General features: G+C 40.8%; 12 protein-coding genes, 4 long non-coding RNA genes and 3 pseudogenes across 19 annotated transcripts; 10 read left to right on the top strand and 9 right to left on the bottom strand.

The window, feature by feature from the left end:
- Positions 1-9,243: 9,243 nt before the first annotated feature.
- Positions 9,244-9,809, top strand: LOC115682924 (monothiol glutaredoxin-S10-like). Its single transcript, XM_030607290.2, has one exon. The coding sequence runs from the start codon at positions 9,394-9,396 to the stop codon at positions 9,700-9,702; it is 309 nt and encodes a 102-aa protein (XP_030463150.1). The 5' UTR covers positions 9,244-9,393; the 3' UTR covers positions 9,703-9,809.
- A 9,805-nt stretch (positions 9,810-19,614) lies between these two features.
- On the top strand, positions 19,615-25,719 carry LOC115682846 (cell division control protein 48 homolog C). The gene is made up of 10 exons (XM_030607206.2): positions 19,615-20,730; positions 21,241-21,857; positions 22,171-22,323; positions 22,993-23,109; positions 23,231-23,335; positions 24,548-24,613; positions 24,705-24,769; positions 24,852-25,053; positions 25,219-25,353; positions 25,450-25,719. The coding sequence occupies exons 1-10, from the start codon at positions 19,686-19,688 to the stop codon at positions 25,495-25,497; spliced, it is 2,553 nt and encodes an 850-aa protein (XP_030463066.1). The 5' UTR covers positions 19,615-19,685; the 3' UTR covers positions 25,498-25,719.
- Positions 25,720-29,118: 3,399 nt separating this feature from the next.
- On the top strand, positions 29,119-37,223 carry LOC115682847 (serine/threonine-protein kinase PBL27). Its single transcript, XM_030607208.2, has 5 exons — positions 29,119-29,737; positions 30,715-30,914; positions 31,374-31,563; positions 35,668-36,059; positions 36,192-37,223. Exons 1-5 carry the CDS (start codon positions 29,602-29,604, stop codon positions 36,804-36,806), a joined length of 1,533 nt encoding a protein of 510 aa, XP_030463068.1. The 5' UTR covers positions 29,119-29,601; the 3' UTR covers positions 36,807-37,223.
- A 161-nt stretch (positions 37,224-37,384) lies between these two features.
- Positions 37,385-45,709, bottom strand: LOC115682845 (ISWI chromatin-remodeling complex ATPase CHR11). Of its 2 annotated transcripts, none has more exons than XM_056312680.1 (25): positions 45,419-45,709; positions 44,354-44,479; positions 44,152-44,255; positions 43,536-43,648; positions 43,020-43,117; positions 42,702-42,881; positions 42,392-42,613; positions 41,756-41,890; positions 41,396-41,678; positions 41,239-41,312; positions 40,875-41,095; positions 40,699-40,786; positions 40,520-40,613; positions 40,244-40,432; positions 40,136-40,167; positions 39,951-40,027; positions 39,753-39,842; positions 39,597-39,666; positions 39,444-39,498; positions 39,311-39,369; positions 39,060-39,225; positions 38,346-38,524; positions 38,016-38,231; positions 37,781-37,888; positions 37,385-37,684 (listed from the first exon to the last, which is right to left on the bottom strand). In XM_056312680.1, the coding sequence occupies exons 1-25, from the start codon at positions 45,656-45,658 to the stop codon at positions 37,664-37,666; spliced, it is 3,240 nt and encodes a 1,079-aa protein (XP_056168655.1). In that variant the 5' UTR covers positions 45,659-45,709; the 3' UTR covers positions 37,385-37,663. The 2 variants fall into 2 exon arrangements, with proteins under 2 accessions (XP_056168655.1, XP_030463065.1); XM_030607205.2 differs by having other exon boundaries at positions 37,385-37,681; positions 45,419-45,708.
- A 5,055-nt stretch (positions 45,710-50,764) lies between these two features.
- Positions 50,765-57,040, top strand: LOC115665061 (lipase-like). Of its 2 annotated transcripts, XR_008816878.1 has the most exons (12): positions 50,765-50,902; positions 50,985-51,060; positions 51,695-51,774; positions 51,891-51,956; positions 52,119-52,166; positions 52,271-52,338; positions 52,626-52,698; positions 52,789-52,950; positions 55,072-55,257; positions 55,869-55,957; positions 56,122-56,461; positions 56,648-57,040. XR_008816878.1 is itself a non-coding variant. In XM_056312699.1 (11 exons), exons 2-11 carry the CDS (start codon positions 50,988-50,990, stop codon positions 56,333-56,335), a joined length of 1,059 nt encoding a protein of 352 aa, XP_056168674.1. In that variant the 5' UTR covers positions 50,765-50,902; positions 50,985-50,987; the 3' UTR covers positions 56,336-56,550. The 2 variants fall into 2 exon arrangements, 1 of the variants encoding a protein (XP_056168674.1); XM_056312699.1 differs by lacking the exon at positions 56,648-57,040 and having other exon boundaries at positions 56,122-56,550.
- Positions 50,779-147,707, top strand: LOC115694237 (lipase-like). 2 transcript variants are annotated; one of them, XM_056312697.1, is made up of 12 exons: positions 142,479-142,761; positions 142,850-142,925; positions 143,517-143,596; positions 143,714-143,779; positions 143,941-143,988; positions 144,093-144,160; positions 144,486-144,558; positions 144,649-144,810; positions 146,351-146,545; positions 146,620-146,631; positions 147,153-147,241; positions 147,422-147,707. In XM_056312697.1, exons 2-12 carry the CDS (start codon positions 142,853-142,855, stop codon positions 147,633-147,635), a joined length of 1,080 nt encoding a protein of 359 aa, XP_056168672.1. In that variant the 5' UTR covers positions 142,479-142,761; positions 142,850-142,852; the 3' UTR covers positions 147,636-147,707. The 2 variants fall into 2 exon arrangements, with proteins under 2 accessions (XP_056168673.1, XP_056168672.1); XM_056312698.1 differs by lacking the exons at positions 142,479-142,761; positions 146,620-146,631 and adding an exon at positions 50,779-50,902 and having other exon boundaries at positions 147,422-147,703.
- On the bottom strand, positions 62,928-64,447 carry LOC130138478 (uncharacterized). Its single transcript, XR_008816879.1, has 2 exons — positions 64,297-64,447; positions 62,928-63,261 (listed from the first exon to the last, which is right to left on the bottom strand). It is a non-coding gene; the product is annotated as an uncharacterized LOC130138478 (long non-coding RNA).
- On the bottom strand, positions 64,449-69,473 carry LOC130138516 (disease resistance protein RUN1-like; the record flags this gene model as incomplete). The annotated part of the gene is made up of 4 exons (XM_056312740.1): positions 68,775-69,473; positions 67,330-68,422; positions 66,747-67,097; positions 64,449-66,665 (listed from the first exon to the last, which is right to left on the bottom strand). Coding segments are annotated over exons 1-4 (4,233 nt in total), but the record flags the coding sequence as incomplete, so codon positions are not given.
- On the top strand, positions 93,271-94,294 carry LOC130138517 (secreted RxLR effector protein 161-like). Its single transcript, XM_056312741.1, has 2 exons — positions 93,271-94,011; positions 94,283-94,294. The coding sequence occupies exons 1-2, from the start codon at positions 93,271-93,273 to the stop codon at positions 94,292-94,294; spliced, it is 753 nt and encodes a 250-aa protein (XP_056168716.1).
- Positions 95,489-97,806, bottom strand: LOC130138518 (uncharacterized; annotated as a pseudogene).
- LOC115694203 (uncharacterized) lies at positions 105,693-118,221 on the top strand (annotated as a pseudogene).
- Positions 147,708-151,887: 4,180 nt separating the features above from the next.
- On the bottom strand, positions 151,888-157,067 carry LOC115694201 (disease resistance protein RPV1-like). The gene is made up of 5 exons (XM_056312702.1): positions 156,210-157,067; positions 154,758-155,848; positions 154,165-154,511; positions 153,688-154,082; positions 151,888-153,621 (listed from the first exon to the last, which is right to left on the bottom strand). Exons 1-5 carry the CDS (start codon positions 156,779-156,781, stop codon positions 152,688-152,690), a joined length of 3,339 nt encoding a protein of 1,112 aa, XP_056168677.1. The 5' UTR covers positions 156,782-157,067; the 3' UTR covers positions 151,888-152,687.
- Positions 157,068-161,203: 4,136 nt separating this feature from the next.
- Positions 161,204-162,684, top strand: LOC115694204 (uncharacterized). Its single transcript, XM_056312700.1, has 3 exons — positions 161,204-161,678; positions 161,726-161,778; positions 161,853-162,684. The coding sequence occupies exons 2-3, from the start codon at positions 161,770-161,772 to the stop codon at positions 162,516-162,518; spliced, it is 675 nt and encodes a 224-aa protein (XP_056168675.1). The 5' UTR covers positions 161,204-161,678; positions 161,726-161,769; the 3' UTR covers positions 162,519-162,684.
- Positions 162,685-163,513: 829 nt separating this feature from the next.
- LOC115694206 (F-box protein SKIP27-like) lies at positions 163,514-164,754 on the bottom strand. Its single transcript, XM_056312701.1, has 3 exons — positions 164,429-164,754; positions 164,238-164,312; positions 163,514-164,147 (listed from the first exon to the last, which is right to left on the bottom strand). Exons 1-3 carry the CDS (start codon positions 164,705-164,707, stop codon positions 163,911-163,913), a joined length of 591 nt encoding a protein of 196 aa, XP_056168676.1. The 5' UTR covers positions 164,708-164,754; the 3' UTR covers positions 163,514-163,910.
- A 16,753-nt stretch (positions 164,755-181,507) lies between these two features.
- Positions 181,508-183,028, top strand: LOC115694207 (uncharacterized). The gene is made up of 3 exons (XR_004007359.2): positions 181,508-181,854; positions 182,618-182,697; positions 182,816-183,028. It is a non-coding gene; the product is annotated as an uncharacterized LOC115694207 (long non-coding RNA).
- Positions 183,029-194,203: 11,175 nt separating this feature from the next.
- LOC130138480 (uncharacterized) lies at positions 194,204-195,646 on the bottom strand. Its single transcript, XR_008816881.1, has 3 exons — positions 195,477-195,646; positions 195,014-195,139; positions 194,204-194,607 (listed from the first exon to the last, which is right to left on the bottom strand). It is a non-coding gene; the product is annotated as an uncharacterized LOC130138480 (long non-coding RNA).
- A 1,324-nt stretch (positions 195,647-196,970) lies between these two features.
- On the bottom strand, positions 196,971-198,401 carry LOC130138519 (disease resistance protein RPV1-like; annotated as a pseudogene).
- A 499-nt stretch (positions 198,402-198,900) lies between these two features.
- Positions 198,901-200,932, bottom strand: LOC130138477 (disease resistance protein L6-like). The gene is given in 5 exon segments (XM_056312696.1): positions 198,901-199,626; positions 199,628-199,723; positions 199,725-199,887; positions 199,889-199,906; positions 200,275-200,932. Coding segments are annotated over 5 exon segments (1,485 nt in total). The 5' UTR covers positions 200,844-200,932; the 3' UTR covers positions 198,901-198,987.
- Positions 200,933-221,708: 20,776 nt separating this feature from the next.
- On the top strand, positions 221,709-222,692 carry LOC130138479 (uncharacterized). Its single transcript, XR_008816880.1, has 3 exons — positions 221,709-221,848; positions 222,466-222,545; positions 222,664-222,692. It is a non-coding gene; the product is annotated as an uncharacterized LOC130138479 (long non-coding RNA).
- The last annotated feature ends 13,144 nt before the right edge of the window (positions 222,693-235,836 follow it).

A 235,836-nucleotide genomic window follows, 5' to 3' on the forward strand; every position in this document is an offset into this window, starting at 1 on the left:
CTCGTCATATTGCTTGCTTCACATTGTGTTTCTTCACTATCCTTTTTTTTTTTTTTTTTATCATTGCACTAATGAAGGGTGCAATAATTTTCGGGCCTTCGTTTTGTGGGAAAAGTGCCAAAAGTCCTAGCCTTTTGCATTAGTCCAATTCGGTCCTAAACCTTTTTTGGTGCCAATTCGATCTAACTTTGGTTGTGCGTTTAATTACTAACCTTTTTGGTAATTAAGTCCTAAACCTTTTAAATTGGTCTGTTGATCCTAGCCTTTTGTTTTTGTGCAATTTAGTCCTTGTGATTTTGCCGATTTCTACGTGGATGCCGGCGACCGGTCACCGGCGCCTGACGCGTGGCGCGACGTGGACAAATTAAATAATATTTTAATATTTTTTTGAATTTTTATTTTTTTCCTTTTTTTTCTTTTTTTTCCACTTTTTTTTGGCTCTCCCTCCTTCCTCTGGCCGGTCGCCGGTCCGGCGACCGGCCAGAGGCCAGAGGCCGGCGAGCTCGACCTCGCCGGCCACTGGCGAGGGCGGCGGCCTCGCCCGGCGAGGGCGAGCCTTGCCTTGGTCGGGCGAGGCTCGACCTCGCCAGATCCGGCGAGGTCGGGCCTCCCCGACCATGGCGAGGCTCGAGCCCTCGCCGGAGGCCGCGGCGAGGGCGAGCCTCGCCATGGTCGGGGAGGCCCGACCTCGCCGGATCTGGCGAGGCCGGGCTCGCCGGCGGCTGGGCGAGGTCGGGCGAAGTGGCGAGGCTCGAGCCCTCGCCGGAGGCCTCGGCGAGGGCGAGCCTCGCCCAGCCGCCGGCGAGGCCCGACCTCGCCAGATCCGGCGAGGTCGGGCCTCGCCCGACCATGGCGAGGCTCGCCCTCGCCGCGGCCTCTGGCGAGGGCTCAAGCCTCGCCATGGTCGGGCGAGGCCCGACCTCGCCGGATCTGGCGAGGTCGGGCCTCGCCGGCGGCTGGGCGAGGCTCGACCTCGCCAGATCCGGCGAGGTCGGGCCTCGCCCGACCATGGCGAGGCTCGCCCTCGCCCGGCGAGGCCGCCCTCCCCAGTGGCCGGCGAGGTCGAGCTCGCCGGCCTCTGGCCTCTGGCCGGTCGCCGGACCGGCGACCGGCCAGAGGAAGGAGGGGGGAACCAAAAAAAAAAGTGGAAAAAAAGGTTTAGGACTAAATTGGCAATAATGCAAAAGGTTTAGGACTTTTTTGGCACTTTTCCCTCGTTTTGTGCATGGATACTATCCCGGCGTCTGAGGTTATGGGTAATCTCTTTTTGTGCGATATCTCTGATTGATTATATCTATGGTTATATGTATCTACTTAGGTTAGTATTCTTAGTTCACATAGAGAAATAAGTATGTGCTTGGTACAAACTTTACATTACAACGAAGGACAAAGTGGCCAGGAATATAAGGCTATACATATAATATATATTCATAGTTTCTCCAAATAGTTATAATTTAACATTACTATCTTAAGTTGATACATATATCCGTAGAGTTAATCAATTAGAGATATGATGTAACCTGAGATTACACATAATCACTAACACCGACGAGCAAAAGTTTAAGTAATATATATTAAATATGCAACTTTTATCTTCAAGCAAGATTGCTTGTATTGTTGACTATTTTTATAAGATAAAACCCATATTTTTATGCATACTATTGGTCCTATTTTAATGGACAACCTATTCTCTAGACTCAAATGCATAACAATTTTTATTTCTTCCACTTATGTTCAATTTTAGAGTTTAGTGTAATTTCTTCAAATTTTTATTGAACTTCTGCGGAATAATGAAGGGGTAACTTATGTTTGTATTTGGATTTTTTATTCACGAACCCATTAGAGTCAAATGTAATCTTAACATGATAAGAAATGGAGTGGTAAGATTGAACAAACTATTAAGTAACTTGCTTATCACCGTAATAAAACTCTAACCCGCGGTTATTCAAATTCAAAAGATTTCTTACTATTATCGTTATTATTATTATTATTATTATTATTATTATTATTATCGTTATTTGAACATCGAGATGAAAAATTATATAAGTACCGATTTGCAATTGCAAGTGGCATATATAAAGAGAGATCTTGAGAGCAAAAAGGTGTACGTAACAAATCTTTTCTCTAGTACAATTATTATCCATGTTAATGGGGCTTTTTCTTGCAATGTATCTATCTCGGAGGCATCTGCTGAGTTGGAGAAGGGGAAAATGGGACTCATCCACTTGGGACCGAAATGCACAAGATTCTTTTATTCTATTCCCGAAAAAGAATTTGCGAAAAGAAACGTTAGTGAAATGATTTTTCTTTTGTGGGATATTTAAAAAAATAGATACTAATATCTATTTCACGAAAAAGAAAAGGAATAATTGGCAATCTGAGGACGACGAGAAGCTCGGTTTTGCCACACCATGCATGGAAAAAAAGTATTTCTTCCTTAGAAATTAGTATACTGGTTTATTCAGATATTTATATTGAGTCTATCTGTTTTAATTTTTAACATATTAATATTAGAGTTTGTACATAATAGTTTTTCGTCTTTTTTTTCGCTTTTTTCTATCGAGTGAAGACAGAGAACTTTTGGCACCTGGCGTCACTAAAAAGAGGAGTCCAAATTGAAAAAGGAGGCGGATGTCGTGAGGTCCCCAATTTTATCTTCTTTTACTTCTATTGTTGAATATGTGCTTTGTTTTGCTTTCTTTATACATTGGATTTTGACTCCTCAATACGGCATGGTGCGTATATGATCATCAACAGGAAAATTACGAAAAAAAGTTTAAATCTATTGCACTCATACCAATTTAGTCCTAAATCTTTCAATTTGACCAGTTTAGTCCTAAACATTTTAACAATTTGTTAATGTAGTTCATCCGGCCAATTTTGGCCAGAAATTGATGACATGGACTTCGGCTGTCCTACATGATACAAACGACACTGACCTAGAAAATTTTAAAATTAAAAAAAATTGAATTTTTTTGAATTTTTCTATTAATTTTTTCTTTTCTTTTCTTTTCTTTTCTTTTCTTTTTTTTCTTTATTGTTAAGGCATGTAGGGGGCTACTGGCCATCAGTCTAGGCCTAGTGACCCCTACAAGCCACAAGCATTCAAAAAAATTAGTTCCCATGCAAGCATCGGTTGTGTCATAGAAGATGACCGGCGTCCACGTCATCAATTTTCGACTAAAATTGGTAAGATGGATTATATTGACAAAGTGTTAAAAGGCTTAGGACTAAATTGGCCAAATTGAAAGATTTAAGACTAAATTGGCTAAATTGAAAGATTTAGGACTGAATTAGCACAAGTGCAATGGATTTAGAACTTTTGTGGTTATTTTCCCAATCATCAACATATATGAGTCGCAAGAGTTATAGCCAAGAAAACTGAAGACGTTTAAAATGACTTTTAGTTAGGGGTAACTGCAGCTCTTTATATCAAATGCCCTTCTGACATTTCAAAACCTACATTTTACATGTCTCCTCAACTTTGCTCTCTATATCAAATGCCCTCCTACTATTTCAAAACCTACATTTTGCATATCCCTAACCTAAAACGAATTTTTTGCCCTCATGCATGCCCAAAATTTACACAAAATCTCTTTGTCACTCTCGTCTCTGCCCTTTCTTTCTCCTCACACCCAGCAGCTAGCAAAGGAACGATTGAGAACCACCCCCACAGCATTGAGCTGCTGCTCGACGCCACAGCATGATGCCAACGACAATGCCCTCGCCTTTGCCCGCCTCCCACGTCCCTCTCCCGACATTCCTAAAACTGTCTATGGCGAGATCGTTCTAGGCTTGCAATAGCAAGGCCACATGAGCTCGGCCTAAGCTTGCGGTTCGCAGTCGTCAAGGCTGTGCAAGGTCGACCTCGAGCTCACAAGGGTCAAGTTGAGCCATGAGTTTCTGTGACAAGCACACGAGCCCCTCAAACTATGTAGCAGAGCTCGGCCATGGCTGCTAAATCAAGGTCGTTCGACCTCATTTTGGCCTTGAGTTGGCGGGGCTATCTTTGACTACCGTTGACGGCCTCCGAAGGTGTAACATAGGCATGCATAGTGGAGAAGGGGAGACATGGTAGTGGTGTGTTGGATTGAGCAAACCTCTCGAGTGGCGAGAGAGAGAGAATGTGGGTGAGTGGGATTTTTTCAGTGTGGGGGTAATTTGGGAGATAAAACGGCAATTTGGTAAACTATATGCGGGTGAGAGATGCAACTTGAATTCAATTGTAAAAAATGAGGATGAATTGTAGGTTTTGAAACATGACTATGGTACGTGACTATGGTATCTAATATGAAGTTGTTTAGAACATGATTTTTGCAATTTTTCCTATAATATATAATTATTTGAATAAGTTTTGATTCTAATTTGATATTTAACTTTTCACATCTTTATGCATATATGAATATCCATATTCATATTTATCTAATGCATTCAGAATGCTTTTGCGTTTTTTTGAAAATAAGGTTACTTGTTTTATTTTGATGGAAAAGTGAAAATAGCTTTTGGGTTTTCCAATTTTAACAAGAAAATGTTGTGGGGTTTTTCATAAAGGATTTGGGTCATCTAGATTGATTATGATATAAATTGACAATTTAGAAGTAACATCATCATATTGAATTCGATGGCCGAGATGCTCTCTCTCTCTCTCTCTCTCTCTCTCTCTCTCTCTCTCTCTCTCTCTCTCTCTCTCTCTCTCTCTCTCTCTCTCTCTCTCTCTCTCTCTCTCTCTCTCTCTCTCTCTCTCTCTCTCTCTCTCTCTCTCTCTCTCTCTCAAGGATCTTATCCTTATTTTATAGGATGGTCATATAAAGTGCTTTTCTCATCTGTTAAAGGAAAGAACAAAAAGGTAAAAGAAAGAAAGATTTGCATTTCATCCACACGTTTCAATGGGATAACGTTCATGAAAGGTCAAGATCACATACTAATGTATTCCCTCGTGAAAAATCAGGTCGACGCGAAAAAGATGCTCAACTTTTATTTCCCACTTTTTTCATGCGTCGTCACAAGGTCGAATCTTGATTCTTTACATAGATGGGCAGACCAGATGTATTTGCCCATATGCTCTTTTTTTTGTGCATGGGGAACTAGTTCTTTAGAACGTCAACAATACTTACACTCAAATTTAAAATCATGCAAGATAGTACCAACAATGATCTTTGTTATAATAGAATCTTGAGTGTTTGGTCACAATATATTGGTTGAAGCTTACTGAACTTACTTCTATTCGACATGGCTTCTAAAATGGGATGGTGGGCGCGGCCCTAAACTTATTCTGAGCGAAGAATGTTGTGAATTGATGTGTAATATGTCTTTTTAGAAAGTGTGTTCACGCAAAATGTGGCCAGAGTTTTTCTTGATGGAATAGTACATGCATGTCTATTTTTCTCGGTAAAGAAATGCTTCTGGACAAGCAAGTATTTTTCTCAACCAAAGTCCAAATTTTTATGTGTATATTTCGAAGATATTTTATTGAAACATAGCGTAAAATAACCATCATCACCAGTTCGAAATTGCACTTTGCACCATGTAATCTTAAAACACTAAGCCTTTCTATCTCGATATAGAAAAACAAGAACTTACAATTCGTAAACAGCAGTTTTTTCTAAAAAATTTTCCAATGTTTATCCTACTGTCTGTTCCAAAATGTGAAGTGAAGTGTAGAAATCTAAAACCTCACGATGTAAAACGCAAGGTTTTGGTGAAAAAAGTAGGTAAGGAAAGAGTTCATGGTGATTCTTTGCATTTACATAACATTTAATAGCTTAATGGGCTACATAACTTGGCCGATGGTCTTCTAGGCCAGATCTTGGGCCAACCATATCTGGGCCCAACCTTTGTGCCTAGAAATTTCACACATAATATTGAATGGGATAAGTATATTGCAAATCTTAAAACTTATCACGAAAGTGCAATTAAATCCTAAAACTTTCAAAAAGTGCAACTAAGTCTTAAAACTTGTCACGAAATGCAATTGAATTCTAAAACTTTCAAAAAGTGCAATCAAGTCCCAAAATTGATCAAATTGGTCTAATCAAGTCATTTTTTGAAAGTTTTAGGATTCAATTGCACTTTTTTAAAGTTTTAGAACTCGATTACACTTTCGTGACAAGTTTTAGGACTTGAGTGCACTTTTAGAAAGTTTTAGGAATTAATTGGACTTTCATGACAAGTTTTAGGACTTGTAGTGCACTTATCCCATATTGAATCTAGTTGAGAGCTCACTTCCACGTGATTTGGTAGGGAGATCGATGAGGATTCACTTCACTTGGGGGTGATGAATTGAGCCAACATTATTCTCAACAACACTGACTCGTTGAAGCGAAGTTTTGAATGAGCATTTTTCATTCCATCATTCGGTCATTCCTCCTACCTAAACAGTAAGTTCGTTCTCCAGTCATTTTGAAGAAACACAAGTTGAGGTAGGCAAATTCTAATGCCATAAAATACCGCACCGACCTTTATGGTTTTGTAAGACTCGAGCTAAAGTAGTGTGGATGACCCATATTAATATCAAACTTTTGTGTTTAATGACGTGGGAAATCGAACCCCGCAATTTCGTGCCTTAACCGCTAAGCTAAATCTATCGGGTCGACCTTTTCTTTCCGGGTGTATGACCATAAGGGTTTTCGTCGCGCATAAAAAAGAAACACGAGTTCTTGATGTAGATTGAATGCAACACAGCATAAATGAAAAGGATAAGGTCTCGTGCGAAAACAGAACGCCACATTTGTCGTGACCTAACGGGATAAAAAGGCAAAAGAATAAGAATGCGAAGGCGGTTCGTGGCATCACACGGATTAGGGCACAGCTTGGGGTTCATGTTCCATCAATAAAGTACATGGCGCTCTCTCTCTTTCTCTCTCTCTCTCTCTCAACCCACAAATCTTTATAGGATTCTTGCTTAAAGGCAGAAAAGGTGGAGGGAGAGGAACAATGTGCATCATACCCATTAGCCACACATCTCATCCTTTTGGGGTTGCTGTCTCAGCTTTTGTAGATACCCAGCCATCCAAAGCCCCCCCTCTCCAAAAGTCGAAGTGCCAAAATTCCCCATGTTATCAGACAAAACATCATGGGCACACGCCAAGATGGCATTTTCATTTATACCCATCATCTCTCTATCTGATCTCATAGCACATAAACAGTTTCATGGCCAGATATCAATATATTGTTCTGTCTATATGTCGATCGGATTGATTTGTTCTATTCGCAAAGATTTTTGCGGGGAATTAGTTGAGGTTCTGGTTGTTCTCGGTGTTTCTGGCATCTAGGTTAAAGAAGGTTGTAAGCACAATGCCACTCTCCATTCACTGACGATTAACACGTGCGTGAATCTTAAGTCACATCGCCTTTGTTTTTTGTTAGTTTAAATGATTAGAATCCCACCACTAATGATAGGCTAATCGCTTCAACACTAGGCAAAAACCCTTATTCTCGGGCTGGCTTCTGTTCATATATGTTGTTTTCGCCTTTTGGTTTGTGCAGATATCAATCTGGTTCTGATGCTATAAAGTGATACTAAGAACTGCGGCCCATCGTTTGATTTGATCTGCGATGCATTGAACTGCCATTTCTTTAGGGTTTTGCTTCAATAAATAAATGGTTGGTTGAGTGTTCAAGAAAAGCTTGACCCTTGGGGTTTTATAAGGCGGTTCCACTTTTCGAAATTGGAGGCCTTGTTTAAGCGTGTCTTCTTACCTTTTTAGGGATCAAATTCTGGAAATACTATTGTTGGCATATATAATAATAATATGGAAATGAAGAAGCTGTAATGAAATAATTTAATGTATACCTTTTGAAAACTTTAGTCACTATCAAGCAGAGGAATTTCCTAGGCTATTAGCCTTTGTAGAGGCTAATATACATTCGATATCTGAGGTTAAGGCATGTTCAAATGACATGTTGTCGTCCATATATGATCAGAGGAGACTTCCTCGAATATACATCACTCTTGATTGTTACGTGATCTTAGAGATCGAATCTTACGGTCTAATTAGGTCTATGTGGACTAAACACTCGAGAGGAGTTTTCAAAATGTCTTGGCCATAAGGTAGAGACCGTAGAAGAATGTCTCTTATTTATGAATTATTTAAATGGGCCTTTTCGCAATCAATGTAGGACTTTAGGATATCACAATTTTTTAAGTGCTTGTGCAGTTTCCGTCACAGTTATAGCTTAGAAAAGAGGTGCTGCAAGTTTTACAAGGTGTCAGGCAAGCACATTACCACAACAACACCTCACAATTGTGGCGACAACTTACAATAACTTTTGAGAAGCTGCCTCACCTAGTTTTGAGGTGCCGCACCTTTGAAATATCTGCTAGTAGATAAACAAGTCACAATATCTCATAGCATAGCCACAGCGCTACATAGTCACAACTATACCGAACAGACACCAAGAACTCTCGATGTTGGAGAATAACATTACAGATATTTCGCATCTCAAACCCGAGTTATATCGGTCATGTATTGAGCATCACATTTGTATTGTACCTATCTTTTATGACGTATTCTTTCATAGCATATCATGCGGTGTAATGCATCAACGACACTTATTCAGATGCTCCCTCTATTGCCATCTCTTCTCTCATGTCGTATCCCTAGTTGACATTCTCCCATCTTATGTCCTTTCGCAAGAAGCCACCTAATCAAATATGCCACGAGAACCTCCATCCTAAAGCCAATTATAGGTAAACTAAAAAAAAATCGATACCCGTCCTGTACATGACTTTGGAATAATCCCAGAGACATTAAGACGATACATCTATAACATAATTTATTAAGTAATGAATTAAATTCTTGTTTGATGCATAAATAGGGCTCAACACGTTAAATACGCACTAGCATTTTGTCACGTCATCTTGTAAATCGATATTACATATTACTGTTTCTAAAATTGCTCATATGACCTTTTTTCCCCCTCGATCCCCCAAAATTCACTTTCGGCAGCGCGCTTTTGTCTTATCTCTCTAGCCGTGCAGATTCCCAGCGCAAATGGTATTGAATTGTTGCGAGCAAGCCATACACGTCCTAATCAACTCCATAGCATTTCATACTTTACATTACATCATCATATTCACATCAACTTAAAAGAACTTGCACCACCGTTTCCATGCCCCCTTTATAATTTAACTTATCAAATCAAAAGTAGAGAAGAGGAAAAAGGAAATGCTCGTACCCACAATACAAACCCTAGTGATCACTTTGATTCACCACCTTCCCCCTATATATACAGGACCATTCAGCTCCATTCTTCATCACAAAGTCACAAGCATACATCAGCTACCAGATACAAAAACAACTCGAAAAGTTTCCGTAGTTGACTTGTGTAACTCATCGTCTTTCTTGATCTTGTCGTTCTTCGTCGTCGTCGTCTTGTTTAGTGTATAATTTGATGGATAGGGTGTCGAAGTTGGCGTCGCAGAAGGCGGTGGTGATATTCAGCAAGAGCACGTGCTGCATGTGCCATGCGGTGAAGAGCCTGTTCTACGAGCTCGGCGTGAGCCCGGCCATCTACGAGCTCGACGAGGACTCGAGAGGGAAGGAGATGGAGCGGGCCCTGGCCCGGCTCGGCTGCAGCCCTGCCGTCCCCGCCGTCTTCATCGGGGGGAAGTTCGTCGGGTCGGCCAACACCGTCATGACCTACCATCTCAGTGGCTCGCTCAAGCGAATGCTCAAGGACGCCGGCGCATTGTGGCTCTAGTCTTTAGTTTCAATGAGTCTTTAGTTTTTTTTTCCTTTTGCTTACCTCGGCTTGTGAAGTACATTAACTGTACTACGAAAAAATACATGAAGGAAGATTTATGACTATCAAGTATTGCCTTTTAGCTAACTTTTTTCGTACAATTGTGACTTTAACAACAATGGCATGCACTGCAATGGTGAGAATGGCAAACGCTGACCTCTTCAATATCGAAACTTTTTTATCAAGTTTCCCTTTTTCTATTTCCTCTTTTCTTTTTCGACGCGATAGGAGAGATTATACCGGTCCTCTTATATGCTCACTCTTTATTTTATGTATCTCCTTGTCCAATTCATATATTGGTTGTACATATCGATCGGCCGTCACAGAGAATCGAATAGTATAATGATCTTGCTTGATGTATTTTATACGATTCCACCAAATGCAGCCTTAATAGACTCATAGATTGAGCTGTCAATGTATGCGAAATCTTGACATATAAAAGAAAAGGAAATGATTGGATGACGGTCTTTAATTTACTATTAGAACAACAGTTTGTTCTAGACCAAAAAAAAAATAACAAATGATTATAAATTGTTACAGGGTCAATTCCTTCAAAAATTTGTGACTCGCAATATGCTATTAGCTCAAAGACTGTTATGCTAACAAAACCCAGAAAGAAATGTTTTGTCTCTAAGGAATAGAGGTATGATGGTCTTCTTGAGTATTATTCTAACATACGATGTCGTTTGTAAGATGATCTATGTAATTATATGACATGAATCCACACCCATTTAATTTCGTCTTTGAAATCATTTCTTTTTAGCTTAAGTAATGGATTTCCTATATAAGGGTGTATTTTAAAGTAATTTTTCTTCCTAATTTTTTGTTTATTTCTTTTTTCAGTGTGTTTGAAATTTAAATTTTATCAAATGTCAAATCCCTCAATTGTTAACGTATGAAGTCTTTTATAGTATTCTTATAATTACTAAAACTTGAGATACTTATGATTTCCATTTTCAAAATTTTTTTAGGGGAAAAAAATAGGTACCTTTCTCAAGCCCAATTAAATGGTGCATAAATCTCTCTTTTTACCAGCCGAAAATTAATCGGGTCATTCATTGTTTGTTATAGTCCACATGTAGACTTTTTATTCATTACAATACATTAGATAAGGTTCATTTCACTATAGAGAGCAACAAAAGGACATGGAATTCTACTGTTCGGCGCCAAAAAAATGTGGATTGTTCACCGTGCTGGTCAATTTCAAAATGTGTTAGTAAATGTAAAAAATTATTGATAAAAAAAATGACGAGGGATTATTTTTCAAGGTAACTTGCTCGTAACCATATTTATTGTTAGAAATAATTAGGATATTTTCCTTAATTCTCCATCTCTTTCATGATTATGTATATATCTAGGAGATTCTCCATTTGATTATGCATGTACTTGATTGATCCTAATTGATTATTTTATTACCTTGTATAATCATCTAGCAACGCCTATAAATAGGCTAATGTACTATTTATTACGAGATATTCAGAAATAACGAATTTCTCTCTTCCACATATTCTTATTTTGAGTGCACTCATGCATACCTTTCCACATATGTCAACTCTCTTTAGCACACCGAATCGCATTGGCGGTCCGTCAGTGTTTTTTTTTTTTCGATTTTTTCTCCAAACTACTCTGAGGAGATATTATAGACATTAAGGATATTTATCTTGATTCTGTATATCTCTTGTGATTGTGTAAATATCTAGGAGACTCTTCATATTTTCTTGTGATTGTCCATAATTGATCCTAATTGGTTATTGTTACCTTAGATAATTATCTAATAAAATGTATGAATAGGCCCATTATGAGATATGCAGAAGAGCTGTAAATCTCATAATGAGAAGTACACGAGGCACTACTAGATGATTATGTAAGTTAGTAAGATGATAATCAATTTAGGATATGCACAATCAAAAGAAAATATAGAGAATAACCTAGACAATCATGAGAGATATGGAGATCAAACAAGTGTCTTAATTATCTATGACATTTACCAACACTCTTGTGAAATTAATAGTATGCAAATTATTAATTTGTAATTAACTTAATTTCCAAGTTTTACTTGCATAATTTACCGATGCTCTGAACTTATTTCTCTTTTAGTATGCTTAATATGTGAGTGTTAGAAAATTCATTTCTTGCGATTGATTCTAGTGAGTTTGGGTTTAATCTAGAATTAAGAAACTTGAGTGTGAGCTTTTCAAGTTTCGAGGGATTGTAATCTTCTCTTTGCCGATTACAGTGGAACCATCTCATTGATCACTGTCCCATGAAGGTCACTGTGTTCCGGTTTTTGTTATGCAATTTATTTCAGGCTCAAATTTAGTTTGTTCGTGCTTCCACATTAGTCGAAACAGCTCATATTCATTGGGTAGTGTCAACAGTATGACTACGCTTAGAAACTGATATGTGCCTCTTCAACAGAAGAACCACTTCGATACTTTTTATTGGTCTGATAAATTCAATAGGTAAGGAATTTTGTCTGATCATTCGTTGCGGATTCTGACTATCTATCATTTGTCAGGTCCAACAGGAGGGAACAGTGGTAACAGGGGACCTTTCACTTGCCAAACTAGATAAACAAATTGCAGAGCAGGAGGAACAAAGTCAATGCAATGGAGAAGGATGTGGAGATAGTATGCCAGTTGAACAATTCTAGGGTCACCATGTACGATGTCCAAGGAGAGCATAGATGGCGACTAATAGCGGTGTTTATGACCAAAATCCTTCTCTAAATCCAACTTGCTGTAACGTGACCGCACTACTATTGGATTGACATTCGATTGCTGTAGCATTATGCGGTTGTGATCGAATTACATTCTGCATTCACTGCGTACTGGATGATACGCGACTTGTATTGGCCCCTTTAGAAATGGCTGTTTTATTCTTCTGGGTCATAAGTTCCTGGATCAATTACAGGTTTAGGCTGTATGTAAGTTCATGGAGGAAATAAGAGCAGGAGTTTTCTACCTGCACTTAAAAAGGCAAACTGTTCAAGCCAGAGCAAATGAGTCGAAGTATGAAAATCATCTGACACTTGAAAATAGAATTAGATTATCTCATAATGACATGTACCAAACAAAAAATGTAATAACGAATTGGATGCAGAAGAAGGCAACGGAGAAAATGCGTCGGAATTAATCCTGCTTAATCCCGGAAAACAAGTGTCGCGACCCGATTCCCAAGTCTCCAAATGGTCACTACAGTTCTCGATGCCGGCAAAAGGACCTTTTTTTCCAGTCAAACTAATTGCACGACGAGGCACTGATTTGGGTCCCCTCGCGAGTTAGAGTTCGACGCCCATCACGATTTGACGGTTGCGAGTTCGTGTGAAGGCTCGTCCAGAGGGAGTCTCGGTGGCAGATCAAGCAGCAACAATGGAGACGGCGACGGCAATTAACTCCAAGCCTCTCTCCTTCTCACGCAGGTATCGCTCTCTGCATCTGTGCTATTCGACTGCAGCTTTTTGAACTGTTGAATGCGACCAGAATGTGTGGCTTTTTGAATTGTTCAATGGGACCTGTTATCTCAGTTTAAGCTTGACTGGCGTTTATTGTGGTTACCTTCTTACTGCTATATTGGAATTTACTCCACGTATTGCTTCTACATGTTAAGTGATCCACCAATGAAGACCAATCTAATGATGTAGCGCAGTTCACGATGGTTTTCACTCTATAGTCATAATAAGATGCAGAAGCAAATGAGATACCAAAGAATTATAGCATTTTGGTATCTTATAATGTAATTTGCAACTACCAGTTTTGAATGTTTAGTAATTCAAGATTTTCATGGTAATGCTGCGATTTCTTTTGTTTGCAGCTTTTTTCGATATTGTAGTAGCGCTTTTGATTCTTTATGGATTCAATACATTCCAATCTCTACGCCGTCATTAAGCATTTCGCGCATCTCCTGCCATGCTTGTTTTGTATGCTGCAGTACTAGGAACAGCTTAAAACATTTCTGATCCATATGGTAAAATTCTCAGGAAAGTGGCACGTACATCTTTTGTTCTCATTGCTAAGCAATGTAAAGTAACTTCTGTTTATCTGTTCATCCAGTGCATATGGACTGTATCTATTTGTTCTCTATTTGTATACATCTAGGCCAATAGGTTCCTATAAGGTATAGATAAAGAATGAGATAAGTTCATAAGCATACACAATCAACAAGCGTTGCAGACTTAGGGTGCGTTTGTTTGATGAAAAGTGTTTTCCGGAAATCCATTTTCCGAACTTCCACCTGTTTAGTTCGTCGAAAATGGTAAGTCAACTGAAAACACTTTCCGGTCAAGGAAAACATTCATGTATAAAATTATGAAAGTGAATTACCTAATCTAAGAAGGTAAAAACACTTTTCGAAATTGCTCATGTTGAATTTGTTAATATTTTTTCTTTTCTTTTCTTGAGGAAAACATTCACGTATTTTCCTTCCTTAATAAAAATAATTTAAAAATAATAAATAATTTTAAAAATACAAAAAATTTCAATAATTTTCACCATAAGATTTTTCTCACCAAACAACTGAAAATACTTTCCAAGTCCTTTTTAGGTTTTAGCCAAACACCGAAAAATGAACTCATTCTCTTGGAAAATGACTTCCTAAAAAGTATTTTCCAGAAATAGTACATTTTCCGTGAAACAAACACATCGTTAGAGATAGTCCCAATTCCTTTTATTGCCGAAGGCACTGGCACCTTTCAATCGAGTAACTTGTCTATTCTTCTGCTTTGCAGACTTTGGGATCCCTGAGGAACTCGAGTTCGAAATCCTTTAGTACAGTGCACGAAATGTGCTGCAACTTGCAGCACGTACACCCCAAGATAAATTTCCGCGCGCTGCACCTTGCAGCACGTTCCATGCGCTGTAGTAAAGGATTACAAACTCGAGTTACCTCAGGGTGTTGAGTTCCAAGATCCCAATAGGAGGACATGGAGAGGAAGGATTAAGGTGTTGAGTTCCATATTCCCAACCAGAATGATTTCTGTTATCTTCTTTTTTTGACCGCTTCCCCTACCTTCATGCTTCTGGTCCTCCTCCACCTCCTTGAAGTCCTTATCATTGTCATCGCCGTTGTGCTCCCAGACTTTGCCTCCTTCTCCTACCTCCTCCGGGAGGGTGGCCCATAGAGTACAAGACCAGGCACACCACGACTCTGGTAGGAGAACACCACAAAGTCATTCATTTCGACCAAGTTGTCCTGCACGAATTCTTGCCAATTGTCTTCACGCGCCATTGCCGCCCCATGGGACGCCTGAGGAGGATCTATTCCGATGGTGGTCTGTCTAGGGACATGCTGCAATGAATAGCCATATGTGAGTCACGAACTAGAACAATTTGCTGAGTTAAAAACAGTTCATAAGAGAGAGGGGTATCTCCCCATTCTTTGAGAGTTATATCCTAGCATGTACATTTTGAAGAAACCTGGGATTTTTCTGCGATTACTCTCCTTCTCCTTTCTGTCAGCAGATAGAGGGGAGTCAATATCCTAAAGTCTAATATAAGCAAGCTTAAAGAATCTCAGTGAATGCAATATCACTCCAAACAGACACCATGTTCTCAGAAATCATGTGCAAAACACATTTTCATCGACAATTATTGTACTGCTTAAAGCCAAGCTTGCGATCAGTTAAGAGGGAAATTATTTTTCTAGTATAATATTGATGACTGGAAAGGTCTCTTCCCAAGACATATTGCAAGGCAAGTCTACTTTCGAAAGCCTCAGATTACCCTCTCCTTTTGTTTGATCACAACATTCGATCAGGAAAAATACAATAAAACAAAATAACCAAAACACGGCATGAACCAAAAACTTCGATTCGGGTTTTTAACCCGATGTGAGAACATAGTTATGGAGGAGAAAAGGCAGAGCAAGGCTCAAAACAGAGGAACTCGTGAACAGGAAGGAGGGCTCTCAGTTTCCCTCTCCGTCCCGTTTTGGGAGTGGTCGTTCTTTGTCGTCGTTGGCAAATCTCTGTCTCTGTCATACTTGCTCTTGGAGCTGGAACAAGATTCGGAGGTCAATGTTTTGTGGCCTTTGATGGTGAGGTAAGAAAGATTTGTGGTTTTTCTTAATTCCGGTTCTGGGACTTGGTTCCAATGGCGGTTCTGGTTTCTTGTGTGATTTGGGCTCGTTGGTTGTGGTGAGTTTGTCCTCGCTTTTCCCAGCAGACGATGACCAATGCGAGGATCCCTACTCCGGCTTCGGCATTTTGAACACGGGATGATCTGATCCTTGGTCCATTGTAGAACAGACCAATAGAAACGATCAAACTGTAAGATCTACAGCTGGGCACTACACGGTAGAGAAGGTACCATCAATCGTAGTGACCATTCAACCATGCTCGTAATGTTTCTCGATACTCGCCGGTCGGACCAAGAGGTCGTGGGTTCTGATCCGTTGAAGTTACAGTGAAGCAGACTTTGAAGAAATGTTTGTACTTCCGTTAATGACACGAAGATTGAGATTCTCGACTAGCGAAGCCTCGGAGGAGTGCAATGGGAACTTCACTAGTGAACTCGTGATGACTTGGAACCTTTGGATAAAATTCGTAAGGCGGAGGTTATTGACATTGCCAAACACGTTGCTGCTATCGAGCAGAAGAGAAGCGAAATGAATGACTTCTACAAATCCCGAAGGGAAGCAATAAAAAAGGAGATGCGGATATTCCGCATTGGCTTTGCTGTCTACATCAATGGTATTTTTGTTGTTGCTGCCATAGCGGAGTCCTTCCTGGAGGTTCATGGACCGTCACCGAAGAAACGGCGGACGGATGGCAATCCTGTGCCAGTACACGGCACCGGATAGATTTGACATGTTGATTTGGTAGTGTGGGGGGGCCATCTTACGATATATGGAGCTTTTGCTTTTCGTGTTGCACCGTGCACTTTTATTCATGAGCAGAAGTTTCTAGCTACCTTGTTGAAGTCGGTAGTAACAGGTAAGCTACGGGTCATTTGGCAGGCTGAAGGTTTCTTTGAGTGGTAGTGTTAATAAGTAAAGTAGTCACAGCAGAGAAGAGATCGAACCGACTGTTTTTTCTCATATCACTTTAAATAGGAAGATATGTGATTTCTTCCCATGTGCAAGCGAGGATTGTTCGAATTCCAGGACATGTGGTGTTGCCTAATGATCTCTTACCCCAAAACCATGCAATCAATAGTTGTGTGCTGGACTTCAAGTCATTGTACATCTAGCAATACCATTAAGGTTGCATTAGGTCGTCTAGATTTCTAATCAGAATAGAACTAGATAGGATAGGATATGAAATCTAAGTGAATAAGATAGGATATGAAATTCATGGAATTTGCTATATCGTATCAATTATTTGGTGAATCACAGTAATAAAGTTAGATATTTTCCCACCTTACTATGTTTATTATTTACTATGAACGTCGTATAGGTATAAATGAACCTAAAAATTGTACAAATGGAAATAATAAAAATATTTTAGGACACTCTAACCTTATTCATTTTTATTTGCTTATTTTTCTTAATTATTTTTACCTCTCTTTTTTAATTCTGTTATTTTTTTATTTTTCCCCTTCCACCATTCTCTAAGAAAATTTTAGTAAATAGTAAAGTATACTAATATACCTAAAATATGTAATAAATATAAGTATTAAATGTATTTATTTATATGAATGAAATATATATCATAAGATAGAAATAAATTTGAATATTTAAATAAAAATAAGAATAAATAAAAACGAAGTTATTTTTATGTTAAAATTAAAATATTACTTATATTCAAATATTATTTTAATTTTATAAATATAAAAAGTTTGCTATTCGAGAAAAATAATTTTTATATTATGAATATTAAAAATCTTATCTACTTTTATCCCACCTCTTTCATAAGATGATTATATCCGAGCTATGTTCCTCATATATCCGATTTTATCTTATCTTGGGTAGGCATCAAACACGGGATAAGATAAAATTTATCTTATCTTTAATTTTATCTCGACTATCAAATGTAGCCTAAGAACTTTCATGGGCTAGCTTTGTATTTAACTATATGTGTAGTGCTCGGTGAATTTTGTCCCTAGTTCCGTTGTAAGCCAACTCTCTTTCTCGTATAACCCAAGCAAAAAAAAAAGTAATTGCTAGTAGGTACTACATATATAGCAAGTCCCAATATTTGAGCTCGAATTTAATTTTTAATTTTGGGGTTTTTGGTTCTTTCTTTATAATAACATATCTTTTTGAAAAAAAAAGAATTCGGCCCATATGCGTGCGTGTTTTTTTTCCTACGTGGAGCTTTTCGATGGCATTTGTTCAAGTGCATCCGACTAATTCAAAACAAATCGTTTAGAGATAATGATAATAAATTTAGTGTACATAATCCATAATTTATGATATATTAAAGAATAATATATTTTTCATGTAAAAATAAATGGTAATCTGTATAAATTCATATTAGAGAATATCATTTATTTTATAGGGGACATTATCTCTTACTTAAGAGCAAATAATCACATGAGTGGATTAAAGAAGAATCATAGGGTAAAGAACACCCAATAACCAAATCAATATGAAAAACACAGCAACTTTCTGGCGATAGTTAATGTGGACAATTTTTTAATCACTTTTTTTATTTTGTTGATTTTTTTGCCTTTTTTTCTTTTATTTTATTTCCCTCTACCGGTCTAGGGCCGCGATGATGGCCGGCAGAGGTCGCTAGTCACTGGCGAGAGCATCGCAGCCCTCGCCCGAGCCCTCACCGGCCATAGCGAGGGGGTCGCGGCCCACGCCGACCACTTTACTCAAATGGTTAGAACTATTTTTTCCATCTCTCCCAATAAAAGGAATGACAGAGGCAAAAACTTGAGAGCTCACGTGTGCAATGCTACATGGAGATACCCTGCCCAGCTGCCTAATAAAGAAGTGCGAGAGAGACCTTCAAATTTGGAGAGATTTTTTACCAGTAGAATGCACGATACGCACAACTAGTACTGGTTCGTAGGTACTAAGCTGCGAACCCATCATATTTATTAGCATCTCAGTACGTTTCAGAGCTTGTTTGTGACAGTAAAGATTACGAAGGCGAAACAAAGTAATATTTCAGAAAGTGGGGAAGATCTTCACCGCCAATGAGAACTCTTGCTGCCACCTTAACCATCTCCTGAACTCTTGCTAATCAGTAATCTGTGAGCGTGGCACGTAGAAAGCAAAGGACTAGAATGAAAACAAAGACTTTCACATGCTAAAGTATTTGAAATTTAAAAAGTATAATCACAAGTGAACAATTTTTCAATCGATGTGACATTTTAGTGTGATCGAAAAAAAAAGTTATGACACTCGTAGTGTACTTATCCTTGAGATTAAAGACGATGTTATATTACCAACCTTGACCTCGCCATTAGGGCTTTCCAAGTCGTCCGAGCGATGCAAGGCGAGATTGGGGCCATGAAGTTGAAGAACTGCAGGCAACTCATGGACTCGACGACGGATGGAGGACTTCTCGGGTGAAGCTTTTCCAATTTTTTCTTTTATTCTCGAGTCCGGTTGACCGTGCTTGCTTCTCTTTATCTTCACTTATTATTATTATATATAAATTCATTTTTGTCAATTTATTTTAAATTTTAAACTTTTAACTTAATTTCAAACTTTCTTATTTATTTTATCCTTACTTGCCACATTATCTGCCCCATCAGTATGATTTTCCTTTTTTTTGGTCGAACATTAGTATGATTGACTATTTCTTGACAACAAAAGGACTTGATCCGATAAAGTGTACTATTTGAAGGATCTAACTGTAAAAATTAAACGTTGGAGGACTCAACTAAATAATCTCCAAAAGTTAGAGGACCAAAATGTGAATCACAAGATTGCATGGCTGTTTCGTAATTATAGTTTCTTTGTTGAGTAGACAGACTTCCCTTCCTCCAATCCTTCGCTTCTGCGGCCGCCGCTTCTATGTTCTGATCGACGCGACGGCGCCGAGGATGCGGAGAAGACCGCGCGGCGGCGGCGGCGGCAGTTCGCCGGCGTCGGCGTCCGTGGTGAACAGGAAGCTCCTCTCCCGGCGGCTGGAGTCGCACAAGCACGATCGCTCCACCGTGGACGACCTCGTCAAGCAGCTCTGCGATGCCTTCCCCGAGTACCGGCGAATCAAGCGCCATCCCTTCGCGAACGCCGTCCGAGAAACCCTAGAGTCGTTCGACGAGAAGGAGCGAAGGGAGCGGCGGCGGCGGCAGCAGCAGCTGCGGTCGCCGAGCTCCCGTGAGGGCAGCGACGACGACGGCGACGGCGACGAGGACGACGGTGACGAGCTCGGAAGAGTCGGTTCCTCGAGAAAGAAGTCGAGGAGGACGGACGTGATGGAGGAGAGGCTGCAGCGGTTCGAGAACGACTACATTCGGAGGAAACGGCCGCGGGGCAGCGAGGAGGCTTCGTCGACTGAACCAGACGTTGACGATGACGATGACGATGACGATGATGGAGACGAAGAAGACGGTGATGTGTCTACGTCGGAGGATGCGATTTACGAGCAGAAAATGGAGCCGGAGTTCGACTTGATGAAATCCATGCTCCGAGCGAGCTACGTCGGCGGCGAGGCGAAGCCTGATAAAGCCAAGCCAGATGTGAAGGATCGGCAGGAGAAGAACATTGAGGTAGAGATTGCGACTAAGAAGCCGAGGAGACTGATTGATATGACGAACGCGGGCGATGCGAAGGCGGAGGCGGAAGCGAAGGGCGGAGGTTCGGGTTCAGCTTGGAATGAGGGGGTGACGGTGAAGGGGAAGGAAGGGCCGAGGTTTAGGGATTTGGGAGGGATGAAGGAAGTCCTGGAAGAGCTGAAGATGGAGGTGATTGTGCCATTGTATCACCCGCAGTTGCCGCGGATGCTCGGGGTTAGTCCGATGGCGGGGATTTTGTTGCACGGGCCGCCCGGTTGCGGCAAGACCAAGTTAGCCCACGCCATCGCCAATGAGACCGGCGTTCCGTTTTACAAGATTTCCGCGACTGAAATTGTTTCCGGCGTCTCTGGTATATCTGTTGTTTTTGCTTTTGAGTATTTTATTTTTCTTCCTGTGAATTGTCATTTGGATTCTGGGGCTGTCTATTGTGTTTTGTCATATCTGAATTCATTGCCTAAGTACGGAAAAATCATAAGTATCAGGTAGCCATTGGCTCTATGTTCGCGTTCTCGCTGAACTCGTGATGTCTGATCATTGCTTATGTTTGTGCTTGCTTCTGTTACCAACTCAGTGTCCTCTCTATTTCCATTGAGCCGTTCCCTTTCGTTTTCCTTTTCTTCATGTAGTTTTTCAATGGATAAACGCAGTAGCATGGTCTGGCCAATATGTTTAGCCCATCAAACGACATTGCCTGTAAACTGAGCTGCTCGCTTTACTTAGCATCTGATGTTGTGTGAAAATATAAAAAAGATATTTTTGCTACACGCCACCACCACCAAGTTACATCTTGCTTCAATTTGCTATCCTTGGTCCAAACATGATAAGCTTCTCTATTTATCATGAACGGCTGGAATTCTAGGTGCATCCGAAGAAAACATCCGAGACCTCTTTTTGAAGGCACACAAGACAGCACCTTCCATTGTATTCATTGATGAGATTGATGCAATTGCCTCAAAGCGAGAAAATCTTCAGAGAGAGATGGAGAGACGGATTGTGACACAATTGATGTCTTGTATGGATGAATCGCACAGGCCAGGAAAATCAACTGATAAGAATGCAGACACGGAGAGCTCTGATACGAAGCCTGGCTATGTTCTTGTAATTGGCGCGACCAATAGGCCTGATGCTGTTGACCCTGCATTAAGGAGGCCCGGACGCTTTGATCGTGAGATTGGTTTAGGCGTTCCTGACGAAAATGCCAGGGTTGAGATCCTTTCAGTGATCACACGTACCCTTAAACTCGAGGGATCTTTTAATTTTCTTAAAATAGCAAGATCTACTCCTGGCTTTGTTGGTGCAGACTTGGCAGCGCTTGCCAACAAGGCTGGTAACCTTGCCATGAAGAGAATTTTAGACGAAAGAAAACTTGAAGTATCTAAAATTTCTATAGATGTGGATAGTGTTGATGAATGGTGGCGACAACCTTGGTTACCTGAGGAAATGGAGAAGCTCGCTATTAATATGGCCGATTTCGAGGTGATGAGTTACTCTTCTCTGTTTGTATTTTTAAAATCATGCTTTGTTTTATTTGGAAATGTTTATGAAATATAGAGACATTCTTAATAAGCTTGTCATTGCAAAATGTGCTTTAGTCTGAAGACCGAACGACATATTTGTCACATCAGCTTGACATTCCTTCTTGGAGATTGAGAATAAAATGTTGTATCGCACATTCCGTCTTTTGTGATTTTTATTGTTAGACATGATTATATTTTCGATTCATAGTTTTTCTGGTTCTGTTGTCTGATAATCCTTCTTGATCTGCATTCATCTATGGTTTACTTTTCAGGAGGCATTGAAAATGATCCAACCCTCTTCTAGAAGGGAGGGATTTTCTGCAATCCCTAATGTTAAATGGGAAGATGTCGGAGGTCTTGACTCTTTGAGGCAGGCATTTGACCGGTATATTGTTAGACGTATCAAATATCCTGAGGAGTACGAGGTAATTGACAAACAATTTGTGTTTCCATAACAGTATTGTTATTCTGTTACAGTAGTTATCTTCAGTCAGCAGGAGTGGAAAGTAGATTAGTGGAAGGGTGCTTCATAAAGCAGAGGGAAATTTTTCTCTATTAAATTCTTCAGGCTAGTTGTTAGGAATGGGGACTACTTGATGCATTGGATTTAGTATAACCGTGATCCAAAGATTTGTCTTTATTCAATGCATGAGCAGGCCAATGAATACTCGAGGTGCATAGGAGTTGTTAGTACCATCAGGCATGTGTTCTTAGGATTCTTGGGCATGTGGCTTTGAAGTTGTAAGTCTTGGGCATCATCTGCCACTGATGAATTCTCAACAGCACAGTTTCCGTGAAGTGTGGTTGAGTTTAATGTCAATCAGGATTCCTGGAGGATGAGTCCTTGCTAGTTTGCTGTGTGAAAATTTCGGTCTAGCAACTAAGCTTGAGGGATGCAGCATTTTTAAAGTGTGGTTGACCATTAAAATTTGTTTCTTTGTTAGAGCACTGCCAACCTTGTATAAGTTTGCCTCTCTTTTAAGTTATTAGGCCTGGAATTTTGCTTGGTGTGAAGTTGTACTGCCTCATCATCTTCCATTGGCTCTTTCTGTTTCCATTTTAGTATCATTCTCTGTTTGTGATTTGGTTTTCAGGAGTTTGGAGTGGATCTAGAGACAGGTTTTCTGCTTTTTGGGCCTCCTGGGTGTGGTAAAACTCTGATTGCCAAGGCAGTTGCCAATGAGGCAGGAGCAAACTTTATTCACATTAAGGCAAGTTTCTTTAGTTTTCTGTTCATCGGTTATTTCACCTTTGGATATTTTTGGGATATTTTCTCTTTCATATCCTGTGTGACTTGAAATTCTTATTTTTATGAGTTTCTTGACCGTTTAGGGCCCTGAGCTATTGAACAAGTATGTTGGAGAAAGTGAGCTGGCAATTCGAACATTGTTTAGCCGTGCTAGGACCTGTGCGCCATGCATACTTTTCTTTGATGAGGTTTGTGAGACTCTCTCATTGTGGCTATCTAATGTTTTTTCTTTTGGAATTTGTAACTTTTGACAGACATAATTGTCCATTGGCATGCTTGGCTTTTCTTATTTCAATCGGTGCGAAAATTTTTCCAGCAATAGGCACAGTTAAGTTCTACTTGAGGAATCACTGCTTTACTCAAAGAGATGAAAAATTTCTTTGTGATTTTATCAACCTTAGAAAGATGAGCCACTTCTCTTTCGATTTTTTTTTTTGGTTTTTTTTTTTTGTGGGGCTTGAGAGGGGGGGGGGGGGTTGTTTCACCATCAAACTCAATTAATGTTTCATGTCAATCATAGCTGAATTGCCTATAGTAGGCATTTTAAATTTGTATGATATTTTTCTTGGTAGAAGAGAATTGTTTATCTGAGAACGGGAATGGGATGGCTCAAGTGAGAGAGGTGGGTGAGTAATTAGGGAAATGAGGCAGGGATAGAGGGAAGAAAAGATTTGATGGGTTGCTTGATCAGTTCTCTAATCAGAATGCTTATTTCGGATTTAGTTTTGAGGCTGTTCCTTAGTATGTTGCCTGATGACCAGTTAAAAACGACCTGACTAACAGTCGAGAGGGGGCTGGCCTGCCCCCCACTCCTTCTCACCTGCTGTTCTTATCCGCGTGCATGGCTCTGTAGTCCTCCGCTAGCCTTTATGGTGCCTCACAACAAGAAGCCTCTCTACCGTTCTCTCTTACCTCTTCTTTATCTCTTGCCTCTGTCTTGTACGAGATGTATCTGCAAATAATTTGTTGTGAAAAGGCTGTGTATTGTATTTTTTGCCTGTAGTGCTGAAGGAATATTGCTTCTTTAGTGCTGACTGTCAAATGCTGAGAAGGAACATTGGTGTCCTTTGCAACTTGTAATTTGTTGTTGAATTAATAATAGAAAATGGAAGATTTTCTTTTTCACTTGATCTTTGACAAAACTCGGTGAATCTAAACTGAAGTTACATAGCCTCTTTACTTCGTGCAACTATTCCATCATTTTGCTCCTCGGTTTTTTTTAGGGCAATTGGAGCCTGAAACTCATGGATATGCCATCTATCTCCTCAAAGCTAACTACTTTCTAGCCATGAACACCCTAGTGAAATAGATGGTGTTGTCATTGTAGCTTAGTTGTCTGAATTCCTTTGGTCGTGCATTTACTTACTTAGTCATGTTATATCTGATACTTTTATCTGCAGGTGGATGCTTTAACAAAGCAGCGTGGCACAGAAGGTGGATGGGTCGTTGAGCGACTGTTGAATCAGGTCAGTATCTTGAGGAGAACTATGGAGTGTCTTTTTGTCAACAACCCGTATCTTATCCAGTAAAATTGAATGTGGACAACTTTCTATGCAGTTGCTTATAGAGCTGGACGGTGCAGATCATCGACGTGGTGTTTTTGTGATTGGGGCCACAAACAGGTCTGATTTATATTTACAGACTTGGGTTTTCACCATGTCGAGTACTTTGCTAACTTCTCTTCTAATTGCATACTTTTGGCAGAATTGAGGTTATAGACAGTGCTCTCTTGCGTCCTGGGAGGTTCGGAAAACTTCATTATGTTCGCTTGCCAAGCGCTGATGAGCGTGGTTTGATCTTGAAAGCTCTAGGTAGGAAGAAGCCTGTTGATGCCGATGTGGATTTAGATGCCATCGGGCGGATGGAAGCCTGTCAGAATCTAAGCGGCGCTGATCTTGCTGCACTGGTTTGTCTATTTCATTATGCTTCGTTCTTTTTATCATTACCATTTAGCAATCATTAGGTTGACAATCACATCAAATCTCTCTCTCATGTGATGACAACTTGAACAACATTTGATATGGTTGGGGATGACTTCAGCATTCACCAATTTTATTTCCAATAATTTTAGGTTAATGAAGCTGCAATGCTTGCTCTCGAAGAGAAGTTGACATTGTCGGGTCAGCATTCGTATTCTTCGTGCACCATAAAGGCAGCTCATTTTGAGCAGGCACTGACTAAAATTTCTCCCTCTGTATCAATGATGGTTGGTTCTCTCATTCATCACGCTACTTGGAATGCTAGGATCTCCGATTTGCTTCCATATGAAATTTTAATCGCCCTTCCCTTTTCACCTGAGCAGGACATACGAGTTTATGAGAACTTGGCCAAGGAATTAAATGCGGCATGAGATGGAGCACTATTTGGAGCTCGTCGGCGGGCAACTACAGTTTTGATCAATATAGAGTGTTTAAGATTCAATTTTTCTGTAGATTATATTGAATTCAGAGGTTGTGCGATAACTTGGAGTGCCGTATATTATTACTAAGACAGTGGAGAAAGCTATCATAATGGTGTCCATAGGAAAATTATTACTTTGCTGTTGCATCTTATGAATGTCCTCTTCTTTTCATGCTTCGACTCTCTTAGATAATATGGTCCATTCTAAGCTCGAGGGGCACATGCTTTGGAATTGTATTTATGTGATGGAGTGCTACTGCTGGATATTTGTTATAAACTGATGAGTCTGTGAATACAACGGCGACCGAACTGCTTTTTGTCTTTCTAAGAGAGCAACACCTTTGATTGCTGAACCTGAACGGGCTGATGCTAAGGTTCTGTCTGTCACTGCGGTCAACTTTGTCAATGTTAAAGTGCATGTTCACTGCGAAATCTCCAGCGGCATGGCAATCAGAGTCTCAGCTGCTTTTGTTGAATTTGCCCAAATCGGAAAGATGGCTTTTAAAGAGGAGGTTGCGCGAGCAGATCCATAAGAAAAAAAAGGCACCATGGCCTCCTATTTTCAGGTACTCCACCACCTCCTCTCACCTTTCTGGTCGGAGTCAACTAAGCCGTATCGATCTCGATGGTTGATTAGCTAAACCCAAAAGCATAACCGGGTGCTCTTAACCAGCGCCGCTTTGTTTAGCACATCCCGTTCATCGTCCCTTAATTTCGACGAAGCAAGCTCCCACGAGAAGGTCGGGTCATATTTCTTCCGTTTGATTGCACCTCCTTGCTATTTGTTTCGCGTCTGTGACAACCCAGCGGCAACAGTTTCTCACTTCTGTAGAGATTCGCAAAAGTCACAGAGATAGCAGGAAACTGATAGCGGTGGTTGCATCTAACTCTTTGACCATTGAGCACTAACTGACCCACGGGGTCAGCAAAGTTTCTCTCGCGACTTGCTTGTCATGGTGGGAAAAGCGTCGCGTGTTCTTCCCAAACAAACCGAATTCTGCTTAGAATCTTCTTGAAGTCGTCTTTCGGCCGAAAATGGCTCGCATCTCTGGCCAACTATCCCTTTCGGACCTTCTTTGGTCTTTTAACTTTTACACACACAAAAGCTTACTCGATCCCCGCTTTGATTTTCAAAACATGACTTCGAATTGGTAATCGAGTTCCGTTTAATCCGTGCATCGCGCTCGACTTTATTTTTGTTACTTCAGTCGGGTCGCTGTTATTGTCAATCGACCGAAAACCGCGTCGAATGTCTTACCTCGCGCAGCTTGCATGGCATAGTTCGATCTCATGGGGACGCCGAAAGGACCCTAGTCGTGACATATGTGACATTATTAAACTTTAATCCGAGGTCACTCGAGTCAAGTTGGATTAGAGTAACATAGCTTGATAGGTTAAAATTGGTTAAGTCGGCCATCCATTGACCACGTGATAGGGAGAGTGCCGTAAGAACATGTACACATGCAAGTGGGGCTGGGTATGCGATTAATAATGGCCGATTGAGCGAGTTAGTTAGCTTTTCCATTTTTTATCATTATAAAAAACACACTAAAAAAATGAGATATATATCTAACACACTGAAACTAGATGTGCATATAAAAGAGAGTACCCCTTTTCAATTATAGTCTATACTGTTTCGTTTTTATTACATCTTTTAGTAATGGAATTAAATTAATTTCTTCGTTTTAATCATCTCTCGATAAACCGCGGTGCATCGCGATTGTACGACTTGATCTTGGTATAAAGTTAGCGAGTTGAAATTTATATCGATTGTATTCACTTAAAATACGCATGTGTTATGTACTTATGTATCATTCTTTTTTGTGATTGCGTGATAGTTTCTGACATAAGGAAATTGTTTATCTCTCCGTAAAATTAGTGTAGTCGGGTTTAATGTGAAATTAGTGAAGCTGGGTTGGGTCTATTGTGAACCATCGTGCTAGTTATCTTGACAATATGAACAATTAATCATTTTCAAATTCAGCCCACATACTTCGAGATTGATCGATGTAATTATGTGACTAAAGATGGTACAAGATTGTCATTCATATAAATCTAATATGATATATGGAATATGCATTCCTGTCGTACTTATTATATATGTAAATTTAGTAATTCTTGATTTTATAACTTGCGTATAGTTTATATTTCGAAATGATGAGGCATTGAATTTTATACTTAAAATCATGCTATTATTACTACTTATATATGTTTCCGTTGCATTAAATGAATAACATCCCAAGTATTTTCTATTACAGGTACCCGTTAACATATCCATCCGCTGTTTTTAGACCAGATTACAACACATATCTTTTTTAATTTACTTCAACCCAACTTCTCCTCAACATCCTACTCGCACCTCTTCTCCTCCTCGGCTCTCTCACCTCCGCTGAGCCGCCACAGCCACGTGCTGCCGCTCCCGTCGCCGCCGCTCTTCCGGCCCCGCCGCCGCCGTCAACCGAGATTCTCGCCGCTCCACCAGCACCCATGAACACGAGCCTACGGTTTCTCCTAGACACACCCCCTCATCGACTTACTTTTGCCACCGTTACCGTAAACATTGGATCAAAGTACACTGACATAATCCAAACTTTTCTAAGTCCATCGCCTCCCGAATCCAGCGGCCGTGGTGGAAAGATACCTCGAGAGGTCTAATCACCTCCCACCACACACAATCATTCCGCCCAAGAACACGAGCCTACGGTCCTCCTACGCCCCCATAATTTCTCTCTCCTCTTTTTTTTTGCGCTTTCCTTTTTTCTTTTGGCCACAGTAAAATTACAGACGTTGGATCAAGAAGCGCACGCTCTGATGTAATCCAACCTTCTTAGCTCCCCCATACCCCTCCCCGGGAATCCGACGGCCGCGATGGAAGATGCCGACGAAGTTCCAATCTCCACCCGCCCGTAGACGATCACTGCACCCAAGCTCCTTCTGCTGCTGATGGAGGGCTGTGTTCGTTCTTTGAAAACATGTGTTAGGACTTAAAGAATGTCCATCCACACAACATCCACTGCGTGGGTCCCGCCCCCCTTCCCTTAGGAAACGGCGACCCGTGGTCATTCACTTGCTTGCTGTCGATTTTTCTTTACTGCATACGTACAGAAAGCTCCAAACTTTTTTCTTGCAAAAACCCAGCAATTACGAACCCCCCCAAAAAAAAAGGAAATTTATTTTCCTCAAACGTTTGAACTTTCACAAGATACAACCTTTTGTCTCGCGTTCGAATCATACCTTTCATGCATTATACTCGACATTCCATGAACAAAGCCCTATCTAATCAACGTGAATGGAAAGATTTTTCTTAACATTTACGGCGATGGTCGTTTCGGGCACGTAAACATGAACGCCGAAAAAGGAAAATGGAGAAATGGGAAAAGCAGCAAAGTGGTGTGTGGAGTGGGGGCACATCGGCATCTTCGGTTTGAATGCTTGAATCCAACAAGGGGGGGGGATTACGTGTAGCTGTTGGCTCTTAACTACCCATTTAACACCAACTAATGATACTGCTAATCCTAATCCTAATCCTAAAGTCTATAATTTCCCTTCAAACTTTACTGCCCCAACCCTAAGACAAATTCACTCTTCCTCGTTCCTTTCCCACATATATGTCTCTGCTGTGTTCTTTCCATGTATCATTTCGTAAAAAGTAAAATTAAACTTCCTCTTCCTCTCAAGTTCTCTCAACCTTTTTACTTTTCCTCCTCTCCCACCACCACCACCACCACCACCACTGTACCCACGAGCTGTGTTTTCTCTGGTTTGTTGATCTGCTCGTTCCGCTTGTTGGGTCTTTGATCTTTTGCGTCCGGGGCGTGTCCGCAGCGGGAGTGCGAGCGAAAGGAGCGGTCTTGGGTCGGAATTCTCAATGGGTCTTGGGTCGGGGAGATGGGGAAGCCGAGACTGTGCTGCGTGTCCTTTCGTGCGGTTTGAAGTCCGGTGCTTTTGATGCTATGCGGTTGTCCTAGCTGGGGTCGCGGGTGGGCGATTCGCGGGCGGTGTCGGGTTTCGATTGTTTCGGTGTCGTGCGGTGGTGGGAATCTTTTGATTTGATATGGGTGGGTGTTTGCCTTGTTTTGGATCATCCAAGGGCAAGGACGGGAGTGGAGTGAAGGAAGTGAGCAAGAAGGATTCGGCTAAAGAAGCCTCGGCTGCTCACTCTCATCATGTGAGCAGAGTCAGCAGCTCAGGTAAAGCGAAAGATCTTCCTTTCTTGGTTTTTCCCCATGAAATTCTTGAATCGTTTTTGAGTCTTGTTCTGGATTTGCTTGATCAATGGGTGTTGGTTCTTGCCCTTTCTGTCGTCGGTGTATTTTTCCTCCCTGAGCTAATTGTGCCTTTGATGCTAGTTCTTATTTGATCCGATGCATTTCACGGTTCATCTTTTTTCAGGGAATTGGGGTTTCTTATTTCTTGACTGTTTCGGTTGCTTGGGGCTATTGATTTTTTTTTTGAGATCTGTCTGTGGGTTATCGGAGTTCCTGACATTTGGTTTTAGTGGACAATTTTCTGGGTTTTGCATTTATGAGCTAAGGGAGAGACATAGGCTAGTCAATACTGTGTGAGCGCAATTTTAAACTTTTCAAGTGGAATCATTAAGAAGGCAAACTGATTGCCCTTAAATGAAATGTTTTTCCACTTTCCTTAGAGGTGTGTCAAAGTAGTGTTTGAGCTTAAAACTGCCAATGCAGTTTCTTGTGATGAGTCTCGAACTATTATAGTCAACAGACTTTCTGTGCAGGGTTAAGGTCCAACTAATTTAGTGTTGGGTATTGGTTTTGTACAGCCGTGTTTTGGTGGCTAAGATCAAATCCACTGTCTTGGGAAAGTGTATTGGCGGGCATCTTTTGATATTGGACTTAAAGAGATTCTTGTGCTGACTATTTATTAAGCTTTAACAGTGGTTACCCTGGTTAGCTGTAGGGCATCCTTAAATTTGTGGGTGATGCTTCGTAATAAGAGTTTTTGGTGTTCAATTGTGTCCAACTATATGCAACCTAAATCTGATAAGGAAGCTCACTTTTGTCGTAAGATATGGTCTTTCTTGATTATTTAGTTAATCTGATTTATGCGACATGTTTATTGAGATGCCATATTTATTGAAAGGATTACTTTTCTACTCAATTCCCTCAACTCGCCTGATTTTAATGACTGAAATTCTTTGCAGACAAAACAAAATCTCGAAATGGGTCCGACCCCAAGAAGGAAGTACCAGTGCCAAAAGATGGACCAACAGCTCATATTGCTGCGCAAACATTTACCTTTCGAGAGCTTGCTGCCGCGACAAAAAATTTTAGACCAGAATGTCTACTGGGTGAAGGAGGATTTGGTCGTGTCTATAAAGGCCGTCTAGAGAGTACAGGCCAGGTTAGTTTTGCCTATTCTTGCCTGATTCTTTTGTAGTGTGTCATAACAATTTTTTGGACTTCTGTTCTGTACATAGGCAGGGTAAAAAGGTAATTTCACCAGAAGTTATGATGACACCAATACATATTTTATTTAGTAAGTAAATTCATTTCATCAACAGAATTCATATCTATAATCTTATTCGGAGGCTGCTACTGTAAAGAGGTTTTTACGCTGGCATGTTTGTGTTAAGAATCCTAAGTTTTTCTCACTTGGTTCACAACTATAATTTTTGCTTAATTCTAGAACTTGGCAGTTGTAAATAGTGTAAATAGTTGATAGAATGCATAAATTCTCAGATAGAGTTCTCTGATTGCCTAGTCCTCTCTCTCTCTCTCTCTCTCTCTCTCTCTCTCTCTCTCTCTCTCTCTCTCTCTCTCTCTCATGGTGATCTTTGTTTCCACTGAAATACATGTTCAGGTAGTAGCTGTTAAGCAGCTTGACCGAAATGGCCTTCAAGGAAATAGAGAATTTTTGGTAGAGGTTCTCATGCTCAGCCTATTACACCACCCGAATCTTGTCAACTTGATCGGTTATTGTGCTGATGGGGACCAACGCCTCCTTGTTTATGAGTTTATGCCACTAGGATCATTGGAGGATCACTTGCACGGTATGGCTATGCTAAATCACTTATTGCATTTCTATGTTACAAAAATGGAAGTTCCTTATTGTGCTTCTTGATATGTCTATGGTGCTTATGGAGAGTCAGCAACTGTATCTTAGGTTTTTCTTTTGGAACATCCGGTAAAATTGGAACAATTCGAGGATAGGTAAACCAAACTTCATAGGTAGAGCGTCAAGGAGATGCTAACACATTAACTTCCATTGCTGTTAAATCTTAAACACATTAATGCCAAGTATTAGGTCGAGAGGCATGAGCAGCTGGTGATGGTATCTGGGAGTGCAGCAGTAGCATCATAACTGGTTGCTGATTGCACAGTTCCTTGTGCATTCTTTATTATGTTAATGATGGTACCACATCAATGACTTCATAATTGAGTGCTCTATATTTAGTAGCAGCTGTGGACTGCTGCCTTTAGCATGGTAGTAGCGGTGGAAGTTGATATTGCACTAGAACAGAACACATAACTGATGAAATCTTTTCGAAAAATAGAGTCTGGTGAATTTGCTCCTTGAGCTGTACGTTTTGCATTGTTTGTATTGGAGCTGATGAATCTCAAATGGCATTCAGTAACTTCTAAATGCAATTCTTTGAATATAATAAATCTTCCTTTTCGACTGCTTATTTGAAAGACTTGCTGATTCAGTGTGTGTGTGTGTGAGAGAGAGAGAGAGGGAGGGAGGGCCCAGAATGGCCTCCACGGGCTTCCTGGATCTCTGATGAGCCACCCAATTTCTGGCCGATAATCCAAACTTCAATCTTTCTCGACCATCCTTTTGGTGGCAACCCCAACTTCTGATGACCTCTCTGATGTCAGATGGCTTCACCTCCAACAACCTCCGTCTGACCCTTCCCATGCCTCTTCTGTTTTGCTCACCTGAACCAAATATTCTCTGACCTATGAAATACCTACGCAACTTTGTGACTTCCCCATTGCCTCTGACGACCTTTCTCTGATTTTTCCTTCAACTGTTTGTTCCCTGAACCTTATTTCTTGGGTAAGTTTAGCTGTATGCTCTAGGAGAGGGTTCGGCCAGGAACTTTTGGACTAGCTTTTCCTTATGGAAAGCAAATGGGAAGTGCCTTAGGTGATTGGGGCAGACTTCAATTAAACAAATAAAGTTTAAAAACCTGAACTCAGTGCCAAAGCTTCTACCTCAGTCGACTTTAGATCACCATCCTATTGTTTTAAACGTGAGAGATATTCTCTAGGAGAAGGTTCTGCTAGGAATTTGTTCTTGGACGAGCTTTTTGTGATGGAAAGCAAAGGGGATGTGCCTTATGTGATTGGGGGAGACTTCGACTGAACAAAAAATGTTTTAAGAACCCGAACGTGTGCCAAAGTTTCTACCTTGGTCGACTTTAGATCACCATCCTATAGTTTTCATAGTGAGAGGTATTAGGTGGGCACACCTCCTTTTAGATTAAAAAATATGTCTAAAAGTAGAAGACTTCGAAGAGGTAGTTAATAATAGCTGGAAGAATAGTTCTGCCGGGGGATACTACAGTTTCTCTTTTCTCGAAGCTGAAGCGGATTAAATATATTTGAAAGCAGTGGAGTCATTAGAAGGTGGGAAACGTTGGAAACGAAATTAACCAGACACTTTTAGAGGTTGAAAAGCTTGACAATAAAGAGGCTGCAATGGCTTTGACGAAGGTGGAGAGATGTTGGAGATTAATAAAAGAACCAGAATTGCCATTGACTAACATTCTTTTATTTTGGTTACAAGATTTAGTAACCTTCCACTTATGGTTTTTGAATACAAGGCGGCTTCCTTCTATAGTAAGTGGTTTGAAAGGCTTGACAAGCCACTTCAAGTTCCGCTGCAAGCTCACCTGTTTCTTCTGCTGAAATCCTTTATATCCTGGCAGGAGATAGACCAATACAAGGTTCATTCTTGATAAATATTACCATGGTAATTGGAATGGAAGTTACTAAAACCACGGTGATTGGCAAAATGGATTTAATATCACGCATAGGCTTATATGAAGAGTCATGACTGTCCTTATGGAAGTGTATCAAATAAAAAAGCACATGTAATATATCAACTTTCTCAAATCATCATTAGAACTTTTGTAGTTGGCTTCAAGTGTTTTTATCCACCTAGTGATGTCATATTTCTCTGGTTTAAACACTGGATGGTATTTCTCTCTAGTACTTTGCTGTACTATAAGACATCATGCTGTCATTTGGAAGATTTTTTCAAATGACAAGGCGATCCTCCTAATACTGGAGTATCAGTTTGGTGAAAATGTATGTTCAACTTAATTTTCCATTGCTGATAGTTAATACTAGACGTGTTGTAGACACCAAATGATTCTTTGGAAAAAAAAAATGCATGCTTAGAGTGCATTTTTGATTGGGAGAATCAATAATTTGGACAATGTTGTCCACGTAATGATCACCCTTGCCGCTCAAAATAAATGAACGAATAATGTTTTCGTTATCAACGAAAATGTTTAGGCATAAATTGTTGTTCATAATGAAAATAATTTCCATTGACTAATTTTTCTGAATGATATAAATGATTAGCATTAGGAATATTTTTTAAAATTGTTACTTTTCTGTAAAACAAACACCCTTTAGCTTTTGCACAATTTTCTCGTCCATCTTGACTTTGTTGTTTGAGTATAAGATAGGAAATTAGATGCCCGATTTAAATGCTTTGTTTGAATTTTATTACAGAAAAACAGATTAAAGTAGAAAGCTTTCTCAGATGAAACTTAAATTATAGTTTTAGAAATGTTAGCTATTTCCAGATTGTGAAGGTCCATGCATCATACCTCTGATAATTCTTTGTTTACTTTAAAAAGATCTATCTCTACACCTACATGCATACCGTAGAGATCTATGTAGATGGCTCTCCTTTTGTGCACTTAGGATTGACTTTGTTTTTGTTCTCTCAAAATGGTCCATCGGTATCTCATTGTCGCATTCTTTGACATGGTTTAAAGCTTTGACAACCCTTGTCCTCCATAGGGAGAATCTAGAATCATGACTGAAGCCCTGCAAAATGATACGGTAGAATAGTTATATAAGACTTCACCTTAAATTGGTACTCGTGTTAGAGCATTGGTATAGAGCTTTCATCAAGTAACATGGCTGAAAGGGCTGTCAAGCTGATACTGGCCATTGTTGGCATGGTAATGATTGGAAGGAAAAATATCATATCTTGATTTACCAGTTTGAATATCTATGGCTACTTTATTTGGAAGTCAGAGCCCCTGTTGTTGACAACTTGAATAACTAGTTGATCCAACGGGCTAATGTTGACTCATTTGATATAGATGGATTAGCTAGGTAGGTCACTGGTTTCCATCAACTAGCAAGTCCTCCTGCTCACATGTTTTCCTAGTAACAAATGCCTCAGCTATCCATGAAAAGACTTACTTCAGGAGAATGAAATCCCAACCTTGTGAATGAGATTGCTCACGATCTAATAGATTTCTACTCAAATACTTGTTCGAATCATTCCTCTTTTGTCTGGGGATGAGTCATTAAATGAGGTCTTCATATGAATTAATCAGATGGATGTTAGTGAAAAACAAACAATTACTTCTCTTTTTTTTTTTTTTTTTTTTGATAACCCAGGAACCCCCGCACGGCCGACAGCCGGAGGGGTAAACCTGGGGTGACGCTAGCGCAGGACCCACCACCACGGCACCACACTTAAGAATCAATTACTTCTCTTTTAGCTTTAAGCTGCACAACAAATTGGTTAAGATGACTTGCTGATATTTTTTAGCATTGAGTGTTAGCAAAAGTAGGAGACTTGGTGATCAAGATGATATCCTTGGCAACAAAATATCTATAAGTGGCCCTTTGAAAGGTTTGACCTGGAAAGACTCGGTATTCTTAGGAGCAATATAAGCACATGCAAGTCGGAAAATGCTGAATGCTTGAAATGAGGCGGTTTGCGTACTGCGAGGAGAGGTGGACACAGTACCACCAGCCTCCAGGGGAGGTGGACACAATACTTACGTATTATTTTTTTATCGATAATGGCATTTCAGTGACTTCCTCCTATTCGAATAATACACAGTAGGCAAATGCTTGAGGCCATTTAATTGCCATTTGAATTGTCTTTTTAGATCTTCCTCCGGATAAGGAGCCTCTGGACTGGAACACAAGGATGAAGATAGCAGCTGGAGCAGCCAAGGGCTTGGAGTATTTGCACGACAAAGCAAATCCTCCAGTTATATACAGAGACCTAAAATCCTCCAACATCCTTCTTGACGAGGGCTTCCACCCTAAATTATCAGATTTCGGGCTTGCAAAGCTGGGGCCTGTTGGGGACAAAACTCATGTCTCGACGCGTGTTATGGGGACATATGGTTATTGTGCTCCTGAATATGCAATGACTGGCCAACTAACTCTAAAATCTGATGTCTACAGCTTTGGAGTTGTCTTTCTTGAACTCATAACTGGGCGCAAGGCAATTGACAACTCAAGGGCTCCTGGGGAACATAATCTTGTGGCATGGGTAGGTTTCTCATATTTTTCTGAATCATTTGTTGTGCACCTTACAAGGAACAGACATTGTTTGTGGATTTTGTTTTTTCAATGAAACAATGCAAGCTGAGAATCCTCTCTTCTAATATGACGTGGTTTGTAGGCTCGGCCGCTCTTCAAAGACCGTAGAAAGTTCCCCAAGATGGCCGACCCTCTACTGCAAGGGCGGTACCCAATGCGTGGACTTTACCAAGCTCTAGCAGTTGCCGCAATGTGCCTACAAGAACAGGCAGCCACGAGGCCTTTAATAGGAGACGTTGTGACAGCTCTTACATATTTGGCCTCCCAAACTTACGACCCAAACTCAGCTTCTGGCCAAAGCAACCGAGTGGGTCCTTCTACTCCGAGGATTAGGGATGACCGGAGGGGCACGGCTGACGGTTTGGATAGCCCGGATGGGTATCGCGGTTCCCCTTCCACTCACAGGAATTCGCCCGATTTCAGAAAGAGAGACCAAGGAAGGCAATTGACTAGCGGAGCTGAGCTGGGGCGCACTGAAACTGGCGGTGGGTCTGGGAGGAAGTGGGGTCTGGATGACCTTGAGCGGGCAGACTCCCACAGAGACAGCCCGGGGAGTGCAGGCAGAGGGAGAGAGACTCCAAGGAACCGTGACCTGGACAGAGAACGCGCGGTGGCGGAAGCCAAAGTATGGGGTGAGAACTGGAGGGAGAGAAAGCGTGCGGGTGCAGTGGGTAGCTTCGATTCCACGAACGAATAAGACGCACACCGAGACTCAGAGCTGCTGCCATGTCGGCTTTTACTTGATCACGAGAAGGCTGCTTCTGGTTGAAACTAAGGGTTATGAATAAGGGGGTTCGTTGTGTCCGACGTTGATGCTGCTTGTCCTTTTTTTTCTGTCAATTCTTCTAGTTGAAACATCCACATTATCATGTGACGTACAGGAAGAAAAACGGTTCAAAAAAAAAGAGAGATGGTTTTGGTATATTGGAAACTATGGTGCTGTAATGTCCTTTTTAGCCCGTATGCCGCAGGATCTATAAGCTCTTGATATGTAAGTAGGATTTCCAGTTCATGGTGAAAGGAGAGGGGGAGAATGTCTCATTTTTGCCCCCCTTGGATGTGTTCTGTACATGATGACATTTGGTGTGGAATTCCCAATTGCTGCACCCCTTTTTCCAGTCTCTCTCTCTCTCTAATGTGTCTTTAGCTCTAAACCCGCTTGCTTCCCTCTTTTTCTTTCTTCTGTTGTTGCCAGTACGGGAGATAATCATTTTAGAGAACTTTGTAAGTTACGCATATAAACGACGGTCAGTATCCACTGAATAACGATAAGAATGAACAACAAACTCTCCTGTCCCCGCTAAGGTATGTTAATTGAATAGAGCTCCACGGACCGGAAGCCATTACAAGGGTCGAAATATGCGGTCATTTTGGAGCTGGTATTCATCATTTGGTGTACAACTTCGAAAAACTACCATACTTAGCAATATCGCTATGTAATTACTACCCTTAACCTTCCACCGCAAATTCAAAAAGTAGGAGTAGACGGTCGCAATGAGGGGGGCCCAACATTAACTGACTTCTCTTGTAATACTTGTCCTCTGCCAAATTCCTTCATTTCCTCCTCTTTCCCTGCTAAAGACCCCATTGTTAGCTTCTCAGTGTCAGCTGAGTCCAATTGCTCCTAAATATAAATGGAAATAGCAATGAAAGGGGAAACAGGGTACTTACCGAGCTGAGATAGTCATCCATGGACGATTGCTTGCGCTTCCTTAGGGAACTTGGGCTCTCGTTGGCCTGCCTAGACACGGCCCGCTTTGATGGCGTCATGCTCTGAGACTAAAATTCAAGAAAACAAATGGTTAGTCACTAATGGATGACACGCTTCTTCCATCTTAAGCAACAGCACATTGAAAACGAAGATATGCCAGAGGGCGTCATTATCAGTTTCACGAGGGAAATCAACCTTGGCAAGCTTCTTCTCTTTACGGGCTTGCCTCTCCCTCTCGTCATATTCTTGATTTTCCTTCTCCACCAACCGAATGAGTGTGTCACACCTCCGCGCAAGCTCTTGAGTTGTGCGAGATTTCACAAACCAATCAAACCGAAATAAAGGTGATGTGCGAAAAGCCGCCTTCAGTTCATCCCAGTTTCCATACCCAAGCTTGTGAACCATGCATATCTGTGACAGTGAACCAGTAAAATCACAAAAAGGTTAAACAGGACTAATACTTATGGGAACAAACTATTTTGTGGTGACTTGTCCCTAAACACATAAATGGGATAACATTCAGACCATGAACCGATCGCATTCTTCGTTGTACAATTTTCCTTTGTTCTGACCGTACTGAATCTTCAATTCCAGCCATGGATTCTTGTAGCGATCCAATTTCTTTCCAATAGCTTTCATGATCTCGTCTTTTCGAGATATCCTAGCCTCTCCGCGTTCAATATTTTTTATAATTCTATCATAATCTGCAAAGTATCCAGAAGCAATCAATACAGGCTCAAAAACAAGAAGAGGCCACATGTAAACAATTTCATGATGTTTCTGAAAAGTCACACAAATCTGTTCCCATTAAAGCACATCAGAATCTACTGTCTGAAAGCGAGACTTAGTGCAGTGTACTATTTGTTATAGGATGGGCCACCGATGAGTTTAGGCAAAACCAGGCACTTCATAATAAACCAAATAGTTTCCAGTAACATTTAACATGTTATCATCAATCAACTTGTCCGACAGTTTTTGCAGAGATGTAACAGAGTTGTCCTCAGCAAAATGAAGTAATCTCCATTAATCAAGTTGAAGAAAGAGCTTCTGGTGAACAAAGAAGCACGATGTCTACATCCCAACTCTTGCAATTATGAAGTTTCTTATACAGTTTCTGAAGTCCATTGCTCAACAGACAATATACCACAATATGGCCCTAACGTATGTCAAGACATCATATTATCCCACATTAGCCACTCAAGGCCAAAATGGAAGAAATTGCCAAAGTAGGATACTCACCGTTCAATTCCTTGTATCTTTCTTTAAAAACCTTTGCATATCTTTCAACTTCTTCCTCTGTTTTACCTTCCATCTCAGAAGCAATACTCTTGATGTCATTCCGGCCATACTTTTCACAAGCTCTGATGAAGGTATTAAAGTCTCTTCTACTCCATGTTGAAAATCCCTAAGAAATACCAATTATATGATATTAAGAAAGACTCAACAGGAACATTATCCCATTAAACAAATATACACACTCAGGCAAGTACCTCTTCCAATAACCTCTCCTTTTCTTCCAGCTCCTCAGCTGTCAATGGATCTCCTACATCTGAAATTTAAATGCTCAGTTAGCATAAAATGACAAGATCCTTCATCAGAGAAACCAATGTGCACTAAAAGTACCTTCAGTCTCATCCACGTCTATTGCATCTTTCATTTGATTCTTCTGATGTGTTTGCTGCAAAATCGAATATAGATAAACATGTCAAGATTCAAGAACAGTTTCAAGCTAGACGGGTAAATGGCAACAGAAAATGTTAAATCATTTATACCCACCATGAGATAGCGTACTTCTTTTTCATATAGCTCACTCAACCTTTGAGTGTTGAAAAACTGGAAGTCATGCCTGCAACAGAAAATAAAAGCGAAAGATTATTACAGAATGTCAGAACACATTCCTAAGTCAAAGAGAAGGCAGCTCGAGAAATTTACAGTTGAGGCATGCGAGGAATTCGAGGCTCTTTGGGTTTTGCAGGTCCACCTTGCCGCATCGTTTGCTTAAAGTACTCAGATTCCGAGTAGCTAATTCAGGAAGAGAAGCCAATAATATGATATGGTAAGGTGTGATAAGGTGTGAAGGGAAACAAAATTAGATGCACAGAAACTTTAAAAAAAAAAAAAAATCAGTACTTGCGCTTCCGCTCTCTTTTTGGAGGTTCAATCCAGTTTTCGCTGACGATTTTCTTAAAGTCAAACTTACTATCCTCCTGCACTAAGAAGCACCCAATTAAACCACCTAAACTACATAGATATGCCTGATGCAGATGCCACACAGATTACTTAATATAGACCAAGGACCATTGGATCAAATTTACCTTTTCATCATCGAAATCATAGAGCTCAGCAGCTGCAGTGACACAGGGCAGATGTGAGCAACTTTGCGATTGAACTAATGAAATATTTTAAAGCATCAGTATACTCACTGTCGTCCATCTTGAATTTGATTGCATCCTCTGTAAACTTCTTCATCTTGGCATCAAGCTCAGCTGTTGCCTCTTCTCCCTTGGCTATAATTCTGTCAATATCCTCATCTGTAATGGTGCTATCCTTAGAACTGAAAACCATTTCTGCACCGAATCTGACCATTTGAAGCAGCTCATCTTTATTGACAGCTGCATGGAGCAAGATACCAAAAGATATGAGTGGCACAACTTAGAAACCAGCTACACACTGAATGTACTAATTAAGTAACATCTTACTTTTCTGCTCAGCCAATCGTCCTTGCTGAATCACCAAGGCATCCAGGGCAAGCTTTTTGTAGGCCCTCTCAATCACTTTCTCCTCAATAGTGTACTAAATCACAAATAGTCACCATGTGATTAGTACCAGAACAATAGAAATAACTTCCTTCAAAGTTATAGAGACAAGCAACACAAACCTCTGTGCAAAATCTAAACACTTGAACTTCCTTTTTCTGACCAATTCTGTGTGCACGATCCTGTGCTTGCAAATCAACCTGTGGATTCCTGAAAGAACGAAAAGTCATAATATTAGCCACGAGATGAAAAAGAGGAGGACACGATAGCTCAAGTAAAACTCAGAGGTAAGACCAACCAGTCACTGTCATAGAGAATGACAACATCTGCAGTAGCGAGATTAATGCCAAGACCACCAGCTCTTGTGGACAACAAGAATACAAACTTCTCACTTCCTGGCTTATTGAAAGCGTCAATGGAAGCATCACGTTCTTCTCCACCTGTATTACCATCAATCCGACAATACAGGTACCCACGAAACATCAAGTAATCCTCAAGAATGTCCAGCAACCTTGTCATCTGAATTTGGAACCAAGCCATCCACCAGGGAAAAGAATCAATCACATTGTACGTGATGCTCAAAAGGAAAGAACACCACATATACAAACACATCCTTATTTCACAGCACTCATGAAAGAATAATGTTTCAAAGGTCACTTTACCTGTGAAAAAATAAGGACCCTAGAATCACGTTCTTTTAGTTTTGGAAGCAACTTATCCAAAAGAACCATTTTACCTGCAATTAAAATTAATACACAAGGGCATCAGCCATTATCTGATAGGGAGGCACCACAAACTCCACTTCAAACAGAATCTTACCTGCATTGGTTATCAAATGATCTCCTGTCGTATAAGGAGGGCCCGGTTCAGCACCTTGAAAAAGGTACGGATGATTACAGCATTTACGCAACTGCATTGCTATATTCAAGAGACGCTTTCTTTCTCCACCAGCATTAACGACTTCTAAATCTTTCTGCAGTAAAGCTCTGTAATAATGTTTTTGCATCTGAGACATGCCAACTTTCAAGATTGTTTCCTTCTTAGGAGGCAAACCTTTCTCTACATCTGACTTCAACCTTCGGAGGAGAAAGGGCCGGAGAACCTTAATTTAGAAAAATGAAAAAGTAAGAAATCATATAAAGGCATCAAATTGTTCCAAAACAATAGTTTCAGGCCTACCTTATGAAGTTGTTGGACAACTTCCTGCTGATCATTTTCACCAGAAATTTGAAACCACTCATCAAAAGTTTCTGCCGAACTGAATATTTCTGGAAGCAGAAAGTTCAGAAGAGACCACAGCTCATGGAGATTGTTCTGTAGCAAAAGAACAACAGCAGCATCCTAAGAAACAGCACTTTATCGAAATTTGAAAAAAGAAAACCCAGTGCAAAAGAACCAATCTTTGTAGAAATGTTGAGCAGATTCAAGGGATTAACTCTAGTAAAATCTACTGAACATACTACAGAGGAAGAGCTAAAAATTGATTAAGATTTGAAAGTTTCTATGACATGGATGTCATAAAATTAAAACCTCTATTTCCTCATCACAGAAACTTGACTTGGAGACAGAAAGGGAGAAATAACCTATATTTCCACAATGAAAATATCCATCCGATGTAAATTTGTGATGCATTAGATATATACAATGTACCAATTAAGTTTCACTATTCAGAGCAGCTTCTCCTAAAGAGTGAAGCCTATTTCTTAAATACCCTAGAGATTTTTTTTTTTGGTCGAAAATAACCTAGAGATAACCAGGAGGTCAATGATTAAAAGCAATTTCTCAAAGCTTCCAAATCCAAGGTAAAGAATGTACCTGAAGCGGTGTACCAGTGATGAGGAGACGATAGTTGGTATTATACAGCCTCATCGTTTTTGAAAGTAGAGAATTTTCGTTCTTGATCCTGTGGGCTTCATCAATTATTATATATCGCCAGCTAAATCGGCGCAAGGCAGACTTCTCTTTAATTGCCATCTCAAAACTGGTAACACATACATCAAACTTCCCAGCAACCAATAGATCTTCACGTATATACCTCTGCAGCAGTAAAAAAGTGTTACATTAATTACTCTTCTTGGCATTTGTATGTACCATAAAAGTGAGCAACAGTGCACGAAAGCTATACCCTTTCTTCTGGATTACCAAGGAACTTTACAGCACGGAGAACTGGGCAAAAGCGGCGAATTTCATTCATCCAGTTACCCAGAGTTGACTTTGGAGCAACAACCATGTGAGGACCAGTAATTCCTCTGAACTCATGCAGATAGCCCATTAACGAGATAGTCTGCAGCGTCTTTCCAAGACCCTGAGACCAACCAATATCAGGTACAATAATAAATAAAGATCATTGCATGATTACTCATGAGCTGAATGTGCAATATAAATCAAGCTCAAAGTCGAATTAAAAAGTTATTACATCTAAATGCTACAGCCTGTGACCTACCATTTCATCTGCAAGTATTCCGTTAATGCCATTCTCATACAATCTTATGAGCCAATTCAATCCAGCAAGCTGGTAATCCCTCATCTTCCCTTGTATACCTGCAAAACAAGCATACAAATAGAACTTAAGAAAGCAGTGAACTTATATATGCTGGAGATATCCTGTTGGCAAGATAATTGGATAAATCAGACCAAAAGAGAATCTCTTTAGAGCTAGATGACAATACAATAAAGGGTGTCCCCAGTGCATGAGGTTCCTGCCTAGACAAGGGTTGGGAAAGGGAAGCCAAAAACCTCTACTTTGTCAAAACCAAAGTAAGAACTTGGAGTGTTCTAATTCTTAGTGATAAGAAATCATGTCAACACCAAGAACATTTACAATCCCTCATTACCTAGCGTTCTGAAATTGCAGCAAACAATACCACTTCTACAAGTTAAAGCAGGGTTACAGGAGAGATATAAGCGGCAAAGACTATCCTTCTTTCGACCAATCGAGAGAGAGAGAGAGAGAGATTACAAGAGGGTTGGGTCACCAGCCGCGTGTTTCCTGTACCAGATAAGCCATCTTCTTCCTCCTTAAGACATTCTTCATCCTCTTCCTCTTCAGTAATTTTAGATTCATGACGACCCCTACACATTAAGCAAAGAAAAACGTTAATGAACAATCATGAATGCTAAACACAGAAATGGTCTGGGAAATTATGACTTGAACTTCCCAAACGTGTTTTCTCCACTTTTAAGCATGAGCAGATGTTTATTTGTCCACTGGGAGAGAACAATCAATATAAGGTTACAAACTAACAGTTCATTTGCACAAATGTTAGCAAATCTCAATTCCCTTTGAATATTGAACCTTAACACCAAATGTAACTGGAAATCTAGCTAGGGTTAGACCACTGGACCGTAGGCACCTTTCCTCTAAAGAAATCCGGCATTAGGCATTTAATAATATAAAGCTAAACGTCCATCAAGGATCAAACAAAGCTTTCAGTCCCAATTAAGCAACTATGAAGTCTGAAGAAAGTTAGGACCAATTCAGAAATTGTTCAGTAGGCAGTCGAAAGTAACATATGTACTAGAAATTATATCTCCAATGCACAAAACACAGAGAGAATTGTCATTTTTAATAGTACCTTCCTTTGATCTTCTGTGAAGCGGATTGGTTGCCTTTGGCAAAATGAGCAAAAATCTCAGTTTGCTGCAGGAGATACTTCAACCGCCCTTTTCCCTTATTATTCTTGAAAAATAATTTCAAAAACAAGAAAATTTTAGTCACAATCAATACACGAGCTCGAAATAATGCAAGAAAGAGTCATTCTTAAAATGTAAAGGCACCATATCAGCGTCAATAGCGGCATTTTGCTGATCCAATATGTCTTGAATCTTCTGCTTCTTCAACCTTTGCATTTCACGAAGCCTGGCCTTCTCACGCTTGCTCACTTCTGTCCCAACATTGTCTTCCTGCAGAATGAATGGGGAAAAAGAATACAAAAATAAATAAATAGCAGCAACGCTTCTGATCCTCACTGGGTCATACTTACAAGTATCTAACAACATTTCAGACGTATGGAAGCACTAGCCAACTTAAGTTGTGTTTGTAAAGACAGAAACAAAGCAAGATAGACGAGCTATGGTTGCCATTGTTTCCCACTTTGTAAATGGTGAGGCGATTGATGAAGCTTTAATCACAAGGAAATGTTAAAATAAAAGGGGAAAACCCCAGTCATCAGTTTCAAAGAAACATGAACAGTTGCAGACCTGCTCGAGTCCTCTAGCCATGGAGATGCAAAACCAACCCACTAGGAAAAAAAACAGTAAAACAAACAGAAATTCCTCTCAAAGAAGGCATAATTATTGGCATGCACAATATTAAAATTGAATACCGTGCCTACACTACGAGCAAGAGAAACTCCTAACTTCTACTCTTCTTCATCCAACTGAGAGTACACCAGAAAATAGTAAACCCCGCAAGAAGAGCAAGACATAAGTTCACCTCGAAAATGCCACAGCTCTTGTGCGAATTTAACCTTACAGAACATGTAATTATGCGTGTATACTTGTGCATTGTTAGACTTCATTCTGCGCAATACGCTAGTAAAGCGGAGGATCAATACAGCAAGCGCCAATCTGCAGAAACGAATGCAGTAAAAGAATCACGAGAGACCAGTAGAACAGCAACTCGTCTCTCGAGTGTCCTAACTCAACATCCTCGATCGAAATCCAGCGCTCATTCTAAACCTTCTTCAAAAACTCGCATTCAAACACGAAGCGGACATCCACTTCCCAGCGCAAAACACCAGAGAGACCTATAACCGCACCGACCCCCGCAAACCCTAGCAAGCAAACGAAAAGATCCGGCACCAAAATTCCAGCAGAAACCACGCAGGCAAACAACCGAACCTCGTCGTCATCCTCCTCCTCCTCGGCCTCGCCATTCTCGTCGGCCGCGCCGGCGGCAGGAGCGGCGTCGTCGTCGTCCTCGTCGGCGGAGCTGGCCGAGCGGGCGACGGCCTCGAGCTCCTCCTCGTCCTCCTCGTCGACCGGCTCGTTGAGCTGCTGCTGCTGCTGCGGCTCCTCCTCCTCGGAGCCGTCAGACAGGGCCTCGTCGGACGACGCCGGCTGCTTCGAGGGCCTCGCCATGGCGGCTGTCGTCGGCGCTGGAGGCCTGCTCCCCGGCGCAGATCGGCGGATCGATCGAGTTCGTCGCCGATCGTTCTAGAGATGGAGAGAGTGCGTGAGAGGCCGAATCGGAATCGGAAGCGGCGATCCGAAATTTAAAAAAGGGGGAGGAAGGAGGAGGAGGGGAGGAGTCGGAGACGGTGTCCGAAAATGGAGGAAGCGAGGAGGAGGGGGAGGAGGGTTTGTGATTTTTCGTATTTTTGTTTTAATAGTTTTTCCGCTTTTTATTATTATTTCTTATTATTCTTTTCGGGGTAGTTTTCTTTTTTCTTTTTCGTGTAATGCGAATGGGTGCGAAAATTTCCCGCCAGTCTTTGTTTTCGTTTCCCGCCGCGGGAAGTGAAGCCAGCGCCGGCTCGCGTGCGGGATGTGGACCCGCGCCGCGCGGCTCGAAGATCAGGGCGGTGGTCGGACTTGGCCTTGCCGCCCAAGCCGTGATGGGTCGCGATTTTTTTTTAATAACCAAAATACGAAGAAGTAGTTACCACTACTACTACCCGTTGCAATATGTGCAATTTAATTCATTACTAGTCGATCTATTCATATGAATATATGTCTATCGTTATAAATCTCATCGACATATTGTAAGTTTGAAAGTCTTTCTCGTTGAGGTAATAAATGTAACTTAGAAGTTCGTTTCGGATATGATTCGAATTTATGAGCTCACGAAAGACTATGCGACCCCTTTATGATTGGGTCACCATGTTTGGAGGTGGGTTGTGAATTTTCTTCATAAAGTGAATGTGAAGTGTATGAGGCTGATGAAAAAAAAAAAGGATTTGGTGAATAAATTAGTTTCGTACTTATAAAGTTTGAGCTAAGTCAATTGAGCAATGGATTTATCTATACTACATATGAAGGAAATGATTTGAAGATTAGTCTCTACAAAATTGATCATTTTGCTCCGCAATAATTTTTCTCAAATCTCACTTTTTTCTTCAAGCTTCGTTTGATTTGTGATGAATTATTTGAAAAATGATTTTTTTTAAGATTATTATTTGTATTGCTTACAAAAATAAATTAATAGAAAATATTATCATTATCCACGAAAATATTTAAGCATTAATTATCGTCGATAACAAAAATATTTTCGATTAAGCAATTATCCGAGTAATATAAATGATCATTTTTAAGAAATTATTTGTCAAATCATTCGTTTTTTTTATAAACAAATAGTCTTTTAACTTCTACTTATTTTGTGAATTAATTTCACTACAATATTCCACTACCAATATAAACTTGCAAGAGCCACCGAATATGGCACAACCACGCATTATGTTCTTATTTATATAATTAGTACGAGCTGAATGTGAAATAAATGCAAAATAAAAATTTCATTCACACTCTTTCCCTTCTTAATCTGTACATTAGTGACTTTTTGTCTGAGGTTACAAACTCATTTTATTGATTGAAATTCTAATTTTACAAATTTGAAATGAGAAACAATCATTCCAGTCAACCAAATTGGGATGCTCGAGATTTGGCATGTCTCATGAAAGGAGTAACATGAAGCTCAGAATTATGGGTGTATGAACTATTCCAAGGGGATTGGTCTATGGTCGATTCAGTAAAAAAGAAATAGTCATTTTTAGTTGGACCAAAAGACTTCTTCATTTTGTGAAATTAATCATCAATTTCTTTTAGAAGGAAATGAAATTATTTTTATGTTCAGGTAGCAATTATGTCATGGTTGCAGGAGTCTATCCATCGCATATAGACTTTAAGTAGATTGTAGCATAACCGTCGAGGTGATGTCCGGACCTAAAAGATGGAATGGAAGGATACATAGAAAGTAAATCCCTTAGGAATTACAACCCAATGGATTGTTCAAAGGGAAGTAGACTGCTCAAGAATTTCAAATTTCATTTATGTAGTAATTCATAATTGAACAAAGAATTCAAAAAATCTAAATAAAATGAAAATAAGAATGAATCAATGAAATGTTGCTGTGTTCTTCACTGCTTATTCGAGGAAGGAGTAGATTTTTGGAGGTTTTTCGAGAATTTGAAAGAGAAAACCCCCTTTTATATTTGGTGTAATTACTTGAGCCGGACGGACGGAAACTTTCACGTCCGATTTTGAAGGGGGGAGATATTCTTTTTATATGTAAAGTATACAATCCTAATGTTCGTACAAGTCATATATTCAATCGAGCAATTATAAGACGACAAAGTCATAATTTTTAAGGCAGCGATCGGTTCCAAACGTATTCATATTATATATAGTTTGTTTATTTTAGACAAAAACTTCTCGACTCAAAATTCTATAAGTAGATTTGTTTTCAAAAATAGAAACTATTGTATCTAGTTCGACATAAGTACACCAAGAGTATTTAAGTATCGATACGCAATAGTAAGTTGCATCCTCGAACTTTGTTCCATGATTCATGATCAAGCTCCACCCGCTAGTCACTCGAGTTTAATTACATTCTTCTCAATTTTGAATAAGTCGAGTTATTAGATCAATTGGATCTTGAATTCGAAAACATTTGATAGAAGTTGCACTTACATTTTCATAAACCTCCACGAATATTAGCACCAATTTTACGTGCATCTTTTGGAATTCTACTTTGAACCAAGCCGAGTCAAAGTGCTGATGTGGAGGCATCAGAGGAATTCTAATATTTTATTATATTTTTATTTTTTTCTTTGTTCTTTTTCTTTCTCTTTTCTATCTTCTTCTCCGGCCGGTCATCGGTCACGGCGGCAGCCGAGGAAGAAGGAAAAAAAAGAAAATTTTAAAAAATTAAAAATTTATTAAAAGTAGTGCAAGGACGAAAATCTTTTCTATACCAAACAATGAAAAATATTTTCCGAGACTTTTTCAGATTTCAGTTGAACACCGGACAATTGTATCATTTTCTAGACTTTTTTAGATTTTAATCGAACATCAGAAAATTGTATCATTTTCTAGGAAAATGGCTTCCTGGAAAACATTTTCCAGAAACGTAATATTTTCCATGAAACGAACAAAGCCTTACTCTTCGCAATAATTTTTCTCGAATCTCACTGTTTTGTTAAATCTTCGTTTGATTTGCAATGAATGATTTAGAATATATTTTCCTAAAAATTATCGCTTATAAAAATAAATGAACAGAAAATATTATCATTATCTACGAAAATATTTAAACGTTAATTTTCGTCAATAACAAAAACATTTTCAATTAAATAATTATTTCAAGTAAAATAAATAATATTTTTAGGAAATTATTTTTCAAATCATTTTTTTCTGAAAAACAAATGTAGGCTTGTAACATCCGTTTTTTTTGTGAATTAATTTCACTGTAGTTTTATAAATATTCCACTACCAATATAAACTTGCAAGAGCCACCGAATATGGCACGTACCACGCATTACTTTCTTATTTATATTATTAGTGAGCTAAATGTGAAATAAAAAAAATAAATTTATTCACACTCTTTGCCTTCTTAAAATGTACATTCTTGACTTTTTGTCTGAGGTTTTTTTGTTTTAGTCAAAGGAAAATATTGCTCAAAAGGATACATGAGAAGTACTTAAATTTCATGACAAAGAAACCCAGAATATTGTCACACAAAGCCAAAACAAGAAAATAAAGAGGATCAATGGAGCACCGACAGGATTAAATACACACTTGTTCCGCAAGAATGGATCTGTCAAGTAAAATAATCAGTAGCCGATCGCTAGATATCGTATCTTCGCAGGTAATGAGCACAAACCGAAAATTTCTTCTCAAATAATTACGACATTATCAGTTGGCGACACGCACCTAGGTTCAGCTTTCTTTACACCGTCATCGTACGGAGATAACCAAAACAAGTTCAACAAACACATATTTAACGCCTGGAAGAGCAAATTTTCGTGGTTCACTGAGACGCCAAACTCTTGTGATCCCATTGAAGCCAGAGACAAAGAACCTATATACGGATAGAGCATAGGGGTATCGAATTTCCAAAAGCATATTTATTAAACTCCCAAACATAGATCGAGAGATGATAGCTCCTAAATCTAGAAATAGATTGGGAAAGTTCAAACTCTCACATTTGGAGCCACATCGGAAGAAGAGAGCTCTCGGATTTAAATTGGGAAAGAAGAAAAATAAGAAAAGAACAATAAAACACAATTTAAATCAACAGTAGATGGGGGGAGGGTGAGACTAGCTCAAACCCTCAAATCCTCGTCCCATGACTAAAGGTTGAAGGAGACGATGAAAGAAGAGAGAGGGAGAGAAAAAGACTTTTTGGCTCCTACAAATTTGCTTTCGATGATCGTATATTTTGTCAGAGGTTACAAACTCATTTTATTTCATATTCTTTTTACATGTAAAGTATTTAATCCCAATGTTTGTACAAGTCACATATTCAATCGAGCAATTATAAAACGACAAAGTCGTGATTTTTAAGGAGCGATCGGTTCCAAATGTATTCACATTATAAATAGTTTATATATTTTAGACAAAACGGCTCGATTCAGGATTCTATAAGCAGACTTATTTTCGAGAACATAAACTACAGTATCTAGTTCAACATAAGTATACCGACAGCATTTAAGTATCGATACGTGATAGCAAGTCGCATCCTTGAATTTTGTTCCATGATTCACGATTAAGCTCCACTCGCTAGTCACTCGAGTTTAATTACATTTTTCTCAATTTTGAATAAGTCGAGTTATTAGATCGATCAGAGCTTGAATTCGAAATTTTTTTACAGAAGTAGTGGTCGCATTTTCATATAATTTTAGCGTATTTTTTGGAATTCTACTTTGAACCAAGCCGAGTCAAAGTGCTGATGTGGAGGCATCATGGGAAGCTCCAAAGGAGAGAAGATAGAAACCCCACATTTGTCCGAAAGGGCACGTCTCATCCTCTCGGGGCTTTAAAATACAACGGGAGAAGAAAATCGCCGCGCAGTCTTTCCCAACGTCCCGATTTCAGCCGAACTTCCTTCACTGCCCTCGCGCGAGCGACGAAATCACCGAATCTGACACCGAATATGCCCCGCCGGCAGAGGCAGACCCCGAGGGCAAATCAGGAAAGATCCGTAAATCCGTCGTGCCCCTCTTTTCCTCTTGCCCACCGGGTCGCCGTATCTTTCAATCGCCGTAAAAGAGTCCACGGACCCGCGAGACCAGAATCGAGATTGAATTCGATCTCTCTCTCTCTCTCTTTCCATCTCGATGGGCGATCGCGCCGTTCGATTGCGCGCAAAGCGTTTTGCGTACATGAAAGGTAACAGAGATTTGAGCTTTTTGCTGGCGTGGTTTCGTGTTTCGTCTCGAGGACGATGTTCGATCCCGGTTTTCTCTTGCAGGAAATGGAGCGGAACGGGTCGTGGTTGAGGGCGATGGTGGTTCTGACGTGCTTGGTTGCCGCGAGCGGGACGAGAGGTAATCGCAATTCGCGTTCGTGGCATCGGTTAACTGCTGCTCTGGTCCTCTGACTCGATTCGGATTTGGGAGTTTTGATTGTGATGAGGTGCGAATAGAGAGGCTCTGGGATTGAGTAGGTCGGTTTTGAGCTTGGACAGTGAGATTTGTATTGTGAATTTGGGCGGATTAGGTGTTTCATGGTTTGGGGGAAATCGTAGACTGTGTCGTGGAGCTGTAGTGCCTGATTGAATGGGGCAAACTATAGCTGTATGATGCCCTCTGGTGTACAATTTGGATGTTTTCGGAGCATATAACCGATGGGCGTTGTGTTGTGTTTGGTTGGTTTTGTTGAGTAATGGACTGTTGCCCGTAGGTTTTCATGGAGTAGCTTTATTGGAAAGTGGCGCCCTATGTTGTTCACTTATTCCCCTTTCATCGCATTGCGTTGTGTATATAGTGCTTTCGGTTCACGAAGAAGGACGGCGGAAATATACTGAAATATTGTTTTGAGTTGATGTTTCCGTAAAGTGTCCCCCTTGCTTGATTTGTCGAAATAACTTGCAAGAGACATAAGAAACTTACTTCATTGCTTGTAATTGAATGAGCTCGTGACCGCATTTCAATCTGAAATTTTCTCTACTGGTAAATGCAGAACTTAGAGTGAGGTCAAAGGCTGATAAATCTGTTTACAATCACACTCTTGCCACGATATTGGTGGAGTATGCATCTGCCGTAAGTGTTCTTTAAAAAAAATTTCATATTTACCTAGAGCTTGTTGTTGTTACTCATCAGGTTTCACCATTTCAATGCAATAAAATTGTAATTTAATGCAAAGCTTTTTATTGCAGGTTTACATGTCAGATTTGACAGAACTTTTTAGCTGGACATGTCCTAGATGTGATGGAAAGACCAAGGTAATTTCACTACTTATTAATATGACATTGTTGCTAAGGTCGTGTGAAGAATGGATCCTTAGTACTAGATAGCCAATTCTTGAGATGACAATTTGTGGGCATATGCTGCACTGTTATATGAGCTTCTGAACTGGTTAATAATGTGTTTTGATCTGAAAGCAGGGGTTTGAAGTTATCGAACTGATAGTTGACGTTCAGCACTGCTTACAGGTATATAATTTGTTTTGCACTGCCCTACCAATTTGCGATGCTTGTGATTCCTCTATGTTTGAATTGCATCTAATTGTTTGTCTCTATTTCTAAACCACCTGTAGGCATATGTTGGGGTCGCCAAGGACCTTAATGCTGTGGTTATAGCTGTCAGAGGTACTCAAGAACATAGGTATGCATGCATGTTAGCTTTAGCAATTCTTCCCCTTAAATGGACATGCAAAGGACTTGATGAAAATTTAAGCTAAGAAGAGCAGCCTTGGTGAATGTGTACACGAGGCAAATGGGTCTGCTGTCCATATGAAGGGAAAAAGGGTGAATCATGTAACTTTCGTGTAATTTTAGATGGAGTCATGAGGAGATTACATACTTCACTAATTTTCTTCAGTGAAAATTTGTGTCACGTCTCTTTATCATTTGAGCTTTTCGGTTAGTGATTACTTCTATTTGTGTCTACAGCATACAGAATTGGGTTGAAGATCTCTACTGGAAACAGCATGACATAAACTACTCTGGCATGCCTGGTGCCATGGTGAGTTCTAGAGATGATAAGCCTCTTGCAACCTGTGGATACTTCTGATTTGGATTAAGTTACAGTCTTACTCTATTAATTATTGCTTAGGTTCATCGTGGATTTTATTATGCTTATCACAATACGACAATTCGACCTGGTATTTTGGATGCTGTTATAAGAGCCAAGGATCTATATGGAGACATCAACGTCATGGTGACAGGGCATTCTATGGGAGGGGCTATGGCATCCTTTTGCGGACTTGATCTTGTGGTAAGATAAATTGAAAAATTGTTATGGCTGGGACTTGTGAATTTCATTGGTTTCTTTTCTATCATGTTCTTCAAACTATTCAGTTTTGGTTTGTTAAGAGTTATCTGGATTTCTCTGCCAACTCTACCTTGAAGAGTCTAGGCTCTTTATGTGGATCTTGAACTTTCTATGGCTCTCATATCTATATTTACAATTCTTCATACATAGCATCTTGTTTTCTTACGTTTTTGGTAAATCAACTCATAAACAAAACATAAGCAGAATGGGGTGCAAACAGCACTTTACGTGAACCACCAATTATTGAAGTATCTAGTTGTGTGAATTGAGTCGTACATGTTAAGCTTTGGAGCTTCAAGTTGGTTGAATACTTAAATGTAGTGGGTAAAGACATCAACTATCCATTACAAAGTTTACTTGCTGGAAACTTTATGGGATTGTTGACATGTTTATGGTCCAGACATATAACTTTTTTAGGCACTTGAAGCTCAAATTTTATGTCATGTATTCTTAAAGTGCCTATGCAGTTTAAGATAGATTATATATCGATCCTAAATTTGTGTTTTATGTGCTGTTTCTGTCTCTCTCTCTCTCTAATCAAATGAAGCAGCTCCTCTTGAATTGGACTACTGGACCAGATATTTTGTAGGCTGGAGCCAATTCTAAGGTGTCTAAATTATTCTTTTGTCTCAGCTTTATTAAATAGAGTGGTCCAGTGTACTTTTCTAGGCACCTGTTGCGGAACTGGTACCAGAAATGGTACCCACCCCAAATTTCGTTTTCCATTGATTCTCTCTCTATGACAAGTGGTCATTTTTTGAGAGTCAAACTTTCATGTGGGCTCTGATAGGATCATAGGTTGCATAAACTTTAGAGTATACCATTTCTCAAAGTATTAGTAGCAAGTATAACATCTTGTCCTAACACAAATGATTTAAAAGTTTACTTTTTCTTATTTCTTGCTGAAAATTGTTCTTAGCCGATTGTGACTGCATGCCCATGTGTTGTGGCCCTTTTTTTGATTTTGGGGGTGTTTGGTTCAGCTTTGGGAAGGGGCTTTCGGCCTCGAAAGCCCCTTGGGGAAATGCTAAACCGTTTGGCAAGCATTCCCAATGGGCTTTCGGCCAAAAGCCAGCATTGGCCAAAATGCTAAACCGAATTTTTTTTGCCCCAAACTATCTTCACTTATTCTGGCTTATTCTGACTTTGCCCCTTTTATTACTGTTCATTTTTTGCGTGAGGGTGGCCGGCGAGGGAGGGCGGCCGACACCGGATCGGGTCGGCGAGGTCACATGACCCAGGCAGGCAGCGCCTGGGCGGTCGCGCGACTTCAGGCGGGTCACACGACCCTCGCCAAGGGTCGCCCGGCCTCGGGCAAAGGCCGTCGGCGCCAGATCTAGCTCGCCCGACCTCGGGCAACGGCCACCGGCGCTAGATCTAGCTCGCCGGCGGCCGTAGCCCTTCGCCGGCTCCGATGAAGGGTAGGGTAAGTTTTTTTTTTTTAATAAAAAAGAAAATTCCAAAAGCCCTTTGCAAAAAAAATTTACCAAACACTACTTGGGCCAAAGTAGCTTCACAAAGGATTTTTTATCAAACGCCATTTTAGTTTCTCCTCTGCTATTTATGTTAATAAGTTTTGGAGTTACAAGGGGCATTTTCACCATGAACCTGGAATTTTTTTGTTTATGTCATTAGCAGGATGTGACTCCTGCCACCAACATCCAATTGCTTCTTGTGGCAGCATTAAAATGCGCCTCGTTTGTAAATTCACCACCAATCCCACTATTCCATATTATTAACACCTTTTCTTGGGGCGGGGGGTGGGGTTGGTTTTACTGTGGGTGTGAGGTTTGGTGTTGGCAAAATTATGGATGGGATCTTGAAAGACTAACGCTAGACCTTCAGCCTTAATGGAGAGAGAGGACTGTTCTATTGTTCACCATTGTATGTGAAATGCGATATATGATTATTGGTGCATAGTGTTTCTTTTTCCGTCCTGAAAGGGCCATTGATGTATTAACATTGAAGTTATTTGGCTGTCTAGTATGTGTGCTGAAGCTGTTTTTTCTAGACCAGCACATTCACTTGATTTACTTGTATAAATGGGGAACACTTTATTTTCAGGTCAATCATGAAGCACGGAATGTTCAGGTTTTAACATTTGGACAACCTAGTATTGGCAATGCAGTGTTTGCGTCTTACTACAGTGACCGCGCGCCAAATACGACACGTATTACTAATGGACATGATATTGTGCCTCTGTACTATTCTCGGTTCCCACAGAAGACTTACCATCACTTCCCTAGAGAGGTAAGGCTTTGATCATATAAATTATGGGGAATTGTCGCTGACTGAATTTGACGTTTTCTTTGCATTTCTTTCAACCTATCTTCCTGGTGAAGTCTCATTTATTCCAACAATGTATTTACTCTCTTTTTTCAACGTATAAAATATAACTGTCTTGTTTTTATCTTCTTAGCAAAGCAGGATAGTTTGTAGTACTCATGACTTTTCAGAAATGTTTGAGTAACTCTCATTCCTGCACAAGCCATCATTAGTTTTTTCATACCAATTCCAAAGTTTAAGACGCATCATAGTATCTGCTATATACTCTCTTTCTCTCTCTTTGATGGCTGATAAGCTAGTCTTAACCTCTCTCTCTCTCTCTCTCTCTCTGAAGGCTGTCTTAACCTAGTCTTAGGCATCTTAGGCTCTGTGCAATTATACGCATTTTAATTATTGTATGTCAACATCCACTAATGCTTATAATTATCGGCGACTAGCTCAATGACAGCTACGGATAAACATATTGATGTGAGATAATGTGAAAATGATCTGATTCCACCTGCTTCTCTGGTGACTAATCATAATATTTTCTATGTCAGTGTTCACATGTAATTGGAATGTTCCCTTTGTTGTAGGTATGGCTATATAATATAGGATTTGGTAGTCTGGTTTATCAGGTTGAGAAAGTTTGTGATAGCTCTGGAGAAGATCCATCATGCAGCAGGTAATGATGTTGTTTCAGTCGTAGCTACTTGTTCTAGCAATTAGTTTGTGGATTTGTCATGCTAGACGCAACAAGTCGTGTGACAGACCAGCTTGTTCTAGAGAATGTTGGTCCTTTGTTACCAGGAATATATGTGGACAACTGATGAGAGTGCGTCTCTGCAGATCAGTAACTGGTAACAGCCTTACGGACCATTTAGTTTACTATGGTGTGGGATTAATGGCTGAGACATGGGGATCGTGCAAAATCGTCATGGACGCACGATTAAAGGAATATGGAGGTGAAGATGTCAAAGGAAATCTTTTTGTTTCCAGGAATCTTTCTGCTTCTGCATTGAGGCTGCCTTCAGACTCTGATGCCAAGAACAACTTCAGTTAAAATGCTCCTGGGTCAGCACCTTTTTTCTCAAAGATCATCAGTGACCTCTGTGATGACGGTCATTCCATTGATCTGTTGTCCATATCCATCACAAGCATAAGAGCTCTACTCAAATTCACTCTGAATGTAAATAGCACGAAGTTGAATGTGTCATCCTTGTAAATACAACTCCATGACTTCCATTAAATAAATACGTTCACAAGTTTACCTGTCAATCTAATCTTGGGCCCGTGGCTTTGTTTACCAGACTCGACAAAACCTAATAAGGATGTGTGGATGCTGAGCTGAGCTATTTATAGTTGAATCATGCAGCAAAATTGGCAGATGTGTGAACTTTGGAACTGTGAGACTTGCACGGTTGGGCAATTAATTGGTTTTACAAGGTGAAACAAAGAGTGCCAAGGGAGACCACTGCTCAATCTGTGGCCTTACCTTCTGCTATAGGCACATTGTCACAATAGACTTCTTGGCACAAGTACTTCAACTCTTTCCTGGCAGGGGATTATGATCAAGCCATCTTGGAAATCGATGATGACCTTGTCTTGCATCAGTTCCACTGGCAACCTTTGCTAAATCTTAACTTTTAGGAGGTAAACGACTTATATCATCTTGGCTTGGACTTGTAACACTGATCAGCCTTTGGAACGAGAGTTGTAAGCTTTTACCTTCTTTTTTCCGGTATACAAGAATTAACATCAGTGGAAACCTGAAAAACTAAATTTCCTTCATCATTTCAAAGGATATATTGCTCATCATGACCATTCAAAGCACATTGTGCAAGAGACCAACTAATTCCTTGACAACATATGATAAGTAAGAGTTTGTACGTTATGATGAAAGCCAAAGTACAACATCAAAGCGTTGGAAAAGATATATTAACTGAGTTAGCCACAGGCACAACTAACCTACACAGAAAGACCTTGTAAATTTTTCTTACTTGTTACTGATAGAAAAAGCTTAGGCGGTCATATAGGACTTTTGTTGGGAGCAGTTCTCCTTATCAATGTTGAAACCTAAAGCTCCATCCCTAGGATAACCAAAAGGCAAATGGCACAGCTTCTATAACCGATTAAAGCCTATACATTTGAATATATCCTTCATTGTTTAAGGTGTAACAAAGTTAATATTTACAAGGCATGGATATCAGCTTCAAATTTAAAGTACAACACAATAGGTTCCAATGATCTCACATAGAAGATCAACATGTAAATTGACCAAATTAATGCACTTGAATATAGTAAACTAGCATCAATTTGACTTTGTCGTTTACTGAAAACTTAATTCGCCAACCAAAACCGTCAACAGGGAATACATCTAAAGCAAATCGAACTCATGAAATAGATCGAAAGAAACCATGGTCCCATTTCATGAGCAGTTTATAGCCATCCATCTTAAAGGTAGAAAGTGATTGCAAAAACAGCCAGCAATTAACTATACAAGTATACAAGTTTCAAGTCAATTTGGCAAATTATGATTCTAATTTAGTATAAAGAATACGATTCCGGGAAAGACAATAACTAATATCTGCTAGAATGACATAGGGCAATAAGCAATATGATTAAGTTTCCAAGCTTCCTTGACAACAAATCTGGTTGTAATTGCAGGACCTTTCAAGAATCGCATGCACTTCTTATTGGAAAATGCACTCCTCTACAGAGCATGTCTTCTCAATTTTTCGAGAAATGGCCGAATCTCCTAAGCAATGCTAGGCCTCGCATCATTTGAACCTCTTCAAGTTGAAATAGTCAAGTCTCACGCATGTCATCCTCTGCAAAGTATTTCTACCCGATCAACTTACATCAAGGATGGCAGGGCCTTCAATCAACAATTCTTCCAGAGATTCTGGTAGTTTGCGACAAGCAAAATCCACATTACTACAATAATCTAGTGTAACTAACTTCTACTTCTTCTAATGAGTCAGATCAGGGAAACTCTCTCCCTTTTTCAAGATCGAAGTGCTCCGAAATTGGTAGATACTCCAAACAGTCAAGGCCTTGAATCTCTGATGTTGCAGAGTTCTTCATTCTTAGTTCTGACAGTCTCTTCAAATTTCAAAAAAACCATCGCTCTTCTCATCCACCAGCAAGATTCAACACATAAATAAGATAAACTCCAGGGGAAGCCTTGGGAGGCACAACAAATTAGCACACCGGAGTTCTAGTCTTTTGAGTTGAAAAAGCTTACCAATATCCGTTGATAAGGTGGTTACAACAGCAGACATATAAGGTGGTTACAATAGCAGATGACACTGTTAAAGACTCCAATTTATTTAATCTCACAATGTACCATGGCATAGTATCTTCCACAAGTTGACAATTGTCTACGGGGTAAGCATTTCGTCAAATGGCCAGATACAAATTATTTAAACTTGTAAGGTTTGAGAAACCTGGAAATATCGTTGACGATGTATTAATGTGCAAACTAACAAGACTTCCTAGAAGCTTTGGTACTCGGCATGTTTCAGTCAGTGTCAATTTTAGGATCCTCAATGACGAATTTCCGCAAATGTCATTTGGAATTTCCAGTTACAAGCTTTCACCATATGCTGCGTCTGTTTCTTCTAGCTTTTACAACAACCATAAGGCACTAGGTATCTTTCCAATAAAACAATTGTTCATCCTCACTACTTTCAAACTTTTCATGTTTCCCACTGAGTCAGGTAGCTCTTTAATGCACACGTAGGAAATATCAAACTCAAGTAGTGATCGCAGTTTGCCAATCGAGTCCGGAAGCCTCTCTATACATTCACATTCTTTTGAAGACAAGTATTCAAGGCTTGTAAGAGCTCCAATCAACAGGGGAAGTTGTGTAATTATGGTGCTTCTGAAAGATAGCCTCGAAGGAGATGTTAAGTGATCAATGGAAGAGATTATCTTCAACAATGAACAATGTGAAGCATTAAGAGTTTCGAGATCCTTCAGCACTTGATATTCAGCGTTGAAGAATTCAGTAATGCCTGAATATCATAGATATTTCCCCGAGCGCATTCAATTGTTTCTTCTGGTCAACATCATCAAAAAGGAAGAGAACTCTTTTATTAGATAGCCTACCTTTAATTGTCTTGATCCCTTCATCAACATTACTTATTTCAGTCAATTTCCATTTATGGACACAAGAGATGAGTTGATTCTACAAGTACTGCATGCCCTTGAGCTCTGAAGAATCACGATTGTTAGAAAAAAAAGCAACAGTGCTCAAAACCATGTGAAAACTGATTGTAGGTAATTTTGGCGAGAGTCGACTTTATGACACCGCTCATTCAATTGAATTCCAACAATTCGTGTCACGCCCCGAACCCTACGGACACGCAACATCCCGCTATGGTCATTATGATGCGACGTCCCAGGACTCGTCGCCGACCCTTCATTTTATCTTTTAATTACGCATGCGGAAACGAACACAACAATCCCCGGACAACAACAAATAGGGATAGTCAGGAAAACAAATCACAACAGCCAAACAACACTATTTTAATTTCCACTTGATTAACCCCTGGGAATATTCTTACAAGCCCATTTCGGGCGCTGCCACAAAAAGCCAGCAAAAAGATATCAGGCTGGGGTCAGTCTACTCCACCAACAGGTCGAACTCCAAAAACCAGCTTTCAAACGACCTGAACCACACTGGGTGCGTCGACATGCTAAGGGCCTGAAAAAGGGGTTAACAACAACAAATGAGATAAAATCTCAATAAGTTAACGGCCTAAGCCCCGCTTAGGAGGCCAACTCGCACGGGGGTCCCTAAACAGGCGAAACGGCGACAACAACATCATTAACAACCACAGGCATCCTCACCTCGCCTTGGTACACACGTTGATGAAATGCATATGTCACATACTCGAAGCATTTAACGAGATTTTCCATGCATTAATGCAACACGGTCGCGCGTGTCTCGATTATAAGGCAAAACCCGCTTGGGCACGCCCCATACCATGCCTAGCAGGTTTCTACCCCATAATCAAGCACTATGCATCACACGTATTCCAATTATTACGCCCCTCGGCCACCACACATCAAGCGATACGCAAGCAAGATGGCGGTCTACCGGTAAAACCGGGCTCCGTCCCGCCCGTCGGGCACGGCTACGTCAAACGATACACGGGATGACGGCATTCCAATACGGCAACATCAAACGATACACAGTAAGATGGTATCCCGTAAGGAGCATCGAGTCCGGCCTCGGGCCGCGACAAGGCATCCGGGTATCGGCACTCATTATCCCCAGCATCCGATAAATCGGGCAACGTCAAGCGATACACAGCAAGACGGCTTTAACGTGTGACCACACGAGCACACAAGCATACCGGCCAATTATTATCTTTTCAATTAGCCACGTCTGTCCACGAATAGTGCTCCCACAATGCCGCATAACAAACCAAGTGGTCACACATGCAAACAATAATCAATTCTTGCACTCTTCGATATCAAACACGAATATCAATCACAAAGTATCACTAACATTACTTGGCATAACAGAATAAAATAATTTAATTCCAAAAGTCTCATAAATTTTCGCTGAAAACTTCCATTCTAAACAATTAGTCATCTAATCAATTTAATACAACAATTCACGCCATAATCATCACCATACAAGCTGGAAATCATAATTTGAGATTAAAGATTTTCCGAAATAATAATAAATAAATTCGGAATTTAATCATTTAATAATATCCAAGAATAATTTAATTTTCCAAAATTCAAAATACTTTCTCGAATCAAAATCATTCAAACCAATTTCCAAATACGCCAACTTATACGGCGAAATCCAACATTGGCATCACAATTTGACGTTAGAAATTTTCCGAAAATAATAATATTTAATTTTCGGAAATTAATTATTTAATAATAAAATATTAATATTTAATCCGAAAATAATAAAATAATATTTAATTCCGAAAATATTACTATCTAATAAAATAATCAACAATCATAATATAATTGATAACCTATCACCACATTCGCGATAACTTATCGCAATCCAACAATAGCCTATTGAACTATTACCGATAACCTATCGCCTAATTCTAATTAACTAAACATAATCTTAATTAAACTTAATCTAAACTACCCTAAGCAAGTTTAACACCCTAAACACGGGATTAGGGGTTAACTTACTCGGCTAATGCCGGCGACGACGCGAGGACGACGGCGGCGACGAGGCGGTCCGCGGTGTCCTCGGGTTGCTCCGGCTCGGGCTCGGCGACCGGCGGACGGGCGACGAACGAACGCAGCGAAGGGAGTGGCTGCTGTGGTGGCTGGTCAGGGCTATTCCCGGCGTGAACAGCAGTTGGTGGCTGTGGTTTGGGGTGCCGGACAGCGGCGGCAAGCGGCGGAGACGAACGATGGCCGAATCGGCGAAAGGCGCTTCTCGCACGCGGCTTGGGCGAACCAGTGACAAGAGGTTCCGAGCGGCCAGGGGCGGTGCCGCACGGCCAGGGGGAGAGCTGGGACGGGGGTGGTTCACGGTGGGGAGGAGCGGCGCTCGGCGGTGACGGGCGGTGGTTGGGCCGGCGGGAGGCGCGGCTCGCGCCTGGCTGGAACAGGCCAGCGACAGGCGACTACGGGGCGTGGCCGGTGGTGCGGCTCGGCCAGAGGGGAGCTAGGGTGGCGGTGGCTCGCGGCAGGAAGGCGGCGCGCGGCGAGCGGCTGGTTCCGGCAAGGGAGGGCGGTCTGGTCGGTGAGCAGCACGAAGGAGCAGAAGCACGAACCAGAAGTGGAACCAGCGAAGAAGAAGAAGAAGAGAAGAAAAGAAAAGAAGAAAAAGAAAAAGAAGGAGAGGAGAGAGAGAGAGTTGGTGGGGGCTGGTGGGTGTCAGACGCAAAGGGGGGGGACCGGCGTGGAAAAGGGAAGGGAGAGAGAGAGAGGAAAAGTCAACATCGCACTCAAGTGCGATCCGACGGTCCTTGATCAAATTCAAAAATGATCCAACGGTCCACGAAAATTCCTATTAATAATATAGGAAAAGGACCAAAAGATATTAATAAAAATATACTACGAGGGAAGTCTCTTTGCCTAAATCTGCATTGAGTCAAAATTTCACTTTTCGCATATCCCGGTAATATCGATGTTCAGCCACAATAATATCGATACACCGTCCAATTAAATTCGTCCCGTAACTCCGAGAAATTCAACACCAAAGTTTGGGCTCAAATAACGCCAAATTCGATCAAGTGCGATTCTAATAGCGAAATCTCAATTTTAAAATCAATAACCAAGGGGTGATCGGTTCCCGAGCGAGATTTTACTATAAGCACACCGACGAATTACACGTTTTATAAATCCCAAAAATGGCCCGAAATTCAGAATGTCACAATTCGTGTTTCCTGCTTCGTGAGCGCCTATCATACTCATGAGTAAGACTACCTTGAACACCATTTTCACATCAAAAGGTCCATGAATTGGTTTTGGGAGGCGCAACTAAAACTGCTGTGAACACCTCTTTAAGTGCACACAATTTTTCTCCCCGTGCCCTTCTAGTGTTTCCTCATAAAGGAATATTTGCGTACTGATAAGCAAGTTCTATTGCCTGTCAATGAAGAGAACACACATCCAAATGAAGAGCAATATTCATTCTTATGGCCCCACAAAACGGATTAATAAACAATTAGGTTTGCTTAAATAGCCCTTTTAACCCCAAAAACATTACGTGCGATGCCCCAAATTGCACAATGAATCCCTCCGCCCTGCTCTAATGATTTCTCTGGAAAAAAGGGCCAAACATTCAACTAAAACTTCAAACCGAGTTTAACAGATTTAACAATTTCATCAATAGGCAACGACTTCTGTCATTAATATTCAAGTTTCTGTCACTCAACAGGTGAATACCACCCCAAGATCGTGAAAGGGAATTTAGTTGACATTATATGTCATCCTCATTTTCCTTTATTTGGTCTTCATTTGTACAGCTGCCCCATTAGCCGCAGCTCCCTGCATAGAAAGCTCTCTGTAAGTTTCTCAAACTCTAAATTCTTTCAACAACATTAGAAACCAGCAAAAAAGCAGGTTGCTGAGATGTCTCCCTTAGCACTTCTTGTCAATCTTAAACCCTAAAAGAGTGCTCTAGTACAGCTTGAGGTGAATGGAAGGGCTTCTATTACAGAGAATCACCTAGGCACAACCATTTCCAGAAGGTGTAGCTGATAATGGAGTTCACACAAGAATCCATTTACATGATTTCTGACCCCAATGAGACTTATCATATGTCCTACGCACCAGTAATACTGAAATGTTAGCCTTTGACTATAAGATGATTTATGATACCTCGGAGAAGCTAAGTAGCTCCTCTATCCTGCCAAAGATGGAAGTTTTTCTGGGCGAACTATTGATGCCTCTACCCAAGTGAAATACGTCTTTCTTCATTTTTTAACTTCTCCCTAACATTTGCAAATCTCAGTAAGAAGCACACCTATCCTGGACAATAAACTGAACATAAGCATATCAATACAGAGTGTCTCTCTTCTTCACAGTTGCGACGATGAGTTAATTATGCCGTAAAGTTCCAGGATGAGAACCATAGTTATATGACTTTCCAGCACACATTCCATCTAATTATTTACGGCATAACAAAGTTATCTCCAAAGCAAAGCGAGGTTATCAACTTCGAAATATATGAAGCAGCAAATCGACAAGGATCTCTAATAATTTGTTACATGTCAAATAAAAACTATGCAATCGAGATGAATACCTCCAGCTGGGAAACATAAAAGCAAGGAGAAACCATCCAAATAATATATAGCCAAAAAAGCCAAACCAAACAAGGAAAAGAGAACGAATATTTGAACATAATTAAGAACCTTCTGGTTGTACGGATGTATCACAATTTCAATACCTTCATCAGATTTTCAGTCATCAACTCGTGAAAAGGTAATTAAAAAAGTGCATGTGAACTTTTCTGTTCATATATGTGAAAGAATTTGATTGCAGAAAAGGGAAAACAATTGTTTGTCAGATGAAATAGGTTACCTCAAGTTGTTTAAAGTTTGAACATGAGGGAACAATTTGTGGTCGTGGATCAAGAAGCTTTCAAGAGCAACGTGCACTTATTCCTCATCTTCTCCCTCAGATTCAGATTCAGATTCAGATTCGTCGTCTTCTCCCTCATCTTCAGATTCAGATTCAGATTCGTCGTCATCTCCCTCATCTTCAGATTCAGATTCGTCGTCATCTCCCTCATCTTCAGATTCAGATTCGGCATCATCTCCCTCAGATTCAGATTTGTCGTCTTCTCCATCATGTTCAGATTCAGATTCGTCGTCTTCTCCGTCCCATTCATCGTCTTCTTCCAGAAATTCGACTCCCTTCTCCGAGCAAAGCAAAGAAATTGCCTCCACATCTAATTTCTTGCACCGATTTATTTCAACCTTTCGCAGTCCCATCAAGCTCGATAGATTAGGCAACTCCCGTAAAGATTTACAACTATCAATCTCCAATTTTTTCAAAGATTGTGGTAGTTCGCCTTGAATCTCAGCCAGACTACCACATCTACTTATGCAAACCTCTCGCAACCTCTTCAAGCTCGACATATCAGGCAACTTCCGTAAAGATTCACAGTCATCAATCTCCAATTCTTCCAAAGATTGTGGTAGTTCGCCTTGAATCTCAGCCAGACTACCACAGCTACTTATGCAAACCTCTCGCAACCCCTTCAAGCTCGACAGATCAAGCAACTTCAGTAAAGATTCAGAGTCATCAATCTTCAATTTTTCCAAAGATTGTGGTAGTTCGCCTTGAATCTCAACCAGACTACCGCATCCACTTATGTAAACCTCTCGCAACCCCTTCAAGCTCGACAGATCAGGCAACTTTCGCAAAGATTCACAGGAAGAAATCTCCAATTTTTCCAAAGATTGTGGTAATTCGCCTTGAATCTCAACCAGATTACGACAGAGGTCTACATCAAGACTTCTTAGTTTGTTTGAATTACTTAGATCAGGTAGGATCTGCAGCTGGTCAAAGCTCGCAAGCCGCAAATGTCGTGGTTTCATCCGAGCATATGCAAGAATTGCCTCCACATTTAATTTAGCGCAATCACTTATTCCAACCTGTTGCAACCCCTTCAAGCTCGACAAATCGGGCAAATTCAGCAAAGAACGACATGAAGAAATATCCAAATAATCCAAAAACCGTGGTAGTTCCCCTTGAATCTCGACCAGATTAAAACAATTCCATACATCAAGACGCCTCAGTTTGTTTAAATTGCTTAGATCAGGTAGTATCTTCACCTGTCCAAGCCTCTTAAGCGCCATATCTCGTAGGTCCTCCAGACAACCAAGGCCTCGAATCTCTGCAATTGCAGCGCCCGAAATGCGGAGAGATGATAGATTCTTCAAATCAGATAGATCCTCCATCGAGCAAAGTGAGTTGCAACCTTGCAAACGTAAGGAGGATAAACTTGGGGGAAGCCTCGGGAGGTGACGCAGTTTAGGGGTCAAGAGGCGAAGTGACTCGAGTTGAGAAGGGAGGCCTGTTGGTAAGGTGGTAATCCCGCACTTGAGGTAAAGTGACTTGAGTTGACGAGGGAGGCTTAGGTATGTTGGTAAGGCGGTCTCACAATCAAAGCGCAGGGCCAGAGACTCCAGATTGCTCAAGTTCCCCATCCACCGTGGTATTGGATCTTCCATGGGCCCATATGATTTCCCATCATAATCACGTCTGCTAAATCTCAGATCCAGTTTCTTTAAATTAGTGAGGTTCGAGAGATCTGGAAACGTGTCCATGCACAACTCCGACAGCCATAAATCGATGAGACTTTCAGGAAGCCTCCGTGGTAGCGCGCATATATTCGCCCCTTTCAATCTCAAGATCCTCAGGGATTGATTGCTGGAGATGCAATTGCCAATATTCACATGGTAACGCTTGTCAAAAGACATTTTGTTGGCATGTATTTCTTCGAGCTTCTTAATCGTCCAAAAGGCATCGGGTATTTTGCTTATGCCACTCTGCTCCATCTTCACTACTTTCAAATTTTTCAATTTTCCGATGGAATCGGGTAGTTCTTTGATCGGTGTCGCGGATATATCCAACTCAATCAGCGATTTCAAATTCCCGATTGTATCCGGAAGCCTCTCCAACGATTTGCAAAGTATCAGACATAGGTATTCAAGGCTTGCAAGATCTCCGCCCAGCACACCTGGCAGCCTCTGAAGATTCTCACATTCGCTTACATCTAAGGAAACTAAGCGTTTCAAATGACAAATCGATCTATCAATTTCGGTCAATGATGGACAATTCGATAGGATCAAATGTTCTAAATTTGAATGAGCAGGGAAGTTGGGGGTTTTCTTCAAGTGTTCGCAATAGGACAGATCCACAACTTTCAAATTCTTCATCACCTGTGAAAAGAAAAATTATGCAAAGATTACTTTTGAATCTCATAAGACGGAATAATAAGTGTTGTCTAGCATATAAGATACCTCCATGTGCCTCCACCCCTTCCAATCATCCGTGATTTCACTGCAAGATAGATCAAGAAAAACCACATCCTCCATGGAGAAATTTGTAATGTTAAATGTTGGGGGAATATCACGCCAAGAAAGCCATCGTAATTGTGGAAGGAGATATGAATTCTCCTGAAAAACATTAGTTGGAGGAACATTTGATGGCGATTCGTGCCAAAGAAGCCTCTCTTCTGCACGAAAATATTCCTCCGAACCGTTAACTTCAAGAAACCGCAGATTTGACATTCTCTTAAAGTCCTTACAGGTAAAACAATATTGCTGCTCATGGTCAAAGTGGAGATGAAGAGCTTCAACTTTTGTTTCTCCCTGCCCAATGGAAAAATTTAAAAACAAAAGAGTTGAAGCGAAACACATTTATTCAAATTCACTATTTTAGGGGGTTGAGTTGGAGTGCTATCGTTACTTTTATCTTGACAGAGCAAAAATATTGGTTTGAGTAGGTCACAGTAGTGCTAGAGAACACAAAAAAGTAACTGGCTTTTTTTTTAAAAGAAAATGTCCATAAGTAACATGGAGATTTACGTACAGGGGATTTTACCTCATGTCTCCTCAGCAATTTCAATGCTTCCTTAGGATCCCACACCCTACTTTGCATTTCTATTTTCATCTTACTTTCTTGACAAACTATTTCTCTTCCGAGGTCTCTGAGTTGGTCATGCATCCACACTTCATTATGCTTTCCAATCTTTATCAAAGACATGTTCTGCAGAACTTCCAAGGCTACTTTCGGAAATTTTGATTCATCCCAGAAATGAACCACAATGTCTTTGTCATATCCAATGAAAATGCAAGCTATATCGAGGAATATATGCTTCTGCCGATCATTTAATGCATCATAACTTATTTTCAGTTTACTTTGAACTTTATCATCAGGAACACTTTCTAGCATCTTCAATGTGGCCTCCCACATTTTCTTATTTTTGCCGGATAAAAGTGAGCCTATGACTTCTAGAGCTAGCGGAAGACCTCCAGCAATGCGTATTGCCCTCTTGGATTGCTTGATGTACTCGTCTAAAGGGGAATCTCTTCTGAAGGCATGTTTGCTAAAAAGTTGAAGAGATTGATCGTGATCCATGCCCATAAGCTCATAACGGTCGTCCACTTTAAGAACATCAAGAACTTCTTTGTTTCTGGTAGTAATAATAAGTTTACTCCCTTTACCAAACCAATCATGCTCACCTACAAGTGCATCCACGTGATTCTTTTCATGCACATCATCAAGAAGCAGGAGGACTCTTTTATTAGACAACCTCTCTTTAATTGTCTGAGTTCCTTCATCAATGTCTTTTATATCCATGCCTTTCGTTTTGAGGATGCCAGAGATGAGTTGATTCTGCAAGCAGCAAATGCCATTACGTTCTGACACTTCTCGAATATCGCGAAGAAAGCAACAATTCTTAAAGTCGTGTAAAAGCTTATTGTAGATCATTTTGGCAATAGTCGTCTTTCCGATGCCACCCATCCCGTGGATTCCTATAATCCGTGTTTCACTTGTCCCAGCACCTATCTTTTCCATGATTGCGTCCACATGGTTGTCGACACGGACCAAGCAGTTTGATACCGCTAGATAACCCTTTTTCAACTCGCTGAAAACCTTATGGGTAAGTTCTTTTGCGAACTCTCCTTCTCGCCTAGTGTTTGTTGGAGGCAAAAGACAATGAGTTAGAAAATTGTGTTGAATTAACTATGTTCTGACAAGACCAAATTAAATTCGGAATGTGTTCTTCAAGGATTTATTCCATTGTAGATGAATTAGCGTTGGTACTTACAGTTAACAAATGAACTAAACTGGAAAAAAAATGATGCTTGGAATAAAATGGGACAAAATTGGGATTGTGCCATTACAGCGAGATTTCAGCAGTATAACTTCAATAACACAGAATTCAATTTAAACAGGGCTAACACAAATCTAGAAAAGAAACCTGAAACACATCAAGTTTTAATGGTACAAGGTACATGAGATGGAATGCTTAAAGCAATCACCTGTTCTCCTTCTTGCTATGCAGGTCCCATCCGTTTATTGCTCCCACTGCACTGAGAGCATCCTTCCACCCTTGAATAGTCTTTTCGTCATGTCGCTTCTTGTTTTCATGTGCAAGAAAGGCCTGTGCATAACCCTCTGTTTGGTGTCGCACCTCTGAAGGCGCCACATCATAAAAAATAGGGATGATCTTTTGTCTTCCAGTTTTCTGGCACTCGACCATCTGGGCTAGCTCCTTGAGACACCATACGCTAGAGGCATAGCCTTTCGAAAAGATAGGTATTGAGATCTTCGACTGATTAATTGCTTGGAGAAGTTCTGGGCCAAACTCTTCCCCAACACCGAGCTCTTTGTCGTCCTTAAATGTGCGGATTCCCGCATCATTAAGACTAGTGTAAAGGAAGTCGGTAAAACCTGCTCGAGTATCTGATCCATTGAAGCTTAAGAATACTTCATAGTCATGTCCTGGTGAAGTAGCCATTCCATAACCTTCTGTTGAAGTGCGAGTAGAAGAAGCGCCTCCTACCGTTCCATCATTTTCACAGATGCTTCTTTTTTTCGCCCTCCCCTCCATTGATCTCACTTGATCTTTCTCTTCAAAGAAAAAAATTTGAAAAGTATAGCAGCAAAAGCAGTGGCAACTGGAGATGGAAAAAGTTTAGAAGCCAGAACTAACAAACGGAGATCTCTGCGGGTCATTAAACGTGGAAGACAGGGTTGGCTAAATATGCAGAGTGTCAGGGTCTCCAGTTTGCTACAATTGGTCAATAAGAACGTTTCATTACAGCCTGTCAAAGTTGACAAATGCAGGTTTTTTCGAAACCAAAGTGGCCCCTCCCAACTCAATTCTTCTCTTTTATCTTCACCGTCATAACGCAATTGAAAAAATAGGAAGATACAATTGCGGAGTAAATAAACTAATGGAATTCTAAAAAGATGGGAGCCATCGAGTGCTTTCGGTTATTATGCTCTTGAATTTTAATAATCTTTGTCTTTGTGGAGTTTTTGACAACACCGCGTTGCGATGAATGCCCCGCGCACTCGCCCGTGGCGTGTTTTCGCTTGTACATAATTGTAGGGTCACTTTCGGGGTTTGGGTGTCGAGTCAGGGCTATTTTAGGGAAAACAGCCCCCCGTCTGATCATATGAGTTGTTGTTCCTGTGCCGGATCGCAGAGATTTTCTTTGACGTTTTTGTTCTCCCCCGCACGCGCAGATAAATGAATTATTGGTGTGATTCCTTTTTGTTTTGGTCGATGTGTGATTCCTTCTTGAGAAATCTGGTTCGTGGACTGTTCGTAGTCCAAGTCTTCGAATACTTTGACTTTGCCCTTCTAGTTCTGTGACACATCTCCTCCCCCCCACGCTGTTCTTTTATTTTATTTTTTCTTTGGAGAGTGGTAGCTATTGCAATTTTTAATCTAATGACTGTATTTCGATGCAAGGCAAAACTATATGTATATGGCAATTTCGTAATTTTCATTTAGTTAAATTAGACAGTATCAACTTTTCTGATGATTGATGACACGATTGGTTAGTCTATTTGAAGATCAAAGTTTCTCTAAACATATGGTGTTTATTTTGTAAGTATTTTTCAAGTTTCTACATCAATTTTGTGGTAACTGAACATTTCGTGTTTCCCCATAGAAAATAGCCACTTCGCAACTAAAGTTTCACGATACTGACTTGACGACAACCAACATAAGCAGCAGATACCAAAAACATCTTCTATCAACCGTTCTTTAGCCAACCAAAGTCACCCGTAAAGAGTTGGCACGTACAATATCATAAGCTTTTCAAAGTCCGGATTATGATCAATCCAATGATGAATAAACCGAGCATTGTCTCCCCTCCATTGATCTCACTTGATCTTTTCTTCGAAAAATGGTTCAGAGATGAAAAAAATTCAAAAGCCCTACTTATCAAATGCTGCCGGCCAAAAAAAAGAAAATCTTTTATCGAATGGTGGCCGCCTATCAATCAACTATCAAAGTAATAAACCCACTGGAGACCTCAACCGGCGTTCACGGCGAAAGTGGCCAGCGAGAATCCAAGGAAAATCTGGTTAAAAAAGCAAAGTGATAATGAAAAGACATAAAGCAATACAGTAAAGAAAAAGAAGATGGGTCATCCTAACGCGGAAAAGAAGACCCTGCCAATGCTTTAGCGTGCCTTTTTGTTGTCGGCAAGATTTTTCCCTTACCCAGAGGAATTTATTTTCATAGTTATATTCATGAAAAATTGTCATTGAGATCTTGTTTTACCATCTTCTTTATTTAACTTAGGGTCAGTTTGTTTGATGAAAAATCATTTTTGAGAAAAAAATTTCCGTACTTTTCCGGTAATTGAATTACGTAAAATTATTTGATCAATATAAAATGTTTACCATGGACTAAAAACAATAAGCTTAGAGAATAACGATTTGGTAAGAAGGAACCGTTTTTCCTGATCTCTTGCTGTGTTGAAGTGAGAAGAATATACTTCATCAGTGCTAAATTTACTTACATTCCCAAAAACAAGATCATATATAATACTTTACAAATATGGTTTCATAATTTTTATCCTAATTTCTTTGTAATCGTTGTTATTTTGATGGGATTACAGATTAAACAAAGACAATATCGATTCGAGTTTATTAGTCATTATATGTTACTTTTAATGATACAAGCCGCCTTTAATGGGTTTCACTTATTACCAATTACGATAAAGTCAATTTTTTCAACGTGTTTTCACCATAATCAATTTATTTTTAATTTACTTTCTCTGAAATTAAATTTCCTAAAAACATTTTCCTATGACAAGAAAATCCTCACCGAGATAAACACACTCTAAAAGTTTATTTTTATATGATTTTCAATTGTCATATGATGATATTTGATAGGAGGGAATCGCAAAATGAATCATTGGTGTGATTCCTTCTCGAGCAAGTTGGTTCATGGACTGTTCGTAGTCCAAGTCTTCATAGACTTTTGACTTTGCCCTTCTAAACCCGTGGTGTTTCAGTCTTCTTGCACCAACCGTACGCTGTTCTGTCTTTTTTTCTTCTCTCTTTCCGAGAGTGGTAGCTAATGTTACTACTACGTTAAAACGAGGCATAGGGAGCTTAGGTTTTAGATTGCTGGCGTCCGCATCAAAATCAAATCGACCAATCTCATGCAACTTTTAATCTAATAATTACATTTCGATGCAATACCAAACTATACGTATATGACACATTTCATTTCCATTTAATTAAATTAGACAGTATCAAATTTTTTTATTTGATTGATGTCATGATTGGCCAAATTATTTAGAAAATAAAGTTTTTGCTTGCGAGTATTTTTCGAAGTTTCTAAATCAATTTCGCGGTAACTAAACATTTCATGTTTCACGATAGAAAATAAAATCTCGTTAGATCCGGTGGTGTAAAAATGTTCCATTCCTGAATTCACAAGTTCTGAAGTCTTTTCAGACAAAATTCCTAGTGTGACCAACAAAAAATTTTAGATTGAAGATATAAAATCACGATGACTCGATGAGTAAAAAAAAACTCTTGGGAAGTATCAAATTCCCCGAATTGAGACCAATGGAAAATTAAATTTGTTCTCTGATAGCTTGAGCTTTGATTATACTCCACTAAGCTTTTGGTTTTTTAAATCAGACTCCTTTCGTTCGAATCGAAATCGAGCTTCCTCCATTAGCTCAAAAGCTCGGGGGAAGAAGAGAAAATAGGTGGGATCCCACTGCCTGACTTCTAGTCTTATCAAAAGAAAAGGAAGACTTTTCGTATAGATGCATGGGGGCCTTTAAGTATCAAGACCCTTTGTTCCTCCTTCACCACAGAACATTAAGGAACTAATAATAGGAAGATTTTTTTGAATGACTTTTCGGTAGGTCATTGAACTTGGAAAAGCCAAAGGATTGGCTGAATATGCTTAGCCGTGGGCTAGTTTTGCTGCAAAATTGGTCAATAAGGATGCTTTCCTGAAGCATTGCTCCCAGCCTGTCAAAGTTGACAATTATTTGCGTTCCTTAACGCGGCAAAATCTCTCGACATGTGGTGCAGATATTTTGGGGATTACAATCAACTTTTGCCGCCCAAACAAATAAATGGGCAGATTCATTCAAAGTCAAAGTCAACAAAAGCAGACATCAAACTTCCAACCAAGTTCGTTTCCCCCCATCCTAATCAAGGTGAACTCCGTCGGTCTAGTTTGATGGGCTGATCAGGCCAAGAAATAAAAGACAAGTGTTGTGATGGCATACGTTAGACAAGGGGCTAAGGTAGAAACTCTGAAATTATCTACTAAACTTATTTGTCAAATCTGCGATATAGATATCTTGTTGCAATATAAAATCGAAAGGTCAGGACTTTTTTCAAAGAAAATTAAGATTCCATGTCAACTTAATACAAAATTGAAAATTTATGTTCTCCCTGATAAAGTAGAAAGTTAAGGACATTTTTAATAGCAATTTGGAAAGCTCAAGATTCTCTAGATCTGGAAAATTCAGTTTTTCCAAATATGACTTTTTTATAAAAGAAAATGAGAACCGTTTGTATTTTCACACTTGTATAGTATCTATTTTCACGAATCCATTCATTCACTTGCTAAGATGATTTGATCAATATCACTTAATATATCAATTTTAGTATACTTATTAACATTACTTTTAAATAAGCCGGATTTATTTTGTTAAACTTCAAATGACGAAAAGCCCGTGCTTATTGAGTAAAAGTGCACATCTTTTTTAACAACATTGATGAAAAAAAAAACCACATATTGCTAGCAATTGTAATTAAATTGCCATTAAGTAAAACCCGTCATGCAAAATAGCAAACGTGTGTTATTTTACAAATTATCATTAAAAATCTCCAGAAATTATTGAATTTGTGCTATGGAATCATTCATCAGATGCTGCCGGCCAAAAAAAGGAAATCATCTAATCAAATGGGGGCCGCCTATCAATTAACTATCGAAGTAATTAACCCGCCGGGACCTCAACCGTCATTCATGGCGAAATGGTCCGAGAGAATCCGAGGAAAATCTTGTTAAAAGAGCAAAGTGATAATAATGAAAAGGTATAAAGCAAAGAAAAGGAAGATGGGTCATGCTAGCATGGAAAAGAAAACCCACCAACGCTTTTTAGCGTGCGCCTCTTGCGTCGTCGGCAGGACTTTAGTCAAAAGTAGCCCGCAAGGCAAAAGAAGAAGAAGAAGAAGAAGAAGAAGAAGAAGAAAAACAACAACATGAGGATGCATTTCGGTGGCAAGAAATCATTCACTATTGCTCCTTCCTGTTTTGCCCCTTCTTGTCCTGAGAAATTCCTTTTCATAGTTATATTCACGAGAAATCATCCTTGAGATCTTGTTTTACCATCTTCACTTTTGTTCTGACTTTAGTTGCAAGGGCTTGGATATCCGGAAGAAAGTAACAATTCTTGTAATCGCACGAAAGCTGATAGTAAATGATTTTGGCAATAGTCATCTTTTTTATGCCACCCATCCTATAGGTTCCGATGATTCGTGTTTCACATGATTGAGCACCTATTATTTTCATGAATTTATCTCCTGGTGATCGACATTGACCAAGCAGTCCAATAAGCCTTTTTCAACTAAACTTTTAAGAAAAGTGGAATGGAATATATTCTTGCTTTGCTTTTGTCCTTTTTCGCTAGGCGCTCGAGACCTTAAAATTTGTCCACCTTCTTTTTAGCATTTCACATTTGCTCTTCTGCTTTTCGGGACAAGATAGAATATGAAGGGATATGATTGTTCACTTTGAATCTCTTTATTGGCATCAATTATGTGGTCTATGGTCATACAAATCTGACATTTATCAACGACTTCTTTTTTCTTTTTTTTTGGGTCTGGATTTATCAACGATGTTAGCTTGCAAACACTTGCGCAATTTTATTCCGAAGGGTAATACTTTCCGAAAAAAAGAAAAAAAAGATGGAATTGTCCCTCACATTCTTCCTCGTTTATTTAACTTAGGGTCAGATTATTTGATGAAAAATCATTGTTCGGAAATTTTTTTCCGTACTTTTCTGTGTTTGAATTACGTAAAACTATTCAATCGATGGAAAACATTATTCATGGGCTAAAAATGATTACCTTAGAGAAAATGACTTGGCAAGAAGGAATCGTTTTCCTTGATTTATATCCTAATTTCTTTGTAATCGTTGTTATTTTGATGGATTACAGAATAAAGGAAGACGATATCGGTTTCTTAGTTATTACATGTTACTTTTAACGATACAAGCCGCATTTAGTGGATTCACATATTACCAATTACGATAAAATCAATTTTTTTCAACTTGTTTCCACCATAGTCAAAATTTTCTGATTTACATTCTTTGAAATTGAATTTCCTAAAAACCTTTTCCCCAGACAATAAAATTCTTGGCGAGATAATCGCATTCTAAAAGTTTGTTGCTATATGATTTTCGATTTATATGATGGTATTTGATCGGAGGAAATCGTAAGATGAAATTATCGATGAACATGAGAAATGGAGATCGATTTGTTGTCGTGTGATGTTTGCGGGTGAATGAGAGAATAAATGAATTAGTGTTGGATTTTACATAGTGATCTAGTGACTCTTTTTTTAATCTTTTGATGAAATCTCTACATTTATGGAAGTCTGACTGTGAGGCACGCAGTACCAAAAAAAATGAATCGTTGGTGTGATTCCATCTTGAGCAAGTTGGCTCATGGACTGTTCGCAGTCCAAGTCTTCGTAGACTTTGACTTTGCCACTCTAGTCCCGTGATGTTTCAGTCTTCTTGCACCAATTGTACACTGTTCTTTTATTTTATTTTATTTTTCTTTGGAATTTGGTAGCTAATGTTAATACGCGTTAAAACGACGCTTGGTTTACTTAGGTTTAAAATGTCGGTGTCCTCCGCATTGAAATCATATGGGTTAATATCACAAAAAACTCCAAATTGATACGTCTATAATAAATTTATCCCAAATTAATTTTTTGACCAAGAAAACCCCCAAACTGGTATACCTGTTACAAATTTACCCCAAACTAATTTTTTGACCATAAAAAACCCAAAACTGATACATTTGTGATAAATTTACCCTCTATTAAATTAGATTAATACCACAAAAAATCATAAACTGGTACACCTGTTAGCTATCATGTGTCATCCAACTTAGAAATTTGATAGTAAAATTTAACGGAGGGTAAAATTGTCATAGATATACTAGATTGGGGTTTTTTGGGATAAAAAAATTAGTTTGGGGTAAATTTTTTGTAAGTGTACTAGTTTGTGATTTTTCGTGGTATTAACCCAAATCATATTGACCAATCTCATGCAATTTTTAATCTAATGATTCTATTTTGATGCCGGGCAAAACTATGTTCATACGACACTTTCGAACTTTCCATTTAGTTAAATTAGACGGTATCAACTTTTCTATTGATTGACGGCATGATTGGCTAGACTATCTAAAGATCAAAGCTTTTCTGAATAGATGGTGTTTGTCTGGAAGTATTTTTCTAAGTTTCTAAATCAATTTTGTGATAACTAATTCCACGTTTCACGATAGAAAATAGCCACTTCGCAACTAAAGTTTCACAATACTAACTTGACAATAACCAACATAAGCTGCAGCTACCAAAATCAGCTTCTATCAACCATTCTTTAGCCAACCAAAGTCGCTTGTAAAGCGTTGGCACATACCCTATCATAAGCTTTTCACGGTCCAGATTATGATAAACCCAATGATGAATATTCCAAGCATTGCCTCCCCTCCATTAATCTCACTTGATCTTTCCTTCGAGAAACAATTCAGACATAAAAAAAGTTCAGATGCCCCACTTATCAAATGATGCTGGCAAAAAAAAAAAATCATTTATTGAATGGTGGCTGCCTATCAATCAACTATCGAAGTAATTAAAATTATTTTTGGATGAAAATGCCCTAATCGGTTGGAATATTTAATCGGCTGACGAGGTCAAGCTCTTATTTGTAGTTGCCTTGGCCATTTCAGGCCCTTATTTAAAATAATGTCAATTTCAAACTTTTATTTAAGAAAATGAGGACATTTCAAGCCCTTATTAGGAATTTTCCCTAAAACCAAAAATAAAAGACAAGTGCTGTTATGGTGTACATCAGACAGAGGGCCAAGATGGAAACTCTGAAATTATCTATTAAGCTTATTTTCAAATCTATGGAATAGACATGCTGTTGCAATATCTAAATTAATTTGATAAAATTGAAAATTCGGGACATTTTCAAAGAAAATTGATTTTCCATGACATCTCAATACAAAACTAGAAATTCTCCTTGATAAAGTTGACAGTTTAGGATATTTTTAAAAGCAAAAGTTCAAGATCCTCTAGAATATTAGGATATTTTTAAAAGCAAAAGTTTAAGACTTAGACTTTATGTTATGTGAACAATCGTTTGAAAGATGCTCCGATTATAATCGCATAGCATAAAATCGAGTGGAATCGGCACACATAATGCTCAGAAACTTTCGAAGATGGAATCGACATAGGGCTCTAGGTTCATAGACTTTGTGCTAATGCTCAAAGTCTACGATTGTTCACATAGCATAAAGTCTACGTCTTAAAAAAAAGCATTAGGACAGGGCTCTAAGTTCATAGACTTTGATTAAAAAAAGACTTGATTCCAGTCGAATATCAAGCATGAAAGCGTATTTGTTAACTAGGCGGGTTTTGGGGGTTTCTCGAGTCTTTTCCATGTATTTAACTAGTACAGTGGTAGATTCACTAATTACAATTACATAAACCAATTTTTTCAACTTGTTTTTCAATGCAAAAAAAAAAAAAAGGTTCACTTTCTTTAAAATTGAGTGGGATAAGTGCATTGAAAATCCTAAAAATTGTCACGAAAGTATAATTTAGTCCTAAAACTTTAAAAAATGCAAATAAGTCCTAAAATTTATCATGAAAGTGCAATTGAGTCTTCAAACTTTAAAAAAGTGCAATCAAGTCATAAAACTTGTCAAATTGGTCCAATCAAATCCTTCCGTTGACTGCACTATTTGAAACTTTTTGTATTCGATTGTACTTTTGTGACAAGTTTTAGGATTTGATCGCACTTTTTGAACGTTTTAGGACTCGATTGCACTTTTGTGACAAGTTTTAAGACTTAATTGCACTTTTTGAAAGTTTTAGAACTCAATTGCACTTTCGTGACAATAAGTTTTAGGACTTCCAATACAATTATTCCAAATTAAATTTCCTCTCTCTCTCTCTCTCTCTCTCTCTCTCTCTCTCTCATATACAAACACACTAGCCGATTGTGTTAAGCCCCATGATTTTTCTTATGCTCTTATCCATTTTTGGCCAAGGAGAAGATATATGGATTTTTTTATTAATTTATTTGATCTCTACTGTTGGTTCTACGGCTATGTTAATTTACTAATTCATTAGAATCTTGGTAAATTCTTGATAGTGTTAGTAATTTATTTACGATATTGATATTAAGATTTGGTAATTAACCACTTAATTGGTATGTTGGTGAATTCTTGATAGTGCTGGTAATTTACTTAACACAATGGTAAAATTTAAGAGAGTTGGTAATTTAATACTTCCATATAATGTTTGTAAATTCTTGATTGTGTCGGTAATTTACTCACCACCCTTGTGAAATTTTGTAGGAGCCCGTAATTTACTGCTTTATTGGTATGTTGGTTAATTTCCAATGATGCTGGTATTTTATTTACAGCACTGATAAAAATTCAAATGAGTTAATTTACTACTTCATTTGGAATGTTGGTAAAATTTTCATAATCTTAGTAATTTACTTATCACACTGATAAAATGTAATAAGAAATGCTAATTTACGAATGTTTTGTAAGTTAGCAACAAGAAGGTTTCAAGCTTGAAACACATAGGCGAATGGTGGAATAGCAGAGATGAGAGCTAGCGCTCAAGATCAGGATGGAGTAAGTACAAGAAGAAGCCAAGGTAGTCTCAAGTCTCAAGGAGCGAACGTGCAAGTGTTCGGGGTTCACGCTTCACAGTGCTCAATGCCTACTTTTTTTTGTCCCCCTGACAATATTCAATTGCAATTTCATAAAAGCTTCCGAAAGAATATTCTCTCGAAATCGGAAAAGGCCACTGTCCTTCATCTGGCATTTCCTAAACAATGTCCACATTGCACTAGCTTTGAGGAAGTAAAAAAAAAAGATTAATATCATAAAAAATTCCAAACTGGTACATTTATAATAAATTTACCCAAAAAATTGATCATCAAAAACTTCAAGCTGGTATACCTGTAATAATTTTACCATCCGTTAGTTTCCGTTAAATTTTGCCGTCAAATTTTTAAATTGAATGACACGTGGCAACTAACGAGTGTACCGGTTTGTGATTTTTTATGGTATTAATCCAATTTAACATAGGGTAAATTTGTCATAAATGTACAAGTTTGGGATTTTTTGTGGTTAAAAAATTAGTTTTTGGTAAATTTATCACATGTGTACTAGTTTGAGGTTTTTCGTGATCAAAAAATTAGTTTTTTGTAAATTTATTACAAATGTACCAATTTAAGGATTTTTGTGGTATTAACCAAAAAAAAACAAAAGAATTAGCAACATTTCACGTGCTGGGATGGTCCCCAAGACCAGCCAAGCTCATCTGCTTCGATAAGGTTGTCTCTTCTCAGATCTCAAGAAGCCTCTTTCTAAGGTTGGTTATGGAGATTTGGCCCGCCACTCCTCTTTTTGAGTTCATATTTAATTTCAGATACACACCCTTTTACTTGATGGGCAAAATTAAGAATCCTGCATTTAGGTGGCTATTTGGATTCTTGCCCAAGGTTTTCATATTACCAGAAAAACAATGTACTTAACAGGTCTTCAGCCGTGCTTGCCAGCATGTGTGAGTATTATTGGAAGGTTAAGTCAGTGGATGGACCAAGGCTAGTAAAATACCCTTCCAATAACCCGGACCATATTGATTTTTCTCAAGGGGAGAACGATAATGTTTTCGCAATTGGCAAAGCACGGTGCAGAGTTTTCTTGTTAAAAAGGCAAGTTTAACTCTTCTCAGATCTTGAGAACATAAATAATTCTTAGGAGTTTTAAATCTTAAGGGGGAGAACGTCAATGTATTCACATTTGTCATAGGACAATGTAGAGTTTTCTATTTGAAAAGAAAAGTTCGAATCTTCTCGGATCTCGAGAACATAAATGATTTATTCCCGATGTCACTTCTGGAGATGTGGACTTCCACTTTCGAGATTGGATCAAAATATTAACCAGACTTGTTCATTTGATTGGATAGTTGTAGTTTGAAATCTTGCACGTTTCTAAATTCCGTTCGCCAAAAATAGAGTTTTCTTCTGTGAATTGTCCATTAAATATCGTCGGTAAGTAAAATCAACCCATAACTTTTTAGTCTAATCAACTGTTTGCAAGTTATTAATAAAATAACAGTTTTTTCATCCTCAAACCAAGTCGCATATTACCATTTTTCTTAGATTTTATTAGTGGGTGGGTACTTCCGCAAGTAAATTACCAATGCTTATGTACTTTACTAGTAGTTTCGATTAACAGTTGTAACTTATGAACAGAATAAATATTTTACAACTATAAATTCCAAGTAGCAAAGTTTATTTGTCAGTAATATACTAACGAAGTAAATCGGTTTACCAAATTGAAATGCTCTTGTAGATTAGGAGCAATCGTTTGCTTTTATAAGTGGATAAGTATTTTCGCTAGTAGATTACAAATTGCTTACATGTTAGTAGTCTCAATTAATCATAGTAACCAAAAAAACAATTTGGTTACTATAAATTCTTAATAGAATTATCAACATTGTTTCAATTTTACGAGTAGCAATATATGTTTGTCGGTAACATATTACCGAAATAATCAATTTACCAGGCTGAACATTCCACTAGATTATGAATAGTTGTTTGCTTCTACAAGTGGGTGTGTTTTTCCACCTATAGATTGCGAGTTGCTTAAATATTTCATTAGTAATATCGGTTAACGGCTATTACTTCCAAAAGAGACAACTATTTTACCATTATTATTTCTTAATAGATTATTAACGTCGTTTCAATTTTATGGGTACCAACGTTTATTTGTCAATAACGTAGTGACATTATTCATGGAATTGTCAAGTATCGATTGTATGTATTTCTTTCCTGGGGATATTGATGGTTATTTGTGGTGATGGAGCTTTCTACATGTTATGGTCGGTTGAGAGTCACCTTCTTGGTGCATGTAATAAAGAGCCCATACTTTTTCTCATTACAGGTTTTCCCATATCAACAAAGTTTTGGGCATTGTCTCTGCCTGTCCTTTGTGAGGACCTTTTGTTCAAGAAAATACATACTAAAGAACCACGAGAGCCACGAGGGGACTTTGCTAATTTGTTAGATATGGTGATATTGTTTGAATAAGATATTGCAACGTAATTAGACTGTGACAAAATCAACAATGCACAGTACACACTCTCCATTGTTTCCCAATGTACAGCCAACCAGTAACGTGGTTTTGTGTGTTTCAGCATCTAATGCATTATATAAGGTTCATTAGCAATTCAATCGGATGCTGCCGATATAATTTTTTTTCAATAATTTAATCGCGGTGGGTGGACACATGCCAACCTTGTCGGCCATCTTCACATGGAATGATTCTTAAAAATGCAATTAATCTATCTGGGGAAGAACGGACCCGAAAAGTCACCTTCCTGTATTATTAATCTATCAAGGCACATGCCGACCATGTAAGGCATCTCAGAAATAAAGATGTCCACATGAAACGATTCTTAAAATAGTAGTAGCACTAAGCTCCAAACTCATGCGGACTACGGTAAGGAAAAAAAAAGATAGTACGAGTATCAGCAACATTTCACGTGCTGTGATGCATTAGTTGGTCTCCAAGACCGACCAAGCTCATCCGCTTCGATAAAAGGTTGTCTCTTCTCAGATCTCAAGAACGAAAATTGCCCCTTTCTGAGGTTGGTTCTGGAGATTTGGCCCTCCACTCTTCTGTTTGAGTTCATATTTAATTACTGACACAGCTTTTTACTTGATGGGCAAAATCAGAATGAGAACCCTGCAATTCGGTGGCTGTTTGAATTCTTGCCCAAGGCTTTCATATTACCAGAAAGAATGTACTTAATAGGTACTTCAGCTGTGCTTGCTAGCAACATATTCATGGAACCGTCAAGTGTATGCCGGTCTGTTGTATGGAGTCGTAGACCGTTGAAATTGATGGTTATTTGTATTGACGGAAACTTCTACATGTTAATGTGGTTGATTGTGAGTCACTTTTTTAGTGCATGTAATACGAAGTCCATACTTTCTTTCTTTTTTTTCATTTACAGGGTTTTCCCGTATCAACAAAGTCTTGGGAACATCGTGCCTGTCCTTTTTAAGAACCTTTTGTTTAAGAAAAAAAATATATATGTAAGAACCATGAGAGCCACGAGGGGATTATGCTAGTTTGCTAGACATGGTGATACTGTCTCGATATGATATCGCAACGTAACTTGAATGTGACAAAGTCAAGAACGTACAACACACACTCTCCATTGTTTTTCAATGTACAGCTAAACAGTAGGGTGGTTTTGTGTTTTTCGGCATCTACTGCATTATATAAGGTTTATAAGCAATTTCACGGATGCTTCCTATATAATTTTTTTTCGATAATTTATTCGTGGTGGTAGGCACATGGAAACATTGTCGGCATCTCAAAAATAAAAATGCTCAGTGAAATGATTTTTAGGGTGTTGATTGACCAAAAATCATTTTCAGGAAACTGTTTTCGGACTTTCTAGCATACAGAAAACTACTCAAGCAATTTTCCATAGCTGAAAGTAACAAATTTAGATCAAGGAAAATGGTTTTCTCTCTCGCAAGAAGGAAACTGTTTTCCCTCAAAGCAATTGTTAATGGTACAAGGTGCATTTAGGCTTTGTTTGGTTTGCGAAAAATGAATGATTTGGAAAATATTTTTCCAAAAATGATCGCTTGTTTGCTTTAAATTATTAGTCAATGGAAAATATTTGTATTATCAACAACAATTTATGTCTAAATATTTTCATGAACAATGAAAATATTAGTCGCTCATTCATTTTTCTAAGCGATCTACGTGATCATTTTTAGGAGAACATTTTACAAATCATTTATTTTCCGTGAAACAGACGGAGCCTTAGTAGATTTCACTTATTATTAAATATCACAAAACTAATCTTTTTCAACTTCTTTACAGCACAAACGAACACCAAAAAATGATTCACTTCCTCGGAAATTGAATTTTGAAAAAAAAAATTCCAGCCTAAAACAAACAGCCCCTTAAAAATGAAATTAATCTATCTAGGGAAGAATGGACGCAAAAATTAGCTTCCTATATAATTGGAAAAATGACACCACAAGTGACATAATTTTCGTACGACACTCACTTGAGTGCCATAATCTTTTTTTTTTTATCACTTGAGTGCCATAACAGCACGATCTTTGTTCTCCTAGCTAAGCTGTTCCCGACCCGCGTTAGATCTACATGCCATTATGCCAATGCCACACTATGAGCGCATCGGCAGGTAAGACCGAGGCACTGGCCGCGGCCTTTGGGGTCCAGAGCTACATGCTTGACTGACGTACACATAAAATAAAATGCGCCATGTTGATTTTGGCGTTCACAAACATGCTGGGGTTCCGTTGCACGTTCATGGTGACCGAGACCTAACGCAGGCCGTTGGAGGAGATCTTGAGGGAGGACGAGGGTGTGCATCAGGGCGAGATGGAGATATCGGAAGCGCAAACGGAAGGTTGGTCGGTAGTCCTTTAGGGCGCCTGCCTATTGAAGCTCAGCGAAAGAACTTAATGTTTCTTCAAGGAGTGGTGCCACTGCACATCAATATACTTATGTATCGAGCTCAATGAAAAAATGAGAAGGGGTCGTACGCTGTCTTAATTGTTTTGTTTCCAAGTTATGTATGTATGAACGTCTCGAAGTGGTCCATCATTTCTTTTGTCGAAGGATAGTTGCTTTTCAATAAGAGATCTCTCCCTTAAAGCTCCGTCTTACGTGATAAATGATATGTCAAGCAACCCAAGAATCCCCTCCCGTGAATTTTTGCAATCACCGAGAACTCGCTCCCGTGATTTGCCCTTGAAATGCCGAGATTCCCAGCTACCAATCTTGGTTAGAAAATGTTCTTTTCCCTCTTGGATTTCTTTCTTTCTTTGTCCATTTTTGTTAGGGCATTGCTAGCATAACAGTCTTTGGGTTACTATTAGAATAAAAATATGTTGTCGTCATTCTTTGAATCCTCAATTTCTAGCCGATTCTCTCAAGTATGAGGAAAGAATTTCTATCTTTTCCTTCCTTAGAAGGCTGGCTGCTCACTAGTTTCCAATTGATTTCCTTCCAAATTTCTTTCTCTCATGTGCACAATTCACCCGTCCCTTGTTTTATATCACTGGCGAGATTCGTAGTCCCTTGTTAGGCCGAGTATATTCTGAAGATAAAATGCTCAATTTAGCACAATTTAACGTGTGCCGACCAAAAGTTTAATCCTCCCTTTTGCCCTTGGATGGCCGGCCATTAGATGTCATACCAAGATTACATCCCTTTGCTCTTAATTATTCAAATTCAAGTATAAACGGGCTAACCGAAAGTCTTTTACTTATGAAATGTGAAGTTCTTATAGGCAAAACTTTAGATGTCAGCGAACGAATTTACTAAATGATTTAGAATTTGCTATCAATGTTACATACCTACCATCCCCAAACAAAATTCCATTTTTAGGGTATGGAATTTTACAAATGTCCCGGAAACTGCGAGAAAGAACGCAGTACAAAGAGCGACAAACATGAACCAACAGCATAAATCTTCTATACTCCTTTTGCTATCTACGTTTTCTCAGATAGGCTAATGATGCCATGCCACAGGCTCGAAGTCTAGTGTCCCATATTGATGTGCAATGAATAACGAGCACTTTCAAAGATTTTAGCTTGTTAATCTCATTTGGCTAGTCACAAAGGTTCGGGCAGCAGCTGACATCTAAGAAAACCAAGTGCTGTAACCGACCAATGGAATTATCGACTCTAACCAGGTTTGCACAGTTCGTCAGGGTCCGTCGTTCTAAATTTGCAAGTGCAGAGAAGTCGGGAGTTTTAACCAAGTAGCCGCAACACGACATATTCGGAACTTTTAATCTCTTCGCCATCTGCAACAACAAAAAAGATAAAAAAAAAATCGTGGAAAGATCAAGTTCTGGATTTAACGGACACAACCTAATGGACAGTAGAGATTCCTAGCATATGTCACACCTTTATATGGGTCCAACTGTCCCAACGATCGGTAATGATGCTCCCTGATAGATCGAGAACAACTAGATTCCTCGTGGATAATTTGGCTATGTCAAACTTTAGAGGGATATTATACCAAGAAAGCCATCGCAATCGGAAGTAGATGTGACTTCTTCTGGAAAAAGTCGATCGGAAGATGAAAATTCTGCCATAAGCTCCTCACTGTTGCTCCAAACACGACTTCAAGGTGTTTTTTCTGATTCCAAAGTTCCATAGACCGGTTGAGCTCATTCCGCCATTAATTTCAGGGAACCTTAGATTTGGAAGTCTCATGAACTCCTCATCTGCAAAACAGTGTTGTGCCTCATTGCGAAACTTGAGACAGAGCGCTTCAACTATTACTTTTCCTGCCAAAAAGGAAACACATTATTAACCCCTCATGCTTTATGCTATCATAAAAGAGAGAGTAGCCAAATTGTAAGTGGTAGGAGGGAGCTTTTACCGGGTTTGTCATCAGCAAATCAAATGCTTCCTTGTGATTCCACAATGTAGTCTGCTTCTCTGTCACCATATTACTATCTCGACGGATGATTTCTTGCCCCATGTCCCTTAATAGATCGTGCATCCACAACTTATTCTTTTCTTCAATCTTTATCAAGGACATATGCTGCAGAACTTCCAAAGCTTCTTCCGGAAACAGTTCAGTCATCCTACATTTGGATCACAATATTTTTTGTCACATCCAATGAAAAGACAAGCTATATCAAGAAAGATGTGCTTTTGTCAATCATCCAAGGCCTCGTAACTTATCTTCAGCTTACTACTGACTTCCTCATGAGGAACATTTTCTAACTTTTTCAGTATGACATCCCACTTTTCTTTCTTGCTGCCTGATAAAAGCAAACCTATAACCTTGAAAGCTAAAGGCAGACCTTGGGCAATGCCTATCGCCTTTCTGGAGTGAGCGAGATAATCATCCAAAGGACGATCTCTTTTAAAGGCATGTTTGCTAAAGTTGAGGAGATTTGTCGAAATCCATACAGCTAAGTTCATAGGTGCAATCTGTTAGAACATGTTGTATAGTTTTGTAGGTTTTCCTTTACATCTCTTCTTTCTCTTTGGTCCCACATAGGAAGAATGCTAGGCTCCTTTACTCCTCTAAGCCTATATAAAGGCTTCTCATGTACATTGTTTCACACACCATTATAAGAGAATAAATGCCATTCTCTTTTAATCTTTCTTTCTTATCATGGTATCAGAGCCAAGATCATTGTCTTGAAGAGTATGCTCTGCGGTTGCCATCAATTGGATCTTCCGCATAAGAAATTAAGACAATGAGCTCATTATTTTTTTTAAAGTATGCTCTGCGGTTGCCATAAAGTGGATCTTCCGCATCAGAAATTAAGATAATGAGTTTAGGGCTTTTGGGCCATCATCCTTGCTCGTTCTAATCCGCGCTTCTTCTTTCTCGATCCTTTCGATCACCTCAATCCATATTTCTAGCTTTGCTAGTGATTTCTTTTTCTGTCGTCATGGGTGATTCTAGTGACCGTATTGACGTCAAACTCGATGGTTCAAACTATTCTCTTTGGAAACTATCGGCAATGGCAGCATTTGTTTACCGCGACTTGTTTGAGCATGTTGAGGGACTTTGTCCTTGTCCTGGTGCTCTTGAAAGTGAATCATCTGATGAAGTTGCGAAACGTGCCGCTGAAATTCGAGCATGGAATGTTGCTGATCGGAAGGCATGGGCTATCATTTTTGGTTCCATTGATCCTACTCTTCGCCCACAATTTTCTAATGTTGTTGAGACGAAAAGTTTATGGGATCAGCTTGCCGAGATGTTCACCCAGACAGGGGACATTCGAGTTTATCAGTTGGAGCAAGAAGTTTACAGTGCTACGCAAGGGTCTCGCTCTATTCGAGATTTCTACAATTACATGCACTCACTTTGGAGTCAACTGGATATTCTTGCTCCTATTCTCTGCCCATCATGCCTGAACTGTACTCGGTGTCCATCTACTCGACTTCAGACTCAAGATAGGCACCGTCTACATTCTTTTCTTATGAAGCTCGGCTCTCCCTATGAAGGTGTTCGCAGCCAACTTCTTCACCGCTCTCCAAGACCATCCCTCCTTGACGCTGTCAAAGAATTACAGTCTGAGGAAACTCGTCTTGGTCTTCTTTCCTCCTCGGCAGTTTCTGATTCAACTGCTATTTTAGCTGCTCCACCACGTGTTCCGCCTACAGTTTTGGCTGCTCCACCACGTCCTTCGCCTACTCGTGGTCCTCGCTGCCTTTCATGTACGTATTGTCATCGTCCTGATCATGACGAGTCACATTGTTGGAAGAAGAGGAATGCTTCACGCCTTTCTGCATCACCACGAGTCACTACCGCATCTCCAATCTCTCAACCTATTACTCTGGTTTCTCCCTCTATGGATGACCGTATTGCTGCTCTTGATGTAACAGCCCGAATTTCGATGTAATTTCCGGGATCAATGAAACTGATATTATTTCGCATTTCATTTTAGTAAGTCTCACCCAGAGCTGATCACTCTCGGGATACTAACCAATAGGGTATGGCTAACTAGAAGATGGTACGTGGACCGGGGACCCTATCGCGAAAGGGATACCGATCACGAGAGACGCTGAGGAAATATTTTGGGCCAACGTGGGCCGATCTTAGGAAAGAGTAATGGATTGAGTTTGGCCAAGGCCAACGATGTACGATTGGGACACAGGTGATTTTGCAAGACCAAAAGTGCACGTGGTCAACCAGTCCGGAACTTGAACCTAATGATTGTGACCTCTGGAACTAATGATAATTTCTCATTCTCTCAATGATCGAAACCATCACGATACGAATAGCCTTAGGTCGATACGCGTAACCTCTAAACAGCCACCCGTTAGTGAGAGACTCTGAAATTGAAAGTTTAGCAGGTTTTGTTCACGGAATTGGGCCCGGATTTCGGTATCGATTTTCAAAGGCTTAAGAGACTATTTTGGGAATCTGACGTCATATTACGCTGGCCACTCACATGTGGAGTTAGTACGAGTAAAAATTGGAATTTCGGTCCGGGGTGAAAAATTACGATTTTGCCCCCGGGATGCCAGCGTCGCTTTTCGAGGCCAAATGAGGTTATTTTTTCGTGGCCGACGCCATTTTTGGGTGGCCACGCATACCAGGAGTCGTTTTGGACAAAAACTGGAATTTCGACAAAAATTGGAAAAATAATATTATTTTATTCCCGAAACTTTGACGTGGATTTTCGAGGGCTTGCGCGATGAATTTCGCGATTCCGACGCCATATTATGTTGGCCACGCATATATGGAACGCGTATGTGCGAAAATTGGAATTTCGGTTCGGGATCGGAAAATTACGAAAATGCCCCTAGGCCATTTTTGATTAATTCCGAAAATTGGATTTAATTTTGGGATTAACCAAGGTGAGTTAAGGTTAAACCAGGTCTGGTCAACCATGGTTGGGGACAAAAGACCATTTTATCCCTAAATTATTGGATTTGATCAAATCTAGTCCATTAGATCAAGGGTCAAATGGGCTTAGATCTTGACACTTGGACTCCACTTTGACCCATTTGACCAGATAGTCTTCTCTCTCTCTCTCTCATTTTTCTGTTCTGCCGAGAGCTTCCCCATTTCCCCCAATTTTTCTCCCTTTTCTTCCATTTCCGGTTTTGCCGGTGTACGGTTCGCAGGTTACGCAGCACATTCACGCCGGAACAAGATGCACTGGCCGTCTTTGTCCCCGTAGAGCGAACCACGAAGACTAGTTCCACCTGCGTGCAGCCACCACTGCTCCCGGGTATAGTCCAAAACAGCTCTCTCTCTCTCTCTCCTTTTTCCCTCTTTTCTCATTTTTATGTTTTACAAACGATGCACGGAGCTTCGCGGAGCTCCGATCGCCATTCCGTCGACACCCGGGCCTCCAAAGACGTCCATACGTTGCCGTTCGGCCTAGTCCGTATAGTAACCGTACGATTCTTGTTCATCGTCGCACGATCACTGTTCATCCAGGACCCGCACGGCGTCGCCAGTAGTGACCGGCGCCGCTGCCATCGTTCCAAATGGCCCGTACTAGTGTCCGTATGGGGGTCTTGTTCACCCGTCCGTACGGGGTCTGCATTCACCCGTCCGTGTGGGGGAGGGGGTTACTGTACACCGTCGCCGGGAATTCGCCGCCGGTTGCACTGTTCACCAGTGATCGGCCGCCATTCCCCGTCGTCGTGACCTTTGGATTAGGTGAGTAAAATTCCTAAACCCGGATTAGGATTGATAGTGCATTTTTCCTGGACTGGTTTAGGTATTATCGGTACATTTTGGACTGGCTTAGATATTAGCAGTGTGTATTTGAGACTGGGTTGAGGACCGATTAGTAGAATTTATTATCGGGAAAATTTAGTGGTTTAATGAGAATCGTTGGGGAGGATAATGGGGTTTAATGACCGATTTAGGAGCTAGTTGGTGAAATTGCCGGGTATGCTCGGATTGACTGATGGTATGTAATTCGTGCTTAATTGTGATTGATTGCGTACTGCCATGTCGCATGTTGTGTGGCTGCATTTGTGGAGTGCGATTGGCCACTGTTTTGCTTGTAGTTAATTATTGAGTTGTGAATCGCACGTTGGGCCACACGGTATTAATTGGGCCAATTAAGCACGTGTTGCGACATGGGGTGTCTAAATTACATTGGTGCTTGTGGTGCATTGCATTGCATAACATGGACACGCATTGTGTATGCCAAGAGTGAGGCATGTGATGAAATTGTGCGAGAATGCGTGTCTGCCATCAGCATGTGATCACTTAAAATACCCTGAAGCGTTTTACGCTGGGTTCAGATAATAATGAGTTGTGTGATCACCTAAGGACCTTCGGGTCATGACCTACGGGTCGATACCGTCCTCATGCACTTTGAAGCGGGACGATGCCACGGTACGTCCCGGAAGGCGACCATCCTCATGCACTTTGAAGTGTGCTCGGTTCGCAAGGAGAAGCAGTGTTGCGCCTCATGCACTTTGAAGTGTGCTAGAGACACGGGTCGGATCGGTTCTTTGCGCCTCATGCACTTTGAAGCAGGGCTAGACGCACCGAGCCTTGAAAAATTGATGACTCGAGTCGTAATAATAATTAATTTGGGCAAGTGTGCCAGTGTGGGCCAGTGGACCAAAGAAATGTGCATGACATGTCAACGACATTTGCATGCATAAACATGCATTGATTGGCATGCGAGTGTGTGAGACTCGGTGTGTGAGCATGTGATTGACATACGTGTGATTATGCGTGCCACGCATGTGCCGTGATTATTTTATGTGGATCTGCCTAACCTGCAGGGTCAGATAATAGTTTGACTATTGTGCTATTGTGATTTGAATAATTGTTTCCAGTCAGGAGATTGCATGCTAGCCTAGCCTAGGTTTAGGGATTGAACTCATTGAGATTCGTCTCACGGTTGTGTAAACCGAAACTTTTCAGACCCCCAGCCGTAGGATGCCGAGGAGAGCGCCTCTTTTTAGTATACCGCAGTTCATCTAGCGGTCATCTAGTGTGCACCCTTGTGGGGACGGACTGCGGCCATGGTCGAGGAAGGCCGAGGAGCCGAAGTGTTTTTCATTGACCCCTTTGACCGTAGTGGTGGCCGATCGTGTGTTTCCTCCGCTTTGTTGTCTAAATGAATTGTGTAAAAAGTTTTCTTTGGTACTACTAGTATACATACTTTCAGAGGTGTTGTTTGCTGGTTGTGCTACCTTGGCCTCATGTATTTTATTGTCAGGGTGTATATATATATATATATATATATATATATATATATATATATATATATATATATATATTTATATATTTATATACGTACTTCCGCTTGTGCTTGATCTCTGTTTGAGTTTGGGTCGGCGACGCTTCCTGGGACGTCGCAGCCAACTTATCGACCGCATGTGGGATGCTCACGCTTCGTGGGGTACGGGGCGTGACACTTGAGGCCTAACTTGCCCGTTTGAGTCCTTCTCTGCCTAGGTCTTTTCCCGATTCTGGTACTTCTACAACTCTCTCATCTGCTGGAAGCACTGCTGCAGCTACTCCACCTTCAGGTGATATTTCTACTACTTGGGTACTTGACTCAGGAGCTGCTAGACATATGTCTACTTCCGCTGTTTTTCTCACTAAGCTCTCTGAGCTCAAGCAACCAGCACATTTCTTTACTGCTAATGGTTCTCCTCTACTAGCTATCCGACAGGGTACTCTTACCGTCCTGAAGATTTCAATGTCCTTTATGTGTTACATGTTCCCTCTTTGGCTCTCAATTTATTATCTGTTGGACAACTCACCGATGCTGGATGTACTGTAAGCTTTACAAATAGCTCTTGCTTTGTGCAGGATCGTTTGAGTGGCAAGATGATTGGCAGGGGCAGTAGACGGGATGGACTTTATATTATGCAACATCTCCATCTTCCAACTTCCTCTCTTCCTCATCCTGTGTTGGCTACCCTCGATCTTGTTCGGTGGCATCAGCGTCTTGGACATATTCCGTCTTCTCGTCTCACCGTCCTTCACCAACAAGGTGCTTTGGGTCCTATTTCTTCTGGTAGTCTTCCTCCATGTTCTATCTGCCCTTTGGCCAAGCAATCTGCTAAGCCTTTTCCTCTTAGTAACTCTAGAACTAGTGCGATCTTCGATCTTGTTCATTCTGATGTTTGGGGTCCTGCCCCGCTCTCTTCCAAGAGTGGTTTCAAATATTATGTATCTTTTATTGATGATTATTCTCGTTATACATGGGTCTATCTTATGCGTCAACGTAGTGATTTCTTTACCATCTATCAGTCTTTTACTTCCATGGTTTCCACACAATTTAATACAAAAATCAAAGTTTTCCGTTCAGATTCAGGGGGAGAATATCTCTCTGCTGTCTTTCGTTCCCTCTTAGCTAGTGATGGTATACTTCCTCAGTTATCTTGTCCTGGGGTTCCAGCTCAAAATGGAGTTGCTGAACGAAAGCACCGTTATATTCTAGAGACCACTCGAGCTCTCTTACTTGGCACATCCGTTCCCACTGAGTTCTGGGCTGAGGCTCTTCTCACGGCTGTTCATCTAATTAATCGCCTACCCTCATCTGTTCTCCATCAAGACACCCCGTTTCAGCGTCTCTACTCTCAACCTCCTAGCTATAATCATCTTCGAGTTTTTGGATGTACTTGTTTTGTCATTCTTCCACTCACTGAACGTACAAAGCTTACCGCCCGCTCTATCCCATGTGCATTCTTGGGTTACAGCACTGAGCACAAAGGTTATCGTTGTTATGACCCAAATGCGCGACGTGTACGTATTTCTCGTGATGTTACGTTTCATGAACACATCCCTTTCTTTTCAACAAATACTACACCTCATGTTTCGTCTCCTGTTCCATTTATGGATTTTCCTGTTGATCCTCTACCTGATCCTTCTAGTCCCTCTTCTACATCGGATCTAGATATATTGCCACCTTCTCCATCTTCACCTATCTCTTGTGCTGCACCTCCTGCTGTATCTGCCCTCGACGATTCTGCACAACTAGAGCCACGCCGTAATCCTCCTTGAGATCGGCGTCCACTTGCCCGGTATGTTGCTGCTACTTCTTATTCTACTGAGTTTGGATCCTTTTTAGCTGCTGTTCATGCTGTACAAGAACCTAATAGTTATCGCGAGGCAGTTCAGCATGTAGAATGGCGCCAGGCTATGTCTGAGGAACTCTCGGCTTTGGAGAGTACTGGTACTTGGGAGCTTGTGCCTCTTCCTCCAGGTCGCTCCCTCGTATCTTGTCGATGGATATATAAGATTAAGACTTGTTCTGATGGCAGTATTGAGCGTTACAAAGCTCGTCTGGTTGCTCGAGGTTTCTCGCAAGAGTATGGTATCGACTATGAGGAGACCTTTGCTCCCGTAGCAAAGATGACATCTGTCTGTGCTTTATTAGCTGTTGCTTCAATTCGCAGTTGGCCTCTCTTTCAGCTTGATGTGAAGAATGTTTTTCTTCACGGTGATCTTAAGGAAGATATCTTTATGCAACCTCCGCCTGGTCTTGCTCATACCTCTGGATAGGTTTGCCGCTTGCGACGGGCTCTTTATGGTCTCAAACAGGCCCCTCGTGCTTGGTTTGAGAAGTTCAGTGATGCTATTCAGTCTTCTGGTTTCATTCAAAGTGAGGCTGATCATGCTATGTTTGTTCATACCTCTTCTTCAGGCTGCACTATTCTTCTTCTTTATGTTGATGATATGGTCATCACCGGAGATGATCGTGACCATATTGAGCATACCAAGCGGCACCTTCAGCAACATTTTGCCATGAAGGATCTAGGACCACTGCGCTATTTTCTTAGACTTGAGATTGCTCGCAGTTCACGTAGTATTCTCATTTCTCAGCAGAAATATACCGCTGATATTCTGTCCAGGGCTGCTCTATCAGATTCACGTACTGCTGCCACTCCTATTGAGCTAAATCAAAAGTTTTGCTTAGACGATGGAGAACCTCTTTCTGATGTCACCTACTATTGGACCTTGGTTGGCAGTCTTATTTATCTTACTATCTCCCGACCCGACATCGCCTATGCTGTTCATGTTGTCAGTCAGTTTGTTGCTGCTCCTCGAACAACTCATTATGCGGCTGTTCTAAGGATTCTGCGCTATCTTCGAGGCACTTTATCGCGTTCCTTATTTCTACCAATCTCTTCTGCTCTCAAGTTGCGTGCCTATTCTAATGCTGATTGGGCTTTCAATGTCACTGATTGCAAATCTATCATTGTTTATTGCATTTTTCTTGGCGATTCACTTATTTCTTGGTGTTCCAAGAAACAACATATTGTCTCACGCTCTTCTACAGAGTCCAAGTATCGTGCTATGGCCGACACTACTGTTGAGATTGTTTGGCTTCGTCGCTTACTTGCTGATATGGGAGTTTCACTTCTGGATCCTACTCCTCTGCATTGTGACAACAAGAGTGCCATCGGTGCAAATCCAGTCTTTCATGAGCGTACCAAACATATTGAGATCGATTGTCATCTGACTCGTCATCATCTCCAAGCTCGCACTATTTCACTTCCTTTTGTTGGGACTGAGAATCAACTTGCCGATTGTTTTACGAAGGCTCTTACATCACAACGATTTAAATTTCTTCTTTCCAAACTCTCGTTATTTGATCCACCTTGAGTTTGAGGGGGGGTGTTAGAACATGTTGTATAGTTTTGTAGGTTTTTCTTTACATCTCTTCTTTCTCTTTGGTCCCACATAGGAAGAATGCTAGGCTCCTCCACTTCAGGAACATTGAGAACCTCTTTATTACTACTAGTGATAATAAGCTTACTTCCTTCACCGAACCAATCGCGCTTGCCCATAAGTGCATTCAAATGATTCTTTTTGTTGACATCATCGAGGAGAAGGAGAAGCCTTTTACAACACAGCCAATCTTTAATCATCTTAATCCCTTCATCTGTGTACTTATATCTGTCCATTTCCTTTTAAGGATGTTGGAGATAAGCTGATTCTGCAAGTACTCAACACCCTTCGCCACCGAAGTTTCTTGAATGTTAGAAAGGAAACAACACTACTCAAAATCAGGTGAAAGTTGATTGTAGATGATTTTAGCAAGATTAGTCTTTCCAGCACCAACCATTCCATGGATACCAACAATCTGTGCTTCATGTGTCTGAGGGCAAATCATTCTCATTATTTCACCCACGTGATTGTCTGATTCAACCAAACAATCCGATAATACAAATAACTCTTTTTCAACTAACTGAAAACCTTCTTGATGACTGTTTTCACAAAGTCACCTTCGTGCCTGATGTTTTTGGAGTTGAAAAACACATTGAATTAGAAAATTGGGCTGAACAACGATTTGTCTGGCCAAACCAAATTAGAAAACTTAAACACCCTGTTTGGACAGAATCCTTTTGAAATTATACGAGCTCAATAATGCTATTCAACAAGAAAAGGATGAAAGTGGACTTATAACATCTAGTTAAGCTTAGAAAAAGTTAAATTCCAGTGAAGAATGTCATTTTTGGCATGATTTCTGAATGATTTCTAATTTTTTAAGAAATACATTCAACTTCGATTCTCCAAATAAGACAAATTCAGCAAGGACTAAATCAGAATTGAGTTGCATTTTGAGGATGCTATTGCGATAGTTTTAATCTTTAGAAGTAATCACCAGTTGGGCATGCTTTGTAGGTCCCATCCCTTTAGTGTTCTGACTTCACTTAGAGCAGCCTTCCACTCGCTAATAGTTACATCATTGTATGGCCTCTTGTTTTCATGCTCAAGGAAGGCTTGTCCATACCCGCCAGTCTGGTACCGGACCTCAGAAGGTTCCACGGTATAGAAAATGGGCATGATTTCTGTCCCTTGGTTTTCTTGCACTCCACCATCTGCACCAACTCCTTGAGACCCCATTTGCTAGAGGCATATCGTCTTGAGAAGATGGGTATGGAGATTCTCAACTGCTTGATTGCTCAGAGAAGCTCCAAGCCAATCTCTTCCCCATTGCGCAGCTCTTTGTCGTCTCTGTAAGCACAGATTCCTGCATCAATCAGGCTGATGTAAAGGAAGTCAGTAATACCTAATCGAGTGTCTGGTCCTCTAAAGAACACCTCCTAGTCAAATCCCCATGAAACCACCCTATTCTGAATTTCTTTCCAGTGTATACACAAATAGCCGGGTCTGCTGTTCCGTTGTTTACAGCTGCTCCATTTTTTAGTACCGCCATCTTCAGTGATGCCTACTCAAATTCTTCTCTTGAAGAAATCCTTGAAAAGAATGGCAGAAAAGACAATCACCAGATATGACCAATTAGAAGCTAGTTTGCTAGACACGGTGATACTGTTTCAATAGAATATTGCAAGGTAATTTGACTGTGACAAAGTCAACAATGCACAGTATACACTCCATTCTTTTCCAATGTACAGCCAAACAGTTGTTATCTTGTGTTTTTTAGCATCTAATGCATGATAGAAGGTTCATCAGCAATTTCGCGGATGATTCCAATTTAATTTTTTTTCAATAATCTAGTCGTGGTGATTGTGAGTCCCCTCTGTCTGGGGACGAATGGAAACAATATATCAGCTTCCTATGTAAGTAATCTATCAAAATTAGGACTGGCACATGGTAACATTGTTACGCATCTCAGAAATAACGATGTCCACATTGAATGATTCTTAAAAAAGTATTAGCGCTAGGATCCAAGCTCATGGATCATACGATTAAGAAAAGAAAAGGCTCCTCTCATATCTAAGCACGAAAATTGGGTCTTCCTGGTGTTGGTTCTGGAGATGTGGCCCTCCACTTCCAAGAGACAAACAGCCTCAATTTTCTCTGCCAAGACTTGCAGACGTGTAAGACCGTTAGTCTATAAGAATTCCGAGCAGAATAAAATACTGATGCACTGCTATTCATTCGATGTGTTAAAATGAATATGAAGTGCCAATACTCCACCATTGTTTCAAGTTTAGCTCGACGTTCATTTGCATTTGCACAAGTGAATTTTTTTTAGTACTTAGCCTCCACGACTCTTTGATCATGATTTGATCACCTTATGTGATTCAAGGATCCTTTTGTTTTCAACTTCATCTTCTGATAAGAGTGTAATGTCGCAAGGTGATAGTAATTCGAGGAGTGATATACAGGAATAATGATCATCTCTCCAACCGCAATGCATACTATTAGATCCTATACAATACAACCAAGGCTCCAACCCTTAAGTCTGTTCTCTGTTCGGCAATTGTTGGCGTCAAGAACTGAACTACATCACAGTAATTTTTAAGTAACTAAGGCATAAAAGGCTGGGATCCTGCTTCTTTGATTCAGTTGCTCTTCACTACTTCTCCAGTTGCTAAATGAGCCACAATTTCCTGCACAGAAACATGGTTCCGTCATTTTTGTTAGGAGCTAACCATCTCAATCAGAAAACCAGCTCAAACAGGCAGTCTGAGATGTTTGTACTTCTTGGTGTTCACGTCAATGTTTAAATGCATAGTAAATGTATCAAAATCAAGGGAAAAGAACGGGTTTTGTAAATTAGCATAAACATCATCCGCATCAAGACATATGTCTACGATCCTGCACACATAATCTTATGATCCTGAATGCATGTCTCTATTATTAGAGCTCAGCAGTTAAATTCTCAGAGATCTATTCGAGTACCTCATTAGGAGCCAAGCCATTTTCGTTCTCCCTCAATTCCTCTGCCTTTCCCAGTCCAGTTGCATTCTTACCTTCCACCACCACTTGACCGTACTCGCCCTCCTTGACCTGTTCATGCCGTGGAGAGTTGTACTCGGAGGAGAGCCCCTCGGACAAGATCCCTTCCAGTGCTTCCTCGTCTCTTCTCGGAGAGAAGTAATGATCCGGCGAGTCTCGGGATATGAATATCCCTGGCTCTGCCTCTTCCTCTTCAGCTACCGGTTCCGTCTCCGGCTCTAGCTCCCGCTCCAGCTCGATCTCCCTTTCTTCCTCTACGTGTTTCTCTTCCTCTCTGTCTTCATCCTCGGCCTTTGTTTCTTCTTCTTTGCTCTCTTCTTCCCGTTCGGGCTCGGGATGTTCCGTTGCATCCTTAACATCAGCTGCAGTTCCTGTATCCTGGCTCACCACATTATCGATTTCTTGCTGCGCAAGTAAAGCTGCGTCATTCCCAATTGCTTCCATCCGAGGGACGTTCTGTTCCACTTGTTTGCTCTTCTCGGGATTGGCGCCCGAACTCCTGCTTTTGGTAATGGTGTTTCCGGTGGCGACATCATGCTTCGACTTCCCGCAACTCATTTTCGTCAGGAAGAATGTCAATCGAAAGGAATTAGATTGGAGGATTGATTCTCTGTCCCTTTATGCATCAGATTGCAATGAAGTTTCGGCTTTTGATTTCTTCGTCTGTTGCAATTTTGATTTTGCTTGAGCGGTTTATCTCCGTGGTGGACAAAAGGAAGGAGTTTTTTCTGTTGTGGATTGAGGATGAAGAGGAGACAGTTGCAGCTCAAGTTAAAAAGGGGAGCATTTCCCCTGAATCTAGAAAACGACAGTTTGTTTCTTATTATCGGTGTTTTGTTTTTTGCCCCAACCCAATCTTACTGTGGAACGAAAAACTTACTTTACACTTGACATTGGCGTACATCTGACCAAAATCCAAAATTTGAAAAGACCAAATTGTCCTTTCTCGAAAACATTTTTTAGTCTCCAGCTCCACATTTGAGTGATTTAACTTTTATGGGTGTAAGAATTTAGGACCTGAGGATAGACATTGTTGGAGAGAAAATCACATTTTCTTTTTACAATAGGAACACGACGCTAATTAATGTGGAAGTGCAAAGTGGTCTTCAAAGGTAAAATTCGTATATGTATTTGGTATTTTAAAATTAGAGCCATGTAATAAGTTATTGGATGAAACAAGATATGTTTTTTTTTTTATATATTTACCCTATATCGATTGACCTCTTGAATCAAAATTCATAGGGCCGTCAAAAAATGAAATTGTTTGCACTTAATTGCGTAGGAAATTGAACTCGTGCGATATTCCAAATCCACGTGCAAATCCTTTCCTGAACCACTAAATCGACATGGACCTAGAGTAAGCATGTTAGAAAGCTAAATCTCATCTTTTTCATGAAGATGAATTGTAATAATGTCAGTAAATGAATAATCAAGACATTATCAATTAATCCCACAAATACTTTACTTTCAGATGGAATTTGAATTTCTCTCAACTTGCCATAATTTAATATATTTTTTGGCTAAATAATAAGCATTTTCTAAACATTTATCCTCTCTACATTATCTTAAACACTATCTTCTTCCACTTGAGAGTGTCATTTACAAAAAGTTTTCGATTGTTCCGCACCGTAAGCGGCCGTGGACGCCGCCGCAGGAGAACATCAGTGCATTACTTCTTCCTCCTCCTCCTCGTAAAACCCTGAACAAGCCAAAGAGAAAAACCTCGCTCATCGCACACAACACGACCACCTCGTTGATTCGATCGCGTCGAAGCCATGCACGCCGCCTCGAGAGCTCGCAGGCTCTGCCGCATTCTCAAGCCTCCGGTTCATCTCGGCTCCGCCGGATTCATCCCCCCGAACGACCACCAAGTCGTGGAATGCGCTCAGATTTGTGCGCAGGCATGTCGAAACCGCGGCTCCTCCTCCTTCTCCCCCTCCGCTGCTGCTCAGGCCCTCGGTTTACGCAGGTAGCGTGCGCTTCTCGTCCGTCAGAGGAATTTCGACGGTGGATTGTGGATGCCCGAGTGATGGTTCTTTGTTAGTGTTGGGGGGGCTTTTTTTAGGTTGAGTTTGGTGTCTAGATATGAGGGGGTGGAGAATTTGATGATTGATGAAGAAGTCTGAATGACTCATTCGAGGGATGTGTGCCCTGGTGTAGTCAAGTTGAAACGGAGGGATGATTATGCTGTGAGGATTGTGCTTGTTAATTGAAATGTCATATTTTTTTTTAATTGTGTCCATTGTGTTTGCTTCGTATATATGATATCAGAGACGTGATTGTGCAATGGAATTGATCGTGTCGAATTGTTTCGTCGAGCCGAGTTGCTTCGTGTTCTTGAATGTCGGTTCTGGGTTGAATTAGTTTGTTTCCTTGTTGGTACAAGAGGGAGCTGCGTTTCTCCTGGCAGTAAAAGGTTTTAATGTGATGTCGTTGGAATTCACAGGGCCGGTTCATGGCAATAGATTGCCTGCAGCCCCTTATTCAATAATTTTGCGTTTACCGTATTCTTCCGAAGCAAGTGCTGAAAAGGAGGAACCCCCCCACAGGTTTTTCCTGTTGGATATATTATTAATATAGTCCGAATAATATGTTCACATACAAACCCAATAGGTTTAAAGTATGGTTATTTTGGGCCCATATGGGCTGGAGCCCAATAGCTTACATATAAACTCTAGGGTTTTTCCTACGCTGGAGGTAACACTGTTGAGCGTTCCAAACTTGATGTCTCTTGGTGTAATACTTCAAGCAAAAACACTTTCTACTTTCTCAAACCCATAACCTCCAACAATCTTGAAGTATTAAATTCGTGTGTGGGATTTGAGCAAGAAAGGTGTCTACTTGAAGATCTTGTCGAGACGAACTCGCAGGTATTATTTATTTTCGATTTCGACGAGAGGGTTGGCCGGGATCTGAGTTTGAAGATTCGGTGGCCGAAATCTTTGATTCAAGAACCCAGAAATTATAGCCAATTTCAGAGGGTGAAACCACTTGGGTCTTGTTCTACTCGTCAATACGAGCGTTTTGAGTGGTCACTCGCATTAAACGGAAGTCGGACGGCTGAGATACAACAATCGAAAGTCCGGTGATTTTTTGGCTTCCTGCGAATTTCCGGCGATTTTTCGGCTTCCAGCGAATTTTGCGACTTCTCGGCTTCCAGCAACAAGTGCAGTCCATCTTAAGGTTTTTGGGCACTCCGGATTTGTTTTTGGGGTCTGTTTTAGCAAACTCCACCTCTACAGAGCGGTTTGACCAAGGTTAGGGGCTTTATTCGATTTTACGCGCTCCGAGGACTTCAAGGTGCACTCTTTCTACGTCTTTGCTCTAATTAAAATGGCAAAACATAGTTCCTATGATATTATCAAGCTGCAATCATTTGATGTCACTGAATTTCATGGTTGAAAATTGCATGTTCAATTTGGCATGAAAGAACGTGAAATATTCTACACAGTACCGAGTGACTTTGCATCTACCACTGAAGATGTTGATGAATATCAATGGAACAAAGATGAAGATTTTTGTAGAGATTACTTGTTGATCTCTTTAAATCCTCGTCTAGCTATGACTTATAGTGAGTTTAAGACAGCGAAAGAGATATGGGATCACTTGAACGCTCAGTTCCAAAAACAAGATGGGCTCTCTAAAACTCTTCTAGCGGAGAAGTTCTTTGACTTTAAATTCAATATTAATTCGAGTATCACCTCTCAATTAATTGAACTTGAGAACATGAGGAATAGGTTGAAAGAGGATAACTCTGATATGTCCGATAATCTCTTTGTTGGTCTTGTGTTGAGTAAGCTACCTGCTGAATGGAGTTCTTTCAAGATTGAAATGCACAGACAGAAAGAACATATGAGACTGGATGAATTAAAGAGGTATATTCACATTGAGGATCAAAACATATCTAGGAAGAGTTTGGAACAAGAAGGACAACAAAAGTCAGTTGCCAACTTAGTTTCACATTCCAATAAACCTCAGAAAAGGTTCAAGTCATCAAAAGGTGAATCCTCTTCACAGTTAGAGGCCAAAAAGACTATCTTCAAAAGGAAGAAGAAGGGCAAGTGCCATAACTGTGGAAAGTGGGGTCACTGGGCAGCAGAATGTAAGCTACAAAAGAAGCCAAAGAATGACACATCACAAACTGCGACTAATATGTTAATTAGTAAATCTGAGCCTCAAGCCTTCATTGGAATGATCAAGAATGGAAAAGCCAGCGTCTCCTCTGAGTGGTGGTTAGATAGTGGCGCTACTTGTCATGCTACAAATGACAAGAACTCACTCACTGAGGTCATAGAAGTGAAAGACACCGTAGAAAATTGTAATGGTGGTGAGGCAGAGGTGACTCATGCTGGAACTGCAAATTTGATGCTTTCTTCAGGTAAATTACTAACTCTGAAACATGTTAGAGTAGTACCTTTACTTAAAAAGAATTTGATATCTATGAGTTTACTTGATAAAGCTGGTATGTCTTTTTCAACTATGAATGGTAGAGTAACTTTATCTGTTAACTCATATTATTTCGGTTGTGCATTCATGGTTAATGGTATGTATAGGTTGAGTTTAGATACTGATAGCATCAACCATATGAATTCTACTTTGATTGATCCAAAGTTGTTACACAATAGACTTGGACATGTGAATTACAGGAAAATGCAACATCTAGCTAAAACTCACAACATTCTATTGGATACTTCTATTCGATTTGACAAATGTGAAGTGTGTGCACAGGCTAAAATCACTAGAAAACCTTTTAAGTCGGTTTCTAAAAGCACACAACTTCTTGAGCTAATACATTCTGACCTTTGTGACTTCAGAAATTATGTTACTAGAGGTGGTCGAAAGTATCTACTAACATTCATGGACGATTTTTCTCGATATTGTCATGTTTATTTGTTGAAATCGAAAGATGAGGTTTTTGAAAAGTTTAAGATTTTCAAGTCAAGAGTAGAAAATCAACTCAACTTGAAAATTAAGAGGTTTAGAAGTGATAGAGGAGGAGAATATACTATGACAGGGTTTAAGGACTTTTGTGCTTTAGAGGGCATAATACTTGAAACCACTGCTCCTTACTCACCCCAGTAAAATGGTGTTGCAGAGCGTAAGAATAGAACGTTAACTGAAATGTTAAATTCCATGTTACTTACAGCTAGCATGCCTTCCTCCTATTGGGGAGAAGCAGTTCTAACTGCTAATCACATCCTAAACAGGTTGCCACACTCTAAGTTGTCTATGACACCTTATGAGATATGACATAAGTATCCTTGTAGATATGATACTCTTAAGACTTGGGGCTGTGTTGCTTATGTAAGAATACAAGATCCTAAAAGACCTAAAGTGGGACCTAGAAGCATTACTTGTGTATATCTAGGTTGTGTGGAAGATAGTGCTGCAAATAGATTTTTAGATCTATCTACTAATACAGTGATAGAATCTAGAGATGCAGAATTTTTCGAGAACAAGTTTCTCAGAGATCATGGCTTGAATGTTTCTGGATCTACAGATATGATTTCAGAGTCTCCTGTAGAATTTGAAGCAAGCTCTTCTGATACTAATTCCCCACAGCTGACTGTTGAACAAGCTCCGGTTAGAGTATCTACAAGAGATAGAGTTCTCAAAAGTTTTGGTGAGGACTTTGTTACTTACCATCTAGAGGATGATCCATTCTCCTATCAGGAAGCAATGAGATCTAGGGAATCCCTACTGTGGGCAGAAGCCATAGATGATGAAATGAGCTCTCTGCTACAGAATCACACTTGGCAGCTAGTCCATTTGCCAAAAGGGGCTAAGGCTATAGGCTGTAAGTGGGTATTGAAGAAGAAACTGAATAGTGATGGATCAATAGCCAGATACAAAGCACGTTTAGTAGCTAAAGGCTATAAACAACTGAGTGGAATAGACTATTTTGATGTCTATTCACCTGTGTGTCATCTATCAACTATAAGAATTCTTCTTGCTTTGGCATCTATTGAACACTTTGTAGTGCATCAAATGGATGTAAAGATAGCTTTCCTAAATGGAGAGTTAAATGAGGAAATCTACATGGAACAACCGGAAGGGTATGTCATGAAAGGTCTTGAGGACAAAGTTTGTAAATTGAACAAATCTTTGTATGGTCTTAAACAAGCACCTAAGATGTGGCATCTTAAATTTGACAAAGTGGTAAAGAGTTATGGCTTTCAGTCTAGTTATTCCGATAAATGCCTTTACCATCGTTCTATGTCAAATAAGATAGTCATCATTTGCGTGTATGTTGATGACATGTTAATTCTTGGTTTCGATCATTCTGTAGTAAGTGACGTGAAAGCTACTTTAGCTAAAGAATTTAACATGAAGGATCTTGGTATTGCTAATACCATTCTTGGTATGAAAGTAAGCTTTGAAAGGCAAGTCATCTCCCTTAGTCAGACTCATTATATGGAACAACTACTTTCTACCTGGGGATACAGTGAGTGTAAACCGAGTGCGACACCATGTGATTACAATAAAAGACTGAGTCCTAATGAAGGGACCAGTGTTGACCAGTTAAAGTACTCGAAACTGATTGGTAGTCTCATGTATGCTATGAGTTGCACTAGACCTGACATAGCCTTTACAGTTGGCATGCTGAGTCGTTTCACTAGTAATCCTAGTAAAGAGCATTGGGATGCCCTTAGTAGGCTGATGAGATATCTTAAAGGTACTAAAGATTATGCTCTATGTTATTCTGGTTATCCTCCAACTGTAGATGGATATTCTGATGCCTCCTGGTGCTCAGAAATTGGAAATAGTAAGTCCACTAGTGGATATGTATTCACTTTGGGTGGAGCTGCTATTACTTGGAAATCCAAAAGACAGACTTGTATTGCATTGTCGTCTATGGAATCAGAACTTTTTTCTTTAGCCTCAGCCGGCGAAGAGGCAAAGTGGATAAAGAATCTGATTATGGATATTCCTTTGACTCAGCTAAAGATTAATTCTTTAAACTTGTTTTGTGATAATCAAGCCGCTATCCAAGTCGTTAAGAATGCTCTCTTTAATTCCAAGAGAAGGCATGTGAGACTGAGACATGCGTTGTTGAATTATCTGCGCGAACAAGGAGTTATCACCTTGATCGATGTACGATCGACGGATAACATGGCCGATGCTCTCACAAAGGGTATGCCTACAGATCGATTATTCAAAACAGTGAGGGAAATGGGGTTAAAGACTATGTAGATATGTCTTAATTACCATTTACTTACCTTCTAATTGTATGTCTTGCATTATCGAATCTTCCTTTGTTGGCCACAATGATAAGCACAGTTTATGTGTTTCATCGATGTTCATGGTTGCTGATTCATTTGAAAAGGGTGAGTTGTCTCATTCCAAACCTGATGAAGATGACGTTAACCCAATTCAAAGGTTCTATTTGGGGAGCTTGTGTCATTCCAAACTTGATGATACAATCCACCTAGATTGGACTATCCTTTTGGTTAAATAATCTCATTCCAAACTTGATGCTAGATTATAACTTTAAGGAATTAGTAATTGTGACATTCCAAATTGAAATACAGAAATAGTTGTTTGCATAAGAAGTCTGTTGGTTATTGTAAGTGACATGGCTATTGGTTCTGTTCTTTGAAACTAGACAATGGTTATTCTCTTATAAATAAACCGAACTTGATGGCTCTTTGTAATTCAAACTGTTTAGGCCTTGTTCATAATTTATGAAACTGGCTTGATGCTTATGAACATGATATTATGATGCTTTATGACATTAATATATGTTCTTCTCTGCCTGATTGAATTCATAATAATATGAAATTCATATTTGACATTCTACAGGGGATGGCAGAGATGGAGGAGAGCTTACTGGGTGGGATCCTAACCAAGATGATCTACTAGATGAATGAATATATCATTCAGAGTATATAGGGACTTGACAAGTCACCTGCTATTGCCCATTTTGATGGAGTCCATTTACTTGAGACTTCCATTTTGCTATCTCTATTTTGTGAACATTATTGTGTTTGGTTGTGAACTGATTCTGAGATTTATTTTGGATATTGGGATTTGGATGAGTTTAAACTGAATTTGAAACTCTTCATATTTAATTTTATGTATTGATCTCAGAACAGATTCATGATAAGGGTGATTCACTTATTTAGATTGAAAATTATGATTGAGTTTAATATTTAGTGCTAAAACTCTTTGATCGATCCAAGTTGATTGTCTTGGACTGAATGTGGATGATTCATATTTGTTTGAACATTACACTGATCACCGTATTGGATTGTGCTGTAAGGTGAACATAGGAGGAGATTGTTGGATATATTATTAATATAGTCCGAATAATATGTTCACATATTATTCGGACTATATTAATAATATATCCAACATTTCCTTTTTCTCCATCTAATATGTGGCTTGACAAATTGTTTAGTTCTTTCTCTGATATTTGGTTCTTGTTATATTACGCGCAGACCATGAAGGAGATGTATGATAAAATTATTGAATCCGTTAATACGAAAAGAACAATGGCTCCAAACGCATGAACGTGGTCGATGATTGAAAATTGCAAGAACAGAGAGGATACTAAGCTTCTCTTTGATGTCTTGCAGAACCTACGCAGATTTGTCAGTTGACTTCTTGCTCCATTTGAGAAGTAAAGTTTTAATTATTGAATAGTTGATAAATTAACATGTTTTTTCCTTTCATTGCAGAGATTCTCAAATCTTCGAATGCATGAGAATTTTAACTGCAACCTTTGTCGGGAAGTCACAAAAGGATGCGTGCGTGCTAGGGCACTTGACTTTGGTAAGCTTTATCTACATGAGTTGTGTGCCAAGTTCAAAAATTTTGTATTTTGCTAATATCTTTACCTGATTCCTCTTCTGCATTCGATTGTTGCTACTTGTGGACCCTATCATTAGCACAATCATTTTATTGTATGTTGTCTGTTCTCAAATGATCTTTTTACCTCAAGCCTGTCAGGCTTGGAGAACAAATTCAGTCGCTTATGAGAACTTTTGACCACCCCACTGGTAGCAAGTTGTGCTTTTGTGTTTTTTTTTCCTTGCTGCATCAATTATGTAAACCAGAAATTTGTTTACACAGATGCAACACATCTATTAAGCAAGTGGATGGAAATTACACGACACATATAACATATCCAAGAAATAGTTTTTCATATGTGAATGTGTGAAACCACATTCAATTCAATTACATATAAAATTGTTAAATGTGTATAAACGTGTCTTGTGTAAGTAACACGTTAAGTTGCTTGACATGCTTCAATGTGTTTAAAGGGTCAAAGGGCCTATCATGACATCTTTATTTTTCATGTACAAACTTGTTAACTCGTTTATTACTCGGACATTATTAAGCTCAATCCAACTGTATCAAACACTTATTCTGTAAATGGGTCTTTCCGCACATTGCTGGCTCTCTAAGACTTTGATTTCTTGCATGACACCTCCACTTCAAGTAATTGTATTCATTGTTGAAACTTAGCAAAGAGCATTCACTTTGTGCATATGTGTTTTTATGAACTGATAGCTTCAGTAGTTATCAGTTCGAGCTGATTCTAATAGTTAAGCTCTTCATGATTTTTAAGCAAACTAAATCAAATCAAACTGTAGTTCCATAGTATGTTGACCACAAAAAAAAAAAAAAAAAAAACTGTAGTTTCATAGTATAACTCATGTCAGGAGATTGCAGCAATTAATTGTTACTGGGAGTACATGATATAATTAGAATCTATATTAATTGCAGCAATCCTTATATAGGCTAAGAATTTGAATTGCATGGTGCCTTAGTACGTCATGATAGAAACTAAGGGTTGACAAAATTGTGGGTAAGAAGGCCTTGTGGAAGCATAATGTCTACGGATTGACCCCTACAATTGGCTCTGCAAACCATTTATTGGTAATGATGATGTGTATCTACATCAAGTGATTATTTTTTTCCATTTGTTTTATTTACATATTTCTTCTGCTAACTTATGGTATTGAAATGCAGCAATATGCTAAAGAGCACAAAGATGCTACCCTCATGCAGGAAGTTATGAAGCTTTTGAAGATGAATAACTTGCCGTTGCAACCCAGCACAGCCGATATTGTTTTCAGGTTCACTTCCGTGCTGTTTATCCTGAGAAGGATGTTATTATCATGTAGTACGCCATTAAAGCACTTAAATATTGTATGAAATATACTACATAGTTATCAAGCAATTTATCCAATTTATAAGTGTTTTTTTATATGATTTAGGGCCCGTTTGGTTCGGCTTTTCAAATGCAACTTAGGGGAATGCAAATACCTTTAGGTGAAAGCCACTTGGGGAAATGCAAGTGGTGTTTGGTAAAAAAAAATTTGTGAAGCTACTTTGGCCTAAGTGGTGTTTGGTAACTTTTTTTTTGCAAAGGGCTTTGGCAATTTTTATTCTTAATATTCCGGTTTTGCCCCTATTACTATTCATCTTCTTCACCGGCGATGTCACGCCCCGAACCCCATCGAGCTCGCGACATCCCCTGCTCCGGTCGAAATGATGCGACGTCCCAGGAACGTTGTCACGCCCCGTACCCCACGAAGCGAGAGCATCCCACATGCGGTCGATAAGTTGGCTGCGACGTCCCAGGAAGCGTCGCCGACCCACGCCCATATAGAGATCAAGCACAAGCGGAAGTATAAAATAAACAAACCCAGACAACTACAATATGAGCCGAGGATAGCCATACATTATATACCATCATAGAAAGTCATTACACATTTGTTTTACTATATAAAAAAAAAACATTTGTACAACATTTACAGGAACACACAAAAACTACACAAGATTAGCAGCCACCTGGTCAAAAAGGGATAAACGGCTAGGGAGGTTAGGCTAAACTAGGGGAGAGGGCGACAGTCCAAAAAGTAGCGGCCCTCATTTCTAACTAAGGACGCTAGGCGGCCCTAAGGCTCCCAGTCAGGATCGGACGACTCGGTAGGGTCATCTGATAACTCCTCGGAGGCGTCCTCGCTGGGCCCTGACTCCTCCGAATCCATAGCTTGAGCTCGCTCGTCCTCGGAGTCCAGCTCCAACTCTGGGTCAAGGTAAAGCTCAACCCCTTCCTCATCCGATCCCAGCTCTGCCACCTCTCCGTCCTCCTCTTCGTCCTCCTCCATGGCCTCGGGTTCGCCATTCTGATCCTCCTCCATCGGTTCAGGGTCCTCTGCTAATACCCCGGGCTCTTCGTCCATATCCTCCTCCTGCCTCATCCATTCAGGCGTGGCCTCTGGATTGATCACCTCACCACCCGCTATAATCGGCTGCAACAACCCAATACTATCGACTGGGATATCGAAGGTCCTGAGGGGCTCTCCCTCATTTCCAGCGGCATCCCGGTGGCACCATGCCACGTACTCCTGCTTCTGATAATAATACTCGCCTATATTCACAGTCACTTCGGATCGATATCTCACAAAAGCCTCCCCGTTTCCCGAGGGGTAGGTACTGGTATATTGCTGGATCTGCAACGGGATCCCAAAAAGAGGCGGTGGCCTCTCCATCCTCACGGCCGAGGGTCTGAAATGTTCCGGTTTACACAACCGTGAGACGAATCTCAATGAGTTCAACCCCTAAACCTAGGCTAGGCTAGCATGCAATCTCCTGACTGGAAACAATTATTCAAATCACAATACCACAATAGTCAAACAATTATCTGACCCTGCAAGTTAGGCAGATCCACATAAAATAATCACGACACATGCGTGGCACGCATAATTACACGTATGTCAATCACATGCTCACACACCGAGTCTCACACGCTCGCATGCCAATCAATGCATGTTTATGCATGCAAATGTCATTGACATGTCATGCACATTTCTTTGGCCCACTGGCCCACACTGGCACACTTGCCCAAATTAATTATTATTACGACTCGAGTCATCAATTTTTCATGGCCCGGTGCGTCTAGCCCGCTTCAAAGTGCATGAGGCGCAGCAACCAATCGCCCAGGTGTCTCCAGCACGCTTCAAAGTGCATGAGGCGCAACACTGTTCTCCTTGCGAACAGCCTCGCTTCAAAGTGCATGAGGATGGTCGCCTTCCGGACGTACTCGGGCATCGTCCCGCTTCAAAGTGCATGAGGACGGTATCGACCCGAAGGTCCGTAGGTGATCACACAACTCATTATTATTCGAACCAGCCGTATAACGCTTCGGGGTATTTTAGGTGATCACATGCTCATGGCAGACACGCATTCTCGCACAATTTCATCACATGCCTCACTCTTGGCATACACAATGCGTGTCCATGTTATGCAATGCAATGAACCACGAGCACCAATAATTCAGACACCCAATGTCACAACACGTGCTTAATTGGTCCAATTAATACCGTGTGGCCTAACGTGCGATTCACAAGTTAGTAATTCATTGCAAACCAAACAATGGCCAATCACACTCCACAAAATTAGCCACACCACATACGACATAACAGTACGAAATCAACCACAATTAAGCACAATTGACGTACAATCAGTCAACCCGGCATACCCGGCAATTTCACCGACGAACTCCTAAATTGGTCATTAAACCCCATTATCCTCCCCAACAATTCTCATTAATCCACTAAATTTTTCCGATAAAAATTTCTACCAATCAATTCTCAACCCAGTCTCAATTACACACTGCTATTATCTAAGCCAGTCCAAAATGCACCGATAACACCTAAACCAGTCCAGAAAAACGCAACATCAGTCCTAATCTGGGTTTAGGAATTTTACTCACCGAAACAAGGGTCACGACGACGGGGAATGGCGGCCGATCACTGATGAACAGTGAAACCGGCGGCGGAATTCCCGGCGGACGGCGGCGCGGGTGTACGGATGATGAACAGTACCCCCGTACGGACGGCGTGGACAGTACCCCCGTACGGGGACACACTGTACGGACGACTGGGAAACGGTGGCCGGCGAGGCGCCGGTCACGGCGGCGACGGCCGTACGGTCGCGGATGAACAGTGACCGTACGGGGGACGATGAACGATAGAATCGTACGGGGTCACTGTACGGATCGGGCTGAACGGCGACGTATGGACATGCCGAGCAATGGGTGTCGACTGAGCAGCGATCGGACTCCGGCGAAGCTCGGCGTGATGCTGTTGCGAACGTAAATTGAGAAAAAGAGAGAAAAAGAGGGAAAAAGAGGGGGAAAGGGAGAGAGAAATGGACGGAACCGAGGCCGAGTCGTGGCGGGGGACCAAGGGGGTCGACGGCGAGGCACGGCGGTCTGCCGGCGTGCTCCGTAGCTAACAGCAAGCTCCAGGCAAGGCAAAATCAAGAGAGAAAAAGAAGAGGGGGAGTGAGCTACGGAGGAGAGGGAGCCGTTTCGGCCGGAATGAGGGTGAGAGGAGAGAGAGAGAGAGAGAGAGTTTATCTTGGTCAAACATCTAGACTAGGGGTGCCAAGTGTCAAAAATCAAGCCAATGTGACCATTTTACCCCTCATCCAATGGTTCACATTAGATCTTATCCAATAATTCATGGGCACTTAGGTCCTTTATTGCCATAATTAAGATAAGTCCAAATTTAATTAATTTCCTTAAAATTTTCCCAAAATTTGGAATCAAAAATGGCCTAGGGGCAAAACCGTCATTTTTCCGATCCCGAACCGAAATTCCAATTTTCGCACATACGCATTCCATATATGCGTGGCCAACATAATATGGCGTCGGAATCGCGAAATTCATCGCGCAAGCCCTCGAAAATCCACGTCAAAGTTTCGGGAATAAAATAATATTATTTTTCCAATTTTTGTCGAAATTCCAGTTTTTGTCCAAAATGACTCCTGGTAAGCGTGGCCACCCAAAAATGGCATCGGCCACGAAAAATAACCTCATTTGGCCTCGAAAAGCGACGCTGGCATCCCGGGGGGCAAAATCGTAATTTTTCACCCCCGGACCGAAATTCCAATTTTTACTCGTACTAACTCCACATGTGAGTGGCCAGCGTAATATGACGTCAGATTCCCAAAAATAGTCTCTTAAGCCTTTGAAAATCGATACCGAAATCCGGGCCCAATTCCGTGAACAAAACCCGCTAAACTTTCAATTTCAGAGTTTCTCACTAACGGGTGGCTGTTTAGAGGTTACGCGTATCGACCTAAGGCTATTCGTATCGTGATGGTCTCGATCATTGAGAGAATGAGAAATTATCATTAGTTCCAGAGGTCACAATCATTAGGTTCAAGTTCGGATTGGTTGACCACGTGCGCTTTTGGTCTTGCGAATCACCTGCGTCCCAATCGTACATCGTTGGCCTTGGCCAAACCAAATCCGTTACCTTTCCTAAGATCGGCCCACGTTGGCCCAAAATATTTCCTCAGCGTCTCTCGTGATCGGTATCCCTTTCGCGATAGGGTCCCCGGTCCACGTACCATCTTCTAGTTAGCCATACCCTATTGGTTAGCATCCCGAGAGTGATCAGCTCTGGGTGAGACTTACTGAAATGAAATGCGAAATAATATCAGTTTCATTGATCCCGGAAATTACATCGAAATTCGGGCTGTTACAAACGTCGCCGACCCAACCCAAACATCAGAGCCACATGCGGAAGCGAATAACAAAACCCCAGACAAATAATGACGACAACGGGGTAGAACAACAGAACAATCCAGCAACCACATATTCATACAACACCAAATATACAAACATCATATTACAGACATAAATACAGACTAACATCCTCAGTCACCGTTTAAACAAAAGTTCAGGGGTTTGGTTATCTTAACTTCACTATCGGATAACCCAAGTTGTACAACCCCTAAAACAGTCTAGGGAAAAAACCTAAGGGTCGCCCTCTTCCATTCTGCTTCTGAATTTCTGGCTTGAATCTCTGGAACTCACCTGCAGCTCCACTGGGCACCAACAGCAGCTCCCCGGACTTCCAAAAAGAAAAGGCGCACTTCCCGGGTTTAGGGCCGGGGGTCTGAAAGTGGCGGTTATACAACCGTGAGACGAATCTCAATAAGTGTATAACCCTAAACCCCACGTAGGCACTCACGTACCGCCAGACAGATCACGCATCTCACACAACGATCAATCAATCTAACAATCACACACGAACCTACCTGGAACCCATCATGCACGTTCCTGCACGTTAGACCATAATACAGCCAGCACATCACAGCAATACATCATAGACGCGCGCATGCCTTAATTATAAGACAGAAACCACTTGGGCACGTCCCATACCGTGCCTAGCAGTTTCTACCCCATAATTAAGCATCACATCGCGCGATACAAACACACTCGCACGCTACTCACACCATGCGTCACTTTCCACAATCCTCTTGCTTGTATTGCCAAATCCCACTCATTCTCAACCGTTCCACCACTACCGCGCCGCGCAAAACGATCGTGCCAACGGTCTTCCGACCTCGTCGGGCATCGTCACCCCGTCGGGCGGGCATCGTCACCTCGTCGGGACGGGGCGTCGTCCCCCGTAAACGTACACGCCTCGGGACGGAATCCTACACACACTTTCCTTCTACCGCGCCGCGTAAAACGCATCAGGCCAACGGTCTTCGACCACGTCGGGCATCGACACCTCGTCAGGCCGGGCATCGTCACCTCGTCAGGGACGGCATCGTCCCGCGTAAATGTACACGCCTCAGGACGGATCCTTTCCAACCAATCTCACATTTCTATATCCTCGTTCCACTCAAACCACACTTACACACAACCAGCACACGCACGGCCAAACATACACGCCCCACACATACATAGCCACGCACCAAATGCACATCTCACATACACTTCACAAACACGCATTCTCGTCACACGAACACCACATGATCACCCACACTCAGCAAACGAACTCAATGCACATTCACATGTCCACGCCACCACACCTCACGGCCACACACACGGCAAAGCACCACATCACATTCGGCCCAAGCACAAACTAGAACAAGCCAATGACAGCAAACTACACAATTAATCCGATAAACCCAATCAAGCCAATACATTTCCAATTAGTCACCCATTTAATTCCCGATCGATCCTCGACATCACCGCCCTAACTCAGCATTCCTAAACCTCGAATTTCGTCGCCTAATCAGCCCACAACCTCCAAACATTCAACCCCTAACTTAGTCCCGAAGACTGACCACGAAAGATTCCTAAAATCACTTAAACCGAACTTCAAACGAGTCTAGAAATACCCGAGGTCCTAAATGACATTTGGGGAAAACACTTACCCAAAAAGGCGAGACAGAACGGGCCGGAACGGGCCCTGACAAAGGCAGCAGAAGAAGAGCGGCGTCGCGGCGGGCACGACGGACGTGAATGTGACCCCGTACGCACGGTGAACAGTTACGGACACCGTACGGACAAGTCTGGGACGGTGGCCGGCGAGGTGCCGGTGATAGCCGCGGCGTCCGTACGGTCCCGCGTGAACAGTGACCCGTACGGACGGTGAACAGTAACCGTACGGACACTGTACGGACGGGCTGGACGGCGACGTACGGCGAGGCTGGACGGCTGGGTGTCGACGGAACGGCGATCGGAGCTCCGGCGAAGCTCCGGCAGTACTATTTGCAGACTGGGAAAGAGAAAAAGAGAGAAACAAGGCTATTTTGGACAAAAACCGGGGCCTGTGGTGACTGCACAGAGGTGGAAATGGTTGCTGGTGGTGCTGGCTCGGCGGGGGCAGCTCCGGCTGGTACTGTTCCGGCGTGAACAGTACCAGGAAATGCAGAAATGTGCCCACGGTAGAGAAAACGTTGAGGAAGAAGAGGAAAAAATGGGAAAATGGCCGAATGGGTCTGCACGAGAGAGAGAGAGAGAGAGAGAGAAGACTATCTGGTCAAATGGGTCAAAGATGGTGTGAGTGGAATCCATGTGTCTCAATCTAAGCCAATTGGACAATTTTGCCCTTGATCCAAAGGACAAGATATGATCAAATCCAATAATTTAGGGGTAGAATGGTCATTTGCTCTTAACCATGGTTGACCAGACCTGAGTTAAGCCTAACTCACCTTGGTTAATCCCAAAATTAATCCAAATTTCGGAATTAATTAAAAATGGCCTAGGGGCATTTTCGTAATTTTCCGATCCCGAACTGAAATTCCAATTTTCGCACATACGTGTTCCATATGTGCGTGGCCAACATAATATGGCGTCAAAATCGCGAAATTCATCGCGCAAGCCCTCGAAAATCCACGTCAAAGTCTCGGGAATAAAAGAATATTATTTTTCCAATTTTTGTCGAAATTCCAATTTTTGGCCAAAACCACTCCTGGTATGCGTGGCCACCCCAAAATGACACTAGCCTCGAAAAATAACCTCAAACGACTTCAGAATCGCCATCGGTGACCAGAGGGGCAAAACCGTAATTTTTTCGGTCCCGGACCAAAATCCATTTTTTTTGCAGAAATGGGTGGCCCCAAGGTTGGCCAAGCCAAAAACGTCATCGGCCGTCCAAAATTGTCACTTTCAAAATTCTCGATTCCCGGGCCCGAATTCCAAGAAATTACTAAAATCGAACAATCGCGACTTTAGCTTATCTCTTGCTAACGGGTGGCTCATTGGGATTACGCGCTCTCGACCCGTGACCGACATTGGGATTACGCGCTCTCGACCCGTGACCGACACTAAGTCAAATCACGTTTAAGTTTACTCCACCCGGGACGACCTCGGTTGTCATATAATTGCGAGGGTCTATCGCTAGTTCCCTTCGGACACAATCAATCAAGTAGACCGGTCTCGGTTGGCTCAAAACATTCCCTCGTCAATCCATATGGTCGAAGATCGAACCCAGGTCGAGTTCTTTGGTCGTACGAACTCAATTCCGTAACGGCCCTACCCCTAAGGTTAGCATCCCGTGAATGCGCATTTCCGGGTGAGATCTCACTATAAGTGCATTGATCAAATTCATTTCCTAAATCCCGGGAAAAGGATCGAAAATTCAGACTGTTACAGGCGAGGGTGGCCGACGAGAGCGGATCTGGCCAGCGAAGGCCCGGCGAGGGGCCGGCGAGGTTGCCTGACCTAGGCGACGGCCGCCTGGGGTCGGGCGATCGCCCAGTGTGTCGCCTCGGGTCTGCGGTCGCCTGGAGTCGCGCGACCCAGGGCGGCGGTCGCCCCGGGTCGCGCGACCTCAGCCGCGAGTCGCCGGGGTCAGCGCGACCCAGCGGCGGCGTCGCCCGGGTCGCGCGACCCCGGCGACGCCGCCGGGTCGCGCGACCCCGGCGACGGCCGCCCGAGGTCGCGCGACCCGGCGACCGCCGCCCGGGTCGCGCGACCTCGGCGACCGCCGCCCGGGTCGCGCGACCCTCGGCGACCGTCACCCGAGTCGCGCGACCCCGGCGACCGCCGCCCGGGTCGCGCGACTCTAGGCGACCGCCGACCCAGCGACGGCGCTGGGCGGCCGCCCGACCCCAGCGCGGCCGCCGCCCGGGTCGCGACCTCGCTGGCCCGTCGCCGGCCCTTTGCCGGCCACCCTCGCCGGCCACCCTCACGGTGAAGAAGATGAACAGTGACAGGGCAAAACCGGAAAATTGAAATTTGAGTGAGGGCAATTTGGGAAGGAAAAATAAGCTTCAGCATTCCACAAATGCTGAAAGCCCAAAGCTGGTCCGGACTAGCTTTGGGCTTTCAACATTCCAATGGCATTCCAAATGCTGGCTTTCTGCTTTCCGAGTCCGGAAAGCCGAACCAAACGGTTCAGCATTTTGGGAAGGGGCTTTCGGCCGAAAGCCCCTTCCCAAAGCTAAACCAAACGGGGCCTTAATCGACTTGTTTTTATTTTAATCATTTTGTCTGCATTGCTACTCTCAATCTTATAGTTTACTCATGTTATTTGACATCCTTTTTTCCATGGAAAAATTTTACAGCATTTGTTATGATACAGACAATTGAGGGTTGCTCACAAAGTATATGAAGAGATTTGTCAAGGTTGGGGTGAAATTGCATAGAGCTGCATTTGATATCTGGATGGAGTTTGCTGCAAAAGCAGGTGAGAAATACTCGCTCTGTCTCCCTTTGATGCTCTCTAGCCCTTGTACCTCAGCAATTTATATTTTCTTTTTCTTCCCACAAATAGTTTTCTCATCCAGGTCCTGCCACTTACTACAAAAGACAGGATGTGCTAGAATATATTCTTCTGTACAATGATTTCTTTCTCTCCGTAAACATAAAGGTAGAAATAAGAAATAAAAAGAATTTTCACTACACTGTGTCTTTCAACATCTTTGTTTCTTTATTTGTTATGAGATTTTGCTTCTATATCCTATTTAGTGGTTTGACGGAAATGACCTTTTTTAGGAGACGTTGAATCTCTATGGAAAATTGAGAAGTTAAGATCTGAGTCCATGAAGCAGCACACCGTGGGCAGTGGGTTCTCATGTGCGAAGGTAGTTTGCACACACAGACTGTTGAAATCACAAATATCAGACCCTGAAAGCACTTGGTCTTCTTGCATGCGAAAATCTGATCATGGGAAAACAGTAAAGTTGCAATAGATATCAGTACAAAGTTCTTGGTAAACCAGCTGAGAGGTCTATGGCCAAAAAAAGTGAGAGTTCATGCTTGAATAAACCAAATTTTGGCTCACACCCTAGGACATGAAGCACCCATGGGCATGATAATATTCATTGTCAACACACAAAGGAGATACGAGTACTTTTCTCTATTTGGAAGCATTTATTGTGGCTTTTAGCACTCCGGTGTAAGATTAAAATTTAACTGAATGTCATTTAGTTGTTTTGTGGTGAACTAAATGGTTTTATATCCAATGTTTTGTGCAGGGATTTAGGAAAACCTGAGGAGGCTGCTACAGTGATTCATGTCTTGAATCAGGTGCTTCACTTCTCAGAGCATCTATAGCTATTTTGATATGCTCACCATCTGGCATGATCTCCTAGCTCAAGGACTTGTATCCTAAATTACCTCCGCCTTTGAACTAGTCCTTTAATTTTCCATATCCTGTTAAGGAATAAAACAATTAGTGGAAGACATACTGAATTGTCCCCCATAATGTGCTCAGATAAAATTACTGTGACAGATCCTCTCGTTGAGGGTGACTGGTTGATTTGGGTTTCATATTTGGTGCTTGCTGTAGTGTTTGGTTAAAATTACACAAGTGAGTTCCATGGTCCTAATAGTGAGTTCGAAAGATCATCTTAGGCTCCTGAAGTAGATAAAGTTGGAAATACACCTACATAGGCTCTGTTTGTTCAGATGTCGCTTCTTAGTTCTCATGAAGTGAATGCCTTGGATTGATGCCAGAGTTTACCTATGCTAAGAGGTCCAGCATTATGGTTGAACTTCAAAAGCTTGTCAGCGAGTGGCCTGTCGAGGTTATCAAACGGAAGAAAGAAGATGACCGCAAGGTACTTACTTTGACTAAATATCCTTATCACTTTGGGTAGAAGTAGAAATATTACTTGTTTGTAGTTATATATTGCTCTGGTAATATTTTCCCAATCATTCCTGTTGCTAGTTGTATATATGTTGCATTTAACTATCTCGAAGTTTTTACAACCTCGAATTTTCTTCGCTCATGTAGGCATTGGCTGCTACTCTCAAAGCCAATATCCCGGCCATGGTTAGTTCCTTATTAAACACAGGCTTGGAGGTGAAAGTGAATATGGAAGAACTAACCACCGAAGGCACCCTTTGTTAAGGTATGACAGAATTGGAGATTGAATGCACTAGCTGCAGATCTGTCTCCTATGTGGGCCATTAAGGTTGCCATGTTAGTTTCAGCAAATTCCGCTGAGAAGCAAGACAAGTGCGGTAATCACGTCTCGAGCAACCAGCATCTGAAGTTCTCTTGTGAAGGTCCCCGAACCATTTGAAGTTCTGCTCGTTCTTTGATTTGAATGTTATCATTCCTGTACTTTCAGATAATGATTATTTTCTTTCCCCAAAAAGTAAGTGTATCTGAGAGAATAGGTGCATCATCAACAATTGAATTCTGGGAACAATCCTCAGATGACTAGTTTTTGCAGAGAGGATCTTTTGGCTCACGCATTTTAGATGGACCAAATTGCAGTTCAGAGACGACAATAGATAAGGTGTTCCTTTCATTTTCAATCTGATTTTGCAGCCTATTCTATTATATTTCTGACAGAATTTCGCTGTCCAAAATTAAGAGAGTGCATTTAATCCCGACTCATTCGATGATGGTATACAGCGACTGCCGTCGCCTCTTGATTTTATCAGATTGAACTGTCCAATCGCGGTGCCAAAGATACAGAACCTACATACATCACTTGTTAGTAATGGGTAGTCAGTAGCAAGCTGTGATTCACAACTTCCACTTCCACGTTTAGAGGAGTTGTCATTAGTTTATTCTGTTTCCTCTGTCCATCTTCAAATCCTGTTGGTGCATATAGTGGTCAACGAAGAAATAAAAACAATGCTTTCCGTCTCTGCCCATTCATTACACAACAATTTTACCTCAGAATAATATATGTCAAGGGTACAATGAATATTTTGAGGGGGGACACCAAATTCAAGTTTTTGGCTTTACGTAAGTATAGAAAGTTATGGACATCCTCCTACAATATCTAAATTAACTTTGGTAAAGTTGAAAGGTGGGAACATTTTTAAAGAAAATTAAGATTTCATCACTTCTTAATATTAAACTGAAAGCTTATATTCTCCGTGATAAAGTCGAATGTTCGGGACATTTTTAATAGCAAGTGGAAAGGTCAAGATTCTCTAGAATATTAGGCTAATGAGATCCGAAAAACTCACTTTTTCCAAAAGTGATTTTTTTAAAAGAAAATGAGGACTATCCAGATTTTCACGCTTGTATAGTATTTATTTTCATAAATCTATATATTCACTTGCTAAATGTTAATTTGAGATTTGGTCATGTCAATTAATATATCAATTGTAGCATACTAATTAACATTACTCATAAATAACCAGGACTATTTGTCAAACTTCAAATGATGGAGAGCAAGTGCTTATTGAGTAATAATGCACATTTTTTTAACAAAATTGAAAAAAAAAATCCATAATTGTTAGCATAAAACTATTTCGTGGGGACCTCAGCCGTCGGCAAAACTGCTCCAGAGAATGCAAGGGAAAATCTTGTTAAAAGTAATGTGATAATGGAAAGGTATAATGCAATAAGGCAAAGAAAAAGAAGATGGGGTCATGCTAATGTGGAAAAGAAGAAGAGCCACCAATGCTTTAGCGTGCCTTTTGTGATGTCCGCAAGATTTTAGTCAAAAGAAGCGCACAAAGATAATAAAAAAAAACATAGGGAGGATGCATTTCGATGGCAAGAAAAAGTTCATAACTCCTCCTTCCTGTTTTGCCCCTTATTTTCCTTTTCTACGAGGAATTTCTTTCATAATCAAATTCATGAAAAATCATCATTGAGATCTTAAATTAGTGTTGCCATCTTCACTTTTTTGTTCAGACTACAATCACTCCTAAAAAACAAATGACCCTAGGCCAGTGCCCGGGCATTGGTACGGCCCCTTATTGCTAACGGGCCTGGTCTGGTACGGCCCCTCATGGGCTCGGGCCCAAGAGGGCCGGTCTGTGCTGGTTCTGGGCCGGCGTGGCCCAGTTACCATTCTTTAGGGTAGGGATTTTGTTAATGCACATATTAGGAAAATTAGAATGCTAAAGTTCAAGTCTGTTGCGAACCTTGTTCAAACCCAAAGAAATGTAATGCACTGAATATGATGAGTCAAATTCAGATTTCGAGGGAGAAAGAAAATTTCAACGTGCAATTGCTGGTGTAGTAAAAATACTGATAAGTTATGGTCTTGGTAATGAACCAAGAATATGTGATGCAACGTAAGAAAATTAACAAAGAAAAGAAAAAAGATGTCCTAGAATTTGGAGTAGAATTAAGAATGTTAATTTTTTTTTTTGGCGAGAGAAGAATGTTAGTTCAATGCAATATCTACTAGTATAAAAAATGTATGTTTTTGTTCAAGTATTTATTATCATAAATAGATTGAGTGATCAGAAGTATTATTCCTCAAAGCTTATAAAAGTATCAAAAACTTGCTCAACAACAACACGACCTTCATATGGCCCCAAAAAAAAAAAACAACACGACCTTCAGGCTCGAGAACTCGTCGACTCGTGATTCGATGGCGTCGAACCCATGCACGCCGTCTCGAGAGCTCACAGACTCTACTGCATTTTCAAGCCTCCGATTCATCTCAGCTTCAGTTGGATTCGTCTCTCCTTATGACAACCAAGTCGTGGAATTTAAGAATCACAGCTCCTTCTCCTCTAGTGCTCAGCCCCTTGGTTTCGCAGGTAGCGTGCTTGTTGTCTGTTAGGCTTTTCTTTTTGCTGCTGAGGAATTTCGACGTGGATTGTAGATGCCAGAGCGATGGTTCTTTGTTAGTAGGGGGCTTTAAGTCTGAATATCTCATTCGAGGGATGCGTACCTGGTGCGGTCAAGTTAAAGCAAAGAGTATATATAATAGATCAGGAACGATTATGCTGTCAGGAAATTTGCTTGTGAATAGAGATGTCATATTTATATAGTCGTCATTGTGTTTGCTTCGTATATTTGATGTTGAAGACACGATTGTCAAATCTTCGAATTCATGGGAATTTAAAACTGCGACCCTATGTCGGGCAGTCACAAAAGCACATGTGCGTGCAAGGGCTCTTGACTTTGGGAAGCTTTACCGACACAATATTTGTGCCAAGTTCAACAATTTTGTATCTTGCTAATATCTTTACCTGATTTCTCTTCTGCATTCGATTGTTGGTACTTGTTAACCTTATGATCAAGGCAATCATTTTATTGTATTATCTCTGTTTTTTAATGATCTTATTACCGAAAGCCTACCATGCTTGGAGAATGTATTGAGTTGCTTACGAGAACTTTTGACTACCCAACTGGCAGCAAGTTGTGCTTGTGTCATATTCTTGTTGTGTCGAATGTTATGTAAACCAAAATTATGTCCAACAAAGATACGACACATCTGTTAAGCACATGGATGAAAGTAACAGGACACATATAACATGTTCAAGAAAGAGGTTTTCATATATAATTTTATGAAACCACATTTAATTTAAAGTACATATAACATTGTTAAATGTGTATAAACGGTCTTTTGGGAGTAACATGTTAAATTGCTCGACATGCTTCAATGCGTTTAAATTGGTGAAAAGTGTCAATCATGACAACTCTATTTTTCATGTGCATACTTGCTCACTTTGGGCAAAATGTGTTTTTACGAACTAATAGCTTCAGTAGTTATCCGTTCGAGCTAATTCTAGTAATAAGGCTCTTCATTATTTCCAAGCAAAATAAATCAAATCAAACTGCACTTCCATAGTATGTCTCATGTCAGGAGATTACAACAATCAATTGTCACTGGGAGCACATAATATAACAAGTATTTATATCTCTTAATCCTTCTTTTGCCTAAGAATTTAAATTACCATGGCGCATTTAAGGCGCGAATGATAACCATTCTGTTTCCTCGTTTTTCTATTTTTTTGTTCTCGAAAACAGATTTGGAATAGAAATCTGTTTGGTAAAATAATTTCATTTTTCTATTTTCGGAATAAATTTTTAGCCCAGAAATAGGTTTGTATCAGAAATAAGAAGTTGAAATTTTCTACTTTTCTATTTTTGAACTAGAAACAGAAATAATAATTATTTTTTATTACTCGCCCTCGCCGTCCGCCACCTCTGCCCGCCATTCGCCCCGTCCGCCGCCCGCCCGCCCGCCAGCCATCTGTCGCCGTTCGCCGGGAACAAAAATTTAAGAACAACCTATCAAACGAATTTCTATTCTAGAAACAAAAATTTTGTATCATTGTCAAATGCTACTTTTGCTCAAAAACTCATATGGAAAATAGAAATAGAAAAAATCTAGGCAAAAATAGGATTGAAAAAGAGAAATTTTATCATTCGCGCCCTTAGTTGTCCTTAATGATAGAAACTAAGGGTTGACAAAATTGTAGTTAAGAAGGCCCTTGAGGAAGCATAATGTCTATGGTTTGACCCGTACAATTGGCTCTACAAACCATATATCGGTAATGATGATATGTACTTATATGAAGTGATTTTCTTTCGTTTTGATTTATTTACACATTTCTTTTCTTAACTTGGTGTATTGAAATGCAGCATTATGCTAAAGAGCACAAAGATGCTACCCTCACGCAGAAAGTTATGAAGCTCTTGAAAAAGAATAACTTGCCATTGCAACCCAGCACGGCCGATACTGTTTTCAGGTTCACTTTCATGCTGATTAACCTGATTGCATGCTGTTTTTTCTGAAAAGGATGTCATTATCATGGAGTACACCACTAAAGCACTCAACTGTTAACTATGTGAAAAATACTACTCAGTTATCAAGCAATTTATCCAATTTATAAGTGTCTTCTCATAAATGAACAAAATCAAGTTGTTCTTATTTTTATCATTTTGTCTGCATTGCTACTCTCAATTTATTGGTTTACTCATGTTATTTGACATCCTTTTTTTATAGAAATTTTTTTGAAGCATTTGTTATGATCCAGACATTTGGGGTCTCTCACAAAGTAGTCGAAGAGATTTGTCAAGGATGGGGTGAAATTGCATAAAGTTGCATTTGACATCTAGATGTGGTTTGCTACCTAATCAGGTAAAAAACTCAGAGTCTCCCTTTGCTGCTCTCACGCCCTTGTCCCTCAGCAAATTTTACTTTCGTTTCTTCCCAGAAATAGTTTGCTCATCCAGGTCCCGCCACCTACTAGAGAAGGATGGGATGTGCTAGATATATTCTTCTGCCTAATCAAATAGGCAAAAGGTAGAAATTCAAAGAATTGTCGTTGTGTTGTGTCTTTCAACGGCATTGTTTCTATTCCTGTTCTGAGATCATGCTTCTTTATCCTATTAAGTGATTCGAAGAAAATTTACCCTTCTTAGGAGACAGTTTTTTTTTATCGGTCTTACTTTATCTCTCTCTCACTATATATGTCACGCCCCGAACCCCCATCGAGATCGCGACATCTCCTGCTCCGGTCGAATAGTTACGACGTCCCAGGAACGTCGCCGACCCAACCCGAACATCAGAGCCACATGCGGAAGCGGATAATAAAAACCCCGGACAAAAAGATGACGACAACGGGGTAGAACAATATAACAATCAAACAACAACATATTCACATGGTACCAAATATGCAAACATTGTATTACAGACATATACAGCAAACCAACCTCCGAACTCACCGTCATAACAAAATATCAGGGTCTGGTTAACTTAACTTCCCTATGGGTCAACCTGATTTACACAACCCCTAAAATGCCTTAGGGAAAAACCTAAGGATCGCCCTCTTCCATTCTGCTTCTGAATCTCTGGCTTGAACGTCCGGAACTCACCTGCAGCTCCACTGAGCACCCAAAGCGGTTCCTCGAACTTCCAAAAAGAAGAGGCGGACTTCCCGGGTTTACGACTGGGAGTCTGAAAGTGGCGGTTATACAACCGTGAGACGAATCTTAGTAAGTGTACAACCCCAAACCCCACGTAGGCATTCACGTACCGCCAGACAAAAACACGCATAACACACGACCATCAATCAAACTAACAACCACACACGACCATACCTGAAATCCATCATACACGTTCTTGCACGTTAGACAATAACACAGCCAATACGCCACAGAAACACATCACAGCCGGCGCGTGTCTCGATTATAGAGCAAAACCCACTTGGGCACGTCCCATGCTATGCCTAGCAGTTTTTACCCCATAATCGAGCATCACACCACGCGATACAAACACACTCGCACACTAACTCACACCACACGTCACTTTCTTAATCTCACTCGTCCAGCCAATTCCCGCTCATTCTCAACCTTTTCACCACTACCGCGCCCGCGTAAAACGCATCAGGCCAACGGTCTTCTGACCTCGTCAGGCATCGACACCCCATCGGGCCGAGCATCATCACCTCGTCAGGGACGGCATTGTCCCGCGTAAACGAACACGCCTCAGGACGGAATCCTACACACACTTTCCTTCTACCGCGCCCGCGTAAAACGCATTAGGCCAACGATCTTCTGACCACGTCAGGCATCGTCACCCCGTCGGGCCGGGCATCGTCACCCCGTCGGGCCGGGCATCGTCACCTCGTCAGGGACGGCATCGTCCCGCGTAAACGTACACGCCTCAGGACGGACCTTTTCCCATCAATCCTACACACCCGTACCTTCATTCCACACTCTCCACACGTACCACACGGCCACACATACACATGGTTACACACACAAATTCACATCTCGCACACACTTTTCACAATTACCCATCCTCATCATGCGAACACCACATAAACACTGAAGTTTGGCACGCGAACTCAATGCGCAATCATGCCACCACACCTCACAGCCACACAATCACACATACGAGCTCATTCAAGCATCAAACTACCCGTCAAAATGCCACGATAACACCGAATAATTCTCGAGAGAGAGAAAAACCGAGAATATGTAAAATCGGGTCCAAACTGGGCAGTTGCATAGTGACAGAAATCCATTTGAAATAAATAGTAAAAAAACTCCAAAAATTATGAAATTTGAATATGTTGTACAAAACATCTCAATGAACATTTTCCGTGCAGAACTCGAAATCCAGTTCAAACCGTAAACACCTCGTTTTGACACTCAAAGTCGTACAAAATCCGATTCGCTCGGACAGCCCCTCAGGCCATCAAAATACAACTCATTCAGTATCCAAATCATTTTGGAAAGCCTTGAAATTTTTATATGTTATAGCCACAAATGTCCCCAAAAATTTTCGTGAAGGAAGTATTTTTAAAATAGGCCTGGAAAAATTTATAAAAATTCGAACAGACCAAAAGGTCGAGTGAACAGTAAATCGGGCAGTTTTATTTCGGTCCAAAGATGGACTTCCGAATGGCCTCAAATGATTTCCAAAAATTCCCAAATTAAAATTTGTTATACTTCAAGATGTTGGGAACAACTTTCATGAAGAAAACTTCCTCAAATTCAGCCCCCAAAATTCTCCACAAAAATAGCAAACCGGACGGATACAGTAGTCACAAATTCGAAAATCACACCAAATCACACGAATTCAAACCGTGATCATTCCGTATCATCACGGCCCTATCCGAACCTCCCAAACCTCATATTTTCAGTCTCCAAATCAGTCTACAACCATCCGAACCACCAGCCACTATTCAGTCTCAAAACCGCCTAAATCGGGTCCTAAACGAGCCTAGAAATACCCGAGGTCCTAGGTAGTTTTTGGGAGAGACACTTTCTTTGAAAAGGCGGACAAATGGGCTGGACAAGGGGGTGGAACAGCCGGCCCAGCAGCTCCGGAGATAGCGAGCTCACGATCGGCGAAGGGAGAATCGGCAACGAAGAGAAATTGTGGAGAGAGAGGGGAAGGGGAGTTCTGGTTGGGGGAGTGGCCGAATGAGGAGGTGAAGGGGAGAGAGAGAGAGTCAATATTGGTCAAAAAAGTGGGCTGGTGGGGGACATGTGTCGCCGATCCGGGAGATTTGACTAAAACGCCCTTAATCCAATGATCTTGGTTGATCTTATCCAAATAATTGAGGGGCATTTTGGTCTTTGGCCTCAATAATTGAGCTGAATTAACTAAATAATTATCCCCAAAATTTTCCCAAAATTTGGAACTGAAAATGGCCCAGGGGCAAAATCGTCATTTTTCGGTCCCGGGGCGAAATTCCAATTTTCGCCCGTACTAACCCCAAATGAGTGTGGCCAACATAATATGACGTCGGAATCGTGAAAATAGCTTCTTACGCCCTTGAAAATCGACTGCAAAGTCCTGGGAATAAAATAATATTATTTTTCACTTCTGAGCCAAAATTCCAATTTTTGACCGTATCCACTCCAAACATGCGTGGCCACCCCAAAATGGCATCGGCCTCAAAAAATAACCTCATACGGCCTCAGAATCAACGTCTGGGTCCCGAGGGGCAAAATCGTAATTTTTTCGATCCCGAACCGAAATTCATTTTTTTGTAGAAATGGGTGGCCCCAAGGTTGGCCAAGCCAAAAACGTCAACGGCTGCTCAAAATTGTCACTTTCAAAATTCTCGATTCCCGGGCCCGAATTCCAAGAAATGACTAAAATCGAACAATCGCAACTTTAGCTTATCTCTAGCTAACGGGTGGCTCGTTGGGATTACGCGCTCTCGACCCGTGACCGGCACTAAGTCAAATCACGTTTAAGTTCACTCTCTTGGGACGACCTCGGTTGTCATATAATTGCGAGGGTCTGTCGCTAGTTCCCTTCGAACACGATCAATCAAATAGACCGGTCTCGGTTGGCTCAAAACATTCCCTCGTCAATCCATATGGTCGAAGATCTAACCCAGGTCGAGTTCTTTGGTCGTGCGAACTCAATCCCGTAATAGCCCTACCCCTAAGGTTAGCATCCTGTAAATGCGCATTTCCGGGTGAGATCTCACTATAAGTGCGTTGGCCAAAATATTCATTTCATGAATCCCGGGAAAATGATTGAAAATTCAGACTGTTACAATTCTTCCCCCCTAATAAAAATTTCATCCTCGAAATTTACAACTATACCTGCTATCCAAACAGATGGGGGTGATGACGTCTCAATATTCCTTTCTTCCAATTGGTACCTTCAGTCCTATAATAATCTCAAACATCTTTGACCAATGGGACCGTCTTATTCCTTAAAACTGGTTCCTTCCTATTTGCTCCTAAAATCCAATATACATATTCTCAACATATCCTTTCAAATCTGTATAGTCCGTCCAGACTGGCTGATAACATCTCTGCCTTAAATTCCGTCAACAACGCAACTATCGAGGTTCCTCCTCGACTCCTTACAACCTCAAATCTAAGGTGTCCAGCCAGACTAAACTGAATTACCCTAATGTTGCATTCCATTACAGCATTCTGTTTAACTAACCAATTCAAGCCTACACTCAAACCGAAATCACACATGATTAACATAGCCTATCCCGTTCTCTACACCACCAAACACCACTTCACAGTCTGAACATTCCAACGACATGCATATCTTACTCATCAATGGCACAATCACACACACTTGCACTTTAAATTCAGTTTCAATCCAACCAACTTAGCATATCAAGCAGACACGAACAAGCGCGACGCCCCTGAATCAATAAAACAGATACAACATAATTATACACAGAGACCATACCTGTGATTACGTTTGGCGCCTTATCCGTTTCCCCTCGCACCAGGGCGTACACTCGTCCTTGTGCCGGCGGTCTGTTCGAATTAGCCGGCGAGGCTGCACTAGTCGGATTCCCAATCCGAGGTGCTGCGATGACGGGGGTGGTCGAACCTGAAGATTCGGGCAATTCCTTATGTGATGTCTCATTCCACCACACCCAAAGCATGCCCCAGTCACACTCGGGCAGGGACCATTCCCGTGATGTCTCCCACAACGTCTACAGGCGGAATTAGACGGATATGCCGACTTCCCAATATTCCTTCTTGCCGGAGAGACAAAACGTCGATTTTCCATCATCGGTCTTTTCCCTTGTTGACGATCATCCCCGGCTGAGGTATGTTGTGATCCAGACGTGGCGGCTCTTTCCGTCGTATCCTGCTCCATAATATGAGCCCGCCTATACATTTCTCCATAATCCTTAATGTCATGCGACAATATCTGACTCCGAAGATCCGGCTTCAATCCGTCCCGGAATCTTCGAGCCCTATCCCGTGGATTTTCTACCATTGTCGGTGCGAACATCGCCAACCTCGCGAATTCTGCTTCATATTGATCAACTGTCATCTGTCCTTGGCACAATCGCATGAATTCCATCAATTTCTTCTCCTAGGAATTCTCCGAAAAATATTTCTCATAAAAATTCTCAACAAATACAGCCCAAGTATGGGCCGTTCCCTCTGGAAATACTCTACCTTCAGTGGCCTTCTACCAATCATGAGCATTTTCCTGTAACTGATAAACCGCCAATGTTACTTTCTCCTTATCGGTGCACCCCAAAACTTTAAAAGTTTTCTCCAATGATTCCACCCATCTCGGTGCAGTCTCGAGGTCACCACTACCATGAAACTGAGGCGGCTTCAACTTAATGAATTGCTCCACCAATTGAGGCATCTGTCTAACCCCTGCTGGTTGAGCCTGCTCTTGCTGGGCTTGATTTCGTCCAACACCAGCATTCTCATTAACTACAGCAGCTGCAGCCTCAGCCGCTTGGGCGGTCGCATTATCTCGCTCTTGGGCTTGCCTGTCCAACATATTCCCAATCCTCTTTAATATTCTGAGGACTCCTTCCATACGCGGATCTTCCGCAGGTCTAACATCAGCTCTGGGGTCTACTGCAGCTCTAACATCGACTCCCGGATTTCCTACCACTCCAGCACCCAAACCAACGTCCTCTACAGCTCTAGCCCGAGCACAACCTCTACTTCGGACTCCTCTTCCTGCACCTCTTCTTGTACCTCTTCCTATTCCTCTTCCTGCACCTCTTCCTTCGCTGCTCATCGAATCAGCTTCCTACTATTCTCCTACCTGCTATAAGTCCACACTGGTATTAGAGGTCTAGGCCAACTACACTAGTCCAAACCTTAGGCACCAATCTTGACAACCAGCACTCGACAACCAACAACCCACCATCAAACCGATCACCTAACATCAAATCAACACTACTAAGCACTCAACAGGGTTCTCGTACTCACATCAAGTCCTGCCGCACCTTCGTCTCAACCATTATTATAACCACAACAAACCACTCAGCAATCACAGGCGCGTACTCACAGAGCATGCATCAACAACATAACATGCATTTAACGAAGGGCTCCCTAACTGACTACCCTGAAGTAGTCGCTCCCTATCACTCCAGGTCTCGACCTTACCGGTATCGAGCTAACCTTGCTCTGATACCAATTCAGAACAGGGACGTCACGCCTCGAACCCCCATCAAGCTCGCGACATCCCTTGCTCCGGTCGAATAGTTGCGACGTCCCAGGAACGTCGTCGACCCAACCCGAACATCAGAGCCACATGCGGAAGCGGATAATAAAAACCCCGGACAAAAAGATGACGACAACGGGGTAGAACAACATAACAATCAAACAACAACATATTCATATGGCACCAAATATACAAACATTGTATTACAAACATATACAGCAAACCAACCTCCGAAATCACCATCATAACAAAATATCAGGGTCTGGTTAACTTAACTTTCCTATGGGTCAACCTGATTTACACAACCCCTAAAATGCCCTAGGGAAAAACTTAAGGATCGCCCTCTTCCATTCTGCTTCCGCATCTCTGGCTTGAACCTCCCGAACTCACCTGCAGCTCCACTGGGCACCAAAAGCGGTTCCTCGAACTTCCAAAAAGAAGAGGCGGACTTCCCAGGTTTACGACTAGGGGTCTGAAAGTGGCGGTTATACAACCGTGAGACGAATCTCAATAAGTGTATAACCCCAAACCCCACGTAGGCACTTATGTACCGCCAGACGAAAACACGCATAACACACAACCATCAATCAAACTAACAATCACACACGACCTTACCTGGAATCCATCATACACGTTCCTGCACGTTAGACAATAACACAGCCAATACGCCACAGAAACACATCACAGCCGCGCGCATGCCTCGATTATAGAGCAAAACCCACTTGGGCACGTCCCATACCATGCCTAACAGTTTTTACCCCATAATCGAGTATCACACCACGCGATACAAACACACTCGCACACCAACTCACACCACACGTCACTTTCTTAATCTCACTCGTCCAGCCAATTCCCGCTCATTCTCAACCTTTCCACCACTACCGCGCCCGCGTAAAACGCATCAGGCCAACGGTCTTCTGACCTCGTCAGGCATCGACACCCCGTCGGGCCGGGCATCATCACCTCGTCAGGGACGGCATCGTCCCGCGTAAACGAACACGCCTCAGGACGAAATCCTGCACACACTTTCCTTCTGCCGCGCCCACGTAAAACGCATCCGGCCAACGGTCTTCTGACCACGTCAGGCATCATCACCCCGTCAGGCCGGGCATCGTCACCTCGTCAGGGACGGCATCGTCCCGCGTAAACGTACACGCCTCAGGACGGACCTTTTCCCATCAATCCTACACACCCGTACCTTCGTTCCACACTCTCCACACGTACCACACGGCCACACATACACATGGTCACACACACAAATTCACATCTCGCACACACTTTTCACAATTACCCATCCTCATCACGCGAACACCACACAAACACCCAAGCTTGGCACGCGAACTCAATGCGCAATCATGCCACCATACCTCACAGCCACACAATCACACATACGAGCTCATTCAAGCATCAAACTACCCGTCAAAATGCCACGATAACACCGAATAATTCTCGAGAGAGAGAAAAATCGAGAATATGTAAAATCTGGTCTAAACTGGGTAGTTGGGCAGTGACTGAAATCTATTTGAAATAAATAGTAAAACAACTCCAAAAATTATGAAATTTGAATATGTTGTACAAAACATCTCAATGAACATTTTCCGTGAGAACTAGAAACCCAGTTCAAACCGTAAATACCTTGTTTTGACACTTAAAGTCGGACAAAATCCGATTCGCTCGGACAGCCCCTCAGGCCATCAAAATAAAACTCATTCAGTATCCAAATCATTTTGGAAAGCCTTGAAATTTTTATATGTTATAGCCACAAATGTCCCCAAAAATTTTCGTGCAGGAAGTATTTTGAAAATAGGCCTGGAAAAATTTATAAAAATTCGAACAGACCAAAAGGTCGAGTGAACAGTAAATCGGGCAGTTTTATTTCGGTCCAAAGATGGACTTCCGAATGGTCTCAAATGATTTCCAAAAATTCCCAAATTAAAATATGTTATACTTCAAGATGTTGGGAACAACTTTCATGAAGAAAACTTACTCAAATTCGGCTCCCAAAATTCTCCACAAAAATAGAAAATCGGACGGGTACAGTAGTCACAAATCCAAAAATCACACCAAATCACACGAATTCAAACCGTGATCGTTCCGTATCATCACGGCCCTATCCGAACCTCCCAAACCTCATATTTTCAGTCTCCAAATCAGTCCACAACCATCCGAACCACCAGCCACTATTCAGTCTCAAAACCGCCTAAACCGGGTCCTAAACGAGCCTAGAAATACCCGAGGTCCTAGGTAGTTTTTGGGGGAGACACTTACTTTGAAAAGGCGGACAAATGGGCTGGACAAGGGGGTGGAACAGCTGGCCCAGCAGCTCCGAAGATAGCGAGCTCACGATCGGCGAAGGGAGAATCGGGAAAGAAGAGAAATTGTGGAGAGAGAGGGGAAGGGGAGTTCTGGTTGGGGGAGTGGCCGAATAAGGAGGTGAAAGGGAGAGAGAGAGTCAATATTGGTCAAAAAAGTGGGCTGGTGGGGGACACGTGTCGCCGATCCGGGAGATTTGACTAAAACGCCCTTAATCCAATGGTCTTGGTTGATCTTATCCAAATAATTGAGGAGCATTTTGGTCTTTGGCCTCAATAATTGAGCTGAATTAACTAAATAATTATCCCCAAAATTTTCCCAAAATTTGGAACTGAAAATGGCCCAGGGGCAAAATCGTCATTTTTCGATCCCGGGGCGAAATTCCAATTTTCGCCCGTACTAACCCCAAATGAGTGTGGCCAACATAATATGACGTCAGAATCGTGAAAATAGCTTCTTACGCCCTTGAAAATCGACTGCAAAGTCTTGGGAATAAAATAATATTATTTTTCACTTCCGAGCCAAAATTCCAATTTTTGACCGTATCCACTCCAAACATGTGTGGCCACCCCAAAATGACATCGGCCTCGAAAAATAACCTCATACGGCCTCAGAATCAATGTCGGGGTCCCGAGGGGCAGAATCGTAATTTTTCCGGTCCCGAACCGAAATTCATTTTTTTGCAGAAATGGGTAGCCCCAAGGTTGGCCAAGCCAAAAACGTCAACGGCCGCTCAAAATTGTCACTTTCAAAATTCTCGATTCCCGGGCCCGAATTCCAAGAAATGACTAAAATCGAACAATCGCAACTTTAGCTTATCTCTGGCTAACGGGTGGCTCGTTAGGATTACGCGCTCTCGACCAGTGACCGGCACTAAGTCAAATCACGTTTAAGTTCATTCTACCCGGGACGATCTCGGTTGTCATATAATTGCGAGGGTCTGTCGCTAGTTCCCTTCGGACACGATCAATCAAATAGACCGGTCTCGGTTAGCTCAAAACATTCCCTCGTCAATCCATATGGTCGAAGATCGAACCCAGATCGAGTTCTTTGGTCGCGCGAACTCAATCCCGTAATAGCCCTACCCCTAAGGTTAGCATCCCGTGAACGCGCATTTTCGGATGAGATCTCACTATAAATGCGTTGGCCAAAATATTCATTTCATGAATCCCGGGAAAAGGATCGAAAATTCAGACTGTTACAATATACACTCTCAGACTTTTGAATAAACAAACATTGAAGAGACAATTGAATCTCTATGGAAAATTGAGAAGCTAAATGTAACATCCTGGATTTTGACCTGTTATCGGGATCAATAAAGTGTACAGTAATTTTCGTTTGATTTTAGTAAGTCTCCCTCGGACTTGATCAATCACGGGATACTAACCCAATGGGAAAGGCTAAATAGGAACAGGTACGTGGACTGAGGACCCGATCGCGATTGAGCGCCGATTTCGACGAACGTCGAGGGAATATTTTGAACCAATATGGGCCAATCTTAGGAGAATGACGGATTTATATAGTCAGTAAAGTACGATCGGATCGCAGGTGATTCCGCACGACCGAAAGAGCACGACCAATGAATCCCGATTTTAATCCAAATGATCGTGACCCCCGGTACTAGCGATAATTCCTCTCGTTCTCTCGAAATCCGAGGCCATCACGACTCGGACAATCTTAGGTCGATACGCGTAACACCTAAACAGCCGCCCGTTAGTGAGAGGCCCTAAGACTTCAAAACGAGTTATTTGATCGCAATATTAAGCCCGAACTTCGATATCAAAATTTCAAGGGTAATTACGACTATTTTACAAGACGGACGTCATTTTAGAGTGGCCACACACGTTTGGGACTAGTACAGTTGAAAACGGAAATTTCGACAGAAGTTAGGGAAAATTACGATTTTGCCCCTAGGGACCTCGATGCTCGTTTCTGAGGCCCAAACGAAATAATTTTTCGGAATCGATGCCATTTTGGGGTGGCCATGCACGTCTGGAGTGCATACGGTCAAAAATTGGAATTTCGACCCCAGAACGAAAAATTACGGTTTTGCCCCTCCAAACTTTTGGACCGGTTTTCGAGGGCTTAAAAGATGAATTTTAAGGATCCGACACTGGATTATGTCTACCATGAATATATAGGACCAGTATGGACGAAAATTGGAATTTCGATTCGGGATCAAAAAATTACGAAAATGCCCCTAGGCCATTTTTATTTAATTCCGAAAATTGGATTAACTTTTTTGGCATTAACCAAGGTTAGTTAGGCTTAACTCAGGTCTGGTCAACCATGATTAAGGACAAATGACCATTTCACCCTTGGATTAATGGATTAGATCAAATCTTAGCCCTTGGATCAAGGGCAAAATTGTCCATTGGCCAAGATTTTGACACTTGGATTCCATTAAGTTATATTTGACTCATTTGACCAGAATTTCCTCTCTCTCATTCGTGTGTTCCTGATCTGCCGAGACCAATTCCCCTCTTCCTCTTCTTCTTCAGCGTTTTCTCTCTACCGTGGGCAAGTTTCTGCATTTTCTGGTACTGTTCACGCCGGAACAGTACCAGCCGGAGCTGCTGGACGTCCCCAGCCACCATCCCGCACCGCCTCAGCCCTCTTCGCCCCTAAACAGCCACCCACAGCAGCCATTTCCAGCTCCAAACAGAAAGTTCCAGCACTGAACAGAAGAAAACCAGCAGCAAATCGCCGTTTCCGTCGTCGCCGTGACCGCCGGCTTGCATCCGGAACGCCGCCGTCGATCCTTACCGCTTGTTGGTGATCGACCGCCCGTTCTCGTCGTCCCGAACCAACAATAGGCGAGTATAAACCCCTAAATCCTTAATTAGTCTAATTGTGTTTCTTAGAGGGTAATTAGGGGTTAAGTGAGCTCATTTAGGACCTAATGATGTTTAGTTGTGTGTGGGATGTTTTGTATAGGTCATTAGGACCTAATGAGGTAGTTTAATGGTGGATTAAAGCCTAAACAGCCCCCTGCCCTGGTACTGTTCATTGAGTACCGAATTTGTGCATTTTTGTCTAAGAGTTTCACTAATTGGGTTTATTTGTTAATGACTTAGAAATGGACATTTTAGGGGGCTAATTAGGCTTATTGGAGACTTAATTAAGTATATTTAGTGTTTGGGTGATTAGGGTTTGAGACTAGAGCCTAATGAGGGTGTTTAATGATGGTTTAGTGGACAAAATGTACCTTGCCCTGGTACTGTTCATGGGGCACCGAATTTGTGTAAATTTGTCTAAGTGTGGCACTAGTTGGATTCATTGGTAAGTGTCCTTGATTGGGGCATTGTAGCGATTAATTAAGCTTATTTGAGGCTTAATTATGTATAATTGGTGGTTGAATTATTAGGGTATGTGATTAAGGTTTAACGGAATTGTTTAAGTGTGATATAGTGCATGTTGGACATTCGGTTCTGGTACTGTTCATCAGAACCGAATTGCACATTTTGGACTTAATTTGAGACTTGATTGGTTCATTGGATATCGGTTTGAGTCTTGGGTATTATTGGGATTTGGTTGGGATCTAAATAAACCCTATTGAATGACCCCGAGATAGTGAGAACAATTATCGAGATCGATTTGGCCAAGGCGGGCCTTAGGCGCATTAGATTGACTTGTGTAATGAATGCGCGGAATGAACTTGAAATGGGTTGGATTAGAATGGAAATGTTTGGGAATGCCGGGAATGAGTGGCATATGTCTAACTTGAACATAGTTATGCTTGGTAAATTTGACATCAGTATTTGGCTTGAATTCCCGAGCATATGTTTTGCACAGCAAGTGGTGATTGGTGGAAATTGAGTGTGACGATATCCATGTCTGAGTTATATTCAAATGTTGGCCTACGGGTCGATTTATTAACTGTGGCCTTCGGGTCGGGCCTACGGGTCGTTATAATCACTTGTGACCTTCGGGTCGGGCCTACGGGTCGATTTATCAAACTGTTGGCCTTCGGGTCGGGCCTACGGGTCGTTGTAATCATTTGTGACCTTCGGGTCGGGCCTACGGGTCGATTTATTAACTGTGGCCTTCGAGTCGGGCCTACGGGTCGTTATAATCACTTGTGACCTTCGGGTCGGGCCTACGGGTCGATTTATCAAACTGTTGGCCTTCGGGTCGGGCCTACGGGTCGATTTATTAACTGTGGCCTTCGGGTCGGGCCTACGGGTCGTTATCTCCAACTATGGGCCTTCGGATCGGTATAACTGCACGTGATTTGCGTTAATGTCAAATGCCTAACCTGCAGGGCTATGAGACAATGTATTGAGCTGTGAGCCCGGGTGAAATTATGTTGATGTGCTGGTTCATTATTTGTGTGTTTTATTTACCCTTCTGGAGGTGCACATTAGCCTAGTTTAGGATTAGTGGTTTGTACTTGCTGAGATTTCTCACGGTTATGGTAAAACCGATATTTCAGAGCCCCCGCTTGAGCCATGATCATATTGAGGCAGACTCGGAGCCGTCGGGTGAATAGACAACTAAGGAGGATTCATGTGGTGATGCCGAGGACAGTGAGTCAGTGTGGACGTCTCCGAGAGGGCGTAGGGACTAGTTCTGGGAGCGAGACAATAAATTGAGAGGGCCCCACTATTGGACAATGCTGATCCTTTTTTGTATTTTGGAAGTTAATAATTACTGGTTCGGTGTGCTTGTAATAATAATGGATGTTGTATATAAGTGATATAACGAATGTCTATATAGTTTTAATCGTATGTAAAATTGTGACTCTCGCTATTCCTGGTTGCTTTTATATTGTCTGGGTGTATATATATATTATATATACGTCGTTTCCGTATGTGACGTGTTTTCTCTGTTTTGGGTTTTCGGGTCGGTGATGTAACCTGGGAGCGTCGTATCTTATTTCGACCTATGCGGATGTTCATGCTTCTTGGGGTACGGGGCGTGACACTAAAGATCTGAGTCCATGAAGCAACGCACGCCATCGGAAGTGGGTTCCCATGTGTGAAGGTAGTTTACAAAACATACACACTGTTGAAATAATGGATATCGGACCTGGTCATTCATTATGCCAAGTCATTATGAAAAAGTAGCACACAACTCCATTGCTAGTTGTGACGTGACTTTACTTGAGTCAAAGTACAGTTGGACCTTTTTGATGTTTCGGTTTTTAAGGCCCCAACTCTCCAAACATAAGATGAGATTTTTCCAAAATGATGTCCATGTTTGAATAAGTCCATGTTGTTTTTTGGGCCATTGACATTTGAATAAGTCTTGGGAGGGAACATCCTTTGATTAAATTGCATATAGACTCCTCTTGGATCTCTAGCGCCAAAAAAGAAAAAGAAAAGAAAATTAATATCATAATCAATACTACATGTGAGCTCGAAATAATGCAAGAAAGAGTCATTCTTAAAATGTAAAGGCAACCATATCAGCAGCGTCAATAGCGGCATCTTGCCGATCCAATAATTCGTGGGATCTTCTACTGCTTCTTCAACTTCTGCATTCCACAAAGCCCGGCCCTTCTCATGCTTCGCTAACTTCTGTTTCGCCATTATCTTTCTGCAGAATGAATGGGGGGAAAAAGAACACAAGAATTAATAAATAGCGGCGACGCTTCCGATCCTCAACCGAATCACATACTCACAAGTATGGAACCACAACATTTCAGACGCATGGAAGCACTTGCCAACGTAAGAAGCCCTGCGTACGTAGAGACAGAAACAGAGCAAGAAGACGGACGAGCTCTGTTCGCCATTGTTTCCCGCTTTTGTATATGGGTGCGAGGTGATCGATGAAGCTCTTTAATCACAAAGGAAATGTCAAAATAAAAAAGGGGGAAAACCCCCCAAGTCATCAGAGTTTCAAATACGCTGGTAAAGCGGAGGATCAATAACATAGCAAGCGCCAATCTGCAGAACCGAATGGCAGCAACAGAATCGCAAGCGAGCGACCAGTAGAACGGTAGCAACTTGGCTTGGAGTGTTTGTCTTGACTCAATCATCCTCCATCGAAATCCGACCGTCATTCTAAAACTTCTTCAAAAACTCGGTATTCAAACACGAAGCACCCATCCATCCACTTCCTAGCGCAAAACACCAGAGGTACCTATGACCGCACCGACCCCACTAACCCTAGCAAGCAAACGAGAGATCCGGCACCAAAATTACAACTAACCCAGTAAAAAAACGGCGCAAGAAAACAATCGAATCGTCACTGCTTGTTCTAGAGAGAGAGAGAGAGAGAGGCCCGACTCCAAAGTGACGATTCCGAATTGAAAAGGGGAGGAGGAGAGAGTCGGAGGGGGTCGTTCGATCAGAGATGGTGTCCGAAAATGGAGGAAGCAGAGGAGGGTTTGCTTTTTTTCATATTTTTGTTTTAAATACTTTTCCGCTTTTATTATTATTGTTATTGTTATTATTATTTGAGCGGTTATTTTTATTTCGGTTTTGGTTCATGCGAGTGGGTGCGAAAATTTCCCACCAGTCAACAGCGGGGGAAATGTAATTTCTTTCCCGCCGCGGGAATTGAAGCCAGCGTCGGCTCACACGCAAGATGGACCCACGGCTCGAGGATCGGGGGTGGTCTGACTTGGCCTCACCGCCTGCGTCTTGATTGAATTCGAGCAATATGGTCAAATATTGAAATTGATCTCTCTATCTTATATGGGAACAGGTCATGGTCAAGGGTGATGGTTGTTCGGACAAACTTGATTGCCGCAAGTAGGGCGAGAGGTAATTGCAATTCGCATTCATGGCATCAGTTACTGAGCTGATTCTCTGATCAAGAGTTTCGATTGTGAGAAGGTGCGAATAGATGGGCTTTGGGATTGAGCACGTCAGCTTTGAGCTTGGACAGTGAGATTTGTATTGTGAATTTGGGTGGATTAGGTGTTTCAGGGTTGGGGGGCAATCATAGACTGTGTCGTGGAGCTATAGTGCCGGATTTAATGGGGCAAACTATAGCTATATGATCCCTCTGGTGTACAATTGAATGTTTTCAGAGTATATAACAGACGGGCATCGAGTTGTATTTGGTCACTGAGTTTAGATCAATGCTACGCCTGGAATATTGTCCGATTGATTGAATTTCCTTATTTTTGTTAGATCCAAATCTCATTTTCTTGTTTCAGAAAAATAATTTCAAAAACAATAAAATCTTAGTCATAATCAACGCTACATGTGAGCTCGAAATAATGCAAGAAAGAGACATTCTTAAAATGTAAAGGCACCACCATATCGGCATCAATGGCGGCATTTTGCTGATCCAATATGTCCTGAATCTTCTGCTTCTTCAACTTCTGCATTTCACGGAGCCTGGCCTTCTCACGCTTGCTAACTTCCGTTTCTCCATTATCTTCCTGCAGAATGAATGGGGAAAAAGAATACAAAAATAAATAAATAGCGGCAACGCTTCTGATCCTCACTGGGTCATTCTTACAAGTATCTAACAATATTTCAGACGTATGGACGCACCTTGCCAACTTAAGTAGTGTTTGTAAAGACAGAAACAAAGCAAGATAGACGAGCTATGGTTGCCATTGTTTCCCACTTTGTAAATGGTGAGGCGATTGATGAAGCTTTAATCACAAAGAAATGTTAAAATAAAAGGGGAAAACCCCAGTCATCAGTTTCAAAGAAACATGAACAGTTGCAGCCCTGCTCGAGTCCTCTAGCCATGGAGATGCAAAACCAAACGACCAGGAAAAAAAAAAGGGTAAAATAAACAGAAACTCCTCTCAAAGAAGGCGTAATTTTTGGCATGCACAATATTAAAATTGAACACCATGCCTACACTACGATCAAGAGAAACTCCTAACTTCCACTCTTCTTCATCCAACTGAGAGTAACACCAGAAAATAGTACACCCCGAAAGAAGAGCAAGACATAAGTCCACCTCGAAGATGCTTCGACTCTTGTGCTAAGTTAACCTTGCAGAACATGTATTTATACGTATATACTTGTGCATTGTTAGACTTCATTCTGCGCAATACGCTAGTAAAGCGGAGGATCAATACAGCAAGCGCCAATCCGCAGAAACGAATGCAGTAAAAGAATCACGAGAGACCAGTAGAACAGCAACTCGTCTCTCGGAGTGTCCTAACTCAACATCCTCGATCGAAATCCAACGCTCATTCTAAACCTTCTTCAACAACTCGTATTCAAACACGAAGCGGGCATCCACTTCCCAGCGCAAAACACCAGAGAGACCTATAACCGCACCGACCCCCGAGAATCCTAGCAAGCAAACAAAAAGATCCGGCGCCAAAATTCCAGCAGAAACCACGCAGGCAAACAACCGAACCTCATCGTCATCCTCCTCCTCCTCGGCCTCGCCATTCTCGTCGGCCGCTCCGTCGTCCTCGTCGGCGGAGCTGGCGGAGCGGGCGACGGCCTCGAGCTCCTCCTCGTCCTCCTCGTCGACGGGCTCGTTGAGCTGCTGCTGCTGCGGCTCCTACTCCTCGGAGCCGTCGGACAGGGCCTCGTCGGACGACGCCGGCTGCTTCGATGGCCTCGCCATGGCGGTCGTCGTCGGCGCTGGAGGCCTGCTCCCCGGCGGAGATCGGCGGATCGGTCGGTCGATCGATCGATCGAGTTCGTCGCCGCTCGTTCTAGAGAGAGAGAGAGAGAGAGAGAGAGGGAATGAGAGGCCGAATCGGAATCGGAAGTGGCGATCCGAAATTAAAAAGGGAAGAGGAGGAGGAGGAGAAGGAGGGTTTGCGTTTTTTCGTATTTTTGTTTTAATAGTTTTTCCGCTTTTTATTATTATTTCTTATTATTCTTTGCGGGGTGGTTTTCTTTTTTCTTTTTCGTGTAATGCGAATGGTTGCGAAAATTTCCCGCCAGTAGGAGCGGGGGAAGGGAAATGGGTTTCCGTTTCCCGCCGCGGGAAGTGAAGCGATAAGGGGGGGTGGTCCGCCTTGGCCTTGCCGCCCGAGTAGCGATGGGTCGTGTTTTTTTTTTTTAAATAAACAAAAGAGTAGAAAGAGAAATCACTACTGCTACCTGTTACAGTACGTATAATTTGAGTCATAACTAATTTATCTAATCATATACATACGAGTTTATTGTGGTAAATCCCATAAAGAGATTCGTTGTTCCTAGCTAAGCTAATGAACTTATTGGAACGAAGCCACTACGAAGAATCCAATGGAATCTTCGTAAAGTTGATTATTATGAATGTTATGACAAATTGGATTGGAAAATCCATTAGCAAAAATTTCAATATAGGATATAGAATAATAGAAATAATTAATCCTTAACTTTTCAATGAATCCATGATTAGTGGTCGTGTAAGTCTGGAAGTCTTTTTGGATGAGGTAATAAATGCCTAAGATACTAACTAATTAGAAGTTCGTTTATGATGTGACTCGAATTTGTGAACTCGCAAAAGACTATGTGACCCCTTTATCGTTGGGATACCGTGTTTGGAGGTGGGTTCGATGTTTTCATGTTCACTTTTTTTCTTCATAAAGTGAATGGGTAGTGTGTGAGGCTGATAAAAAAAAAAAGAGTGGTGTGTGAATTAGTTTCGTACTTATGGAGTTTGAGCTAAGTCAATTGAGCAATTGATTTATCTATATTACATAAAAAGGAAAGGATTTGAAGATTAGTCTCTGCAAAATTGATCATTTTACTGTTTGCAATAATTTTTTTCGAATCTCACTTTTTTCTTAAATCTTCATTTGATTTGCGATCAATAACTTGAAAAATATTTGTCTAAAAATTATATTTCATATAATCTATTTTTCTGATAAACAAATTGATTCTTAACTTCCACTTATTTTGTGAATTAATTTTACTGTGGTTTTATAATCATTCCACTGCCAATATAAACTGGCAAGAGCCACCGAAGAGGGGGACGTACCACGCATTATATTCTTATTTGTATTATTAGTGCGAGCAAAATGCGAAATAAAAAAATAATTCATTCACACTCTTTGCCTTCTTAAAAAGTACATTATGACTTTTTGTCTCAGGTTACAAACTCATTTTATTTCGTATTCTTTTTACATGTAAAGTATACGAACCCGATGTTCGTACAAGTTATATATTCAAGGGTTAATACCATGAAAAATCCAAAACTGGTATATCTGTGACAAATTTACTCCAAACTAATTTTTTGACCATAAAAACCCACAAACTGGTACACCTATGAAAAAATTACCCTTCGTTAGTTTTCGTTAAATTTTACTGTTAAATTGTTTTGTTAAATGACATGCAACAATTAACAGATGTACCCATTTTTGGTTTTATCCTTTGTTTGTCACAGATATACCGGTTTGTGATTTTTTGTGGTATTAATCAAATTTAACAGAAACTAACGGAGGGTAAATTTATCACAAGTATACCGGTTTGGGTTTTTTGTGGTAAAAAAATTAGCTTAGGGTAAATCTATTACAGATGTACCAGTTTGGGGGTTTTGGTAATAAAAAAATTAGTTTGAGGTAAATTTATCACATATATACTAGTTTGGGGTTTTTCATGGTATTAAACCTACATTCAAACTAGCATTTATATAAGATGACAAAGTCGTGATTTTAAGGCGGTGATCAGTTCCGAATGTATCGCATTATAAATAGTTTGTATATTTTAGACAAAACGGCTCGATTAAAGATTTTATAACCAGGTTTGTCTTCTAAAACAGAAACTATTCTATCTAATTCAACATAAATACATCGAGAGTATTTAAGTATCGATACTCAGTAGCAAGCTCCATTCTCAAACTTTGTTCCATTGTTCACGATTAAGCTCCACCCGCTAGTCATTCGAGTTTAATTACATTCTTCTCAAATGTAAATAAGTCGAGTTATTAGATTGATCAGAGCTCGAATTCGAAAACACTTGACAGAAGTAGCACTCACATTTTCATAAACCTCCACGAATACTAACACTAATTTTACTTGCTTCTTTTGGAATTCTACTTTGAACCAAGCCGAGTAAAATCGCTGATGTGGAGGCATAATGGGAAGCTCCAAAAGAGAGAAGATAGAAAACCCCATATTTGTCTGAAAGGAACGTCTCATCCTCTCGGGGCTATAATCCAACAGAAGAAAATCGCCGCGCGGTCTTTCCCAACGTCCCGATTTCAGCAGAACTTCCTTCGCTGCCCTCACGCAAACGGCGAAACCACCGAATCTGACGCCGAATATGCACCGCCGACAGAAGAAGACACCGAGGGCAAATCAGGAAAGATCTGTAAATCCGTCGTCCCCCCTCCTTCGATCGCCATGAAGTCCACGAGCCTGCGAGACCAGAATCGAGATTGAATTCGATCTCTCTCTCTCTCTCTCTCTCTCTCCATCTCGACGGCGATCGCGCCGCTCGATTGCGCGCAAAGCGTTTGCGTACATGAAAGGTAACAGAGATTTGAGCTGTTTGTTTGCCTGGCGCGATTTCGTGTTTCGTCTCGAGGACGATGTTCGATCCCGGTTTTCACTTTGCAGGAAATGGAGCGGAACGGGTCGTGGTTGAGGGCGGTGGTGGTTCTGACGTGCTTGGTTGCCGCGAGCGGGGCGAGAGGTAATTGCAATTCGCGTTCATGGCATCGGTTAACTGCTGCTCTGGTCCTCTGATTCAATTCGGATTTGGGAGTTTTGATTGTGATGAGGTGCGAATAGAGAGGGCTCTAGGCTTGTGAATTTTGCTGATTAGGCATTTTAGGGTTGGGGGAAATCGTAGACTGTGTCGTGGAGCTGTAGTGCCTGATTGAATGGGGCAAACTATAGCTTTATGATCCCCTCTGGTGTACAATTTGGATGTTTTCGGAGCATAGAACCGACGGGCGTTGTGTTGTATTTGGTTGGTTTTGTCAAGTACCGGACTGTTTGCCTGTAGGTTTTCGTGGAGTAGCTTTGTTCGAAAGTGGCGCCCTATGTTTGTTCACTCCCTTTTGCCGCATTGCACTGTGTATATAGTTCTTTCAGTTCACGAAGAAGGATGGCGGAAATATACTGTAATATCATTTTGAGTTGATGTTTCCTTAAAGTGTTCCCCTTGCTTGATTTGTTGAAATAGCTTGCAAGAGACATAAGAAACTTGCTTCATTGCTTGTAATTGAATGAGCTTGTGACCGCATTATCAATCTGAAATTGTCTCAACTGGTAAATGCAGAACTTGGAGCGAGGTCCAAGGCTCATAAAGCTATGTACAATCACACTCTTGCCACAATATTGGTGGAGTATGCATCTGCTGTAAGTGGTCTTTAAGAAACGTTTCACATTTACCTAGAGCTTGTTGTTGTTACTCATCAGGTTTCACCATTTCAGTACAAATAAAATTGTAATTTAATGCAAAGCTTTTTATTGCAGGTTTACATGTCAGATTTGACAGAACTTTTTAGTTGGACATGTCCTAGATGTGATGGAAAGACCAAGGTAATTTGACTACTTATTAATATGACATTGTTGCTAAGGTTGGTGAAGAATGGATCCTTAGTACTAAATAGCCAATTCTTGAGATGACATTTTGTGGGCATATGCTGCACTGTTATGTGAGCTTCTGAACTGGTTATTAATGTGTTTTGATCTGAAAGCAGGGGTTTGAAGTCATTGAACTGATAGTTGATGTTCAGCACTGCTTACAGGTATATAATTTGTTTTACAGTGGCCTACCAATTTGCAATGCTCGTGATGCTTCTATGTTTGAATTGCATCTAATTGTTTGTCTCTATTTCTAAACCACCCGTAGACATATGTTGGGGTCGCCAAGGACCTTAATGCTGTGATTATAGCTTTCAGAGGTACTCAAGAACATAGGTATGCATCTTTACCAAAAAAAAAAAAAAAAGAACATAGGTATGCATGCATGTTAACTGTAGCAATTCTTCCCCTTAAATTGACATGCAAAGGACTTGATGAAAATTTAAGCTAAGAAGAGCAGCCTTGGTGAATGTGTACACAAGGTTCATGGGTCTGCTGTCCATATTAAGGGAAAAAGGGTGAATCATCTAACTTTCGTGTAATTTTAGATGGAGTCACGAGGAGATTACAAACTTCACTAATTTGTTCTGTGAAAATTTGTGTCACGGCTCTTTATCATTTGAGTTTTTCAGTTGGTGATTACTTCTATTTATGTCTACAGCATACAGAATTGGGTTGAAGATCTCTACTGGAAACAACATGACGTAAACTACCCTGGCATGCCTGGTGCCATGGTGAGTTCTACAGATGATAAGCCTCTTGCAACCTGTGGATACTTCTGATTTGGATTGAGTTACAGTATTACTCTATTAATTGTTGCTTAGGTTCATCGCGGATTTTATTATGCTTATCACAATACGACAATTCGACCTGGTATTTTGGATGCTGTTATAAGAGCCAAGGATTTATATGGAGACATCAACGTCATGGTGACAGGGCATTCTATGGGAGGGGCTATGGCATCCTTTTGTGGACTTGATCTTGTGGTAAGATAAATTGAAAAAATGTTATGGCTGGGACTTGTGAATTTTATTGGTTTCTTTTCTATCGTGTTCTTCCAACTGTTCAGTGTTGGTTTGTTAGGAGTTATCTGGATTTCTCCACCAACTCTACTTTGAAGAGTCTAGGCTCTTTATGTGGATCTTGAACTTTCTATGGCTATCATATCTATATTTACAATTCGGCATACATAGCATCTTGTTTTCTTACGTTTTTGGTAAATCAACCCATAGACAAAACACAAGCAGAATGGGGTGCAAACAACCCTTTATGTGAACCACCGATTATTGAAGTATCTAGTTGTGTGAATTGAGTCGTCCATGTTAAGCTTTGGAGCTTCGAGTTGGTTGAATACTTAAATGTAGTGGGTAAAGACATCTAACTATCCATTACAAAGTTTACTTGCTGGAAACTTTATGGGATTGTTGATATGTTTATGGTCCAAACATATAACTTTTTTAGGCACTTGAAGCTCAAATTTTATGTCATGTAATCTTATAGTGCCAATGCAGTTTAAGATAGATTATATATCGATCCTGAATTTGTGTTTTATGCGCTGTTTCTGTCTGTCTGTCTGTCTCTAATTGAATGAAGCAGCTCCTCTTCAATTGGACTACTGGACCAGATATTTTGTAGGCTGGAGCCAATTCTAAGGTGTCTAAATTATTCTTTTTGTCTCAGCTTTATTAAATAGAGTGGTCCAGTGTACTTTTCTAGGCACCTGTTGCGAACTGGTACCGGAAATGGTACCCACCGTAAATTTCGTATTCCATTGATTCTCTCTCCATGACAAGTGGTCATTTTTGGAGAGTCAAACTTTCATGTGGACTCTGATAGGATCATAGGTTGCATGAACTTTAGAGTATACCATTTCTCAAAGTATTAGTAGCAAGTATAACATCTTGTCCTAACACAAATGATTTAAAACTGTACTTTTTCTGATTTCTTGCTGCAAATTGTTCTTAGCCGATTGTGACAGCATGCCCATGTGTCGTGGTCTTTTTTTCGATTTAGTTTCTCCTTTGCTATTTATGTCAGTAAGTTTTGGAGTTCAAGGGGCATTTTCACCATGAACCTGAAATTTTTTTGTTTGTCATTAGCAGATGTGACTCATGCCACCAACATCCAATTGCTTCTTGTGGCAGCATTTAAATGTGCCTCGTTTGTAAATTCACCCCCAATCCCACTATTCCATATTATTAACACTTTTTCTTGGGGCTGGGGCTGGGGTTGGTTTATTGTGGGTGTGGGGTTTGGTGTTGGGAAAATTATGGATGGGATCTTGAAAGAGTAACGCTAGACCTTCAGCCTGCATGGAGAGAAAGGGCTGTTCTATTGTTCACCATTGTATGTGAAATGCAATATATGATTATTGGTGCATAGTGTTTCTTTTTCGGTCCTGAAAGGGCCATTGATGTATTAACATTCAAGTTATTTGGCTCTCTAATATGTGTGCTGAAGCTGTTTTTTCCAGATTATCACATTCGCTTGATTTACTTGTATAACTGGGGAACACTTTATTTCCAGGTCAATCATGAAGCGCAGAATGTTCAGGTTTTAACATTTGGACAACCTCGTATTGGCAATGCAGTGTTTGCGACTTACTACAGTGACCGCGTGCCAAATACAATACGTATTACTAATGGACATGATATTGTGCCTCATTTGCCTCCGTACTATTCTCGGTTTCCACTGAAGACTTACCATCACTTCCCTAGAGAGGTAAGGCTTTGATCATATAAATTATGGGGAATTGTTACTGACTGAATTTGACGTTTGCTTTGCATTTCTTTCAGCCTATCTTACTGGTGAAGTCTCATTTATTCCAACAATGTATTTACTCTCTTTTTTCAGCGTATAAAATATAATTGTCTTGTTTTTATCTTCTTAGCAAAGCAAGATAGTTTGTAGTACTCATGACTTTTCAGAAATGTTTGAGTAACTCTCATTCCTGCACGAGCCATCATTAGTTTTTTCGTACCAATTCCAAAGTTTAAGATGTGTGATAGTGTCTGCTATATACTCTCTTTGATGGCTGATAAGCTAGTCTTAACCCCTCTCTCTCTCTCTCTCTCTCTCTCTCTGATGGCTGTCTTAACCTAGTCTTAGGCGTCTTAGGCTCTGTGCAATTATACACATTTTAATTATTGTATGTCAACATCTACTAATGCTTATAATTATTGGCGACTAGCTCAATGACAGCTACGGATAAACTTATTGATGTGAGACAATTTGAAAATGATCTGATTCCACCTGCTTCTCTGGTGACTAATCATAATCTTTTCTATGTCAGTGTTCACATGTAATTGGAATGTTCCCTTTGTTGTAGGTATGGCTATATAATATAGGATTTGGTAGTCTGGTTTACCAGGTTGAGAAAGTTTGTGATAGCTCTGGAGAAGATCCATCATGCAGCAGGTAATGATGTTGTTTCAGTCGTAGCTACTTGTTCAAGCAATTAGTTGTTCAAGCAATTAGTTTGTGGATTTGTCATGCTAGACACAAGAAGTCGTGTGACCGACCAGCTTGTTCTAGAGAATATTGGTTCTTTGTTACCAGGAATATATGTGGACGATTGATGAGAATGCGTCTTTGCAGATCAGTGACTGGTAACAGCCTTACAGACCATTTAGTCTACTATGGTGTGGGATTAATGGCTGAGACATGGGGATCGTGCAAAATCGTCGTGGACGCACGATTGAAGGAATATGGAGGTGAAGATATCAAAGGAAATCTTATCCTTTCCAGAAATCCTTCTGCTTTTGCATTGAGGCTGCCTTCAGACTCTGATGCCAAGAGCAACTTTAGTTAAAATGCTCCTGGGTCAGCTCCTGGTTTCTCAAAGATCAACAGGGACTCTGTGATGACGGTCTTGAAATGCATTCCATCGGTCTGTTGTCCATATCAATCACAAGATGAATAAGAGCTCTATATTCAGTCTGAATGTAAATAGCACGAAGTTGAATGTGTCATCCTTGTAAATACAACTCCGTGACTTCTATTGAATGAATGTGTTTGCAAGTTTACCTGTGAGTCTAATCTTGGGCCTGTGGCTTTTTTTTACCAGACTTGACAAAACCTAATAACGATGTGTGGACTTTTATTTTTTATTTTTTTTGGGGGGGAGGGAAGAGTCCCTTGGGAGACCACTTCTCAATTTGGGACCTTCCTTTCTACTATAGGCACATTGTCACAAAAGACTTCTTGGCACAAGTTCTTCAACTGTTTCTTGGCAGGGGGTTATGCTCAAGCCATCTTGGAAATAGATGATGACCTTGTCTTGCATCATTTCCACGGGCAACCTTTGCTAAATCTTGAATTTTAGGAGTGTGAACAATTTATATTATCTTGGCTTTGACATGTAACACTGATCAGCCTTTGGAATGAGAGTTGGAAGCTTTTACCTTCTTTTTTCTGATATATAGGTATTAACTAAATTTCCTTCATCATATCAAAGAATATAATGCTAATTATGACCATCAAAACACATTGTGCAAGAGACTGACAAAATCCTCGACACCATATAATAAGAGTTTGTATGATACGGGAAATGCCAATGTATAACCCCACAACATTGGGAAAGATATATCATCGTTTCACTTATATCTTTCTTACTTGATGAGCTGGTTGTCAATTCTACGCATCAACCGAGTTAGCCACAACTTGCCTACACAGAAAGACCTCATAAATTTCTCTTACTTGTTACCGAGAGAAAAAGCTCAGGTTGTCATATAGGACTTTCGTCGGGGAGTGGTTCACCTTATCAATGTTGAAACCTAAAGCTCCTTTTTCTAGGATAACTAAAAGGTGAATGACAGAGCTTTTGTCATCGATTAAGGCCTACACATTTGAATAAATCTTTCATTGTTTAAGGTGTAACAAAGTTAATATTTAAAGGGCATAGATATCAGCTTCAATTTAATTTTAATGTACAACCAAGCAAGTTCCAAGAATCTCTTATAAGACCAATGTGTAAATTGACAAAATTAATGCACCTGAATGTAGTAAAACTAGCATCAATTCGACTTGTCTTTTTCCAGAAACTTATTTCGCCTACCAAAACCGTCAAAAGGGAATATATCTAAACCAAATCGAACTCATGAAATAGATTGAAAGAAACCATGGTCCCATTTCATGAGCAGTTTACATCTATCCATCTTAGAGGTAGAAAGTGGTTGCAAAAACGGCCAGTATTTAACTATACAGGGATAAAAGTTTCAAGTCAACTTGTCAATTTGTGGTTCTAATTTAGTATATAGAACACGATTCCAGGAAAGACAATAACGAATGTTTGCTAGAATGACATAGGGCAATAAGCAATTTGTTTAAGTTTCAAAGCTTCTTGACAACAGATCTTGTTGTAAATGTAGGAGCTTTCAAGAACCGCATGCACCTCTTACTGGAAAGTGTACTCTGTAGAGCATGTCTTCTAAAATTTTTCGAGAAATGGCTTGAACCTCTTCAAATTGAAACAATCAAGCCTCACACATGTTATTTCCTCTCTAAAAAGTATTTCGAGTAGATCAACTTACATCAAGGATGGTAGGGCCTTCAATTGACAATTCTTCCAAAGATTCTGGGAGTTTGCGACGAGCAAAATCCACATCACTACAATAATCTAGCGCAACCGACTTCCCACTTCTTCAAATGAGTCGAGATAAGGGAAACTCACCCATTGTCAAGATCAAAGAGCTCTAGAATTCGCAGATTCTCCAAATAGTCAAGGCATTGATTCTCTGTTATTGCAGAGTTTTCCATTCTTAGTTCTGACACTCTCTTCAAATTTGAGAGATCCATAGTTGTTCTCATCCATTAGTAAGATTCAACACATAAATAAGATAAACTTGAGGGAAGCCTTGGGAGGCACAACAAATTAGCACACCGGAGTTCTAGTCTTTTGAGTTGAGAAAGCTAACCAATACATGTTGATAAGGTGATTACAACAGCAAATAACAAGGTCAAAGACTCCGGTTTTTTTTATAATATCACGGTGCACCATGGCATAGGATCTTCCACAAGTTGACAATTGTCCACGGGGTAAGCATCTGGTCAAATGACCAAATACAAATCATTTAAATTTGTCAGGTTTGCAAAATCTGGAATTGTTGTCATGGATGTATCAATGTGTGCACTGACAAGACTTTCTGGAAGCCTTGGTAGTTGGCATGTTTCAATTAGAGTTAATTTCAAGATCCTCAAAGACGAATATCTGCAAATGTCATTTGGAATTTCCAGTTGAAAGCTTCCACCTTGTGTCGCGTCTATTTCTTCAAGCTTTTACAGCAACCACAAGGCACTAGGTATCTTTCCAATGGAAAATTATTCATCCTCACTACGTTCAAACTTTTCATGTTTCCCATGTAGTCAAGTAGCTCTTTAATGCACGTCTGGGAAATATTGAACTCAAGTAGCAATTGCAGATTGCCAATTGAGTCTGGAAGCCTCTCTATACATCAACATTATTTCAAAGACAAGTATTCAAGGCTTGTAAGAGCTCCAATTAACAGGGGAAGTTGTGTAATTATGGTGCTTCTCAAATATAGCCACGATAGAGATGTCAGACCAATGGAAGAGATTATCTTCAATGATGAACAATGCGAAGCACTAAGAATTTTAATATCCTTCAGCGCTTGATATTCAGCATTGAAGAATTCAGTATTGCTAATATCATAGATATTTCCCACAAGCGCATTCAATTGTTTCTTCTGGTCAACATCATAAAAAAGGAAGAGATCTCTTTTACTAGATAGCCTATCTTAAATTGCCCTAATCCCTTCATCAACCTTGCTTATTTCAGTCAATTTCATTTTAATACATAGGAGATGAGTTGATTCTGCAAAAACTGAATGCCCTTGAGCTCTGAACTATCACCATTGTTAGAAAGAAAGCAACAGACCTCAAAACCATGCGAAAGCTGATTGTAGATAATTAATTTTGGCAAGAGTCAACTTTAAAACACCGCCATTCCATGAATTCCAACAATTCATGTTTCCTGGGTTGTGAGTGTCATTCATTCTCATGAGTAAGACTACCTTGAACACCATATTCACATCGAAAGATCCATGACCAGTTTTGACAGGCGCAACTAAGACTACTGCGAACACCTCTTTAAGCACACACAATTTTTCTCCCTGTCAAGACAAGCGCTTCAAGTGTTTCCCCGTAAAGGAATATTTGGGTACTGATAAGCAAGTTCAATTGAATGTCAATGAAGAGAACACGCGTGAAGATGAAGTGCAATATTCATTCTTATGGTCCCATAAAAAAGATTAATAAACAATCAGGTTTACCACCAAAAACATTACGTATGATGCCCCAAATTGCATAATGAATCCGTCTGCCCTGCTCTAATGATTTCTCTGAAAAAAGGGCGGATAATTCAACTGAAACTTCACATCGAGTTCAACAGATTCAACGATTTCATCAATTGGCAACGACTTCCCTCACTAATCGTCAAGTTTCTGTCTTCCAACAGATGAATGCACAGTTTACCACCCCAAGATTGTGAGAGGGAATTTGGTCTTCATTTGTACAGCTGCCCAATTAGCCACAGCTCCCTGCACAGAAAGATTCTGTAAGTTTCTCAAACTCTAATTCCTCTCGGCAACATTAGAAACCGACAAAAAGCCGGTCGTTTGAGATGTCTCCCTTAGCACTTCTTGTCAATCTTAAAACCTAAAAGAGTCCTCTAGTGCAGCTTGAGGTGAATGGAAGGGATTCTATTACAGATAATCACCTAGGCATAACCATTTCTAGAAGATGTAGGTGATAACAGAGATCGCACAAGAGTCCATTTACATTATTTCTGACCCTAGTGAGACTTATCATCTGTGCTAGGCACCAGTAATACCGAAATATTGGCCTTTGACTATAAGATGATTTATGATACCTCGAAGAAGCAAAGTAGTTCTCCTCTCCTGTCATAGATAGAAGTTTTGCTGCGCGAACTATTGATGCCGCTACCTAAGTGAAATTCATCCTTCTTCATTTCATAACTTCTCTCTAACATTTGCAAATCCCACTAAGAAGCACACCTTTCCTGGAAAATAAACTGAACGTAAGCATATCAATACAGAGTGTCTGTCTTCTTCACAATCACAACGATGAGTTGATTATGCTGTGCAGTTACAGGATGAGAACCATAGTGCCATAACCTTCTAGCACACATTCCATCTAATTGTTTACAGCATAACGAAGTCATCTCCAAAGCGAAGCGAGGTTATCAACTTCGAAATATGTGAAGCAACAAATCAACACGGATCTCTAATAATTTGTTACATATCAAATAAAAACAACGCAATTGACATGCATACCTCCAGCTGGGAAACATAAAAGCAAGGAGAAAACATCCAAAGAGAAAATAGCTAAACAAAGCCAAACCAAACTAGGAAAAGAGAACGTATATTTGTGCATAATTAAGAACCTCTGGTTGTGCGGAGGTATCATAATATCAATACCTTCATCATATTTTGCAGTTATCAACTCGTGAAAAGGTAATTAGAAAGTTGCATATGAAACTTCTCTGTTCATTTCCGTGAAAGAAATTTGATTGCAGAAAAGGGAAAACATGGGTTGTCAGATGAAATAAGTTACCTCAATTTGTTTGAAGTTAAGGGAACGATTTGTGGTCGGGGATCAAGAAGCTTTCAAGAGCAACGTGCACTCATCCATCAGTTTCGCATTCAGATCCGTCGTCTTCATCCTCGGATCCATGTTCAATTTCGCTTTCAGATTCGTCATCTTCTCCTTCGGATCCATGTTCAATTTCGCATTCAGATTCGTCGTTTCTCCCTCGGATCCATGTTCAATTTGCTCTTCAGATTTGTCTTCTCCCTCTAATCCGTATCGGTCTCCTACAATCTGACTAACTTCTTCGAGTTGAGCGAAGAATTTCATCCACAACTAATTTCCCGCAACCCTCTATTCTAACTACATCTCTCTTCAAGTTTGACAGATCTGGCAAATTCCGTAAAGATCCACAGGAATGAAGGGCCAAAAAGATCAAAGTCGGTGGTAGTTTGCCTTGGATTTCAACCAGATCACTACAATGGGCTACGCCAATATGCCTTAGTTTGTTGGAATTACTTAGATCGAAAAATATCTCCACCAGTGGAAGTCCCATAAGCCACAATTCGCCTAGGTTCTGCAAACCGTCAAGCCCTCGAATCTCTGAGATTGCACAGTCACGAATCTTAAGAGTTGATAGCTCCTTCAAATTCGATATATCCCCCGTGGAGCAACATGACCTGCAACCTTGCAAATCCAAGGATAATAAACTGGAGGGAAGGCTCGGGAGGCAACCCAGCTTAGGGCACCGGATGTAAAGACTTCGGAGTCGAGGAAGGAGACTCCTACAATCCGTGGGTAAGGTGGGCAAGTGATCAGAGATCAAAACCAAGGATAATAAACTAGAGGGAAGGCTCGGGAGGTCACGCAGATTAGGGGCATCGAGGTAAAGGTTTCGGAGTCGAGGAAGGAGACTAATCTCTGTGGGTAAGGCGGTCACTTGTGGAGAGGCCAGGAGAAGAGACTCCAGTTTGCTTAATTTCCCAATCCACCGTGGCATCTCATATTCTTCCACAGGCTCACCATCACGTGGGACAAAGATCAGTTTCAATCCCTTTAAATTAGTCAGGTTTGAGAGATTTGGAAACGTTTGCATGCGCAATGCAGACAGCTCTAGAATGATAAGACTTTCAGGAAGAAGCCTCGGTAGTGCGTTTATTTCAGCTTGCTCCAATCTCAATATCCTCAGAGATCGATTTCTGGAGATGCCATCGCCAATTTCCACATCGAAACCGGGGGTAGTATCTCGGACATACATTTCAAACGTCATATCTTCGGCATCCATGCCATCAAAGTCTTCTATTGGGTATAGGGCATCTATTTCTTCGAGCTTCTCAATCGTCCAGAGAGTGTCGGGTATTTTTTTTGTGGGATTCCGTCTCATCCTCACTACTTTCAAATTTTTCAAGTTTCCAATGGAATCGGGTAGTCTTTCAATCCCCGTTCCTGATATATGCAATTCAATCAGCAATTCCAAATTTCCGATTGTATGCGGAAGCTCGTCCAAACATTTGCAACAATTCAAAGATAGGTATTTAAGGCTTTTCAATTGACAAATCGACTTGTCAATTTTGACTAATTGGCCACAGTTATTTAGGCTCAAACGTTCTAAATTTGAAAGAGCAAGGAAGTTGGGGGTTCTCTCTAGGCCACTGCAATAGGACAGATCCATGACTTTCAAATTCTTCATCACCTGTGAAAACAAAAAATCATGCAAAGATTACTTTTGAATCTAATAAGACAGAATAATAAGAGTTGTCTCGCATATAAGATACCTTCATGTGGCTCCACCCCTTCCAATCATGCGTAATTCCACTCCAAGATAGATCAAGAATAACCACATCCTCCATGGAGAAATTTGTAATGTTAAATGTTGGGGGAATACATTGCCATGAAAGCCATCGTAATTGTGGAAAGAGATATGAATTCTCATTAGCTAGAGGAACATTTGATGGCGATTTGTGCCAAAGAAGCCTCTCTTCTGCACGGGAATTTTCCATCAAACTGCCCACTTCAATTTCAAGGAACCTTAGATCTGATAGGCTCTCAAAGCCCTCATAGGTAAAGCAATACCGATGGTCCAACTTGAGACGAAGAGCTTGAACTTCTTTATTTCCCCGCCCAAAAGGAAAATTTTAAAATACAAAATAGTTGAAGGGAAACGCATTTATTCAAGTCCACTATATTTTGCGGTTGAGTTCAGCACTATCATTCCTGTAATCTTAAAAGAGCAAAAATATAGGTTGAGGAAGTCGTAATGGTGCTAGACAACACAAAAAGTAACTGGCTTTTTTTTTAAAGGAAAAATCCATAAATATTGGGAATTTTTATTTTTTGACCGGGGCCGGGGGGGGGGGGTTGTTTACCTTGCGTTTCAGCAAATCCAATCCTTTTTTAGGATCCCACACCCTACTTTGCTTCTCTATTTTTGTGTTACTTTCTTGACGAACTATTTCTCTTCCTAGGTCTCTGAGTTGGTCATGCATCCACACTCTATTATGCTCTTCAATCTTTATCAAAGACATGTTCTGTAGAACATCCATAGCTACTTCCGGATAAAAATCAGTTTTTTCCCAGAAATGAACCATAACGTTTTTATTATATCCAATGAAAAGACAAGCTATATCGAGGAATATATGCTTGTATGGAGGTTCTAATGCATCATAACTTATTTTCAGGTTACGTTGAACTTCTTTGTGAGGAACATTTTCCAACTTCTCCAATATGTCATTCCACTTTCTCTCTTCGGTGTAAGATAAAAGTGAACCAATGACCTCAAGAGCTAGCGGAAGACCTTTAGCAATGTCTATCACCTTGTTGGATTGGTCGATATATTTGTCCAAAGGGAAATCTCTTCTGAAGGCATGTTTGCTAAAAAGTTGAAGAGATTGACTGCGATCCATGCCCATAAGCTCATAACAGTTGTCCACTTTAAGAACATCAAGAACTTCTTTGTTTCTGGTAGTAATAATAAGTTTACTCCCTTTAGCAAACCAATCACGCTCACCTACAAGTGGATCCGTGTGTTTCTTTTCATGCACATCATCGAGAAGCAGGAGGACTCTTTTATTAGACAACCTATCTTTGATGATCTTAATCCCATCATCAATGTTTCTTATATTTGTGCATTTATTTTTGAGGATGTCAGAGATGAGCTGATTCTGCAAGCATTCGATGCCTTTGCGTTCTGACATTTCACGAATGTTGGACAAAAAGCAACAACCCTCGAAATTTTCTAAAAGCTGATTGTAGATGATTTTGGCAATAGTTGTCTTTCCGATACCACCCATCCCATAGATTCCTATGATCCGTGTATCCCTTGTCTGAGCACCTATCATTTCCATGATTGCAGCCACATGTTTGTCGACACTGACCAAGCACTTTGATAACTCCAAATAAGCCTTCTTCAACTTGCTAAAAATCTCATGGGTAACTTTTCTTGCGAACTCACCTTCTCGCCTACTGTTTGTTGGAGGCAAAAGACAATGGGTTAGAAAACTGTATTGATTTAAACTATATGTTCTGACAAGACCAGATTAAATTCGAAATGTGTTCTTCAAGGATTTATTCCATTGTAGATGGATTGGCGTTGGTACTTACAGTTAATGAATGAACTAAACTGGAAAAAAAATGATGCTTGTAATAAAATGGGACAAAATTGGGATTGTGTCATTACTTAGCGAGATTTCAGCAGTATAACTTCAATAACACAGAAATCAATTTCCAAAAGGGCTAACACAAATCTTGAAAAGAAACTAATTGAAACACATCAAGTTTTAATGGTACGAGGTACGTAAGATGAAATGCTAAAAGCAATCACCTGGTCTCCTTCTCGCTGTGCAGGTTCCATCCGTTTATTGTCGAAACTGCACTGAGAGCAGCCTTCCATTGACTTATAATCTCTTTGCCAAATCGCTCCTTCTCTTCATGTGAGCGAAGGGCCTCTGCATAACCCCCAGTTTGGTATCGAACCTCTGAAGGGGCCACATCATAAAAAATGGGCATGATCGTTTGTCTTCCAGTTTTCTGGCACTCGACCATCTGGGCTAGCTCCTTGAGACACCATACGCTAGACGCGTAACCTTTCGAAAAGATAGGTATTAAGATCTTCGACTGATTAATTGCTTGGAGAAGTTTTGGTTCAAACTGTTCCCCAACGCGGAGGCTTTCATCGTCCTTAAATGTGCGGATTCCCACACCATCCAGACTGGTGTAAAGAAAATCGGTAAAAGCTGCTCGAGTATCTGGTCCTCTAAAGCTTAAGAATACTTCATAGTCATGTCCTGATGAAGTAGCCATTCCTTGACCTTCTGTTGAAGTGTGAGTAGAAGAAGCGCCTCCTGCTGTTCCATCATTTTCACAGATGCGTCTTTTTTTGGCACTCCCCTCCATTTGATCTCACTTGACCTTCTCCTCAAGAAAAGATTGAACAGTATAGCAGCAAAAGCAGTGGCAGCTACAGACGGAAAAAAGTTTAGAAGCCAGAACTAACAAACGGAGATCTCTGTGGGTCATTAAACGTAGAAGACAGGATTGGCTAAATATGCATAGAGTGGAGGGCCAGTTTTCTAGAATTGGTCAAATAAGAATGATTCATTACAGCCTGTCAAAGTTGACAGATGCAGGTATTTCAACACGAAAGTGGCCCCTCCCAACTCAATTCTTCTCTTTTATCTCCACCGTCATAACGCAATTGAAAAAAAGAAAAATACAATTGCGGGGTAAATAATTGCACATAATTGTAGTGTCACTTCCGGGGTTGGGCTGTCGAGTCGGGGCTATTTTGGGGAAAGCGGCCCCCCGTCTGGTCGTATGAGTTGTTGTTCCTGTGCCGGATCGCGGAGGTTTTCTTCGACCTTTTTGGCTCCCCACACACGCACACACCCACCAATTTAACATTACTTGTAAATAACTCGGATTTATTTTGTTAAACTTCAAATGACGAAGAGCCTGTGCTTATAGAGTAAAAGCGCACATCTTTTGTAATAACATCGATGAAAAAAAAAGACCAGATGTTGCTAGCAATTGTCATTAAAATGCCATTAAGCGAAACAGTGAACGCATATCATTTTACAGATTATCATTGAAAATCCCCAGAAATCATTGAATTTGTGTGATGGAATCATTCATCAGATCCTGCCGGCCAAAAGAAAAAAATCATCTATCAAATGGTGGCCGCCGATCAATCAACTGTGGAAGTAATTAACCCAATGGAGACTCCAACGGTCATTCACGGCGAAACAGTCCCACGAGAATCCAAGAAAAATCTTGTGCCTTTGCGCTGTCGGCAGGACTTTAGTCAAAAGAAACCTGCAAGGCAAAAAAAAAAAAAAACAACATGAGGATGCATTTCGATGGTAAGAAATCATTCACTATTGCTCCTTCCTATTTTGCCCCTTCTTTTCCCGAGGAATTCCTTTTCATAGTATCTTCTTAACCAGGGGTACTAGACTGACATGTCGATTAAAAAGACAATTTGCGAAGCACAGGTTGACCTAGAAGGAGCGTTGTGCAATGCTTCACCTCATCACCTCAAGTGCGGCCAACTGAATCTGACATGGTGTCTACCTTAGCCACCCAAGGCCCCCATAAGTTTCCTATGAATATTTGTCTTTCCCGAAGAGAGAAAATACGAAGAGAACTTACATAGAGATCCCTCCACCATTGAGATCTTTTTTACCATCTTCGCTTTTGTTCCGACCTCTGTCGCTGGGCTTGGATATCGAGAAGAAAGCAAACAATTCTTGAAATCGTGCGAAAGTTGATTGTAGATGATTTCAATAGTCGTCTTTCCAATGCCACCCATCCCATAAATTTCGATAATCCGTGTTTTACTTGTTTGAGCACCCATCGTTTCCATGATTTTATCTACCTGGTGATCGACACTGATCAAGCAGTCCAACACTTCCAGATAAGCCTTTTATAACTCATTTTAAGAAAGTGGTATGGAAGATATTCTTGCTTTGCTTTTGTCCTTTTTCGCTACGCGCTTGAGACCTTAACATTCGTCCAACTTTTTAGTACTTCACTTTTGTTCCTCTCCTTTTCGGGACAAGATAGAATATTGAGGGATGTGATTGTTCACTTTGGATCTCTTCATTGGAATCAATTATATGTTCTACAGACATTCAAATCTGACTTCTATCAACGACTTTAGCTTGCAAACACTTGAACAATTTTGTTCCGAAGGGTAATACTTTCCCAAAAAAAGAATAAAAAAAGACGGAATTGTCCCTCACGTTCTTCCTTCTTTATTTAGCTTGGGGTTAGTTTGTTTGATGAAAGATCATTTTTGGGAAATTTTTTTCCATACTTTCCAGTGTTTGAATTACATAAAACTATTCGATCGATGGGAAACATTTACCATGGGCTAAAAATAATAAGCTTAGAGAAAATGACTTGGCAAGAAGGAATCATTTTTCCCTGATTTCTATCCTAATTTCTTTGTAATCGTTGTTATTTTGATGGACTACAGATTAAACAAAGACGATATCAATTCGAGTTTATTAATCATTACATGTTACTTTTAATGATATAAGCTGCCTTTAGTGGATTTTCACTTATTACAAATTACGATAAAATCAATTTTTTCAACTTGTTTTTACCACAATCAAATTCTTCTGGTTTACTTTCTCTTAAATTGAATTTCCTAAAAGCATTTTCCCGTGACACAACAATTCTCAAGGAGATAAATGCACCTTAAGAGTTTGTTTTTATATGATTTTGATTTTCATATGATGGAATTTGATAGGAGGAAATCGCAAGATGAAATTATTGATGAACATGAGAATTGGAGATGGATTTGTTGTTGTGTGATTTTTGCGGGTGAATGAGACAACAAATGAATCAGTGTTGGATTTTACAGAGTGATCTAGTGACATTTATTTTTTATCTTTTTGATGAAATCTCTACGTTTCTGGAAGCCTGACTGTGAGGCACGAACTGCCAAATAAAATGAATCGTCGGTGTGATTCCTTCTCGAGCAAGTTGGTTCATGGACTGTTCGTGGTCCAAGTCTTCTTAGACGTTTGACTTCGCTCTTCTAATCCCGTGATATTTCAATCTTCTTTCACCAATCATATGTTGTTCTTTTGTTTTATTTATTTTTCTTTGTAGAGTGGTAGCTAATGTTAATACCACATTAAAACGAGGCATAGTTTATTTAGGTTTAGATTGTCGGTGTCCTCCGTATCGAAATCATATCAACCAATCTCATGCAATATTTATATATTTCGATGCAAGGCAAAATTATGTTCACACGACTCTTTCGTACTTTCCATTTAGTCAAATTAGACTATATCAACTTTTCTATTGATTGATGACATGATTGGCTAGACTATCTAAAGATCAAAGGTTTTCTAAATAGACATATAGTGTTTGTTTGGAAGTATTTTTCTAAGTTTCTAAATCAATTTTGTGATAACTGATTCCGTGTTTTACGATAGAAAATAGCCACTTCGCAACTAAAGTTTCACGATAATGACTCAACGGCGACCAACATAAGCTATAGCTACTAAAATCATCTTCTATCAACTGTTCTTTAGCCAACCAAAGCTACCCGTGGAACGTTGGCATATACAATATCATAAGCTTTTCACAGTCCGAATTATGATCAATCCAATGATGAAGAAACCAAGCATTGCCTCCCCTCCATTGATCTCACTTGATCTTTTCTTTGAGAAATGTTTTAGAGATGAAAAAAGTTTAGAAGCGCTACTTATCAAATGTTGCTGGCCCAAAAAAAAAAAATATCTATTGAATGGTGGCCGCCTATCAATCAACTATCAAAGTAACAAACCCACTGGAGACCTCAACCGTCATTTACGGCGAAACTGGCCCGCGAGAATCCAAGGAAAATATGATTAAAAAAGCAAATTGATAATGAAAAGACATAAAGCAATACAGCAAAGAAAAAGAAGATGGGTCATCCTAATGTGGAAAAGAAGACCCCGCCACTTCTTTAGCGCACCTTTGTGTTGTCGGCAAGATTTTTTCCCGTGTCCAGAGGAATTTATTTTCATAGTTATATTCATGAAAAATTGTCATTGAGATCTTGTTTTACCATCTTCTTTATTTAACTTAGGGTCAGTTTGTTTGATGAAAAATCATTTTTGAGAAAAAAAATTTCCGTACTTTTCCGGTATTTGAATTACGTAAAACTATTCGATCAATGTAAAATGTTTACCATGGACTAAAAAGTAGAAGCTTAGAGAATAAGGACTTGGCAAGATGGAATCGTTTTTCCTGATTTCTTTCTATGCGTTTGAAGTGAGAAGAATATACTTCATAAATGCTCAATTTTCTTATATTCCCAAAAACACCATAAAAAGTAATTCTTTACAAATATGGTTTCATAATTTATATCCTAATTTCTTTGTAATCGTTGTTATTTTGATGGATTACAGATTAAACAAAGATGATATCGATTCAAATTTATTAGTCATTACATGTTACTGCCAAGTAAAATGAATCGTTGGTCTTCTTCTGTTTTTGTTTTTGGTCGATGTGTGATTCCTCCTTGAGCAAAGCTGGTTCATCATGGACTGTTCGTAGTCCAAGTCTTCGTAGACTTTGACTTCTCTTCACTACGAGAAAATATTCAGTGGTTAGCTCGCACCAGGTCATCCGCCTATGTGGCGTGCGTGAGCTTAGTTGGTTCCACTCAATGGGAGACACGTGGCGCTGAGTTGGACTTGCTGAAAAATTGAAAAAAGGTTTTATTTTCTCTACGTGGGGACAAAGCTGAAAAATTCAGCTCCCGCCTAAAACTTCCCCCCCCTCTCTCTCTCCTCTTTTCAATTTCCAAGGCCCTTCTTTACCTGCACTACTGCGGAAGAACAACCAAAACACACACTCTCTCTCTCTTTCTCTCTCTCTTTCTCTGCCGCCTCCGCCTCTCCCAAGAGCCCCGCCGGTCGCTCCGAGCTCAGATCTGCGCCCAAGAGGGAGAGCCCCGCGTCGCTGCGAGCTCGAATCTGCATCTGGCACGTCGCCTCCCCCAAGAGCCCCTCCGTCTCGGCTGCTGGATCCCAAGCCCCTCCGCCTTCGCCGAGCTCAGATCTGCGCTCAAGAGGGAGAGCCCACGTCGCTCCGAGCTCAGATCTGCGCCTGGCACGTCGCCTCCCCCAAGTGCCCCTCCGTCGCGGCTGCTGGACTCCGAGCCCCTCCGCCTCCGCCGAGCTCAGGTCTGCGCCCAAGAGGGAGAGCCCCGCGTCGCTCCGAGCTCAGATCTGCGTCTGGCACGTCGCCTCCCCCAAGAGCCCCTCCGTCGCGGCTGCGCAGATCTGTTGTGCCGTCTCCGACTTTTTGTATTGTGTCTGGATAAGTTCATTGCAGGGGATGGAAGGCTTTGGTGGAAGATTTTTGCCGCGGCACAGAGGATGTTGCTGGTTTTAATTTACTGCACAAACATTCTTGTTCTTTATCTTGAGTCCCCCATATGCTGAGTTTTCTTTACTCCCAGCCGATGCTCTCCATCACTGAAAACTTCACTTGGCGAGCTCACACTCTCGGACTTCGCCGCGAAAGAATCCGCGAGATGGTTTCGTCGAGCGCTTTGATGGCGTCCCTGAAAGCTCCGCTCGTGTCGGCCTGCGCGATGTCCATCGCCGTTGCCGCTCTCGGGGCTGCTGTTCCATCTATCCCCGGCCCTCTGGGTCCTCGGCTGCCTCCCGCGCTGGGCTCACTCCTCTCGTGGTTCAGGCCTTCGTACCCCTTTCGTCGTCGTCAATGGCATCATCGCCGCCACCTCCAGGTGCTTCCGCCGCGCACAGCCGGAGAGGATCGCGATTGTGGTCGCAGAGGAGATAAGAGGTCGTGGAGGCGACGCTGGCCGCGGAGGCGGCGTTCGATGAGCTTCAGGATTTTGAGGAGAAGAGGGTGGTGGTGGTGGTGGTGGTGGGGAATGGCGGGGGTGTCCGGCGGCGGAGATGGATATAATTGTGACTGCGAAGGGGAGAGGAAGGTGGCGTTCGGGAGGTCCGCTTCGGCACGGTGGAGGCGAGTGGACTTGTCGGAGAAAGCTCTGGTTTCGCCGGAGAGCCGCCGACGGCGACCACCTGCAAGTAAGAAGGGCGAAGTGAGGCGTTATGAATTTCGAAATTCGCATCACGTACGAGCAAGAAAGTGACCAGGATGACGGGGACGGTGTCTTTTGATATTTCGGTCAACGGATTCATGAAATCAAGTCAACATATTCACATAATATCGCTTTTTTTTCATGAGATTTAATTTTTTGATGCCATTCGTCAGTTGAAGTTGAATGCGCAAAATCTTAAGAGGTTTACGGTGTTAAAGTTGGGAGATTGCTCGGATCTTTCGCTAATTGAAATCGATGCTCCGAGCCTTCGCTCGTTTTATTTCTATGGTCAAGTACCTCTCTTCCTCTTTGAAGATATATCGTAGCTGATGCAGGTTGTGTGTTCAGGGAGGCAGACTTACTAGTTACAAGTTTTAGAGAGCGTCTGAGTCTGTGATTTAAGCATTTATTCGTCTTCAAGAAGAGTCTGGCAATCAAGCATGAAAATGGAAGCAACAACATCTGAATCACCCACCCTTTTTTTTCTCATTTTCTTGTTGCAATAAATTGGACTTTGCCTACCCGCTTAATAATTTCAAATTTTGTTGCATAGTCTTTTACAATCTGCAATTACAAGATGCGTTTTTTTATCAGGTTGTTCCTGTATTTAATTGTCAAGAATAACATCAATCTTCTTAAATTCATACCCAAGAGGTGTAATGCCCTCCATTTTATAGGATGAGATTGGCGAATTTAGGTAATCTCAGAACAGCACATGACTGTTTTTCAAGCTGACGACAAATATCGAATGTTGAAACAGAATCGTTTGCTTTCAGAAAATAACTTTTGACAACGTTTATTGATCGGTCATTTGTTTGATCATGTCATGATCTAAAAAAGCAATCAAAAAGTGAACGATTCAGGAATCATCTCTAAGGTAGCAGCCCTAAAACCCTATACCTTTCCATGACCCTTGGAGATATCAATGCAAATCACCAAAGATTCAATATTAAAATTGTCAAAAGCATACAAAAGTTATGGTGGTGGTGCAAGTCAGGCCACAGATTTCAAAGTGATCACACACAAGAACAGATGAAACAAAGATAAGAATAGAACAACAGAAGCAAATATATCATTGCTTAGGTTTATTACACAGAACAAGGAGAGTGTGCAGGATTAACTCTGCACTCCTCTCTCGTGTTTTTATCAGCATGGGAAGCGCCACAGGATAGCCCATGGCCCTTCAAACAACTCGGAAATCACCTAAAAATCTGTCTCTTTACAATGTACACAAAAAAAATAAGCTTATGAAGCCAATCCATCTTCAATGAAACATTTGAAGAAACCGCAGCTCAATGATTCTTTCTACATGTTCATCATAACCCTATTCATCGTCTCTCCGTCTCTCTCCCCGCCTAATCTGTGTCAACCAATCTACAACAAGAAATTTATCTACACTCTACAGAACCCAGATCTGGAGCACTAAACTGATTAATTCATATCTCAGTTTCCATGAACAGACTCTCCGGGTCCACTGCCTTCATTGGGCGAGGCGAACAGCACCGTCGTGACATCCACGAGCTTCCTCCAGCTGATACACAACCTGAAAGTCCTCAACAGGGCGTTCGGGGCTTCAATCTCCTTGCAGTCACTCGAGTTCTGCGGATCGATTGAGTTCCTGAACACGCGGATCTTCGTGGGCATCGTGTACGCAAAATGGCACTGCTTTGCCACGACAGTCTGCAGCAGAAGAAACGAATCAACCGCCGCCCCGCAAGAAACAAATTGAGCATAGAAAAATTGCAGTACTATTACTACAGATGAACTTACAGCTTCTTTGATTGTCTTGGACACGCGGACCAGCTGCTTCAAATCGCCGTGCACAACGTGACCGAGTATCCTAATCTGTTAAACCCAAAATGCTCAATCATTAAAACCCGTTATAAATGATCATATCATAATCCAAACCGCGCATTGATTTAAGCAGCATTCGAGCAAATCGAAAGCGCAAGCCAACTCACCAGAATGTCCTGAGGCAGGGCTTCGAGACCGGACTTCTCGGAGCCGTCGAGCAACGGCCTCGCGCTGCACTGCCTCTTCAGCGGAGCTCTAAACTCCGCCGACTCGGCCCGCCACACCGCCGCATCGGGGCCCTCCGAGATCCCGACCCTCTTCCTCCCGAGACCCCGCGTGCACCTCACGAGTCCGAACCCCAATGCCTCCTCCCCATCCCTCACCTCGCTCTGCCCCCCAACTACGCATGCCTTCAAGTCCGACACCATATTGCCGCACAACGCCATTTCTACTACTCCCCCCTCTGCAGAAACCAAACCGTAGTCAGTCAGTCAGTCAAATGAAGAACAGATCTGCGCAGAAACCGTAGTCAGCCTTCCATCCCCTGCAATGAACTTATCCAGACACAATACAAAAAGTCGGAGACGACACAACAGATCTGCGCAGCCGCGACGGAGGGGCTCTTGGGGGAGGCGACGTGCCAGACGCAGATATGAGCTCGGAGCGACGCGGGGCTCTCCCTCTTGGGCGCAGACCTGAGCTCGGCGGAGGCGGAGGGGCTCGGAGTCCAGCAGCCGCGACGGAGGGGCACTTGGGGGAGGCGACGTGCCAGGCGCAGATCTGAGCTCGGAGCGACGCGGGCTCTCCCTCTTGAGCGCAGATCTGAGCTCGGCGGAGGCGGAGGGGCTTGGGATCCAGCAGCCGAGACGGAGGGGCTCTTGGGGGAGGCGACGTGCCAGATGCAGATCCGAGCTCGCAGCGACGCGGGGCTCTCCCTCTTGGGCGCAGATCTGAGCTCGGAGCGACCGGCGGGGCTCTTGGGAGAGGCGGAGGCGGAGGCGGTAGAGAAAGAGAGAGAGTGTGTGTTTTGGCTGTTCTTCCGCAGTAGTGCAGGTAAAGAAGGGCCTCGGAAATTGAAAAGAGGAGAGAGAGAGAGGGGGGGAAGTTTTAGGCGGGAGCTGAATTTTTCAGCTCTGTCCCCACGTAGAGAAAAGAAAGCCTTTTTTCAATTTTTCAGCAAGTCCAACTCAGCGCCACGTGTCTCCCATTGAGTGGAGCCAACTAAGCTCACGCACGCCACGCAGGCGGATGACCTGGTGCGAGCTAACCACTGAATATTTTCTCCTTCACTACACACGATACCATCACTACCCCCATGTGACCTGACCACCGACAGCCGACAGCTCCCGCTCCATCCACCATAATCACGGCCCCACCACCCCCTGCTGTCCTTTTCCTCTCTGCTCCCCATTCAATTGCGTTCTGTCTTTTGCTGCTGCCAAAATAACCCAAATGCCCCTCGCAGCGACGAATTTCCTCCTTTTCTCTTTCTTTTTTTGGGCATTTGGTTTTAATTATAAAACGGGTCCGACGGCCTCTCTCCGTGGCTCAAAAAATCCAGCGAATTCACTGAGTCGGCCCCCCACCCCCCCGGCGACACCCGCGGCCATTCAGCCACGGATTTGTGGTCGTAGCTAGCGACCTCAGTCGGTGGCGAATTCCATGGAAGTAGGTCGAGGAGTAAACTCGCGGATAGATTGATGCACGAAGGTAAGGGCTTGTGATGGCTACGGGCGGGCGGCAATTAACCTATATATTCATTGTGATACTAATTATCCAAATTGTTTTTACGTCGTCAAAATCCAAAACTTGTACGAGGACAAAAAAAAAATGCGCTCCATCAAAGTTTGGTATAAGACGGACATTGAAAATTTGATGCGGCGGCCTGCTTGGACAACGGACGGGCTTAAAAATCTGACATGGTTTTGACATTGCTTGAAAAAATTCCATAAAAAATCCTATACTTTGCCTAGTGTGACATCGATTCTCCAAATTCTCTTTTTTTTCTATATTACTAATACCCTAATTTGTACTGGTTACCAAAAAGCACCTTCTGTCACAATTTCGTCTAAGACGACTGATAAAAATTCGATGTGGTAGCATACATGAACAACGGCAGGTAAATAGAGCTAATGTGAACCTGATGTGACTTTAGTATAGTCGAAAGTGATTTTGGACAACTTGTCAAAGTTTTAAGTTTTATTAAAATTAAAAAAAAAACTGGACTTAACAATTTTTAGAGTCTTAGAAGTGAGATAATCCACGAAACGAGCTTATTTGAAACTCAATATGCAAAAGAAAGACTCTACAATTTTAACTCTTAAGAAAAGTGGAATTGGAATATAAAATCTTGCTTTGCTTTCGCCCTTTTTCCACTACTCGAGACTTTTACATTCGTCCACCTGCTTTTTAGCATTACACTTTTGGTCTGCTCACACGACAACTTCCTTCCAGATCCTTCCTTGAACTTTGCACATTTCTTCCTTTGCTCTGCTCACACCCATCCAAAACCCTAAAAACCCCATGCCCATGGCCATGGTCATTCCCGGTGGTTGATGAGCTGACCTCCTCTCAAGTGCATGAGTGAAGTGAATGCGCCTACACCAGCAAGACCTTTAGATTTCGATCGGGTACAGATGTTGATTATATGGACCTACTGATATTTGACAAGGACAGCATAGAGGAAGCACGTGGTGGGGGCAGCCAAGGAGGAAAAAGTAAAATCTCCCCAGATCCGGAGGTGGAAAAATGTTCCCATCTTGGAATAGATAAATTCTTTTAGTCTTTTCAGAAATAGATCCTAAAAGTTATCAATCACGGGGACTCAACAAGTGGAAAAAGACTTTTGAAAATGGAAAGTATTAAATTCCTTGAATTGAGATCAATGAAAAATTAAATTTGTTCTCCGAAGGCTTAATTTTTTATTATACCCCACTAAACTTTTGTTTTGGTAAAATCAAAGTTCGAAAGTCTAGTTGCAGATTCTTTTAATTGAAATCGAGCTTCCTCCTATGGCTCAAGAGCTTGGTGAAGAAGAGAAAGTGGGTGGGATTCACACTGCCTAACTCCTACTCTTGTGAAAGGAAAAGCGACTTTTCGTATAGATGTGGGTCCCACTATCAAGACAAATGGAGTAGTTAGTAGCAAGCTCTGATTCACGACTTCCACTTCCACGTTTATAGGTGTTGTCATTAGTTTCTTCCATTTCCTCTGTCCATCTTCAATTATATTGGTGCATATAGTGGCAGAAAAAAAGAAAAATACAATGGTTTCCATCTCTGCCCATTAAAAGACAGTCTTACATCATCTTATTCATTAAAGAGAATAATATCTATCAAGGATACAATGAATATTTCGAGGGAGGAAACCAGATTCAAGGCTTTAGCTTTACATCAGTATAAATAGATAACGTTTAGGACTTCAATAGAACTTCTTTCAGCCATAGAAATTTAAGAATTCTAATTCCACGACATTTGCAAAAGCTACTTCCTTCTATATATATAAGCAAAAATCGCCTAATTAATCTTTTAGATTACTGTGATTCTAGAAACTACTTCCATCTCAAATCTATTGTGTTTATCTTTATATTTTGGGTTCAATAATTTTGAATTTTCTTGTATTTTACTATATTTTATAGGATGAGTAGGAATAGCAAGGGTTTTCGTACGAGGGGAAGTCTCGCCTCTTCAATGAAAAAGTCGTGCTCGGAGCAATTTTGGCTGGGAAAATAGCCAATGCCACTAGTATTAGGTAAAGTGGGTCTTGTTCCTATGGGCCACAAAAAAATCTTGAACAAGGGGCACCAATGATCATAGAAACTAGGGGAATTGGCTATTTCCCCAGTAAGCCCATGCCTATAGTCGTTGCAGGAGCAACGAAAAGAAAAAAAACCAAGAAATAAAAGACAAGTGTTGTGATGGTATTCGTTAGACAAGGGACCAAGGTGGAAACTCTGAAATTATCTACTGAACTTATTCATCAAATATACGGTATAAACATCTTGCTGCAATATCTAAATTAACTTGATACAATTGAAAGGTCAGGACTTAAGATTTCATGTAAACTTAATACAAAACTGAAAATTTATATTCTCCATAATAAAGTCGAAAGTTCAAGACATTTTTAATAGCAATTTGAAAAGTTCGAGATTCTCTAGATCTGGAAAATTCAGTTTTTCCAATTAAACCTTCTTTAAAAGAAAATGAGAACCGTTTGTATTTTCGCACTTGTATAGTATCTATTTTCATAAATCCATTCATTCACTTGCTAAAATGATTTGATCAATATCACTTAATATATCAATTTCAATATACTTATTAACATTACTTGTAAATAACCCGGATTTATTTTGTTAACCTCAAATGACGAAGAGCTCGTGCTTATTGAGTAAAAGTGCACATCTTTTTTAACAACATTGATGAAAAAAAAACCACATATTGCTTGCAATTGTAATTAAATTGCCATTAAGTAAAACCCGTCATGCGAAATGGCGAACGTGTGTTATTTTACAAATTATCATTGAAAATCTCCATAAATTATTGAATTTGTGTGATGGAATTATTCATTAGATGTTGCCGGCCAAAAAAAGGAAATCATTTATCAAATGTTGGCCGCCTATCAATCAACTATCGAAGTAATTAACCCGCTGGCGACCTCGACCGTCTTTTACGGCAAAACGGGCCCGCGAGAATCCAAAGAAAATCTTGTTAAAGAGCAAAGTGATAATAATGAAAAGATATAAAGTAATAAAACAAAAAAAAGGAAGACGGGTCATGCTAGTGTGGAAAAGAAAACCCACCAATGCTTTTTAGCGTGTGCCTTTTGCGTCGTCCGCAGGACTTTAGTCAAAAGAAGCCCGCAAGGCAAAAAGAAAAAGAAAAAGGAAAAAAATAAACAATAACATGAGGATGCATTTCGGAGGCAAGAAATCATTCACTATTGCTCCTTCCTGTTTTGCCCCTTCAGTCGCGGTGGCTTGGATATCCGGAAGAAAGCAACAATTCTCGTAATCACGAGAAAGCTGATAATAAATGATTTTGGTAATAGTGGTCTTTTCGATGCCACCTGTCTCATAAGTTCTATGATCCGTATTTCACTTGTTTAAGCACCTATCATTTTCATGATTTTATCTCCCGGTGATCAGTACTAACCAAGCTCTCCGGTACTTCTCGATAAGTCTTTTTCAACTTAACTTTTAAGAAATATGGAATGGAATATATTCTTGTTTTGCTTTTGTCCTTTTTCGCTACGCGCTCGAGACCTTCACATTTGTCCACCTTTTTAGCATTTCACTTTTGTTCTTCTCCTTTTCGGTACAAGATAGAATATAAAGGGATATGATTGTTCGCTTTGAATCTCTTTATTGGCATCAATTATGTGGTCTTTCATCATACAAATATGACATTAACGACTTCTTCTCTTTTTTTTTTTTTGGTCTGGATTTATCAACGACGTTAGCTTGCAAACACTTGTGCAATTTTGTTCAGAAGGGTAAAACTTTCCCAAAAAAAGAAAAAAAAAAGATGGAATTGTCCCTCACGTTCTTCCTCCTTTATTTAACTTAGGGTCAGTTTATTTGATGAAAAATCGTTTTTTCGAAAAAAATTTTCCGTACTTTCTAGTGTTTGAATTACATAAAACTATTTGATAATGGAAAACGTTTACCATGGGCTAAAAGTAATAAGCTTAGAGAAAATGACTTGGCAAGAAGAAATCGTTTTTCCTGATTTCTATCCTAATTTCTTTGTAATTATTGTTATTTTGATGGATTAAAGAATAAATGAAGACGATATCGATTCCAGTTTCTTAGTCATTACATATTTCTTTTAACGATACAAGCCGCATTTAGTGGATTCACATATTACCAATTATGATAAAATCAATTTTTTTCAACTTGTTTCCACCATAATCAAATTTTTCTGATTTACTTTTTCTGAAATTGAATTTCCTAAAAACCTTTTCCCGCGACAATAAAATTCTCAGTGAGACAATCGCACCCTAAGAGTTTGTTATTATATGATTTTTGATTCATATGATGGTATTTGATCGGAGGATGAACAAGAGAATTGGAGATCGATTTGTTGTCGTGTGATTTTTGCGGGTGAACAAGAGAACAAATGAATCAGTGTTGGATTTTACAGAGTGGTCTAGTGACATTTATTTTTTATCTTTTTGATGAAATCTCTACGTTTATGGAAGTCTGACTGTGAGGCACGCAGTACCAAATAAAAGGAATCGTTGGTGTGATTCCATCTTGAGCAAGTTGGTTCATGGACTGTTTGCAGTCCAAGTCTTCGTAGACTCTGACTTTGTCACTCTAGTCCCGTGATGTTTCAGTCTTCTTGCACCAACTGTACGCTGTTCTTTTATTTTATTTTATTTTTCTTTGGAAAGTGGCAGCTAATGTTAATACACGTTAAAACAAGACATGGTTTACTTAGGTTTAGATTGCCGGTGTCCTCCGCATCTAGGTTAATACCACAAAAAATCCCAAACTGATATGTCTGTGATAAATTTACCCCAAATTAATTTTTTGACCACGAAAATCCCCAAACTGGTACATTTGTGACAAATTTACCCCAAACTAATTTTTTGATCACAAAAAATCCAAAACTTGTACATTTGTGATAAATTTTTCCTCCATTAAATTGGATTAATACCACAAAAAATCACAAATTGGTACACATATGACCGTAAAACCCCAAACTGATACACTCGTTAGCTGTCACTGTCATCCAACTTAGAAATTTGACAGTAAAATTTAACAGAGGGTAAAATTGTCATAGGTATACCAATTTGTGGCTTTTTGTGATAAAAAAATTAGTTTGGGATAAATTTATCATAACTGTACCGGTTTATGATTTTTCGTGGTATTAACCCAAATCATATCAACCAATCTCATGCAATTTTTAATCTAATGATTATATTTTGATGCCAAGCAAAACTATGTTCATACAACACTTTCGAACTTTCCATTTAGTTAAATTAGACGGTATTAACTTTTCTATTGATTGACGACATGATTGGCTAGACTATCTAAAGATCAAAGCTTTTTTGAATAGATGGTGTTTGTTTGGAAGTATTTTTCTAAGTTTCTAAATCAATTTTGTGATAACTAATTCCGTGTTTCACGATAGAAATTAGCCACTTCGCAACTAAAGTTTCACAATACTGACTTGATGACAACCAACATAAGCTGCAGCTACCAAAATCAGCTTCTATCAACCATTCTTTAGCCAACCAAAGTCGCTTGTAAAGCGCTGGCACACACACTATCATAAGCTTTTCACGGTCCGGATTATGATCAATCCAATGATGAATAAAACCAAGCATTGCCTCCCCTACATTAATCTCACTTGATCTTTTCTTCGAGAAACAATTCAGACATAAAAAAAGTTCAGATGCCCCACTTATCAAATGATGCTGACGAAAAAAAATAATAATTTATTGAATGGTGGCTGCCTATCAATCAACTATCGAAGTAATTGATGAAAATGCCCTTAATCGGTTAGAATATTTAATCGGCCGGCAAGGTCAAGCTCTTATTTATAGTTGCTATGGCCACTTCAGTCCCTTATTTAAAATAATGTCCACTTCAAACTTTTATTTGATAAAATGAGGACATTTCAAGCCCTTATTAGGAATTTTCCCTAAAACCAAAAATAAAAGACAAGTGCTGTTATGGCATACATCAAACAGGGGGCCAAGGTGGAAACTCTGAAATTATCTATTAAGCTTATTTTCAAATCTATGGAATAGACATCCTGCCGCAATATCTTACTTAATTTCATAAAATTGAAAATTCGGGACATTTTCAAAGAAAATTGATTTTCCATGACATCTCAATACAAAACTAGAAATCCTCCTTGATAAAGTTGAAAGTTTGGGATATTTTTAAAAGAAAAAGTTCAAGATCCTCTAGAATATTAGGCTAAAGAGACCCTTTACAAAAATGATTTTTTAAAAATGAAAATGAAAGCTATTCAAATTTTCGTGCTTGTATAGTATCTATTTTCACAAATCTATTTATGCGCTTGCTAAATGTTAAATAATGATTTGATTAAATCACTTAATATATCGATTTTAGTATGCTTATTTATATGGCTTGTAAATAACTTGGACTTATTCTCAAACTTCAAATGATAGAGAGCGAGAGTGCTTACGGAGCAAAAGTGCACAATTTATTTATCTAAATAAAAAAAAATCCCCATATTGCTAGCAATTAAAATAAAAGGCGTCACAGAGTAAAATCTGAATCATGTTATTTGACATTGAAAACATTGAAATTGTGGTCTGAAATCATTTATCAAATGCTGCTGGCCGAAAAAACATTAGTTATCAAATGCTGGCAAGAAGAAACATCTATCAATCAACTATCAAAATAATTAATCCACTTGTTTGATGACTAGTAGCACAAAACCATTTCTTGGGTACGTCAACCGTCATCCACAGCGAAACAGGCCTGAGAGAATCCGTGGAAAATCTTGTTAAAAGAGCAAAGTGATAATGATGAAAAGAAATAAAGCAATGAAGCAAAGTAAACGGAACACGGGTCATGCTATTGTGGAAAAGAAAACCCACCAATGCTTTATTAGCTTGCGCCTTTGCATTGTCGGCAGGACTTTAATCCAAAGAAGCCCGCAAGGTAAGAAAAAACAACATGAGGATGCATTTCGGTGGCAAGAAATTATTCACTATTGCTCCTTCCTATTTTGCCTCTTCTTTTCCCGAGGAATTCCTTTTCATAGTTATATTCATGAGAAATCCAACATTAAGATCTTGTTTTACCATCTTCACTTTTGTTCTGACTGCAGTCACAAGCCCAGGCATTAGCACCGTCCCTTATTGCTAAAGTAAAAAAGGTCTTGCTAGTGTTCATTAGAAGAACTCATTGTCAAGTTTATCTAATTGAGCCAGTTAGCAATTAGAATCGCACCAATAATTCAAGCTTGTCTAGCTACATAAACATCAGTAGTTCATCAACCAGGAACAGTAACCACGCGCTTACCGTCGTTGTAGGAGCAATCAAAAGAAATAAAACGAAAAATAAAAGGCAAGTGCTTCTATGGTATACATTAGATAGGTGGCCAAAATAGAAACTCTGAATTGATTTATTGAACTTATTAGTCAAATTTAGGATATGGAAATCCTCCTGCAATGTCTAAATTAACTTGATAAAATTGAAAATTAATGACTTTTTAAAGAACATCGAGATTCCATCACACCTTAATATAAAATCGGAAGTTAATATTCTCCGTGATAAAGTTGAGGGAGACCCGGGTTGTACGGCGTGGGTCTTGGGTGGGTGGTCTACTGAACCGCCTTTATTTTAATTCTTATCTTGGTTTTTGTGCAACTTTGTTATCCCTAGTTGATTTTTCGAATGGACTTTTGAGCAAATGATCTTTCCATTAAAGCTGTGCATGACAACGATTCTGTGCCCGGGAACAGATTCTGCTCAGAAATGATTCTTTTTTATTCTGTGCCCGGAATTGATTCTGAGCATTTTAAGGCATTTGTCAACGGCCCAAAATTCCATCCTTGGAATAGAAAAAGAACAGAAATGAATTTGGTAACGCCAACAAATTTCTTTTTATTAATAATATTTTTAAATATTTTAATATTTCTTTCTTTTTTTTTTCTTTTTTTCTTTTCCTCCTTCTTGGCCATAGCCTGCTCGCCGGCCATGACCAGTAAAATATTTTTTTATTAATAATATTTTTATTAAAAGTATTTTTTCTTTTTTTTGGCCATGGCCTGGTCGCCGGCCATGACCGGTAAAATATTTTTTTATTAATAATATTTTTTATTAAAATATTTTATTAAAAATATATATTTTTATTTTTTTTGGCCATGGCCTGGTTGCTGGCCATGGCTGGTAAAATATTTTTTTTATTAATAATATTTTTTATTAAAATATTTTTATGAAAAATATATATTTTTATTTTTTTTTGGCCATGACCTGGTCGCCGGCTATGGCTGGTAAAATATTTTTTCATTAAAATATTTTTATTAAAAATATATATTTTTCTTTTTTTTGGCCATGGCCTGATCGCCGGCCATGGCCTGTAAAATATTTTTTTTATTAAAATATTTTTATTAAAAATATACATTTTTTTTTTTTTGGCCATGGCTTGGTCGCTGGCCATGGCCGGTAAAATATTTTTTTATTAATAATATTTTTTATTAAAATATTTTTATTAAAAATATATATTTTTTTCTTTTTTTGCCATGGCCTGGTCACCGGCCATGGCAGGTAAAATATTTTTTTTATTAATAATATTTTTTATTAAAATATTTTTATTAAAAATATATTTTTTCTTTTTATGGCCATGGCTCGATCGCCACTACTGGCAGTAAAATATTTTTATTGATAATATTTTTTATTAAAATATTTTATTCTCGTTAGATCCGGCGAGGACGGTCCTCGGGCTGGACATTAGAAGCTAAATTAAAAACCAAGAAAAGGAAGAAGAAAAAAAAATTGATTCTCAAAATTATTCCCAGAATCAAGAAGCTACTTTTTTTATTTATTCTTGATTCTGCTCCAAAACTGATTCTGGGAATAATTTTTAACAAAATTGTGCCCAGAATAAAAAATTAAACAAACGCATTTCTGTTCCTAAACTGATTCTGGGAACAAAAGAACAAAATCAAATACTGTTTGGCAAGTTGTCATGCGCAGCCTAAGTGCCCTTTCTTTTCACACTATCAATGCCAATACCTCGATGTCTATATCAGTTGGACAAAATTATAGATGATGCATTATGCTTTATCTAGTGGGGACTAAAAATTGGACCTACCTTTAGCATCCGTTTGCTTTTGACAAACGAGTGATGAGGGACCCCCAAGTATTGGCTTTTAGTAGGTAAAAAAATAGTTGGTTTAGTGGATAAGACTCCAAATTGAATGAACAACCAGGATCAAACCGGATTTGAAATGAATGGCAAAGATGGGACGATCAATAAATCGCACGCCAATCAAATGGAACAGGGGATTATAGTGGTTAATATTTATTTTTATAGCAAATGGAAAGTTCAAGATTCTCTAGAATATTATGCTGAAGAGATCCGGACAATTCACTTTTTCCAAAAATGAAAGCTCTCGGGATTTTCACACTTGTATAATATCTATTTTCATAAATCTGTTTGCTTACTTGCCAAAGGTTCAATTATAATTTGGCCATACCCCTTTTATATCAATTTTAGTATATTCATTAACATTACTCGTAAATAACCAGGACTCATTTATCCAACTTCAAATAATGGAGAGCGAGTGCTTACTTTGTAAAAGTGCACATCTTAATTGAAAAAAATTCCACATATTGCTAGCAATTAAAAAAAAGGCGCTTATTAAGTAAAATCTGTAACATGAAACGGTGACAAGCACCTTATTTTACAAATTCTCATTGAAAATCCTCTCGAAAATATTAAAATTGTGGTTTGGAATCATTTATCAAATGACGCTGGCCGGGAAAAAGAAAATCATTTATCAGTCAACTATCAAAATGATTGACCCACCGATTTCATGACTAGTAGCATAAAACCATTTCTTTGGGACCTCAGCCGTCAATCACGGTGACATTGGGAAAATCTTGTTAGAAAGCAACGTGATAACGAAAAGAAACAAAGCAAAGAAAAAGAAGACGGGTCGTGCTTTCCGCGAGCTTTTTAGTCAAAGAAAAGAAGCCCCGCGAGACGAGGAAAAAAAAAAAGAAAACATGAGGATGCATTTCATTGGCAAGAAATTGTTCATCATTTGCTCCCTCCTGTTTTGCCCCTACTTTTCTTGTACCACGAGGAATTTCCTTTCCTGTCAGTTGATATCTTATTTTGCTATCTTCATTTTTGTTCGGACTGCGATCACGGGGCTAGGTATTGGAACAGCCCCTTGCTGCTAACAGCCTGGCCCGGTACGACCCCTCATTACGGGGGCCTGTGCCAAGCTTAGGCCAGGGCTCAAGAGGGGCAAGTCCGTGCTCTGTCGTGGGCGGTGTGGCCCGGTTACCAATCTTAGGGTAGGGTCTTCTTAAGGGATAATGACATAAATAATTCATGAACGTTGGTCTAATGTATAATGTAGTCTTTGAACTTTTGATATATGTTCAATGTGATCCATGAACTATATGAAAATATTCAATGTAGTCATTGCATTAATTAAATATTAAATACTACATTGAACATTTTCATATAGTTCAGGGATTATATCGAACATATATCAAAAGTTCAGAGACAACATTGAACAAATTAAAAGTTTATGGACCACATTGCACATTTGGTTAAAGTTTAGGGATCATATTGAACAAATTAAAAATTCAGGAACTATATTGCATATTGGACCAAAGTGCATGGATCATTTGTGTCATTTTCCCTTTTTCGTAATGTACTTGTTTGGAAGGGTATAATGCTGAAGTTCAAGTCTTTTGCAAACTTTGTTCAAAGCCAGACTTTTATATTTAATGCATGAGTATGATGAGTCAAATTCAGATTTTAAGAGAGAATGAAAAATTCAATGTGCAATTCCTGGTGTGGTACAAATACTGGCATGTTATAATCTTAATAATGAACAAAGAATATGTTGTGTGAAGTACTACATTAGAAAATAAACAAGAAAAGAAATTGATGCCCTAGAATTTGGAGTAGAGTTAAGAATGTTATATCATTTTTTTTTTCGATAAAAGAATGCAGTTCACCATTGTCTTGAAAGCAATATCTCTGAGTACCAAAAACTTATGTTTTCAGTGAACTATAAATATGATTAGAAATATAGAAAAATATGCGAGCTTATTACGAATTGAGTGATCAAAAGTACTATTACTCAAAGCTTATATAAGTATTACATCTCTTTCCATAAAATATAGGTTTTTTTTTTTGGGTTCCGCTCCTTTCTTTCTAGTCAATACTTTTGAGTGTATTGATACATAATCTTTATAAGAAATAAAAAGATGCCTTTCTATATCCACGTTGCATTTATGTGAAAAATTAATATTTAAAAGATATGGCAAAATTCCCTTATTACGAAATATTTAGATTAGTAATGAACCGAAAGATATTATTGATATAATATGAAAAAAATTATACATGCATACGGGGAAAGATAAAACTATTTCAGAATATGTACTTTTTTGTCAGATTATTTATAACTTATAAGATTGAAAAGATTCAAACTTTAAAGTTGAAATGCATGATAGATAAAGTAGAATTATTAATTTACGCATTTTTCTATTGATATGAATATTTACAAAATAACTAATTGAAGACATTTGGGGAAAAAAATGATTCTAATTCCTAAAAAGTATTGATATTAACCTTTAGTGAGCTGAAGAGTTTCAGAAATCGACCGTTGATATAAGTTTTTCTCCTAAGCGGACAATGCGCGCCCAAACATATATATATATCATGCATTAGTACAGAGGTGTCGGGCCTACTTGTAAGTGATATGTCGAAAAAATGAATTTAAAAAGGGAAAATGCTATGTTCATTAAATTTAGTTTCCAAAAAAAGGTGGTGTTGTTTTTATGCCTTTTTTTATTATTAAAAAGACCCTTTTTATAGTTAACTTAACAAAATGTAATTCATTGTTTTATACGTACTTGCATATATCTTCTTCCTAGTTTGTATATTGAATCAAGGACAATACTATAGCTTCGCGATGTTTATGTTGTACTTAGAGCATCACGGCGTTGCCGCCCGCACCACAAATACCCTCGCTTGCGAACTCCCTCAGTCAAATTCAAACATGTAGACCAAATGACCAGATTCAAGGGTAGCTCAAGTTTAGTACAGTCGTGTGTAGTTTTGAAATGCTCCGTAACAATTGGAGAAAAAAGGAGGGTTTGGCAAGCATTCGTACAGCTCGAGAAATTTCTCTTTAATGGTTAGAGTGCATTTTGATCTTGGAGTCAACTTGCCGATGGAAAATCGGGCTTCAGCAACATCATCCAACAAGTATGATGACCTCCACTTTGAGTAGTTTTCCTCTTTTTTTTTCCCCTTCTACAATTTTTTTTTAGGTTCTCTTAGTTTGATCATCAGAGCCATAACGAGACAGTTTTGGACATTGGTAATCAGACGCAAGGCACCTACAGTGCCCGACATTGCCGAAGACTATGAAATGTCGGTGGACTAAAAGCGGAGTCGAATAAAATTCATTCTCGAAATCGTTGCCAGAGATGCATGAACCAAGAGGAATTCTTCTAACTGTGAAGTGATGCTTTAAGATACTGCTCCACTTCTATTCATTTGGAATTAATGATTTGGGTCGTTTTTTCCTTATTGAGCTCGACATTAGTTAATGTCATAACAAGCACAATGGGTAAGTGGGCAGGTTCGGGGGGTTTCTCTTTTCCATCTACTTAACTAATGCGGTTTTGCACTCTACTTAAGAATCAGTCTGAAGTGCGTGAGGGATTAAGTACGTAGTGATGAGTGGACTAAAATACAAGATAAATTCAAATAGATATTTCAAACATGAGATTATTTACATATGAGAGTCCGAGGAAATAAGATATGTTGTGGGACTAATCTGCACTCACATTTCTATCAATTGATGGTCTAGTCTAACCTAATCTAACCCCTGGGTTGCTTAGAGCCTCGTTTAACTCTGGTGCATAAACTAGTTTTTCCTCATTTGGTCATTGAAAAAGAAAGCACCTTTTACCAGGTTCTTTGTTATGATTCAACCACGTCATAGAAATGATCAGATCCATTGTTGTGGTAACGAGATAAAGAAAATTATAGCATTATTTCTGGTTTGGAAATTTTCGTACCATCCGATTCCCTCAATTCCATAAGCTACTTCACAGTTAAAATATCCAACATGTAATTCCGTTCAACAAGTTAGGCGCAGAGAACAGAACTAGACAATAAATTGACAGCACGCCGGGATACGCCTTATGATTATAGAAGAAAAGATCCAATCCGGTCCTGATTCTTCACCTCAATTTAAACGCTCTTCTAATCACTTCAGCTGCAGCGTGAGCCCCAGCCCCTACGCATAGACATAGTTCTACTAACTTCCTGGGGAGGTGCTTCTACTTCCCCAGAAAATCACCAGAAAACCGCCTTCCGTGGTTTGTTGCAACCACGACTCCCAACCCAATTCTTCTCTTTTTCTCTCCACCATCGTTACGCGTTTAGAAACAGAAGTACAAAATTGGCGGGGCAAATGAATTAGTGCGATTCTGAGGAGATGGGAGGAGCAATTGAGCAGCTTCGGTGACTAAAATAAAATATTAAAAAGAATTTCGCTCTCGATCTTTTTTATGTTTTTGAATTGTAATAATCTTGTATCTGTGGAGTTTGCTTTCTGTGATTTTCTGGAATCTTTAGATCATCAAGTGCATGACTGCATGCCTCTTTTTGCTGCTGCGAAAATACCCAATTGCCCTCGTGGCGAGGAAGTTAATCTGTTTATTTATTTTTTTAAGCAGGGCTGAGGGTTGTCTCACTCTGATGCTCCAAAAATCAAGCAAATCAACCCGAGTGGAGCTCCGACGCCGCGGTCATGGAGGTGGCTTGCCTCACGTGACCACGTATCTATGGCCGTACGAGGCTAGCTACCTCCGTTGGAGTGAATCAACGGCGGCCGCGACTTCCATCGACATAAGCCGTGAGCTCTGCACGGAGATATAGAGAAACGAAGGTGTGGCAAAAGACTCAAACGGGCGAGGAGTTAACGTCGTTGGGGCATTGACGCACGAATGTGAGAGCTCCTGATGGCAATGGATATCGGTACCTTCATCAAAGTTCACTACTCATTAAAATTTGGACGTGTCCGTTTGTGTGGACACCGAAGCTCACTGGGCTTGAGAAAATTCCATTAAAGAGCCTAAATTTTACCCGGCGTGACACCGATGCCTCAATTTTTCGTGTTATCAATTTTTCCAAACTTGTACTGGTGACCCAAAAATAGCTACCTTTACAATTCCGTCCCTACGTGGTGGCTTGCGTAGATAACAACAGGTGAATGGAGCTGACGTGGATCTAACGTGGCTTTAGTCTAGTCTAGAGTAACTTTGGACAACTAGTCAAAGTTTAAATATTTTTAAAAAAGATTTATTACCACGAAAAACCTCAAATTGGTATGCACATGCTATATTTTCATAAAAAACTCTCAAACTAGTATATTCGTGTTACACTTACTCCTAGGTACACTTATGACACATTTACCTCAAATTGTGGTAAATCTGAGAATTTTTTGGACAATGAGCTACGGCCTCCTATACACATGAACATCTCGGTTTACCCTTATAATACAAATGTTTGACTGCAAAGACTTTGCATCGACTTGACATGAATTATGAAATGTGTTCATTCATTGACAATCACCAAGGCAGGGTGCATTTCTTTGGAGAAACAGGAATTCATGAAGACATATAGCATAAGGTAATCCCGATCACAATGGTCCTAAGCACCAGTCAGGATCTTATCATTCCCTAAATGCGTCCTCTACCATTTCTATTCAGCCTCACAAACATTTTCACAAATTCAAGTAACCTCTTTAGGATCAACATCGCTATTGTCTCATGTTGCTTCCCACCACCATAGATCCCTCTTTTTTATTTTATTTTTTCGCGTAATCTCTCATCCTTCACGACGGCAGTCCTCGCCTGCATATTTAGAAACTTAGATTAAGGACTGCATTTTTAATCAAAACTATTCAGAGCGACTAATGGTTCTATACTCTGAAGGCACAACTACTTTGGTTCAATGGGAGCTCTCATCTCCCACCGTTTGTTAAGCTAAATTGAGAAAAAAGTAGGCATATGTAATCAAACACAGTTGTCTTTTTAAAGTTGAATACACCTTTACAGTGCGTCTTGTAGTGATTGCATTTTCATATACTAGGAGATGCTCTGGTGGTCATCCTTATCGTTAGGATGGAGGAGGTGAAGGGTTCGAATTCCCACTTTTTCAGGAACTAGTGGTGGGGACGTTTAGTTTCAGGTGTGAGATTCTATTTCTAGATTCCCGTACTTTACAAAGAGACAGAGTAAAAGTTTAAGAGTGGAATAAGAATTAGAGTAGGACAAATAAAAAAAAAAAAAAATTCGACTAAGATGAGTCGAAGTGCTAATGTGGAGACATCAAAGGGAAGCTGCAACAGAGAGAAGATAGAACCCCAAATTTGAATTTCTAGAGGAACTTCCTTCAGTGCCCTCACGCAAACGGCGAAATCACCGAATCTGCCCGCCAACAACGGAAGAAGATCCCGAGGGCAAATAAGGAAATGTCGTATACTCATCATCCTCTCCTCCCCTTTGCCCTGAGTTGCCGTAGCTTTCAATCGCCATCCCGTCGCGAGAATCTTCATAAAATCCACCAACCTGAGAGACCGGAATCGAGGTTCAATTCGAGGAATACGGACGATCGCGATCCATCTCTCTATCTCACTGCGCGATTCGCGGCGTCCGATTTCGTGTAATTGTTTGCTCATGTGAGACGTTACAGAGATTCGATTTCTTTGTGGCGCGGTTTCGTTTTCTCGATGACGCTGATCGATCCGTTCCTATTGTAGAATATGGAGTGGAACGGGTGGTGGTTGAGGGCGATGGTTGTTCTGACATGCTCGATTGCCGCAAGTGGGGCGAGAGGTAATCGCATTCCGTGTTCATGTACCAGTTTACTGCTGTGATCCTCTTGACTTAATTCGGAGGCTCTAGAATTGGGTACGTCGGTTTTGAGCTTGGAAAGTGAGATTTGTATTGTGAATTTGGCGGATTTAGGTATTTCAGGGTCGGGGAATCGTTGACTGTGTCGCAGAGCTGTAGTGCCTGATTGAATGCGGGCCAACCTATAGCTGAATGATCCCTCTGGTGTAGATTTGGTTGTTTTCGAGGCATATGACTGACAGTGTTGTGTTGCATTTGGTTGGTTTTGTTAAGCTATTGGACTACCGAGTTTGGATCGATGCTACTACTAGAATATGGTCGGATTGATTGAATTTCCTTATATTTGTTCGGTACAAATTTCATCCTGCTGTTTCTTCTTTGGGGATAAAATTTGTTGAGTATCTCACTGTGATTGACTGTCAGCTAGTCAGCTTTTCTCCAGTTGAGTGATGGACTGTAGCTTGAAAGTTATAGTGGAATAGCTTTTGGGAAAGAGGAGCCTTTTGTTGTTTACTTATTCCCCTTTCATCACATTGCATTGAACATATATATTTCTTTAAGTTCATGAAGGACGGTAGAAATATATCGAAATATTGTTTTGAGTTGATGTTTCCTTAAATTGTTCCTCTCACTTGATTTGTTGAAATAGCTTGCTAGAGACATAAGAAACTTGCTTCATTGCTTGTAATTGAATGAACTTGTGACTGCATTTTCAATCTGAAATTTTCTCAACTGTTAAATGCAGAACTTTGAGTGAGGTCCAAGGCTCATAAAGCTGTTTACAATCACACTCTTGTGATGATAGTGGTGGAGTATGCATCTGTAGTAAGTGTTCTTTTTAAACTTTCTCCCATTTACATAGAGCTTCTTGTTATTACCCTTCAGGTTTCACCATTTCAATACAATAACATTGTAACAAGGTGCAAAGCTTTTTATTTTGCAGGTTTACATGTCAGATTTGACAGCACTTTTTTGTTGGACATGTCCTAGTTGTGATGGAAAGACCAAGGTAATTCGACTACGTTTTATTATGACATTGTTGCTAAGGTTGCGTAAAGAATAGGTCCTCAGTACTAAATGGCCAATTCTTGAGATGGGATTTTGTGGGCATATGCTGCCTTCTCTTATTAGCTTCTGACTGGTTATTAATGCCTTTGGATTTGAAAGCAAGGGTTCTAAGTCATTGATCTGATAGTTGACGTCCAGCACTGCTTATAGGTATGTAATTCATGCCGCAGTGGCCTACCAATTTGCGATGCTTGTGATGCCTCTATGTTTGAATTTCATCTAATTTTTTGTCCTTATTTCTAATCAATATATATTACCTGTGGGCATATATTGCCTTAATGCTGCGGTTATAGCTTTCAAAGATACTCAAGAACATAGGTATGCATGTTAACTTTGTAACAGTCTGAATTTTCGATCCTTTTCCCGGGATTTAGGAAATGAATTTGATCAATGCACTTATAGTGAGATCTCACCCGGAAATGCGCATTCTCGGGATGCTAACCTTAGGGGTAGGGCTGTTACGGGATTGAGTTCGCACGACCAAAGAACTCGATCTGGGTTCAATCTTCGACCATATGGATTGACGAGGGAATGTTTTGAGCCAACTGAGGCCGGTCTACTTGATTGATCGTGTCCGAAGGGAACTAGTGACATACCCTTGCAATTATATGACAATCGAGGTCGTCTCGGGTGGAGTAAACTTAAACGTGATTTGACTTAGTGTCGGTCACGGGTCGAGAGCGCATAATCCCAATGAGCCACCCGTTAGCCAGAGATAAGCTAAAGTCGCGATTGTTCAATTTTAGTCATTTCTTGGAATTCGGGCCCGGGAATCGAGAATTTTGAAAGTGACAATTTTGAGCGGCCGATGACGTTTTTGGCTTGGCCAACCTTGGGGCCACCCATTTCTGCAAAAAAATGGATTTCGGTCCGGGACCCGGAAAATGACGATTTTGCCCCTCTGGTCACCAATGGCGATTTTGAAGTCGTTTGAGGCTATTTTTCGAGGCTAGTGTCATTTTGGGGTGGCCACGCATGCCAGGAGTCGTTTTGGCCAAAAATTGGAATTTCGACAAAAATTGGAAAAATAATATTATTTTATTCCCGAGACTTTGACATGGATTTTCGAGGGCTTGCGCGATGAATTTCGCGATTCCGACGCCATATTATGTTGGCCACGCACATATGGAACGCGTATGTGCGAAAATTGAAATTTCGGTTCGGGATCGGAAAATTACGAAAATGCCCCTAGGCCATTTTTGGACAATTCCGAATTTAGAAAGTTTTTGGGGTTCTAACCAAGGTGAGTTAACTTAATTCAGGTCTGGTCAGCCCTTGGTTAGGGACAAAGGACCATTTTAACCCTAAATTATTAGATGAGAATGAAAGATAGCCATTGGATCAAGGGGCAAAATTGTCCAATCGCCTAGATTGAGACACATGGATTCCACTCACACCATCTTCGACCCATTTGACTGCACCCTCTCTCACTCCAAAGAGACCATTCGGCCATTTCCTCGCTGCATTTCCTCTTCTTTTCCCCGTTTCTCGTCTCGTTTTGCACGTTTCGCATTTTCTCGGTGCTCGTTCACGCCGAACAAGATCAGGCCGTAGCCGCCGGCCGCCCACCACTGCCGCCACAAGACTTGGACCTCCTCTCACCTGCTCACCCACCACGCCCTTGTTTACCCGTAACAGCCCTCTCTCTCTTTTTCTCTCTTCCCGTTCAGAACAAGATCGCCGGAAGTTTCACGGAGTCCGATCACTGCTCGGCTCAACACTCCGGCCATCCAAAGACGTCCATACGCCGCTAAAGACCGTCCATACAAAGTGTCCGTACAAGCATCGTTCATTGTCCGTACAGATCACTGTTCACGTCGGACCGTACGGACGCCGCGGCTGTCACCGGCACCTCGCCGGCCACCGTCCCAGCCCCTGTCCGTACATTTCTTGGAATTCGGGCCTGGGAATCGAGAATTTTGAAAGTGACAATTTTGAGCGGCCGATGACGTTTTTGGCTTGACCAACCTTGGGGCCACCCATTTCTGCAAAAAAATGGATTTCGGTCCGAGATCCGGAAAATGACGATTTTGCCCCTCTGGTCACCAATGGCGATTTTGAAGTCGTTTGAGGTTATTTTTTGAGGCTAGTGTCATTTTGGGGTGGCCACGCATACCAGGAGTCGTTTTGGCCAAAAATTGGAATTTCGACAAAAATTGAAAAAATAATATTATTTTATTCCCGAGACTTTGACGTGGATTTTCGAGGGCTTGCGCGATGAATTTCGCGATTCCGACGCCATATTATGTTGGCCACGCACATATGGAACGCGTATGTGCGAAAATTGAAATTTCGGTTCGGGATCGGAAAATTACGAAAATGCCCCTAGGCCATTTTTGGACAATTCCGAATTTAGAAAGTTTTTGGGGTTCTAACCAAGGTGAGTTAACTTAATTCAGGTCTGGTCAGCCCTTGGTTAGGGACAAAGGACCATTTTAACCCTAAATTATTAGATGAGAATGAAAGATATCCATTGGATCAAGGGCAAAATTGTCCAATTGGCCTAGATCGAGACACATGGATTCCACTCACACCATCTTTGACCCATTTGACCGCACCCTCTCTCTCTCCAAAGAGACCATTCGGCCATTTCCCTGCTGCATTTCCTCTTCTTTCCTGTTTTCGTTCGTTTTGCAGACGTTTTCGCATTTTCTGCACGTTCACGCCGGAACAGCACTGCCCTGTAGCCGCCGGCCGCCCACTGCCGCTGCCGCCACAAAGACTCACTCGGACCTCCTCTCATCTGTCTCACCCACCACGGCCTTCCACCCGTAATGCCCTTTCTCTCTTTTTCTCTCTTCCCGTCTTACGTAAACAAGATCACGGAGCTTCGCCGGAGCTCCGATCACTGTCCTCAACACCCTCAACCATCCAAAGACGTCCATACGCCGCCGCCGCCCAAGACCGTCCTGATGCATGTTGTCCGCAGATGGCATCGTTCATCGTCCGTACGGATCACTGTTCACGCCGGACCGCACGGACGCTGCGGGCTGTCACGGCACTCGCGGCCACCGTCCCACCCCGTCCGTACGGTGTCCATACGAAAGTACTGTTCACGCTGGCCCGTACTGCTCGCGCGACGCCGCTCTCCCGTTGCCGCTGTTCTCCGCCCGTGCCGCCCGTCTGTCTCGCCTTTTTTGGGTAAGTGTCTCCCCCAAAAACTACCTAGGAGCTTGGGTATTTCTAGACTCGTTTAGGACCCGGTTTAGGCGATTTTGTGACTGTTTTAGGGCTGTTCGGGACCGATTTGAGAGGACTCGATTATTTTGTGGTTGCGGACTGATTAGGCGAAGAATTTTTAGGTTTAGGGAGCTCGGATTAGGGCTGTGATGTTGAGGTTTGATCGGGATTAATTTGTGCGATTAATTATTGGGATTGTGCCTTGAATGGAATTTTGTGCGTGATTGTGCGATTTGTGGTAGTTGGCTGATTTGGGATTGTGTTTCGGGTTGTGTACGTGTGGTTGTATATGTCACGTGTGTGGCCGTGAGGTGTGATGGTGAGGCAGTGCGATTGCGCAATATGTTCGCGTGCCAAGAACGTGTGATAGTGCTTCGGGATCGCGTGTTATATGTGTATGATTGTGTGGTGTGCTAGCGTGGTGAGAATTTATATTTGCAAAGTGTATGTGAATTGTGAAATGTGCATGCAATGTGGAATTGTGTTTGGCCGTGCGAGTACTGGTCGTGCGTAAGTGTGGTTTGAGTGGAACGAGGATATGGAAATGTGGTTTAGTTGGAAAGGTCCGTCCTGAGGCGTGTACGTTACGCGGGACGATGCCGTCCCTGACGAGGTGACGATGCCCGGCCTGACGAGGTGTCGATGCCTGACGTGGTCAGAAGACCGTTGGCCTGATGCGTTTTACGCGGGCGCGGTAGAAGGAAAGTGTGTGTAGGATTCCGTCCTGAGGCGTGTACGTTTACGCGGGACGATGCCGTCCCTGACGAGGTGACGATGCCCGGCCCGACGGGGTGACGATGCCCGACGAGGTCGGAAGACCGTTGGCTGCGATGCGTTTTACGCGGGCGCGGTAGTGGTGGAAAGGTTGAAAATGAGTGGGATTTGGCAAGACAAGCGAGAGGATTGTGGAAAGTGACGCATGGTGTGAGTAGCGTGCGAGTGTGTTTGTATCGCGTGATGTGATGCTTAATTATGGGGTAGAAACCGCTAGGCACGGTATGGGGACGTGCCCAAGTGATTTTGTCTTATAATTAAGGCACGCGCGTCTGTGATTTCTTCTTGTGATGTGTTGGGTCGTGTTATTGTCTAACGTGCGAGGAACGTGTGTGATGGATTCCGGTAGGGTCGCATGTGATTGTTAGTTTGGCCGATCGTTGTGTGTTTTCGTGCCGCGGTACGTGAGTGCCTACGTGGGGTTTGGGGTTGTACACTTATTGAGATTCGTCTCACGGTTGTATAACCGCCACTTTAGACCCCCGGCCCTAAACCCGGGAAGTGCGCCTTTTCTTTTGGAAGTCCGGGGAGTCGCTTGTTGGTGCCTGGTGGAGCTGCAGTGAGTTCCGAGATTCAAGCCGAAATTCCGGCGGAATGGAAGAGGCGACCCTTAGGTTTTTCCCTAGGGTGTTTTAGGGGTTGTATAACTTGGGTTATCCGATAGTGAAGTTAAGATAACCAAACCCCGAACTTTTGTTTAAACGGTGACTGAGGATGAAAGTCTGTATTTACGTCTGTAATATGATGTTTGTATATTTGGTGTTGTATGAATATGTGGTTGCTGAATTGTTCTGTTGTTCTACCCCGTTGTCGTCATTATTTGTCCGGGGTTTTGTTATTCGCTTTCGCATGTGGCTCTGATGTTTGGGTTGGGTCGGCGACGTTCCTGGGACGTCGCATCATTTCGACCGGAGTAGGGGATGTCGCGAGCTCGTTGGGGTTCGGGGCGTGACAAACTTTGGCATTATTCCTCTTACATTTGACATGCGGAGGATTTACTTATATAACCAAGGACACTTAATTTCCAGGTAAATCATGAAGAACAGATTGTCCAGGTTTTGACATTTGGACAACCTCGTATTGGCAATGCAATGTTTGTTTCTTACTACAGCATGCCAAATACTATACATATAACTAATGGACATATATTGTGCCTCATTTGCATCCGTACTATTCTCGGTTCCCACAATAGACTTACCATCACTTACCTAGGGTGGTATGACTTTGATCTTGACAGAATATCAGATAAATTATGGGGAATTGTCGCTGACTGTGTTTGACATTTGCTTTGCATTTATTTCAACCTGTCTAACCGGAGAAGTCTTATATTTTCCAACAATGTTCGTACTCTCATTTTTTTCAGCGTATAAATTTTAACTGTTTTGTTTGTTTTATCTTCTTAACAAAGCAGGGCAGTTTGCAGTACTCATGACCTTTCTAACAATATTTAAGGAAGTCATCTCATTCCTATAAAGCTAGCATGAGTTTCTCGTACCAATTCCAAATTTAAGACGCGTAATAATGTGTATTACTCACTCTCTCTCTCTCTATGATGGCTGATGACCTAGTCTTAAGCTCTGTGCAATTATAAGGTATTAATCATTTAAATTATGCATGTCTACTAATGCCTATAATATTGGCAACTAGCTCAATGACAGTCACGGATAAACATATTGATGTGAGATAATGTGAAAATAATTTGATTCCACTCGCTTGTCCGGTGATAATCTTACTCTTTTTATGTGAGTGTTCGCATGTAATTGGAATCCTTCTTTTTTGTAGGTATGGTTGTATAATATAGGATTTGGTAGTCTGGTTTATTAGGTCGAGAAAGTTTGTGATGGCTCTGGAGAAGATCCAATTTGCAGCAGGTAAGGAGGTAGTTTCAGTCGTAGGTACCTGTTACAAGCAATTATTTTGTGGATTTATCATGCTAGGTGTAATAGGTCATGTGACAAATCAGCTTATTCTAGAGAATGCCAGTCCTTTATTACCGGAAATATTTACGGATGACTTATCAGAGTTTGTTTCTGCGGATTGGTAACTGGTAACAGCCTTGCGGACCATTTACTCTACTATGGTGTAGAATTAATGGCGGAGACCTGGGAATCGTGCAAAATCGTCATGGACCCACGATTGAAGGAATACTTGAATGTGACATCCTGAAAAATAGTCCATTTGAGATTTATAAAATACTGAGTTTTATGAATGTACTCTAGCATTAGTTCTCGCCGTAACCGATCATTCCTGGGATACTAACCATTGGGGAAAGGCTGATTAGGAATTAAATTCGCATTAACCGTTAGAAAATTCGATCGTGAATTTAATTTCGCTCATGAAATCGCCGAGGTGATATTTTGAGCCACCGTTGGCCGATCTAAGGGTAGCCAAGGATCGTTCGCCACCGTCATAGTAGTGGATTGCGGGTGATTCCGTCGGACCACGAAATGATTTGATGAATTATCCTGAACCTATATCGAACGATCGTACCCCACGGATCTAGCGATTGATCCTCGCGATTTTAATGACAACCGAAATTGTTACGAACCGAACGGACTTGCACGTGACTCGATATATTATCAGTCACGAGTCGAATATGCGAATTTCCCCAACAAGACACCCGTTAGTTTGAGAAACGCTCGAGTTACGTTTAATAGAATTTAATTATTTAATTTAGCCTAAATCGGACACCGGAAAATTTGGAAGTCAAGCAACGGGACGTTAGGGACGACGTTGCGGTTGTAACGTGCAATTTTGTTGCGCCCGAATCCTTCAGAAAAACTCGATTTCGACGAAACGGAGAAAGTGACCAAAAATGCCCCTAAGAGTTAATAAAGGATTAGTTTTGTTGGACAAGGGCATTTTGGTCATCTTAGGCCCAAAGTTGGAAAAGGCATAATTACCCTTGGATATTTTTAAGTAATATTCAATTCTAACCATTGATTTTTAGATTGGATCGAATCTCGGCCGTCGGATTAAAAAGATTAGATAGGGTATTTTGGTAAATTACCAAAAAAATGGTCAAAATTGGATAATTAGCCTTGACCCCCTTTCTCTCTCTCTCTCCTCTCTCTTCTTCCTCCTTCCCCATCGTGAAATTTCCCCCTTTTGCCGTGAAGCCCCCACCGTGGACACATTCACTCTCTCCTCTCTCTCTTTGCCGATCATCGCCGCGCCGCCGCTTGGATCGCCGCCGTGCCTCACCGCGCCACCGCCCCGCCGTCTCGCACCCCTCACGCCACCCCCATCCCGCCGTTCTTTCTCTCTCCCTTTCGGTCCTCCTTTGGCCGTGAGCCCCATCGGCCACCGCCTGGCAGCGCCGTCGCCACCCAAGCCGATCGCCGCCGCGGAGCCGAGCTGTGCGTCGTCGCCGCCGTTCCCGATTAAGTGCCGCCGCTTTCCGTTCTAGCCGCGATAGTCTAGAACGCGGGTAAGTCGCGCTCTAAACCCAACTTAGGACTTCGGGTATCGACGGGCGATTTTTGGGCGAAATCTGTATAAAGTTAGGTGCGGAATGGCATGAATTGGGAGTGGAAATTTTGTGGCGGGCCTTAGGATTTAATTCGGGCAATTTTTATTGGAAATTAGAGAATAACAGTGGCTGTGATTTACTGTTCATGGGGCCGTGATGGGCCGATTGGGACGCAACTTGGATTTTTAGAACCGAGAATTTATGGTGAAAAAGTCCCGTGAAGGACCGGAATCGATTTGACATCGTTTGGTGGGAGAAAAATAATGATTTCTGTATTTTATGTGCGTTTGGAAATAATTAGATCGTGGTGGTGAAATTAAATGTGTGATTGTGCAATTGGTTGAGTTAATTATGTTTGTTGGGTGCACGTGTGGGCTAGATTATTTTAATTATTATTATTGGTCATGTCAAATGCTGAGTGAGCATGGGTTGTGTGTAATTGATACGTGCGCGGGCCACGTGTGATTGGCCAGTTGTGTTTGGTAAATACATGTTGAGCATGTGCCTGAGTGAGAAAGAAATGTGGCATGACGTGTGATTGTGGAAAATTGTGCCGTCCTGAGGCGTGTACGTTTACGCGGGACGATGCCTGGTATTACCGGAAGACTGCCAGGCCTGAGGCGTGAACTTCTACGCGGGTTGCGCAATGAGGTGGTAGATGTTGAGCCCGAGGCGTGTACGTTTACGCTGGCAAGAAACATGGCCTGAGGCGTGTACGTTTACGCGGGCCTGAAAGTGTTGTGGAAAGAGGTCGCAAAGTGTACCCGAGGCGTGTACGTGTACGCGGGTCAACTTGTGAGGAATGTGGATGAGACATGATGAGAACGGAATGAGTGCATGACATAAAAATTGTGCATGCTTGCAATTGTGTTGATGTGCCTGCTATGTGATAATGGCATGTGTGCGAAAGTTGTGTTTGGGGTGATTGTCCGGAGGTACGTGATAGCCTAGGTGGAGTTTAGAGGTGAACTTACTTCGCGAAGTGTTCTCACGGGTTATTTCAACCAAACATTTCGAGCCCCCGCTTTGAACCATGAACATATTGAGGCCGACTCGGAACCATCGGGTGATCGAGGACAGCCGAGGAGGATTCAGGTGGTGATGCCGAGGACAGTGAGTCAGAGTGGACGCCGAGTAAGGGCTGTAGGGGTTAGTGTGGGGTCTAATCGAGCTTTTGAGGCGTACCATTTTGGAAGTTAGGATACCAGGTCATCTAGTCCTTTTTGTTATCGGAGGTGGATAGTAAGGTGTGCTTTTTGTAAATGAAGGTTGTAATTGTGAATATTTTATAAGTCTCCGAATGGAATCGAATATATGTATATTCTCCTATTCTCCCCAGTTGTATTTGTTAGGGATTAATTGTTAGTATCCGCTCTGGTTGTAAATCTCTGATGGCGATTTGAGGTCGGCGACATTCTTGGGATGTCGCATAAATCGACCAGTGGTGGATGTCGCGTGCCCGTTGGGAATTGGGGAGTGACACGGAAGCGAAGACTAAGGAAACCTTATGCTTTCCAGGAATCCTTCTTCTTCTGCATTGAGGCTGCGTTGAGACTCCGATGCCAAGAGTAACTTAACGTAAAATGCTCCTAAGTCAGCACCTAATTTCGTGAAGATCATTAGGTAGCTCTGGATGAAGTTTGTTCACGTAATGCATTTCATCAATCTGTTTCCATGTCCATCACAAGATGCATAGGATCTCTACCGAAATTCACGTGGAATGTAAATAGCATGAAGTTGAATGTATCATCCTTGTAAATACAATTCTGTGATACCTATTGAATGAATGCGCTCGCAATTTTACCTGTCAATCTAATCTTGGGCCTGTGGCATTTTTTACCAGACTCGATAAAACCTAATAAGGACGTGTGGATGCTGAGCTGAGCTATCCATAGCTGAATCACGCCGCTTTTTTATTTCCTTTCTTTTTTTTTCTTTTTTTGGGGGTTGAACTCGTGTTGAACTTCACAAAATTGGCAAAAGCTTGTGAATTTTGAAACTGTTAGACTTGCATGGTTTGGAGATTAACCAGTTTTATAAGGTGAAACAAAGACTGTCTAGGGAGAATACTTTTCAATCAGTGACCTTACCTTCTACTACTGGCTTACTGGCACATAAAAGATTTCTCGGCACAACCAAGTACTTCGACTGTTCCCTGGCAGGACAATTAAATCAAGCAACCTTGGAAAAAAATGATCTTATCTGAAGTTTGCGTCATTTCAATTGGCAACCTTTGTTGAATTTCAACTTTTAGAGGTAAGCAATTTATATCATCTTGGTTTAGACATGTAAGAGTGATTTGATCGGCCTTTGGAACGAACGAAAGCTGTAAGCATTTACCTTCTATTTCTGATATTCCGGAATTAACATTAGCGGAAACCGGAAAATTGAAATTCCTTCATCATTTCGAAGCATAAAGTGCTTATTGTGACCATTCAAAGCACATTGAGCAAGAGACCATTTAAGTCCTTGACACTATGTGATAAGCTGTAGTTCGTACAATACTGTAAAAGCCAAAGTACAGCACTAAAACGTTGGGAAAGATACACTGTCGTCAAATCTACGAGTTACCTGCGCTAGCCCCAGCTTACCTTTACAGTAAGAACCCGTAAGTTTTCTTACTTATTACCAAGAGAAGAGCTCAGGCTGCCATATAGGTCTCTTTTGTCATTTGGCGATTCTCCTTACCAATGTGAAACCTAAAGCTCCATACCTAGGTACCCGAAAAGTGAATGAAAGAGCTTTTATCACGGATTAAAACCTACACGATTGACTATATCCTTCATTGTTTAAGGTATAGCAAAGTTAAGTTTTACAAGGCATGGTTATGAGGTTCAAATTTAAAGTACAAACCAGCAAGTTCCAAGGATCTCACATAAATGACCCACGTGTAAATTGACAAAAAGTAGTGCACTTGAATGCAGTAACACTAGCATCAATTTGACTTGTCTTTTACTGGTAACTCAATTAGCCAACCAAAACCGTCAAAAAGTAATATATCTAAACCAAATCAAACTCATGAAATAGATCCAAAAAACCATGGTCCCATTCATGAGCAGTTTACAGCGTCCATCTTAAAGGTAGAAAACGGTTGCAAAAACAGCTAGTAATAACTATGCCTACAACAATAGATTTCAAGTCAACTTGCCAAAGTGTGATTGTAATTTATGTATAATAGATAACGATCCCAGGAAAGACTACAATAAATATCTCTTGGAATGACAGAGGACAATAAGAAATTTGTTTAAGTTTCAAATCTTCCTTAACAACAGACTTGGCTGTGGATGTAGGACCTTTCAAGTACCACACGCACTTCTTATTGGAAAATGAACTCCTTTGCTGAGCATGTCTTCTAAATTTTTCAAGAAATGGCTGAATCTTCTAAGCAATGCCAGACATTGCATCATTTGAACCTCTTCAAGTTGGAAACAATCAGAGGCCTCACACATGTCATCCCTTTCTACGAAGTATTTCAACCCGATCAACTCACATTAAGGATGGCAGTGCCTTCGATCAACAAAATGCACTGACATTCAATGACAAACAAAAGCACTAAGAATTTCGAGCTCCTTCAGCGCTTGATATTCAGCATTGAAGAATTCAGTAATGCCTGAATATCACAGATGTTACCCATGAGTGCATTCAAATGATTCTTCTGGTCAACATAATAAAAAACGATGAGAACTCCTTTATTAAAAAGCATATCTTTAATTGTCTTGATCCCTTCATCAACATTACTTATTCTGTCAAATTTCCTTTCGAGGATAATTTCGTTTTTTGTAAGTTTCTTAAACTTTAAGTCCCTCAGCAACATTAGAAACCAGCAAAAGGCGGTTGTTTGAGATGTCTCCCTTAGCACTTCTTGTCAATCTTTAAACCTAAAAGAGTCATCTAGTGTAACTTAAGGTGAATGGAAGGGCTTCTATTACAGATAAGCACCTAGGCATAACCATTTCAAGAAAATGGAGGCAACAATGGAGATCACACAAGGGTCGATTTACATGATTTCAAACCCCAAGTGAGACTTCTCATATGTCCGATACACCGATCATACTGAAATTTAGCCTTAACTATAATATGATTTATGATACCTTGGCGAAGCTCAATAGTTCTCCTCTCCTGTCACAGATGGAAGCTTTGCTGCACCAACTATTGATGCCGCTACCCAAGTGAAATTCCTCTTTCTGCATTTTATTACTTCTCCATAACATTTGCAAATCACACTAAGAAGCACACCTTTCCTGAAAAATAAACCGAATATAAGCATATCAATACAATGTCTTCTTCACAATAGCAACAATGAGTTAATTATGCTGTAATTTTCCAGGATGAGAACCATTGTGCTACGACCTTCCAACACACATTTCATCTAATTGTTTACAGTATAGCAAAGTTATCTCCAATGTGAAGGTATCAACTTCAAAATATATGAAGCAGCAAATCGACAAGGATATCTAATGAATTGTCATAAATCAAATAATAATGATGCAATCGACATGCACACCTCAAATTGGAAACATAAAAGCAAGGAGAAACCATTTACAGAGAATATAGCTAAAAAAGCGAAACCAAACTAGGAAAAGAAAACATATAATTGTATATAATTAAGAACCCCCTGGTTATACGGAGGTATCATAATTTCAATACCTTCTTCAGATTTCCAGGCATCAACTCATAAAGTAATTATAAAGTGAACGTAAAACTTCACTTTGGACGTCATTTTCATTTTCCTTTATCCAGTCTTTGTACAGCTGCCCAATTAGCCACAACACCCTGCGCAATAAGATTTCTATAAGTTTTTCAAACTTTAATTCCTCTCACTACATTAGAAATCGGCAACAAGGCGGTTTGAGATCTCTCCTTAGCACTTCTTGTCAATCTTAAAACCTAAAAGAATCCTTTAGTATAACCGAGGTGAATGGAAGGGCTTCTATTATAGATAATCATCGAGGCATAACCATTTCTAGAAAATGTAGGCAATAATCGAGATCACACAAGAGTTTCATTTACATGATTTCTAACCCCAAGTGAGACTTATCATATGTCCTGGGCAAAGAGGGTAAACGATATTACTGAAATTTAGCCTTAACTATAAGACGATTTATGATACCTTGGAGGTGGAAGTTTTGCCGCACCAACTATTGATCCGCTACCCAAGTAAAATTCCTCTTTCTTCATTTTATGACTTCTCCATAATATTTGCAAATCCCACTAAGAAGCACATCTTTCCAGAAAAATAGACTGAACATAAGCATATCAATACGAGGTGTCTGTCTTCTTCACAGTTGCAACAATGAGTTGATTATGCAGTAAAGTTCCAGGATGAGAACCATAGTTATTATATGACCTTCTGACACACATTCCATCTACTTGTTTACAGTACAAGGAAGTCATCTCCAATGCGAAGCAAGGTTATAAACTTTGAAATAAGTGAAGCAACAAATCGACAAGGATATCTAATAATTTGTTACAAACCAAACCAAATAAAAAACGATGCAATAGAAATGCATACCTCCAATTGGGAAACATAAAACCAAGGAGAAACCATCAAAGAGAATTTGGCGAAAAAAGCCAAACCAAACTAGTAGAAGAGAATGAATGTGTACATAATTAAGAACCCTCTGGTTGTCCTGGAGGTGTCATAATTCCAATACCTTCATCAGATTTTTAGTCATCAACTCAGTGAAAAGGTAATTAAAAGTGCATGTGAAACTTTTCTGTTTATATCCGTGAAAGAGTTTGATTGCAGAAAAGGGAAAACATTGGTTGTCAGATGAAATAAATTACCTCAATTCGTTTAAAGTTTACACATGCAAGGGAACAATTTGTGGTCGGCGATCAAGAAGCTTTCAAGAGCAACGTGCATTTATCCGTCCTGTCTTCTCCCCTCATATCCATATTCAAATTCGTATCCAGATTCGTCATCTTCTCCTTATTATTCGCCTTGTCACCCACAAATTTGACTGCCATCTCCGAACAAAACAAGAAATTTCCTCCACATTTAATTTCCTGCACCGCCTTATTTCAACCCTTTGCAGTCCCTTCCAAGCTTGATAGATATGGCAATTTCGTAAAGATCCACAAATCATGAATACTCAATGATTTTAAACATTGTGGTAGTTTGCCTTGAATCTCAACCAGATTATCGCAATAGTACACAAAAAGACGCCATAGTTGGTTGAGATTACTTAGATTAGGTAATATCCACACCTGTTGAAGTTCAGAAAGCTGCAAATCTAGGTTCTCCGAACCATCAAGGCCTCGCATCTCCGAGATTACAGAGTGAGCAATCATAAGATGTGATAGGTTCTTCAAATTCGATAGATCCCCAGGGAACCAAATGACTTGCAATGTACCAAACTTAAGGATATTAAACTCGGGAGGGAAGGCTCCGGGAGGCAACGCAGATTAGTGGCATCGGAGTTCAAGTATTTGGAGTCGGGAAGGAGACTACTAATATATGTGGGTAAGGCGGTCATGTGTTCGAGTGCAAATATAAGTTTGATAAACTGGAGGGAAGGCTCGGGAGGCAACGCAGATTACTACGGTAGAGTAGAAGTTCTCGAGTCGGGAAGGAGACTACTAATATTTGTGGGTAAGGCGGTCATGTGTTCAGAGTGCAAATATAAGGTTGATAAACCTGGAGGGAAGGCTCGGGAGGCAACGCAGTTAGGCCATAGGAGTTGAAGTAGTTGGAGTAGGGGAAGGAGACTACTAATATCTCGTGGGTAAGGCGGTCATGTGTTGAAAGCCCAAACCCAAGGATAACAAAGCTCGGGAGGGAAGGCTTGGGAGGCAACGCAGATTCACGGCATTCGAGTGCAAGTGTTTGGAGTCGGGGAAGGAGACTACTAATATCTGTGGGTAAGGCGGTCATGTGTTCAGAGTGCAAATCCAAGGATAATAAACTGGAGGGAAGGCTCGGGAGGCAACGCAGATTAGGGCATCGGAGTGTAAGGTATTGGAGTCGAGGAAGGAGACTACTAAAATCCATGGGTAAGTGGGTCACAAAATGACAAGAGTTTAGGAACAGAGTCTGCAGTTTGCTTAAATTCCCAATCCACCGTGGCATCAGATATTCTTCCACAGGCCCATTAGATTCCCCAGCGTCATCGCGTGGGCCAAAGGTCAGTGACAATTTCTCTAAATTAGTCAGGTTTGAGAGATCTGGAAACGTATCCATGTGCAATGCACACAACCATAGATGGATAAGACTTTCAGGAAGCCTCGGTACTCACGTTTATTCTAACATTCACCAATCTCAAGATCCTTAGGATTGATTTCAGAGATGCAATTGCCAATTTCCACTTCCACTTTCAAACCACTAAATTCAGCATCTATTTTTTCGAGCTTCTCAATCATCCAAAGGGCATTAGGTATTTTGCTCATTGCAGTCCAAAACATCCTTACTAATTTCAAATTTTTCAACTTTCTGACGGAATCGGGTAGTTCTTTAATCCTCATTTGGGATATATCCAACTCAATCAGCGATTCCAAGTTTCCAATTGTATCCGGAAGCCTCTTGAACGATGTGCAACATACTAGAGATAGGTATTCAAGGCTCGCAAGATCTCTACCCAGCTCGTCTGGTAGCCTCCGAAGATAGGAACAATGACTTAAATCTAAGGAAACTAGGCTTTTCAAATGACAAATCGACCTATCAATTTCAGTTAATGATTCACAGCTCGCTAGGATCAATCGTTCTAAATTTACCTCAGCAGAGAAGATGGGAGTTCTCTCCAAGCAATTGCATCCGGTCAATTTCAAAATTTTCAAATTCTTCATCACCTATAAAAAAAAAACCATGCAAAGATTACTTTTGAATCTCATAAGATGGAATGATAAGTGTTGTCTAGCATATAACATACCTCCATATGGCTCCACCCCTGCCAATCATGCGTAATCTTACTCCAGGATAGATCAAGAACAACCACATTCTCCATAGAGAAATTTGCAATCTTAAATGTTGGGGGAATACCGTGCCAAGAAAGCCAACGTAAATGTGGAAGGAGATCTAAATTCTCCTGAAAAACATTAGTTGGAAGAACATTTGATGGCAATTCGTGCCTAAAGAAGCCTCTTCTGCGCGAAAATATTCCTTCGGACCGTTAACTTGAAGAAACCGCAAATTTGATATTCTCTTAAAGTCCTCACAAGTAAAATAGTATCGCCGCTCACGGTCAAAGCGGAGACGAAGAGCTTCAACTTTTGTTTTTCCTGCCCAATGGAAAATTTTAAAAATAAAAGAGTTGAAGCGAAACACATTTATTCAAGTTCACTATTTTAAGGGGTTGAGTTGGAGTACTATCGTTCCTTTAATCTCGACAGAGCAAAAATATTGGTTTGAGTTGGTCACAATAGTGCTAGAGAACACAAAAAGTAACTCGATTTTTTAAACGAAAATGTCCACAAGTAACATGGAGATTTATCGCACGGGGGATTTTACCTCATGTCTCCTCAGCAAATCCAATGCTTCCTTGGGATCCCACACCCTCCGTTGCTTCTCTATTTTCATCTTACTTTCTTGACGAACTATTCTCTTCCGAGGTCTCTGAGTTGGTCATGCATCCACACTTTATTATACTCTACAATCTTTATCAAAGACATGTTCTGCAAAACTTCTATAGTTTCTTTCGGAAAAAATTTAGATTTTTCCCAAAATAAACCACAATGTCTTTGTCATATCCAATGAAAAGGCAAGCTATATCGAGGAACATATGCTGTTGTTGAACTTCTAACGCATCAAAACTTATTTTTAGCTTACTCTGAACTTCCAAGGGAGGAATATTTTCCAACTTCTCCAATATGTCATCCCACCTTTTCTTTTCAGTGCGAGATAAAAGTGAACCTATGACCTCAAGAGCTAGCGGAAGACCTCTAGCAATGTCTATTGCCCTCTTGGATTGGTCAATATACTCAATCAAAGGAGAGTCTCTTCTGAAAGCATGTTTGCTAAAGAGCTCAAGAGATTGATAGTCATCCATGCCATTGACCTCATAAGTGCAGTCCACTTCCGGAACAATGAGAACATCCTTCTTTCTTGTAGTAATAATGAGTTTGCTCCCTCTACCAAACCAATCACGTTTTCCTACAAGTGCATTCATATGATCCTTTTCTTCCACATCATCGAGAAGAAGGAGGACTCTTTTATTAGACAACCTGTCTTTAATGGTCTTAATCCCTTCATCAATATTTCTTATATCTGCCCATTTCGTGTTGAGGATGTCAAAGATGAGCTGATGTTGCAAGCGGTGAATGCCCTCGAAGTTTTGACGTTTCACGGACGTTAGAAAGGAAGCAACAACCCTCAAAATTTTTTGAAAGCTGATTGTAGATGATTTTGGCAATAGTCGTCTTTTCCGATGCCACCCATTCCATGGATTCCTATAATCCGTGTTTCACTTGTCTCAGCACCAATCATTTCCATGATTGCATCCACATGGTTGTCAACACTGACCAAGCAATCTGATACCACCAAATAAGCCTTTTCAATTCTTTGAAAACCTCCCTTGGTGAGTTTTTGCAAACTCGCCTTCTCGCCTAGTGTTTGTTGGAGGTCAAAAGGCAATGAGTTAGAAAACTGTGTTGAACAAACTATTTTCTGACGAGACCAAATTGAAAACTATAGACCTATTTGAAATGTATTCTTCAACGATTTATTCCATTGTAGATGAATTAGCGTTGGTACAGACGGTTAATGAAGAAGCTGAACTGAAAAAAATGTCGTTTGGATTGAAATAGGACAAAATTGGGATTGTGCCATTAGTTGATGTGATTTCTGCGGGATAACTTCAGTATCATAAAATTCAATTTAACAAGACTAACACAACTCTGAAAAAGAAACCGATTGACATGCTTCCAGTTTTAATGATACAATGAACATCAGATGGAATGCTAAAAGCAGTCACCTGTTCTTCTCGCTATGCAGGTCCCATCCGTTTATTGCCCCAACTGCACTGAGAGCATCCTTCCACTCTTGCATAGTCTTTTCGTCGTGTCGCTTCTTGTTTTCATGTGCAAGAAAGGCCTTTGCATAACCCTCTGTTTGGTATCGAACCTCTGAAGGTGCCACATCATAGAAAATGGGCATGATCTTTTGTCCACTCTTTTTCTGGCATTGGACCATCTGGACTACCTCCTTGAGACACCATACACTAGAGGCATAACCTTTCGAAAAGATAGGTATTGAGATCTTCGACTGATTAATTGCTTGGAGAAGTTCTGGGGCAAACTCTTCCCCCTTGCGGAGATCTTCGTCATCCTTAAACGCACGGATTCCTGCATCTTTAAGACTAGTGTAAAGGAAGTCGGTAAAACCTGCTCGAGTATCTGGTCCTCTAAAGCTCAAGAATACTTCATAGTCATATCCTGACGAAGTATCCATTCCTTGACCTTCTGTTGAAGTGTGAGTAGAAGAAGCGCCTCCTGCTGTTCCATCATTTTCACAGATGCGTCTTTTTTTGGCACTCCCCTCCATTTGATCTCACTTGATCTTCTCTTCAAGAAAAAAATTGAAAAGTATAGCAGCAAAACCAGTGGCAGTTAGAGATGGAAAAGTTTAGAGGCCAGAACCACAGATGGAGATCGCTGTAGGTATAGAGTAGATATGCAGAAAGTCGGGGGCCAGTTTGCTAGAATTGGTCAATAAGAATGATTCATTGCAGCCCGTCAAAGTTGACAAATACAGCTCCGTACTGGAGCGGATTTCCGATAGTTGGAAGGCAGCTGCACACAGCATCTAAGAAAAAAATGAACCTCTGTTTGCCCAACTCTTTTCTTTTTTCCTCAGAAGAATGCCCTTGACAGTGATGTTGTGTCGGATCTTGACTTACTATACTGCGAAATTACTGGTCTATACATTGATTGCCAAAAAGCCTTGATGCCGGCCTCATCCCACCCATCCTTTGGAAAATTCCCCTAGCGCTCGAGGCAAGGTAGGAATGTTCGGGCTGAGCAAAGACTTTACTTTAAAGTAAGTTCAGGCTGACTTTTAAACTAACCAAATCGTGCAGAACTTCATCGAGAAAGGGATGCTGCTTGCCTTCCCGGAGTCCAAGAGGCCGATGCAGATCGACAAGTAGACCTTTGCTAAGCGGGTCCATACTGCCGGAGTTGCTAAAATGGAAGAAGAAAATCCGTTACCAGGTTTTGTCGACGACGATGAATGAATAAGGGAACCCCGGACTTGCCCAATATAGCATCTTCGTTAATCGTATTGAGCTAATCGGAGCACCGAGAAGTCACTCACGTCCGAAGCCGGAGGTTCGTGCTCAGTCTCAAAATCTCGTTTAGCACACTGCAACCAGGGACACCACCTTAGGGAGCTTCTTTGGCTGGCCATGCTTGGCCGACTGCCTACTTTCTTATCCCATCCACCGCCCTTCATCTAACTGCTTTAGTCAAGCAGTCACGTGCCTCTTCCTTAATTCCATCAAGCCTTCTGCTACTCGAATTGCCTCCCACCTCAATTTTTCTATTTTATGTCCACCGTCCGTCATAACGCAACTGAAGAAAGAAAAAAACAACTGCGGGGTAAATAAACTAGTGGAATTCTAAAGATGGGAGCAATCGAGCGCTTTCGGTGGCTAAAATAAAATAAAACTCAGAAAACAAAAAATACAGATTGTAGTTATAAGCACGGCTCTCATCTCAAAAGATGAGATCTGTCACAATATCAAAAATAATCAGCGACCGATCACCAGAATTATCGATGATGGGCACACGCCAAGATCTTCCCCTCCGAAAACTACGGGTTGCAATGCGCGCCGAGATTCGGTATTCTCCACATCATTGTCGTACGAAAATAACTGCAGCAATATATTGAACCACCACAGATCAAATGCTCCTAACAAACTCCCAGATTAAAATTTACAAAAAAACAATTGCGGGGTAAATAAACTAGCGGGATTCTAAAAAGATGGGGGCAATCGAGTGCTTTCGGTGACTAAAATAAAATATTAAAAAGATGGGAGCAATCGAGCGCTTTCGGTCATTATTTTTTTGAATTTTAATAATCCTGTCTTTGTGAAGTTTCTTCGCACTGTAAATATATCATCCATTGGATTTTCGGACAACACCGCCTCGCGATAATTGCCCACACACCTGCCCGCACCGCGTCTTTGCTTGTACATGATTGTAGTGTCACCTTCGGGGTTGGGGGTGTCGAGTTGGGGCCTATTTTGGGGAAAACTGCCCCCGGTCTTTGAGTTGCTTTTTTTTTTTTGGTCGGAGGTCATACGAGTTGTTGATTATCAATTGGATGTCTATTTTGCTGCTGCCAAATTATTCCAATGCCCTCATGGCGGGGACCTAATTTTTTCTTTTTAATGGGAAGTCGGTTGAGTATGTAGGTGGCAATTGTGGACAAATGACATGAAGGGATGGAAAATGTAATTCGGAAAGGCTTCCAAATACTCTTCTCAACGAAATTCATGATTTAGTGAGAAAGTCGCCCTATACAAAGGACAAAGATTGAAGGCAAAAGCAGATCCCCTTGTTATACACCCCCTGGAGCTTTTCTTAGTTCCCCATTCCTAAAAAGCTGCATATTGTTAATCGCAATAAATCGCTTGACGGGATCCACCAATGAACCAAGAAGTCCAGCCACGTGAATTCACACCTTAACCTATTAAACGCCTTGCCTTGCCCAAGTCCACCTTGACTAGCATGTAGCCTTCCTTCCCCTTCATTTTCCGCGGTTAATGAATGATTTCCTTAGCAATGATGATATTATATTGGATGTGATGACTCGAAACGAAACTTACTTGGTTGAAGTCAAGTTTAGCTTAAATTTCTGCAATCAAATCATGATAATCTCAATGACAACACCGAAGGAAATATTACAGAGGCTAATAGACCGACATGCTCCAACCGTTCAGGAAAGTCAACTTTGAAAATCAAGGTGATAAGAGTTTGGTTGATACTTTCTGAATTCCCAGCACCAAGCCAGAGTTTCTCAATTTCAAGAACGACAGAATAGCTCACAGTCATCCACTGATGTCGATAAAATACTGCTTAAAAGTCATCTGGTCCTGGCATTTTAAAAGGCCCCCTTTCCAAACATTGCAATCTAGATTTTATCCCTCCACAAACTTTAAAGCTAATCGTGGGATAAGTTGATAAGTCGATTAAGCCAATAGACCGAGTAAGCCTTCGCTCTTCTACTATGTACAGGTTCTAGACATAGGAGACAACCAAACTTCACGCTCAACTGACCACAGATTGTAAATATTATCTTCCATTGGAAATCCGGACAACACGTGTCTCGATAGATGCCCACGGACTTGCCCGCCGATCGCAGGGATGACACTGCTCGAGGCACGCTTGCGTCTTTGCCTGTACATAATTGCGGTGTCACTTTCGCACTTGGTGGCGAGTGCATGAGCGATGTGAATGCACCAACACCAGCAAGACTTCAGATTTCGATAGTTACAGGTGTTGATTAAACGGACCGATTGATAATTAATAAGGACAACATGGAGGAAGCACATGGTGGGGGAGCCAAGGAGGAAAAATAAAATCTCGCTAGATCCGGAGGTGTAAAAATGTTTCCATTCCGGAATTCATAAGTTCTTGAGTCTTTTCAGACGTAGATCCGAGCGTGACAAAAAAAATTTAAGACTGAAGCTATTAATCACGATGACTCGATAAGTAAAAAAAAAGGACTCTTGGAAAGTATTGAATTTCTTGAATCAAGACCAATGGAAGATCATATTTGTTCTTTGATAGCCTTGGCTTTGCTCATACTCCGCTGAACTTTTGTTTTACTGAACGAAAGTCCAAAAGTCTCGTTGCAGATTTTTTAAATCAGACTCCTTCCATTTGAATTGAAATTGAGCTTCCACCGTTAGCTCAAAAGCCCGGGGAAAAAGATAAAATAGGTGGGATCCACTGCCTAACTCCTTCTCTTTATAAAGGAAAAGAAACACTTTTCGTATAGATGCATGGGGGCCTTAAGTATCAAGACACTTTGTTCCTTCTTTACCACAGAACATTTTTTTTTTTGGTCAGCCACCACAGAACATTAAGGAACTAATAAGAGGAAGATTTTTTGATTGACTTTTCGGTAGGTCATTGAACTTGGAGAAGCCAAAGGATTGGATGAATATGCAAAGAGCCGTGGGCCAGTTTTGCGCAAAATTGGTCAATAAGGATGCTTCCTCGAAGCATCACTCCCAGCCTGTCAAAGTTTGACAATTATTTGCGTTCCTTAACGCGGCAAAATCACTGGACATGTGGTGCAGAAATTTTGGGGATTAGAGTCAACTTTTGCCCCCAAACAAATAAACGGAAAGATTCATTCAAAGTCGAAGTCAACAAAAGCAGACATCAAACTTCCAACCAAGTTCGTTTCCCCCCAACCTAATCAAGGTGAACTTCGGTCGGTCTAGTTTGATGGGCTGATCGGGCCAAGAAATAAAACCAAGAAATAAAAGACAAGTGCTGTGATGGCATACGTTAGACAAGGGGCCAAGGTAGAAACTCTGAAATTATCTACTAAACTTATTTGTCAAATCTGCGATATAGACATCTTGGTGCAATATAAAATCGAAAGGTCAGGACCTTTTTCAAAGAAAATTAAGATTCCATGTAAACTTAATACAAAACTGAAAATTTATGTTCTCCATGATAAAGTAGAAAGTTAAGGACATTTTTAATAGCAATTTGGAAAGCTCAAGATTCTCTAGATCTGGAAAATTCAGTTTTTCCAAAAATGACTTTTTTATAAAAGAAAATGAGAACCGTTTGTATTTTCAAACTTGTATAGTATCTATTTTCACGAATCCATTCATTCACTTGCTAAGACGATTTGATCAATATCACTTAATAAATTAATTTTAGTATACTTATTAACATTACTTGTAAATAGCCCGGATTTATTTTGTTAAACTTCAAATGAAGAAAAGCCCGTGCTTATAGAGTAAAAGCACACATCTTTTTTAACAACATTGATGAAAAAAAAAAGACCACATATTGATAGCAACTGTAATTAAGACACCATTGGTAAAACCTGTTATGCGAAACGGTGAACTCATGTTATTTTACAGATTATCATTGAAAATCCCCATAAATCATTGAATTTGTGTTATGGAGTCATTCATCAAATGCTGCCGGCCAAAAGAAAGAAAAATCATTTTATCAAAAGGTGGCTTTAACATTCGTCCCAACTTTTTAGCACTTAACTTTTTTGTTCTCTCCCTTTCCGGGACAAGAAAGAATATGAAGGGATATGATTGTTCACTTTGGATCTCTTCATTGGAACCAATTATATGGTCTACCGTCATTCAAATCTGACTTCTATCAACGACGTGAGCTTGCAAACACTTGTACAATTTTATCCCGAAGGGTAATAACTTTCCCAAAAAAGAAAGAAAACAGATGGAACTGTCCCTCCCATTCTTCCTCCTTTATTTAACTTAGGGTCAGTTTATTTGATGAGAAATCATTTTTCGGAAATTTTTTCCATACTTTCCGGTGTTTGAATTACGTAAAACTATTCGATCGATGGAAAACGTTTAACATGGGCTAATAAGCTTAGAGAAAATGATTTTGGCAAGAAAGAATCGTTTTCCTTGATTTCTATCCTAATTTCTTTGTATTCGTTGTTATTTTGATGGATTACTGAATAAACAAAGATGATATTGATTCTACTTTATTAGTCATTACATGTTACTTTTAACGATATGAGCCGCCTTTAGTGGATTTACTTATTACCAATTAGGATAAAATCAATTTTTTCATCTTGTTTTCACCATAATCAAATTCTTCTGGTTTGCTTTCTCAGAAAATGAATTTCCTAAAAACATTTTCAAGCGAGATAAACACACCCTAAGGGTTTGTTTTTATATGATTTTCGATTTTCATATGATGGTATTTGATCGGAGGAAATCGCAAGATGAAATTATCGATGAATGTGAGAATCGGAGATCGATTTGTTATCATGTGATTTTTGTAGGTGGATGAGAGAACAAATGAATCAGTATTGAATTTTACCGAGTGATCTAGTGACATTTGTTTTTTAATCTTTTTGATGAAATCTCTATGTTTATGGAAGTCTCACTGTGAGGCACAAAGTACCAAATAAAATGAATCATTGGTGCGATTCCTTCTTGAGCAAGTTGGTTCATGGACTGTTCGTAGTCCAAGTCTTCGTAGACTTTGACTTGGACCCTCTAATTCGGTGATGTTTCTATCTTCTTGCACCAACCGTACGCAGTTCCATCTTTTTTCTTCTTTCTTTCCAAGAAGGGTAGCTAATGTTATTGCCACGTTAAAACGAGGCATAGGGAGCTTAGGTTTAGATTGTTGGCGTCCGTATCAAAATCATATCGACCAATCTCATGTAATTTTTAATCTAATGATTGTATTTCGATGTAATGCAAAACTATATGTATGCGGCACGTTCCATTTCCATTTAGTTAAATTAGATAGTATCAACTTTTTTTATTGATTGATGACATGATATGCTAAACTATTTAAAAGAAAGTTTTCCGAATAGATGGTGTTTGCTTGCAAGTATTTTTCTATTTTCTACATCAATTTTGTGGTAACTAAACATTCCATGTTTCACGATAGAAAACAAAATGCTTGCAAGATCTGGACATGTAAAAATGTTTCGTTCGGAAATCATAAGTCCTTAAGTCTTTTTAGACATAAATCTGAGTGTGACGAAAAAAATTTAAGATTGAAGGTATTAATCACAATGACTCGATGAGTCAAAAAAGACTCTTGAGAAGTATCAAATTCCTTAAACTAAGATCAATGGAAGATCAAATTTGTTCTCTGATAGCTTTAGCTTTGATTATACTCCACTAGACTTTGGTTTTAGTAAAACGAAAGTCCAAAAGTCTCGTTACAGATTTTTGAGGTTTAATACCACAAAAACCTAAACTAGCATGTTTGTGATAATTTTACCTCAAATTAATTTTTTGACCATCAAAAATCCCAAACTGATACACCTATGATAAATTTACCCCAAACTAATATTTTAACCTGGCCAAAAACCCAAACTGATTTATTTGTGACAAATTTACCGTTCATTAGTTTTCGTTAAATTGAATTAATAACACGGAAAATAACAAACTGATACACTTGTGACAAACGGAGGATAATACATAAAATTGGTAAATTAGTCAAGCGCCACGTGTCATTTAACAAAATAATTTGGCAGTAAAATTTAATGGAAACGAACTAAGGGGTAAATTTGTCATGGGTGTATAAGTTTAAGTTTTTTATGGTCAAAAATTAATTTTGGAGTAAATTTGTCACATGTATACCTGGTTGGGAGTTTTTTATGATCAAAAATTAATTTGGAGTAAATTTGTACGCGAGATGTCTCAGGATTTGAGGTTTTCAGTGTATTGACCCTTTTTAAATAAGTCTCGTTCCATTTGGATCGAAATTGGGCTTCTACCCATTAGCGCAAAAGCTTGGGGAAGAAGAGAAAATAGGTGAGATCTGCTGCCCAACTCCTACTCTTTTTAAGGGTAAAGAAAAGGACTTATCATATAGATGTGAGCCTTAACTATCAAGACCTTCGTTCCTTCTTCACCACAGAACGTGAAGGAACTAGAAAGACGAAGATTTCTGTGAATGACTTTTCGCTTTTGGTAGGTCATTGAACTTAGAAGCCACAGGATTGGGTGAATATGCATAGAGTCGTGGGCCAGTTTTGCTGCAAAATTGGTCAGCAAAGATGCTTCCTTGCAGCATCGCTCCAGCCTGTTACGTTCCTTAACGCGGCAAAATCACTAGACATGTGGTGCAGAAATTTTGGGGATTAGAATTAACTTTTGCCCATTGAGCCTTTTAAGGACCTGCTTAGATCCAACTCCTACTCTTTTTAAGGGTAAAGAAAAGGACTTTTCGTATAGATGCGGGCCTTAACTATCAAGACCTTTGTTCCTTCTTCACCACAGAACATTAAGGAACCAAAAAGAGGAAGATTTTTCTCAATGACTTTTCGCTTTCGGTAGGTCATTGAACTTAGAAGCCACAGGATTGGGTGAATATGTAGAGAGTCGTGGGCCAGTTTTGTTGCAAAATTGGTCAGTAAGGATGCTTCCTTGTAGCATCGCTCCAGCCTGTCAAAGTTGACAATTATTATGTTCCTTAACGCGGCAAAATCACTGGACTTGTGATGCAGAAATTTTGGGGTTTAGAATTAACTTTTGCCCATTGAGCCTTTTAAGGACCTGCTCAGGTTCAACTCCTACTCTTTTTAAGGGTAAAGAAAACGACTTTTCGTATAGATGCAGGCCTTAACTATCAAGACCTTTGTTCCTTCTTCACCACAGATCATTAAGGAACCAAAAGGAAGATTTTTCTGAATGACTTTTCGTTTTCGGTAGGTCATTGAACTTAGAAGCCACAGGATTGGGTGAATATGCAGAGAGCCGTGGGCCAGTTTTGTTGCAAAATTGGTCGGTAAAGATGCTTCCTTGCAGCATCGCTCCGGTCTGTCAAAGTTGACAATTATTACGTTCCTTAACGCGGCAAAATCACTGGACACGTGGTGCAGAAATTTTGGGGATTAGAATCAACTTTTGCCCCCCAAACAAAGAAGCATGCAGATTCATTCAAAGTCGAAGTCAACAAAAGCAGACATCAAACATCCAACCAAGTTCGTTTCCCCATCCTAATTAAGTGAACTCCGGTCGGTCCAATTTAATGGGCTGATCAAGCCCAGGCCCGAATTAACTCCGAAACATAAAGCCTGGTGGAAATTATCGGGCTTGATCTTCATCAAAGCACTCCCCCTAGCGATCAATCAAATTAAGAAAAGATCACACGTTTATTTCGGGGTGAACCATCCTTCGCATTTAACCCCTCGTTAGTGTCAATAATTTGCTTGCCACAAAAGCATTGCAGTTAGACATAAAATTTATACTTTGTGCTGATTATTATACAAAATACTATTAAAGTAGAGTACATGAAACCAATGTGTAAGCCCAGTCCTGTGTCAACATAGATGGGAAAATTATTCACGATTATCGTATTAAAACATTGAGCCACTAACAAGTGTAGTAAATAAGCTCACGAACAAGATGTGACCTGTTAGATCCCATTTGGAATCCATCTCAATTAGCATTTCCAAATTCCCAATCAAACTCGGAAGCCTCTCCAATGACTGGCAAAAGTTTAGTGAAGCCTCTGCAATGATTATAACGATTGAAAAAAAATATCGACTCGCCCCAATCTCAAATATGAAAATTCTCTATTTTAGATAATGTTTTCGGAGGTGTGGCTCTTCACTCTCTCGGTTAATACTTGTGGATTATCTATTACAAAAGAAAAAAAAAGAAGGCGAAAAGATTAGAAATTGCAGACAGTGGGAGACTATTCCATGTTAAACTTTTAGAATTGGAAAAAATTTTGCCGCACTTCTATTCATTTGAAATTAAACAATTTGGGTCATTATTTCAGATTTACCTCAACATTAGATAATGTCAAACCAAGGCCATTTGCAGCTGGAAAGATTTTTAAATTTAATTAAGAATCATTACACCTTCTCTTCAACTCCTGTGAATCCAATTAAGAGCCTTGCTCTACACAAAAAACAAACTGGACATGCGTTTATCGCTGTAGAGTATTTATCTTCTACACCTTACAATTTTGAGGAGGTTATTGCCGTAGAGGTGATGCCGTAAGTGCTGAGATATTTCACACACTTTATAACAACTAGTTTATCCCATACGACATGACGAAGGTTAACGTACTCCTGCGTGAAGCATGGGCATCGAACAACTTCGGATTCAATAATATGAAGCAGCAATTGAAAGGATACCTTTTGATAAATCACCGTATAGTAAATTGACAAAATATTGCACTTGGAAGTTATATAAATTGACTTGACCTCACTAGGTGAGTTGATTAGCAATTCAAACCCATTGAAACATCTAAACCAAACCAAATTAAAACAAAGAAGATATGAACAAGGGCATATAGGATTACAAAACCATATAAGAAGTCAACATGCCAAGTGCACATGAAAAGAAGATTTGCGTAAACCTCTTTTGTAATTCATATCTATAACAGAAGAGGAGGCACTTCTTATCAGAAAAAAAGTACTTAAACAGAGCAGGTATCCATTATTTTCTCTTTTGCAGAAACTTGCGAGTTTGATCAAGCAACTCCATAATGTGCTGAATTTCCAAATCACCTACGGTGAAGTATGCCTATCCGTTTTAATTTCTTTAACGTTGATACATTAGGAAGCTTCGGACTAAGTTGCCGGAGGAGATCCATAAATTTTCCAACAATTCCGGTCGACCAGATTACCCAATGATGTAAATGAAAAGCCATTAGTTTCTTCAAGCCACTCAGATCATCCAATCTGCCCAGTTGGTTGAGTTCATTCAGTGCCAAAGTTCTAAGAATTTCCAGACTGTCAAGGCTTGGAATTTTTGTAACTGCGCAGTACTCAATTACAAGTTCTGATAGTTTCTTCAAGTTTGATAGGTCTATCAATGTATGGGTTGACTGGCAATGTCTGATTCATAAGGGTGATAAACTTGAGGGAAAGCCTTGGGAGGCACCGCAGACATTCATTAGAGAGTTTGAGTCTCTTGAGATGAGAAACCTGCGCAATATCTAGTGATTTGGTGGTCATTGTCGAAGAGGACAACTCTAAAGACTCCAATTTGTTTAACCTACCAATCCACCGGGGATAGCATCTTCCACGCCATTATCAACTCGGTATGAATATGCAGACAGATAAGACTTTCTAGGAGCCTCGATACATGGTGTATCTCAGCACATGTCAGTTTCAAAATATTCTGAGATGAATATCTCCATATATCCTTGAATTTCTATTGGCAAACTCTCACTAAGCTCCGCATCTATTTCTTCTAGCTTTTCCAGCTTCCATACTGCACTCTATATCACTCTTATGGCAGAGAAGCTCATCTTCAGTACTTTCCGAATGCTTCATGATCCCGACCGAACCAGGCAGCTCTTCTATATCCATGTTCTACATATCCAACTCAGCAAGTGATTCCAAATTCCAGATTGAGTCTGGTATCCATTTCTTATCAAAGACTAGTGCTCAAGGCTTATGTGGAATCCAATCAAGTCAGGAAGCTCCACGATCAAGCGTTCTCTCAAACATTCCATTGAACCAGGCTCCCCTTGGGAGGTGGTGGAGATCAATCTATCTAGATTCACATGTACCTAAAATCTAGCATCTAACATGTAACAGCCCGAATTTCGATGTAATTTCCGGGATCAATGAAACCCGATATTATTTCGCATTTCATTTTAGTAAGTCTCACCCGGACGATCACTCGGGATACTAACCAATAGGGTATGGCTAGCTAGAAGATGGTACGTGGACCGGGACCCTGTCGCGAAAGGGATACCGATCACGAGAGACGTTGAGGAAATATTTTGAGCCAATGTGGGCTGATCTTAGGAAAGAGTAATGGATTGGGTTTGGCCAAGGCCAACGATGTACGATTGGGACGCAGGTGATTCTGCAAGACCAAAAGTGCACGTGGTCAACCAGTCCGGAACTTGAACCTAATGATTGTGACCTCGGGAACTAATGATAATTTCTCATTCTCTCAATGATCGAGACCATCACGATACGAATAGCCCTAGGTCGATACGCGTAACCTCTAAACGGCCGCCCGTTAGTGAGAGACTGCGAAATTGAAAGTTTAGCGAGTTTTGTTCACGGAATTGGGCCGGATTTCGGTATCGATTTTCAAAGGCTTAAGAGACTATTTTTAGAATGCGACGTCATATTACGCTGGCCACTCACATGTGGAGTTAGTACGAGTAAAAATTGAAATTTCGATCCCAGGGGTGAAAAATTACGATTTTGCCCCCGGGATGCAGCCGTTGCTTTTCGAGGCCAAATGAGGTTATTTTTCGTGGGCCGATGCCATTTTTGGGTGGCCACGCTTACCAGGAGTCATTTTGGACAAAAGCGGAATTTCGACTAAAAAATTGGAAAAATAATATTATTTTATTCCCGAAACTTTGACGTGGATTTTCGAGGGCTTGCGCGATGAATTTCATGCGATTCCGACGCCCATATTATGTTGGCCACGCATATATGGAACACGTATGTGCGAAAATTGGATTTCGGGTTCGGAACCGGAAAATGACGGTTTGCCCTAGGCCATTTTGGTTCCGAATTTTGGGAAAATTTTAAGGAAATTAATTAAATTTGGACTTATCTTAATTATGGCAATAAAGGACCTAAGTGCCCATGAATTATTGGATAAGATCTAATGTGAACCATTGGATGAGGGGTAAAATGGTCACATTGGCTTGATTTTGACACTTGGCACCCCTAGTCTAGATGTTTGACCAAGATAAACTCTCTCTCTCTCTCCTCTCACCCTCATTCTGGCCAGAACAGCTCCCTCTCCTCTGTAGCTCACTCCCCTCTTCTTTTCTCTCTTGATTTTGCCTTGCCCAGAGCTTGCCGTTGGCATACGGAGCATGCCGCGACCGCCGTGCCTCGCCGTCGCCCCTTGGTCCCCCCGCCACAGCTATTCAGCCCGGTTCCGTCCATTTCTCTCTCCCTTTCCCCCTTTTCCCTCTTTTCTCTCTCTTTTTCTCAATTTCTGTTCTGTGAACAGTACCTCCGAGCTTCGCCGGAGCTCCGATCGCCGTTCCGCCGACACCCGGCTGTTTAGCATGTCTATACGTCGCCGTTCAGCCCAGTCCGTACAGTGACCGTACAATTTACTGTTCACGTCCGTACGGTCACTGTTCATCCAGACCGTACGGCCGTCGCCGCCGTGACCGGCGCCTCGCCGGCCACCGTTCCCAGCCGTCCGTACAGTGTGTCCGTACGGTGGTACTGTTCACGCGTCCGTACGGAATCACTGTTCCACCCCCTGTCCGTACACCGCGCCGCCCGTCCGCCGGGAATTCTGCAGCCGGTTTCACTGTTCGTGTCGGATCGGCCGCCATTCCCCGCCGTCGTGACCCTTGTTTTGGTGAGTAAAATTCCTAAACCCGATTAGGACGATGCTGCGTTTTTCCGGGTCGGTTTAGGTGTTATCGGTGCATTTTGGACTGGCTTAGCTAATAGCAGTGTGTAATTGAGACTGGGTTGAGAATTGATTAGTAGAATTTATTATCGGAAAAATTTAGTGGATTAATGAGAATCGTTGGGGAGGATAATAGGGTTTAATGACCAATTTAGGAGTTCATCGGTGAAAGTGCCAGGGTATGCCCAGGGTTGTCGAAGTATATTGGTGCTCGTAGTTGTCACGTTGCATAAACTTGTGGACACGCATTGCGATGTCTTAGCAAGTGAGGCTATGTGATGAAAAGTGTGCGAGAAGTGCGTATGTCGCCATGAGCATGTGATCACCTAAAAATGCCACGAGCGTTATATCGGCCCGGGTTCGAATAATAATGAGAACATGTTGATCGTACCTAAGGACGCTTCCGGGTCGATAACCGTCCTCATGCACTTTGAAGCAGGGCGATGCCCAGTACGTCGGGAGCGCGACCATCCTCATGCACTTTGAAGAAGGCTGCTGGTTCATAAGGAGAGAGCAGGTGTTAGCCTCGTACGCTTTGAAACGAGGCTAGAACCTTGGCCAGAATCGAATCTTTGCTGGCCTCATGCGCTTTAAGAAACGGGCCCTGACTGCACGGGCATTGAAAATTGATGACTCGAGTCGTAATAATTAATTGGGCAAATGTGCGGTGGGCCAGTGGGCCAAAGAATGCGTGATGACATGTCAATGACATTTGCATGCATAAACATGCATTGAATGGCATGCTGAATGTGTGAGACTCGTAGTGTATGAGCATGTGATTGGCGTACGTGTGATAATGTGTGCCACGTATGTCCCGTGATTATTACATATTGAAATATCTAACCTGCAGGGTCAGAGAATTGTATGATTATGGTTGTGTTATGATTTTAAATGTTTGTTTCCAAGTGAGATTGCATGCTAACTAGCTAAGTTTAGAGTAACTGCACAACTCACGTGAGATTCGTCTCACGGTTGTGTAAACCGAAACATTTTCAGACCCCCAGCAGTAGGATGCCGAGGTCACCACCTCTTTTGGGAATATCGCATTTTATCCAGCAAATCGTCAGAGATGCACCCGAGGAGGGATGGAGCAGAATCCGAGAAGTGGCTTTTTGGGGTTATTCCAAATGCTGTTGAATGTTTCCTTTTTGGTTGTCGTGAGCACTGTAAAAAGAGTTTTAAAATAGTAATATAAGTATGTACATATTTTCTGCGTTGATCGTTGTTTATTGGATGGCTATCCTTGGCTCATACGTTGTAATTGGTTCCGGTTTGTTTATTTTATACTTCCGCTTGTGCTTGATCTCGATTGTTGGGCGATGGCCATTGACTCTTCCTGGAGCCGTCGCAATTTATCGACCGAAGGTGGATGTCTCGTCTTGGTAGTGGGCGTGACATAACAGCACCATTTCAACATCGAAAGGTCTGCCCAATCTAACTGATACGAGGTCATACAACAAATCCCTTCTAAGGCAGGAGTCCATCTCAGACTTTCCCTTCTATCTTGATAGTTTGTAGATGCATTTTTTCCTTTAAAGATAGACATTTGTTGATGCTCGTCCCTTAAAACCAGCATGCGAATCGAACCAAGTCAACGTCTAGCAAGTTAGTCGACATAACTTTCCCCCAAAATCATGCACCCGCTTACCAATTAGGGGTGGGGGTTTAGCATTGGTAGCTCTTACAATACTTTTTGTTTGTGCGAATTCCTCCGAGAGGTACCAATCATGTCACCATTCACACTAATAAATGGTTCATAGCATCATTATTTGACTGCCCTCTCCCGTGATCTTACTTGCGCTCAGACTCTCTCTGGAAGAAGTCTTTGAACAGAACAGCCGAAAACAACAACTAGATAGACTATCACCACGTAGGTCAATCGTTCATTGAGCTGCTGCTGCTGCTCCCTCCTCGCAGCCGTCGGACAGGGCCTCGTCGGATGACGCCTGCTGCTTCCGACGGTCTAGCCACAGCGATGCGAAGTGTAACAGTCTGAATTTTTGATCCTTTTCCGGGATTTAAGGAATGAATATTTTGACCAATGCACTTATAGTGAGATCTCACCCGGAAATGCGCATTCTCTGGATGCTAACCTTAGAAGTAGGGCCGTTACGGGATTGAGTTCGCCGATCACTAAAGAACTCGACCTGGGCTCGATCTTCGACCATATGGATTGACGAGGGAATGTTTTGAGTCAATCGAGACTGGGTCTACTTGATTGATCGTGTTTGAAGGGAACTAGCTGACAGGCCACCTCGCAATTATATGACATGGGATCGAGGTTGTCTCGGATGGAGTAAACTTAAACGTGATTTGACTTAGTGTCAGTCACGGGTCGAGAGCTGTAATCCCAATGAGCCACACCGTTAGCTAGAGATAAGCTAAAGTTGCGATTGTTCGATTTTAGTCATTTCTTGGAATTCGGACTAGGGAATCGAGAATTTTGAAAGTGACAATTTTGAGCGGCCGATGACGTTTTTGGCTTAGCCAACCTTGGGGCCACCCATTTCTGCAAAAAAATAATGGATTTCGGTTTGGGGACCAGGAAAATTACGGTTTTGCCCCTGTGGACACCAATGTTGGATTTGAGGTCGTTTGAGGTTATTTTTCGAGAGCTAGCGTCATTTTGGGTGGCCACACGCATTTAGAGTGGTTTCGGCCAAAATTGGAATTTGGGCTCGGAAGCGAAAAATAATATTATTTTATTCCCAAGTGACTTTGCGATCGAGTTTCGAGGACTTAAAAAGTGAATTTCGTGATTCCGACACCATATTATGTTGGCCACGCACATATGGAATGCGTATGTGCGAAAATTGGAATTTTGACCAAAGGATCAAAAATTACCTAAATGCCCTTGGACCCATTTTTGGTAATTCCGAATTTTGGATTTAATTGTGGGGACTAACCAAGGTGAGTTAGGGCTAAACCAGGTCTGGTCAGCTTGGGTTAAGGATCAATGACCATTTTACTTCCCTAAATTATTAGATGAGAATGAAGGATAGTGCCCTTGGATCAAGGGCAAAGTGTCAATTGGCCCAAAGATTTGGACACTTGGACTCCACTAATCTACCTTTGACCCTTTGACCAGACATATCTCTCTCTCTCTCATGTACCAGAACCATCTCGACCAAATTTTTTTCCCAATTTCCCTCTTCTTCTTTCCCGTTTTTTGTTCGGTCCAGTTCTGTCATAGCTTTCTAGATTGCTAATCCGGAACGATTAGCCGGTAATGCTGAGCCGCCCACCAGGCCGTCGCCATAGCACCCCTTGGACCTCTCCCTCTCCCACCTGTGCCTACCCACCACAGCTTGCTTTCGTATCGAGCCTTTCTCTCTCTTTTTTCTCTTCCCGTTCTACAAAACAGTACCGTCGGAGCTCCGATCGCCGTTCTGTCGACACCCAGCCGTCCAGCACGTCCATACGTCGCCGCCCAGCACCGTCCGTACAGTGTCCGTACGGGTACTGTTCACCGTCCGTACGGATCACTGTTCACGCGGACCGTACGGACGCGCGGCTGTCACCGGCACCTTGCCGGCCACCGTCCCAGCCTGTCTCGTACAGTGTCTGTACGGGGTGGTACTGTTCATCATGCGTCCGTACGGTATCATTGTTCACGCCGTCCGTACGCGGCCGGCGACGCCACCTGGGCTGCTGCTGCTGTCTCGGCTCCGGGCCTCCAGCCCTGTTGTCTCACCTTTTTGGTAAGGTATGCTCTTCCAAAACTACCTAGGAGCTCGGGTATTTCTATAGGCTCATTTAGAACCCGGCCATGAGGCGATTTTGTGATTGTTTTAGAGGCCGTGGGACTGATTTGAGTGATCGATTATTTTGTGGTTGCGGGACTGATTAGGCGAACAATTTTTAGGTTTAGGAGCTTGATTAGGGCTGTGATGTTGAGGTTTGATCGGGATTAATTTGTGCGATTAATTATTGGGATTGTGCCTTGAATGGAATTTTGTGCGTTGATTGTGCGAGCCTTTGTGGTAGTTGGCTGATTTGGGATTGTGTTTCGGGTTGTGTACGTAGTTGTATATGTCACGTGTGTGGCCGTGAGGTGTGATGGTGAGGCAAGCAAGGGATTAAGTTAATATGTTCGCGTGCCAAGAACGGTGCGATAGTGCTTCGGGATCGCTATGGTTATATGTGTATGATTGTGTGGTGTGGCTGGCGTGTGGTGAGAATGTATATTTGCAAAGTGTATGTGAATTGTGAAATGTGCATGCAATGTGGAATTGTGTTTGGCCGTGCGAGTACCGGGCTACCGGCGTAAGTGTGGTTTGAGTGGAACGAGGATATGGAAATGTGGTTTCGTTGGAAAGGTCCGTCTGAGGCTGGCGCCAGACGTTACGCTGGGCCGATGCCGCCGTCTCGACAAGGTGATTTACGCTCCGCCCGACTTGAGGTGTCGATGCCCGACGTGGTCGAAGACCGTTGCCTGATGCGCTGGACGCTTCTGCTGTAGCAAGGCAGAAGGCGAAACTGTGTGTGTGGATTTCGTCCGAGGCGTGTGCTTAGCGGGACGATGCCGCCCCCGACGAGGTGATCGATGTCCGGCCCGCCGGGTGACGATGCCCGATTTGGCGCTAGGAAGACCGTCTCGCCTGACAAGGCTTTACGCCACGGTAGCCGGGAAGAGTTGAGAATGAGCGGGAATTGGCTTGAGGAGCGAGGTTTGAGAAAGTGACGCATGGTGTGAGTGGTGTGCGAGTGGGTGTTTGCCATCGCATGATTCACATGCTTAATTATGGGGTAAAACTGCTATAAGCACCGGTAGATGACGTGCCCAAGTGGGTTTTATCTTATAATTGAGACACGCGCATCCGTGATTTTTATTGCCGTGGTATATTGATTGTGTTATTGTCTAACGCATGTGAACGCAGTATGATGAATTCCGGTAGGTTCTCGTGTGGTTGGTAGTTTGATTGATCGTTGCATGTTATGCGTGTTTTCTGTCTGAGCGGTACGTGGAGTGCCTACGCTGGGGTTTGAGGTTGTACACTTTATTGAGATTCGTCTCACGGCTGTATAACCGCCACCTCCGACACCCGGCCCCTAAACCCGGGAAGTGCGCCCTTTCTTTTGGAAGTCCGGAGCCGCTCGTTGGTGCCTGACGGAGTGCGCAGTGAGTCTCCGGCAGATTCAAGCCGCAATTCGTGGGCGTAATGGAAGAGGCTTGACCCTAGGTTTTTCCCTAGGTGTTTTAGGGGGTTGTATAACTTGGAGTTATCCGATAGTGAAGTCAAGATAACCAAACCCCGAACTTTGCTTAAACGGTGATTGAGGATGTTAGTTTGTATTTATGTCCTGTAATATGATGTTTGTATATTTGGTGCTGTATGAATATGTGGTTGGGCTGATTGTTCGTTGTTCTACCCCCGTCGCCATTATTTGTCCGGGGTTTTCATTATTCGCTTCCATGTGGCTCACGTTTGTGGTTTGGGTTGGATGGCGTTCTGACGCCGCATCATTTCAATTCGGCGTAGGGGATGTCGCTGCAGCTTGTTTGAGTTCGGGCATGACACGAAGACCTTTGCTGCGGAGATCGACCCATCGATTGATTGAGGTCATCATCGCTGTTCTAGGGAGAGAGAGAGAGAGAGAGAGAGAGAGAGAGAGAAATAGAGAGAGAGAGAGAGAGAGAGAGAGAGAGCAGAGAGAGAGAGAGAGAGAGAGAGAGAGAGAGAGAGAGAGAGAGGCCGAATCGAATCGAAAGTGGTGGATCGGCATTAAAAAGGGGGAGGAGAGAGTCGGAATCGGTAATGCTGGATTGAGCCTGTCCGAAATGGACGGCAGAGAAGCGAAAGAGTCCTGTCTGGCCATCGGCAAGATGGACTAGCTCGATGATTTGGGGTGGTCCGGTTGGCCTTCTCCTACTCCCGAGTCCCGATGGGTTGCGGTTTTTTTTTTCCTGATAAATTAAAAAGCGAGAAGAAATCATCAATATGATTATCCATACTTGCTGTGTTATCCTAAAGTGTTATATTCGCTATAAAATGTCTTGTTTGAGCCATAACCACTCAGTCCATCTTGTGAATTAATCATCGTAACTAATATGTTTAAGGCTTGAAAATCCTTCAACAAAAGCATTGCAAACACTCCTTAAAAAATACTAATCAGCCAGAGGTTCGCCATGACATGATTACAACTTGTGAATCAATGGGAGATAGCGTGATCCCTTCATCATTTGGGTTATCATGCTTGGGTTTGGATTGCGAATTTCTAATGTTCACCTTTTTTTTGCTCTTCTTTCATAGCAAACGAGCGGCAGTACGAGCCTGATCAAAACATGATTGTTCTATAAATCTGTTTTGTGCTTATAAAATTTGAATTAAATCAAATGAAGGATTGATGTGTTTATAATTTAAGTATTGCCTATAAAGGAAGAGATTTGGAAGATTTCTACAAAATTGATTAATTTACTCCACAATAATTTCTCTTGAATTTCACTTTTCTTAACTTCAACCTTTTGTTTCAAAAAATTAATTTTTCTGTGCTTTATAAACATTTGACTATGAATATTAATCCGTGAGAGCCACTCAAACATCGCGCATACTGCACATTGGGGAATTTTATTTTATTTTGTTTGTGTGAGTCAACTGCGATATATAAAATAAGACTAATTCATTCGCACCTTTGGTATTTTTTTAAACGACATTTGTGACTTTGTTGTGTGAGGTTACAAACTTTTTTTTTTTACTTCAAACATAGCCGGTGAAAAAGTCCAATGACTTTTGTTCTCAGAGATTATAGACTTTTTCTTCTTTCATTTAATAATCTTTACGTAAAGTGAAGTATTCAATCTCGATAATTGTACGACTCATATATCAACCGAGCAATTATGGGATGACAATGCCATCATCTTATAAACGGATCGGTCCAATTGTATTCACACTATAAATATTTTGTAAATTTTAGATTAAGCTTAATCAACTCCAAAATACCGGAGGTACATTTATCCGAAAAACGTAGGGAAATATTGGATCCAATTCAACAAAAGTATTCCTAGATATTCTTAGAATCGATGCCCAATAGCAAGTTGCCTTCGAACTCTCTCTCAACTCAAGAGAAGTGGGTTCCATAATTTACAATTAACCTCAACTTGTCGGTTACTTGAGTTGAACAACCCGAGTCATTATATCGATTCGAACATGAATTTGAAAAATTTAACTGGAGAGAGAGCTTGTAGACCATAATGGGGTAATTGCATTTTCACATATCTCCACGAATATAAATGAACAGATAAATAATATTAACTTTAATTTAGAATATTTTTTTAGAATTTAGTTTGAACCAACTAATTGAACCAAGCCGAGTCAAAGTGCTAATGTGTAGAAATCAAAGGTAAGCTCCAAAGGAGGGAAGAAGACGGGACCCAAAATTTTCCAAAAAAGCACGTGTCATTCTCTCAAGGCTAAAACACAACAGAAGATTACTGGCAGTCTTTTGGAGTCGTTTCTCTGAACCTTATCAAGAGATAAACGGATCTTCCTTTCTCGACCCAGACGCTCGAACTCACATGCCCCGAATCTGCGGTTATCGAATCGCAGTGAAACAATCCTAGAAAATCCTAAGGTGGAATAGCAACTTGACTCGAAGTGTCCCCTAACTCGACATCCTCGATCCGAAATCCCATGCTCATTCCAAAACTTCTTAAAATCTTGTATTCAAACATGAAGCACAATGTCCACTTCCTAGCACAAAATGCCAGGATACCTTATGGCCTGAATTGACCCCGCAACCCTAGCAAGCAAAACAAGAGATCCGCGAATCCGGATCCGGCACCAAAATTCCAACTAATCCAGTGTAAAAATACGGCGAAGGCAAACATCAAACCTCATCGCCCTCCAACTCGGCCTCGCCATTCTCGTCAACGTGGGCGTATTATTTAATTTATGGCGTTGTTCAGAATCAATTGAACTAAGCTCGAGTCAAAGTGCTAACGTGGAGAGACACCAAAGGGAAGCTCCATAAAGAGAGAGAACTGAGAAGATAGAACTCCCCCAAATTTGAATTTTCTTAGCTGAACTTCCTTCGGTGCCCCTCACGCAAACGACGAAATCACCGGATGTGCCATTCAACAGAAGAAGATCCCGAGGGCAAATCAGGAAAAAAACCAGTAAAATTCATCGTCCTCTCCTTCCTTTGCCCCCAGGTCGCCGTGGCTTTCAATCGCCATAAAATCCGCACGAACCTGCGAGACCGGAATCGAGGTTCGAATTCGAGCAATGCGGACAAAGATCGCGATCGATCTCTCTCTATCTGCTGCGCGATCGCGCCATTTGATCGCGTGTAATTGTGCGCGCATGCGAAACGTGCAGAGATCGGATTTTTTCCCGTGGCGCGGTTTCGGTTTTTTCTCGATGACGCTGTTCGATCCGATTCTCTCGTAGAATGTGGAGCGGGAACGGGTCGTGGTTGGGAGTGATGGATGTTCTGACAACGCTTGATTGCAGCGAGTGGAGTGGGGCGAGAGGTAATTGTAATCGCGTTCATGGCATCAGTTACTGCTGCCCTGATCCCTCTGACTCAACTCGGATTGGGTGTTTTGATATTGAGAATAGACAGGCCCTGGTATTGAGTGGGTTGGCTTTGAGCTTGACGGTGAGATTTGAATTAATGATTTGGCTGATTAGGCATTTCAGGGTTGGGGGAATAGTTGACTGTGCTGTGGAGCTGTGGTGCCTGATTGAATGGGGCAGACTATAGCTGAATGATCCCTCAGGGTGTACGATTTGGATGTTTTCAAAGCATAGGACTGACAGTGTTGTGTTGTATTTGGTTAGTTCTGTTGGGGAGCTCTTGGATTACCGAGTTTGGATCAATGCTACGTCTGGAATATGGTCATATTTGTTCTGATACAAATTTCATCCTGCTGTTTTCGCTTTGGGAATAAAATTAGTTCTTTAAGTTCACTAAGGACGGCAGATATATACTGAAAATATTGGTTTGAGTTGATGTTTCCTTATGTTCCTCTCACTTGATTTGTCGAAATAGCTAGCTAGAGACATAAGAAACTTGCCTCATTGCTTGTAATTGAATGAGCTCATGACTGCATTTTCAATCTGAAATTTTCTCTACTGGTAAATGCAGAACTTTGAGTGAGGTCCAAGGCTCATAAAGCTGTTTTCAATCACGCTCTTGTGACGATGGTCGTGGAGTATGCATCTGCTGTAAGTGTTCTTTAGAAAGATTTTCCCATTTACTTAGAGCTTCTTGTTATTACCTTCAGGTTTCACCAATTTCAATACAATAACATTGTAACTAGATGCAAAGCTTTTTATTTTTCAGGTTTACATGTCAGATTTGACAGAACTTTTAGTTGACATGTCCTAGTTTTGATGGAAAGACCAAGGTAATTTGACTTTGTTTTAATATGACATTGTTAAGTTAAGGTTGCTTGGAAGAATAGGTCCTCAGTACTAAATGGCCAATTCTTGAGATGAGATTTATTGGGCACATGCTGCCTTCTTATTAGCTTCTGACTGGTTATTAATGCCTTTTATCTGAAAGCAGGTGTTCGAAGTCATTGAACAAATAGTTGATGTCCAGCACTGCATACAGTTATATAATCCATGTCGCAGTGGTTTACCAATTTGCGATGCTTGTGATGCCTCTATATTTGAATTTCATCTAATTGTTTGTCTTTATTTCTAATCAATGTATGTTACCTGTAGGCATATATTGGAGAAGTCAGGACCTTAATGCTGCGCTTGTAGCTTCCAAAGGTACTCAAGAGCAAAAAGGAATGCATGTTAACTTTAGCAATTCTTCCTCTTACATTTGACATGCGAAGGATTTCCTGAAAATTGTAAGCTAAGAAGAGTAGCCTCCGGTGAATGCGTACACAAAGCCCATGGGTCTGCTGTCCATAAGGAAGTGGAAAACAGTGAATCATTTCCACCGAGACATGAAAGTTATGTGCTTGTAATTTTAGATGTAGTCATGAGGATCACATACTCACTAATATTATTGTTCTTGGAAAAGTTGTTTGAGCTTTTCTGATTAGTGATTACTTCTTATTTATGTCTAAAGCACACAGAATTGGGTTGAAGATCTCATCTGGAAATAGCTCGACCTAAACTACCCCGGCATGCGTGGTGTCGTGGTGGTGAGTTCTAGAGATGATAAGCCTCTTGCAAGTTGTGGATACTTCTTGGTTTGGAAACGAGCTACAATCTTATTCTATTGTCTTTGCTTAGGTTCATCATGGATTTATTATGCTTATCACTATATGACGATGCGACCTGGTACTTTGGATGCTGTTAAAAGAGCCAAGGATTTATATGGAGACATCAATGTCATGGTGACAGGCATTCTATGGGATGGGCTATGGCATCCTTTCGCAGACTTGATCTTTGTGGTAAGATCGTTAAAAGATTGCTATGGTTCAGATATTGGTTCTTCCTCTATTGTGTTCTTCCATTTTTTGAGCTTTGGTCTGTTAAGAGTTACCTGGAATTCACTGCCAACTCTGCCCTGAAGAGTCTAGACTCTGGATATCTTGAACTTTCTATGGCTTCATATTTGTATTTATCAATTGGTCAGCATCTTGTTTTTCTTTCTTTGGGTAAATCAACCCGTAGACATAACACAAGCAGAATGGGTTACAAACAACCTTTACCTGAACCACCTATGGTTGACGATTTAGCTGTGTGAATTGAGTCTTACATGTTAAGCCATGGAGCTTCAAGGTTGGTTGAATGCCTAAATATAGTGGATAAAGACTTCCAACTAATCATTACAAAGTTTATTTGCGAAACTTTATGGAATTATTGATATGTTTATAGTCTGGATATATAAACTTTGGTAAGCACTTGAAGCTCAAATTTTATGTCATGTAACCTTGAAGTGCTAATGCATTTTAAACTAGAATATATTGATCCTAAATCTGTGTTCTGTACTGTTTCTGTCTGTCTCTCTCTATAACCAAAAAGAAGCAGCTCCTTTTTTGTTGGACTACGGGCCAGATATGTTGTAGGCTGGAGCCACCCAAAATGTCAATTATGCTTTGTCTCAGCTCCATTGGATAGAGTGGTCTAGAGATTTCTAGGCACCTGTTGTGGAACTGGTACCAGAAATGGTAAACACCCCAAAGTCATGTCCCATTAATTTTCTTCTCCATGAAAAGTTGCGATTTTTTAGGGTCAAACTTTGTCTTGACTCAGATAATACAGACATTTATGTGGCCTAGGATAGGATCATCGGTTGCTTGAGCTTTAGACTAAACCTTTTTCAAGTATTCATAGCAACTGTACATCTTATCCAACACTTAGATGATTTTAAATGTCATTTTTTTGCTGGTTTCCTTGCTGAAAAGTGTTCTGAGCCAGTTGTGACATCAATGCCTAGCGTCAGTGGCCCTTCTATGTGTCATGGCCCTTTTTAAGATTTAGTTTCTCCTTCGCTATCAATGACTGTAAGTTTTGGGGTTCAAGGGCAATTTCACCATCAACCTGAATTTTTTGTTTATGTCATTAGCTGGATGCGACTCACCCCGCCAACATCCAAGTGCTTGTTGTGGAAGCATGTAAATGCACCTTGGTTGTAAATTCACCCCCAATCCCACTATTCCATATTATTAACACCTTTTCTTGGGGTGAGGGTGGGGTTGGTTTTGTTGTGGTTGTGGATTTGGTTTGGAAAATTATGGACGGGATCTAGACAGAGTAATGCTTAAACCTCCAAAGCTCATGGAGAGAAAGGGCTGATCTATCGTTCACCTTCGTATGTGGCAAATATATGGTTATTGATGCATATTAGTTTTTCCCTCGTGAAAGTATTGAACATTGAAGTTACCTTGGCTGTCTAATTGTGTGTGCTGAAGCTGTTTTCCAGACCATCACTACTTGATTTACTTATATAACTAAGGACACTTAATTTCCAGGTCAATCAGGAAGCACAGAATGTCCAGGTTTTGACATTTGGACAACCCTGGGTGTTGGAAAATGCAACGTCTGTATCTTACTACTATTGACCGAAGCAAATAATGCCAATCACTACCTATATTAATGGATACATGTTGTGCCTCATTTGTCTCCATACTATTCTTGGTTCCACAAACATAGCGCCACCACTTCCTAGAGGAGGTAGCAGACTGAATCTTGATGAATATCAGATATATTATGGGAATTGTTCTGATTGCATTTGATGTTTACTTTGCATTCTTTCAACCTATCTAACTGGAGATGTCTTACTTTTCCAATGTTTTCTTAACAAGCAGGGCAGTTTGTAGTAGCTCTATGACCTTGATAATATTTAAGGAACTCGGTCTCCTTCCTTGTAAAGCTATCATGAGTTTCTTGTACCGACTCTAAAATTTTAAGATGACATGATAGTGTGTATTATTTACTCTCTCCCTCCTCAATGATGGATGATGACCCTAGTCTTAAAGCCTCTATGCAATTTATGGTATTACTCATTGATATTATGTATGTCTACTATTGCCTATAATTGTTGAGACAACTTGCTCTATAATGTTTGCTGATTAACATGATTGATGGGAGAATGTGGAAATAATTTGATGAGATAATCTTACTCTTTTCTATGTTAGTGTGCACATGTATTGGAATCTTTCTTTTGTTGTAGGTATGGCTGTATAATAGAGGATTTGGTAGTCTGGTGTATCAGGTTGAGGAAGTTGTGGTGGCGAAAGAAGATCCAACGGGCAGCGGGGTAAAAGAGGTAGTTTCAGTCGAGCTACCTTTTACAAGCAATTTATTTTGTGGATTTATCATGCTATTTGCAATAAGACGTGTGACAGACCGGCTTTTCTGCTTTAGAGAATGCCAGTCCTTTCTTACTGGGAATATTTCTGGACGGATGATCACCGTGGACCATTTAGTCTACTATGGTGTGGAATTATTGGCGGAGACATGGGGATGAGGTAAAATCATCATGGACCCATGATTGGAAGGGAATATGGAAGCGAAAGTTGAGCAAAGGAAATCTTATGCTTTCCAAAAAATTTTCTTCTGCATTAAGGTTGCGTTCCAGACTCCACTGCCACAGCAACAGAAACTTAAAGTAAAATGCTCCTTAGTCAGCACCTAATTTCTCAAAGATCATTTGGTAGCTCCGGATGAAGTTTGTTCCCCTAAATGCATTTCATCATCTGTTTCATGATCATCACAAGATGCATAGGATCTCTACTGAAATTCACTTGGAATGTAAATAGTATGAAGTTGACTCTATCATTCTTGCAGTACATACAATTCTGTGATATCTATTGAATGAATACGCTCGCAAGTTTACCTGTCAATCTAATCTTGATTCTGTTGGCTTTGTTTTATTAGGCTTGATAAAACCTATTAAGGAGTGTGTGGATGCTGAGCTGAGCTATCTTTGGCTGAATCACCTGCTTTTTCCTTCCTTTTTTTTCCTTTTTGGGAGGTTGAACTCTCGTTGAACCTTCACAAATTGGCAGATGTGTGTGAATTCCGAATTGTGGGCAAGACTTGCTCGGTTAGGGCAATTATCCTGTTTTATGTGGTGAAAACAATGACTGTCTAAGGGAGACCACTTTTCCAGCATTGATCTTACCTTCTATTACTGGCTCATTGGTACATAAAAGATTTCTCAACTGACAACCAAGTACTTCCAACTATCTTTCCTGGCAAGAAATTATGCAGATTAAGACAGTTAAAACAAGCCATCTCGAAACAAATGACTGACCCTTGTCTGAAGTTCGCATCATTTCAACTGGCAACCTCTGCTGAATTTCAACTTTTAGGAGGTAAACAATTTATACTCATCTTGGCTTAGACATGTAAGAATGATCTAATTGGCCTTTGGGAACAAGAGCTGTAAGCTTTTACCTTCTATTTCTGATATGCAAGAATTAACATTAGTAGAAACGAAAAACTGAAATTCCTTAGTAATTTCAAGCATATATTGCCAATTATGACTACTCAAAGCACACATTTGCAGGAGACTGACTAAATCCTTATTTTTGTATTATAAGCTGGAGTTTGTACATTACAGTAAAAGCCAGAGTACAGCACCAAAACGTTGGGAAAGATATACGATTGTCAATTCTGTGTTCGTTAACTGAGCTAGCCGCAGCTTATCTTTATAGAACGAATTTGTAAGTTTTTTTACTTATGACTGAGAGAAAGAGCACAGACTGTTATATAGGACTCTTCTTTGTGTATAGTGATTCTCCTTATCAATGCTGAAACCTAAGGCCCATTCTTAGGATAACCAAAAAAGTGGAATGAAAGAGTGTCTGTCACGGATTATGACCTTCACATTTCGACTATTAATTCATTGTTTAAGGTATATCAAAGTTAAGTTTTACAAGGCCAGTTATCGGGTTCAAATCTAAAGTACAAACCAGCTAAGTTTGGAGGATCTGCACCAAATTTGCCAACGTGTAAATTGACAAATGTACATCGTATTGGAACTTTTAATTACCAACGGTCAACATCAGAATTTCATCCGCCATCTTGCCTTTCTTTGGTCTCCGTCTATATAGCTGACAAATTAGCCATACGCTCCTTGCATAGAAAGATTTTTTATGTTTTTTCACTTTAATTCCTCTCCGCAACATTAAGAAACCAGCAAAAGCCGATTGTTTTGGTTGTCTTCCTAAGCACTCCTTGTCAATCCTTAAACCTAAAAGAGTCATCTAGTATAACTTGGAGGTGAATGGAAGGATTTCTATTACGGATAAATTACTTCCAGGGGCATAACCATTTCGAAAATGGAGGCACTATTGGAGATCACACAAGGTCGATTGACATGATTTGGGACCCCAAGTGAGACTTGTCTTATGACATATGCATTGATAATACTGAAATTCTAGCCTCAACTATGGGATGATTATGAAACCTTGAGAAGCTAAATAGTTCTATCTTGTCTGCGTATGGAAGCTTTGTCAGCACCAACTATTGATGCCACTACCCAAATAAAATTCCTTTTCTTCATTTTATAATTTCTCACTACGTATTTGCAAATCCTATTGATAGCTACAACTTTCCTAGAAAAAATAAACCGAACATGAGCTCCAACAAAAAAAACAACTGATCATTAAGCTAATCATTGACAGAGTCCGTCTCTTTACAATTGCAACAATGAGTTGATTATGTTGTCAAATTCTGGTATGAGAACCATAGTGCTAGAACCTTCAATATTACATTTCATCTAATTGTTAACAATATGGCAAAGTCATACTATAGACGAACAGGGCTAATCTCTCGAAAATTGCGAGCTATAGACGGAGAGTCTCCTAACGAATTGTAAATAATGGATGACGTAATCGACACCATACCTCTAGTTGCGAAACATAAAAGCAAGGAGAAACCATCCAAAAATATTATAGCTAAAAAGCCAAACCAAACTGAAAACAAAACCATATATTTTACGAAAGAACCTCTCGTTTAGCGAATGTACCCGTAATTTCAATACCTTCTTTAGTCTCGCATCAACTCACAAGAAGTAATTAAAAAGTGGATGTGAAAACTTCACTTTGAATGTCATCTCCATTTTCCTTTTATCAGTCCTTTTTTGTCTTATTACTCAATTAGCCATAGTTCCCCGTTGCAGAAAGCTTGTAAGTTTATGTAACTTTAATTCCTCCTCAAAGAACATTGAGAACCATCAAAAGCCGGTTGTTTGAGATGCCTTCCTTAGCACTTCTTATTAATCTTAAAACACAAAAGGATCTGTTTAGTATAACGAGGTGAATGGAAGGGCTTCTATGATAGAATATCGCCCAGGCATTTCTAGAAAATGTAGGCAATAATGGAGATCATGCAATAGTTTCATTTTACATGATTTCCAACTCCCAGTGAGACTTATCATACTATCTAAGGCACCAATACTAGATTTGCCTTTACTATACGATAATTGTTATACCCGGAGATGGTAGTTTCGCTGCACCAACTATTGATTTACCTACCCCAAGTGAAATTCCTTTCTTCATTTTATAGCTTCTTCATAACATAGGCAAACCCCAATAAGAATTAGTTGATTATGTCAGAAAGTTCCGTGATGAGGACCATAGTTATATGTCTCTTCCAACACACATTTCATCTAATTGTTTACAACATAATGAAGTTATCCCCAATGCAAGGCAAGGTTACCACTTCAAACATGTGACGCCAAGTATCGAAGCAAGGATCTCTAATAATTAGTTACATAACAAATCATCAAATAACAACACTGCAATTGACCTTTACAACCTCCAGCTGGGAAGTCAAAAAAGCTAGGAGAAACCATCCAAAGAAAATGTATTCAAAAAGCCAAACCAAACTAGGAAAAAAAAATCATAACGGACCTCTCGGTTGTTCGGAGGTAACCTAATTTCAATACCTTCAGCAGATCTTAAGACATGAACTCGCAAAAGGTCCTTAAAAAGTGCACCCGTAAAGAAACTTCTGGTCGTACTCTTTGAAAGAATTTGATTGCAAAAAGAAAGAAACTATTGGTTGTCAGATGAATTAACTTTACCCTCACTTTGTTTAGAGTTAGAACACAAGGGAACAATTTGTGGTTTGGCTCAACAAGCTTTGAAGTGCAGCATGCAAAAGAAATTGCCTCATATTGAGACTCGTTGTCTGAACCGAATCTCCGGGGGATTCGGATTCAGTGCACCTCTCCCTCATATTTAGACTCGTCGGCTTCTCAGTCCCATTCGTCTTCTTCTTCTCAATTCGACTGAACTTCTCTCCAAGCAAAAGCTGAAGAAATTGCCTACATTTAATTTCCAAGAAACGATGAATTTTAACCCTTTGCAGTCTATTCAAGTTTGACATCAGGCAAATTCCATAAAGATCCACAGGGACAAATCTCCAATTCTTTCACTGATTGTGGTGAGTTCGCCTTGAATCTTGATCAAATTATCACAGTTTTCTACTCCTGGAGATGCTGTAGTTTGTTTGAAGTTACTTTTAGATCAGGTAGTCATCTTCCACCTGTCCAAGGCCACAAATTCCCAAATATTGTGAGGTTCTCCTAGAATTTGCTTGACTTCTTTCGAGCAGAGCCAAGAATTGCCTCACCCTTTGAAAAATTTCGTGCAACCTTCTATGTCAACCCGTTGCAGTTTCTTCAAGTTGGACAGATCGAGTACCTTCGAAAAGTTTACAGGAAGGAAATCGGGTCAATACTTCCAAAGATTGTGGTAGTTTGCCTTGAATCTCACAACCAACTTACCACAGTTTTTACTTGAAGATGTCTTTAGTTCGTTTGAATTGCTTCGATCAGGTAGGATCTTGCAGCTGTTGGAAGCCTAGCAAGCTTCAAAACTTGTCGATTCATGCGAGCGTATTCAAGAAATTTATCAGCAATAGTCTATTTCAACATTTGTCCTACCGATCAAGCTTATTGATTGGGCAACTTTTTAAAGAACGACAGCTATATCATACGCAATTCTTCCTAAAGAACGTGGTAGTTCCTCGCCTTGAATCTCGTAAGATCATCACAGATCTTATTTTAAGAAGCCTTAGTTTGTTTAAATTGCTTAGATTGGGTAGTATCTTTACCCGCTCCAAGCCAATTAAGCTCGATTTCTCGTAGGTTCCCAAACAACCAAGGCCTTGAATCTTTGCAATTTGTAGTGAAGGTAATCTTGAGGAATGATATGATTCTTTAATTCGATCGATCTCTCCATCGAGCAAAGTGACTTGCCCCAATCGTACAAAAGCAAATCGATACACTCGAGGGGAAGCCTCGGGGCGGCGACGCAATTAGGGCACTCAAGGTGAAGTGATATGAGATGAGGAGGGAGGCTAAGGCCTGTTGTGTGAGGTGGTCTCACAATAGAGAGTCGAGGTGCAGATACCGCAGTTTGCTTAACTTCTCAATCCACCATGTTATCGGACATTCCACAGGCCCATTAGATATCACCCTCTAAATTAGGTGGGCCAAACATCAGATCCAATACCTTTGAATTAGTGAGGTTTGAGAGATCTGGAACTCGTCCATGTACAACCTAGACAATTCCAGAGTGATAAGACTTTAAGGAAGTCTTTGTAGTGCGTCTCTCTTCGTGAGCTTCAGTCTCAAGATCCTCAGGGATTGATTCATGGAGATGCATTTTCCAACTTTCACTCGACCCCTGCGGACAAATTTTCCCGATCGTATTCTATTTCTGCGAGCCTCCAATCATTCAAAGAGCATCCGGTATTTTGCTTATATGACTGCATATCCTCACTTTTGTCAAATTGCAACTTTCCGATGGATTGAGGTAGTTCTTTCATCCTCGTATAATTTATATTCAACACCATCAGGATTCCAAATTCCAGATTGAATCGTGAAGCTCTTCCAACAATCCGCATTGACTTAGATTTAGGTATTGAAGGCTTGTAAGATCTCCACCCAGCCTGCTGGGCAGCACACGAAGATTCTCGCTTTAACTGCTTGCATCCATGTAAACTAAGTGTTTCAATTGACAAATCGACTTGCAATTTCAACATTAATGATTTACAAGCCCTCTTAGGATCAAACGTTCTATATTTGCTGGAGCAAAGAAGGTTGGGAGTTCTCCCTAAGAGATGGCAACCAATCAAATTCATAACTTTCAAATTCTTCATGACCTGTCAAAGAAAACCATGCAAAGATTAAGTTTGATTTTAATAAGTCAGAATAATAAGTGTTGTCTAGTATATAACATACCTTCATGTGGCTCCAGCCCTGCCAATCATGTGTAATTTCACTCCAGATAGATCAAGAATAACCTACATCCTCCATGAGAAAGTTGTTGTGTTAAATGTTGGGGAATATTGTACCATGAAAGCCATCGTAATTGTGGAAGGAGATATTAATTCTCTTGCAAACTTTTGATGGTGATTCGTGCTGTGAATCTCTCTTCAGCTCAAATTTTTTTCATCAAACCGTCAACTTGCGGAACGCTTAGACTGGATAGTCTCATAAAGCCCTCATAGGTAAGAACAGTACTGCCCTCATGGTCGAACTTGAGTTACGAAGAGCTTCCAACTTTATTTTTTCCCCTGTCCAAAAAAATTTTAAAACACAAAAAAGTTGAAGGGAAATGCATTTATTCAAGTCCACTATTTTAAGGGGTTGAGTTGAGTAATATTGGTTCCTTTAGTCTTAAAAGAGGCAAAATATTAGTTGAGTAGATCACATTTATGGCGAGAACACAAAACACGCGCCTTTTTTGAAAAGAAAATGTCCATAAGTATTCTAGAAGATTTATTGCACAGGGGATCTTACCGTATGTCTCCTCAACAAATCCACGTATCCTTAGGATTCCACATCCTACTTTGCTTCTCTACTTTCATCTTACTTATTTCACACCCATTTCTCTTCCTAGATCCCCTGAGTTGATCAGCACCATCCACTTCATTAGCTTCTTTAATCTTGATCGTAAAGACATGTTCTACAAAACTTGCCATGGCTTCTTGCGAAATTTAGATTCTATCCCGCAACCAACCACAATGTCTTTGTCATATCCAATGAAAAGACAAGCTATATCCCAAGGGAATATATGCTTTTGCCGGAACTATCTAGTGCTCCATAGCTTCCTTTTAACCTTATCCGGACTTCCGTAGGAGGAACACTTTCCAACTTCTTCAATATGAGATCCCACTCCCTTTTGGTGCGAGATAAAATGGAACCTATGACCTCAAGACCCGGTAGTGGAAGACCTCCAGCAATGTTTGTCGCCCTTTGGATTGGTTCATATCCTTGGCACCAAAGGATAATCTCTTCCCAAGGCATGTTGCTAAGTAAAAGTTGAAGAGATTGATCAAGATCCATTGCATTAACCTCTAATGGTCGTGTCCACTATGGGAACTTCGAGAATGTCTTTGTTTCTAGTAGCCATAATAAGTTTGCTCCCTTTACTAAACCAATTACCCTCACCTATGAGTACATCCATATGTTTTTTTCCTTTGCCACATCATCAGAATAGAGTAGAGACTTGGTTTAGTAGATAACCTGTATTTAATTGTCTGTTTTCCATCATCTATGTTTTTTGTATCTTTCATTTGAGGATGTCGAAGATAAGTTGATGCTGCAAGCATTCGGTGCATTTGGTTCTACAACATTTCACTGATGTTGGATGGAAAGCAACAATGCTTGAAATTAGTTTGCAAGTTGATTTGTAAGATGATTTTGGCATTAGTGGTTTTCCAACTGCCACCCAGCCCATGAATCACTTTAATCCGTGTTTCACTTGTTCGAGCCCCTATCTTTTTTATGATTTCATCCACATGGTGGTCAACGCCTGACCAAATAGTCTGATACCTCCAGATAAGCCTTTTTCAACTTGTTAAAAATCTCTTGGGTAACTGTTTTGGCTAGCTCAACCTTTCTCGCCTATTGTTGGAGGTCAAAAGGCAATGATTTACAAAATTGCGCTGAACCAAATTACGTTCTGACAAGACCAAATTTAAACTAAGGACCTAATTGAAATGTATTTCTTCAAGGATTTATTCCATTGTACATGAACCAGCATGAACAAAAGGTTATATAGTGAATGACCTGGAACTGAAGAAAATTTTTTTTTTGAATGAGAAAGGACAAAATTGGGTTTGTGCCATGATTTAGCGTGATTTGTGGTAAAGCTCCAATAGCATAAAATTCAAATTCAACAAGACTACCACCAACTCTAGTAAAGAAACCAGTTGAAATGCATCAGTTTTACGTTGTCTTACACGTCAGATGGAATGTCAAAAGTGATTACCCAGTCGTTATTAGCGCTTGTTGCTGAGTTCCGGTGACGTTCAAAATTTCGCCCATTGGGAATTAACAAATGCTTGATTTTAATTAAATATCGTGTAATGATCTACGCCACAGGCCAGTGTTCACCAGGATCACTAGCCAAATTGAGGAAAGGTAATGAGGATTTAAATTAATCATTCAGAGGCTCAGTCGGAAGTGAAGCTTTGGGCCGTGATAAATGAAGTGGTATTTTGGTGAGTGTAGAGGCGATCTTAGGATAGTGATGGGCCGATTAAATTATTCATCATACCACGTGGATCTGGTGATTCCGGTTGACGCGAAATGAATTAGCAAACGATGCGGACGCATATTCGAAACGATGGTACTCGCCGGAACTAGTGATCGATCGCCCGCGTTTTATAGCCCGGTAACTGAATCGGTCTGATCTGAATAAATTACCGCGTGTCGATTTAAGTGTCAGTGTGGCTAGTTGATTTTGCGGAGCCTCCGGGGAAAACTGCGTTAAATCCAGAGATATACGCGGAAGTTCCGTTCTCGCCAGAGAATTTAATTGACCCAAATTTAGACCTGGGTGGGCGTAAGAAACCTAGGAAGTCATGACCCGGAAACGATCCAGGAACAGCCCGATTCTGGAGTCTTGTGCGATTTTTAAAGTGTGACGATCATAAGGAAAAATTCCAGTTTGGGCAAGAAAATGAAAGAAGTTAGCATTTTACCTAAGGTTTCTGGCGAGCTGATTATAAAGACAAAAAGAGCATTTTAGTAATTTTGCTCTCAAATTTGGAAAAGACAATTTTGCCCTTGAACTTTTTGAAAATTATATAAGTTGCTTGTGGATATTTTGGATAGTGATTAAATCTGGTAATCCAAATTCTAGATAAGAATCAGGTCTAGATAAATGGATAGAAGCTTAGAGGCATTTTGGTCATTTAAGCAAAAAGTGGGTCAAAACTTCGAAGAGTAAGTTAGACATATATATATATATATATATATATCTCTCTTCTTGCCTAAACCATCTCCCATCTCATATATGGTTTATATACTCGTGACTCTCTCTCTCATATCTCAGCCTCCCTCCTTTGACATGAGCCGCGTGACAACCCAAGCCACAGCACAGTGGCATGGCTTGGGTGTGTCTGTCTGCAGAAGCCGCCACGATGGATCTCGGGATTTTGCCACGCACTTTGATGGCAGCGATGGTTTGACTCAGTGAGTTCATCCTAAACTTTATCTAGTATATCTGGGATTTGTTTCGGGCCCTAGATAAGCCTGTGAGTTTAATGTAGTTTTCTTAGAGGCCACTTATAACAAAGTTGTTATCACAGGCCTAAGTTGAATTTAGAGTTTGAGTGCACAAGAGGCCGATCAATGCTGTGATTAGCGTGTTTGGTATGCTGTGAGGGTGCTGTTGGAGAGGCGGTTTGTGCAGTTAAAGTTAGGAAACAAGGTTTCGCGCCGAGTATAAGTGAAGAGCCAAAGGTGTAAATATTGTGATTTTAGAAGATGCGAAGAAACTGTTTGTGAGCAACTGGCGGCAGCGATGTGCAGGGTGTGATGTACTGAGGGTTGCTGTTGGGAGTCAAGGCGGGTGCCGGTGGGTCAAGTCTCGGAATCTGTTCAGAAAGTCCGCGTGAAGGTTGGCGAGTTGATTTAGAAAAGCGTTTAGGTGCGTGGAAAAAATCACGGTTATTGTACAAGAATCGCGCGTTTGCTGATGTGATTATCATAGTCTGGGTTTTGGTGTGGCAAGAAGAACTAATGTGAGCGTGTGAAATCGAGAGAGAAATGCTGGGGTCGGGCTGTGATATTATA

This window comes from Syzygium oleosum, unplaced genomic scaffold (genome assembly GCF_021117445.2).
Source record: "Syzygium oleosum isolate NSW1041296 unplaced genomic scaffold, Sole_v2.1 Sole_v2.06, whole genome shotgun sequence".
Classification (NCBI taxonomy): Eukaryota; Viridiplantae; Streptophyta; class Magnoliopsida; order Myrtales; family Myrtaceae; genus Syzygium; species Syzygium oleosum.

What these genes read in the sequence shown, in the direction of transcription:
- LOC130138517 (XM_056312741.1), top strand. Translation starts at nt 93,271, where the DNA reads ATGGTCATCACCGGAGATGATCGTGACCATATTGAGCATACCAAGCGG.
- LOC115665061 (XM_056312699.1), top strand. Translation starts at nt 50,988, where the DNA reads ATGGAGCGGAACGGGTCGTGGTTGAGGGCGATGGTGGTTCTGACGTGC. An exon ending in TTTGCGGACTTGATCTTGTG is followed by an intron (nt 52,951 to 55,071) that starts GTAAGATAAATT and finishes CTTTATTTTCAG; the next exon opens with GTCAATCATGAAGCACGGAA. An exon ending in ACCATCACTTCCCTAGAGAG is followed by an intron (nt 55,258 to 55,868) that starts GTAAGGCTTTGA and finishes CCTTTGTTGTAG; the next exon opens with GTATGGCTATATAATATAGG.
- LOC115694237 (XM_056312697.1), top strand. Translation starts at nt 142,853, where the DNA reads ATGGAGCGGAACGGGTCGTGGTTGAGGGCGGTGGTGGTTCTGACGTGC. An exon ending in TGGTGGAGTATGCATCTGCT is followed by an intron (nt 143,597 to 143,713) that starts GTAAGTGGTCTT and finishes TTTTTATTGCAG; the next exon opens with GTTTACATGTCAGATTTGAC. An exon ending in AGAGGTACTCAAGAACATAG is followed by an intron (nt 144,161 to 144,485) that starts GTATGCATCTTT and finishes TTATGTCTACAG; the next exon opens with CATACAGAATTGGGTTGAAG.
- LOC115694206 (XM_056312701.1), bottom strand. Translation starts at nt 164,707, where the DNA reads ATGGCGTTGTGCGGCAATATGGTGTCGGACTTGAAGGCATGCGTAGTT. An exon ending in CCCTGCCTCAGGACATTCTG is followed by an intron (nt 164,313 to 164,428) that starts GTGAGTTGGCTT and finishes TGGGTTTAACAG; the next exon opens with ATTAGGATACTCGGTCACGT. An exon ending in CCAAGACAATCAAAGAAGCT is followed by an intron (nt 164,148 to 164,237) that starts GTAAGTTCATCT and finishes CTTCTGCTGCAG; the next exon opens with ACTGTCGTGGCAAAGCAGTG.
- LOC115682924 (XM_030607290.2), top strand. Translation starts at nt 9,394, where the DNA reads ATGGATAGGGTGTCGAAGTTGGCGTCGCAGAAGGCGGTGGTGATATTC.
- LOC115694201 (XM_056312702.1), bottom strand. Translation starts at nt 156,781, where the DNA reads ATGGAGGGGAGTGCCAAAAAAAGACGCATCTGTGAAAATGATGGAACA. An exon ending in CACAGCGAGAAGGAGACCAG is followed by an intron (nt 155,849 to 156,209) that starts GTGATTGCTTTT and finishes AACAAACAGTAG; the next exon opens with GCGAGAAGGTGAGTTCGCAA. An exon ending in ATTGGATTTGCTGAAACGCA is followed by an intron (nt 154,512 to 154,757) that starts AGGTAAACAACC and finishes ATTTTCCTTTTG; the next exon opens with GGCGGGGAAATAAAGAAGTT.
- LOC115682845 (XM_056312680.1), bottom strand. Translation starts at nt 45,658, where the DNA reads ATGGCGAGGCCCTCGAAGCAGCCGGCGTCGTCCGACGAGGCCCTGTCT. An exon ending in AGACGTGGATGAGACTGAAG is followed by an intron (nt 39,370 to 39,443) that starts GTACTTTTAGTG and finishes TTTAAATTTCAG; the next exon opens with ATGTAGGAGATCCATTGACA. An exon ending in AGGAGAGGTTATTGGAAGAG is followed by an intron (nt 39,226 to 39,310) that starts GTACTTGCCTGA and finishes GGTATTTCTTAG; the next exon opens with GGATTTTCAACATGGAGTAG.
- LOC115682847 (XM_030607208.2), top strand. Translation starts at nt 29,602, where the DNA reads ATGGGTGGGTGTTTGCCTTGTTTTGGATCATCCAAGGGCAAGGACGGG. An exon ending in GAGCAGAGTCAGCAGCTCAG is followed by an intron (nt 29,738 to 30,714) that starts GTAAAGCGAAAG and finishes AATTCTTTGCAG; the next exon opens with ACAAAACAAAATCTCGAAAT. An exon ending in AACATAATCTTGTGGCATGG is followed by an intron (nt 36,060 to 36,191) that starts GTAGGTTTCTCA and finishes CGTGGTTTGTAG; the next exon opens with GCTCGGCCGCTCTTCAAAGA.
- LOC115682846 (XM_030607206.2), top strand. Translation starts at nt 19,686, where the DNA reads ATGCGGAGAAGACCGCGCGGCGGCGGCGGCGGCAGTTCGCCGGCGTCG. An exon ending in AATTGTTTCCGGCGTCTCTG is followed by an intron (nt 20,731 to 21,240) that starts GTATATCTGTTG and finishes CTGGAATTCTAG; the next exon opens with GTGCATCCGAAGAAAACATC. An exon ending in GCATACTTTTCTTTGATGAG is followed by an intron (nt 23,336 to 24,547) that starts GTTTGTGAGACT and finishes TTTTATCTGCAG; the next exon opens with GTGGATGCTTTAACAAAGCA.